The sequence below is a fragment of the Boleophthalmus pectinirostris genome, unplaced genomic scaffold, assembly GCF_026225935.1.
Source record: "Boleophthalmus pectinirostris isolate CB_2022bp ecotype Guang Dong unplaced genomic scaffold, ASM2622593v1 HiC_scaffold_12, whole genome shotgun sequence".
NCBI classification, from domain to species: Eukaryota; Metazoa; Chordata; class Actinopteri; order Gobiiformes; family Gobiidae; genus Boleophthalmus; species Boleophthalmus pectinirostris.
Window position 1 is genome coordinate 28,655,326 of NW_026571018.1, and position 288,358 is coordinate 28,943,683.

General features: G+C 37.8%; 11 protein-coding genes, 1 long non-coding RNA gene, 1 other non-coding gene and 2 pseudogenes across 20 annotated transcripts in view; 13 read left to right on the forward strand and 2 right to left on the reverse strand.

The window, feature by feature from the left end:
- The first annotated feature begins 8,502 nt into the window (after positions 1 to 8,502).
- Positions 8,503 to 73,497, forward strand: LOC110155906 (actin-binding LIM protein 3-like). Its single transcript, XM_055148596.1, has 24 exons — positions 8,503 to 8,838; positions 15,116 to 15,283; positions 34,284 to 34,467; positions 36,691 to 36,803; positions 39,461 to 39,587; positions 41,357 to 41,450; positions 41,781 to 41,868; positions 51,670 to 51,728; positions 51,911 to 51,991; positions 52,905 to 53,045; positions 53,614 to 53,643; positions 54,244 to 54,355; positions 57,084 to 57,188; positions 59,860 to 59,907; positions 63,909 to 64,040; positions 65,073 to 65,137; positions 65,593 to 65,601; positions 65,869 to 66,007; positions 70,596 to 70,631; positions 71,300 to 71,349; positions 71,551 to 71,617; positions 71,729 to 71,736; positions 72,610 to 72,690; positions 73,112 to 73,497. Exons 1-24 carry the CDS (start codon positions 8,820 to 8,822, stop codon positions 73,223 to 73,225), a joined length of 2,070 nt encoding a protein of 689 aa, XP_055004571.1. The 5' UTR covers positions 8,503 to 8,819; the 3' UTR covers positions 73,226 to 73,497.
- A 1,462-nt stretch (positions 73,498 to 74,959) lies between these two features.
- On the forward strand, positions 74,960 to 78,238 carry sycp3 (synaptonemal complex protein 3). The gene is made up of 8 exons (XM_020920112.2): positions 74,960 to 75,136; positions 75,217 to 75,298; positions 75,769 to 75,803; positions 75,961 to 76,078; positions 76,566 to 76,665; positions 76,908 to 77,006; positions 77,268 to 77,372; positions 78,024 to 78,238. The coding sequence occupies exons 1-8, from the start codon at positions 75,004 to 75,006 to the stop codon at positions 78,075 to 78,077; spliced, it is 726 nt and encodes a 241-aa protein (XP_020775771.1). The 5' UTR covers positions 74,960 to 75,003; the 3' UTR covers positions 78,078 to 78,238.
- A 534-nt stretch (positions 78,239 to 78,772) lies between these two features.
- On the forward strand, positions 78,773 to 109,615 carry afap1l1b (actin filament associated protein 1-like 1b). Its single transcript, XM_020920054.2, has 19 exons — positions 78,773 to 78,915; positions 91,128 to 91,256; positions 94,602 to 94,682; positions 96,001 to 96,074; positions 96,155 to 96,272; positions 97,232 to 97,321; positions 97,880 to 98,091; positions 98,640 to 98,819; positions 98,911 to 99,003; positions 100,289 to 100,388; positions 102,873 to 103,028; positions 103,492 to 103,706; positions 104,327 to 104,472; positions 105,336 to 105,417; positions 105,846 to 105,945; positions 106,581 to 106,748; positions 107,696 to 107,862; positions 108,670 to 108,795; positions 109,081 to 109,615. Exons 1-19 carry the CDS (start codon positions 78,894 to 78,896, stop codon positions 109,105 to 109,107), a joined length of 2,286 nt encoding a protein of 761 aa, XP_020775713.2. The 5' UTR covers positions 78,773 to 78,893; the 3' UTR covers positions 109,108 to 109,615.
- A 3,257-nt stretch (positions 109,616 to 112,872) lies between these two features.
- Positions 112,873 to 147,042, reverse strand: fgf13b (fibroblast growth factor 13b). The gene is made up of 5 exons (XM_020920093.2): positions 146,841 to 147,042; positions 146,320 to 146,430; positions 127,570 to 127,673; positions 119,505 to 119,703; positions 112,873 to 113,899 (listed from the first exon to the last, which is right to left on the reverse strand). The coding sequence occupies exons 1-5, from the start codon at positions 147,040 to 147,042 to the stop codon at positions 113,760 to 113,762; spliced, it is 756 nt and encodes a 251-aa protein (XP_020775752.1). The 3' UTR covers positions 112,873 to 113,759.
- Positions 147,043 to 149,575: 2,533 nt separating this feature from the next.
- Positions 149,576 to 174,327, forward strand: LOC129407513 (uncharacterized). The gene is made up of 3 exons (XR_008631585.1): positions 149,576 to 149,798; positions 170,902 to 171,141; positions 173,975 to 174,327. It is a non-coding gene; the product is annotated as an uncharacterized LOC129407513 (long non-coding RNA).
- Positions 174,328 to 181,461: 7,134 nt separating this feature from the next.
- f9b (coagulation factor IXb) lies at positions 181,462 to 188,305 on the forward strand. The gene is made up of 8 exons (XM_020920055.2): positions 181,462 to 181,659; positions 182,034 to 182,203; positions 182,776 to 182,800; positions 182,869 to 182,982; positions 183,657 to 183,788; positions 185,289 to 185,677; positions 186,987 to 187,137; positions 187,397 to 188,305. The coding sequence occupies exons 1-8, from the start codon at positions 181,566 to 181,568 to the stop codon at positions 187,972 to 187,974; spliced, it is 1,653 nt and encodes a 550-aa protein (XP_020775714.1). The 5' UTR covers positions 181,462 to 181,565; the 3' UTR covers positions 187,975 to 188,305.
- Positions 188,306 to 191,182: 2,877 nt separating this feature from the next.
- LOC110155907 (proto-oncogene DBL) lies at positions 191,183 to 208,244 on the reverse strand. Its single transcript, XM_055148819.1, has 26 exons — positions 208,197 to 208,244; positions 205,833 to 205,967; positions 205,035 to 205,151; positions 204,423 to 204,572; positions 203,857 to 203,981; positions 203,671 to 203,785; positions 203,470 to 203,589; positions 202,429 to 202,620; positions 201,656 to 201,847; positions 200,897 to 201,077; positions 200,727 to 200,815; positions 200,351 to 200,451; positions 199,843 to 199,909; positions 199,242 to 199,357; positions 198,956 to 199,025; positions 198,621 to 198,713; positions 198,435 to 198,527; positions 197,575 to 197,700; positions 195,795 to 196,010; positions 195,424 to 195,516; positions 195,268 to 195,343; positions 195,020 to 195,056; positions 193,236 to 193,405; positions 191,906 to 192,012; positions 191,407 to 191,519; positions 191,183 to 191,305 (listed from the first exon to the last, which is right to left on the reverse strand). Exons 1-26 carry the CDS (start codon positions 208,242 to 208,244, stop codon positions 191,224 to 191,226), a joined length of 3,024 nt encoding a protein of 1,007 aa, XP_055004794.1. The 3' UTR covers positions 191,183 to 191,223.
- A 3,447-nt stretch (positions 208,245 to 211,691) lies between these two features.
- Positions 211,692 to 223,541, forward strand: arr3a (arrestin 3a, retinal (X-arrestin)). Its single transcript, XM_020920085.2, has 15 exons — positions 211,692 to 211,710; positions 219,264 to 219,292; positions 219,413 to 219,473; positions 219,551 to 219,595; positions 220,541 to 220,731; positions 221,253 to 221,312; positions 221,397 to 221,473; positions 221,569 to 221,704; positions 222,112 to 222,196; positions 222,295 to 222,367; positions 222,843 to 222,980; positions 223,083 to 223,166; positions 223,270 to 223,293; positions 223,393 to 223,442; positions 223,537 to 223,541. Exons 1-15 carry the CDS (start codon positions 211,692 to 211,694, stop codon positions 223,539 to 223,541), a joined length of 1,077 nt encoding a protein of 358 aa, XP_020775744.2.
- Positions 223,542 to 224,612: 1,071 nt separating this feature from the next.
- On the forward strand, positions 224,613 to 227,635 carry znrd2 (zinc ribbon domain containing 2). Its single transcript, XM_020920097.2, has 4 exons — positions 224,613 to 224,687; positions 225,049 to 225,200; positions 226,219 to 226,303; positions 226,391 to 227,635. The coding sequence occupies exons 1-4, from the start codon at positions 224,672 to 224,674 to the stop codon at positions 226,813 to 226,815; spliced, it is 678 nt and encodes a 225-aa protein (XP_020775756.1). The 5' UTR covers positions 224,613 to 224,671; the 3' UTR covers positions 226,816 to 227,635.
- On the forward strand, positions 225,711 to 225,828 carry LOC129407555 (5S ribosomal RNA; annotated as a pseudogene).
- Positions 227,636 to 228,371: 736 nt separating the features above from the next.
- fam89b (family with sequence similarity 89 member B) lies at positions 228,372 to 230,418 on the forward strand. 2 transcript variants are annotated; one of them, XM_020920100.2, is made up of 2 exons: positions 228,372 to 228,759; positions 229,628 to 230,418. In XM_020920100.2, the coding sequence occupies exons 1-2, from the start codon at positions 228,517 to 228,519 to the stop codon at positions 229,886 to 229,888; spliced, it is 504 nt and encodes a 167-aa protein (XP_020775759.1). In that variant the 5' UTR covers positions 228,372 to 228,516; the 3' UTR covers positions 229,889 to 230,418. The 2 variants fall into 2 exon arrangements, with proteins under 2 accessions (XP_020775759.1, XP_055004570.1); XM_055148595.1 differs by having other exon boundaries at positions 229,632 to 230,418.
- A 3,028-nt stretch (positions 230,419 to 233,446) lies between these two features.
- Positions 233,447 to 266,055, forward strand: ehbp1l1b (EH domain binding protein 1-like 1b). 7 transcript variants are annotated; one of them, XM_055148811.1, is made up of 29 exons: positions 233,447 to 233,874; positions 236,879 to 236,936; positions 238,140 to 238,235; positions 238,742 to 238,795; positions 238,942 to 239,120; positions 241,699 to 241,817; positions 241,951 to 242,031; positions 242,965 to 243,537; positions 244,228 to 244,293; positions 244,389 to 244,514; positions 244,858 to 245,055; positions 245,333 to 245,468; positions 246,130 to 246,426; positions 249,207 to 252,986; positions 254,615 to 254,881; positions 255,040 to 255,432; positions 257,483 to 258,166; positions 261,024 to 261,294; positions 261,382 to 261,530; positions 261,704 to 261,752; positions 262,200 to 262,521; positions 263,389 to 263,450; positions 263,526 to 263,553; positions 263,636 to 263,688; positions 264,294 to 264,414; positions 264,552 to 264,651; positions 264,729 to 264,802; positions 264,910 to 265,024; positions 265,277 to 266,055. In XM_055148811.1, the coding sequence occupies exons 1-29, from the start codon at positions 233,771 to 233,773 to the stop codon at positions 265,362 to 265,364; spliced, it is 8,643 nt and encodes a 2,880-aa protein (XP_055004786.1). In that variant the 5' UTR covers positions 233,447 to 233,770; the 3' UTR covers positions 265,365 to 266,055. The 7 variants fall into 7 exon arrangements, with proteins under 7 accessions (XP_055004786.1, XP_055004787.1, XP_055004789.1 ...); XM_055148812.1 differs by lacking the exon at positions 244,858 to 245,055 and having other exon boundaries at positions 233,448 to 233,874; XM_055148814.1 differs by lacking the exon at positions 242,965 to 243,537 and having other exon boundaries at positions 233,450 to 233,874.
- A 537-nt stretch (positions 266,056 to 266,592) lies between these two features.
- On the forward strand, positions 266,593 to 266,664 carry trnae-cuc (transfer RNA glutamic acid (anticodon CUC)). The gene has a single exon. It is a non-coding gene; the product is annotated as a tRNA-Glu (tRNA).
- Positions 266,665 to 285,613: 18,949 nt separating this feature from the next.
- On the forward strand, positions 285,614 to 285,731 carry LOC129407550 (5S ribosomal RNA; annotated as a pseudogene).
- Positions 285,732 to 287,469: 1,738 nt separating this feature from the next.
- LOC110155909 (odorant receptor 131-2-like) overlaps positions 287,470 to 288,358 on the forward strand; it is a 921-nt gene continuing 32 nt past the window's right edge. The window contains exon 1 of the mRNA XM_020920086.1: positions 287,470 to 288,358. This exon is cut by the window's right edge and continues 32 nt beyond it. Coding sequence (XP_020775745.1) covers positions 287,470 to 288,358 — 889 coding nt within the window.

Here is a 288,358-nt window from a genome sequence, read left to right on the forward strand (position 1 = left end):
CCAGAATTACCTTACCTTAAAGGGCCTAAATTGGAATTAGGTTATTTTCTAATCTATGTTATAATGTTGTTTCCTATTGAAAGCACACTTGGAGTTTGGTTTTAATTCATTGTTTCACAAGAAGCGCTCCACTGTGTTTTTAAACTCCATACACCTTCATTAGATTCATTTGGATGACTGGAAAAGCACTACTGTATTTCTTGGACTATAAGTCTATTTTTTTTCATGGTTTGAGTGGTCCTGTGACTTATACTTTGGTGAGACTTAATATATTAAAATGTTCACACTGACAGCCATGACAGGGCGCTCTATACATGTGTGTCAGTATCTGCTGCTCATATTACTCCTGTACCACTGTCACTTGGCTACTACTGTGCATGTCTCCTGCAGAAAGAGCTGCTGTCCTGTCTGGTCAGTCGATCGCACTATTGAAAATAAAAAATTTAAACAAACTTATTAAAACAACTGAAAACAATGAACACAAATGTCCCCAAAAAGAAAATCATATTTTGCAGATTATAAACTGTAAATACTGAAATATGCAGCTGAAAAGGTAATTGAAGAGCAGAAAGAAAGTTTGGAGTGAGCGAGAAACTTTTAACACCCGGAGGGTGCACCATGCAACTTTCCTGGAAGTCACTGGATGGATGCATAAAGCCTGGACTTCAGTGACACCGAAACCATCCTGTCGGGATTCAGAAAGGCCAGAATAATTCTAATTGGAACTGATGCTGAATCTGACGACAGCTACACAGAAGAGGAAGCAGCACTCCATTTACCTTCAGAGGTCATGGAGTTGCTCAGAAGTGACACCGAGGATGAAAAATTCAATGGATTTAGTGATTTGGAGTGACATTGAGAGTTTGGTAAACTTGTTCTGTTCTGTTGTTTATGTTATAATTATCTGAAGAACTGTTCATATGTGACATTAACAGTCTGTTGTTCTCTGTTCTATTGTTATTACTAGAACTTCCCTTTCAAGATGAAATGTTGGTTCCTGGTCTCTGATTTGATCAAATAAATTTCCCCCAAAAAGTGCGACTTATAGTCCTGTGTGACTTACAGTATATATGTTTTTTCTTGTTCATCACGCATTTTTTGGATGGTGTGACTTATACTCCGGAGTGACTTATAGTCCGAAAAATACGGTACATTACATTTGTATTCATTTATCTACGCAACTGCTGCATTCTGGCAACATTTCTTTTTCCATATTTGTCAGTGAAAGTTTTATAGCTGGCAGTTTGTTTGCGATGGTTTACATATAATGATTATGAATTTTAAATCTCTTCTCCTTAAAGTTCCTAGAGTTTGGATTGTCACACACACTTTTACACAAGTTTTAAAGCAATTGAGAATTTAATGGCCTATATTACTCTATTTTATGATCTATAATGTTGTTTCCTCATCACAAACATTCTCAGAGTTGTGTTTTTTTCATTTACACATTTTTAACACACAAAACCTGCAAACCCCCAAAGTATTTCTCTCATGATGTCGTGTGATGTCATGTGGTAATACAGGAAGAGCTCCACTGTGTTTTTAAACTCTAGAATCATTTGGATGATTTCAGCTCTGGAATTGACAATCTCTAATAAACAAAAGGTAAAAGGTAGCTGTTTAACATGAACATTATAACATGGCTTAAGTTAACAAGAGTCCATCTTGTGTAACGACCTAAACCCAAACTCTTAACCTTTTTTAACCCATTTCTGAACTTTAAACCATGTTGTTGATATAATATGGAAGGGTTTACCTCAAGGAACCTTATGTATGTGCCTTCCATATGGCCGTTAAAGACATCTGAGCTTGTGGAGTTGTGGAAGTATTTTTAGTTGGTGTTTGTTTTTGATCATATCCACTTTCAAGTTCTGTAATAAGTTTTACATAATCATTTGTGTGTCATCTGATTTTTTAAGTTGTCTGCAGCTCAAGAAATGGTATATCTTTCCCAAATGTACAATGAAAATTAATTGATGTTTTATGTCAGATGCCCTACCTCCCACTTGAATCTTTATTTATCCAGGCCTGGGACTGGCAGAAAGAAGAAATATAAGATAGATAGAATAAATATAGACAGAAAATATCTAAACTTCATGACAGAAAATAACAAAATTTCATGCCAATGGGTTACAGTAGCTTAGCCTGACTCATCAGCCGGTTTCACATCGTAGAAACCGTCTGACTTCACAGTATTAGGATTCGTTCGCTTGACGGTAGGCGGGTACTTTTTTTCATTTAACCAATCGCTGCTATTTGGTCGTGACGTATTTAATGCGCCAAATCCCGTAGGAAGATAAAGAATAACATTTTTCCCCTTGATAAAATTCACCAAACATTCTCTTTGTTTCGGCTTTAAATCCTAGATCTCGGGAATCATTGCCAACACAGCATGCATGGCTTCGTCTACATCCATCCCGACCTCTTTGTTTACTGTTGTGCAAACCATCTAGAGCATTCCCGTTCCTGACTAGTCACTGGAGAGAAATTAAATTGAGTGGAGGCTCTAGGTGGCACCAGCCTGACTAACAGTAGCTCATGGCAAAGTGTTTCTCCACTGATTCAGATTTTGGTGGTTCAAACCTCACTCTCGACATAAATATCATTAGATTAGTGATCAGATCCGCTGACCCATAGGTTGGTGGTGTAATTCCAGCTCCCAAAGATGAATACTGTTGTTGTGTACTTCCTTGATGTAAAGCGCTATGAGTGCCTTGAAGGTGGGAAAATGTGATGACCATTTACCAGTTTTATATGTTGTTTGGGGTGGGGTAGTTATTTTATAAATATTTTTTATAAAAATTTTGTAATTGAACAAAGATTTATTGAACGGCACAACCCATCGGAGGAAAAACGCTCAAGGAAAAACATCGTTAACACATTTCATCACTGATATAAAAGCCATATTTGTTGGTGCCATTGTTTTAAGTGCAGAAGTGTGTCAGTCAGGCTATAAGTGTAATAAAGCCCTGGTGTCATTGTCTCTTCCTCTGAGTCTCCAGTTTCCTGTTTTCTCACATCTCCGTCAGTAAAACGCAGGTTATCCTCTTTTATGTTTTTATTGTTTGGCATGCTCTTCTGCTCTGCCCTGATTGTGTGCGTAATACCATGATATGCACTGGACGTCAGAGTTTTTATGAATTAAAAAAAGTTGATGTTAATTATGTATGTAACTTTTTACTTAAAGGTGCACTGTGTAACTTTTTGGTTGGGAGTCCATCACCTGCTTGTTTCTATGAATATGTAACTGCTCTCTTTGTAATGTTCCACAGTATGAGGTTAAACTTAAAATTTATTGAATTACAGGTGGTTTTATAGTTCAAAAATACCTAGAAAAAGAGGCATTCTGACTGAACGCTGCTGGTCTGGTTTGGCCTCCGTGAAGTTAAACAGGTTTAATGTCATACTGTGAAACATTCCAGACAAAGCAATAACTTCACCATGGAGAAAAGCGTTTGACGGCCCCACCACCAGAAAAATTACATAATGCAGCTTTAAGAAAAACAACTTAATGACTTCGAGGTGATAAATCCATTTTATTGCACTAGCTTTACGCAATGTATAGCTCACAAAGTAAAGTGAAATATGATCTGAAAACATCACTAATCATACAACTTCTGGTATGTCCGATGATTAAAGTGTCTGTGAACTTTTTTGGCCATGTGCTCAACACCATGGACCCCAAGATGCTTTAATTCTGACATGTTACACTGCAGCTGTGGTGGAACGTAACAAAGTAAAAGAACTAAAATACTGTAATTACAGGTGCATTGTGTGGCTTTTCTGGTGGAGGGTTCTTCAAATGCTTTTCTCCATGGAGATGTTATTGCTTTGTCACTTTCTATCTTCATGTAAACTAAACCAGACCAAGTTACAGTTCAGATCTGTGGAGAAGCAACCCCAACTCACAGTCAGAATGCCTGTTTTTCTAGGTATTTTTGAGCTATAAAACAACCTGTAATTTAATACAGTAAATGTAAGGCAGAGCTCTTTAATGTCATACTGTGGAACATTCCAGGCAGAGCAATGACATCCATAGAATCCAAACAAGCAGGTGACGGACCCTCCATCGCAAAAGTTACACACTGGGCCTTTAAGTATACATTTTAGGTATTTGTACTTTACTTTTTAAAGTGAACATGTTTTAAAATTGACACTTTTTATGTTTACTTCAATACATTTGAGAGAAGGTATCTGTATTTTCTACTCCACAGGACTGAAAAGTATTTTTTATTATAGTTTGAGCCTGGCAGAAAGCGCAGACGGTTTATTTTTTAACACATTCATAATTTGAGAAAACTAAATAAAAATAAACAAATAAATCAGTGATTTAGTTGTTTCTGCTGAACAAAACTGGAATTCTGCATCAAAATCAATACATTTGAAGCTTTATTAGATCTCAGAATCTGTGTAAAATATTATAACTTTTTACTCTTTAACCACATTTTTAAACAGGTACAGGTACTTTGGCAGATTTTTTTCATGTGATACTTTTACAAGTATTTCTTTCACTGGTACTTTGTAAAAAAATGTAGTACTTCTTTTACCACTGCAGCGCAGTAACGATGACAGCAAGTCCAGAGTGGAATGAAAGAATAAAGCACCGTAAATTGCTTTAGGTGTTTTGAAATTTGAAAGCATCTGAAAGCATTTTAAGATAATCTCATTATGCAAAGTGTGTGTATTTAAACATATTTTTTATTTATGTTTATATTTTTTTAACTAGAGACACTTGGAGAAGATTCAAAAGTAAAGTGTGTTAGGACTAACTATCCTTGACCTTGCTTACAAAACAACAACAACAACACTCAAAGTCACGCTGGAACTTAGAACTGGGCAAAAAGCAGGAAGTTGCCGCCGAGGGTTTTTACGTCATTTTGGTCACTGAAGAGAGCCTCTCATCTCCTCAGTGTCATCATCTGTGTGTATGATGCATCTGCACAAGTCATCAGTACCATCAGTGGGTACCAGAATACCCCAGTGTCGTGCCTCTACACAAACCTGACAATAGAGCATCCATCACAGTCACACCTCATTATCAGAGGGGGAAACGATGGCCTGACAATTACTGCTGACCTAACCCTGAGCCAATACCAAAACACAAGTACACAACAACATGCGTGTGTACGGATGCTTTAAATGCAAATTATTTAAGGGCGTTAACAAAGAGTCATCTAAGGATCTGTTCACATGGTTTTCACAAATCCACAGTGTTTTTGTCTCATTGGCTTCTTTTACACAGCAACAGCAATCTGCCCATTCACTCCGCGCTTAGGAGAGGTAATTTCTTTGAGTACAGGACCATTCTGAGCTGATAAATACTGGACTGACTGGTTCTATCACAGATGGATGACAGAGCAACTGGATCTGTGCAGTGATTCTTAGACACTTGCACATGTATGAATGTGATGTGTGAGATTATTATTATTGTTATGATGGGCAGAGGGAGCGATGGTGATTATTGGCTGTTTCACTTCTGTCTATTCCAAGGCAGCTGTGACTACTAAGTGAGTAAGGAGTAAGTAATAGGTAAGTTTTGTTTCATACTGTGAAAGAATATCAACAATATTCCCATGGAAACAACAAAACAAAAACAATGGAAACAAGCAGGAGGAGGTGCTCCTCCAGGCCAAATAAGACCCACGTTTGAGGAGATGCAACAAGTCCGATCACAGATGTTTTTCTAGGTGTGGCAATGCAGTTAAAAAAAATAAAATAAATATTTTTATTTTGGCTTAAAAGTTACATACTGTGACTTTTATGATGGTGAAGGATGAGGCTTGTTAGTGCTATTATTATTATACAGATATGATTTGTCAGGGTTTTTACTGAGTGTAGTAGTTTATTCGGTTATTTTGCAGAACTACAAAACAAAACAAAACGTAGACTACAATCCCATAGATCATAGATTTTTATTTATTTTTTTGTTATAAGAATAACAAAAATGTAGGTCACAGTCCATTCTTAGAAAACAATTTAGAACTGTATTTGCACTTTTTATATGTTACTTGGTACATGTTGCTATTAAACTGGATATTATCCAGATTATACTCTAAACATTAAACCGCTGCTTAATATTAATATTTCAAGTATTTAGTATTTAATATGAATTGGTGTCACAGGAAAAGTATCCTGTCTTGTCTCCCATATTACCAGGAGACAATCAGTGATTTTAATTCAGAGGCCATGAGCGTTCACTTTGGTGTTCCACAAGGGTGATTTCTTGGACACATCTTTTTTTTTAATATTCATATGCTAAATTTAATGTCTATTTTAAAAGACTGTAAAGTTTATATGCTGGTGATACTGTTGTTTCACCTTTAACCTTAGACCTCTGAATAACCTGAATAACCTGGATGAACCAACATTTTCTGGAACTAAATGACAAGAAGACAAAAATTTTAGTTCAAAGTCCAAAGACCATAAGACAAAATTTTAATCTTTTAAACTCTCAAAACAGAGAATCAGCAAATGTACATTTTAACTCTGATATTAATATTAAATAGTAAAACTGCTTTTACCCATCTACGTAGCATTTCCAAGACCAGGGGCCTCCTGTCTAAACCTGATGCACAAAGGCTTGTGCATACTTTTATTTTAAGTTGATGATACTGTGCTTTTGAAATGTGCTTTATGCTGGGCTAACAAAACAAGCGCCACCTGTTTCAAAATAGAATCTTAACAAAAAAGACAACCATTTGAACACATTTCACCAACTTTATTTTCACTCCACTGAGTTGATTTTAAAATAGTATATTTGTTTTTGAAATCACTACATGGCTCATAACTGCTGTAACCAAAACTTTGCTGTCTCTTTGTTTTCATTGATTTGACCTTGTGTTCTCATTAAAGACATCTCAAGCTGTTTTCTCTCTACACTAGCACATTGGCACATTGGATCTATGTTTGTCAAATAAAATTGGCTAAATAAATGATTCAGTTATTATGAATTAAAGTGACAGTGTTAGCATGTCAAAGCCTGGGCCGCTCTGCTTCTCATGCCACACTGAGGAAGTGTTTGCAGGAAACATTGCACACATTGTTAAAGGCTGTGGGCACTCGGCCAGGAACGACTGAAGTCTAATGTTCTAAACATATTTCAAATGTGAGAGCTGCTACAGGCCAGTGCTGGACTGCAGGACTCTTACACTGATAGCAGTGTGTTTGGTAAAGGGACATACAGTGAAGTGTCTGTCATGTGCTTGTATTTCATTTATAAATAAATAACTTAGCCTACAGGATAAAACACTGGGTGATGCAAGAGTCAAGTGTAAAATACTAATATTTAATATTTCTTTGCTTGAGTTTATGATGATTTTTTGTTTGTTTGTTTATTTGTTTTTTTATAACATAAAAGTGAACTGTGTAACTTTTCAGGCGGTGGGCCCATCTTCTTCTTACCACACTTGTGACACCATCAGACCAAGTTACTGGTCAGATCTGTGGAGAAACAAGTCGGCTCACAGTTAGAATACATGTAGGCTATTTCAACATATTTTCAATGTAAATAATGATAAGAACATTCAGGCAAATAACCAATAACATCAGCATGAGACACACAGGTGGCAGACCTATACTGGAAATGTCACACAAACCACTTTTAGCTCGACTATTGCTCTGACTGACTGACACTGCCCTCTTGTGGTGTCATTTTGCAGCTACATGTGTATGACTTGAACTACAGTATCTGCTCATCCTGTCAACGAGAATGCTGATTTATTTATGATTGTATTAATCTAATCATGAAACAGTGACATTTTGAATGAGTTCAATGCTATTTAATCATTTAAAACTCAGTGTAGTGGTCTTACAGCATCAGTGTGTTAATCCGAATGTGTCCTTTTTGCTATCACAAAGGCTGTCATTAAATACATTAAATAGCTTATTTTCATATATGGTTTAGATTTTGGAACATTTAGCAAAAATAAAAGAGATGCCAGTGTCATACAGCGTACTATGAAATGGCTGTATGGCACAGGCACTAATGAAGCCCAGTGCTTCACTAAGTTAACAACAAACAAAAGACTATTCTTTTTGTATCCTTCATCATTTATCCTGCATAGACTACAACCTAGCCTGGAGAATCCAGAATTAAATCTTTGTGTCTTCCTGAAGTAGGCTTTTGAAGAAGTCTGTACTGTGCTTTCCAGACAAGGTACAATCTACAACATTCAGGGAAACGTAACCTAGCGTAATAACGTCAGATTGTGGAAATAAAATAGAAATATGACCCCTGACTAATGAGGTACTAAAATAAAACGCTCATGCGACACAGGTACGCACCTTGGACACATGAGCTCTGACTAATGTAACAAGGATATTTGCATAAACTGTGTGATAGAATACCGTTTAAAGCCACCAGAGGGTGCTCTTGTTCCACTTCTTGTCCTCATGTTTCCCTCCGTGCAGCAAAGCCCTGACTCCACTCAAATCTGCCTCAAACTCAGTCCAGCCCTCACACTGAAGCGGACAGGCGTGGACGCGCTGCCGGGGCCACGGGGAGATGGGTGCATGTGTCCGGCCACAGAGAAGCGCTCAGGTCCCGAGGGAAGCTGCACAAACTGGAGCTAAAGGACCGGTGATGAGAGGAAGGAGCGGGGCATTTTAGGCTGAGTTAGGCTGGGTCTGGTTTTACGCAGAAGAGAAGCGTGGCTGGAGTAATCCTCCGCGTCACGAGAGGACCAGGGGAAAGCCCATTCAAAGCGAAGGGACTCTGGGATACTTGAGACGCCTTCTGTCACTGTTTGGATTTAGCTGATTTTTACACCGGGGCAGCCAGCACCAAAACCAACACCTCTGTCCGCTTTCTCTTGAACAAGATGAGTGGCTCCACTAATGGTAAGAGCCATGTGGTTGTGCGGTCAATAAGTCTTCAGAGAGAGTTGAGGCTCCCGTTGTGGTTATTGATTACATTGGTATCGACACTGACACTGTGTTTTATCATGCATACCTGTCTGCCAGGACAAGTACAGAAACAAAGAGGAGGAGATGTGAGGAAATCTCGTGCTTTGTCCATAAAAGTAATGCTGAGGTTAAAGTAATTTTGCTTGTGAAAAAAAAAAATGGATCAGCAGTGCATAGACACCGGTAAAAAGCATTAGTGATGGTATTAGTGATGGTATGTTCATGTTTAGAGCTTCAGACACTGCATAGTTTTGATGTAAAGTACTTGAAGCTCTCCCTTATAGAAAAGGCTGTCAAAGTATTTATTTATTTTTTTATAATTTGGGGATTTGGATGCAGTTCCTTTTGAGCATTTCCTTTTGAACAAACATGGCAAAAGGATTACCTGTAATCTTCCCTCACAAGATAAATATGGAGAGTGTCATAATGTCCTACAAGGGGCTGTCTTTGCAATTAATCAAATTGTAATCAAATCAAGATTCTGCAAACTGTCGATAATCACCTTCATCAGGTCAACAGTCAATTCAGTGACAGTAAAAATACGTGGTTTGAAGCGTACTTTACCTTTGGAGAAAGAAGTAGAAGCTGCTTGTGTTAAAGAAGTATTGTGTAACTTTTGTCAAAAGCTGTTCTCCATGCATGTTATTGCTTTGTCTGGAATGTTTCACACTATGGTATTAAACTTTTCTATCTTCATGGAGACCAAACCAGGAAATTTACAGGTCAGATCTCTGGAAAGCCAACCTCACCCACAGTCAGAATGCCTGTTTTTTTTTTGTGTTGTTTTGTTTTTTTAGGCATTTTTGAGCTATAAAACCACCTGTAATTGTTTAAATGTAAAGTAGCGCTGTTTAATGTCATACTGTGGAACATTCCAAGCAGGGCAATGATATTTCCGTAGTAACAAGCAAAAGACACAGACCCCCCACCAGAAAAATTTCACAAGGCACCTCTGAATTTCACTAAATAAGTCTAAATATACCTTTTCAAATGGGTCAATCAGACAGAAGATTTTATTTTATTTTTGCGGTATTGTCCAGCCCTACCAACAATGCATTACCTCACCTGGTTTACTGCAGCTAATAACTCAAGCTATCCCCAAAAGTCCTGCAGGGGAGGGGTCTGTATAACTGTATATATATATACCCATCATGAGCACTCAATGTTTTTATTCAGGCTGTTTATCTGGAAGGTCACAGGTCACCATAAATATTTGATAGTGTTAAATCTCCCCTCTGTCCTTGAAGCCTCAGTGGTTCTAATGTTATTGCCTGATGCACAGTGACAGTCTCCTACCTCCTGTGTTTGGTCTGTCCTCTCCCGGGACCACCTTAAAATGCCATAGGGGTCATTTTGAAAAGGCCACAACTCAACAATGTCAAGAGCAACTTTAATCAAATTTGTACTAACCCATGCCTGGCTAGCTCAGTTGGTAGAGCGTTAAAAAAAATCGAACTAACCCTGGAAATGATCTGTATGTGATGGGAGTGTTCATGTCCAGATTACGACCACACTAAAAGTAAAAGATAACACACTGTCTTTTCATCATAACTAGTTGGTGAGCTATAATATTAGGCAGTATATTTTATTCTGTCAAAGCAAAAAAAAAACAAAAAAAAAAACTACACACAACTTTAATGGGTCAATAATATGCTATTAACTGGTTTGCCTTATGACAAACATACCTGGAGTTGTGTTTTGTTTCATTCACACAGATCCTGCATATTTAGGCTGAGTTCTTGTCGCAAATAGAAACCCCCCTGTTGCACCTTGTGGTAATACTTGAAGTGCTCCATCGTGTTTCTAAACATCATTGCGAGAATCCGAAGAAGTAGATGGCAGTTAAAGTGATCGCTGTATCACCTCTGAAGTGAAATAATAATGATCAGGTGCGCTATGGAGATCCCAAGTGGGCAAATGACTTACTAGATGAAAGAAGGAGATACGAGGCACTCCACTATTAACCAGGCTGGCGCCACCTAGTGCCTCCACTCAGTTTCATTTCTGTCCCAGTGACTAGGTGAGGAATCAGAATACACTAGACAGTTCACAAAAACCTCAGAAGTGTGAGTTCAGGCACCAGCCAATCAGCAAAAAGCCAGACATTGTTTGGTGAATTTTATTAAGGGGAAAGATGTTGCTCTTCTTCCTGTGGGATTTGGGAAAAGCTTAATATACCAGTTAGCCCTGTTAGCGCTGCATTACATACATCACGACCAAATAACAGCGATTGATTAGATAAAAAAAGTGCCCACCTACCTTCGAGCAAACACATTCTAACACTGTAAGGTCGGACGGTTTCTACGAAGTGAAACCCGCTGATGAATCAGCCTACTCAGATATACTTTGCTATGATATTATTTCATATCAAACGTACAACGCGTTTCAACTTACGTCTTCATCAGGGAACGTAAAATAAGTGTTGGAGGTATATAAATATGCAAGTCACTCGATGACACCATTACATGATACAACCGTGTAAATATAAATTTTTAGACACACATATTTAAAAAGTGAACAAATGATGCATCACAATCACTGGGAGAATCATTTGAGTAATTTCAGCCCTAGAACTGACTATAGCTGTGAACTAAAGGTAAAAGGTTCACTTGAAAACTACAGCTTCCTGACATCACAGGTGGAACAGAGCATTTGGAGCATTTGGAGATGTAGACACACATATAAAGCAAGATTACACAAATGTACTTTGAATGTGTAAATGACAAAACACAACTTGTGTTTTTGATGAAGAAACAACATTATAACGTGGCTTAAAACTCAATTTTTCATAATGCAGGACCTTTAAGTTAAAGGTTAAAGTTAAAAAGTTTGATTTTCAGAATATAGATTACAGTGCTAAAGCTAAATCATCAAACCTCTTCTCTCTATTCTGTCTCTCCCTCCTTCCTCTTGATCTTCACCTCCTGTCACTCTTCTACATCTCTCTCTCTCTTGTCCCCATCTGGTCTCTCTCAATTTCTGTGTCCCCTCTCACCCTTTCTTCCTCTGTGTTCTTTTCCATCTGTCCTCTCTTCCTCCCTGTCTCTTCCACTCTCTCTCTTCCCTCTGTTTCTGTCTCTCTTTCTCTCCTTTTCTCTCTCTCTTTCTCACAGGTGGCTTTGGTCTCTCTTCTGTCTCTCACTGTCTCCTTTTTGATCTTCTCCTCCTCTCACTCCTCCCTTTCACTCCACCTTTCTCTGTCTTCTTTTCCATCCCTCTCTTTCTCTCTCTCTCTCTCTCTCTTCCCTGTGTCTCTCTCTCCCTCTCTCACTTTCTCACAGGTGGCTTCGGTCCCTGTTCCTCTGCTCGCCCATCTGCTGCTGCTGCTTTGCCAGCCTCTTCACAACCGCCTCACTGTTATTATTTAGGGATGACTATGGCCCACTTTTAGGCTCTCTTCTTTTTCTGAAAACATTTTTAGATTCACTCTTCTCTCTCTCCTCTCCTCTCTCCCGGGTTGTTGTCACTGGGTAAAGCAGCCTGCTGTGCCTGTCTGTATATATTTATGTTGGAGATTATGTAACACCGAGGATAGTGAGTGTAAACAAACTGATGAATGATCACTGTACTGACTCAGATTGAATGGTGTGAAGGGTGGGGGGTTTGTATTTGACCATTCCACTCAATGTTTACTACCTCTCATCTTTTCTCTCTTTGTAACATTGTAATGCGTCATTTGAAAACCAGTTCTGTAGGTATAAGTGAGGGTGAAAACTGAATTGTGGTATGACTCTTGTGACATGTTGGACATGGTGAAATTGTCCTCCTGTGATTCAGTAGTTCTCTGTTTAATGACACTCCCATCCTCTCCTGTTGCTCAGCCTTTGACAGCTGGATTTGACCATTCATAGTGACGTGAACACCACCTTTTTTATTTCAACATCTCCAGGCTGCTAAAAAAACAAACAAAAAAAATGTTAGAGCTTCCTATCACCAATACTGGTTCCAGATATCAGCACCGTTGCTGAAAAAAGTGCTGGCTGGACATTTTTAAAAAAATCACGTAATAATACTATTTACTGTTCCGGTCTGCTCAGAAAGTCTCAGAATGTTAGAATTTTTATTTACACAAAATTCTCCTCTGGTCACTCAAGGGATAAATAACATCTACATAACACATTTGGAACAGGTCTGTCTTATTTTATTTTTGTTTAAAGGAAAGAAATGCTGTTATCAGGCTCCACACTGGTATCAGTCTATATCGAGTATCAACAGCGACTTCGACTCGAGTCAGACTTGAGTCACTATTTTTAGGACTTGAGATTTGACTTGATAAAATGGAAAAAGACTTGTGACTCGACTTGGACTTGAAGGTCATTGACTTGGGACTTGACTCTGACTTGAGGCCTATGACTTGAGAAAACTTGAGAAGCATTTTTAAATCTGAATTTGTCCTATTCTGACTGTAATGATTCACACTAAGATCTTGTCAAGACATTTAAAAAGGAAAAAAATGCATTTCTACAACTCTTATATACTCTATAAATACTGATATATAAATATACTATGACTTTATAAGTACAATTTATCTTAAAAGTCATGAAATTGCAGAAATCTAAGCTATATTTGGTACTTTGGTTTAAAGAATTGAAGCAGACGACTTGGACTTGACTTGGACTTATGAGCCGATGACTCAAGACTCGACTTGGACTTGCCTGTATTTGACTTGGGACTTGACTCGGACTTGAGGTAAAAGACTTGAGACTTACTTGAGACTTGCAAAACAACGACTTGGTCCCAGCTCTGCACCATTTACTTCATGCTCTATATCGGAATCGCTTTATCGGTGCATCCCTGTCAGTCATCCACTGTATCTGGTCAGTTCCATAATAATTCATCTGCCTGTAAATGTCTAATCAGCCAAATAGAAGAAGTTCTGTGAGTGAAAGGGCCTTGTTGATGGCATTGGAAGAAAATAGAGAACGACCAAAATCATCAGCTATTACAACATGTACCCAAGTGTCAGAGTAGTTGACAAATGGTCTGGAAATGTGCAGCATGCTATTTACCAAAACAAAAAGCCCAAATGTGAGATATATAATGTGTGTTTTTGTCTCAACTGACTGGAGATGTGTTCAGACGTGACCTTGGACAAACTTTTAAAACCTGATTATTTTTGTAAGTATAATCCAGATGGCAGTAGAGATGATGGAAACAAAATGGAAAAAGAAATCAATATGAATACTTTTGAAACGACAGCGAGAGAGATTTGAGAATGGCAGAATAATCCTAACCTGGCCTACTCAACTCAACCCCTTTTCTGTTTTATAATGGTGATTTTGACTGTTGTTTAATCTCATGGAGTGAAAGATTTGGAAGTCAATATCTTAGTGTTGCGCTATCCTGAATATATTGTAAAGTGTACAAGATGTTGGTGAGACTAATATTACTAAACAGATGTCGACGTTGGACGACATTAGGAATATGGTTGCCAAGGAAACCATTCATTTGAGATGTCTTGGAGATGAGGTGATATAGGGCAGATAGGGACACAGAATATATTTGTGAAACATCTTCAGTGTAGGCACCAGTCTCAAATAAAAAGCTGAAAAAATTAAAGCGCTCAAAAAGTACAAAATTATTAAAAGTATTATTACCGCATGCAAATAAGGATAAAAGACGACAATGTGTGAATTGTAGTACCCTGAGAATTGAAGTGAAGATTCATGATGTGGTCCAGTCTGGCTATGCTTTTGTTGTAGGGAGCATTATACCTCTGATACCAAGGCCAAGATGACAGTAATAAAGGCTTTTAATAAATAATTTTCTACTTGAGTGCGTCATTTTCTTCAACAATATACAGTATTTCTGTTCCTAAACCCTAAATGTGTTTTACTGGCAATTTCCCCAGTGTAATCTGTTCATCTGCTTGTAAAAAACACTCGAGATGTTCATGGATTTGATTGATCATGATATTGAATCTCATTTTGTTACCCTGGTCATGTGACTATGTAAAAGCCTTAAGTCATTAGACAAAAACATTGATATTTTCATTGATTTATGTAAAAGACACCACCGTACTTTGTCAGTGCTTGTGATCAAAGCTTGAATCCCTCCTTTCCTTTCCTTCCACATTTCAGTAGAAAAATACAAAAACGAATACACACATTTCTACCTTATGACAGTCTTTTTGCATTCGCCTCATCTTTGATCATGTTTTTCAAAGTCCCTCCACACATTTTGACGTGTTTATGCTCATTTTTGTTCACAGTTCAGTTTCAGTCTGGTCTGTACGGCGGAAACAACAACACCAATGGAACCCCAGTCTCGAGTCGAGGTGTCTCCCCGATCGTGTGTGCCCGCTGTGGGGAGGCGTGCCGTGGAGAGGTGGTCCGGGTCAAATCCTCACACTTCCATGTCCACTGCTTCACCTGCCAAGGTACAAACAACACCTGCTATACACCCACGGAACCACCAGGGGGAAAAGAAAGGCGCAGCGTATCCAGTTTTGGTACTCGCCCACGCTAGTTTGGTTCTGTTTTAACATTAGGATAATACATCAGGGCACCCACATCCCTTTGCGTGATGAAATATTAAATAATTACAGCTTTCAGAGGCACAATGGAAGTAGTGAGAGAAAAGCAGAGGGACAAAGGCTGCAGGAAATCTGTTATCTCATTGTGCCAAATACATGAAATTTCTCAGCCATTTTAGTCCTCAAAGACTACGCAGTTAGTTATGACATTGCAAATATCCTTTCCTTTAAATGCATCTGAATTTTTTGTTATTTAGTACTTACACATCAAAAGGCTGTTCAAGAAATTGTGACATATAGTCTAGTTTTTAACAATATGCTTGTAAACAATATGCTATGCCTTTTTACTTGACTTAAATTGATTCTGTCATTTATTCAGTTTCCATTTGTCTGGGCAACCAAAACAAAGGAAGTGGACAAAGCACCTTATGTGGTGTAGTTAAATGTTTCAAATACAGTTAAAAAGGGGGTATTATGTAAAATAGATTTTAGCTTTCTTGTAACATTGTCCCGTCATCAAAAACATGCTTAAAGAGGTTTTAGACATTATCCATGCATGTTTTAATAATTTAGCAATCTCTCCTGGGCCCTTTTTACTGTTAGCACACATGCTCCTACACGACAGTTCTTCATAAATATACAAAAGCATTACACTAAACTGTACACAACAATGTGGAGTAGTATTATTTGTGAAAAGCACAACGATTGTGTTGTGATAGTGCTCTGAAGAGGGAGTAACTTAACACGGGGAGCAAAAGGAGGTGTCAAAAATGTTATGTGTTTTCTGCAAATATAAAGTTTTCAGTACAATAAAAGATAACATTGTGATGATAGTTAGTTAGCCAGGCTGGCGCCACCTTGTGTCTCTGCTCAATTTCATTTCTCTCCAACAACTAGGTCAGGAATCGGAATACACTAAACGTTTTTAAGTGCAAGTCCGGGCACCAGCCAATCAGCAAAAAGAGCAATATATTCTATGTTGACAACGATTTCCCAGATCGAGGATTTAAAGCCGGAACAAAGAGAAAGTTTGGTGAATTTTATCAAGGAGAAAGACGTTATTGCCCTTCTTCCTTCGGGATTTGGGAAAAGCTTAAAATACCAGTTAGCCCCATTAGCAATGCATTATATATGTCATGACCAAATAGCAGCGATTAGTTAAATAAAAAAAGTACCCGCCTAATGCTGCGAGGTCAGACAGTTTCCACGAAGTGCAACCGGCTGATGAATCAGGCTAATAGTTAGTAGCCTATAGAAGTAAAATACCTGCTTTAATACATTTTGGAATCCTAGACACATACAATATGAATCACTCAAATCTTAATTCACTTTTCACTGTTACTTCAAATACTTCCACCACTTATGTATTTAGGGACTTATTCGATCTGTCTCCTTCTCTTATAATACATTTCCTGCTTAGATCTTTTTGCATTTGCCTCATATGTCTGAGTTGATGTGGTTGTGCTTCAGTGCAGCAGCTGAAGGCCTGGCTCAGGTCTGGAGTCAGCAGAGCCTCAGTGAAGTCAGCGTGTTTAGAGCAGTCCCAGAGCGGATCTCTCTCATCTGAAAATAACACTTTCTTAATACACAACACAAGGTTCTAATAGTAAGATAACATTAACGCATATTTTGGTATCTGCTGTTGTTGTGACACTGAAATTTCAAACTTGGTTTTGACATATATGAAAAGGCTCAGTATCGATTTCAATACCACAGTGATTTTTGAATTTTTGTCTCAAATTAAATGTAGTTTAATAGTGTTACTAGCTCTAGTACAGATCCAAATCATTCAAATTCTAGTTATTGTTCTATAGGGTTGGGTATCATTAAGAAGTTGCTGAGACGATACATACCTCGATACGTAGGCCAAGATATGATACATATCTCAATACAGTGAGCTTATGATTCGATGCGATTCAATACGATATATTTCAGTTTGATTTGATATGGTTCAATAAAAAATAAAGGCTAAAACGTGGCTGTGATACTAAAAGTCTTTGTCAAACCACTTCTTCTAAAAAGTTAGTATAAAACACAAACATTTTAATCATCAATAACAGTGACAATGTCAAATGTGTCAAATAAAAGAGTTTCCTTCCATAGAACAAGCAACAAAACTGTAGCACTGTAAATTATTTTAGTAAAATATACCAAAAAATACTCATGGAGATATATCGATACAGAAGCCCCATGTTATCGATACTGTATCATCACGGTAAACAATACGATATACCAATATTTCAGTATATTTGCACTCCCCTATTGTTCTATTTATGGAATTTTGATAGTCTAGTTTTGTTTTATTGTCTGAGTACCTTTTATTTGATGATCTTAGTTATGTACAAGATTGTAAATTACAGATCAGGAACGTAACTACGCAAGTGTCAGAGTGAAAAAAGACTACAACTGATCCAGCTTAGGACAGTACATATGTGTCATTGTGTCCTTGGGCAAGACGCTTCACTCACCTTAACTGTTATCAATGTGCTTTGGGTGTGATTGATGATGGTGGTCTCTATATAGGTCAGATCTGTGGAAAGGCAAACCCACAAGATAGTCCCAGGCAGTAACAATTAAACTATCCAACAAGCAGGTAGCAAACCCCCCACCAGAAAAATAGAGATGCCATAAATAAACTTTTGATTCATTACTTTGACTGACTCCTCTGGTGGTCAAGAAGTAGACGACACAGTCAATATTTATTGTCCTCAGAGCTCTCTCTCTCTCTCTCTGTCTGATATAAATGTGATGTTATTATTAGCTTTAATTGATCCTTCTGTAAATGACTTTGGGCTAATGGACTGAGGACAAGAGCATATGAAGTGGTCCAAAACAGTCCGCATAATCTGTTTTTCCATTCGCTCCCGTTTCCCGTAGTTACAGTATTCTTATAGCTTTCCATATAGAGATTGTTTGACAGAAAAAGTTTAACCATAAATTAAACCTTATGCAAAATGTTACCAGTTGTGGCTGTATAATTCTAAATGAAATCTCCACCGTGTGCAGTGATTTGCACTTTGATTAGTAATAGATTTTATACCAGATGCCCTTTATGACGCCAATACTTCTTGTATAACAGATAGTGCCTGACATTTAGAGGAAATGGGTGCTTCAAATATTAATAAAATAAATTTCTTTCAACCAAACTCACTAACTACAGATGCTGAGATGCAATACAATGCAAGCAACAAGTACCTATGCAATACAATATATGCAGTAGTATCATATTATGCTGCAATAAGCAAGAAACCCCCCCACAGAAATCTGAAAGGTCCTATATTATGTAAAACTGACTCTTCTGAGCTTCAAGTCCATACCTGGAGTTGTGTTTTGTTTCATTCACATAGGTTTCAGTAAGTCAGAGCTGTCTACATCTCCAAAGGTCAGAGTGCTCTGCTCCACCTTGTGATGTCATGAAGCTGTGCTTTTCACAAGTTAACAGCTACATTTAAGATTTTATTTAATAGAGATTGGAAATTCCAGGGCTGAAAGTATCCAAATGATTCTAATGAAGGAGTATGGAATTTAAAAACACAGTGGGGCGCATGACATCACAAGGTGGAACAGAGTAATATCAGTTTACAAGAGAGATCAGCTAGCCAGGCTGGCATCACCTAGTGCCTCCACTTCATTTCTCTCCAGTGAATAGGTCAGGAATCGGAATACACTAAATGGTTTGCAAGAAGCCTGGAAGTGCGAGTTCGGGCACCAGCCAATCAGCGAAGAGACATACATTCTGTGTTGGCAACGATTTCCAAAATTGAGGATTTAAAGCCGAAACAAAGAAAGTGTTTGGTGAATTTTATCAAGGGGAAAGACGTTATTGCTCTTCTTCCTATGGGATTTGGGAAAAGCTTAACCAAATAGCAGCGATTTCATGGTTAAATAAAAAAGTACCCGCTTACCATCGAGTGAACAAATTCTAATGCTGTGAGGTTTCACTCTGATGAATCAGGCTAGAGATCAGCAGGGTTTGTGTGTGAATTAAACAAAACTGAAAACAGACTGAAAACAAAAACAGACTCCTTTGTACAAAAATAAAATAAGACTAAACTAATCCAAAGCTGTTTTTTAACCACCAAGCAGATACAGAACAACTTTGCATAAATAAAAGTTCAGACATTATGAGACTTTCTGGACCAATTGCAACCAGTAAATAGTCTCATTATTTACATTTTATATTCACATACATTTCCGATGTCCAATATGGGACAATAAACAAAAATGGTAGATGGTAAACACTTGTGGGACATTTTATATAATCGTGATAATTGTCAACACCACCAAGATGTGCTGAAAAAAGCTACCGCTCCATGATGGTTTCTTCTAGATCACTGTTGTTTTCACTTATAACAAAGTGCAAGTAACAATTATTTAAATATGGAACCGATTCATGATATTTCAATTATAATTCTTAGTCATCAACTTTTATAATTATCTTAGTATAATCTTTAATTGGAATTATTTTGGCCATGATAATCTCTATACCAAATGTCAGTATCGTCCCTTTTATATCGATACTATCCGATTCCAGTGTTGGATCGGTGCATCCCTAAAAAGAATAAAGTTTTGTCGCACCCTGTAGTGGACAAAGTAACCAGTAAAAGTGAAATTGCTTTACCAAATTGTGAAACTCAATTTGCCCAATCAAAAACATAACACATCAAAATTATATCTCCTCCTCCCCCGTCCTTGTATACATGTATTCATTACTGTCTGCTCTCCCTCAGCCTACATTAGTCTGTCTATTCTTCATTCTCTCCACTCCTCCTCCTCCCCTCATCCCTCCTGCCTCCCTCTGTCTCTCTCTCTCTGTCTTTGTACTCTCGCTCCATGTAAATGCACTGAGGACATACCCGGCCAAACAGTGATGAGGGCGGAGGGGGGCTGTAAAAGGGGGAGAGAGGGGTACTTCGACTGGATGGACAGATCGATCGACTCATTGATACCTCCTCTGGGATGTCTTGTCTACTCCTCCTCCCTCACTCAGTCTGATAGCCTTAGCTTTAGCTCAAATCCCTCCCCTGACTCCCACCGCTTCCTCCTTTCAAATAAAGCTCTGATATTGCCAAGGCTTAAATACATTTCATTATGAACCGCGCTCCTGGTCATTACTGGGCTCTCTGTCCTAAATTGACTTTTTGGATTAGCTATTTGAGGGCTGTTTTTCCAGTTTCCAAATATATGTAAATTTGATGTATTGTTATCTTACAAATCCAACAATTTTCTCACCACATTTTCAGTTGTTGACTCTAACCCACTTGACTGCTGATTTGAGACTTGATTTGGTCGTGCTCTAGCCCTGGTTCAGCCATTATGTGGTTTAGGTTTTGTTCCAAGGGAGTGCCACGACTTCTTTGAGAATTACATTTTTAGAATTTAAAGGAAGAATCCAGAATCTTGGACAATAGGACCTCATTTCCTAGTTAGCCAGAGCATGGGGCCCCATCCATACTAGTACATATTCAAGTCGTTTTCGTTGCGGATGCAGTGTTCATCCACACTAATTTGATGGAAAATGGCTTCAGAGACGGAACAATCTGGTGCCACCAGCTCCCACGAATTCATCTGAGTATGGATCTGATCCGGCACTGTGTGGACACCTGAAAACGCTGATACGCTGATGTAGGTCTATGTGCCGCGAAGTAATTCACCGCCAAAACGCTAAGAGGCTAGAATATATGTCCATTCATATATACAGTCTATGTGTATGACCTGCAGATGTATAATCTCTGAAAAGTTTAACATGAACCATCTCCAACGTGATAGAAGCATTTGAAGGATTTATGTCTAATCAGCAGCAGTGAGTTGTACTTCCTCATAGAAAGCTTGGCAGTGGCGGACTGATATATGAAAAAATAGTACCTCAACGTGTGACAATTCATGCGTAATTCATGTAAGGTTAGTTTTATTTCAAACATTATTCTATCGACACAGACATTCACATCGACAGTCTGGGGTAATAATTGTTTTGCTTCGGGTGCTTTATGGAGTGGGTAAGACTGTTTTTAGTGGCAGAATAACGATGGCCATTGACATGCGCTAGCCTAGCACCAGCGACCTCTGCAAATACAAGGACTGGATGGAATATTTTAAAAAGTATCTCCCCACATCTCCAACACTCTGGCTCACAAAGAAATTAGGTCCTATGTCCAAAATTCCAGTCTGTCCCTTTAACTCTTAAATTAAATATTTTTGTGAACTAATTTTAAGATTTAGGACATTTTATAATCTTGTAACCTCATCAAAAACATACCTGGAGTTGTTTTGTGTTTCATTCTCACATGTTTGAGTAATTCTTGATTATTAGTCTGGCTACATTTCAAGCTTAGCACGCTCTGTTCCACCTTGTGATGTCATGTGGTGGTAGTGTTCAAGTTAAATACCTGCTATGTTTAATTCAGTAGAGTTTGGCAAATCCAGAGCTGAAATTATCCAAATGACTCTAATGAAGGTGTGTGGAAACAAAACACAACTACAGGTATGGTTTTGATTAGGAAATAGCATTATAACAGATCAGTAAAATAGAGCAATATGAGCCCTTAAAGCACCCCCCACTAGCTTTTAGTTTAGTTCCTGGTCTAGTCCCAGTTTTTCTGTGTGTGTGTGAGTGTGTGCAGTGTGTGTAATCTGAAAGTGCTACAGATTTATCCCAGAGCCGTGTGTAGATCCTGCCTATGCTCAGCTCTGTCACGGTTCACCTGCTCAAGCTTCAGTCTCAAGGACAAAGTGTACAACAGAGCAACATTTTCTAAGCACTCTCTCTCCTCTTTTGTCTTTTTACGTGCGGTACTTCATCTGCATTGGAATAACATTAGCAAAACCAATACAGAATACATATGAACTTAATCAAATGAAAATAAAACTAAAATGGGGACTATGTGGTCTATCTGTGCCAAGAAAGCAGAGATTGTTTTTGGCTTGGATGGTAGAATCATATTTCAAACATGGTGGGACAAAGTCAACAGAGAAGACTAAAAAGTTTTTGACATAACATTATAGATTCAGGTTATGTTTATATGATGACGGTCTGAACAGAAGACGCAAAAGTTGCGTTGCTTCTCCCCTTTTTATTCCGCATTTAGATGAGCATTTTCAGGAAGAAATCTACGTGCATATGGTGACGCAAAAGTGTGTAGAATTCGATTGGGTGTGCATGCCAGGTGGCTAGGTGGTGACGCAAGGTGGTGATGTATGTGACACAAATGCATACGCGACATGAGCAGGTCTGTCCAGAGTTTTGCATCTTGGGCAGTGTAGACAGAAACGCTACAGCGGAGCATATTCAACTTTTCCACTCTGGAGAGTAGTTTCAGATTTTTGCAATTTTAAGCACCAAAAACGCTGGCACATAAAATATTTTGTCGTTTTTACCCGCAAGTGTTCTCATGTAAATAGGCCCGCAGTGAGCATACTGTACTTATTGTGATGACTGACAAGATATGAACGATATTGAATGAAATTGTAGAAATGTGTTACTGATACAGATATTGATACTTTGGCTTCAAGTATCTGCCTTTAATCATCGCCAATTTCCCCCAAAAAACACAGTGAACATATTACAAAATGGATCCAATCATGGTATGTGATTGTTATTTATTTGTTGAACAGCTTTGTATGAATACAAGTTTAAATATTATGAGATGTCATAATCGGTCAATGAGAGTGTACTACTATATTTGTTGTAAATAGTGTATTTTAGTCCAATTAAATTAAAGATCCAACAAGGATATTGGCTGAACTGATATAATGGAACAATATCCGTTCCAAATTTCCTGGATTGGCACATCCCTAAAAATAAGCCATCTTTACAAAAACGGTATAAATTTTATTTCTAGCTTTTGCATCTTTTCTTTCAATACATCTCTTCTTCTCTTCCTTCTCCCTTGACCCTCTCCCTGTGCAGTCAGAGTGGGTGTGTTACCATTGTGTGTCCATTACCTTGGGCAGTAAACGTTAGGCCATAAATCTCAGCTACAGATGTAAATGGAAAGTGTTCAATAGTTTTGCAGTTTTAATGAACTGTGGTTGAGCTTAAACTTTGGGGTAAATACAGATTTGGCTCAAGATTGAGAAGAAAGGATTTTTAGATGTCTTTATTTTATTATATTTCTTTATTTATTTTCAAGAAATATCTGGTAATGGCAATCTGGTATACGAAATGTATGTTTGTATTTACCATAAAACTTTGAAATATGAGTTATTTTATTATGTAGTGAGGCTATCTAAAATCTAAAACTCTAGACATTTACGTATTTGTTACTATTGAGCCCATTTAAAGAAGCATTAAAGATAGTATCTAAGATAAATCTGTCCGGTATGTAAACCCAATATAAACTTGACTAAAGCAGCCACGAGGAAATCACTTAGTGTGCACTGAAGTAGAAGTGTCCTTGGATAGATTCAGGAGGATGCTCAAACAAATGATCCTTTTCCTGGAGTTAAATGGCATCCTTGAAAACAGGAGGTTTGTATCTTGACTTTAATTTAGGCTCCAGTCTCCCATAGAGCAGTGACAGTGAAGGTGTGCCCACGGCCTTGTGTTTAACCTGCTGACACGTCATCTAATGTAAACCAGCGAGGGATGTATTGATCCAGCTTCTTCAGCTCCAATACCGATACCCAAGCTGTAAGCATCTGCCTCTACTATAGAATGTCCCCCTCCCCCAGTACATATGATTATCTTATTACAAATTTGATCCAGTTGTTATATATATGTTATATATCATGTATGTAACTACTGAGTGAACAGCTTTGTAAAAGTTCAAACATTATGTGACATCCTGTGCCAAAATCAACCTATAAATTCTTATTACCGACCAGGATATCTGCTGAATCAATATCTTGGGAGCGATATCCTATCCAGCTAAATTTCCTGGATGGGCACTAATACGATACCAGGGTCGTATCGGTGCATTCTTAAAAATAACATTAATGAATAACATTAATGAATACACAGCTGTAATAAAAACAAGAACTGTGAAAAAATATATACAGTATTTTTGTTTAGTAATGAGATTGTCTTGGAGGTATAATTTTCAAGTTAAAGTTAAAGTTAAGGAGTTAAAGTGAGCAAGAGCCAATGTTATTTATTGCATTGGAATAAATGTGACTAGTCCATTATTTTAAAAAATGTAAATTGTAAATGTATTTTCATCATTGTGAATAAGTGAACCATAATGATTCTAAAACACATGCCAAAAGATATTTTGTAAAAGACAGCAGCTTTATTAAATCAAAATGTCAAAAGGAATAAACTCTTTCTGATTTTCATTTTCTATTTTATTATTTATATGAGTGTGTAAGCTCTTGATATTGCTATAATATATCAACAAGAAGACTAGATAGTTGTGATGATGACAGAAAAGACTAAAGTGTTAGCCAGGCTGGCGCCACCTAGTGCCACCGCGCAATTTCATTTCTCTTCAGCCACTAGGTCAGGAATTGGAATACACTAGATGGTTTGCATGAACTCCGGAAGTGAGTCTGGGCACCAGGCAATCAGTGAAGAGCCATACATTTTGTGTTGGCAACAGTTCTCAAGATTGAGGATTTAAAGCCGGAACAAAGAGAATGTTTGGTGAATTTTATCAAAGGGAAAGACATTATTGCCCTTCTTCCTATGGGATTTGGGAAAAGCTTAATACCAATTTGCCCCGTTAGTGGCGCATTACATACATCACAACGAAATAGCAGCGATTGGTTATTGAACAAATTCCTATGCTGCAAGGTCAGATGGTTTCTACAAAGTGAAACTAGCTGATGAATCAGGCTAGAAAAGTGTACCATTAGTCTAGGTATAGAAAAGTTTCCAAACTGTTAAAAATGAATCACACTAACTACATAAACTCACTTTGACTTTTGGCTCTTTTGGCTCATTAGTGAAGACAGAGTAGATGTGGACAGTCTGCTCCAGCAGCTGACACTCCTCTCACAGAGACAGTCTCTTTCCTTTGAGTCTCACACAGTCTCCTCTGACAGCTGCACTGCTCAGCCTTTTGTCTGCCCAATCTGCTCTCATCCAAAACCACTCTCATCACACAGAAGATGCATTCAAACTGTCAGGCCACTGAGAGAGCATTTCCTCTTTTCTTTGTCAGATCATATCTAAATACTGTAAGTAACACTCTTTACTGCAATCATGGCCCTTTGGTCTTTTCTAGAGGATATGAACAAGAAGAGGAACTGTAATTTTCACTGATGGCAAACTGTTACTTAAAAGGCGCACTGTGTAACTTATTAGTTGCGGGTCCGTCACCTGCTTGTTTCTATGGATATGTCATTGCTGTGCCTGGAATGTTCCACACTATCACTTTAAACGGCTCTACCTGACATTTATTACATTACATGTGGTTTTATAGCTCAAAAAATCTTTAAAAAATGGCATTATGACTGACAGCAGTGTTGCCTCTCCACAGATCTGACTGGTCTCCATGAAGATATAAAGATTTAATGCCACACTGTGAAACATTTTAGACAACACAATAACATCACCATGGAAGAAAGCATTTGACAGACCCTCCACCAGAAAAGTTATACAATGCACCTTTAAGTTTTGTGTAAATTTAGACTGTGAAATCCAAACGACAAGTCCAGAGAAGCTACTAAACAGGGAAGGGTGATACTCAATGTTTTTCTTCATTTTAATAGTTTTCGATTTTTGGTTCAATTTGATTTTGTCTTATTAAAAACAAATGGCTTTTGTCATTCATGTCATGAACACAAACAATTTCAGACTTTTAATTACAACGATTTAAAACAAAAATTGTCAAAATTGCACAGCCCTATTGCTAATTCAATCAGTTTTTACCAAAACTCCAACAACTACTAGAGACACTCGTATACTCATTAAGTTCTAGTAATGTTACCCTTCAACAGACATCACTCAAATTGTCTTGCTCCATATTCCAGCTCTTAAAGGTGCATTGTGTAACTTTTCAGGTCATGGGTTCGTCAAATGCCTTTCTCCATGGAGATGTTAGTGATTTGTTTGTACTGTTTCATAGTCCTGGTATTAAACCTTCTAAACGTTCTATCTCCAACCCAGACAAAGTTACAGGTCAAATCTATGGAAAGGCAACCCCGCTCACCTTCAAATTGTTTTTCTATGTGTTTTTGAGCTATAAAACTGCCTGTAATTGAATAAATGTAAAGTAGAGCTGTTTAATGTCATACTGTGTAACATTCCAGGTAGAGCTGTGGAAACTTCATAGACACAAGCAAGTGATGGACATGCAACCAAAAAGTTACATAGTGCACCTTAAAGATTCAAATAAATTGGTGTGAAATTTTTTTGCATCATGTTATGCTACAGTATATTTAAGAAAATTCCTTTCATAGTAACTTTGCTGTCAAGATCCGCTTGGTAATTAAGCAGAAGCGAGGTTTTCTCCTAAACTTTTCACATTTTTGATTTAAGTTAGCTGACCAATACCAAGAAATCTCAGTAGAAATATGTGGGAAACTGTGGAAGAAGTATTCACATTTCTGTTTAAGTAGAACACAGCACATTTCAGTTTGGTGTTGTGGGAATCAGAGAGAGGTCAGAGGTCACTGCACAGACTCCCTAAGGGTTCTCTGTTGACAAGAGTGAGAGCAGAAGACTGAAAGAGACAGAGAGAGAGAGAGTGCATGGTGAACTGAAGTGCGGACCTTGCGGACAGAAAATCTTTTGACTCTTGACTCGAAGTGAGGGGTAACTCCAGAACTATTGGATATATGTCACCAATTTTTTTAAATGCATATGAAATCAGAGCAGAAAAGGGCATCTTAGAATGTACCATGTTATATATGTACCTTATTATAACACATACTCTTGACAATATCTGTCTTACTTCCTTTTTTTTTCTTTACTAAATAATTCCCTATATCTTGATTCATACATTTTAAGTCTTCCGTATGTGCATAAATGTAGATAGTAGTAAGAAAAAAAAAAAAAAAAAAACATTGAATGAGGGAGAGTGTCCAAACCTTTGGCTGGTAGTGTATATAAATAACAATAATACTCCCAGAAAGTGACACCTTTAAAACAGTGAAGGAATCTGCTTTGTGCATGGGAAAGATCTTTTCATCAACGCATTAACGCACTAAATCCAGAAAACCTTTGAGTTCAGACCAACATGTGGGGTGGTTGGGGGTCACCCGGGGGTTAAAGGTAACAGGTTCGAAGGTTAAATGCACTCTCTCTGTCTTGTTTGAAAGTTTTGGTCGTGTAGTCTATAGGAACCCCGGGCTAAATGTCATGTGACACAGGGAAATGTATGGACTCGCATTAGGATTCAAAGCCCACACGGAGCTGACATTTCCTGCATAATTACATTGTAAATCTGTGAAATACAATCCTCCATCCCCATCGCTATAGGCTCAAAGTGTCCCCCTTCTGTTTGCGTGAGATAAGGGTTTAAGGGACTGCGGGTGTGATGAAGCGGGAGTAACAAGTTTAAATGGTGCAGCAATGGGGTTTTTCTATCAAGACCAAACACATGATTTAAAACAAGTGTCTCATTTATTGTAGGGTGTCCACAATTTGCAAGCCTAAGTGTAAAAAAAAAAGGTAATAATATAAATGTTTGTTACCAAAACGATGACCGTGACTTAACATTAAATCCAAAATAGTGTTTTAATTGCATCGTCTACTTTTCCTATCTTTTCTTGGCAACTTTAGTCCAAACTACGTACATTTGCAGCTTTCTGGTTCCTATTCTTTGTAAGATTTTGGAGAGATATAACGCAAACCATTCAATTTCCACAAGACGAGGCACAAGATTGGATCTACAAGAACCAGACAAGATGAGATTATTTATAAGAAAGCAATTGTGCAATCCAGTTCCCAATTTTGGCATCACTATTTTTGATTTACTTATTTAATGTTTCTGCAGTCATTGTAAAACTGCTTTTTGGGACTACAGCTTCTCAAAAAAAGTAACTATGTAATACTGTAACTTTTTGGTTTGGTTTGTCACCTTCTTTGGCTGGAATGTTCCATGGTATGACATTACGCAGCTCTACCTTACATTTATTCAATTACAGGTGGTTTTATAGCTCAAAAATTCTAGAAAAATAGGCATTCTGACTGTGAGCGGGGTTGGCTCTCCACAGATCTGACCTGTAACTTAGTCTGGTTTGTTCTCTATGAAGATAGAAAGGTTTAATACAATAAGGTGAGACATTCTAAACAAAGATGTATGTAGAATCCCTCATTCGTCCGGGTAGAATCCATGGCAAAGGAGAAATTCAATTTGTCAACTGGACAAATGTTTATTTGTCAAAGTTCTCATAATAATATCGTGGACGCTCACAATATATTGAATTACAAGTCTCTTTGCTTAAATTAAGAGTTATGGTGCAGCAATAGCTAAAAAAGACAGAGGGAATTACATAGACCATGATCCTTTGCTCCATTTCAGCATTTCAGAGTAGACTACATGAAGAAATAACAGTTCTAAGCACTTTTCAGTCTTAGTTCTTTGGATTAAGTCTTGTCAAGTCATTTTAAGAGTAAAAAATTGCATATTAACAGTTATGTTAGCCTCCACAAAATATCGCAATAAATATCGTACCCTGAGATATATATCGTGAAATTATCGTACAGAGAGATCTGGATATTGTTACATCCCTAATCATGAGCCTCCCCACCATATCTTGAGCTTTCCCACAATATTGCAATAAATATCGTACCATGAGGTTCATGGCGATACCGTATCGTGAGACTTGGAAAATGTTACACCCCTGATGCACAGTCTTGCTGCAATTTTGTTACGCAAGATCCTGTGACTCAAGATCTTGTACCATTCCTAGTCTATAGATAATGGTATTGAACTATAATAAGCTCACAACAATATAGATCAGGGCCAATCAATATCATAAGGTAAGCAAAGTAAAGAGACTAATAATACTTGTATCTATAACGACAATGCTGGCAATTCTGCTATTTTAGTGTGGGCAGTTTTGGACTTGCTGTTGCTTCCTCTAGAGAGCACAAGCCTCAGCATCTCCTCCTCCATTGTTTCCTGTAGTTTCCTCCACAACTTAATAGCTTCTTGTTTAGACAGTGATAAATGTGTGAACCCCATCAAGCAAAACAAGGCGACCTCTTTAACTCTATAAAGGAGTTTGTTAAAAAAAAAAAAAAAAAAAAAAAAAAAACATTGACGGAAATAATTAAAAGCTGACATGTACAAAGCATTGGACAGATAGTTATGCATGAGTTAAGCACATTGGTAAAAGGTGCACCTCATGTTGGCTACAGTTTGTGGCCAGTTGGTCAGATAAAGGTCACAGTGACATTTAAAGTTGTGGAGTCAGATAAAAAAAAAAAAAAAAATACTTAAAATGGTCAGAGTATTGTAGTTTTTATTGTGTGAGGAAAATGTTCTGAAATGTAGCTGGTAGAAAAGTATATCTTGTGTTGTGTTGCGTCTTCCTTGAGGTAGTTAATGTTTGAAGTTAATGTTTCAAGGTTAGAACTATGATTGTATGTATTCATTTCTTTAATATAGTTCAACCTCATAGCTGCCCTATCACTTTTTTTGATGCACATTCTATTTGATTTCTTGTTTCCATGGTTATAAACTAGTACAAGTTTAACGCTAATGCTATACTGTGGGATATTCAAGATAAAACATTAACACCTCCATAGTGACATGTTTTACCAAAAAGGTTACATATTGCACTTTTAAAGGGGCTATATAATGCTATTTTCTGCTCTGTTATAATGTTGTTTCCTCATCGCAAACATACCTGGAGTTGTGTTTTGTTTCATTCACACATGTTTAACTCACAAATTCTGCATATTTAAGCTGAGTTCTTTTCTCAAACGGGCAACATTTAGCTTTACCTTGTGCTGTCATGTGTGCTCCACTGTGTTTTTAAACTCCATACACCTTCACTAGAATCAATTGGATAATTTCAATCCTGGAACTTCCAATCTCCACTAAACAAAAGGTAAAAGGTAGCTGTTAACTTGAAAACTTCCACTAAATGACATCACCAGGTGGAACAGAGCATTTTGAGCTGATGTACATGAAGATGTAGACAGACTAATAATTAAGGGTTACTCAAACTTGTGTGAATGAAACAAAATACAACTCCGGGTATGTGTTTTAATGAGGTAACAACTTTATAGCATGACTTAAAGCTCAATTTTTCATAATATTTGACCTTTAACATCTTAATTCTATCACAAAATATTTGTTCTTGAATTTTCATATGTGCCTTTTTTATTTACCATGTTGCTTGGAAATGTTAATTTTTTTTGTTTGTTTGTTTGTTTTTGTAATTTTTTTTATACATTTTTTGAGATTTGGTTTTACCAGCACACAGTGGTGGGAAGAATACTTATTAAATGTATTTATTTACAGAACACTCAATACACTGCCAATACATCGGAGTTGTCCTTGATTTGCTCCATGCTTCTTTTTTGATTTCAGTTTTAAAACAAAGTCTACCACCCCACCTCTCTATATTAAAGGTGCATTGCGCAACTTTTCACCTGCTTGTCTCTATGGAGATGTTATTGCTCTGCCTGGAATACTCCATGGTATGACATTAAACACATCTATCCAGCATTTATTCATTACGGGTGTTTCTGTTGCTCAAAAATACAATAATCTCTGTGAATGGGGCGACTCTCCACAGATCTGACCTATAATGTAGCCTATGTTTGTCTCCCTTGAGATCGATAGGTTCAGTCTGTACCATGGAACATTCTAGACAAAGCAATAACATCTCCATGAAGAAAAGAAAACAGGTGACCCTCCACCAGAAAAGTTGCACAATGCACTTTTAACTAGGCCTGACACGATGTCATATTTTGAAGCACGATACATCACTACAGAGGAATATCACGATAAACAATAATATTGAAACTACTTTGTACCACTGACACAAGAATAATCCCAGTAAATCTTTTTACGGTACAGAGCTACAACAAATAAATAGCAGAATTAACCAATATTTAGTCCTGGAAATTACTTTTACATCCTGCTCAAATTTTTCCATATCAGTCTCTTGCTATTTTTGCTACTTATTTAGAATTATTATTTTTACCTCCGCCAATGAGGTTATGTTTTTGCCGGCGTTTGTTTGTTTGTTTGTTTGTTTGTTTGTCTGTTTAGCAACATAACTCAAAAAGTTATGGACCGATTTTGATGAAATTTTCAGGATTTGTTGGAAATGTGAAAAGGAAGAACTGATTTCATTTTGGGGGTGATCCGGAAGAAATCCTGGATTCTGGATCACTTTGAAATTTTAGTTAACATTGTGGTAAATGGGGCCAAAAATTCTGTTTCTCAATATCTCGGTTAATTATTGACCAAACCCCATGAAATTTGACTCAGGGATGGACAATGGGATCCTCTTTCATATTCCAAAGGCTGATCCGGATCTGATCCAGAAGACTGATTTTATCGCAGTTTATATAAAAAATGGGGGTAGTCCTTGGCGGAGGTCTGCGCTCTCTGAGTGCTTTTCTAGTTATTATTATTATTTTGTCATTACAGTATATTGTGATATGTGAGTCCAAGTAATTTTCCTTGTGCATCAATAAAGTTTGTCTAAGTCTAAGTATTACATAAAAAATAGCAGAAACCTCCCCACTGTTGCAACTAAAATATACACACGATAAATACTGAGCCTCAAAATATACTGTTTCAAGTCAATATTAATATAATTATTGTGACAGGTCTAATATTAACCTCATACTCAGATAGACAGGGATGCTGCAGTTGAAGTACCCAGACGTCTTCTTTACTGCGTGTCTACAACCCACTGTCTCTGAGCCACTTAACACTGGTCTGGATCTGCTCATTCACTTTGCAGGACTTAATACCATTAGCTTAATTAGAGACAGACGGTCAATTCACTGGGAGACACTGGGATCTGTGCACGCATACAGATTAGAACCTTTTACTTTACTGTCAGTAGTAGACAGACACACTGGCAATGGCGGTTTAAGAGAAGAAAGGGGCCATGTATTGTACTTTACAGAGAAGGTTACACACAATGTCAACACCAAACTTTACTAACCAATTTTCCAATTCTTTATATATTATCAACAAAGAACATGTGTCATCTGAAATCTGTGAGTTATCTGGGTTGTTTACTGACCCCTTGTGGCTAGAGTTGTAAACCATGACTCTATCTTGCAATGGTTCTCCTGGACCTAGAATCAGAATACAGATTTATATGTTTATGTGAATGGTAACACTTTATTTTAGGGTGCATTATTAACTTATTTACTCAGCCCTTATTAATGTTCATTTCCCCATAAGCTTATTCTGCTATTAGTTAGACATTTACAAAAGCTTTCCTATTAATACACTCCTCATTATTGCTTATTAATGTGAAACTATAGGCCATTTTTGTCCATGAATTATGATTCTAATAAACTTCTGGCGGAAATAAGTAAAAAACTAAATTTCTTGTGCTCGTCCTTAACAACACCCTTATTATCAAAAGCTTATTAGAATCATAATTCATGGACAAAAATGGCCTAGTATCATACTAATAAGCAGTAATAAGGAGTGTATTAATAGGAAAGTGTTTGTAAAGGAGGAACTGTGTGTGGAGAGGGAAGTCTGGGAGGCCCTGCTCAGACTGCTGCCCCCACGACCCGACCCCAGATAAGTGGAAGAAAATGGATGGATGGATGGTGTTTGTAAATGTCTAACTAATATCAGAATAGTCTTATGGGAAATTAGACTTTAATCAGGGTTAAATAAATACTAATGAATGACATATAAACCATTTACAACTATGTTAATTAGCAGGTAGTTGGATGTTAATAAATGTACACTAAAATAAAGTGTTACCATGTGAATAATACACTAATAGTTTGTTGACTCTCCTGTTCATATGATTTTATAACAAATATGGTTATAATTTATTACTGTTATAAAAGAATGCTTTCCAGAGAACACATTTATTCACAGTTCAACTTAAGGTTCACAAAGTTTCCCATGTGTGAACAGAGAACAGGTTAGCCCGCAGACAACCCCACCATACTTATGAATTAACAGATTACAGTAGATTGCGAGTGTGCTGTAATCCTGACACAGATTATTTGGGTTAGACGGGACACTTTGACCTTTTTAAGACCCCAGGCCCTCTCTCCTATTCACACTCTTCACCTCGGAGCAGACGGTGAAACTGGAATTTACTGGATTATGTCACACACAAGGTTTGACTGTTCTAATTATAGCAGGCACAGGGACGTCAGGACCATTGAACCTTTTAATGTGCAACACTTCATCTGCAGTCCAATTCAGTCTTTCTTTATTTGCTTACTATCCTTTTTATTCTTTGATATCAGACATATCATAGCATATATCAGACATGTCAAGGTAAAACATCATCTCTTAGCTATTTTGTCTGATTTAGGCAAATAACTAAATTATGTGACCCTTCATTCTCTTGATCTTTATACTTGTCTATAATGTTTGTTCTCCTCATGTTGATTGTGTCTGTCTACATCTACATTTCCTCTTTGGTCTTCTTCCAGCCCAGGATATTGCTTATTTAGGGCATTATTAGGGCCTTAATCAATACATTACCTAGTGTCTTGGCAACTCTAATTTGAGGACCATTAAGTTAATATATATCAATTGTCAGCTGCCAGTCCTGACCGATCATCACTGTCTAATGCAGCTCAACACCCACAGACATGACACCCACCAGTCCTTCAGCCTCATCATATTGGAGTACGATTTAACACTGCAAAAATCAAAATGGTCACCAAGCCTCCTTCTAACTGCACTTTGATGGCTATGGTAGTCAAGAGGCTCTACACATTTTTTCCATTTCTTATATTTGCTATGTTTTTGTTTTTGTTTGTTTGTTTTAATACATCAAATTTGAAGACAAAATGACCATCAAAATCATATCGTTCTGTGTGTTTTGCCTGCAGTGTGTGGCTGTGACCTGGTGCAGTCGGGCTTTTTCCATCACTCGGGGGAGTACATCTGCACAGAGGACTACCAGCGTCTGTACGGGACACAGTGTGACAGCTGTGAGCAGTACATCAGTGGAGAGGTGGTGTCTGCTCTGGGACGCACCTACCACCCACAATGCTTTGTGTGCAGCCTCTGCAGGTACAACTTAACCAGCGTTATATTACCAGTCTAATATTTATAGTCCATTGTATATGAGATATTATGCATCGTTCAGGCTTCTTACTCTTCTGGTGCTTTAGCCTTGTTTTTTCAGTTTTACTTGAAAATGTGTTGGAAATAATTTAAAATACCTGCAGAAGCTGGTTTACTTGAGTGGTTTTACATCAGGCTATAAAAAATGGGGCAATTGCAGTTTGAATACCGATGATCAGAACAGTCCTTTAAACAGGACTTAAAAAAATACACTGCAGCAAAATTACTGAAATACAACTGCAGGCATGTTCTTTAGGAAGTAACTTCATTATAACAAGGTTTAAATCTAAGTAGGTCCTTTTAATGTATTGTACACTATTGTTTACTACTCTCTGCCAAGTCTCTAGGGATCATCCCAATGTAAATGAGGTTCTTGTACACTGTAATGTGGATTAATGACTCACAAACAGTCTAATGCAGCCACAGGTGGCCTTTACAATGAACTAGAGCAGTGAAGTGAGCCATGTACTAACTAACTGTCCCCAGGAGAGTAGCACAAAATGATGGATCCTGGGTATAAACATATTAGTGGTAGTATATAATGACTACACAAAAAATGCACATTCTATCATACTAATCCCTATAGTCAATGACCCTGACTGTCAGTTTATTCTTGTTTGTTTTTTACTAATAAGATGGCAAGAGGAGAAATTTAATTTATCAACTGGGCAAAAATGTATTTGATCGAATATGTTTCATGGCTTATCCAAGTTGCTTCTTCAGTTCTGGTCAAAATGCAGATGGACACTTCCTTTTATCTGCCTGCAGGGAGGAGCAACAATGAAAATACTCATCTAACACACCTACTTGCTTACAGTTTTGGTTAGTTAGTTAGCTAGGTCTATTCAACTTGCAGTGTGGGGTCATATTAGCGTAATCATTCAGGGCCATGATGGGTGCTTTCACACCTCTGGGCCTGACCTGACTGTTCTTATTGTTCTCTTTGTTTGTTTTGATTTAGGTTTGAAGATGGAGTTGTAAATAGGAGATAGATGGTGTCTGAGTTCTCTGTTTGTGTTCAAGGATGATTGTCTTTCCTAACAAAAAGAGCCTCTTTAACTCCCCTCTCAAACCAGTTATTTTCTCTGATGAAGCTCTGTACCTCACTGTCCTCAAAGGAGTGGCCCGTGGCTTTTAGGTGAAGATGTATGGCAGGTTCGCTATTGCTCTCTTGTCTGTGTTGGTACATCCTCTTGTGAAGTGGCTGTTTTGTTTCTCCAGTGTAGCGTTCACTGCAGTCTTCACTGAATGGAGTAGACCACATTGCTTTGTTTGTGGCTCGGTGTTTTGTCCTTTGGGTGGACCAGTTTCTGTCTTAAAATGTTTGTGGGTTTGAAACAGGGATTTCACGTTGTCTGAAAAAATCCTCTGTAGTTTTTCAGAAACACCAGTCATGTAAGGAACAGTGACACCCTTTCTCCTGAGTTCTGATTCTCTGTTGTCCTGTTTTTTAGCTCTCTTTGTTTTATTGAAAGTCTACTTCGGATATCCACAAACAGAGAGGGCTTTCTACACATTCTGTGTTCTCTTTTCCCTCTGTGCTTGTGGGAACCACTTGGGCCCGTGTTGTAATGCCCGAATAACTCCAGGTTTGTGCTGCAGTGGGTGGTGTGAATCAAAAAGTAGTTAGTTTGTAGTTAGCTCCTCCCTTCATGCAGATATAAGGAAGTGTCCGCTAGCATTTTGACCAGAACTGAAGAAGCAGCTTGGATGAGCCATGAAACGTATTCCACCAAATAAACTGTTAGAATAATAAGTATATCTGAATAAGAAATAAATCTCCCTATATACGAGGATAGTAAAATGTACCACACCGTTTTCCTTGGTCTTATGCATTGCCTTCTTCAATAGTCCAAAGATTTCAGATAAACACCATTGCACTAAAGCAGTGGAGTGTAAATATAGCTGGGTAAAGCTTCACACGGACCATTACTTTTTGATGAAACAACAGCTCAAACTATTTTCCTCTCTTTTTCCTCTGAGCCCATTCACAACAAACTCCCCAAAATTGCAACTATTGGAGCTTTCTCCCAAAAAACCCAGAGTCAGCACTATGTTAAAAGTATATTGAAAATAATTGATAGCTGTAACCACTGAAGCATGGATGACTATAATGGTACTTGTTTGTGTATTTATTTATTTACATGAACTTCTGTGTGTTCCTGTCAGGAGTCCTTTTCCCATTGGAGACAGAGTGACCTTCTGTGGAAAGAAATGCATTTGTCAGCAGTGTTCACAGTCTCTGAGCGCCAACAAACCCGTCAAGGTCCACGGCCCCAGCTGTAAGAGACTAAACTACACATCAAACCAAATTAGGATGTGAAAATATTCAAATGTTAATCAAGAATGGAGTTATAGCTGCAATCCGTTATATAAAAAACAGTGTAATCAAGAAAGCAATTCATTATATTCTGTTCTGAATGATATGTGAGTTAATTCTGCTCTACAAACTCTGGTGTCTACAGTGGCTTAAAGGTGCACTATGTAACTTTTTTGATGGAGATTTGACACTAGCTCAGGTAAGTGGTGATGAACCCCCTCCTCACACATAGGAAAGTTACATGGTCCACCTTTAGAACGATGGTGCAGTGTGTAACTTTTCTGGAGAGGGTCCGCAACGTGTTTGTCTCCATGGAGACGCTGATGCTTTGGTTTAAATTGTCCACAGTATGGCTTTAGATAATGTTTACACTGAAATGAGACTGCGTATCACCGTATCACCATATCGGAAACTATCTGCGTCCAGACACGTTTCTGTGTCCGCAATCCTTCCTTATCCACACAGCTTTGAGCATATTATTTAACGAAACTTAAAACCGCATGGCTAATTTGCATAAATTAAGCGCTCAAAAAACAGCTCGTTATTGTACGCTGATGCAGTTCAGCTTCTGTCAGACTAAAGGACACGTCTCACTGGAATATGAGTGTTCTTTCTGTGACAGAGGGGTGTTCTGCTCATGGTGAGTCTGTTCTGTGCTTTTATCGCGTTGGAGATGGTTCATGTTAAACGTTTCAGAGATTATACGTCTGCAGGTCATACGCATAGACCGTATATATGAATGGACATATATTCTAGTCTCTTTGTGTTTTGTGCTGTGAATTACTTCACGACACATAGGCCTACATCAGCGTTTCAAAGTTTTCAGGCGTCCACACAGTGCTGGATCACATCCCTACTCAGATGAATTCGTGGGAGCTGCCGGCACCAGAACATTCCATCACTGGAGCCGTTTTCCATCAGATTAGTGTGGACAAACACTGCATCCAACAAAACCGACTCGAATACGTACTAGTGTGGACGGGGCCTTAAACTAATCTGTCTTACATTTTTTCAGCAACTTGTGTTATTTTTTGCTCAAAAATATTTTTAAAAACATTCATTCTTATTAGGAGTGGAGTCACCTCTTCACAAATCTGACCTGTAATTTGGCTTGCAAGTTTCCATGGAGGCCATACTGTGGAACATTCTAGGCGCATCTCCATGGAGACAAGTATTTGACAAGTTACACAGTACACCTTTAAAACAGTAGTGTTAAGTACTAAGTAATCACTAGGGATGCACAAATAAAATACTGGAATTGGATACCAGGGAAAATTTTGATGAATTGTATATCGGTTCAGTCGATATGCTATATTTTACCATACTCCATGTGTTTAAAGGAAATAAATGATAGTTTCACTTTGTTTAGTGTGTGCCCTATCTGTTCATATCAGCTGTCGACAGATACTTAAAGCACATGTATCAGCATCAGAACAGAAAAAGCTGGATTCGGTGCACCGGTGCATAATAATAACCCAACTATCATTCATTAACAGGGTATCTTTTCACAGTAAATGATTGTTTCAGTAATTGTAATTTCATTTAGAGCCCAAATAATTGTGATTATGATTAAATATTTTATAACTGATCCACTTCAATCATATATCTATGCAAGAACATGGGCATAAGTGCTCCTTTAAAAGATCTGCTTTCTCATTGAATCTAAGACTGGATTTATCAGCAGAATTTAAGGGAGGCAATTATGTACTGTTTAAAATGTCAGTGCAGTCATTATGTTATCTAAGAGGAGAGTTTGCTGCGATGGCTACAATATGCAGCGTCAGGTGTTTTGAGAAATTAAAGATTTGCATATTGTTTTGTAAACTATCTAAAACTTTTCATTCACTTTCCCATTGCTCGATTCAAACCAATATTTTGTCAAGTCACCTGGATGTCTCCTCTATTAAAGGGCCCACGTTTCCCTGTTTTCTGATCTATGTTTAGATGTTATTTCCTCATCACAAACATACTTGGAGGTGTGTTTTGTTTCATTCAAAAATGTTTAACACACAAACCCCTGCATATTTAGGATGAGTACTTCTCTCAAACAGAAAACTCTCTGAAGCTGTAGTTTTAAGGTTAACAGAGATGGGCTGAAACTATCCAAATGATTCTAGTGAAGGTGTATTGAGTTTAAAAACATACTGGAGCACTGCATGTATTACCACGTGACATTACAAGATTTTCTGCTTGGGAGAAGTCAGTCTAAATATGCAGGGTTTTAAACATGTGTGAATGAAACAAAACACAACTCTAGGTCTGTTTGTGATGAGGAAACATGATCAGATCAGAAAACGGTCAGAAGAAGTTGCTCAAATATAAAGGATTCTCTTTTGTTGACTTGACCAGCAACATAGTGCAAATATTCTGAAAAGTACACAAGAAATAATACATTAGGCCCACAGAAATACAAGTAAACAAACTCAGGATTCCCACTGATCCACTGAGGTCTACCATTTCTCAAAGCAAAGTTAAAAATCGCTTTCCCAACAGGAAAAAAGAAAAAAACATGAACTGTATCGACTCTAAGCTCTGATAAATGCTTAAACACTGTCCCTGCTGTTGCTATAGCTCACCCCATGCTGTCCTATTTTTCTTTTATTCTTTCTGTCCCCTCAGACTGCGCTGGCTGTGGGCAGGAGATCAGACAGGGCCAGTCGCTCTTGGCTCTGGAGAGACAGTGGCACGTTTCCTGTTTCAAATGCCGTTCCTGTGGCTGTGCGCTCACCGCCGAATACATCTGCAAGTATGTGAAGAGGAAGAAGAATAGACTGTTTGCTGATAGGATAGGTTAAAGTGCATGGCGTTTGATAGAATGGTCCAGCTATTGTTTTAATCATACTAAAATCTCAAACTAGACATCAGTACTAAGGAAAGAGCTTGTTACCAATTTTAACACCACAATGATGACGTGCACAGTAGGTCAAGGTTAACGCCAGTGCAGAAAGTTTTCAATAGAGACTTAAAACTTTCAATGTTTGAGCCAGATTGAATGGTCAACAGGAGACCGCAAATGCCTTGTCCCTCCCGATCTTAAGTTTGGAGCAGTTTAAAAGCAGAAGCAGTAGAATCAGATTTTTTTTTATTCAAATTTTTATTGACAGTCAAGTAGAGATGACAGTTTCAAATTACAAATGTACAACAATTTGCTTTTTTTTCCCCCCTTTGTCCTTCTTTCACTTCACATATCTCTCTACGATAGTATTGAAAATTTCTTTTTTTTCCCCCTTATTCCGAAGGATACAAAGTAATAAAATAAATTAAAATGAAAAACAACAAAAAACTAATATTTGAACACTTGAGTAGCAGTGAACAGGGATTGTCACTGATGTTTTTTTTTGTTTGTTTGTTTTTTTGTTCGGGTTTCCTCATACCTGTCGTATTCCAATCTTTGTGTGAGTGTCAGTCTTTCCATTTGTGAAATGTCTTCCACAATGTTAATCCAGTGCTCCAAATTCGATAGTTTGCCACTCATCTATTTTTTAGTTATTGCTTTCTTGCTTGCAACCAGCAGAATGTTCCACACATATTTTTTTGTTCCTTTGATATCATCTGTCCCTTTGCCCAAAAACATAGTTTCAGTATTTAAAGGGATCTTTACTCTAAATGTTTCCTCAGTGTTTTGTTTATTTTTCTCCCAATATTGATTCAGTTTGGGGCAGCTCCAAAAAACATGAAAATCCCCAGCCTTTTTATTTCCACATAATCTCCAACACGATGTATCCGCCTTCGAAACTCTTTGTGCCGGTGTTTTAAAGAAGCGTAACATGCATTTCCACAGGTATTTCGCCAGTAGGGAGAGGAAGTGGTCCTCCATATGTTTTTTAAATTTTTATTCCAATCTTCCTCTTGTATATTGAATTCACTTTCCTTTCCCCATTTTTCTTTTATATACAACGAGTTATCACCCTCTGCATTTTGTAATTCATTATATAATTTAGAAATCAATTTATTGTTTGGACCTGACTGATATGATTGCAGAAATAATTTAGTTGTGCCTGATAATGGGGTTTCTCAATGTTCTTTTTTCTTTTTATCCAAATAATGGAGAGTTTGAAGATACCTGTAGAAAGTAGAATCTGATTTTCAATTCAGAATAAGAGTAATTTGTTTTATATTTTTGTGTGTATAGTGAAAAAATGCCATCCTAAAACTATTCAGGAAGTATCACAACTTTAATTCCAGCTTGTGACTAATGATTTTTGGGGTGTAGCTGAAGTTATACAATGCTTTGAGATTAAATACACTGTGTTGCAATGGTTAGATCTCAAGTCACAGATCAAGAACATCCTGATTTTTAGTCTAAGACCTTTAAATGTGGAGGTCGCATGTTATTCCTGTGTTTGTGTGTGTAGTGTGTAGGTTTCAAGTCAGTGGCAGCACACATAGCCATAGCTGTTCAGGACTAAACCTCCACATAATCTTTGCAATTGTCTTTTCTAATTTGTACATAGTAGTAACCAATAAAGCCCTTATTTTTTTTTTGCCTTACCTTGTCTTGGTTCTTGTTTGCAGAGATGGGATCCCGTACTGTGAGGCCGATTACCACTCTCAGTTTGGCATCAGGTGTGACGGCTGCAGCAGCTTCATCAGCGGGCGAGTGCTGGAGGTCAGTTTAAGTCTTTTTCAAAAGGAATGGGCTTTAGTGCAAATTGGGACATAAGATAGGAAGTGTATCATTTATCATGTGAATTGTACAAATTGCTTGAAGCTATATAAAGATACAAGGACCACAGCTGCCCCTCTGTAATTGACTCAAGAGTGGATGTGGTCTGCCAAATCAGTGCTTTCTCTGGAGCAATGTTGAGGATTCGTAGTTTTTATTTTTGTTGTGTTATGCTTTTGATTGTTGCATTTGTGAAGTAGATGGTAGAAGACTTCACCCACTAACCAGAGGATCAGCACTTCAAATTAGTTTTTTTTTTTTCTTTCTTTTAAGGCTGGAGGGAAGCACTACCACCCAACTTGTGCTAGATGTGCCCGGTGTCAGATGATGTTTTTAGAAGGAGAGGAGATGTACATAACAGGTAAGCATTTGGTATACTAGTATATGAGGTGCGGTGTGTAACTTTTCGGGCATCGATATTTACTCGATAACAATGTAATAATGCATAATACACTGCAAATGTTAAAAATAAATGCTATATTTTTACTATGTATATACTGAGCCATTTTGGAGTCAAATTAGATTTGCCTAGACCATATAGGTTATTAATATTTGTTTATATTGGACTGTATTTGACACCCTCTTTGTACAAACGGGGCTATTTGTTTCTACTCCTACACCTCATTTATCCTTCTACATTCATGAAGAGAACATTTCTAAATGTTTTAAAGCAAATTATAGTAGCTATAATGGTATTATTATTAAAATAAAATAATCTACAGAAGGGACCTTATTGTGAAAAGGTTTTTAAATTGGCAATGAACTAACTAGCACTTAAGAAAAGCTCAAATGGAGTATCTAACCCAGAGCCAGTGGAAGTTAGTGGACTTTCAAATGAACCGATCTGGAATTGTCAAAACTGCAACATTATGCCCCATGAGGACAGTGTTCTTGGTGCAGAGACAACTTGCCCTCAAAGTCAGACCCCAAAACGCAAGAAAAATAATCGAAACAGGGCAAAGAAACAAAGTCTGCGTTTTCAAGCCCACCTGATGCAGCTCCGTGGTAACAAACTAAACTTTGACTATGATGAAGACTCAGATGATGAGATCTACATGTCCCACAAAATCATAGGCGTGCATAGGTATAGCTGGTGTTCCTGGAGATGGCCTGATAGACAGGAGATTGAGCATTTGTTGGGTCTTGATAATTTCCATGTCAAAGCTGAAGCATATTTCACTCAACATGAGATTTTGGAATTTGTAATTAGGAAAAAAAAAAAAAAAAAAGTCCATGCAGAATTCATATAAAATTCCCATTAAATTGTTTTGATTTTTTTTTATGGGTTTGAAGTACAAACTGGTCCAGATTCTTCTGAGAATGGGTGATTTCACAGATTTTTTTTTTTTCTTAAATATTGTATATTCAAATGTTTAAAAATTTGAGTTTTTTTACTACATACTACTTTACTACACAATTGCATATACCTTGCTATATTTATTTATTTTTATTTTTTATGTATGTCTTCTGTATGTACATAGAATACAAGAAAAACAAGTAGATGGACACAAACCTGTTCATGAAGTCACGGAGTTAACTAAGGCCTGGTACACAGTCAGTCCAAATAGCATTATCAAGTATTCAAAATGGCTCAGGTTTGTACTACAGACTGTCCTCCATTCATCGCTCTCACATATGCAGGCATTCCTGAGAGAACACTGTGGCACCATGAAGGAGTTCAAAAGCAGAACTAATGAGCAGAGGATATTTATTTTTGATTGTAATATTATTCAAACCTCTGTAGTCAGTGCAGGACTGGAGAGAGAAATCCCTCTGGGGACAAAATAGAAACCTGCACCCACTGGAGAAGATGATGGTGTTATGATTCCTGCAGCCAATGAATCTGCATTGTGCTTCAACTTAGCATCTCACTCCAGATGTGTTAAATTAGGTAGTAAGTCGATGGCACCCTATACCATAAAAGTTTCGTAGTGCACCTTTATGCAATAAGTTTGGAAATCTACAGCGTCTACCTACAGTTTGAACAATAAACCTTTGGTCTTCTAACCTTGACATACATTAGAGTACATTTTAGTTTATAAATACGTATTTGACTGCTGTTGGAGGTTGTGTGGACATTTTGATCTAGATTGTGTTTGTCAGTCTTGGCTTCAGTTCCCACAGAGTCATGGAGGATGGCCAAGACTGGCTCTAACGCTCTTGTCAATATCAATACATCCGTCAAGATCAGATAGTCTCCAGCACAGGTGTCTAAGAACTCTAATACTTTTGTCTAAGTTTGTCAGTTATCTCATGTTATTCCTATAAGTGTGCTCTTGTGTCTTCTATTTTTCATCTATTCATCACTCACTATGACATAGAAATAGAAATGCACAAGTACTTTCCGAAAATGTATAGTTTATTATGTGTTTAAAAAATAAATAAATAAATAAACTGAACATTTGCACTCCTCTAACTTCTGGCTGTTTCCAGTTTCCAAAAATAAATAAAATGGTGCAAAAAAAATGAATAAAATTGCATTAGAGTATTGGACCATCATCACAAAAAATTGCTCGTAGAAACATGAAATTTGACCAAGATCATGACAAGACAAGTAAAATATTATTACACTAATGCTGTCTGCTCAACCATTGTCAGCCATATTAGATTAGTTTAATGCCATGCCACTGTGTATGATTCCAGGCAAAGCAATAACGTATCCATGGAGACAAATCAACTCAACCTTGTAATATATTGGACAGTATTAATGGCACTGTTTAAATGGTGGTCTTCACGAAATTAACATTGAATGCCATATTTATTTATTTTTAATGAAAAAAAAACTGTTATATCAATAATATGAGGAAAAACAGATAATAAAATATCCGTAATATCCAGCCTAATTGAATATTAGCATAGATTACATAGGATGTCCTTTCTATTAAATTATGTGAATGCAGAGGATCCAGATGGCCTTGGTGTGCGTTTCGTGAGTAACTCTTTAGACAATGAAAAAAAGCATAGCCAGTACAAGCCTGAAACAGTAACTTGATAAATAGCTTCTTTTAACAAACTAGGGCTGTATGGTTTATTGATCTAACTCTACTACCCTTTACCTCTGTGCTGTAGGAATAAGGCTGGAGTCAATTACCATTCAACCTCTGTCTGAGCTCTGACAGTTGGACTAATCTCGCTCTCTGGGCTCTCTCTGGACTACAATCGAATAGTCCGTCTTTATAAATTAGATTGTGTGGTCCAAAGTTAATAAGCTCAATGGGAGCCTCCAACTGGCCAATATGAGGATACAGAGCAATCTCTAAGCAAATTACGCTCCACTTACCAACCAAAAGATGTGTTTAGTTAAAGATGAGTGCTGTTTGTAGTAAACCTGCTAGAGTTTTGTGTTATGAAGGTGTTCTGTGTTGTTACCAGGATTAACTGGGTTTGGACAATGATTGGACCATCTTAATGGTGCAGCACTATGTAACTATTCTGGTGGAACCTAACCTGCAACCTAACCTCCTTCTCCGTGGAGATGTTTTTGCTTTGAAAGAATGTTCCACAGTATGACATTAAACTTATCTATTCAGACAAGCAGATGATGCCACCAGGTCGAGTTTCATCTCAGTAGACTGGTGTATGAATGCATCTCTTTTGAGGACTTTGTTGTATTAGTAATAAAAGACTAATGTAATTTATAATGCCACACTGCAGAATATTCCAGTCCATGGAGACGAACATTTGTTGAATGCTTAATATATTGTACCTGTTTGGAAATCTGTCCAATCTGAAATCTGCATTTGACTCATACTGCCACGGGGGTAACCTGTCAGGAGGTGTGGGCATCTCCTGGGGACCCGTCTCCAGATGTTGAGCTACAGGTTCATGGTCCCCGTATCTAGAGATTGTTACCTATTGTGCTTCCTTCAGGGACTTCAGTACCAAACAGACAGACGCTTTATGTCAGCTCTAGTAGCTCTGGTTCTAGCACAGTAATCAAAGTGAAGACACTGATCAGATTCATGTGGAGGGACATGAACATACGTGGACCATAAAGTTGAAGGGCCATATGTAAATGAGAGCTTTTATCTGAGGAGGTGCAGTGGAATGTCAATGAGGCCGAGCAGGATGTGCTACAGTAACCTCACCTCCTTTAATCCTGGCGCAGCACAACACACTATCTGTACTGTTGTTGACACACTATGCAGCTGTGTTTATTCAAATGAAGATAAATAACAAAATGATAATAACTTGTCATTTTAAAGTTGATATGAACAAAATTGGAGCTATCAAGTTTTTAATTAGATTTGTAATTTTTGGTTATATTGACTTTAGGTTACAGTGGCTGATTCAAAATGGGGAAGCAGTTTAATAATTGTAGTATCAAATGTTATTGCTGATCACATTTATGGAACAGAAATTGTACTTTGGATATTAAGTTTCCCTATATCATATACATTTAATGAAGAGTATTATGTTTCTTTTAAGAATAGAAGGTATCAGTAGTCAGGTCAAAAAAAGGGTTTAACCAGAGGAAGCAGCTGAGTTCATACTGCCACTTTGTCCTTGAACAAATTAATGATTTGAGAGGAATATCAAATTGTGATTTTTGATTTATGTTTTTAATGTATTATAAATATTAATCTGTTCAGTGGTTGTAGAAAATTATTTTAGTATTTATAGCTGAACTGACTCTTTTTTGGGGTTTGGTTTTAGTGTGAAGGTTGGTTTAAATCCCACTCTCAATATTAAAATCATTTGTTGAGCAGTCAGATCCACTGAGCCACAGGTTGGGGATGTGATTCCAGCTCCCACAGATAAATGCTGTCATTGTGTCTTTGGACAAGACACTTCACATGCCTCGCCTCCAGTGTGTGCGTACATCGGTGTGTGAATGTGTTTGTGAATAGGTGAATAGTTCCTTGATGTGAAGTGTTTTGAGTGGGAAAGCGCTATATTAAAAATAAAACTGACCAAAAAAATGTGAAATGAACATAGCCTTCTTAGTTGCTTTACCGTCAGGACTTGCACCACAGTTTGAGAACCACTCCTTTACCCTGTATATGAACTCTCTGAATGTATCCCTTTGTGTTGAAGCACCTCAAGGTTATACCCGGAGAGGTTTTGATGACTTCAGACATGTAGAAGACCCCAGCAATCACCCACATGAGACGCACTCAATTACAACACACACACTGCATACACATAACATACACACAACATACACGCACACACAAGCCACAATCAATCCCACAAAACATGTCCAGAATACAGATGGCTGTGGAGCAGGGAGGGGCTCGGGGACCATGGGGCGTTTTATGGACTAATCATTCAGGCTGTGCACCTCCTATTGGCTTTTACTCTAATGAAAAAGGTGTGTTCATTTTTACCTTAAGCTCTTGTCACTATTCACTTTTTTAGCTGTTAATATTGTCAGTATTAGTCCCAGTGCTGCCAGTAAGGACTATGTTATGGTCAAATAATGTAAGGCTAGTAGATTTGTTGGTCCATAGTGGCAAGGTGATGAAATTTCACTCTTTACAGTTAACAAATATTGCATAATGATTGCTTTGGTCAGGTTTAGTAAATTACTACCTTTTCAATAAACAAGATAAGAGTAAATAGCAATCCAATAAACAACATCTCTATAAGGACAAATCACTATCCTTAAAGGGCCCATGCAAAATAAAGTTTTCAGAGCTTTCTATCTTCTAAGAGTGATGTGTGGGCCTTGTATATGTAGCTGAAGTGTTTTTTTAGATTGATTCGGCATTTTTTTTAACAAATTGCAGCGTATTTCTTCCACCCTCCCACGTGACAACAAACTAAAGCTGCTACAACGATGACGCGGCAGCTACACTTATGACGCGTTTGAGGTAGCAGAAGGCGCTTCGCACCCGCCCTCCACCCTGCATCGGCTGACAATTCCCACATGAACACCTAAACCAAAATGGCACAATAAGCTAATTGTTCTACACTGCAGTGTACACGATATAATACGTTTATCTACTAGTGTTTATTAATACTTTACCAATCAGTAATGTTCAGCTGATGCCGACGCGGTGCTTGTGCTTCGTGCACCTCCAAGTCCTCATCCGATTCCGGGTCCAACACATAAGACTGAAAGCTCTGTATTGCCATGATGAATAAAAGTTTATTCCTACCACTATCAGGGTGCACGTCTGTCTCCCCCTCCCTCCCTGAGATGAGCGGAGGAAGGGTGGCTCACTCAGAGCCTACATCACGTTTGGAGGGCGGAGCCTATGCTTTCTCAGGACAGGCGGGGGGATGAGCAATAGCAGGTCTTTCATAGTTCCTGGTCTGTGACTGTCTCCAAGAAATCAGTAAGATTTCATAACTATTGTCTAATGGATGTTCCCAAAACCCAAATTGTGCTTGTATATGTGCCGAAGATACAATGTGTAAAGAGTTATTTTGCATGAAATGGGCCCTTTAAAGGGCCCATGTTATGCAGTTATCTGGTCTATGTTATAATGTTGTTTCCTCATCAAAAACATTCCTGGATTATTTGGGTAACTGCAGTGCTAAAATAAAAAAGGTAGCTGTTACCTTGAAAACTACAGCTTCATCACGAGGTGGAGCAGAATGTTTTGAGCTTTGAAGAGGTAGACAGACTCATAATAAAGAGTTACTCAAACATGCGAATGAAACAAAAAACAACTCCAGGTATGTTTTTGAGTAGGTAACAACATCATAGCATGACTTAAAGTTCACATGAGTCAGTTTTGCGTAATATAGGACATTTAAATAGTCCTCAGTGTGGCATTAAACTTTTGCATGTGTTCAAGGCGTTTTTATTGCTCAAAATTTACCTTGAAAAACAAGCATTGGGTAAGCAGAGTTGCTTCTCGACAGATCCGCCATGCTATGGAACATTAAATTATTGACTTTGAAGCTTGTTTGAGCCATGTTCAGAAAACTTTGTTGGCAGTTTATTTTATGCTGTGAAATTTGTTTATACGGTTGTACATTTTCCTCAGAGCATTTTTACTCCATCCTAGTTTATGTACCATGATATGATGTTGAAAAAATGAGCACACTGTGAAAAATTGTGTATAAAAGGTATATGAAACAATCAGCATATTTCAATGTCAAAAGATGATTCAGCAAAGCCCTGAAGCCTTTTAAAAACATCTATATTACTTCCTGTTTTGCAGTGACTATCCCTTCCATCTCTCAGCCAAAGCAACAGATATTTTTGGTCCAAAAAACATCTATTTCTTAGATTCAAGCTGGGGGAGGTTTTTTAATAATGTATAGATCTAATACTGAAAATGAACACTTTATTACCAAAAGTGAAAGCAAATGCCATTTCGCATTGATGCTGCTGTTTTGATAGTAGCAGTAGTAGTAGCAGTAGTAGTAGTAGTAGCAGTAGTAGCAGTAGTAGCAGTAGTAGCAGTAGCAGTAGCAGTAGTAGTAGCAATAGTAGTAGCAGTAGTAGCAGTAGCAGTAGCAGTAGTAGTAGCAGTAGTAGTAGTAGCAGTAGTAGCAGTAGTAGTAGCAGTAGCAGGGTAGGGATGCACCAATACGATACTAGTATAGGATCTTGGCACCGATACTGAAAATTTTGATGGCTCGGATATTGGCTCAGTTAATATTGGTTCAGTCGATATCCTATTTTGGTCTATAAATCGTTGCAATAAGACAATTTACTGAACAAGATCGGCCCAAAAACCTCATAAGATTTTTCAGAGTTGTAAATAACAGTTACAAAACACATTAGATAATAATAATATAATATTTTTTTATATTTTTTTTAACCATATGCCTATTATTATATGTGTGTTTAAGGGAAATAAATTCTAGTTCTATTGGTATCAGAACTAAAAAAAAGCTGGATCAGTGCGTCCCTAAGCAGCAGTAGTAGTAGAAGTAGGAGGAGGAGGAGGAGTCAACCATGAGGCACAGCTCTTTTTGTAGTAGTTTTTTAGTAGTACTAGCAGCAGTAGAGAATATCCCACATTATGGAACTATATCTCATTAGTGTTATTTGATTAGATTTTTTTTTACTTTTCAAATATAACTTTTTCATAATTTCTCTCACTATTTTTACATTTTTGAGCTTTAATAAAAAACCTATTCAGTCTCTTTTACAGATTCAGATGGAGATGGTGCATGGTTTGTGTGTGCAACTGTGCATGTGTGTATGTGTGTGTGTGTAGGTGGGAGAGACCTGCACTGAATCACCACAGTCCACAGTATTGATTTTGAATGTGGTTTAAGCCCACTCCTCCTGCTCCTGTATCCTGGCATAACCGCATCACTCTATCCTTTCACTGTGGAGTTGGCGAGACACATCTGGTAGTAAATTAATGTAATGATAAACTGCTAAGCCTCTGTCTCCATGCCTGTAGGCCGTAACAAGGTCCAGTCAGCATCTGCTTAAATATATTACTGTCATTATCACTATCTTTATAACATCCTGACAGTAATGCTTTATGATTATGTGTTAAATCTAATACGCTTCCTCTGTCTGTCTCTGCACTTTCTCTCTCCTCCTTTATCATTGGACATTTAAATCAATTTATTATGGGGACACTTAGTTAAATAGCCTGTAGTTGTAGTAGCAGGATTACATAGTCTGCATTGAGTTCTCTTATTAGTATGCAAAGATTGTAACCCTTAAAATAACATTAATATTTAAACAATGCTCTATGCGAAATATGCAGGTGTTTTGAACGCTACATGAATACAGTCATGCCATACTGTGGAGCATACGAAGGTGAAGGAAGACTCTTCACGGAGACTAAACTCTTGAGAAAAGTGAAGGTGCAGCGATTAAATATCAATGTGAACAAATGTTAAATTATTTCTAACTGCCTGCCAGGTTGGAAGGTTCGATGCTCATTTTTATTCGTCGTAAAGTGTTGGGTAAAACATTAAAACCCTGCTGTCCAGTCTATTTACATTTACTAGTATGTTGGTTGTGATGGGGAGGGCATCTAATGTAAAAATCTGTCAAAACACCATACAACTATAAAAAGGTTCTCTAAGGTGGGTTGTAAGAGATTTATTTTTTTGGGGGGGGGGTTGCCTTATAATGATCTAGCCAGGCTGGCGCCACCTAGTGCCTTTGCTCAATTTCATTTCTCTCCAGTGACTCATCAGGAATCAAAATACACTAGACAGTTCGCAAAAACCCCGGAAGTGCGAGTTCGGGCACCAGCCAATCAGTGAAGAGCCATATATTCTGTGTTGTCAACGATTCCTGAGATCGAGGATTTAAAGCCGGAACAAAGAGAAAGTTTGTTTCATTTCATCAAGGGGAAAGACGTTATTGCCCTTCTTCCTACGGGATTTGGGAAAAGCTTAATATACCAGTTAGCCCCGTTAGATGCACATTACAAACGTCAAGACAAAATAGCAGCGATTGGTTAAATGATAAAAAGTACCTGCTTACCGTCGAGGGAACGAATTCTAACACTGCGAGGTCAGACGGTTTCTATGAAGTGAAACCAACTGATGAATCAGGCTAGTAATGATCTACATGTAGGTCTGCAATATACAGTTTTGACACATGTTGAAATGTTAAGACACCTTTTATATAATGTCTCATCTTTTTGTAATTATTTTATAGACTATTTTGTTCCAATATTGCTGGTTCATTTGAATGTTGAAAAGAAATAGAAATGAGCTACATTTAATGTCCAAATGGGCGACTTGTGGGTCCTTTTATTGCTGGTTCAGTGATTGTTTTTCATTGTTTAAAACTTGAGTTCAGAGAGACACGAACACTCAGTCAAGAATAAAATATCCTCATTAATGTTCAAATCCACCTTTATTTAGTGATTTATGAATATTGTCTATTGACTTGGGTTGCGAAGGTTTGTGACTTTTTAATATATGAATCTCCGGAAAAAAAATCTTGCTCTATAGATAAAGTAATGATGATTGCTGCTTGAAACCTCATTACCAGTGATGCCCCATATTCAGTGAACTGTTGTAGAGTATAAATTTTACTGTGAACACATTCTTAAATCAGGTTTAATTCGTAGCTTGCGGCAAAGTGTTTTTAATTTAAATTTTGGCACAAGTTCAGTGAACAGATGGTAAAATGAAAAGGTCATGTGGGTCTGTCCTCTTACTCATTTGTGATGTACTCACAGTTAAGTTTGAGTTTGTATTATCTCGTTTTCTTTCTATCTTTCTTTCTATCTTTCGTTTTCGTTTTTAAATGCGTTATTGTTTGTTTTTGTAGGTTCAGAGATTTGGCATCCCATGTGTAAAGAGTCCGTCAGACTGGAGAGGAAACTCAGGGTGAGATATTATGACATATTATGACTCAAGACTCAAAATAACATTTACTCAAATCACACTTGTCCATGTCCACTGTTGCACATTTAGGTCATAGAGAAAAATGTACAGCTGTTAAATGTGGTAGAAGTCATCTGTTGCCCTCTGGTTAAGTTTGATATTAATAATGTTGATGTTGTGTCCAGCTGAGGAGGACATCTGAGACTGCGTCCCTGTCTCCTCCGGGCTCGTCCCCTCTGACAGGATCCCCTCACCGACTCATCTGTGTGAGTACTTACAAATCCACTTGATCGGAATAGCACTTTTTATTATAAACAAACAGTTTTCAAAGGGCTGAACAGCGACAATAAAACTGTAACAATAAAAACACTAAAAGCAATATACTGTAAGTGTGCACAGTTAGTACAAGGTTTATTTAATTAGTTTACCTTTCGTGAAATAGCTTGTACTTAGCTTCACAACAACTGGTCATACAAAAATTGCATTGTGGTCTTTTTGGCCCCGCCCACTGCTGCTCCCGTCACTCAAATGGTCCTGTCTATAAATGCACTGTCAGCAGCAGCTCTTATCTCTGTGGACCGGTCAAATCTGTCACTGTCTACACACAGTGGAGTTAACATGTGTCATCAAATGCATACCTGGAATTGTGTTTTGTTTCATTCACACATGTTTGAATAACCCTTTATTATTAGCCTGTCTACATCTCGAAAGCTCTGTTTCACCTTGTGATGCCATGATCCGTCAGTTTTGAAGTTAATAGCTACTTTTTACCTTTTGTTAAACTGCCTTTTGTGTCTTTCTTGACAATTCCAGGGGCTGAAATTATCCAAATGAATTTAGTGAAGGTGTGTGGAGATTAAAAACATAGTGAAGCACTTCCTGCATTACATCACAAGGTGTTTAAAATAAGAGCACAGCCTAAATATGCAGGATTTGTGTGTTAAACATGTGGGAATGAGGAAACAACATTATAACATAGATTAGGGAATAGCTTAATATAGACTCTTGACCGTCTCTTGCCTCTCTCTTTCTTCCTCTCTCTGTCTCTATCTTTCTCCCCTCCATCTGACTTTTGCTCTTATTTCCTCTTTGTCCCTCACTCTGTCACCCCTCTCTATATCTCTTCCTATCTCTCTCTCACTCTACACCTCTCCTCTCACCCATTTTTCTCTCTCTCAGTCTAAATCCAATGGAGACGTAATAGCCACAGTGCCGCGGGTCAATGGTTTGTGTGAGATCCAGCGCCCGGACATCATTCCTTATCAGGCTGACCACACCGCTCTCTCTGAAGACGCCCTGGACAGATACAGTTGTGCACAGGTGCGCCTCAAACTCTCAATACAATATAAGGATTTAAACGGATCAGTCTTAGGTTCAATGGCCTGGAGCTCATTATTCACTTTTCATATATTATTTCAGTTTAATGTCAGAGCTGGGCAGGTCTGTAGCATAGACTTTATATAGCGACTGGACATAGTTAACCTGCTAGCTGCTATTAAATAGGAAGTGAGCATGGGGGTGCTTCCGACTCCATTGACTCTGGCTCCAATTGACTTTACATTGAAATATTGTCACCCCTCTCTCTGTAACTGCTGCAGTGAACCTCACCATTTTGGTCTTAAAATGTTCGCATTAACCCGCTCTACATGATCCTGGTAACCACAAGCCTCAGTGAGCTTCATTTGACTGGCGTCGACTGCAGTGGGTGACATCACACTGTCTTAGTCCACCACAGTCTATGGTCTGTAGGCCTAATTGTGCTTTTACTTGAGTAGATATTTTGTTTACTTTACCCACTTCAGATTATACTTGAATGAATAAATCAGTTTTAAACTACTTGAAGTTAGTCCATATCTTTAACTCTAATTTCTCTTTTTTATTTTTCTAGTCATTGGGATCCTTGTCTCCATACCCTAATGTAAGTAAAACTAATCCAGGCTGTTTTCATAATCATATCATGTCTACTATGATGAAATCAATGAAGCCTAAGTGTATACAGTAGTAAACATATCAGTCTATTGCTCTGTTACAGTCAGAATGATAGATTATATTTTTTATAGTAATTTCATTTAGCATGCCAGTTTACAAGCTTTACAGCTTGTTTTTTTAGCTTAGACCTTTTTTCTTATATCTTTAAATTTAAAAAATGATCGCTTTATTCTGTTAGTTTAGGGATCTCAGAGGCAGCGTGATACAAATGTACTGTGCATGCATGAAATACTGAGCAATATTAAAACATCTGCTGGACATTATTAAAATCTATTTTCATGGGCAGCCAGGCTCTTAAATCTCCTGCCCCATTATTATTCCCCTGACCAGTCCACCCTCCTCTCTCTCTCTCTCTCTCTCTCTCTCTCTCTCTCTCTCTCTCTCTCTCTCTCTCTCTCTCTCTCTCTCTCTCTCTCTCTCTCTCTCTCTCTCTCTCTCTCTCTCTCTCTCTCTCTCTCTCTCACTCTCTCACACCCTTTCTCTCTCACGCCCTCTCTCTCACTTTCTGCATGTTTTCATCTTTCTTAAGGATCTTTTGGATGGACTTGAGACCAGAACTAGGCGCTCTTCTGGTTCTGTTTACACTGATTCTCCTGCTCACAGCCGACATGGAGGCTCACCACTACACTGCTATCTCCCTGGTAATATTTTCACCACCGTATGAAACACTGACAATGACAAACAATCAACACTAGGGCTGAAAGATTTTTGAAAATGCTTATAGTTACTTTTTTTTTTTTTTTTTTTTGGACAAATTTGGACATGGCAGTGGTGGATGAAGTACTCAGTTTTGTTGCTTAAGTAAAAGTACAGATACAGGAACAGGAGTATAAAGTAAAAGTATTTCACATAGATTATGAGGACTGATAAAGTTTTAAATATAGTGACATTTATAAAGAGTTTCTTTCTCAACAGTAACAATTTCTTAATGGTTCTGTGGAACTGCATGTAAATATTTAGTTTGCTCAAAGCCGGGACGTGAACCTTTTTATCAGGATGTTATCATGTTACCATAATAATGCTAAAGCCAGTTAAAAATGTACTGGAATAGAACGTACACATACTTGTTTTCAAATTTAGTGAAGTAAAAGTAAAAAGTATCAACTGTAAAATTCACTTAAAGTAAAGTACAGACCAAAAAACTTTCAACCACTTTCTTACTTTCAACCACTGGGACTTGGTAATTTGCAAATTGCATCATCAAGAATCAAGATCTCAGTGCACATTTTAAACCCATCCAGGAACATTTGAGTAATTCTGAAAAATGAACTGCCAAAAACCAAAACAAAAATCACATGAATTTCAAAATGTTTGTAATGGTCTCCACGGTTACGATTAACACCATTTTGTTCTCTGTGGAGGAAAAAGCATCTCCTTAAAAATGCAGCCTTTGCTAATTGAGACCATTCAAATTGATGATGAGTTGTAATTAATCTTTCAGCCCTATAAACACACAGCGAAGGACTGGACATTTAAATGAGCAGGTTTCTATGGCGATTTACATACACAGCTTTCATTAGTGTCTGTCTCTGGTGTTTTGCTCTGTGGTTTGTGAGTCACTGTGTTGTCCTGGCACTGACAGTAAAGAGGAGGGATACTGTTGGGAGTGGGTTTTGTCAGGATTTGGAGATGGGAAAATAAGATAGAATTTGAGTACAAAATACAGACCATTTACAAGAACTATTATTATTATAGAAGTGTCCAACAAAACAACATCTATTTACACATCTTCAGTAGCCAAATAAAACAAAAATGTGTTGGCAAAAACTTTATGTACAACTACTTACATAACACAAGTACAGAGAATTGTATTTTAACACAAGTAGTACAGGAGACAAACACTATGATGTATCTAACCTGTTGTAATGTTCAGGTGCGGTCCAAAAAGTACAGCTCAGCATTTCATGAGCCACCTGTGTTCTATTTTCAAATTAAACATGTAGTCAGTATCATATTTTCTGGTAAAAGATGATGAATTAAAATCTGTATTATATCATATATAAAATATATTTAAAGGGCCTATGTTATGTTATGGTATTTTCTGATTTATGTTATAATGTTGTTTCCTCATTAAAAACATACCTGGAGTTTTGTTTTTTGGTTCATTCACACATGTTTAAAGGGACAGTTTGGAATGTTGGACATAGGGTCTCATTTCCTAGAGTGTTGGAGATGTGTGGAGACACTTTTTTAAATAGTCCATCCAGTCCTTGTATTTGCAGAGGTCGCTGGTGCTAGGTTAGTGCATGTCAATGGCCATAGTTATCCTGCCACTAAAAACAGTCTTACCCACTCCACAAAGCGCCCGAAGCAAAACAGTTATGACGCCAGACTGTCGATGTGAATGTCTTTGTTGATAGAAAAATTTTAGAAGTAAAATCAACCTTGCATTTGAAGGATTTATGTTTGAGCAGCAGCAGTGAGTTGTACTTCCTGATAGAAAGCTCGGCAGTAGCAGACTGCTACTATATAAGAAAATAGTCCCTCAATATGCGATGATTCATGCCATGCAAGGTTAGTTTTATTCTATCGACAAAGACATTTACATCGACAGTCTGGTGTAATAATAGATTTGCTTCGGGTGCTTTGTGGAGTGGGTAAGACTGTTTTTAATGACAGGATAAATATGGCCATTGACATGCACTAGCCTAGCACCAGTGACTTCTGCAAATACAAGGACTGGATGGGATTTTTTTTTTTAAATGTCTCCACACGTCACTCTGGCTAACTAGGAAATGAGGTCCTGTGTCCAAAATTCTGAACTGTCCCTTTAACACACAATCCTGCATATTTAATTCTTTTCTCAAACTGAAAACACCCTTTTCAACTAGTGATGTCATGTGGTAATATAGGAAGTGATCCACTGTGTTTTTAAACTCCACACACCTTCATTAGAGTCATTTAGATAATTTCAGCCCTGGAATTGCCAGTCTCTTCTGAGCTAAAGTTAAAAGGTAGTTGTTGACTTGAAAACTACAACTACATGAGTCAAACATTTATGAAGGAAACAATTGCTGGTATGATTTTGAGGAGGTAACAGCATTATAGCATGGTCTAAAGCTCACAAGAATCCATATTGTGTAATATGGGCCTATATAGACCTTTAAAATTATAGTTTTGAAGCAATACAAAATAGTAATATTGAGTATGTACAGTATCTATAGGTCTAAGTAAATTTGCTAGTGCATCTTACAAACAAGGATATAAGGTTGATACTTAAACTTTTACCAAGACATTTACAGTCTCAAAATATGCCAAGATTAATAAATGATAAATAAATAAATGACCGTGGTTAAAATGTCGAACCCCTCTGTTACTGTCAGTGTGCTCATGCTGTGGTTTGTCTCGCTCTGATTGGCTGCTGAGCAGGAAGTGACAGTGGCAGGAGCTCCCCCTTTTACAGTCAGCCAGAGCCCAGAGCCACCACCCCCACCACCTGCATCCACCCCGCCCCCCGGCATTTCCATGTGCCAGGTACGGAATATGACAGAATACGGTACAAATATGAAGTACTAATAATACTGATACACTACTAATACAAACTTTAAAGTTAGAATTACAGAAATTAAAAACCTGAATTAACATTAATAGTAAAAGGGGATTTGATAAAAGTATTGGTGACTTATTAAACCTGTAAAATGAAAATGATAAAAAAAAACTGATAAATAGTATATAGTTTTTAAATTGTTGCATTTGGCTATAATATGACACCCACATTTAGTTTTCATCTTAAGAGTTTTATATATAAATATATATATAAAATAAAATATAGGTGTTTATGACCATTCATCTCACCAAATTCATATCCACATCCTCTTTTACTAAATTATTTTGATCATGTTCATTGTTTTAAATTTTTAGTGAGTTTAATCCATCATAAATCGATATTGGCATAATAAAATGGCCTCATTTTGTTGACTAATCTTTGAGGGTTTCTTATTTAACACATAACTTAAAATAAAATCCCGGTAATTACTTTCATAACTTGCAATGTAGAATCCACTGATGGAATAACACAATTCACTCTTCAGATCATGCATACTTTATTCTCTGCATATTTTATTTAGTAGTTGAACTAATCTATTTTAATATTTTCACAACATTTATCAAAACTTTATTAATACACCAGTAACACATCTTACCAATGTAACCCCCTAAAGCTTTGCTTAAAATTCACATCCAGTACTGTCCTGTTTTCATTCAAACATTGCACCAACTCTCCTCTTTATCAGTTTGACGCCTTCTGCTTCCCCAAGTCACTATCTTTCCTAAGATTTAATAGTTTTAGATGAACATTTTTTACTGCTCTTGCCATGAATTTGCTTTTCTTCATCTAAAGTTTATTGCTTTGTCTGGAATGTTTCCCAATATGGTATTAAACATTTCCAACTTCATGGAGACGAAACCAGACCAAGTTACAAGTCAGATCTGTGGAGAAAGAACCCCATTGCACAGTCAGAATGTCTGTTTTTCTAGGTATTTTTGAGCAGTACTATAAAACCATCTGTAATTGAATAAATGTAAGGTAGACCTGTTTAATTTCATACTGTGGAACATTCTAGGCAGATCAATGACATATCCATAGAAACAGGTAGGTGACAGAGTGCACTTTTAAGGATTTTTTTGCAATATGTTTTTTTTTTTTTTCCCCAGTACAAGCAGATCAAATTAGGTAGAAGCTCCTTTCCTGAAAGCCGTATCCTGCCTGCGCATATATATAAGTCGCATTAATAAACCAATTAAACATTCAAGATCTGTAAATAAAGAGCTGCTAAGGTGTGTTAAAGAATTGCAAAAACAACATAGCTACTGAAAGTGTTGCGTAGGACACTTACACAGTTTTCTTCTTTTCCTTTTGGCTGTTACCTGTCTGCGTTGCCATAGTGAATCAACTCACTCAAGTATACTGGTCCCATTCATTTTAGGTTAACATCCTCGCACTGTTTTGTATTGTCAGACATAGCTAAAGCTTTCTCTTTTCTCTCAGCTTTTAATATTATGCAAATGCTGCTGTTTTGGATCATAAACAGTACAGATGCCTAGAGCCATAACATATAATTCCCTGAAAACTAAATTTGTTTATGGCACTATCTCTATACTTGCCAAATTATCCATCTTATACGATGCTTTGAATTGTCACTCTCCTGCCCAGTTTTGCGATGCCTATGTGTCTTTTGTATAATTGTCTTTGTGTATTCATTTGAGCTGCACAATATATTGTAAAATGTTTGATATTGTAAAAAATAACTCATAGACTGAGATTGCAAGAGGCACAAATGAAGAAGAAATGGGAAAAATTGACATTATTTATGCAAAAGTAGACTATTCTAGTGTCACCTAGGCTTCTGTTCCTGTTTTTATTTCCTTTTATTTATTTATTTATTTATTTTTTTTTATGTTTATAAATTGATCATATCCAATAAAAATAAAGTGACAAAAAAATTGGAAAAAAAAAAAAGTTTGATACTGTAATATTTTAAAAGCAATCTCCATACTGCAAAATAATAAATATCACAGGTATGAGATTATCCTTTTGACAGACACCTAAATGACATAAACGGTGTCATAATCACTTGCACTGACAACAGCCTCTTGAAAATGTTGTTAAAATAAATAATTCTTGAGTTTATAACTTTTCTGGCAGTGTTTGCTAATGTGTGCACTGTGTCACCATGGTTGAACATTTCACCGTAGACATACATGTGAAACCTCCCAGCGTGATGTCACTGCAAAGTATCAATTTCCAGATATTGAAAAAAATACTTAGTACTTTCAGTTTTTATTGCTCTTGATCATTATCAGATCGTATAGTAACATTAGGTAACTAAATCATATATTATTGTACATTATAGTAAACATAGTTACAGGATATTACACATTTTTCTAATATTGTGCAGCAGCCCCACTCTCCATTTTCTATTTTATTCTGTCTTCTGTCTCATGCACTTTCTTTGCATTGATGCCACTGTGCTGTATGCATATGAGCCTGCCTGTGCTTCTCTTCAGGATGCACACGCTGTCCCTCCCATACCACTTTATTACCTCTCTGTCAGCTTTATGGCAGTCATCTTTACAGCTAATTTGTGAAGAGGGAGTCATTATTCCTTCTTTTTCCTCACAATTACTTTTTCTTTTGTTTTAACAGCCTCTGAAGACAACATTTACAGAAAACCACCCATCTATAAGCGACAAGGTCAGTCAAAGTATAGTGTTGAATAGGTAGTTTTTAGATTCAAACTGAAGGAAGAAGTAGAAAAGTAGCTAGAAGAAAATTATACAACATTTGAATCTTGACCAGTATGCTTTGTATTTTAAGAAACCTGTGAATCTGGACAAACAATATATTAGAATCAGAAAAGCTTCTTCCTCATTGTCAGTGAAAAAAAACAAAAAACAAAACTTGGATTATGGCAATTTGGTGCAACATATAACATGCAGCAATAACAATGAAGAAAAGAATATAATAAAATAAGTACACCAAATAAAGGTACACCAAATAAAATACTGATTTAAATATATATGTGCAAAAATACAAAATTAATTAGCTGTATATATGTCATTAAAGAGGGGGTAAAATATTTTTTTTGTCTGCCCACAAGCCTTCGCCAGTCATGCTCCCACATAACAATTCTCCAGAAATAAACAAAAACATGATAGAAAACTGTGCGTAACAACTTAACAAACCTTATGCGGTGTGCAGTAGTTTCATTATCGTGATGCACGCTGTTTGTGTTGCGATGTTACTCTGTAGGGGGAGTGACTTATCATGAGGAGCAAAGGAAGGGGAGACTCAGTGTCAAAAGCAAAAGTGAAACCTGTTAATGTGTTGTTTTCAATGAATATGGCATTTTCAGAACAATAAAAGGTACCATAGAGATCAAAATTTGTTATGTGTTAGCAGTTAATACCCTATAAAAGTAAAATAGCACTTCCCCAATAAATATCTGATAGTTATCTATAAACTGATGTGCTGATGTCACATTGGTTGAAGAGTCTTGCATTAATGTAGAGCTGGTCTGATATATGTTTGTGTTTGCCTTGTTAATGGGCAGTTACAGAGAGTCTTAGCTCATCTCTAAACTGCACTAAAGCATCTGTCTCCTCTCTCCTTGTACTGAACTATGCAGTGCACAGTCCCAAAATGCCCCTTGCTGTTTGAACACAGTCGTACAAATGAAGTGTTGCACAGACAGCATGACGTTAAGATCTTAACTGACAATGACAAATGTGGCTACATGAAGTTTACATTTTAAAATCCTTTATTACACAAAATTGACTAGTGAGCTTTAAGCCATGCTAGAATGTTGTTACCTCCTTAAAAACATACCTTGGAGTTGTGTTTTGTTTCCTTTCACACATATTTGAGTTATGTTTTATTATTAATCTCACTACAGCTCCAAAGCTCAGAATACTTTGTTGCACCTTGTGATGTCATGTACTGGTAGTTTTCAAGTTAACACCCACCATTTACTTTTTGTTCAGTAGAGATTGGCAATTCCAAGGCTGAAATGAAATCATCTAAGTCACTCTAGTGAAGGTGTATGGACTTTAAAAACACAGCAGAGCTCTTCCTGTATTACCACAACATCACAAGGTGGAACACAGAGAGAGTTTTCAGTTAGAGAGAAGAACCCAAAACACATATGCAGGGTTTGCTTTTTAAACACGTTTGAATGAAACAAAACAAGACAACTCCAGGTATGTTTTTGATGAGAAAACATAAAAGATCAGGAAATAACAAAATGTGGGCCCATTAACTGCTTTTTCAGAGTTTTCAATGAGGTCTTTTTAAATTCTCTTATAAAATGGTTTAGACTTTTGCAGACCTTGATAACAATTATTATACATTTATATTTTATACCTCTACACGCATTAAGTTCATTTGCATCTTGGCATTAAAGAGTCTTAAATGTTCTAACACAAATCACCACACATGATTTTCAGTATCTGTAAAGGGCTCTGAGCTTGTTCTACAACAGCAGCCTGAGTAGTTACCGACCTCGTAATACAACCGATAATAGTATTGATTTTTGATAACGACACCAGCCAGTCTTAATAAATGTAAAGCTATAGTTAAACAGATGGGCTCATATATCTTTCCTGTGAGACAGATGGTGCAGAGTTACAGCCCTCACTGATTTACTTTGTACTTAAACTGCTGACTAACCTCTCCTCCCATCTCCTCAAACACTCCCAGACCCGTCCAGCTTACACTGAGTCCACTGCATAAATCACACTTAGGCCAGTTTTCATACAGAGCCAAGTCGCATAATCAGGAGGCTGTAGAGGACGTTTACACTCATAATGGGTTAAATCAGGACGCTGTCTGTGCTCGTTTGGTGTATTTACTGTAGTACTTTTTGTATGGTTTCATCGAGCTGGACGTGTGTTTGTGAAAAAGATGTGATGGTCCTACCTTGTCTGGGGCTTTTTAAAGGTGCACTGTGTAACTTGCACTGTCCAGTAACTGCTTGTCTACATGAAGATTGAATTGCTCTGCTCTTTAATATGTACTTGTACCATCCCACTCCAGCCTCCAGCAGTGAAGTGCAGCCTGACCTGGACATGCCCCCTCGTCAACGATGGCACTAGTGCTAAGATCGGGAGCAAGATAGGGCCATTTAAGTGCATCAATCAGCTCAGCTGTTGTAGTTCCAACCAAGTCAGCTTTTTCTGGTTAGATGTTGTTAAAGATCAGATTAGGTTTAACTAGAGTACCAGACTTTATAACAGAGTAGTGCTTTACACTTAACTTCACACCCCCACAGAATTTTGATGAGCTGCATCAGCTGGAAAGTATCAATAAACCTGTCCCTTGAATTTGCTTTGAATTTTGATAAAACATCTGCATTACTCTATATTTAATTCATGCTGTTCTGACATTACTTACTTTTGTATGAGTTAGAAAATCTTTACAAAAGCATTTCTCAATAATGTGGAACCAGAACTGGTCCAGTGAGGTTCATTTGGCCTTCTTATAATTTATGTTCTTGGGGTTTTTTTTCAGACCAAGAGTTTGTTTTCATATCTGACAGTTTTGACTGGTCTTCTTAGAGTGGTCACATGATGATGCTGTGACGTGTTTGATCAGCTGTTTGGTGCTGTTTTCCTACTGGTGGAGGCAGAATGACAGCACCATCTGAGACAACCACATTGTGGACTGGGATGGAGCAAACATCATTGGGACAGAGGAAAACAAACACTATCCCTGGATTACAGAGGCAATCGAAATACGGAAAGGGACTATAAATTGGGATGAGGGGGCTTTTTTACTCTCACACATCTGGGATACTGTCCTGAGGAAGTCGGACTGCAGATGGCACTGTCATCTTGCCTCCAGCAGTAGGAAGACAGCTCCAAAACATATTTCAATCAACTGACCAGACATGTCACAGCAACATCACGCAATCACTCTGAGGAAGACTGCTGGTGAGCACTCGAAACTGTCATACTCTTGGTCCTAAAAAAGAACTGAATAATCCATAGAAACTCCTTATTTTGGTGATTCACAGTCATCGTGACAATATAGATTATATTTAGCTTCCTGTTGCTGTGTTTACTCCCATAATACCCAGCCTCCTTCACAGCAGTGTCTCTTGTCTGAGTCTGAAGTCTGAGCTCCTCTTGAAGTTAAAGCTCAAAGCTGCTCACATCTCCATAAATTTGACCTGACTGTGTAACTGTTATTTTCTTGTTTTTGACATGTTTCTGCTTCTCTTTCCTTGCTCCCTTTTGCTGTGCCCTAATCATGTCTGTAAGTAACTTTAAGTCCATATTATCAGCAAAATGCATTAAAGTAAAAGTACTACAAGTCATACCACTTAGTTGATATGAAACTATTTAACAGTTTTCAGTGGTGAATGTAGTGTATGTTTAAAAAGTACACCAAGTACACCATAATGTAAAAGTTGGCGGTTCGATCCCACTTCTATTTGTGTTTACTGTTGTTGTCTCATTGGGCAAGACGCTTTACACATTTTGCCTTCAGTGTCCACAACCACTGATATTTAATCTTGTGTGTGAATGGATATCTGAATACATATGTGATTTTTTACAGAATACAATTAAGATTCTACAAAATTGTTCTATTTCATTGACATTTTTCTTTCAATTGTAATTAAAGCTTCAGAAAACATAAGATAAGAGCATTGCAGTGTTTTCCGCATCAAAAATAACCTCTTTTGTTTTCTGCAGATCCTTGTGTGTATGTGGCAGGATACCGGACGAACGAAAATCTTCTGAACTCCAGTCGCCTCTCTACTTCCAATGGCAACAACATCTATCATCCTGAGTCCAACTACTTTCCGTACACTGGCTCCCCCAAAGGTAGAGATGGTATTTTTAATAATTCACACAAAAATACAAGACAATCCAACTATTTCTCCCAGGCAACTCTGTATTTTTGGGAGTTTCATCTATTTTTTATGTCACTGTGCCAAATAGAGTACAGTCAGTTAACAATTCTTAAAGGTCCTATATTCCGCAAAATGTACTTTTGTGAGCTTTAAGGCAGGTTATAATGTTGTTACCTTATCAAAAACATACCTGGAGTTTGTGTTTTGTTTCAATTACACATGTTTGAGTAAACCTTTATTATTAACTCTCCTCTGCTACTCTTACTCGCACAAAGACTTCTAAAAAAACATTTGAAGGTGCACTGTAATTTTTCTGATGGAGGATCTGTAGGTCTGTGCAGGTGTTGAGAATAGACAATAGGATGCCGGAGCGGTCCCGTGGGAGGGGCATGTGAGCCGGGGCAAGGATCATCATTGCCATGAGCAGCTTTAATTAATGTTGATTTTACACAATATATCTCTTTTAAAATAATTGCCTTCGAAGATTTTGAAAAAGGCATTATATTGAACAGTGTAATTTGTGCAAAATTGCTGTAGCTGTAGTCAATCTGTCCCCAGGTAATGCTACAGCTGTCATGATTTTTTAATGAGTCAGTTGTGAGCAGGTTTATTTTCCCTATGTATTACCCTCAATACACTGCAGTTTTGTCATTCTTAAGTATATATTTATATTTTTGTAATTTATACTTAAAGATGCATTATGTAACTTTTTAGTTGGGCTATGTCACCTTCTTGTTTCTGTGGATATGTCATCCCTCTGCTTCAAATGTTCCACAGTATGACATTAAACAGATTTACCTTACATTTATTCAATCACAGGTGGCTTTGTTGCTAGTTTGGTCTCCATGATGATAGAAGGGTTTAAAGCCACACTATGAAACATTTTTGACTAAGCAATAACATCTCCATGGAGAAAAGCATTTGACGGACGGTCGACCATAAAAGTTACACAATGCACCTTTAAACTGCATTTATGCTGTGTTTTGCTTCTGCACTTGTTTAGTTTCCAGATTAAGAAGGTTTTCATCAGGAGGAGAAGAAGACAGCTGGAATCAAAATGTCAATAGAGTGAGAATCATTTTTATTATATATTTATACTGCAAAAGGCAATATCTAAGTAATATCTAATATAAAATAACTTAAATTAAGAACATTTTACTTTATTTGAGTAGATTAATCTTTTCAAGTAAAAATATCTGCAATAGTATAAGTTTTTCTTAATTCAAGCAACATTATATTTTCTTTCTTATTTAGACTTATTTAGACAGACTTTATTGATCCACAAGGGAAATTACTTGGACATAGTAGCTCACACATCATCATATTAAAATGGCAAAAAATACAAAAATGGTAATAAAATTTCTAAATAAGTAGCAATAAAAAATAGCAAGAGACAAATACAATAATATAAATACAGTATATCACAGTTATATACAAGAGGTCATAAGAAACAGTACAAAGATGATATGATTATTGACAGAAACACAGGTTTATCTGTTACATCAAGGAGAGTGATTGTACAGCTCTTTGGAGTATGGTATGAATATAGTCCAATTATTTTAATTCAAAGAGTTGTGTTTTTCATATCTTAAATGTAGCAAGATGTATTTTCATATTTTAAGTACAAAAAGTCTTGTTCCATTGGTAGATAATTTTACTAAGTGAAATTTACTCGAATCATAATAAAACTTTCTTAATTCAAGTGATCTTAACTTGACTTGAGCTTAATGTTTGCAGTGTGAAATATTATATCTGTTTATAATGGTTTATTTATTTTTAAACCTTGTCTTTCTGCCCAGACCATCGGACGTATGATACTGAAGGAGGAAATGAAGGCTCGCTCGGCCCATGATAACGACCAGTGGGGCAGCAGGCGCAGTTCTCGATGCAGCAGCAAGGAGGCGCTCAGCAACGTGGGCTACGCCTCCTTAAATGGATGTAAGTTTGGTTTAATCAGTTTCAAATGACTCACTGGAGAAGAATTAAATTATATTGTTCATTAGATTTATAGGACAAATGGGCACTTTTGGCTCATAGCTCTTGTTAAATGGTGTAAACACAAACAACAGTGCATTCTTTTCTTCTAATAAACCACACAAGTAATTTAGATTTCTCCTCCCTTTTTCATAAAATTGCTATTTCAAGACTGTGAAATTTCTCTAGTGGCATGTAAACATACAGTAATGCTGTTTTTATAGCTTTTCTTATTATAGCGTTTCTTCTGTTATTGGCTGTAGACCTGAGTGCACACAGACAGAGCAATTTTGTGTCATGCATTTTGTCATGCATGAAAATTGGACACAGGCCTCAGATCAGTGGGACTTTTTATTAAACTATAGAATCCATTTAAACAGATTCATAATGTTGAAGTAATACATACACATACTTTAAAATGATTTAATATTTATATGAATCCACTGAAATAATGCACTTGACAAATGCAAAAAAAAAAAAAGCTCAAATAATGATTCCAGACTGAATATATAACATAAAAAATAATAATAAAATAAGAGCACAGATTTAAAATAAGTGCTGTATTAAAGGGACAGTTCAGAATTTTGGACATAGGGCCTCATTTCCTAGTTAGCCAGAGTGTTGAAGACATGTGGAGACACTTTTTTTAAATATTCCATCCAGTCCTTGTATTTGCAGAGGTCACTGGTGCTAGGCTAGTGCATGTCAATGGCCATAGTTAGCCTGCCACTAAAAACAGTCTTACCCACTCCACAAAACACCCGAAACAAATCTGTTATTACGCCAGACAGTCATTGTAAATGTCTGTGTTGATAGAATAATGTTTGAAAAAAAAATAGACATCGCATGAATCGTTGCATGTTGAGGGACTATTTTCTCATATATCAGTCCACCACTGCCAAGCTTTCTATCAGGACGTACAATTCAGTGCTGCTGCTCAAACATAAATCCTTCAAATGCAAGGTTGGTTTTATTTCTAAAATTATTCTATCAACAAAGACATTCACATGGACAGTCTGGTGTAAAAATATATTTGCTTCGGGTGCTTTGTGGAGTGGGTAAGGCTGTTTTTAGTGGCAGGCTAACTATGGCCATTGACATGCACTAGCCTAGCATCATCGACCTCTGCAAATACAAGGACTAGATGGACTATTTAAAAAAAATGTCTCCACACATCTCCAGCACTCTGGCTAACTTGGAAATGAGGTCCTCTGTCCAAAACTGTCCCTTTAAAATGTAATCATAAGCTTGCCTTCTGTATCTTAGATAGATACTTTAAAATTTGTCACTGTTCTTTCTTCTCTTTTTATTTGTTGCCTTACATTAGCTTGCAGTGATCATTTCTTTTAACTATTTCTTTAACCTTTTTTTTTTTTTTTTTTTACATTGCCTTGTTTATCCTGTAATTCTGGGAGTCTATGGTTGCTACTACAGTTTCCAATTGGCCCTATATTAACTCTTTCATTGATCCATTTCTCATTGCATTCAGCACGGGCACCTGCAGGTCTATATGGTTTAGACACAGAGAGATACAGAAGAAAGCATTTAGTTGGAGGTCAAATGGGAACAAACGCAGTGGAAGAACTTGAAAGAAGGAATCAAGGAATCAAGGAGGAGGCAGAGGGGGAGGAGAAGGACGAGAGACTGAAGTGATTTGGGGCGGCTGAGGCAGATGCATGTGTTGTCAATCAGGAGGGTTCAGGCTAGGACTGTGCACCGAGGTCAGACAAGGGAGGGGGAGAGAGCGTTAGGGGAAGAGATAGGGTGAGAGGGAGAAAGCGAGGAAGAGGTGAGAAAGAGATAGAGTGCAGAGCGAGAGAGCGGAAAATGAGAGCGGCTGTGTAATTATGCCTGCTAGTATTGGTAATGCAATATTGCAGTTGTTTTTGCAATGGAACCAAAGCCATAAAGAAACAGACCTGAGTTTACAAGCCAAACTTATTGCACACATTAGTAACATACATTTGATAGTTGCATTTTATTGTATTTATTGTGGTAATTTATCTAAAGCACATTGGTCCTTGTAAATATGTATAGTTTGGCATTGCTTCTGATTAGATAAAAATAATGTTGTATAATTTGACTTATAGCAACACTGCGAAACTTTATGAAGGTGGCATGCAACTTTTTGTGAGTCCTTAGTCTATTTTTTTGCTAAAACAGTAAAAAGTGGTTTGAACAAATAGTAGTACACCTCCGATCTGCTCAGAAATATGGAAAACTAAAGACAGAAACGGATTTGGGTGAAGGGCCATTTAGCAATCGACCACAGCATTCAATATTTTGGTCAATATGGCCTCCTTGCATGTGTATCAAGATAGCTGAGAGCATTAAAGTTGCAGAACGCGTGGTGTCTTTGCCATTATTTTCTGCATGAGAGGCTCAGAAGAAGCCCCTGCTCCTGTATTTTTCATGGGCTGTTGGTCGGGGTGGTGATTATCAACGCTATTGTGGGTGTAATTTCTCCCTGCTGATGTTTTATAGATGTCCCTTAACATATGTTCCATTTTATTTCACTTTCACTAAAAATCTGCTTTATGCTTGAGGATATGTTACTGTATTTTTTATTTGAAGCTGCCAGGCCACATCATTAAGAAGAGACATAAACACTCAGGAGTTTTATTTGACAAAATTATGATGCAGTGTTGTCTTTAAACTGAATATTCAAGTGGACCCTTCATGCTTAAATTATTCATCTACGTACAGTGGTCATTTGTTTTGTAAGCATCACTTGACCGCAATGGTGTTTTTATCTTCAATCATTTTTAAATAGTCTAGTATGGAAGCCTAGTCATTTAATGTGATCAGCGTTCACAGCCAACTACTTTTTAAAAAGTTGAGAGACCATTATTATTTTTGGTGAAAATTAGATTTAACTATTAGAGTAAGATATGACAGTGTGAATATATCAGAACTGTTACTTACTGTTACTTGTCAATAACATCTCGGATTAACAATCTTGACTTCTCAACTCAACATGCTATTGTATACCATTATTTATTAACTTCCAATACAAGAAAACACGATGACATCATGTCCGGTGCGGCAGCCATTTTAGTAGACAGAAAGCATCTGTATCAAGAAGTCAACAGTCAACATCACATCATCATCAACAGTTTTTGGCATACATCTTCCTCAGAGTGGTCATGTGATGTTGCTGTGACGTGTCCAGTCAGCAGATTTTTACAGGTTTAGGCGCTGTTTTCCTACTGGTGGAGGCAGTATAACGGCGCCATCTGCAGTCCTACTTCCTCAGGACAGAATCCCAGGTGTGTGAGAGTAAAAAAGCCCCCCTCCACCTGTAGGAAAACCCGTATAAATCAGCTGACCAGACAAGTCACGGCAACATCACGTGAAGGAAGACTGCTAGTGAGCAGTTGAAACTGTCAGGTAGGAAAACAAACTCTTGCTCTGAAAAAGAACCTAATAACATAAATTACTGAAAGATCAAATGAATGTCATTGGACTAACATCATCAATCATCATACAACAGTACAACATCAACATTGTCAACAGTTATTGGCGAGTTTTAACTTTTCAAAGTAACGTTTTTGATCCTCAACATTCAGTGACTTAGAGTAAGATGATGAAGTCATGTCAAATCAATGAAATGCGAAACCTACCTCAAAATAAAATGAGTTATCTCATGACAGACATACACAACACAAATGTCAACACAAACGAGCGGTTTCACTGACTTTTTGCCTACCAGCAACTGCACACGTGCGGAAAAGCCAGATGTAAACAAAAACAACGTTTTCATGTATTGGTGTTAAACTAAATTTATGTAGCCACAGTAGCCCTTGGACCATAGACTGTATAAAGAAGCCAACAAAGTGAATGTGACGTCACCCATAGCATTAGGCTCCAGTCAAATGAAGCTCGTTGAGGCTTATAGTTACAGGAGTAAATTTGGATCCAGGTGCATATTAGGGATAGGAGTTAATTTACTGGGAAATTAGTGAAAAAGAAACACCAGGACCATGTAGATCGGTTTAATACAAAAACATTTTTACAACCAAAATGAGGAGCCTGACAGTATCGGTTACAGAGAGAGGGGTGACAGTTTCTCAGTAAGTGAATTGGAGATGGAGTCGATGGAGCCACAAAAGTGTGCCTATGCTCACTTCCTATTTGCTACCAGGCTAGCTATGCCCATTTATAGAAACAGTCTATGTGTTGGACAGATTGCTGAAAATGTGGCAACTGATCTGTGGCAACTATTACAACTAATCACTCACACACTGTATTGATACATTTTCTGTGAATTGTGTTGCTCAATGTTATCACAGTGACAATAGCTCTGGTTGTGACCACTGTAGTGAGAGAAAGTGTAGTATGAATGAATTTAAGAGATGTATGTTGTGAAAAACGACATTGGTTATTGGTGTGAGAAGAGGATTCAGTGTATAAAGATGGAGACAGATGATAAGCAGTAAAATCCCAACCTCTTGGCTCTGTTTTTGAGAATTACCATGGTCACATATTGTTATCTTAAATGTGTCTACCATTAAACTAATTACTTTTCTTCCTCCTTTAATCCTGTTTGCAGCTGCCCTGTCCCGTTCTGTCTCCGTCACTGATAACGGTGAGTGTTTTGGTCCAAGTGAAAAGTGGACAATGACAGATCTGGCAAGCCAAAATCCCTTTCTAGTTTGAAGCATAAAGATGCTCAGTTTTACAGAGTTTTACCAGGCTTGTTACCAGTAGCCCTTATGGTCTCTTTAGGGGTAAGATATATTTTGTATATTCATTCAAGCCCAAGCAATTTCTTGACCAATTTCTTGTAAGTCAGTCATGATGGCCCTATTACGTTTCATAATCTCATTGAGCTTGTAGCACTTCAGATCAGCTCCCTGTTTCTGCTGCATCATGACATTTTTCTGCTCTTTGACACCAGTGAAATTTAATCCCCTTCATGGTAAACAAGACCAGAGAGAAAGAGAGAGAGTGGAGGAGGAGAGGATCTAACAGAGGAGGGCTAGTGTTTGAACCTAGAGAGGAAAGAGTAGATGGACTAAGAGATAAAGAACAACACACAAAGCTGAAAAAAGACATAGTGAAAAAGGAAGAGTGGAAAAACACAACTGAGACTTTGCTTTCCTCTACTGGTCAAGCAGTGTCATTACACAAAACATTTCAGCAACACAAAACGAGATAGTAATGCTATTTTGATGGTAATATCTGTATAACTGGAAAATGTAAATATTGTATAGATTAATCATGAGTATTTGTTTTATTCCTTTGCTCTTTTAGACTACAAGTCATCTTCACTTCCAGACTACAGAAGAAATGGAGTCAAAAAGGTGAGCGCTGTAGCTGTGTGTGGGTAAATGTAGCCTATACTTCAAACCAGAATGTTTTGTCAATGCTTGGGGTTGCATAGTTTAGAGCATGTTTTCAATGTGACTATCGGAGTAATACACTTACCATATCCATTATATTCAATAACATTAGCCTAACATGAGTTTATATCCTCTGTTTAACTCATCGTCCTATTTTTTCAGCCTGTTGGTGGAGCCACAGATTATTACCAGTACGACAGCAGTAATGCAGTTAACTGGCAGATTAGAGGTAAGACTATTGTACTTTTCAAATCCATTATTTCCTATTTATCTTTCATGACTTTATGATTACTCAAAGTTTTTCTTGACATAATATATATTTTTGTGTTTTCTTTTTCAGAATATAAGGTAAGCCGTTCTGTCAACACTGATGAGCTGTTCAGGCGTCTTTGTGAATGGTCTGTGTCTGTGAGTAGAATATGAGAGTGCCAGCACAGCTTTGGTCTTGTTCAAAAATCACATTGTTTCCCATAAAGAGACTTGTCATAAGTGTGTCACTTCTGAATGATGAGAGCAAAAGTTCACAAAGCCACTGTCAAGGCGTTTGACTGCAGCAGCGCTTTGTCATGTAAAGCAGCACAGCAGTTCAATGGCGCATCTATACAAATGACAACTATATTCAAATCTAACAAGCTGTTTCAATTCAGTAGCTTTAATTCATATTAACTTCTCAAGATGAAAAACTGTTTTAGTTCTTGTTTGACTAATACATTCAAATCTACTTAAACAACAATTCATTTCTGTTATATTGTTGTTCTTCAGCTATGCGTTGCAACAATTAAATTACCACATTACGGGACAAATACAGGGTCTCTCCTCTTATGATTTATCTAGTTATCTTATGTTTTCTAATGACAACTGAGAATATTCTATCTTAGAATCATACATTTCCCCCTGATTACAACAAAAAATACTGAAATAATCTACATGTAGAATTGTTATATTGTGTAAAAAATGCTCAACTCAGTGAATAAAATGTATGCTGCAATAGTGATGTAATAACTGCATGTGGCCAGTAGAGGCTGACATACTTCTTTGATGGTCCCTGTAGTGTCTATATCTCTCCATGGTGCTGAAACAGTCTGGTTTGAGCTGACATGCGTTGGCTTCAAAGACTCTTCCTAAAAAGGCTTGCGCATGTGTGTTTTTTTTATCTTCTCTCTGTTTTCGCTCCTCTCTCTGTCTCTCTCTTTCATCCTCTCTCCTATTTCTCTGCGTCAGATTTACCCCTATGAGGCTCTGGTGGTGTCAGTCAGAGGTGAGCAGCGCCTCCCCACTGATGTGGACCGGGCCAGGCTAGAGGTAATACACCACTTTAAAGCAGGGTTTTTCCTTATGCTCTATTTTGATCTGTTTAGGTGACGACCAGAAACAAACATGTTTTTATTTATTTATTTATTTGTTTGTTTGTTTGTTTGTTTGTTTATTTCATTCATATAGTATAAAAAGACATCAACAGTGTCTCAACATCAAACATACAAGAAATGAATGAAAAGGAGCAGAAAGTAGAGTAATCTTCTAAACATGTATACATGCAGCAGCCTCTTTATGTATAATTATCAACAGGAATTTAATTCAGTCCAACAATCGCATAGCCTTTTGCACTTTATAATATTGGCTTGCAAAACATTTTAACTATTAATTTTGAAAATATAAATAAAAGTAAACTAATAACCTTCTGGTATTTTTATAATAACAAAAATAAAATGTGTTTGTGTTCCAGCGGCATCTTTCCCCAGAAGAGTTTCACAGAGTTTTTGGGATGCCAATGTCAGCCTTCGACCGCCTCGCACAGTGGAAGAAGAATGAGCTGAAAAAACAAGTCAGACTTTTCTGAACACCTCCAGTCACAACTGTCCAGTCCCATATAAATAAAGTTTACACAAAGAACTACTCACTGGTCCCTAAAGTAGCAATGGGACACACTTTTCTTTTGTTCTTTTAAAGCAATACATCAGTGGTCAAATCGAAATGTGTCAAAACTAAACGGAAAGAAGGCAAATATGAGTAAAACATGAGTCATCCTGAATCACAACTTGATTAAGGAGTTATCTGCATTTCAATGTGTGACCACAAGAGGGCAGTGACTGGACATCAATTCAAGCATAATCCCCGCCATAAAAGGCAATTGTGATTGTTTTTTATCCTTGTGAAAAAGAGAACGTTGTTGACTGTTTTCTATTATATGGATTATGGTTGGTTATTTAAATATGACTGTACAGTTAAAATTATTTATTTATTAAGATTTTATTAAGATATTACAATGACTTGCTTCACGGCAACATCAGCAATGCAAATTATGTCTTATTTTGTAATTTATTTCAGATTTATGTTATGGTAGATATGTGGTAGAAATTGTTAGAATTACAGTGACTGGTCAAATATGTAGGCTTTGACAATGCCTATCCATGAGTATAACATGTATTTAATTTATAGGTTTCATCTTCCTGTTTTAGATTTGAGGACTTTTTTCCGATTCAAATATAATTTTTGTTTTTAAACACTAATCAGTATAGCAACAATCCTAATTTTTAATGATTCTGAAACCCATGGATAGGCTAATTTTACAAATGAAGGTGAAAGGGAGATTCTACAGTCATTTCCATTTAACAACTAAACATAACATTAGTTTTTCTATATGTAACAATAGACTGCATATATTCAGTCTATGGTAACAACAAAAATATGAACTGCTTCAGACCTATTAATTGCATTTGGGGAAATATTAACCGGTGTAGGACTGATTAATGTTCTATGTTAGAGTTGGAAAAGGAAAAGCAAAGTAGGGAAAGTAAAGGATTATTTTTAGTATTGGGGTCAAGAGGGACTAAAGGGTGCATGGAGAGGGAGGACAAGAGGGCTGCAGGCACGTCACATTTGAGGGGTTTCGTGCGGAGAATAATTAGACTGTTTTTGAATGTGCACAGGCAAGGAGATGGCAAGTAGAGATGTGGGTAGTTGTTTTGGCATAAGAATAAGAAAAAGGCTAATGATGCCCAAATATGGAGTTACTGAAATCTAAACATGAAAACAGTTCTTCTTCAGGGACTACTTGTGTGAATGTGTGTGGGAGTGTTTTGAAAGGGATATTTACACCTAGCAACATCACATCTGTCCACAGTTTTTAAATAAACAAAATCAAAATAATTCCTGTCTCCTCTTCGTTTGTCTGTTTGGTTTAGCTGAGACGAAGATAATAAAAAAGAATCATATCCGGCATATAGTCTATGATGTAGGCCCACATATAGCCTAATTAAATAAATAAATAGAATTAAAATCTGAATGCTGAGAAGAGAGGAATGCTTTTCATCTGTCTGTTAAGCATTAAACTTGGACAAATATTGTATGTGGAGAACTAGGCGTTTTAGCGGTGATAAATTTGAAGTAGAAAGAAAAAGAAATGGGCCTTTAAACTTTTAGTGCAGGTTTGTGTGATCATCATCTGTTGCTATGTCATTTCCGACCAATCAGAAAAAAGAACGCGGTTTATTTTATCCAATGAAAAAATTGAACTCGCTCACAGCGGCGCGAAATTCCGACAACAGGTTTTGCTATTTCTAAACTTTATATTAATCTTTCCTCTCTTCAAAGAAACAAAAGAACGACAGACTAAATATGTCCTCAGCTTGGAAACAAATGAAGAAAAAACATGTGGACGAGAAATCTGACAAAGCAAAGCTCTTTGATTTTACAGAAGAAGATGAAGATAAGAAAGAGTTGATTGGTTCAGAGGAGGAGACCAGCGAAGGTAATGAAGCTAAAATGAGAAGCTAAATGCTAACTTTTAACCCAGTTTAATTTAGAGCTAACCTATTTTTTCTTCTTAAGATGAAACTCCAGTCATAAACAAAAAAATAGCCAAAAAACATCCTTCTCCTGATTTTGATGAAGAGGAGCCCAGTGCTGTGGGGTAGGAGTTTTACTTGATCAAATAAGATAAGACATTTTAGATTGTTACTTTTGTTTTTCGACTTAACTCCAGTTAATTTCTATAGAAATAAAAGTAAATAAAATTCTGTACAAATATATATGTTATTTAGATTAAATATTACGTTTCAAATATTTTCTTAAATTAAAGGTACATGAGGTAACTTGTTTTGTGAAGGGCCCTACCCATATCCTGTCTGAAATGTTCCGTAGTGGCATTGTCAAAGTAATAGTGTTTTATCAAAATAAATACCGAAAGATATGCATTCTTTTTGTGAGGGGCACACCTCTACACTTACCTAACATGCAATTTGGTCTGGTGGATGACTGTCTTAGATATAATGCCATACTGTGGAATGTTGCAGGCAAAGGAAGAACATCCCCATGGGGTCAAGCAGGTAGCGGACTCCCCTAGCAAAAATGACATGGTTATGCGTTTTGTTCTCCTTTCAGAAATGAAGTCATGTCCATGATCGAGAAATTTGGGGGTATGTTTCCTTTTAGTTTTTTGGTTCAAACAATATAAAGAATCAGAAATAATATAGTCAGTCAAAAGTCAATTTGCACCAGAGAAATCACTGATTTCTATGAATTTGCACCAGTAGCAGTCACCATAATGTGTATAATGTCTATCTGTGTTTGTAGCTGATATCAATAAGTCAGTGCAGGCTAAGAAGAAACGCCTGGAAGCTTTGACCAAAAAGTACATGAAGGGAAGTCAAGAGAAACTGGAGCAGCTCTGGAACAACTATCATTCTCAAAGGTATACTCTCACCATTACCATAAAAAAAAAAACTAAAAAAAAAACATGTATCTAACTGTTAAATGTCCTGTCCCGTAATAGTGTGTATCTTCATTCAATAATCTAAATATCTAGATGTTCTTAAGCAATGTCATCTGAGACATATGTAGTAAATAGTAGTAGTAGTAGTAATAGCATTTCAGGATCTAATGACTAATAAGTTTTTTTTTAATTAATTAATCAAGTAAAAAAAATGCCAATACTTCAAGTCCAAGCTATTGCTCTCTTCCTGGATAGTATATACTCTGCCCCCCTGTGACAGTTCCAGGTAGTAACAGAAGATATACTGTAGTGTTATAATGTTAGATGAGACGAAGTATTTACAGTTACTCAGAAATGCAGTTTTAACAAAAATCTTACTAAGAAGAGCAAATAGAATAGTAACACAATAAAAAAAATTAATAAAATATGATAATAATGTAAAGTATAATTCCTTTGCTGTGTTCAGACAGAAGGTGACAGCGCAGTACTCACAGCAGTTCTTGGTGGCCCTACAGCAGTGGGAGGCCGAGGCACAGATAGCCGAGGAGCAGGAGGAGAGGCTCAATGTCAGTGCCCACTATAGAGTTTACATTTTATTTAATGGGACCTAAACATGCAGCAAGTCAAGATGTGTCTGCTATTCATATACACAGTATATACAGCGCTCAATACGAAAGGGTCATCTGCACTCTTTATATAGAGTTAGTAAATAGTTTCACACTGTATCTGTGAAATTGGTTATTGAAAAGGAATTTCTACACATCTCTTTTTAAATCCACTGATCTCATCTTTGGATTTTTTTTTTCAGAATCTGTGGAGGCAGCAGCAGAAAGTCTTGCAGCAGGCCAGAGTCGTACAAAACCAGAATTTGAAGACGATCAGGGAGATATATGAGCAATTTGTGAAGGCCGGTTAACTTACATTCCATTCCACAAGTACTGTATATTCAAGTCTCCAGTCATGAAAAGCAACTACACACATTTCAGCAACAAAATTCAAACAAATATCTCAAAGTATTTTATAATATAATATCTAATGTTGATATCTTGTGTTTTTGGGTCACTGACTATTCCAGACTTGATAAATGAAAGAAATGACAAAGAATTTTGAAATTGCGACATAACGTTACTAGCGTGACAATTGCCTTTTTTTGGTATTTTTTTATTAGAGCATGGAGGAGATGGAGAACAGCCATGAGACGTTTCTGCAGGGAGCGCAACAGGAGCTGAGGAAGGAGCTGGCCTCACTGCAGAAGAAGATCCTTATGGACACAGTCAGTGGAATAACACATTATGATGTTATGACATTTGAATAACTTGTAGCACCTCCAAACCCTTAGCATTCTCACATGCTTCCCATACGCTGGAGGAGAAATGAATACATGGCACACATAGTACAGTATAGTACATACAGTATAATGAAATTTCTACATCAGACTACAGAGGGTTCAAACCTCCAACTGTCCAGCTATTAGCTGTGAAAAGTTGAATAATAACTAATAGTTAAGCTTTCATTTTTAAACTTAAACTCATGTTACATACTGAGACTCAAATAAATGCCTGATTTATTTATGGATGTTTTTATACCACTGAAAAACATCTTTTCTCTGAGCAAACTTGCATTTCCACAAACATGACTCTCTTATTTTGCCAGAAGGACCTACTCATGCTTGTTTCCATGGAAATGTTCTTTATTCTATAACCTTCAACAGTATGCCAAAAACTTGTCTATGTTTGTGGAGAATGTTCCAAAGTATGGTTTCTTTCTGTTTCCATGGAATCATACAGTTAACACTTCCGGAGAAGTTACATATACTATAATTATAATTCTATTATTATTATTATTTTTTTTTTTTTTTGCTATTTCATTTAATGTAAAGTATGTTTAAAATCTAAGACATTTTGTTTTTATCTTGTGTTCACAGCAGCAACAGGAGATGGCCACTGTTCGCAAGTCCCTTAAATCCATACTGTTTTAACGTGAATCTTCTCATTGTTTTGTTGGTTTTGTAAAAAAGACAACCAAAAGTTTTGCCTCCTTTTATGTTTATTAATTCAAATTTAATTATATGTTCTCATTGTGTGTATTATATGATGTTGAATGGAAGTTCTGTTTCACAGAAAGATGTTGTAATAAATACTATTGATTTTATAATATAATAGCTGATTTATTTACCCATGAAGTGACACATGGAGTCTCACAAAATATTCCATGGTTTTAATGTTGACTTAGTGGACTGACATGGAAATATCTACACTTACATCAGCGTGGTGCTCCACATCATTCATACACGCCACATTGTGTCTTGCCGAAGGACACAAGCAGTATGGACATTCAAATTACCAACCTTTCCTATCTATATCAGAGAACTGCTGTGTAACCTGATCCGAAGTCAGTGATAAGAAGGGGGAACAACAAAAGGGTAGGTAGGTGATGATAGACATTGCCATCAAACAAGCCTAACTATTGCACGATGTGTTATATAAACTAAATATGATCTCATCCACCTCTCCACTTGTGTTCCTAAGGTACTCCTGAGGTGTGATGTCACGCTTGTGTTTGTGTATTGCTCTGAAACACTCCGGCGCTAGGACCGCGCAGCCCCGGGTCCAGGCGGATCTGGAGTAAACCTCAGAAGCAGCTTTGGCCCAAGTGACTCACGGCCGCACAGAGGCTACAGAGCTCCTGTGTCTCAGAACACGCCCCGTATGTTAATAAAAGTCACTTTTGAATGAAACAATCCAGGAATTGTTAGAGGAAACAGCGGGGTGACGGGGCCTGGAGAGCGGCAGTCATGGAGTCAAAGCGACAAAGCGGTGAGTAAAAGTTAGCTTTGTTCAGACTTTAGTGAAACTGCGCTCCGGTCACTGTCCCGTGCCAAACGAACGCTGTGGCCGTTAGAAGAAATATGTGTGGCCCGTCTGCTTTAGGAGCTCGTCTATGTATTAGACGTTATGCATTATTAACATAGACTTGGCATGGCACATCTTTCCTTTGCATGAGGGATCGCAACTTTGAGACTAAAGGGAGACTGTTGCAATAACCAGAATAACCAGTGAGTAAGTGTGTAGCAGTTGTAAAGGCGCTTGGTCTGCATGGGCGCTATAGGTGATTCTGTGTTTCCGAAGTCCGTCCTAAACAGAGCCGTAGTACCGGGCTGAGGTCATCGTCATGCTCCCGGTTTAACGGAGTAACGGATGGCTGACGTCATGCGCGCGCGTGCATGTACGTGCTCCGGTTTGCGCGCCGTGCGTAATAGCGCACGGTGGAAGAGAGGCATCCTCAGGTAGAGCACGGCAGTGATGCAATCCGAGCCCAACTCCGGAGTGCCGCGTTGGAAGCGACACTGCTGGAGGCTGCAGCGGCTCAATGGCCGCTCTGTCCCGGGCCTGAGGCTACAGACCCAGGCAGGAAACTGCATTATGTTACTCCAGGTGATGGAGCAGAGCCTGTAGGCCAGTGAGAGGCAAAACAAAGGCTATTGTGTGAAAGATAAGGTGAAGGCTGTTGATGCAAGTGCTTATTATAGCCATACACAATAATATGACGTATTTGCACCCATGTGGCCTGTGGCCCTCAGGCAGCTTAATCTGAATATTGCTTTAATTGATCAGTTCTGTTTCCTGGCACTGGGAGCAGTTCTATGGTTTAAAACTAATATCAGATATTTATGTGGGTGTGTTCTATGAAATAATATTTGTCCACTACACAAAGAAAAAGTAACTTGATGACACAAGCTGGAGGTGTGTGCCAAAAAGTTGTGCAGCTGTGCATTTGTGCAGTGGAAAAACTCACTCATATAAGTCTTACAACTGTCACTGGTGTAGTTTAGTTTGGAGCTTAAAGTAGCAGCATATCTTTACTCTGGACAGGATGCAAAGTGACCAGCCTTGACCTACACATGAGCCATACATTTCCTCTTCCTCCCCTCCTCTTTTGTGCCCTCAGTCACAGAGTTCGTTGGTTAAACTGTAACCCATTTTTCAACAACAGGCCTTGTGCCTGTAGTTTCTATGTATGTACACACAGAGAAAGTGTTCTACTGATACCCACTGTTTAGTCACAGCTACATGTGGAGTTAGAAAAAGTTCACTTGCAGAGCTTTATTTTCCTTCAGATGGTTTATGGACAGGAGTGCCTAGCTCGAGAATTCTCCTATTGTGCATGTTATGGATTATTAACTTTACTTAAAATTCCTTGTTTTTATAGACTAAAGTCAGACTGTGCAGACTAATGTTGCTAAACATTAGCAGACTAAAGTTGCTTGTGGGTGACTAGCTTTATCTAAATGACATCAACTGACAAATTTTTGTGTTCTAGGTCATGAATTTGCTAATTGGTATAATTAGTCATTGCATTACCTGTGTCAATAAGGCAGAAACATTTCAAAGACATCTCCAGAATATATTGATAATACTATGATAATAATACAACAATATGATATGGCCCTGCCTACATCGTTACTGCACTTTGGGGTCCCTGGTACTCCTACTCATCTCCATAACATTTTCTATCTGTGGACAGTGATAAGATACAAGAGGAATGTCCAATACGTCATCTGCTTGTTTTAAAGGTCTTTGTCACTTTGATCTAAATGGGATTTTTAAATGGCCCCTCTCAGTGCTAAACCTCAGGCGTGCAATGACACCATCCATGTCTTGTCATGAAAATATGAATTACAGGATGCTGTATCTCTCAAGTAGACTTTTGTTGGAGTGAGTTGCCGGGGACTGCCAGGACTTGAACTTTGACCCCTGTTTGAAGAGGAAGGGTGTCTGGAGAAGCCAAAAAGAGTTTAGGACGAACTAGGGGAAAGATGCGGAAACTTCAGCTCTACAGAGACTTGGGCCAATGGGAAAGAAAGCGAGAGAGAGGGGAAAGAAGAGAGACAACAACAACTCCAGGCTGTACATTTTTGTGTCATAAAAAAACACTAGACAAAACTCATACTTGTTTATCAAGGAATTTGAGACATTTCCTGTAAAATTCCCTTTAGTGCTTTTGCAACGGTCACATGTGAAACTAATGCAGATAAATTGAATTACCTTCAAATACAAAATAATGATTACTATTAAGTTAGTAGTTAGTTCTATTATATGAATATTTATTTGCAAAATGATTACATCCCATTAATGGTTATAACCTTGAACCATATCCAGTCTCCACAAATCTATGAGAAAATTCATATTGCACATGATTTCTAATTACTACACCCTTGGAAGTTGCACTATTACAACAAAACACACATAACAATAGTAATTTTACATTTCTCGATCTCCATAAATATTATAGGCTTAATTAATTTAAACCAGGCATACCAAAGCAAAGCATATTCAGCCTTCAGTTAATGTCTGTTTGTCCAGTGATGTTATGGGCTCTTCCTCACTTCCTGTTTGCATTCCGTTCATTCTTTCATTGATTACCTTTCACTTATTCTGTTATGGCTCAGAGGAAGCAGAGGCCTCCCCATCTGCTTTGGGTATATACGATGGATGACACACTGGGGAGGGCATACGGGCTCCATGTACAGGGGTCAAAATCCCACAAAATAGCTGCAAAAACATTTTAAAAAGAAACGGTATAAGAAAAACAGCAATGGAATAAGAATTGTGACCAAACAACAAGAGCAACAACAAAAATATGGTTATACTTAATAAAAAGGTCAACATTCGCAACAGAACAGTGAGGCAATGATGTAAATATGTCGATACAATTTTAAAAAGTCAGAAAGACTCAACGCCCTTTGATTTATCTCACCAAAACATGCCTCAAAACACACACATTGAACAAGTGGTAAACATTAAAATACGAGATCATGTTTTGACCAGCTGCTGCTACTGCTTTTTTTTTTTTCAAGGCTATTTGGATGTGTGAGTCAAGTGTGTGTGCAGTCCGCCTGGGGAGTCTCCACAGGGCAGGTTTGGATCTGGTTTTTGGGCCTAAGATTTGGGACTGGACTGGAGTCTGAACTTTAGACTTTGGGGTTTAAGTGAGCGGACTCTGTCAGTCAAGGTCATGTGGAAATGTGGAGAAAGAATGTCTCCAGCTGCTGCCTGGAGGAACTCATGTTTATCATACAGAATAAGACTGCTTGTCCTGCTTGATAATCACATTGTTGAGCATTAGGGCTGGGTATCAATAAGAAGCTGCCGATACAATACATACCTCTATACATAGGCCACGATACGATACATATCTCAATACAGTGAGCTTACGATTCGATACGATTCAATATTTCAGTTCGATTGGATACGGTTCAGTAAAAAATAAAGGCTAAATCATGGCTGTGATACTGAAAGTCTTTGTCAAACCACTTCTTCTACAAAGTTAATATAAAAAACACAAAGATTTTAATCATCAAAAACAGTGAAAATGTCAAATGTGTCAAATAAACAAGTTTCCCTCTTCTGAACAAGCAACAAAACAGTAGCGCTATAACAAAATAATTTAGTAAAATATACAAAAAAATACTCTTGGAGATATATCGATACAGCAGCCCCACAATATCGATACTGTATCATCACATTAAACGATATATCGATATATCAATATTTTTGGACACCCCTAGTGAGTATATTGTAAAAGTAGTAGTAAACTAGAAAAGCACTCAGAGAGCGCAGACCTCCGCCAAGGACTACCCCCATTTTTTATATAAATTGCGATAAAATCAGTCTTCTGGATCAGATCCGGATCAGCCTTTGGAATATGAAAGAGGATCCCATTGTCCATCCCTGAGTCAAATTTCATGGGGTTTGGTCAATAATTAACCGAGATATTGAGAAACAAAATTTTTGGCCCAGAAGTGATCCAGAATCCAGGATTTCTTCTGGATCACCCCCAAAATGAAATCAGTTCTTCCTTTTCACATTTCCAACAAATCCTGAAAATTTCATCAAAATCAGTCCATAACTTTTTGAGTTATGTTGCTAACAGACAAACAAACAAACAAACAGACAAACACCGGCAAAAACATAACCTCCTTGGCGGAGGTAAAGATACAGAGTTGAGAGTTGATTTGCAAAAACACATATCCATACTTTTGTTACTTTCTTCTACAGATACCATCCTTGAAAGTTTTGTATAGTGGAATTTGTCAAAGAGGATCAAGTAATATTTTAATAGCAGCAAAATACATTTGCCTTTTGAAAACAATGCTATACAAAGTAAGAGTAAACTGCAAGAATTCAATTGCTTTTTTTTTTTAATTGCTTTTTTTCTCTCATTCTTCACATGTTATTAAAGTGAGCAGAGATAATTTGGTTTTAAGGGAGATGTGAAAAATGTATGTTTAAGAGCTTTCAACCATATTTAATTTTTTTTTTTACTTCTCATTTACCCACTCCAAATTGTATTTAGAGTGATTCATGCATGTAATCCTATTTTCCTGCATGTAATTACTGTACAGTGAAGTCAGTTAGGTCATTATAGTCATTAAATTGGAAGTTTTGATCATGTGACTGTTATTTTTTTTGTCGCAGCAGTTGATTTGGCTCTTTTTATATATGTATCTGATAACCTTCCATTCACTGCTCTGTCATGGGCAATGGGGGCTTGCACAGGGACACAATGATTGTACCTTGAGCGAGAATCGAACAAGCTACCCATAACGTTTGCACTGACTAATGCAATCTGGTGTGTTTACAGTATATCATATATCAAGTTTAATGCTATACTGTGGACTTTTTTTTAGACAAGCAATAAAAGCATTTGGCAGACTCCCCCATCAGAAGAATTACACTGTTAATCTTTATTTTAAGTTCATGTTAAGCAGTGTTTCATAATTCAAATCTCCATGTCTTTGCAGTCTGTTCCAGTGACGTTCTCGTGTTATCACCTGTCAACGTGATAAACTACCGAGCTGAATCTTTACATCTCTTCTCCAAGATGACGCCTTTTTATGTCGTTTTCAGTATTCAGGTCTGACTTTGATGGGGCTGTGAAGTGGCTCTAGTTAAACATGTGATGAAGAGGAGGTAGAACTGAGGTTAGAGGGATAAAAGTGTCATCTCTGTATCGGCCTGGTACATTATGTGTTCAAATAAAGTGCAGCAGCGGTGAGTTATGGCTGTTGTGTTGCGAGCTGTACAAATCAGTTCAAATGGGAGTCGCATGCTCTGGTCCCATGACTGACCTCCTTCTGAAAAAAGAGCATACTGAAAACACAGAAGAAAATCAAGAAATAGACTATTAAACATTTCAATATATTACTTGAAGTTACTGATACTTTTCCTGGGGGTGTGATGCAAACAGTAGACTCTGCTCTTTCTGTTTTCAGGAGGATGTTATTGTCATATTTGCTGTCATAATTTGGGCGGAAATGCAAAGTTAATGCAGCGGTCAGATGAACTGGCCCATAGGCTGATAGTTTGATCTCAGCTGCCGCAAAAGCATAGTGTTGTTGTGTTGTAGGGCAAGACACTTAACCCACCTCACCTTTATGCTGGTGTACACTGGTGTGTTAATGGGGCGAGTGGTTCCTTGATGTAAAGTGCTTCAAGTGTCCATTGGAGGTATAATAACACTATTACAGATTACACTTATAGTAGTTCTATACAGACCATGACATTTTAAAAGAAAACATCTGATTATGAACTTTCCTTTTTTTATTATAGTATTTATAGAGAAAAAGTGTTTGAACAGAGTGGCCTTGAGTTACATGCTGTAGATGACATAATTAATAACTTTCTAGAGTCTTGTGACTGCATTTCATCGTATATTTGAATTCCACATGAATCCTGTCAGTAGTGCTTGTGTGCTGAATATGTCCATGTTAACAGTGGGTGAGGAGGGTGGGTGTGTGTGTGTTGGGAGGGGGGGTCACAATGGCCCCTCTGTGGAGTGAGTGAGCGCAGCCTGAAGAACAGCTGATTCTCAGCCTCTGAACCCCCAGGTCTCCAGAGACAGAGCAGTATGTGAAGAGATCAGGGACAGACAGAAGAGAGAGAGGGAACGAGAGAAGCAGGAAGAGAGAGAGTGAGAGAGAGGAAAAAAAGACAGAAAAGTGGAAGTGAGTGAGTGAGAAATTTAAAACTGCACCAGGTGGTGGCAAAGATATGTTAGATAGACCGTGCAATGCTTCACATAAACTCTGTGGTTGAAATTTTTATTTATAAATGTATTTCAAGACATAAGTATACAGTTTGACTTTTTAAAGTGATAATACTTTCAGAATTTTCTCATTCTTCGCATAGCTGTAAGAATCCTGTCATGAATGGACACAAGCAAATTAATGTGTCATTGTGCCAGTGCCAAGCCTTAATAAAAAAACAACTTTGCAATAGGAAAGTGAAGGCATAAACCCTTAACAAACCCATACAAATCATTACAGAGATCATTTGGAAAGGCACCCTCAGAACGGAAGGACTGAAAGCTATGATTTTCTCAATGACTAAACTTTTGCCTCCTCAGCGCTAAGTTTGTCTGTTCTGAAATCAGGACAAAGGCTGAATGTGAATGTCCTCGGTGACTTCAGCACACTGTCACTGATCATCTCTATTTTTAGTGCTCAGTTTATTCTCAAACATAGGAGAAGAAGTGGAGAGACGCAGGTCTATAATTTGAGTTAGTCAGCTTATTATCACATCCCTCACAGCTGACTTCTCCCAAAAAACTCAGTTTGAAGCTTTAGGGGTGACAGGATGAAGGACGCAGCAGGGCGCCGGAGAACAAGAAAAGGAATATAAAATGGTGGAGCGATGAAGAAGAGGAGAGATGAAGGCAGATCTGAAATGTATAAAGTGGCAAAGCAGGAAAAGCACAGCTGCACGGGCACAACAGCTGCAGTTTAACCCAGAGCCCACCGATCCAGAGGGCAGCAGAGAGGGACCCAGCTTCAAGGGTCATAATGTGGCTTTATTGGTCACCACAGAGACAGCACTATATTACCATAAAATAACAGGTAACAGGTCTCGCTTGTGTCTTGAAAAGTTACATAGTGCACCTTAACTAATACAACTTTAGGTATGACAAAATTACAACAGAGATCAATGCATGCACACATTTTATTCTACTGACACAATAAACTACAGCAACTGTCAGTGGGGACAGCTGCCACACCCGCTCCACCTTGGGGACAGCAGCAGCAGCAGCCCTGCCGTGTGGGTGTAAGTTCCTGTGTTGTTTTTTGTTTGCACTGGTCTGACCGTAGCGCTGTGGTCCTTCTAATTTTGGCCGCTCTGAAGACAATGGAGCATTGTTGAAGGGGATGTGAGAGAGGGCCCTTTTCTGAGTCACTTTGTGCCCAAGATGAAAGAATAATGCCATTTTTGATCCTTGTCTAACCCTGGTGGTACCAAGTCTTTGATTACAACATGTTTTTACAAAAGTTTGGAGGTGGTCACAAACAATGAGGGACTTTAGTAATGGACATCGAAAAACTAAACTATAGAAAGGTAGAGTAAGGTCAACAAATCCTGGGCTGAGTTTCTGCTGTGTTGTATTCATATAGCACAAAGCAATCTCCAAAGTGATGCCAAATATATAGGGCTGGGCAATATGACAAAAAAAAAAATCATCATATTTCTTTTGGTACTTATCAATCATGGTTTTCTCATTAAAAAAATAGCTAAAATGAGTGTGTAAATTTCCTAAACATAAACCATACAAACACAATTCAAACTACATGCCTTTACGCAGAGAGGACTGGCTGGACCTCTTGATTAAAAAGAGCAGCTACGTGCCAACTTTCATCCATAATGCGACTGTTTTAAGTCCACAAAGTCCATTTAAAATGCAAGATTATGTGAAACGTTTTAATAACTTTGTGGTTTATAAAGTAAATAAAATTATAAATGAATAAAATTATAGATCTTGTGGTCATTAGTTACCATTTAGCTGATTATCCCTGAGCAAGCTTTCAAACTTTTAATATACTTTTTTATTTTTGTGAAGTCTACGAGAAAAATTAATGACAAATTTAGTTCCAGAACCATGGGGTGGGCTGTCACCGTTGAGCTCCATACATTAAAGAAAGCAATTTGTAAAAACATTTTTTTTTAAATGTGTATATATAATGGTAATAAATAGCCTACCCTTTACCCTGTTCACATTTCCAAATTTCTAATAAAGATAAAAACACGATCCCAATGCCGACAGTGTAGCAGAGGCTCATAGTTAAATACCAGCTTGATTAAGAGTTTAAATAGCACAGGGCGGGTCTCGGGCCGACAACAAATGTGTCTCCAGATTGTGTTTCTCTGGACACATTTAGCACATTGACACCTCTGTATAGACGGGCCACATCAGATCACTGTGAGAAATTAAAGAGGTCAGACCAGGGCCTATAGAGCTAATTTACTCATTAACTTAGCCAAAGTGTTTCTATTTCTTAAAGCTTGAGTTTTTTTTCACCAGTAGATGGCAGATATGACCTCTAGACCTGTAATGACCACACATTTCGAAGCACGATATATTACTAAAGAGAAATCATTTAAAGGCATGAGCTGCAACAAATAAATCGCAGAATGAAGCCATAAAAGTTACTTATCGTATTACAACAAAAATAACAAAAAATTGACCATTATTGCAAAGAGAATGTATGCGAAAGTAATTATTATGACAGGCCTCTTCTTGTCTTCTCCTGTCTGGCTAAACTATCAAACAGCAGTAACGTAGATAGCCTCTAGTGGTGTTATGGGAGAATTACAACAGGACCAGGTCTGCCAATCTCATTACAGAAGCTTTAAGTATCATTTTGTTTTTGTCTGTTTACAAACTTTTTTATTATTGTCAGTGAGATAGCTACACAATATTGTTTCGTGTAAGTAATTTACAAGCCTGGGAGTCCATCCAGGTTTTAGCAGGACTTTGGCTGGAAAGGAGTTTTGTTTTATTTTATATTCTCATTGAAATAGAACTGCAAGATTAGATGCAATCAAACTGAAAATGTGCTGTTAGAGAATTGCAAAAACTACAATTATAAAGCTTGTATTTTGACTTTAGAGAACAAAATCTTTCTGTCTTTATGGTGTCTTACCATAAAACTTGTATTCTGTAGTTTAGATTTCCGCAAACGTGTTCTGAAATGTGGGATTCAGTTTCGAAGTTCATTTTTCATCGGCCTTCCCTCTAACTCTGAGATGAATTACAAGTCATATTTCACAGTTTAATTTTGAAGAACATTTTTCAGCTCTATACGATAACAAATAAGCATTCCATTTTGATTTGATGTGGCTTCGAGGTACGCAGAAATCACTGGCAATGACGTAGCATAAGTTTATGCAGAGCAACCAAAACGAACTTTACAAAGTATATTTTACAAAGTGTTGCGGTGCAAGTAATAAACATCCCAAATCTAATCTAAATTAATCTAAGTGGAAGTAATTAGCTGCAAACACGCTTCAAAAAGAGGCTTAGGTCTCCAGTGATTTACACAAAGTGGAAGTAAATAGTTTCTCGCTGTAGTCCACAGTGGTTCAAATAAACAGTTTACGGTCTCTGAGCTCAGACCTCGAGTGTGTCTTTGAACTTGAACTCTGTGTGTCGACAAATACATCACAGCATTTTCTCAAGCCAAAAACAATAAAGAATTCATGTTTCCTGAAAATGTGGTTCCTAGTATTGGGGATATGTAGGTCGTTTGGGGACAATAAAATCTACATTTGACTTTTATGAGTTTTGAAGTTTTAGGATGAGTTTGGAAGACTAATATGCTAACAATATTAAAACTACAGACAGTTCAAGGTAATAACAAATGATCTTTCCATCGAAGAAGATTTTAGCTGGTTTGATAACTGAAATATGGAATTATAATATATAGTTGAAGTTGCAAACAGGAAAAATGTACAAGCGTTAAGGATTTCATTGCTGCTTTCTATTGGTTGAATTAAATCAACAATTTTGTTAAGTGAATACGTGTATCATTCGTTCATTAGTTTTTCAAAATAAAACCAAAAATAACAAAAACGAAAAAGCAACTATTTTCTTCATTATTTGTCTCCAAAACCAAAATGAAAAAACTGGTAACAGCTGTTTGCAGTTTTCGTCACTTAAACTGCGATGCCGGACTTTTGCGTCGCATATGGAATGAACCAGGACTAAACCAGTACTGAACCAGGACTAAAACAGGACAGGCTTGGAGGTGCGCCCACGTAGACTGTCCAGTGATCAAGACTAAGATCAGGACCAAACCAGGACCAGACCAGGACTGAGACCAGGACTAAACCAGGTCTCAGTCTCAGTCCCGGTCAGGTCCCAGTCTGGTCCCGACCTCAGTCCCAGTCTCATTCCCGGTCTCAGTCCCAGTCTGGTTCTGATCTGGTCCCAGTCTCAGTCCCGGCCTCAGTCCCGGTCTCAGTCCTGGTTCAGTCCGTATGCGGAGCAAAAGTCTGGCATCGCAGTTTAAATCACGGAAACACATCATTTAAACACAAAATCAAAAACTGAAAAAACGAATCGCTATCCTTTTTTTCATTTCATTTTCTTTTTCATTTTCTTATTTTTGGTTTTATTTTGAAAAATGAATGAACGAATGATACAGGGATTGAAGTTCTGTGAGGCAAATGGTATTTTGATTTTGGGCTACACAAAAATACCTGAATGAAATTGAGATGTAAAAGGTGTCACCTGCTTGTCTCCGTGGAGATGTTATCGCTTTTCCTGGATTGTTCCATGGTATGACATTAAACACATCTATCTAGCATTGATTCATTATGCGTGTTTCTATTGCTCAAAAATACAGTAATTCCGTCTGTGAATAGGGTTGCCTCTCCACAGATCTGACCTGTAATATAGCTAGTAGTTGCCTCCCTTACGGTCAATGGATTTAATCTCTACCGTGAAACATTCTAGTCAAAGCAATAACATCTCAATGAGGACAAATAGGTGGCAGACCCTCCACCAGAAAAGTTACTCAATGCACCTTTAAGTTTATATATTGCCGTATAAAAACATTCTTGAAAAGGTCAAAGCAGGGCAGATCTTTCTTATCTCTTTACATTCCCAGACTACAGCTATGAATGAGTGCGTCCATTTTCTAACACTATTTCAAGTGAATCTACAGACACTTTTCTTTGGCATTAGTTACAATTGTGGAAGGAAGCAGCCCCACCCCCTATCTCCCCCTCGTGCTCGGATCTCAGCCAGGACACAGGCAGGATGTGTCCCAGATCCTGGACTATTGTCAAAGTCAACAACTCTTACTCACAAACGTGCAGACAGCATGTAGCATCGGAGAAATGAAGTTAGTAGCCAGCTGCTGTTGAAGCCTTGTACTGAATTGAATGAAACAATAAATAAAATGGTGGGCAAATAAATAGAACGTTATGGGATGGTAAGAATTTGCTTCCTGTCAGCTGTTGCAACAGGCGCGGCACTGAGATACACACATGCTTTAACTTAGAGCTATTAAGGAACATTATCCAAATGACTCGCCTAATTTGTAATGCATTCTCAATTCTTAAAGATGCCCTATGTAACGTTTCTGCTTGTCTCCGTGGAGATGTTATTGACTTGCGTGGAATGTTTATCAGTATGACATTAAAAGTGCACTGTGTAACTGTTTGTTTGGATGTCCATCACCTGCTTGTTTCTATGGATATGTCATTGCTCTGCCTGGAATGTTCCACAGTATGACATTAAACAGCTCTACTTTACATGTATTCAATTACAGATGGTTTTATGACTCACAAATACCTAGAAAAACTGGCAATGTGACTGTGAGCAGTCTTGCCTCTCCATAGATCTGACCTGTAACTTGATTTGATTTGGTCGCCATGAGCACAGAAAGGTTTAATGCCATACTGTGAAACACTCAACAGACAAAGCAATAACATCTCAATGGAGAAAAGTTACACAATGCACCTTTAAACTTATCTATGTCCATCGAGTCAAACAGATGACGCCAACAGGCCACGTCATAGGTCAGATCTGTGGAGGGACAACCACACCAGAAGGGCAAAATAAATGAGTGTAATGCCATACTGTGAAACATTACAACAATATCATCACCATGGAGGCAAGCAGGTGGCAGACCAGAAAATTTGAGATTTTTGCGTCGTATTTTATTGCCTTTCATTTTGTGTGTTTTCAGTTCTGATGGAGCGCCTGGTGAATGAACTGAGTGTTTTGTTGAAAATGTTGGACCAGGAAGCAGTGAGTCCAGCCACAGCAGACAAGATGAACTCTGTACGAAACCTCCTGGAGTCGGTGCAGCTGTCCGGTATGTGTCCATGAAACGGATCTTACACTGTCAGCTACTCTATTAGATTGGAATGACATGTTCAGAATATGTGACGGTTCTGAAGATAAATATACTTTTCTATGAGCATTTTGAATAGGCTGGTATTATCAGTATGTGTTATTTATAGGGATGTAACAATAACCGAAATATTGTGATATTGTATCATCAAAGTTCTCAGAATAATACCGTGGACCATCACAATATATCGAATTACAAGTCTCTTTGCTTAAATTAACAGTTATGGTGCAGCAGAGCGAAGACAGAGGGAACTACATTAACCATGATCCTTTGCTCCATTTTAGTGCAGACTACAAGAAGAAACTAGAAAAGCACTCAGAGAGCGCAGACCTCCGCCAAGGACTACCCCCATTTTTTATATAAATTGCGATAAAATCAGTCTTCTGGATCAGATCCGGATCAGCCTTTGGAATATGAAAGAGGATCCCATTGTCCATCCCTGAGTCAAATTTCATGGGGTTTGGTCAATAATTAACCGAGATATTGAGAAACAAAATTTTTGGCCCCATTTACCACAATGTTAACTAAAATTTCAAAGTGATCCAGAATCCAGGATTTCTTCCGGATCACCCCCAAAATGAAATCAGTTCTTCCTTTTCACATTTCCAACAAATGCTGAAAATTTCATCAGAATCGGTCCATAACTTTTTGAGTTATGTTGCTAACAGGCAAACAAACAAACAAACAAACAAACAGACAGACAAATGCAGGCAAAAACATAACCTCCTTGGCGGAGGTAATAACAGTTCTAAGTCTTTTAAATCTTAGTTCTTTAGAATAAGTCTTGTCAAAGCATTTTAAGAGGAAAAAGTAGCATATTGACAATTTTGTTAGCCTCCACAAAATATTGTAATAAATATCATACCGTTACAATACAGTATTGTGAGACTTGGATATCGTTACACCCCTGATTATTTGTATTAAAGGTGAATTGTGTAAATTTTGTGATGGACGTCCGTGGAGATGGAGATGTTATTGCTTTGCCTTGAATGTCCCATAGTATAACAGTATTAAACTTAAATCTTACATTTAATACAATAATAATAATAGGTGTTTTGTATTGTATTGTTCATAAGTTCAATGAAAAGCATGCATCATACTGTAAGCGGTGTAACATGTCCACAGATCTGACTTGTAACTTGGCGTCCCTTGTCTGTTATCATGGAAATAGATATGCTTTATTTCATACTATGGAACATACCCTTCAAAGCACTAACATCTCTGTGGAGACAAGCTGGTGGTGGACCCTCCCTCACCAAAGTTACACAGTGCACCTAAATAAATAAAAATAATAAATAATATAATAATTATAAACCTCTCAAACCTGGTAGTTATTTATTATTAAGAAATATTGTGCCAAGAAACCACTTTTGCACTTTCCGCACACCAGAAACACCAGAAATTTTTGAGTTTGAAACAGAACTGAGCTGTCTCTAAAGTAAATGTCAGAAGGATTAGTCAAGGTTTGAGGAAATATGTCAAATGGCCAATATTTTCTTTTCTTATATTACTACAATATCGAGACTTCTCTTTTGTTTTTGTATCATCTGACCTTTTCCAAATATACTACTACTGGTACTTACAAATATATAATTTAAATAGATCATATTTGCCTAATTGAAAGTGACAAGATGACGAGAAAGAAGGGAGAGTATCTGCCTCCTATCTGAGGTAAAGGCTTACTCTATAATTAGATCATTTAATTGCCGCGTATTCAGTTTCAATTTGTATTAAACACCCAGTAGTTGAAAATCCCTCCAAAGTGTCATTGCTAATCACGTAATTGGCTATATTATCTCCACCAGCGAATTAACAAAAATCACACTCATATGCCAGGTTAATATTCTTGTGAGATGTGTGTAGGGTCTGTGTTGTTTATTTATCAGTGGATTCTGGTATGTCGACGGGATAAAGGGATTTCTGTAAGAGGATAATGAATTGTAAACTTTAAATCGGATCAGAGAAGGAGGTCAAAGTAAAGGAGAGACACAACTCATCTCCTCTTCTCATGACTGTTTGTCAATGAGACCACTGCTCACTCAGGCGTCAGACACTGGCTTAGTATAATCCACTGCACTTTTTATACCTGTAATAATCTCAAATCAGACTCAGAGAAAACATTGTAATTGGGTTGTTTTTATTACCTTGTAGACAATATGACATGTTATCAGATGTACATCTATGGTCTGTAATGAGAAAAGTGCTCAAGATAAGAAATAATAATAACTCTAGGGCGGTTTGGGAAAATTCAGAACTTAAGTAATTATGGGAGAAGCAGTTAATGTCGGGTTATATTTTCAGACTGGTAGAAAGTGTAAACATAAATATTATACTGATCTTACTATAAATATAAGTTCTAGCCTACTGACCGCAATCCTCGTCAATACGATCTGGACATGGGTCTCTGGAGCTACTTTATATAGCTTCACCAAGGAACTAAGATTATCAAAAAATCTGACTGATTGAATAATTTAAACTAGGATCAAAACTTGATACTCATTTGAAAAAGTATTAATACTGAGAATATTGCATAAATAAGATCAACTTGTTTTAAATGGTCTTTGATCTTTGATGAAAATTGTGTTTTAATTTTTAGTGTGGTATTGAAATCAGTTTTCTATATCAAGCCTTTTTTGAAATTTGAAATAGAATTTTTTTGTAATGTGACAAAATTGTTAGTGACACTGAAAGATCAATGAATGAAATGTAGAGACCAAACTTACCTGCAATGGCAATAAAAATTTTAGTAGTTTTAGAGTCAGTAGTAATTACTTCTTGTAGCAGCAGCCACTGTAGCAGTTAATTAAACAGAAATAAGGTGTAGTAACAGCAATGGTAATTTTTGCTTGGTAATGCTTAGATTTTTCCCCACAAAGGAAATTATTTGGACAGAGAAGCTCAAACATCAGAATATATTATAATAACAAAGAGCAAAAATATGAACAGTAATAATAAATTCAAAATAAGAAGTAAAAATAGCAAGGAAACAGCAACAGCACTACCTGCAGATGTAGTTGTATTTGTCCCAGTTTTCACAATTCCAAGTTAACGCTGTGTCATGCAAAGAAGAATCCATATTAGACAGGCCATAAATCAGTGTTGTTTTCCATTACCTCGCAGACACTTTTAATGTTATCTGATGTAATTAAAATGTCTGAAATGAGAAATGTGCTCGGTCGGTGCGCTGTTTGATTAAGGCATCATCACTGTTGTATTTTCTGCAGCTCCGTTCACTGACAACGGTGATCCTGATATTAACCCTTCGGCCTCCATCCTATTTTTAACCCTCATTTATCCTGTCCACAGTCAATGGCTCAGACGTCTACATGAACAGCTGTCTCTATGGAAACGGCACAAGCTTCGTGGAGTCGCTCTTCGAGGATTTCGGTGAGTCCAGAGATCATCAGAGTGAGATTAGGTCTGTGATTGAAGAGAGCAATAATGTGTGCACTATATTTGGCAAAGTGAAGGAGATTGGTAAGAAGACTCAAATATATTTTAACAACATTTGTCTGGTAGAGCCATTTTGGATTGTTCACCCACTAATAGGAAATGTGAGCTGGGGTTAGACCGTCGTGAGACAGGTTAGTTTTACCCTACTGATGAAATCAAAACTTAAATCAAACTTTATTTATACAGCACAGTATGTTACAACAGCCGATGTGAAACCAAATGGTGCAAGTCAGTTTTCACTCTCAATGGTGCCTCTATGACTGACCACCACTAATTAATAATGCACACACAGTCACACAGGACCAGTGCCATGGCAATTAACAATTCAAAACAAAATATTCTATCTTTTGAGTGGTCCTCAAAATGGCACCTATAAATAGGCAACTCAAAACTCCAAATAGACTGCTAGAAATCTATTCTACATCAACTCTTCTATTTCTAAGTTAAATCAGTTATATCATCTTTCCATTATAGTTTGGTCAAAAATTATAATTAAAAGCTTTTATTATGGGCGACAATAGCTCAGTTGGTACAGTGTTTGTTCACTGATCTGTAGGTTGGCAGTTCAAATCCTGCTCTTGACCTGGACATCGGTAGCCAGGCTGGCGCCACCTAGTGCCTCCGCTCAATTTCATTTCTCTCCAGCAACTATGGAATCAGAATACATTAGAAAGTTTGCAAGAACCGCAGAAGTGCAAGTCTGGGCACCAGCCAATCAGCGAAGAGCCATGCATTCTGTGTTGGCAGCGATTCCCGAAATCAAGGATTCAAAGCCAGAACAAAGAGAATGTTTGGTGAATTTTATCAAGGGGAAAGACATTATTGCCCTTCTTCCTACAGGATTTGGGAAAAGCTTAATATACCTGTTTGCCCTGTTAGCCTGTTAGATACGTCACGACCAAATAGTAGGGATTGGTTAAATTTTAAAAAGTACCCACCAACTGTAGAGCGAACGAATCCTAATGCTGCGAGGTCAGACGGTTTCTATTAAGTGAAACAAATGATGAATCAGGCTAAGACATCGGTGGTAGAGCAGTGAGATTCACAGATGAATGCTCTTGTTGTCTTCTGGGGCAAGACACTTAACCCACCTCGCCCCAGTGTTTGCGTACTCTGCTGTGTGTGTGTGTGAATGGGTGAGTGGTTCCTTAATATAAAGCGTTTGACTGCCTTGAAGGTGGAAAAGCCCTATATAAAAAAAATGTGACCATTGACAACTATTTAATGAACATTCTTCTGACATATTTCTCAGACTGTGACTTGCTCACTCCCTCCCCCATCGACCTTTTAAAAGAGGAAGAGGAGAAGACTCATCCAAATAAATCCGTAAGTTGCCGAACTCTTCCATTTGTGGTCTGCCATGTTCATGTTACTGTCACTTTGAAACTCTTTTGGGATTTTTTCAGACTCCCACCGATACCCCCCCTCCTCTACCCACCACTCCTGTTCCCGATGACTACTACGAAGAGGCCGTCCCCCTTGAGCCCGGCTCCAACCCACAGTACTTCACCACCAACATGCTCAGTCAGTTTACATCTGAAAATACAAACTCTGACTATTAGCCTCACTTGGGAAAGGAGGGTGAAAGTCATCTCAGATCAGCTAACTCATAACAGCACAGGGACACTTTCCATTTAAAAGTTTTTATGCATTGAGATGAGTGGAAAAGGTCGGGTAAGATGCTGTTAGTAAGCATTTTTAGTTTGCATTGTTTAGCATCGTGATCGCATCTTATTGTTGTTGGCAGTTATGACTTGCCACCTTTTCTAGCTGTATATAATATTCATCAGTATCTGTCAAAATTGGTCAAATTTCATTATTAATTTGGACTAATTTGAAACATTTTAAATCAGAAATATCATGATTTGATGTTAAAGCACTTACTTAATAGAACCATTCTACTGGTCTTAAAAGTGAATAGTGTAACTTTTCTGATGGAGCGTCCGTCAAACACTTTTCTCCATGGAGTTGTTATTACTTTGTCTGAAATGTTTTACAGTGGATGGTGTTAAACCTTTCTACCTTCATGGAGACTAAACTAGACGAAGTTACAGGTCATACCTGTGGAGAGGCAAGTCCGCTCACAGTCAGAATGCCTGCTTTTCTATTTTAATTAATTAATTAATTTTTGAGCTATAGAAATGCCTGTAATTGAATAAATTCAAGGTGGAGCTGTTCCAATGACATATACATAGAAATAAGAAGGTGACGGACCTCAACCAAAAAGTTACACAGTGCACCTTTAAGTAATATCTAGTATAATAGATATACAGTATATATTTTGTACGTTTATTGTATTGTTTACCTTACTTAATACTATGTCTATGATGTTATAACTTTAATATTAAAACATTTCTATCAGTTTCCTTTACCCAGAAACACAGTATCATCTTCATTCAGCAGTGTTTTGCCAATTCAACGGTTAAATTATTCAGAGTTTCTTTCCTTTTTTTTGTTCTTATCAATCTTTCATTTCATTGTAGCTTCGAGGAACTCTGAGGAGGATGCTTACTATGAGGACGCAGACAACAACTACCCCACCACCAGGATGAACGGGCCCCCAAAAAACTCATGTAAAAACTACATTTAGTCATCAATTATACATCTTCAAACTGGTGCAAACTGTGGTAGAAGTAGAAGCAGAAGAAGAAGGGAATGGAGCTGTACTTGAGTCCTGGTTTACGCTGGAATACTCATCTCCACATGTGTTCTGCCCTAGATTTTAGTCCTGGTTCTAGATTCATTTTAGTTTAACACAAATTTTGTTCTTTTTGGTGATGGCTTAAAACCAAATTAGTTTTACTGGAGTTTCTATCTAAAATTTTTATTTACTCATATCTTATTCCTGATTTAGTCCCTAGATCAATCCAATGCTGCAATCTACATCTACAGTGTTTATTACTCTAGACCTTAGCTTTATCAAATCTGAAAAGTTCCACTAAACTCCTTAACTGTTTTGTCCTTATTAAGTACTGTTGATTTGAGTTTCCTTCACATCGCACTTGTAGCCAACTCTCTTACAAGTTCTTAGTGTGAAAAATGTAATCCCAGTCACCAAAGTAGTGACTAAAAGGTATCAGGAACTGTGTATAAACGCCTTGTTAATTACTCATCATTATTTGTGCTGTTAGATAATGACTCAGACGCACTCAGCAGTTCCTATGAGTCGTACGAGGAGGAAGAAGAGGAGGCCAAAGGGCGAGAAAGACCCCAAACATGGACGGCGGAGGAGAGTCCAGAGGAGCCGGTGAGAGACTGCAGGATCTGTGCCTTCCTCATGAGAAAGAAGCGCTTCGGACAGTGGACCAAACAGCTGGTGGTGGTCCGGGATAATAAGCTACAGGTAAAAAGAACCAGAGGCTGTACAAAAACATGTGCATGAACAGAATATTTAATAGTGTGACATTAAACTCTATCTATTGATTTGTATTATCGTTTTTACTAAAAAAAAAAAAAAACATGCATTCTTGCTGTATGTGGACTTGGACTCTGAAATGTAACTTGGCTTAGACAGAAGAAAGTGGTGGACTCTTCATCAGAAAATGTACATAGTGTACTCCCCTAATTTGATAATGTAAAAAATATGTTTTGGAATGGTGCCCTCCTTCTCAGTTTAATGTATTATTAGAGCCAGACCATTACTAGCCCTGTTGTGATCATTTAAGATCAAATCATCTTCCAGAACAAACCCGCCTCTTTAATTTCTTGACTTTTTGACATAATGATAATAAAGTAATCGGACAACTGTTAGGCTTTTTAGTTGAACATGTAGATTTTATATATAGATTTTATTACGATGCGCAAATAGTCAAATCATTTGAATAACATTGTCAATGCCAATCCCACTACTACATCCTTCTCTAACATACAATGATCTTTATTTTTTTATAGTGTTTTAAAAGTATCAAAGAGAGCACACCGAACACAGAGCTCCCATTGAGCCTATGCAACGTCATCTACGTCCCGAAGGAGGGACGCAAAAAGAGGCATGAACTTCGCTTCTCTCTGCCCGGGGGGGAGGCTTTGGTGCTGGCTGTGCAGAGCAAAGAGCAGGCCCAGCGCTGGCTCAAGGTCTGTTTGTTCACCCAATCAAAGCCTGGAGCATCAGACGAAACAGTGCACCATCAAAGGCCCTTAATGTGACTCTTACTCGTGTGTCCAGGTGGTGAAGGACGTCGGCAGCCAGTGTAGCAACACAGACAACCTGGATGGCTCCACATCGCCGATTATACAGAGGAAACTGGAGATAGACAAGGTTTGATTCAAGTTTTAGTGGAACATCTATTATAGGCAAAGATAGACAGATAATCGTGACAAAATCTCTGACCACAAACTTGGAGTCAATGAGATCAGTGCCACAAAAACTGACCCTATTATGAAACCTCAAATATCTTGAATTAAGGGGTTACTATGACAAAACACGTTATTTGTAACTGACATGCAAAGATATTACACAGAAGATTTTACTGATATAATTTTACATTACATTTTCTACATATTTTACTCTCAGTTGTATCGAATATTTCAACATTTTGGGGATTACTATGAGAGGTTCAGTTTCTGGCACAAAAAAACTCGAACACATTGCAAAATCAAAACTATTGTTGTGAATGTTTGCTTCAGGCACACAACAGAACAGGTTACAGCAAGACAGGTTATGACTAGTGCTAAACGGGGAGTGAAACTGGGGACACTGTGTGGTAATACAGTATTTTGCCATTTCAATTGCTCAATAAGCACATTTCAATTTTGTTTTGTGCTTGCAGTTTTAGGGAAAATGGTAGTTGAAAAAAAGTGTAAATGCACAAAACAGCACAAGTCATTTTGAATCTTTCTCTCAATCAGTATTATTTTTCTATGCTTGACAAAAACTATTAAAATGTTCCGTGTACCCTCGCATATAATTTCCTGTTGGGGATGAGAAAAGAAATTCTGATTCAGACAACTACTCAGCATGCTGCTAATAGCCCATGTTCATGATGGCATGCATACTCACTATTCAAAACCTCACAAATGTGCGTGTGGTTGGCAGACATAGTAGGGACATTCATGGGAGAAATTCCTAGAAAAACTCAGAAACTGACCTAATAAGTCTTTAATACTACTCATTCGTGACTCTCTCCAAAACCTGTTTAATAACTTGATTTTTATATCTTTCTTCCTTGTCCTGACGTGTTAAACTAGCCTGACTTCATCTCTTAAAGTCACACATGACACAATTGTTCCTGTAGCTCCTGGTTTACAAGCCCCATGAGCTGGAGCCAGTTGCTGAGTTGGTGCTTTTTTCCTTTTTTCCTAAACGCTCTGCACTCAAAGCATACCCATACAGCTAAATGCACTGTGACTCGGTGACACTTATGCAATATTTAACACCTCACCGAGAATAGTTTTCAACACACTACCTGCTTTTCCTTCAAGTAACTAGAAGTGTTAGTCTGACAACATAGTGCTGTCTAAGGCTGGTACAGTCAGTCTGCTGCTCTGTGTAAAAATATCTGTTCTTTTCCTTCTCTTCTTCTTCTTTTTTCCTTCTCGTTCAGGTGATGCTTTCAGACAAACAGGCCTCCGACTCAGACAGCGGCCCCACGGGAGACAGTCAAACCCTGGGACCGGGCCGGGACAACAGCACAGACTCACTAAGTATGTGGGATTTTAAATGTCATTTTATAGTTTAAGGGATGGCGACAGATGTTTAATGATGGAAATTTTGCACTGTTGGCTTAGTAATTAACAATTCAAATTACAATATTCAATCTTTTTAATGGTCAAAGTAGGTAAACAGGAAGCAACTGGGAGACAACTGGAGAAGGTTTGTCTTTATACTAAATTACAAACTGATTTTTGGATAAGGCTTGATACTGATTTTCATACCACATCGATCATTAAAAACATTTATTTAGATACATCAAATATCAGTAGATTATTACATTTTAATACATGCTTTTACACTAGAGCTGATATAGGACCCATCTAAAACCATCATACAATATATATTTTCTGTCATGTTTATATATGTTTAATACCCATGTTAAATTAATGTCTAGTTTTAAGTTTTTGATTAGTATTTGGTTTTTTGACAACCCTAAACTGGAATCTGTCAGTTGACCTCTAGATAATGTTGGATGGAGCAATATAGTGTTTTTTGTGTTGGGCAGAATTTGTCATGCCTAGACAAGTCTGCATAATGATTCAATCCACAATCTGATAGTGAACATTCCTGGTGTGAAGCGAGCAAAAATAATAGTTTAACAGGCTAGAAACATGACCAAAATTCAACGTAAAAGTATTATTGATTTAAGTATCGGATACACTTTTTACACAATACTTATACAGTTAAAATAAAAGTTTATTTAAAGATGCACAACAGGGGCTCTGCCAACTTCTTGTCTCCATGGAGTTTTTATTGCTTGTAATCTCATATATCTTGTATTTATTCTTTTACTCAGTGTGAGCTTGATCACTTCTGTATACTGTAGATCATATCTATTGCTTGTACCCGTAGAGATGAGGTGAATTTATTGTCATACTGTGGAATTTTCCAGGCAAAGCAATGATATCTCCATGCACAAGCAAGTGGCAGACCCTCCGGAAAAGTGACACTGTGCACCTTTAAGTTATTTTTGTTCATCCCAGTCCCTATATGCTTTGTGTCTTTGGTCCTCATTTGGTCCTTGGCATCTTGGGACAATACACAAAACATTTTTCAGTAGTTCTGTCTCCATGCCAAACACTATATTGGGCATTGTGTGGTTACATTGTGCGTGTCCTAGTTTGCATAGTTTTTCCATCTCTTATTTACACAACTACAGTATACTGTAAATAGGCCAGCAGCTCCCATTATTCACCATGTTCATCTCAGGAAGTATTGTGACTTCTACAAACAACTTTTACAATTAAATACAATAAGCAGCGCTGTCTGAAACAGGCCTCAAATGTGCATGTAAACAAAATGCAGTGCCATGTGATTGTAGTTCAGAATCTATACATGGACATTTACAAAAATATGATTAAGGTCATATTTTTTTTGCATATCCACAAAATCAGGAAGGATAAATGTTTAGCTTGAGCGTATAACTGTTGTTTTAGAGCAGTTGCAGCCTGTTTACTGTCACATGAGTGGAGAGAGACAGGAAGTGAGCCACACGCAGATATGACATCCTTCCTGTCCACTTCCTGGCTTTGTGTCCCTGTGACATCACAGGAAGTTGCTCAGGACCGTATCCGACACATGTGTAAGCTCAAATACTGTAGGAGCAATCATAAAATGGGCCCAAAACTGTGTTTAAAGACATCATATGTATCTATAAATAATAATATAGTTAGTAATTATATCAATACATCTTGAACTCTTACCATGGTAACTTTTGCTTGCACTTCCAGTTTTTGTAATTGCTTCTTTAGCCAGCTTTTACATCAAATAAATCAAATAAAACCTTAAATATGATAAATTGCAAATGAAGTCATGAAAGAATAATCCATTCATCTGATCTATTTAATTCAGTTGTACAATTTGTATGTTTATTGACAAAGAAATAACTTAATGAACAAGGTTTAGATGTATTTTGAGATTTAGTTTTTAACAAATCTTGAAAGATGATGACAAATAATGACAGATTTTTTTAATTTTTGAAATTGGTTTGATGAAATTTGGACCAAATCAATTTCCTGTTTGATTGAAATTTAATTTAATTAAGGAAAACTATCATTTTTTACTTATAATAATAACTATAACTATCAACTTTCAATAATAATAATAATAATAATAATAATAATAATAATACAAAGATACAATAACATACAATACATACATAATGCATGGATGAATAAATAAATACATACAAAAGAAGAGGCATAAAAATCATTAGGAGAACTACGAGTGAATACTGAATGTATTGGGACAGTTCTTATATGAATGATGTCTTCACACTATTTATGTTATCTCTATGTCTTGGTCTTTCCACTCTCCCTATAGTTATTTTTCATTCTATGTCCTACTATAAAAGAATAACTGGACAAATAGATTCTCCCACACTTGATAAGCTACTAGTACATCTCCAGCTCCCTCCACAGTAGCTCATGTGTGTCTTCTTTGTGTTGATCTAATTGTGTGCGTTTGTGCCACAGACAGGGGGAAGAGAGGAGCCTTCTCTGAGCTCACTGGGTCCATGAGTCGAGCAGCGGGGAGGAAAATTAATCGGATTATCACCTTCTCCAAACGCCGACCGCCCCCCGGAGACCCCCCCTCCTCTGCCACGGGTCACCATGACAACCCCCGCTGTGGTGAGAGCCAATCAGCGCGCTCTGTTAGCACCCACAGTTAGCACCTTTGGGAGCTGCTATACGTGTAACTAAAGTGACAGTTATAGAGGTTTGAGTCATTAGAGGAGAGGTGGGTCTGCTTTTAAATGTTATGGGGAAATATTGAGATAAGATAAAGTCGAGACAGTCATCTTAATCTTTTGTTTATCCTGTAGAAAGAATTAGTCTGGATTCTGATGTTAGATTCATGAAAACAGGATTGATAAAAGCTTATTTGACATAATATATCGCCTTTAAACTTTGGAGTCATCAATTTAAGCTTCACTGTGCACACCATTTCATCTGTCGTTTTTACCTTAAGGAGAGTGTTGATGCTAATTCAAAATGCATATGTTTAAAACCGTAGAAAAGCAGCTCAATTACCATAAAGAATTGATGTGTTGCTGTCTTATTAAGTCCAGTCTCCCCTGTTTCCTCCTGATAGGTTATCTGAGTACATGTGTGAACTGCGTGTGGAGGGAGCGCTGGTGTATACTGCGTGGAGGTAAACTGTACTTCTACAGAGATCCGGGGGACAGGGCAGCCCCGGTGCAAGTGGTTCCTCTGAAGGGGGCAGAGGTGGTGCCTGGAGGCCTCGGGCCCAAACACCCCTTCTCCTTCCGCATCCTGCAGTCAGGCAGCGAGCTGGCTTCACTCGAGGTACCAGAAATGTGAAACTAATATATATCGATATATAATGTTTCAAAGGCCATATTTCAGTATTCTTTAATTTAAGCCAACATATTTATTCATACATAAAGTGTATTGTTTAACTTTTGTGGCGGAGGATACGTTACTTGCTTGTCTCCATAGAGATGTTATTGCTTTGCCTAGAATATTCCACACTATGACATTAAAATACTTTATCTCGGGTGATGCCATCAGGAGAAAGTTCAGGTGAGATCTATAAGATATGTTAGCTTAATGCCATACTGTGTACTATTCCAGGAAAAACATTAACCCTCTACTGCAAAAGTTACATAGTGCACCTATAACCCTTTTTTCCACCAATTATTTCTTTGATCAATAATGAAATTAAACAAACATAGATGCCAATAATTAATACAACAATTATATTCAAAATCGGCCAATACAACTACTACTCCAATTACTACTTCTATACTACTAACTCCATTACTTCCACTACTGCTTCTTCCATGTAATTCTGACATATTTATCTTTACCATTTCTTACATTAGTATATCACAGAGTATTACCTCATTCTCAGCAGACATGGCCTCACCCCCCTCACCCTCTCCTCTCTCTGTGTCCCCCCTCAGGCCAGCTGCTCTGAGGACCTGGGGCGTTGGCTGGGCGTGTTATTTGCAGAGACAGGGAGGTCCACTCTGCCAGAGGAGCTGCACTATGACTACATCGACGTGGACACGTTAACAGACATACGGCACGCAGCCCGCCACTCCTTCCTGTGAGTCTGCTCCTCTGTCTCAGCCAACTACATTCAGTTTTACTATCAGGACTTCAATTTTCAGTATTTGACTCATATTTTACTAATTTTTCTCATAAAACAATAATTTACCTTTATATTTTCTTCAATACTTTTTAAGCTGCTACATCTTTGAAAAGTAAGTTTTTATGTGCACCAATGTTTTTATTTTATTTTATTTTATTTTATTTTAGTTGTTCGTACTCTTATATTAACATGTGTTGTATGACCTTCTTAGTTGTAATAGAAATTTCATTGCAATCTCAAATGCAGTAGTTTTGGTTCTCAAAATTGGCTTATGTGAAAAAGTAGTTGTGGTATTTTTGTAATTGTATTTGTTGAATACCTTTTTTCACAATGTAGACATTTAAATATTGTGTACCACAAAGGATGTGTAACCATGTAATTAATTAAACATTACTAAAATTAAAGGCACAGCATACAGAATGAGCACCTATGGGTTTAAATATGGTATTATGACCTCTGTTTCTTTCTGGATAATTGGCTATGTATTTAAGTACTCTATATATGTATGTATGTTTGAGAAGCAAAACAAAAAAATGTGAAATGAAAATGTGAAATTACTTGATTACTTCACATTTGGTTTTCTGAGATATGAGACACATCTGTATTCAGTACCTTTAATTCAGTACAATTGCTGATATAGTATAGAAGGGATGTTATGATCATCTGACAGGCCCACTTGAATATTTCGCACTGGAAAACAAGTGCATACTGAATCTGTGTAATCTGCGTTATCTTGTGGAGAGGCTGTCTAAAGCTCTCTTAACAGACAGCAGCTTGTACAACAGCTCATATGGATGTTTTGTCTGATTGGGTCTCAGGTGGGCGACCAACGCTGCAGCTTCATCCAGCAGCGCTTCCACAGACTCGCGCACGTATGACGAGGTCTACGAGAGCATCGAGGTACACAACGCTTACATTATGTTAATACCTTATCCGCAAAGGGGCTGGTGTTGCTAACAGGTTCATTTTAGAATTAGCCATTGGAAAGATATTGGTTTTGTTCAGGGGCAATGTAAATAAACATTAACCTAATAAAAATAAAAATGTGTGCCAGATTGTAGCAATATTCCTACAAAAATCTGTATTTTATCATGTTTTACTTCAACTGGCACATGGCTGTATTACTTAGTATTGGTCTTTAGAATGTTGTGATGTGATTTGAAAATCAGCAATAATGAGAATGAAATATTCCCTCCTCCCTGAGCGTGGCACTTGTGTTGAAAAGTAGCCAGAGTGAAGTTGACAGTGTGATTAGGGAATGCTCTGTGGGGCTGTTCTGACAGTAGTTAATTGTTATGTAAAGTGTTTTTGTGTTGTTTTTCCCTCAGGACGCAGACAGAGGTGCTCAGGTGAGACGCACTGCCTCTTTTTCCTCCAGAGGCTCCGAGAAGACCGAGCAGCAGGCGACCATCAAGAGACACGCCTCCAGTAAGACACTATAGCAACAATCTAACCTATCAAGGGACTGTCAGAACCTAGTTAAGCCTGGGCAATATGCCAAGGATTAACGCCACAATTTTCTTGGTGCCAGATCACTATTTTGATTTGATCACAATTAAACTTAGGATCTTTATATTGCTTAGAAGAGAGAACTAAAGTCATCTGCTTCTTTTGAGTTCACACTTCATTCCATTTGGTTAAATCCACCTGTTGCATTGCTTAGTTATTCTAGTATTAGAATATAAGAATAGAATACTATATGTATTATAAATTAAGGGTAAGGGTAAACAAAAATATCACTTTATTGGAGATTATCACATGATATGCCTCTAAATTTTGTCACACAAAAAGTGAATGAACTGTAAAACTATAAAAACAAGAGCACAGAAATACTTTTAATCTTTTTTTCTTTTTCTTATTTTATTCTTGCCTTGATCAGCAGCTCTTTATTTATTCATATTTTTCATATTGCACTCATCCTTTTCATCATCATATTAACCAGTTTGCTTGTTTGTTGACTACTAGTAACAGGAAAGACTTTTAACACATTTCTACTACTACTGCCTATGCTACTGCTTTTATTACTGTAATTACTAGCTAAGGTTGTACTCCTCTTTGCGTAGATGTGAACCAGTACGGCCGCTACGGTAAAATGCGTGCGGAGGAGGACGCGCGGCGCTTCCTCCTTCAGAAAGAGGAGCTGGAGAAGCAGAAAGAGGTTCTGAAACAAGCCCTGGCCGTTCTGCGCCGAGACAAGAGAGAGGTCAAAGAGGAGCTGAAGGCCGGCCCTGGTCAGACAACTCACCTCCTACACGCACAATACGCACTGATGATGTCACTCGTCACTATAGAAACCACACTTGTGATCGCACTTACACACAACAAAACCGGGACTTGAGTGGGACTAGATCATGACTAATTTAGGACTAGAGTCGGATCAAACCAAGACTATACCAGGACTAAACCAGGATCAAACCAGGACCAAGTGTGAACGCAACTATAGAGAAAAACGTAGGCTTCTATATCAATGTTCAATATGTCAATGTTTTATCACGTTTACTTTCCATAGGAGAGTTGTAGCAGTATTTTTTTTTATACTCTATACTGTTATAATGTCTGTTACTTCCCATCTGAGATTACTATGTCCCTGTAAAACCCGATTATTTAAAGCTGAAGTTATTCCTTTGGGGCTGCTGTAGTTGTTTAACTTTGCAATACACTGTAGAAAAGTTATAAAACAGTAATGAGGAAAATGCTGACAACCGTAGACATGTTTTTGTAAATAATTGGGGACCATACTTTTAATAACTTTGCAGTTTTTTGGAAATAATAAGATTTTGCAAACAGAATTTTTGAGTAAGTAGTTTTTTTTGTCAAAATGGTATGGTGTTGTAATTGTTAAAACATTGAAGATGTTATAGCATTAAAATAAAAAGTCTGAAGAGGCCAATTTGTGAAAAAGAAAATTCACCAACCTAATTTGAATTTTTTCCACCAGACCTGAACACAGCACAGATTCCTAATATATTCCCAATATATAAGTCATTAATACATAGATTTTATCCTTACAAAACCTAAAATATAAATGTGTTTTTTGGTTTAGACTCTTAATTTATGATAATATAGTTTACAGTTTATATAGACATATAAAGACAATTGTTCATTTCGACATTGTTTTTCCTTTATAATTCCATGCTCATTAACCCTATGATTTAATAACATAATATATCGTTGACAGTGCCCACGTTGGAGCAGCGTTTGTCCGATCTGGAGACTCAGCTGAAGCAGAAGGAGGAGGAGCGAGTGGAGTTGGAGCTGAAACTCACCGAAGTGAAAGAGAATCTCAAGAAATCATTGGCTCGTGTATCTTCAGCCCCGCCCCCTGACAACAAGACCGCTGCCAAGGTACTGCTAAGACATACAGTATTTCTATAGATGTATATATAGTATACAGGTGTGAATACAGTCTGTACCGTGTGTATGTGGCATGTGGGCTTGTATAATACTGTCACTGCAGAAGAATTCCCTGTTGAAACCCAGTATACATTAGATGAAATATTAGTATACTGATCTGAAAGGAAATTAACAGGGGTCTTAAAAGTCTTAATAAGCTTTTAAATTTCATCTTCCTAAATTAAGGCCTTAAAAAGTCTTAAATTATGTTGTCCAAGTCTTATTTTTTTCACAAAGGTCTTAAATTTCATTCGCCTATTTTTTTGTAAACTCAACCGGGCTGCAGTGCAATGTTAAAGGAGGAAGGAAAAAAACAACATGAAATATCAACGTGAATGAACGTCTAATTTGGAGTATGCGCAAACAATACTTTTGGTTTCTTCAGTACAGTAGAGGAAGACGTTAGATGGATCATGGAGAAGTGTAGGTTTAATCCACAGTGGATTTTAGATTTTAAATATAGTAGTTGGTTGGTCATTATTAGAATTGTATCTGGTGTTTTTCACCTGCATAATGGGTACGATGTTGGTCTTAATTTTCAATTAAGTGGTCTTAAAAAATCTTAAATTTGGGGTAGTCAAACTTGGGGATACCCTGCTTAAAGTTTCAGCTTCATGTTATTGGTGACATATTTAGGATTTTTACCATTAAAAAAATATAATAAATAATAAACGCCCTGCCTCTCTTATCTCTAAACAGACTTTCCCAGGTGAATGCACAACTTCGTCATATTAAAAGTCTTTACATTTTTATTTGCAGGCACAAAGCAGTAAACCTGAGAGGATCTATAATGAATCACTACCGGTGAATTCAGCCTCTGAGCTCCGCAAACGTCCTCCATCCATGTACGCCTCATCCAAGGGCAACGTCATGCAGAAAGCCAAGGTACAGAAAAACATGTACTTTATATTACAATTCCACCTTATGTCCCCTATAGGTAGATTAGGGCTTAGAGTACATGTAATTTAATGCACAAAAAAAATGCCAAATCACATCAATTCAGATTTAAAAGGTCCTATATTTCCCAAAACTGACTCTTGAGAGCTGGTTAATGGTTAATCCCATTGTTTATACATGTCCGTTTTTATTAGCCTAGTCATTTTTTGCATGAGGTTAACACTTTTGTTGAAAAAAATGTGGAACTTAGTGCTATCTTTTTTTTTATTTTAGGAATGGGAATCAAAGAAGACCACCTGATGACAAAACAATTGGATGCATTGGTTGAAAGCAAAACTGGACTCAAATATGGCAAAATATTAAGTTGGCTCAAAGTGAAAGAGAAGATGGCAAAGAAAAGATTGATTACCAAAAAAGTGTAAAGGTGGATTCTGGTGCTGGTGTGGTCCACAGTAAAATTACCAAATCAGTGTTTTTGAATTTGTGTTTACATTGAAGGCTGTTGAATGTCTGTAATAATTTTAAGCCAAAGGGAGAGAAGACTTTAAAAATGAATTATTTGATGGACAATGTAAAGATTATATTATGTGATTTTTATATTCAGTATTGAGTGAAATATCCCATTTTGTGAACCACTGAAAGCACATAAAGTTTGACACTGAATATGAAATTATAAATGTTTATTATTGTTACAATGTGAAGCTGAACATGTCAGGAGTCCACAGTTACTACGATGTGTGTGTTTCATAGTTGACTTTTGCACTTTATCATTTTGTAAATTACATAAATTAAAAAGTTTATGTCCACTCTGGCAATGTGAGTCTTTTTGTGTCTTATAACAGAAGATGAAAGCGCACATGAGACCAGACTACACATTTCACTATAATTTTAACATGATTTAGGATTTTACTTACCTAGTTAGCTAGTTTAACCATTTTGGTGAAATTTATCATTTTACCTCCTGGTTTGACATAAACATAAACACATTGGACGTAAAAGAAATTTGTAAACTGTTACCTGGCAACCACACTAAACAAGGGCTAAAGTGTGTCTAATTTATAAAACAACAGAAATTATTTGACAAGTAAAAATCCTGCTCCTTTATTTTCTCTGATGAATGTTAACTGTGACAAAATCCTGTTTCTAGCGCATAAAGTGTCCCTGAGTTTTGTGTACTGATGACATTGGATATATTCCTTTTTAGAACTTGGTGCTTCTTTATGAATGTATTTATGCTGAATTTGTAGTCTACTCAGTACTCACTATTTCATAATTTTCCAAATTTGAGAATCACGTTTAGTTGCCCATGTGTCCATTATCTCCATCTAGTGGTTGGGTTCCACAAACAGCGAAAAATGAAAGGTTTTTAATGCAAGACTTTTGAGTAATTAATCATATAATGTCATGGGTCCTTTGAATTTGTAGTGATCAGGAGAGATTACATTAACTTTTGTTTGGCCCACTGTGAACTTGACTAATTAGCCGCCAGAGAAGAAAAGTGATTTAGTCCATGCTGAATATATTTTGTCCCACAGTCTGTGGGAGTGATTTAATGAGGCTGGAGAGATAACAGTCGCTGTCCGCTCCAAGTTTAAATTACATAATATTTAAAACTCAAACTTGTTCCTTTTTTGGAGGAAGTCCTACATTTCACTATCAGCCTACAAACCTGATTCATATGTGCAGACAAAAGTGCTTTGAAAAACCATAACGAACATTATTTAAGTTTTTCAACAAGAATGAACAAATTACTTTTTCTTCTATCATCAATGTTTTTTGTTTCATTGTTTTTATCTGTGGTGATACTGAGCAACACATCAATCAACTGAATCAAAATGGGGGAAAAAAACAAAACCTTGTTTAGCTGTTGATTGTATTGCATTTTTATAAAACTATTTTAAATTTCTAGTGTAGTTTTTTGTAATGTCCATTGCCATTTGGTCTTATTGTAAAGTGGTACACATTTTGGCCAAAACAGGGTTAAAAAAGGCTATTATTCAGGAGTTATGAACATATAGATTGGCTTAAAATTAAATCAATAACTACATCATAAAGTGGCAGTAAGGTATTTTCTAATGTATTTGTTCTCCAAACAACCAATATACAAATTTGACCAGTGATAGAAATGCATTTGTTCAAACTGCTCCTCTGTTTTGCTCTATTTCTGCTCCATTAAAGGTCATTAACAGTCATTTCATGACTACAAGGTCTGTATTGACTTATACTTCAAAGAACCAACTCATTAGAACATTAAGATCATTGTACACACAGAAGATTGTTTTCTATAGTTGTTTGAAATGGCTACTTATTTTGTCATTATGTCATAGTATTATTGCAGGTGGACTACTGCAGATTGTTCCATAACAAAGCTTTTGGATTGTGTAAACTGTGTTACATAGGGTCCCTTTGGATGGTATGGCCTACTTTAAGTTTAAGTGCTTTTCTTAGAGTTTCTTTCCTTAAAATATGCTGAAGTAGTATTTTTGTGAAAGTGAACGATAGTTACAGCAATTCAACCTATGACTCAGAGGGCAAATATTTAAAATTGACTGATTGAGTTTAAATAAATTATTGATTTATTTTATTTTATTTTATTTATTGTACATCATCAATTATTTTGTATTTAATTAACAGTAAGTATTACATGTACAAGCTAAAATAAATTTTTGGGACTAGGCAGGGCATCTGACTTTAAGAATACGCAGGCATACTGAATGTTTAATACAAAATTATGTAAATTTTAAAGAACCAAATAGTTTCTAAGACATATTGTATAAATTAACCACCAACTAAATTATAATCCTACCTTCTACCATTAAAGGCTGACAGTATATGTTTTTCCAATCTACGTTATAATCTTGTTTCCTCATCAAAATCACACCTGGAGCTGTGTTTTGTTTCAAGCACACATGTTTAACACACAAACCCTGCATAAGATGAGTTCCTCTCTCAAACAGAAACACTCTGTTCCACCCTGTGATGTCATGCGGTAATACAAGAAGTGCTCCACCGTATTTTTAAATGCCATACACCTTCACTAGAATGATTGGGATCATTTCAGCCCTGGAATTTCATATTTCTGCTGAACTAAAGGTAAAACGCAGCTGTTAACTTGAGACCTATTACTACATTTGAGCATTTTGAGCTTTAGAGATGTAAACAGACTAATAATAAAAGCTTACTCAACATGCTTGAATGAAACAGAATTACAACTCTGGGTCTGTTTTTTGAGGAGGTAACAACATTCCAACATGACTCAAAGCACACAGTAGTCAGTTTTGTGTAATACAGAGCCTTTAAAGTGACAGTTTGGAATTTTGGACATAAGACCTCATTTCCTAGTATAGTGAGCCAGAGTGCTGGAAACGTGTGGAGACATTTTTTAAAATATTCCATCCAGTCCTTGTATTTGCAGAAGTCACTGGTGCTAGGGTAGTGCATGTCAATGGTCATATTTAGCCTGCCACTCCACAAAGCACCAGAAGTGTGTGATAGAATAATGTTTGAAATAAAACTAACCTTACATCGCATGAATTGTCGCATGTTGAGGGACTATTTTCTCATATATCAGTCCACCACTGCCAAGCTTTCTATCAAGAAGTACAACTCACTGCTTCTGCTCAGACATAAATCCTTCAAATGCAAGGTTGGTTTTACTTCTAAAATTATGCTATCAACACACATTTACATCAACAGTGTGGCGTAACAGATTACAGTAACAGATTTGCTTCGGGTGTTTTGTGGAGTGGGTAAGACTGTTTTTAGTGGCAAAATAATTATGGCCATTGACATGCACTAGCCTAGCACCAGTGACCTCTGCAAATACAAGGACTGGATGGAATATTTTAAAAAAGTGTCCCCACACATCTCCAACACTCTGGCTCACTAGGAAATGAGGTCCTGTGTCAAAAATTCCAAACTGTCCCTTTAAGCACAAACTATAACGCAATAACGAAACCCACGCTTTCTCATTTCTTTACAAACAATTTATTTAGTGCATTTCTAGTTGTCCACAGCATGAACCGAAAATGTTTAACTGTTGTAAGTAACTGTGCTCCTAAGTTTTTAACCACCAAAGCGGTTCCTGGTCCTATAGCATTGGTCCACACTAAATCATTATGGTGCATTTTACTATGGGCCTCCAGTGCTATTACAACCATTAACCCTTTCACTACTGTCTTGATCGGCCACTCGTCAAGACCTTTTTCGGCAAAGTCTGACCCTCTGGCATGCTGCTACTGAGGTCCATGCAACAACATACGAACAGACATACATCAAAAGTGACACAACAGTAATTTAAACATTGTAAGAAGAAGTAACACGGAAGCATATACAATTGAACTAGCGAAAGCCCTCAGTAATCTGATATACAACTTAATTTGTTAAAAAGTGAAAACGCACCCCCAGGACCCCCTTGCACGCGCTCACTCTCTCAATCTCCAAACAGGTTTCATTCACGCCAGCATGCAGACTCCCTATAAGTTTACAAGGAATACTTTTTAAAAATAATACCCCAATAGCTCTGTGTAAACATCGCAGTAACGGTAGTAGTAGTAGTAGTAGTTTCGATCCCGATGTCCTTTAACTTTTCGGCGCAACCCTTTCTGAAATCTAGTTTTATAATACTGAGCTCTTTGGTTCTCGGTAACAGTCTTTTGTGGATCAATATCTGTGTGACTGACTATTTAGCTTCGTCCTTGCGTTATCATACAAGTTACGATCCCGGGCGCTCGAAGCCCAGGAGACGAGAGAAAGTTTGATTGTCCATAGAGTAGTTTATATTTACATCAAAGTCAGTCACAGTGGTTCTCCGTTAAGTGGAAGATCGCTCTCTGTCATTGTCGTCCCATTTCTCCGAATAATTTTTCCTCTCCTGAGATCGATGTGCAGCTCGCGAACATGTGGAAGTTGTGTGTCTGGGTGTGTTGATGTAAATGGACGGAGGGTTGAGGCTAGGATAAGTCATTGTTGCTGGGGGACTTCCCTCCTCCGTTCAGAAGAGCAGAGGCGCTGCGGCTTTTCGTGGGTGTCCCCGATCCAGAGCGAGACAGCTCCGTGAGGTCGTGGAGGGATGGCTCTCTGTACATGGCAACTGCAAAACACAACAAACATGAACATGAAGATCTGGGATTGGCTGATACAAGAGAAAGGCTTGATACTGTTTTTGATGCCGTAATGATCATTTAAAAATATAATCTTCATCATATGCCTTCACTATGACTTTTTTCCCCAGCATTACTATATGTAATTTCAGTTTTTTAAAAGTAAGGTCGTGCACATTGGTTAAGTTAGTATATATATAATATCTCTGATCCAAAAGGTTTGCAGTTTGAATCCCGCTTTGGACATGAACATCATTGGTTGAACGTTCAGATCAGTAAACTAACAGGTTGGCAGTGTGATCACAGCTCCCACAGATGAATGCTGTTATTGTGTCCTTGTGACACATAACCCATATCGCCCCCAGTGTCTTTGTACACTGCTGTATGAATGTGTGTGAATGGGTGAGTGGTTCCTTGATGTAAAGCTCTTTGATGCCTTGAAGGTGAAAAAGCATATAAAAATGTGACAGTTTACCATTTACTTACCATTTATTTGGTAAATCAATTATCTATTGTCAAGCAAGTAAATTTACTCCAATGTTTATTTTTGTACATGAAAACAAACTGCTTAATAGGATCATTTGAAATATCATGGCTGAACTGTACCTTCCTGCTTCTGGTCATGTGATTAATAAACCCAACTATAACAGCACACAGCATATCATTCTAAGTAAGTCTACCACAGGTGTACTTGTCCCCTTGGACATGTTATTGTTTTGTCTGGAATGTTCCAGCGCATGGCATTACACATCAGAGGTGGGGACTTTGAAGTTGTGACTTGGACTCTAGTCAGACTTGAGTCACTATAGTCACTTTAGGACTTGAGACTTGATAAAATGAACAAAGACTTGGGACTCAACTTGGACTTGAGGCCTGTGACTTGAGAAGCACTTTTAAATCTGAATTTGTTCTATTCTGACCATAATGATTCACTCTAAGATCTTGTCAAGACATTTAAAAAGGAAAAAATTGCATTTCTACAACTTGTGTATACTCTATAAATACACATGTATAAACATACTATGACTTTATAAGTACATTTTATCTTAAAAGTCATATAAATTGCAAAAATCTAAGCTATATTAGGTACTTTGGTTTAAAGACGTGAAATGACTTGAAGCTCAAAGGACTTGACTTGGACTTATAAGCCACTGACTCGAGACTCGACTTGGACTTGCCTGTATTTGACTTGGGACTTGACTTGGACTTGAGGTCAAAGACTTGAGACTTACTTGAGACTTGTAAAACGATGACTTGGTCCCACCTCTGCTACACATATCTATTTACTTTTAATTAGTTACGAATGTTTCTATTGCTCAAAATACATTGAAAAACATGCATAGTTCATGTGTACTGGCTTGCCTCTCCACATATTTGAGCTGTTACTTTACTTGATAGAGTGCTTGCTTTTTACATTATTACATGCACATTAAAGAATCAAATAATGTTACTATCCAGTTCTAAAAGTTTCATTCAGAAAGACAAATGAAATCCGCTCTTTCATTTTATGCTTAGATATTTACTACTACTATAAATGTGTTTCTGTGACTCCCTGCCACACTGTACTGTAGGGGCGTCGCCTCCTTTGTCTCTTTGCAGTATCTTGGACGTTTGGAGGCGTGTAACCGTGGAAACTGGACGACCTCACCTCCTTCAGCATCAGCAACACCTGACATCACCGCGGCAACCAAAACTTATCCAGCGCTTTGTCCCTGCATCTACAGAAATGTACGTTCCCTGATCTATTTTTATTATTTAGTCACATCCTCGTGTTAGAAAAGGTCATGAGACCAGTGGAGGAGCAAAGACATGCTCCAACTGAACACACAAAATGCTCATTAACCTTTAGCTAAAAATGTATTCTATTCTCAAACTTCCCAAACTGGCAATAACTTAAAATAATGATGTTTGTGCTAAGAAGTGACATTTGCTTCACCATTGTAGGTTACTAATAACAATCATGTTTATGTATGTAGGCCTATAATATAAACTGTAGCCTTTATTACACTCTTTTTCACCAATAGAAAACACTATTGGCTGATTAATACGTATGATGACATTTTATTTGTGGTATATGAAAGTATTAGAATGTTTACTAGAACAAAAGTAACACATTCTCTGACTAGATAGTGGTAATAATATTGCTTTTAACTACTGTGATTGTGTGTTTAATCATAAATATAAACTTCAAATGCTTTTATATTGTCAACAATTTAATACATCCTTTCAAAATTATGCAAATTGGCATTAGGTTTTGAAAAAGATTATAAAGAAAGTGTAAAAACAACAACAATAACTATACTTAATTAACATTTAGATAGATTGGAAAAGGTGTGAAATTGATTAATTCATAAATAAATAAATATGTTGTTGCTGTAGTTAACATGTAAGGCAGAGCATTAAGAACCACAAATAAAACGTATATTATACATATCATAATTCATCCATAATGCCATACTGTGGAGTGTTTGTAGGCTAATAGTAAAATTTCCATGGAGACAAGTAAGGGAATCCAGGAAAATGTTACGTAGTTCATCGCCGTAGTATTGTTAACTTGCAAGATGAAAATGTATTGAGGCTTACTGTAGAGACACACTGCTCTTGTATCTCACACAGCGGTGACTATAACAGGTTGGAAATTGCAGTTTTTGTTTAAAGTGGGAAGTGTCTCTGTAGGGAAGGTGATGTAACACGTTTCAGTGCAGCTCAAAGTAACAGCGTGTTCAGATCTGGAGACTGGAGCCAGTGTTTATGTTCTAATGGAGTCAGTGTAAGTGTGATAGAAACTGCTTATATACACAGTTTAAGCATTCACTATAGAGAATATTTGATTTGATTCTGGTATTTTAGTTGAGTTTAAAATGTGCAGTAAACCCATATCAAAGTTTAGGAAACAAAACGTCTACTTTTCACTAGCACCACAGCTACTACACTGGGGCAGCTGTGGCTCAGTACTAGAGAACGGTACGAAGGTTAGCTGACTTGTCTAGATGCTGCTTTACAATAAATACACCTTGGTTAACCTTACCAAAACTAAGCACGCACAAAGAACCAATTCTTTATTGAGAATAATTTCAGGCTTAGTAACTATTTTATGAACAGAATGTAACACTAAACCTTAACCACTTAAGTTAGTTAAAAAGCCTGAATCATTCTTAAAAAGACCTGTTGTGCTTGTGTCTGCTATAATCTATGACAGCCATGAATCATTTTGCTATAATTCTGATATTTTAAATCACAATTCTCATCTAAAATTACTTAATAAAAGAAAGAAGTCCACTAACTTCCGTACTAGAAAACTGTGGTTCCCAATGAGAGAAGACAAGGGATGTAACAATAACTGGAATATTGTGATATTGTATCATCAGACTTCTCACAGTGATACCGTGGACCATCACATTATATCGAATTACAAGTATCTTTGCTTAAATTAAGAGTTATGGTGCAGCAATAGCTAAAAAAAAGACGAAGGGAACTACATAGACCATGATCCTTTGCTCTGTTTCTAAGCACTTTTAAGTCTTAGTTCTTTGGATTAAGTCTTGTCATGGCATTTTAAGAGGAAAAAGTAACATATTAACAGTTTGTTAGCCTCTACAAAATATCACAATAAATATCGTACCGTGAGATGTTTATCATGAAAATATTGTACCGAGAGATTTGGATATTGTTACATACCGTAAAGGTTTTACCATGACGATATCGTATCATGAGACTTGGATATCGTTACACCCCTACAGAAGACCATTGAAGTATAATAAAATGTTATTATAAGAGTTTTGATGATAAGAGAATAGTAAAATTTCACTTTATAAATCCATGAAGGTGACATTCCAGTTAATCACGATAAAGAGCTGTTGCACTATCGGCCACTCCTATGGATAACTGCAGATCACGCAAGAGAACAGCAGATTTTTTTCTTTTGTACCAAAATAACTACGTGACACTGCCAAATCCTACACATATCACAGATTAAAAAAAACTGATATTGGAGAACAAAGTAAAAACAAACATGCATGAATCACTCCAAATACAACTTTAGGTGAGGACATGGTGAGGGGAAACAACTCTCACAAGATTAAAAATGCTTTAATAAACTATTTGTTCATTAAGAATTATGTTTTTCTTTACAGTTTCACCAAGTGTAATTAAGGTGTCGTTATTACACAGAGAAGATAAGACTATGAATACAACTGCTACTACTTTCCTTACTTTTACTGTTACTATGTTTACTCATATGAACCTACAACAAGGAGCACTTAAAGAGAAGTCAATTCAACATCTGCATAATTGATATGAAACGGCGTATTGAGCAAACCCACTAAAAGTAAACAGTAATTAATGAATGCATTGATTTGTGCTGTTTATGAAGGACGCTGTGATTTCCCCAAATAATTAGATCCAGTAGAGAACATCGATATACACTGACTCAGAGAAATGGTGCACTGGGTAAATTTCTTGTATGTTTACATGTTTGTCCATTTCTAAAGATTACAACTTATATATGTGATTAAAAAAGACGGTCTCCATAAAGCTAATTTAAAGTTGTGCATTGTTCTGGTTAATTCTTGCAGAAATGTATGATATTGTGTACCAGTGTAAACTTCTAATGAGTGGGTAAATAATAAATATATATATAGGAAATCAATATGTGAATACTGCACCATAGGGAGAAGAGGATTTGCCGTGCCCCCAGAAGAGAAAAGACCATGGTAAGACCAGAGCCCACTAAAATATTTAAGACTCCCTCCTCCAGAATGACAAGAGGGCCTAAGATAATACTGTAGAGATGTGTTTTTGAAATGGGATATCCTTGTATAACCTTTGATAGTGTCCTGAAGTTACCTTTGAGAAATGTTCACTTTAAGACAGTTCAAAACCTCATTAAAGTGGACTTGGTCACACGGCGTCAACCACACTACTTAAACTACAACCACATTTTATACATAGTTTATTATTCTATAGTATCATGAACTCTAATTGCTTTGATTGTCTTGAAGTGTTTTAAGATGCTCTAGGGAACTTTTTGTCTGCCTCGGTAAACCATAACATCTACATGGAGACAAGCCCCAGAATTTTCTTTTTTCTTTTCTTTTTTTAGTACTTCTTACTTCACTCTAAAATACCTTTTCACAAAAATTCTTATGATGATACACAAATTGGAATCTCCTCGTGATTAAACAACTCAAAATCACAAAAATAAAACTTAAGATCTCATGTCGTATGTAATTGTTCTATAGATGTTAAAGGACCCATATTACGCTATTTTCTGATGTATTTTTGGTTATATTGTTGTATCCTTATCACAAACATATAAACATATCAGGAGTTGTGGTTTGTTTCATTCACACACATCTTCACTTGAATCATCTGGATGATTTCAGCCCTAGCATTGTCAATCTCTACTGAACTGAAGGTAAAAGTATTGTAGATGTAGACAGACTGATAATAAATTGTTACTCAAATATATGTGTATGAAACAAAACACAACTCCAGGTATAATTTTGATTTACTTCGATCTAAAAATATGACAATTCTAATCCCATTATCACTGATCTTTGACCATATTGATGTGCAGTGTATTTGTGGTGTTACCTTTGAGTGGTTTGGGGATGAAGTGTGCTGCAGCCTTGTTCTTCTTCACATGGTTCCCCTTCATGATCTGTCCCTCTTTGTTGAGCCCCAGGTACCAGGCCCGCCCCGAGGCCTGCTGCCGGTAGATCATCGAAGAATAGGTGACGTAGTAGTTCTCAAATACAGACTCCTTAAACTTACACTCGGTCGTGAAATGCTCCTAAAGGGGGAGAGGAGAGATGGATTAGACATATAAGAAGCTGGGGCTGCTATAAATGGGGTTATGAATAGACTGGAGTCGGCTGCAGATGTGAGAGAGGGTGTTGAAGTTAGATTAGTCTAAAGCTGCACATCCCATTGGAAATATGACATTGACTTGTCCTGGTTTAGCTCGGATGTAGACCTGGTTTGGCACTAGCTCTAGGCACCTATCCATTGGCTGTAAAGTGATGAAAATCCAAGCACTCGTCATTGTTGTTGCGATTAACAATTCAAAACAAATCTCATCAGGATATCACCTATAAACAAAGCTGATTTTGTCCTGTATTGGCCTGTTACTGTATACCAATGCCTAGTATAAGGTAAAGTCCTGATTAGGCCTGTAACGATAAGCAATAAATCAATTAATTGTAAGATAACTTTTAACAAATTCGATAACTTTTGGCTGCGATAAATTCTTGCAAACGACGAGAAGATAAGGCTCAAACCCCAGCAGCCGACATACACCCAAACCCGAGTGACAGAACTAGCCTAGCCCCCGGGAGAGCCCTAAATCCCGAAATCTCACGAGAAACTGGCATGATACCGGACAGGACAGAGGCTCCCTCCGAGCGAAACAGGATCCTCTGTCACGGGTTAATACAAACACTTCAAGACCAAAATGATGAGTCTCACACAGAAAGAGGGGCCACAATATTCCAATGTAAATTAATAACTAAAATAACTTTTAAGGGCAATAAGTCTGTTTTATTTAGGCCTATTGTTTTTGGTTGTTTTGCAGTTCCTGTGTTAAATGTTCTTTAGAAAGTAAAGATCTTTGAAAGGGTGTATTTACATTTTTATTCCATGGTCATATATTAGTTGAAATTGGTCTCAAAATGTAAATATTATTGTTATCGCAATAAATTCTTGGTCAATTAATCGTTCAGCAGAATCTGTTATTGTTACAGGCCAAGTCCTGGCTCACTCCAAGTCTTGGTCTTGTCTTGTCAAAATAATGTTAAATTCGGTGAAATAGACAATGTTTTTTTTTTAGAGTGAATACATTTTTCCACTCCAAGTAGTCATTTCCAGTCATAAGAGCTACGTCAGAACAGAAGAAGCTACTTAGATTAGAGGCAAAATTCACTTATTTCATCTAAAACCTTTGACTGGTTGACAGAATTCATCCTTCTCTTGCTATCAAGCTGCCTGAACGACAAAGTAATTTTTTTGTAGCCCAGTTGGCTCCAGTTAAGTCCTTGTTTAGTGCCCATATTTGTTTGGTTTGACTCCAGTTAGTCTAGCGAGGTAAGATCTTATTAAATTATCATCTGAAGTGACGCAAATCCCAGGCTACGTAATAAAAAAAAAAATTAAATGCATCAAATTATATAGGCTACAGTATAAGGCATATGTTACTGTGCAAGTGTTTGTTCCCATCTTAACCACCCATCCACATCTGAATTCCCATAGTTTGTAAACCCATGATAGAGTAATACTATCCTCTTCTCTCTCTACATTTGAACCCTGCAGGCCTGTTAGAAACTTGTGAAACCACGTTGTTTTGACTCTGTATCATGCTGTCTCCTCTTCTTCTGTGGCGTTGGTTGGTATTCAGGGGAGTAGCCAGTTGCTATGGAGACGCAGGAATAAGGAAATGCAAATGTCAGCGGTCCTGAGTGCTGCAGTTTGTTCTGAGAGACTCCGAGGCTTTCGTCCAGATTAAGATTCAAACCAAATTTACTACTGGAGATTTGAGATATGAAATCATGGGCTGGGTAGGATTAAAATCATTGTGTGCCGTAACAAAAACGATCAAGCAATATGGGAGCAGTCTGATAGAAAGCCACAGAAACCAGCTTTACAATAAGACTAGATGAGAACATTATTACGAAAATTAATGATTGTCAACATGCTATTTAAAAAAAAAAGATTATAGTAAAAATATACACAAAAACATAGGTCCGACACAGTCTATGGTCTACTGTACATCACCTGTCGCTCAGTTTCCTCTTTGAATGCAAATTATAGAGCAGCCAGCCATGTTCTGACACAGCTGGCAACCCATCACAATCCAGTAAAGAACCTCAAATTCTTCCACTATGTAACATTTCTAGTGGAGGGTCTGCCACCTGCTTGTCTCCATGGAAATATTATTGCTTTGTCTAGAATGTTCTACAGCATAGATTAAAATGTGGCCTGGTTAATACTTAGATGGGAGCCCACTAGGAAAATCAGGCAAAACAGTGGGGCATCAGTGACAAAAACTGCCATTGTGCCCTTAGGCAAGACACTTCACCCACATTGTCTAGTATGAAAGTGGTGTGTACGTGAGAGATGGTGGTGGTTGGAGAGATTCGCAGTCACACTTTAGTCTGTCTGCCCCAGGGCAGCTGTGGCTACAATAGTAGCTTACCACGACTGGGTGTGGAGTGAATGAATAATGCTCTGTAAAGCATCTTTGTGGCATATATCTGTGAAAAGTGCTATATAAATAAAAACTTACTAACTTACTTAAAACTATTTATTACGAGGGAGACAAGCAGGTTACAGCACTACGCTACATTACGATTCAGATCTGTGGAGAGTTGTCATTATTCACAGAAGGAGTTAATGTATTTTTGAGCAATAGAAACACCAGTAATGAATGAATGAATGGATATGTTATAAGTATCCAAAACTTAAAAAGTGGTGGCTTCAAGATCTAATTTACCCCAGGTGAAATAAGTGGTTAGTGCAAAACAATGGCAGCAAGTCAGTGACAAGCAGTATGCTGTGGAACATTACAAAGCCAGTTAAGCCTCTGCTAACTGCACCCATTTGAATAATTAAAAGCATTGAAAATAGACAGACAAATTTGACTTTGTGTAGTTGTCCACTTCCCCTCTTAACAACTGGGTAGACCAACCACGGTCACAATTACATTTATGCTTTTATTTCAACAATGTTTTTTTTTTCACAGTGTTGAAATAATAACTCTTTGTGTTCTCACTGAATAAATGTTAAACAATTTAGGAGAAAGAATATATTGCAGTTTAACTTTAAAGGTGCATTGTGTAACTTTTCTGGTGGAGGGTTCGTCAAATGCTTTTCTCCCTGATATTAAATCTTTCTACATTCAAGGAGACCAAACCAGACCAAGTTACAGGCCAGATCTGTGGAGAGGGGACCCCATTCATAGTCAGAATGCCTGTTTTTCAAGGTATTTTTGAGCAGTAAATCCAACTGTAATTGAATAAATGTAAGGTTAATGTCATATTGTGGAAAGCAGAGCAATGACATGTCCATTAGAAACAAGCAGGAGTAACTGTTAACACAATGCAATGGACAGTTAGCCTTTTTCATTTAGCTTTTCTAATTGACAATTAGCCAGAAGAACAACAGTGGTGAGTGTGTGGCCTGTTTTGATTGCAAACTGTACACATTATCGGTTTATATAAGCACTATCTATTATTTACCCAAAGTAATGTGAATGTAAATACCAAACAGGAAAACAATAAGATGTGTTTGTCTGTTGTGGGAGGAGGAGATATGAACAGATCAGCTGATATGAGTTTATGACCAGAGCAAAAAAAAAACAACTGGTGATGTAACAGAGGTGTGTGTGTATGTGTGTGAGCGAGAAAGAGCAAGAGAGAGAGTTGCCGTGCCACTATGTGTAATATTATACTCAGAGATTGTAGGATGTGTTGTACCAGTAAAAAAGTTACACAACAATAAACATTTTTTTCCACCTGTGTACTATGTGGTTGACTGGAGCAACACATAATACATGAAAATATGTTCAAATAATAATATTGTAACATAATAGTTTAAATCTTTTACTATAGGGCTGGGGCTCAGATTTGAATCATATTGCAGTCTTCAGTCAGACAAACTGCAACTAGACTGTTGTTTTATCGTTTTTATTAGATTCTGTTTTTTGTCATATGTTGTTTTATTGTTTTATTCTTTTTATTTAATCATGTTCTGTAGCACTTTGTTCAACCTGTGTTCTTTTTCATGTGCGTTATAAATAAAAGTGCAGTTGCAGTAGATATTTTACCAATTTACCTATTCATTATTCATATGTTTTTGAATGGATGGACCCACTGGAACACAAGGAGCCATGTATGGTTATTTAATATATTCTTATTAATAATTAAGTATTACACTTCTTTGGGGCAAATACGTTTCAGTTTTATTGTTGTAAAGCGTCTAAAAAGTGCTATATAAGTCCACAGTATCATTATCATCTATTATTATTATCACTATTATTATTAACTACTGCACGTTGCGTCAGATTTGTGAAGTTGTAATGTATTGTTTTAATATCATTGTTTTGTATATTTATGGAAAAATCTGGTTTGTGTAAGCATGGGTTACGTAGGCTTTTGAGCTTAGTCTTGTGAAGGCTCAAACAGCTAACCATGAAGGGGGTTTGAATAGCGCCTGGCAGAGATTGTAAGATTACGCAAACATGCATGGATGAAATATAAATCCACTTCAGCCAAGTTTTTGATAAGGGAATAATGTTATAACATGGAAGAAAGCACAAAAAGTCGACTTTAAGTTTACCTTACATTCACTGATGCAAACTTAGCTCTTGTGCACCAAGTTAATGTGGCATAAATCGCCAGGCATAAATCGTGCATATTTGGTTACATCTACCACAAAAATTACCTGCTCAATACAAAACATAATAAATCTACAAGTGGCCACACATTTCGAAATAACTGTGAGAAACATTTTGGCAAACCCTGGTTTACACTGTGACAAGTGCGTTTTGTTTTTGTTTGTTTTTGTCTCCATTTCACTTTCACCGCCCACCTCCTCCGCTCCTCTAAAGTGAGCTAGTTAATGCTGTCGCCGACTCTGCTTCTCCGACCCGCCTGAGCTAATTTATGCACAGGCTCGGGTCTGTAATGCATGCGTACATCTGATTGAGAAAGGCAAGGAAACAAATTTGAGTGAGAGCCAGCTAAACGGACACAGAGTAATCTCTCCATCACAGTCGCGGGTGAAATCGATGCGGAGAAAAGCAAAATATGAGAGCTCAGATAAGCAGACGGCACAGGCTCCGGCGCAGGGCTTCGGCACAGGGCAGCGTTGTAGTTTGGTATTGACGTGTTGATGGTCTGATAATGTGCGTCTGGACAGAGCAGAGATGTGTCTTTAATGACAATGGACCAAGAGCTCAATGCATCGAATATAGCAGATTAAAACTCAGACCAAACAATATGAAATGATGATCCAATGGGGATTTGGGACTAAAGATACTAGCCGATTGCACAGTACACTCAAATGTGTACTGTGCAATCATTTGGTAAAATAGTAACAAAATAATTGATTAATTCTATGCAAGTTTAATAAAATACAGGACTTTTTTTTTTTTTTAAAGACCAATTATAAACACTGTTGAGCTGCACTGAGACCTTTGTTTGAGCCATTTATTATTATTGTACATAACTACTTAGTATATTAAGCATAATATATTAAAGGTGCACAATGTAACTTTTCTGGGAGGGTGCCAGCCATCTGCTTGTTTCCATGCTGATGTTATTGCTTTTCCTAGCATGTTCCATAGTATGGCATTGGACTTATGTATGTTGTATTTATACAGTTACGTGTACTCAAAAATACATTGAAAAACATGTATTCTTACTGTGAGCAGGGCCCCCTCTTCACAGATCTAACATGTAACATTGCTTGGTAGCGTCAACTGCATGTCTCCATAAATATAGACAATTTTAATGCCATACTGAGGAACTTTCAAAGCAAAGCAATCAGACAGTGCAAACTCTGCTGTTACATAGTGCAACTTTAAATAAATAGTACAAAAATATAGTCATGTTGAATTAAATTATATATTTACAATATCTTAATTTCAGTTTAGTTAGCACCCCCATTACTGAATCTTAACAAATTTGACAATATAATATTGATGCCAAACAAGGCTTTATCTTAAAGAAATATAAAGCTTCTGAGTGGATAGTGTCATGTGAAATCTAAATAATAGTTAGTTTTGGCATTTCACTGGCTCCAATCAATAAGGGTCATAACCTTTAAGTCCCGAACAGTGAATAGTAAAAGGAGAGTAACATCGCAACATAAATCTACAAGAGGAATGGGCAATTGTCAAGCAGACCTGGCTGTAGATCTCTGAACTAAACAGATCCAAGGTGATCACTGACCATTTCAAATGACAAGATCTTGATTTAAATGTGATTAACTCCACAGTGCTATGGTGAGATGATTTCCGTGTAGGGCTGTGTGCCATAAAGTGTTTTAATAGGGAACATTTGTACAAATTTATGAAGAGAATTGGACCTAATTACTGTATTAACTTTGGCTTAAGGCTACTGTGGTGTTTTGGCATCATGATACAAGTTGGATTCATAAATGAGTTTAAAGGTTACTGGAATAAGTGAATACTATATTTCTGTAATCTCCTCTGCCAGTAGAAGGAGCACAAGGAAAGGCTATGCTCATCTTAGTGTTTTCTCTTGGGCATAAACCTCCAACATCAATAAAACTGAAAAAAGATCTCTTAAATCTGGACCTTAAGCAATAACTTGAACTCGCAACAGCCTCCTCCAGCAGATTCACGAGACAAACTGAAACTAAAGACACTCATAGCAGGACTGCTGCATATTGTTTAATGGATTTAGTGTCATAAATATAATGGAGAGAAAAGGTATTACTAACTACATATACAGTATAACATGAAAATTATCTGTCTCCATTGAGACATGCATTTGAGTTGATACTACCAGGCCAATTTACAGGTCAGCTCTGTGTAGAGGTGAGCCTGCTCTGTAAAAGCCAATTTCTAGTCCAGTGTCAAATCTTCTGTGTCAACTTGAACCCCCTATGCAGAGCGTCTGCATCGACCAATGTGCATCTCTGAAATTTTCCAACTACATGTCGAAACAATGCAGACAGCAGGGAGAAGCAATGCAGACAACAAGGGCCATGATTGGTCCGCTCTACATCTGCTCTACATACATTTCTGGTACTCCTCTGTGCTTGACTCACTCAAAGGGCATATAGCCCAACTTCTTTGTCTTCTCTTTCATTTCTTTGGCAACATTTGTGTCAGAAGCATTTGTTCCTCAATATCTATCAGCTCCAACTCCATGAGTGTCCTCTCCCGCTCAGTCACCATTGTTCAGTGACTGGTGACAGGCAGGAAAACGCTCCACCAATGAGTTAAAGTGATTTCGCAACTCACTGCCCCCTAGTGTTGTGGTGGTAAATTACTTTGCGGTGCAGATATCTCGACACAGATCCATAAATCAAAACCAACAGCGACAAGGCAAAGGTGACAGTGTGAGTTGAGTAGATGCAGAACTATACTTTGCCCTTAAGAATGCATGTAAGGTACTTTTAGATACTAAACACACCTCACTGAATGAATGCAACGCCATACAGTAGAAAATTTTACGCAAAGCAGTAACATTTCCATGGAGACAAGCAGGTGGCAGGCCCCTCTTTCAGAAAAATTACATAGTGCCCCTTTAATCAAACCTGCCAGTATATTGTAGCTACCATAAAAGACATATATAGAAATGCATTATATGTGTACTTCTGAACCAATTGTTATTCACAAGCAGGGGCAGTGTTCCCTGAGCTACAATGAGTTTTCTAAGTGTCCGGCTCTTCACAGCAGCATGTGTAGGAGAATCGTGCCTCTGAATGGCCCATAGGGACTGGCTGCTTGTACGTAAATGCCTGTGCCTGTGTCTGCGCGTGTCAGCCCTTGATTAAACGCCAATTGTCCAGGTCCCCACCGCATCACTTCACCAAGACAACCTCCCTCCCTCCCGTCTCCCTCCCCTCTCCCTGTATGTGCTGTCTGCGGAAATAGGCTTTGAAGATAGCGTGAATAAAAGGTGGAACTTACGGAGGTGTAGAGGAAGCCTTCATTGTTCATAGCCAGGTAGAGCTTGGTTTGGACGCCTTGGATGGCTACCACTCGAAGGCCTACGGGGATGAGGTTGAAGACAGCTGCAAGACACAAGGACGGAGAGCTTAGAAAAATAGAGCCACAAATAAATGATGGTGGTACTACATAAATCATGATCCTTTGCTTATTTTCAAGATTTTAATGTCATAGTCATAGAAAAACAACAAAATTAGGCTTAGAGCATCAAACAAACCATAATAATGACATTCAGTACAGCGCATGTGTAATAAACAGTAATAGTCATAGCAGCATAAAGGGCATCAGCATTAAAGTCCTCACAGGAACATACAGTCAGATATGTGGAGTTTTTGACATTATGCAACAATGCGAATTCCAGTGCACTGTTATTGTATTGCTGAGTGTGTCTGTTGAGTGTGGTTATTGTCCATGGGAGGGGGCAGAGTTTTGTGATAGAGCCCGACCGATATGGATTTTGTTGTGGCCGATATGATACAGATATAATGGGAGTTGGAGCTGCCGATAGCCGATATAATCGGCGATATATTTAGTAATGTAAAAATTCACTGTAAATCTTGAATTATTTAAAAAAAACTTAGGTTTGGCTCTGGTGGATTTTAAACTGGGTTTATTTAGGCAACATTTATTGTTTTTCTGCCTCTTTACATGATATGTCATAGGACTAAAGCAGGTCTAAGGCAGATCTAAACCATGTGTAAAACAGGACTAAACCAGAATTTAACCAGGACTGAGTGTCAGGACTCGGTCTCTATCCCTCTCTCTGTCGAGCCCAAGATTAGTCCTGGTTTATTTATTTTATGCTGAATATACATATGCATGTTTTTTTACTCTATGCACACACATATTTTTGAAAGTTTCGTTTTCAGCCGCTGCCGCTGTCAAACTACCAAGAGTCTGCACGCCGTGTGAAGAGAAAAAAAGTGAGAGAAAGAGAAAACATGACTCAGGATCAGGCTCCCGTCGTTCGCTTCAAAGAGCCGGCTCTAAGAGCGCTTCGTTCGCGACCGACCCGTCACTACTAGCGAGTAAATAAACAATTGCTATTAGCCGCGGTAATTAATTATATGCCCAAATTTCATATTTCACACGTCTATTCACAGCTCATTTACATATCAATGCAGGTCCTGTAACGAATATACGGCCAATATAGTCACTTTACAATAGACCAACAGAAAACAGTCTGTTTATGTGTGAGAGCTACAGCAGCTAATGCTAACCTATCAGAACGAACCAAAACTATCTTCAAAGTCGAAATATTATCAACACTCACCGCTCACACAGGCTCCTCCTCACATCACAAGTCTGCACTAATAAAGGTCCTTTTAATCCAGACTCAAACTGATTGTCCGTAAAAAGAAGATAATCTCATTGTTGCACATGGATCTATGTCTGCGGGTGTAAACAAACGCACGTGACTCTGGGGGTGTGTTCAGGGACAGTATGGACGCACACACTGACAAATGACTCCGCAGATAAATACTGACGCAGAGTAACATATCTGGACATTTATCTGTCTGTAAATTGGATTAAATTAACATAATGTAGAGAGTCTAAGCTTTATAACGAGGTATAACATGTCCACGTGAAATATCGGCCTATCGTCAGCAAGCATATCGGCCAGTCGATATATCGGTCGGGCTCTATTTTGTGATGAAAAAAATCAATTTCTGCAATACAGCCTTGCAATATTTTGAGTGAAGTAATTTAAATACTGTGTTTTTTTTAATGTGTGTGTGTGTGTGTGTGAGATCAACTTTTTTTTAATTGAACTGCCGCTTAATCACATTAACTGTACATTCATGAGTTCTGAAAATCTCGCAATAATCACGAGTACAGTTTGCATACATACATAGTCATAATTATTGCTATCCAAGAAGAACAAGAACAAACTCCCACCCCTGTCCAAAGCCTCACCCAAGCAGAGGTCTGCTACAAAGTTGTTGGAGACGCTTAATGAAAACATGCCATAGGGTAACTGTGTCACTCTTGGCCCTATGCACCCTGGCTATAGAGAGTTCTAGCTGGGCTATATCCGGAAACATTAATGATCAAGCATCAATAGTTAAACAATGTGGTGGGAAGCTGGGAATCCGTCACCTTCTTGTTTCAATGGAGATGTAATTATTACTCTTCTTCGAATGTTCCACAATATGACAATAAACACATCTACCTTACATTACAGATGGTTTTATTGCTTAAAAATACTTAGAAAAACAGGCATTCTGACTGTGAGCGGGATTCCCTCTCCACTGATCTGACCAATAACATGGCCTGGTTTGGTTCCCATAATGATAGAATTTCATGTTGTACTGTGAAATATTTCAGACAAAGCAATACCATCTCTGTGATAATTTAAACAATGCACCTTTTAAGACTCATTGCTCATATTTTATTTTATGGAAGATTTATTTTTATTATGGATAGAAAGTCAGTAGTTTTACCCAAACAGGCCAATGTATACGCCAAAGTGCAATAAATGTGTTCTTAAAATGCAGCTTTATTGGGGAGATACTTTGCACTGGTGGGTATAACACTAAATCTGATAAAATAAAAGAATGGCTTTAGTTTGCAAAGGCGCTTGCACAGCCCCTCTCACTTCCTCACTTGTGTGCTGGGGTTTGAACAACTGCTGCTATTATGACAACCTCCATCTGAAGCAACAAAAGCCACTTTACAAGGTCGTCATGGCGCTGAGGCTATCAAGCTCCGTTAGTGACTTAGTGCGCAGTGAGGAGTGTGGAACGAAGATTGTGTGATATCAAAAACACTATAAACTGATTCTAGTAAATATATGTAGGTTTTAGAGAAGACAAAATCTGTGACACTTTTCCAAAACTGTACAAAGATGTGTTGTCTGGGGTCTGGTTTGAGCTCTTGAAGTTTGGACATGATTGACAGGTGGATTAGCCATATAATATAACTGGGGAAAAAGGATTGTGGGATGAGTAGTAATGACCAGACTAAGAAATATTCTGTATTAGAATCAGAGTGAATCAAATATAATCGTTTATAGCCTACAAAAATTTGTAGTAAAGATCCTATACTACAAAAAAATATACTCTTGGGAGCTGTAAGCCATGTTATCATGCTGGTATCTAGTCAAAAACATACCTTGAGTTGTGTTTTGTTTCATTCACACATGTCTGAGTAACCTTGGATTATTAGTCTGGCTAGATCATTGTTGTCTGCAATATACATATGCATACATCTCCGTGCACTCCTCACTTTTTCTCCATGTACAGACTCTCCGCGCATCCCCGCTCCTCACTTCTTCTCCGTGCAAGGAATCTCCGAGCACCCTTCCCCCGCTCCTCCTCACTTTTTCAGAAGGACTGCCTTGCCTAACCAATTTTCTGAGTAATACTAATTGTTCAGAGAGACACAATCACTCAGTCAACAATAAAATATCCTCATTAATGTTCAATAATAGTCACAAATTTATTTTGTGATTTATGAATAATGTCTATTGATTTGAGTCGCAAAGATTTGTGACTTTTAAAATATGGGTTTCCAGAAAAAAGTTTGGAAAACACTAGTTTAGATCTCCAAAGCTCTAAATGCTCTGTTCCACCTTCTGATGTCATGAAGCAGTAGTTTTCTAGTTAACAGCTGCATTTTTTCAGTAGAGTTTGGCAATTCCAGGGATGAAATCATCCATGATTCTAGTGAAAGTGTATGGAGTTTAAAAACACAGTGGAGCCTGAACCTTCCTCTATTACTGCATGATATCAGAGGGTGGTGCTGAGTGTTTTCAGTTTAACAGAAGAACTCCTAAATATGCAGTATTTGTAAAACGCAACTCCAGGTATGTTTGATATTAATAATAAAATTACGTAATAATATGGGCCCTTTGAATTATTCCTGACAAAAATAGCAAATGTATAGAGTTACGATAAGCATAGAGATATTTTGCTTTTAACTGTGTTCATAATTTTTTAATATACTCAAATGGCTTAGTCTGCACTTGTAGTAGTAGTTACTCCAATGTTAGGTAATGCTTGGTAAATTTTAATGTGGTTTTTATGCTGTAACAGAGAAAAAAGGCACTCGGGAGCTCCTATAAACATATGAATTGAATATTAATGGTAGATTTAAACCCATAAAATCAAATCTGGTGCATCATTGTCTGTCCATGCATAGCTGATAGTACAACCATCCATTCAAAGCATACAGTGGATCATGGTGAGGATATAGAGTGTGCAATGAACGCTGAAATAAAGAAGAGAAAGATGATAAGTTATATACAAAGGGAAAATTAGGGCGCTTTAAATATATATGTAATTGTTTATATTCTGGATGCATACTTGGTTTTGAAGTTGCTAAATTATGTAACTACTTTGGAACAAACTGTTTAACATACACAAATCTTGAGTCATTATTCCCTGTTTGTGAATGTACAATTGTGGAGAAAATTTGCATTGCTTAGGGAGAGGCACATAGTTTAAAATGATTTGACAAACAATGAAGCATGAATACCTTGATAAAAAGCCATACACAGAAAATGAAATTGCTAACTTGAACAAATTAATTTTATGTGACATTGCTTTACAGAAAATTTGAAATTCCAGTGTTACTAATTGCATTGCTTGAATAAAAGGCCCAGTGCTGATCAGTAGCAGCTCTCTGTCTCACTGCAAGGAGGTTGTGGGCATAGGCGGAGTTTGACTTTTGCGCTGGGGGGGGGCAAACACTTTAACGTACGCACTAAATTCAAGATTTAAAGTGTGCACAATAAGGAAACGTCTTACCCTGTACAATGAAATTATTGCTTTCCTGTCCACACCGCCGTGCATTAGAACTATTCAGTGACATTACACAGAATAAAGCTATTACACATACTGTTCATAAGCCTCCCATAAAGCCAAACTACACAGCGCATCACAAGTGATCAGGGGTGTAGTGGGAGTGGTACGCTACCAGGACTGAACCAGTCCTGGTTTAGGCCTTGTTTAGTCCTGGTTTAGTCCTGGTTTAGACCTGGTTCAGTCCTGGTTCACTCCTGGTTTAGTCCTGGTTCAGTCCTGGTTCAGTCCTGGTTTAGCCCTGGTTTAGTTCTGGTTCAGTCCTGGTTTAGTCCTGGTTTAGTCCTGGTTTAGTTCTGGTTCAGACTAAAATTCATATTTATTTCACATAATCCTTTTGTTGTATTGACATATTTAAAATACATTCATATAATACTGTAAATATGTTTATTGGCCATATTATAGACTCAATGTTGTGACATATTTCAACCTATGGTTGTGGGTTTGATTCCTGGGTCTTTCTGTGTGGAGTTGGCATGTTTCTCCCTATATGTGGGTCTCTGGGCATGGCACTGCTCCTCACAGATTGAAGGACCTAGTATTAATTTGCACTGGTAATGTTCAATTTATTTATGAAATGGGAAAGGGACAGTGCACAATGTACATTAACCTTAAAGATGCAGTATGTAACCTTCTGGTTTTTGTTCCATCACCAGCTTGTTTCTATGGATATGTCATTGCTCTTTCTGGAATGTTCCACAGTATGACATTAAACAGCTCTACCTTATATTTACTCAATTACAGGTGGTTTAACAGCTCAAAAATACCTAAATACCTGAGAAAAATAGGCATTCTGACTGTGAGCAGGGTCGCCTCTCTGCAGATCTAACCTGTTACTTGGTCTGGTTTGGTCTCCATGAAGATAAAAAGGTCAGTTGTTTGGAAGGTTTCACACTATGGTATTAATACCATAGTATGAAACCTTCCAAACAAAGTCCTCCACCAGAAAAGTTACACAATGTACAATGCAACAGAAGAGATGCTTTGTACCAGGTTCTAACACCAGTCTTCATTTCTACCTGTAGTCCCTGGGCAGGTTCATGTCATTGTTCATAAAATCACGCATACAAAGAAAAAAAGTCTTTACAATGAACAGACCATCATCAAAGTTCTGTATCATCATCATTCACACCCAGTTTTCTCAACAGCTCAAAAACATCATCCATCAATTTAATCACTCCTGAACATCACACCCTCTCCAGACACACATCAAATATAATCACATAGCATTTATGTGAGTAGTGATGATTAAAAGTAATTGCATCTTAATATAGCATCTATATCCTCAAACGTATCTTAAAATTACAAAAAAAAAAAAGTATAAATCACTAAGGATCTTTCTACACAATTGAGTAACCTGGTCAGTCTCAAACAAATAGCCTCTTCACTAATAAAACCATAGGTGAATAAGACTCAAAAATATAATTCAAAAACTATGCAGCTTCTTCCTCTGTGCTAATTGGTGGTCACGGGTAACCTAACAGTCTCCTTGGCAACAGGTTACATCCAACATATGTGACGTCAGTCTTTTCTACCTATAAGGAAAAGCATTTTAAAACATCTCAGGCAGATTTTATTCTGGGTTATTCCACTTCTAATGGTACCCTTATCTCAAAATTGCACAATACTTACATTTCAGTTTTATCTCAATAGCAGCTTAATATTTAGAAGAAACTAACGCTCAAACCTCCATACAAAAGAGATTTACATGGGTTATTTCTAATAGCACTTTAAATGTGTAAATACTTTTAGGAATTACAATTTTGCCCATGATCTCATTAACTTGATCAGAGCTTACCATAGTGTTGGTTCTAGTTAGGTCTTTGTTGCTCTTATAATGATTACTGGTTAGTACACAGTGCAGTATTTTCTCTATACAGTGCAGTAATAGCATGCTGATAGAATGGAAAGAGCATAACTGCGATCAATGCTTTTATGATCCTCATGTAGAGTGACAGATGTGCCCTGTTTCCATGAGTAATATTTACCATTACTAGACTTTTAGTTGATGTTTATTGTGGATCCCCCTTAGCGCACTCAAGCTGTCGCTCTTCCTCCTCTGGGTTCATTAAACAGTTCCATCCTGTTACTGCTGTTGTGATACTTAAAATTTAAACTCATTTTTAGATACATCTTAATATCTGATACCAATTTCAATACCAAAGTAGAAAAAATACACAATTTTCTATAAACAAGCTCCTGTGGAGTCCTTTACTCTTCGTTTATCATATCAGTATTTTAATAGTGATCTTTCAGGGAAGACTTCAAACTAAAAAGAGCACCATTATACCTTAATTAGGCTTAAAGGGCTATTTTCTGGTCTGTTATAATGTTGTTTCTTCATCACAAACATACCTGGAGCTGTGTTTTGTTTTGTTTCATTCACACATGTTTAACACACAAATCCTGCATATTTAGGCCAAGTTCTTCTCTCAAACAGAAAAAACACCTTGTGATGTCATGCTATGATACAAAAAGTGCTCCAGTATGTTTTTAAACTCCATACACCTTCATTATAATTATTTGGATAATTTCAGCCATGGAATCTCCAATCTCTACAGAACTAAACGTAAAAGGTAGCTATTAACTTCAATACTATTACTATTACTATGCTGTTAATTATAGCACTGCCACTGAAGTAATGCAGTACATTTTTCTAATGAACACAATTATCAAAGCTTCTGTGTTTTCTCATATAGTTACTGGTATAGTCCCTCTTTGGCTCGTTAACCTCTTTTGACATCAGACTGTCTCTAACGACACTCTTCAACAATGAGTCATCCTCAGCGCCTGACCCTGCCCTCGCCATGGAGCCGCTATCACATCACCACGGCAACGGAGGGGGGCTGCCCAGGGGGATGGAGCGGGTACAGATGAGGAGATAATGCCATAACCTGTCACCTGTCTCAGCTCAGAAGGAGATTTCCTTTGGACAAATCCTTCTGTGTCTAGGCGAAGGTTTGGACTCTTACGCTTTGTGACTTCTGCAAAAACAGTTTCCAGTGTTGATACGCAGATACTAAGGTATACTAAACCTACCACTGGCAATAGATACTCAACTGAACAAGCATCAATATTATTTTTTTTTTTTTTTTTTTTTTTTTTTTTTTTTATTTATTTCATTCATAAAGCATAAAAAGACATCTACAGTGTCACAACATCAACACACAAGAAATGAATGAAAAGGAGCAGAAAGAAGAAAAAATCTTAACTGCCCCCCTTTCCTTTTTCAAGACAAAACATCAACACTGATCGTCACTAAACATTCCTTATCAGTTCAGGCACAATTACTGATCAATTGCAAACAGTAAATCTTCATTATTATACACCACTTAGTTTTCTTTTTCATACAGACACAGTGCATTCGATTTTATATGTTTTTTAAATGTCATCATTGTACTTGATTCTTTTATTTCTTTGTCAAGACTATTCCATAAGTTCACTCCTTTCACAGCGACACTTCGCTCCATAACCTTGGTTCTGAATCTGGGTTTTTTAAACATGTAGGTTCCTTTTAAATTGTAGTGGCTTGTTCTCATCTCAAACAGTTTTTGAATATTTACAGGTAATAAATTACACTTTGCTTTATACATGACTTTGAATACTTAAGTCAACAATAGACTGCATTTTCAACACTTTAAGTTGAACAAATATTGATGGCTCTCTACAATGACTGCTGGTGATAATTCTCAAGGCCCTTTTTTGTAAAATAAATAAAGGTTGTAGGTAAGTTTTACATGTTGAACCCCAAATTTCCACACAGTACATCAGATATGGTACAATTATAGAGTTATACAAAGTTACTAATGCTGTACTATTTAGTGAGAACTTTATTTTATGCAGAACAGCAATGGCTTTGGAAATGTTGCCTTTTGTGTAATTTATATGAGATCTCCAGTTTAGACCTTCATCAATCATAACTCCTAAAAATTTAGTTTCATTTACTCTTTGAATTTGTATCCCATCTATTTCTAAAGTTATGTTGTCTTTTTTCTTTTTATCATTAAATAAAATGAAATTTGTTTTTTTAACATTCATAATCAATCCATTTAAATCAAACCAATATTTAACTTTTCTTAGCTCTTTGTTAACTTTACTTGTGACTCTTTTATGTCTTTCCAGAGTAAAATAATGTTGTGTCATCAGCAAATAGAATTTCCCAAGCTCGGACACTTTAACAAAATCATTCATATACAATATAAATAATTTGGGCCCAAGAATCGAGCCTTGGGGCACACCCCATTTAATATCATACCTTTCTGATTCGGTGTTGTTGAGTTGCACATATTGTTTCCTGTTTCCTAAATAGCTTGCTATCCACTGATGAGCCACCCTCGAATGCCATCTTGTTAATTTTCATAAGTAATCTTGAATGGTTTATTACATCAAAAGCTTTTTGTAAGTCAATGAATATACTTAAAAAATAATTACCATTGTCAATTTCAGTAGCTATTTTTTCAGTTAGTTCCATTATTGCCATTGCTGTTGAATGCTCTGCCCTAAATCATACTGATTATCATTCAGTATGTCTGTTTTTGCAAAAACTATCAAGTCTTATTGAAAACACCTTTTCCAATATTTTTGTCAATGAAACTGGCCTATAGTTTGAGAAGTTATGTTTATCACCATTTTTATAAAGAGGAACTATTTTTGCTAATTTCATTTTATCTGTCCCGTTGTAATGATAGATTGCATATGTATGTGAAAGGCTCAATACACCATCAATTATATTTTTCACAATCATCATGTCCAAACCCTCACAGTCAGTTGATCTTTTGTTTCCACAGTTTTTAAAATTTTTATTCATCTTTTCCCACTTGCCAGAACAATCTGCAGTTAAATTATCTTCTAACTTTTTAAAAGTTTCTGCAAGGCTCCCAACATTAGCAAAATATTCACAAAACTCATCTGATCATCGTATATGTCAATATTTTTCCAAAGTAGTGTGGATAAAGATCGAATGTCATAACAGAAAAAAATGACTAATGTTTTGTGTCGAAAATTACATTCTATATTAATTCTCATCATCATCATCATCATGATAATTCATCATGAAATTGGTATCAAGTATCAAGACTATTGCTAAGAATCAAAACTGAGTTTGAAATTTTAGTATAGAGGTTGCCTGGGATCCAGAATAAACTCTTTTGTTCAATACTTTATGAAGATGTGAGTCTGGTCACTGGGGAACAGAGATGGGACCATGTCGTTGTTTTGTAAGTCCCAAGTAAGTCTCAAGTCTTTGACCTCAAGTCCGACTGAAGTCCCAATCAAATACAGGTAAGTCCAAGTCGAGTCTCGAGTCACTGGTTTATAAGTCCAAGTCAAGTCCAAGACATCTGCTCTGAGCTTCAAGTCATTTCAAGTCGGTAAACCAAAGTGCCAAATATAGCTTAGATTTTGCAATTTATATGACTAGTAAGACAAATTATACTTATTAAGTCATAGTATATTTCTATATGAGTATCTATAGAGTATATAAGAGTTGTAGAAATGCAATTTTTCCTTTTTAAATTTCTTGACAAGATCTTAGATTGAATCATTACAGTCAGAATAGAACAAATTCAGATTTAAAAGTGCTTCTCAAGTCCCAAATCACTGACCTTCAAGTCCAAGTTGAGTCCCAATTCTTAGTCCATTTTATCAAGTCTCAAGTCCTAAAAATAGTGACTCAAGTCTGACTGGAGTCCAAATCACGACTTGCAAGTCCCAAACTTTGCTGGCAAATCTCCCAGTTTTCAGATGGCCCTGATTAACAGATGGATTAGCCAATCAGGGACATGCATGATCTGTTTGTATCAGAAAAAATAAAGGAAAAAATATCACAGAGGACTAAAAAAAAAAGAGGATTTCTGCAGAATCAATGAGTGCAGCACTAAACTTGCAAATGAGGGTGTGGGGACCAGACTGATATCTACTATGTGTAAGCAATTTTATCAACACAATATAGGGACAGTCAGTAACTAAATGATCTTCAATAGAAAATGAAATATGCAAAATGGAGTTGTGTTCAATTTCAATCCAAATTAAGACTTGTAGTAAGTATTTGCTGAGCTCTGTATGGCTATCTTTGTTACTTTCATATTTCAAAGTTGTATTATATCATGTTATGTATGAACTGGCTCCCTTATTTTGTTGTGTAATAGTTTGTTTATTTGATGTAACTCCAATTAATTGCTCCTAGAGGGATAATTAAAGCCATCTGAAATCTAAATTGATGTTTTAAATGTAAGGACATATTTTTTCAGTGGTAAATGCCACTTTCATTAAGCAATAAAAACAGTATAAGCTTATTTTGGCACTTTAATTACCCTTCCTGAGCCTTTTAAACATATTCATATTTTAGATTTTTAGAGCTGAGAACATGGCAAAAATCTGGGCAGCCTACAAACCTCTTCATAAAATCGTCTTTATAAAATATACCATGTTGTTTCCAGACATTCTAAATTATTTGTGCAATAATGTAAGCTTCATACAGTGACACAAACACAACAATAATACACTGAACAATATTAAAACGCTGGCGCTGAATTGTTCCTTACACTGAATGCCTTCCAAAGCATCTCCATAAAAATGGTTATCACATTCCCGAAACACAGTGTGACCCATTTGCACATGTTTTATTGCTCTAACCTTGTTATAAGACATAGTAGTTGGTGGTAAACTAATTTGTCTGACCTGCTGACTACAACCTGCTGACCTGTTACATAAAGGCTCTTTAGTGTGGTCCATGTACTGAACAGGACATTGCTTACCACACTGACCTTCATCTAACTTTGTTTTGAGAGAAGGTGAATACATGTGTCTCTGCTTACAATGTGTGTGTGTGTGTTTTTCCTTTTTGGTTTGCTCAAGTCCATATTATTTTATAACTAAATGAGTATGGTTTAATAAGTTGTTGTGCTAATTCAGTATCACCATACATGTAACTCACAGTAATCTTAAAGGTGCACTGCGTAACTTTTCCGGAGAGGGTCCCCAACCCGTTTGTCTTCATGGAGATGTTAATGCTTTGGTGTAAATATCCATGATATTAAAACTAATCTGTCTTACATTTATTCATAAGTTTAGGTGTTATTTATTGCTTATACTGTGAGTGGAGTCGCCTCTCCATAAATCTAACCTGTAAGATTCATATGTTTTGGCCATACTGTGGAACATTCTATGAACAATTACGTAGTGCATCTTTAAAGTTGCATTGTGTTACTTTTCTAGTGGACGGTCCTTCAAATGCTTTTCTCCGTGGAGAACAGCATAGACTATAGAGACTTTATTTATTTAAAATGTTATTATTTTATATTTAGCTTGTTCTGCATTCAATGTTTAAGCAAAACTATTATTAAACATTTATTTTAATAAGAAAAGGTTTAACATTACATATCTTGAAAGAAGAGTAAACATGCAGATGGTGTTGACATTATTTAATAAATATTTAGTTTGGCCCAAGACTTAGTCCCAGTTTTTAATTTTGGCCCCGAATTAGAGTTTGACACCCCTGGTCTAGACGTTTCACAGTATGATATTAAAACTTTCTATCTTCATGGAGACCAATCAAACTAAGTTACAGGTGAGATCTGTGGAGAGGCAACCTCGCTCGCAGTCAGAATGCCTGATTTTCTAGTTATTTTTGAGCTACAAAATCACCTGCAATTGAATAAATGTAAGGTAGAACTGTTTAATGTCATACTGTGGAACATTCCAGGGAAAGCAACGACACAACGATAGAAACAAACATGTAACGAACCCCCAAACAAAAAGTTACATAGTATTTCTTTAACTCACAGTTAACAGTGAACATTTTGACTTTTTGACTTCTTGACTTGGGGGCTTTTGGATTTTCGAATTAAACCCCACCAGGCCACAGCTCATTTATTCATCACCAGCATCATTATTTTGCTTGGATGGAAAACCCAATCTTCATATGCAACCAAGTACATAGTCTAATAATATCTTCATCTAAAAATGGCTGTGAGTCACTTGATGCGGCTGAAAAAGTTAAGACCTTATTTGTCCTTATATAGGTTTAGGCCATTGCGTATACAGTAGGTCTGCGTGGCATCGAGCTTGGCCCCATTAGCAAAGCAGCAGATACTTTGTCGACTATTTTGATTTATGACAAAGCTGTTTTAACTACAGCAACACAACATTTTCTGAACTCGCGAGATGAAGCTACACTCAGGACTGTCAGGACGTCCTTAGCCGGAGTAGTGGCCTGTGTAGTGTAAAAGTTTTATTAGGTTTAGGGGGAAAACTGAAGTATACAGAGGACAGGACTGTTATACATTCATACCATACTCCATACAGCTGTACAACAACTACAACACTGCAACAACTACAACACTGTTTTCTCTTTACAACACCTTGTATATATATATATTATTTTTATTTTTTCTTATACATATACATTTAAATGGTTATGCCTTATTTTGACAACAGTCTCTTGCTATTTTTGCAACTACCATTTATATTTTTGCTTTGTTATTATAATATATTGTGATGTGTGAGCTACTGTGTCCAAATTATTTCTCTTGTGGATCAATAAAGTTTGTCTAAGCCTAAGAAACCCATCCAGACAAAGCAGATCTTTTTATAATTGCCACAGAAATCTGCCACACGATTCAGGACACATAGAACATATTGTGCCCCTATTTTTAGTTAAATTCTATTAAATGTTGCCCTTTGATTTCTCAGGGAGTAAAGTTAAATCGTTTTGGGCTTATCTTGTCATGCTTGTCAGTTTCTGGTCGGACAAAATGTCTGTGGTCAGTGTAGCAATCACTTCAATCAAAGCAGACCAGATTTTAGTGAGGACTCAAATGGTGGGATTCACTGAAGCTTGAAAAACACCAAGTTTGAGATTTCCAAAAAAGTCTCAAATATCAAAAGACGTTCAGGGTGCTACATTAAGTAACTCCATGTCATCTCCTTCAACCCTCTTCTCTCTAAATGATCAACCGTAATGTATGTAAATGTCAAATTAAAGCTGAATATTGTCTTCAGAAACGTCCAAAACTTCACCTTTTTAATGAGGCAGCTACTGTATGCTGTTTCTGTCTAGCATCTGTGATTGGTATGTCAGAATGAACTGTAATAAAGATCTACTGGGCACGATTTTAATTGGATCAAACACCACTGAAAAGTCTTGGTCCTTCAACTTTGTTTCACTGCATTGAATCTGTGGCCTCAACAGACTGTATAAAATTGCAATAAAATAAATCACAATCAAAACAATGACCAATGAAATGCACATTAACAATAGATTATGTGCCTATCTATTGTGTGCTTAAATATTTTTACACTAAAGGTCAAAAAGGAGCATTGAGAATCAGTACTGTTTCATTTTCAAGCGCCCAACTATTAACATTCACATCACATTGTTCGGCTAATCCAGTAAAATATGACAATAAGGATAGTTCATTGTGCCTCCGTTTTGGCTAAATGGAAGGTGTAATGACAGTTAAATTAAAACTGCAATTTGAATGGATACTAAAATGGATATTAAAATTGAAAACATTTTAAATAGCATTTTGATTTAAAACAACATAATAAAAGATTAGTCCACTGGGTTAAGGTTGAAAACTGTGATGCTGATTTCAATTTTAAGGTAAATCACCAAATATGTCATCATGCCATGCAACTGGACCAGCCCCACCTACAGCTGCAGCTATAGGCTTTGAGTAGTGGATATGTTTTATTTTGTGCCAAAATGGATGTACAGCACTGCTGACTCTTACATGTATTCCCATTTAGTCAGTACAGACCTGAGGGCGTGCATGAGGGGTGAGGGAAAACAGGAATTACTGGAGCAATGGAGTCTTGAATGCAGGAGAATAAAGTCACTCAAACATACATGAATCACTCTAAATAAAACTGAGTGAGTAAATAGAAGCTTTGAAATGGTTTATTGTTTAACTTAGCTTGAAGAGGGATTCCAACATGAAAGAGCCAAGAGGAAAAAAAATCATGTTAATTTTTTTGGACAATGCCTTTTTTCTGTTGTCATGTTTAGGGCAGAAGCTGAGCAGAATTTACATTTGTGTGTGACACAAACATAATTACTGAGGCCGTTTGACAGGTGGACTCTTATTGCTCTGATTCCGGTGTGTTCTCTGTAATGATTGTGAGCCAGTGAATAGATTACATGGATCAGTCCAATCACACCGGAGTCACGGCTCGGCGCTTGTACATGTGGAGGCGTTTCATGATATAGGTACAAATCCATAGAATCGTCTAATTCTGTCAGGAACTCTTAAATTGTTCACAGCTCTAAAAAGAAGATTAAAAGGTCATCTTTAAAAAGTGCAATACGTCTTCTTGATGGGATTGTTGTCGGTCCCAACTATGGAGAAGGTTCACCACATTCTAGAATATAATGGCATCATTACAGATGGAGGGTGAGGGTCTACACAGCTCTAAGGCAAATTCCCTACTCCTAATCAAATAGATACACAGTTTAGAACTCTGCAACATAACATGAACCCAACCTAATAAAGAGGTGAACACAAACAACAACAACAACAACATAACAAATTGTAAAACTAATAATTGTCCAAAAAAAAGTTTTATTGTAATTTTAATAGTAGTTGTATTAGTATAGCAGTAGTATTAGTATTAGAAGTAGTAGTAGTAGTAGTAGTAGTAGTAGTAGTAATTATTTAGTCATTTTGCAGCACTACAAAAAAGCACTACAACTCCATGGATCATTGAGAGGGTTTAGGCTGAAGTAAAAAGTACTTCAAACTCTAACTGGAGAATAATTAAGAACCCAGGTTTAAACCAGTCACTAAACCAGGATTTAAGAGCTAATCAGGCTGAAATAGTAAAATAATAATAAATATATACATAAATGAATAAATAAAGAAATAAAATGTGTAGTGCCAAAGACTAGACTAAACCAATCCATCTTAAAAACAAATGCATAATATAAAATCTGAATCTAAACCAGGACTAAACGAGACAAATAAAATTTTAAACTACACCACTTCTGTACAACTTGAAGAAATCCACCATTCACAAGGATTACTGTTTATAAGCTACCGTTTGGGAACCTTTGCTCTATTTAAAAGCACCTCCTCACCCTCTCTTGTTTGAGTGCTAGTATTTTGTTTTTTGCTTGCCTTTGTGCACAACAGTTGGTGGCCTGGGAAGTAGCAGAGATTAATGTGTAATGCTGGCAACACCAACTGTGCTCCGAGCTCACAGTGATGGAGTCAGAGACACAACAACGTAATAGAATTAGCTGTATCAATCACATGTTGTGGAGTGTGAACGCGTGGGGATGATAGCGCTAAATTGATTATATGTAAGTTGTACTAGCGTCTTCAATCATTCAGGGGGGATCCGATGTTGTACTGAGAAGATTGCCATTAACAGCCAGTCTCTCCGGTATTCTCACAACAACACGCAGCTGTTTGCAAATGAAATGACTCAAATAACATTCACCAAATGAAATGTCGAACTGGATATCGTGGAAAATTACAGGACCTGTTACACTACCGAGGAAATAATGCTGAGAATTTTGATCCATGCATGCACTGATTATGTAGATTCATTCACCAACAATAAATATTAGAGGTGTTTAGTCACAGAATAATCAGACAGTACTGAAATATAAAGAATTGAAGCAAGACACAAAGAGACCTGTCACAATAATTACTAGAATATCGAACAATAATTTTTGGGGATCAATATTAATCATGGTTACTTTTTCTTTGTAATAGTGCACATTTGGAATATTAGTTTTTTTTTTTACTTCGATCAGATTTGAACTATAGAAGGTAGAATTATGAACTTCTATGACTCATTGTTGCTACAACCTAACTACATAAGTGTTGATTTGTGTTACTTACTCATATTTTCAAATAATATTGTACATTTAGATCATTTTTAGGGGATAGGTCTGCTTTATGGTTTGGTTTCAGTAATGTCTGTCATTTAGATTTACTTCAGCAATGTACTGTATCATACATCAAAATGTGTTATCTGCCTGCACACAAATATGCTCGACAATAATTTCGCCTTGATGGGGGACTCTCGCCAGTCAGGCTGGAGCCACCTAGTGCCTCCGCTCAATTTCATTTCTCTCCAGCAACTACGTCAGGAATTGGAATACACTAGATGGTTCGCAAAAACCCCAGAAGTGCGACTTCGGGCACCAGCCATTCAGCGAAGAGCCTTACATTGTGTGTTGGCAACGATTCAACGATCCAGATCAAGGGTTTAAAGGTGAAACAAAGAGAATGTTTGGTGAATTTTATCAAGGGGAAAGACATTATTGCCCTTCTTCCTATGGGATTTGGGAAAAGTTTAATATACCAGTTAGCCCCGTTAACGGCGCATTACGTATATCACGACCAAATAGCAGCAATTGGTTAAATAAAAAAAGTACCCACCTACCGTCGAGTGAATGAATTCTGATGCTGCGAGGTCAAACAGTTTCCCCGAAGTGAAACTAGCTGATGAATCAGGCTAGACTCTCGCTAGTTCAGGGATAAATTCTATATCCCACCCACAAAAGAGAATAAATTAAATCTCCTTAGTGAGTAATACTCCCTGAAATAAATATGATCTGCATTATCTATGTTCAAATGATTAATTGCTCCATTAATTGTACTAACTGAACCCTCTCAAACTTGTAATTATTGAAGCTCATGGATGTTCAAAGAAGATGTACGACGCTTATTGTTGGGTATTTTAAGACATAACTTGCATTAATCATTGTTTTATATTACATTATTATTATAGCCTCATCTGTTACAATGCCTTGATAATAACTACACAGGAAATGCAGTCCGCTAGATCTCCACAAAGCTAAATGGAAAAGAAAATGAATTTGTCTACTCCTTATAGCTAACCCTATCTCTAGGCTGAGCCTGCTAGCACAAAATATTTGCTTCTGTACTGGAGAGCCTTGGGTTTCCTTGTCAGATTTCCCCTCAAACGAAAAACCAGTCTTGAAATTAGATTCAGGATTACAATCAAATCAACCAAGACTTGCTTTTCAGCGTTGGACACATTGCACCGTTCATCGGATCTGAAAGCAACATGCTCCAAGGGCCACGTAATTCAGACCAAATATAATTATCTCCAAAAACAAAACCGCTCTTTTATTCTGTGCTCTGTGTGAATGATGTTTTCACTGTGATTTACAAGCACTAAAGGTTTTCGGCTTCGAGATTAAATGGCACATGGGCCAATCTCCTGAAACGCTGCTTGGCGTCGCTTTGAAGGGAAACTTTAATGGAAATTTATGCCGTCTGTTTGCGCGAGATTGTTTGAATGCCAGAACACAGACGCTTGCATTTAGGAAAGCTGTGGAGGAGGAGAGCGGAGGTCTTACTGCACTTGTGTTGAACATGTGATCTTTTAATTAGCTTTTTTACACACATCTGTTTCCATTTGTTGTTATTTGTTGTATGAGTGCAACTTTTGCTGAACTGAACAAACTGAAATGAGTATCTGAGATGTTATGCTGCTGCTTGTCATTGTAAAATCTACATAACTACATAATTTACATATGTATGCATCTACATAATACATCACTGAAACACATGGACTGAATCATTGCTTCATGAATGTCATAGGTTTTAAATATTTTACTTCAATTAATGCCAACTTTTGTTAACAACAGCAAAAATAGGCTAATGCACAATGCCACATTATTGATCAGTGCAGTACCACATTAAATAATCAAATATCAATCAATAATGTTACAAATTTTAACCAGAAAATAGAGAAAACTACAAAGATCGTACTTTAATTTTAGGAGAAAATATTTTTGTAAATTTTTGTGTTAAAACATAAAATTCACAATGTAAAAACACTGCTCTCTGCACTGTCACGTTTCATAAACAGGCAAAGATGAACAGCTGTTTACTGTTTTTTGGATCCATGCAGACAAGCTTACCGTAGGTGCTGTCCTCATCCTTGGTGCCGTCGATGGTGCCGTCCGGTTGCATCTGCAGCTGGAAGCCCTGTCGACTGGAGAGCCTGGTCACTATCCCCTTCAGCTGGGGCTCTGGGGGGGAACAGGAGAGCAGTGAGACACATACACAAACACAGAGCCCCTGTTACACAAGAACAAGCTGCTGTTCTAAGTGGGTCTCCAGCACCGAGCCTAAACATGTTGGATGTGCTTCAAAAACAAACTGTGAAACCTTAACTTCAGCTGCTCTGCTGCTCAGCCCAAGCTCATGGGACAGAGTCGTGCAGCTGGATGTGCCAGGGTGACATGGAGAGATGGAGGTGATGGAGAGAGGAGACACACAAGGACCTGATGGACACAATGGACACAGATGGAGACATTGTGGAAATAAGACAGTGGACACTCATGGACAGTGCAGTGATGGAGATGTGAAGCAGCCTGTGGCCTGAGGAGATGGATGAGCAGTGGAGATGTTGTGATGCTGACACGGTCCTGACCCGAACCTGGAGGTCGCTTCCTCTTCCGTTTCTTCCTCGAGCCGAATAGTTTGACCCGTGAGAACACATTGAGTTTGCTGGGCTTATCGTTGGCGCCTTTGCTGTTGCTGGGGCTGCCGCTGCCGCGGCACTGGTTCTGCTTCTCGCGCTCCCGCGCCTGCCGCTTCTGACGGATGAGCGAGCTGGCGATGGCCGCTGCCCGGGACATGTTGCCGCTGGAGCGTGCAGGCTACGGCGGGAACAGAGGGGTGCAGGGCGGGGGTCTACGCCGCCCACGGCTCAGTTCGCATCAGACACGCAGCCGCTGCAGTCTCGGTCTCCTCCATCGGTGCGTCCGGTTCATGGAAGTCCTTCACCAAATCCACTAGGTCCCCCACAGGGGTCCGGGAGCTTCCCCCCACTCTCGTGCCTGTCCCGGGAGAGCGCGTGAGGGAGACACGCTGATCCAGTCCGGGTTCAAGGCGCGAATCAACAGCTTACAGCGCGCTCTACACCGTGCTCCCGCTGTCTCCTTTCACTGCAGCGGTCTCTGCTTCCTCTGTCAGTGCCCCTATGATCCTCTTCGTTGTCCGTGACACCAATGCAGCAGTGAAGACAGCACAGTGCGGGGCGTTTGTCAATGAAACGGCGCGGAGCTGCCAGTGCGAGCGGCGGAGCATGGTGCATCCGTGCCGTTCATAAAACTGCTGCAGCGCTGCTGCCCGCCCCAGAAATGAGGAGGAGGGGGTGTACGTGGAGAAGAGGCGAGAGGGAGGGGGCACCTGTAGCCCGAAGCCCACGTGGCATGATATTTACATGTTGAGGCTGATGGGAGATACGGGGGCGGGTAGCTGGGACAGGTGAATGAATGAAAGTCTTTTGAGTGTGTGCGCACGTGTGCGTGTACATGAGCGTGCCAACATGTGTGTGCACGTGCGTGCGTGTGGTGGGGCTCTAATGGAAAGGGGTGGCGGGAGAAAATGAGATATTGAGTGTTTGTGCGCGGGACTTGGTCACGTTATGGGGACATAAATCTAAGACGTGTCACACGGAGCAGCCCTCGGTCCCAAGAGATAAATCACCGAGGGTGAAGAGGTTAGACGTCTGCTGCGCGAGGAGCCGTATACGTCAAATAAAGCCCGGACAGGCCGCAGTGATGGGCCCTATATAATGCACACGAACATCACTATTGACCGATAATAGTCCTTTGATTGCAACTGGCCCACTGGCATATTTCACTGCAGGTTCGTGCGCTGTTCCCATCAGAAAAATAATAATGAAAAACTCTACTTCAGTCAGAATAAACCTCCAGTCTGAGCATAAATACATGGCCTTTTCAGCTCACAAGCGCAGCTGAAACTACAAAGAAGGAGCCAGGCCAGCTGAAACATTGAGAGCATGTGTGTGTAACATGTTTCTTCTCAACGGGCCAAAAAGACGTTTACAGCCTCTCGAGTTAACGCGGTTTGTTTTTGCCGGGGGCTTTTCATTGTATAAACCAAGATAAAAGTCACATCTCTTCGGTTTAGTCGCTGTGAGTGCTTTGATCGACCCGAAGGCGATGTGGGTATAAGAGTACATCGAATTACACCTGAAAACAACAACTTTTATTAGATCCACAAAAGAGCAGCTTTCAACCGAAAAGTCGCAGAAGCCATCTTTAATTGTTGACTGGGTTCAGAAGTTTAGACAATTTAACCGTGGGCTATTTCATAATGAGATTTGTCAAGGGTGTTAACCATTCTGGTGTCAGTATAGAAACCGTGCATTCTTTCTTTTTCTATTTTGCAAGGCTCTAGTGCCAGACCTGAATCTAAACAAAGAATTTTGTAATTATGGGGTAAATTCTATGGCCATTGAAACATTTGCTTTACTGACCTCTTGTGGCTGTAGGTAGGATCATTGCATTTTTGAGGCTTATATATAGATTAAATCGATCATTTATTTGTAGCCCATAATTGACCTTAACAAAAAAGTGTGTTCATAAGCACTATGTGAACTGCATACAAATGAGTCTAAACCAGTTACTGTACTTCATGCTTTACAGTCATTTAAATATCAACAAGCCCAAAATAATGTGTTTAATTTGCAGCTCTGAACATTTAAATCCAACTGTACTTTATGTCCTGCACACAGCTCGGAGAAAAGCAGCCAGGAGAGCAGAGCCTATTTCAAAATCAGTGCATGTCTTTTTTGATATCTCCTCTCTGAATCTTTAATGCCTCCAATGCCATACATGGGAACAAGTTGTGCTGCTGTTTTCAGATCAAGGAAGCTTCTGGTGCATGCTCAGCCCCTGCAAACACAAAGGAGCAGCCGAGAGCCCAATACGAAATGAACGCACTGGGAGAGAGTGAAGATGCATGAAGTATATAATGAAAGGTATATTTAGGTCAGAGCAGATGGGAACTTTTCAGAGTAAGAGCACTGTGACAGGAGGGGGTTTTATTTTGGTGCGAACTGCTGCCGCTGGTGCTTTCAAACCCGCATTGGACAAGCTGTGAGTTCTTCTTTCGTGAGACCTTTGTACTATAACAGCAAGAGGCAAACGGGTAAAAGACAGGATGGAGGAGAGGGCGAGATAGGATTTTCACGCGTGTCTTTTGACCACAGGCTTCCCCCGGAGGAGAGAAGCCGCACAGCTGTGAAAAGAAGATAGACGGCCATGCGCTGAGTTACATGGTAATCTTCAGTTGTTGTGTTTTGTTTTTTTGTCTTTTTCGTTTTTTCTTTCGCTGTTCGAAAAGGAAGCTAGACAACAGAGCAATGGGCTGTCTGACTTCACATGGCGCCGCGTGGAGGAGAAAAAAATGGAAGGTAAAATCGATGGAGAGCAGGAGGATGCAGTAAATTACACAAGTGAAAGAAGAGGGAGTGAGAGAGGGAGAGTGATGGACAGAGGAGAGGAAGATGTGGGCAGCCAAGTGGCACCTTTGACCTTTGGTTGACTGGACGAGCCAGAGTTACCACAAGAGCCCTGATGAGGTAAGACATGAGCTGTGTGGGGCTGTGAAAGGGGAGTGTGTAAGCTGGGGATGTACAAGCTGTTTAAATTGATTTTTTTGGCTTTAACTGTTTAACATTCAAGAAAAAAAAATAAAATAAATCAAATAAAAATACATAGATGAGAAAAAGAGACAAAAGGGGAGAACATCAAGCCCTGAATAGTTCCCAGTTTTATACAAGAAATGTCCAGAATGTCCACATTTTGCTTAATTTGATTTAAACCAGGTTTGAATAAGAAATAAAGTAGGTCTAAACCAGGACTAAACCACGACTAAACCGGACTAAACCTGTGTCCCTGTTTTTGACTAATTTAATCTAAGCCAGTTTTAAATCAAGTCTAAACCAGGACGAAACTAGGTCTAAATCAGGACAAGACTAGATCTAAACTAGGACTAAACCTAGTGTCCTTATTTTTGACTAATTTGATCTAAGCCAGGTCTAAACCAGGACAAAACTAGATCTAAACCAGGACTAAACTAGGACTAAACCAGGACTATATCAGGTCTAAACCAGGACTAAGCCAAGACTAAACCGGACTAAACAGGGACTAAACCAGGACTAAATAGGACTAAATAGGACTAAACCATGTGTCCCTATTATTGACTAATTTTTATCTAAGACAGGTTTAAACTACATCTAAACCAGGACTAAACTAAGTCTAAATCAGGACAAGACTAGACATGTTTTAAACCAAGTCTAAACCAGGTCTAAACCAAGTCTAAACCAAGTCTAAACCAGGTCTAAACCAGGTTTAAACCAAGTCTAAACCAGGTCTAAACCAGTACTACTTAAGATTGCTTGAAAATGACCATAAGACAAAAAAGTCTTTCAGGTATATACTGACCCACACATGAATGGAGAAGTAACATTGTCTAATGTTACTCGCTTTTTTCACAGTTTTATTTATACCAACCATCCCAACCCACCCTAAGTTATATTTATTATTCGAGTGACCAGATTATTTTTATTCTTAGTATGAGGTGGCGGTGGTTCAAGTGGTAGAACAGTAGCCCTCTAAACAGAAGGTTGGGAGTTTGAATGCAGTTAGTTTTGTTACATTACAGAAATACTAAGGTTATAGGTTATACTTTATTGTCCCTGTAGGGAAATCTGCTCTCTGCATTTGACCCATCCTTCAATACCATTACAACTACTACTAGCAGAAATTACTGTATTCTGTATCACTTACACCTTAACACCTTAAATAGTCTGAATAAAGTCTGAACAAAGATTTAATTTGTAATGAAGAAATGGCTTATTAAAAATGCCAGTTAGGGCATTACATTAGGTTAGGTATTATTTACCTATTATTATTATATTACTATTATTTACCTATTACCTGAATCATTCTTAATGTAACTATGTGTAACTTTTCACACAGTAGAGATGTGTTCAGAGTCGATATTCCTGCATGCATACTATACTTCACTTATCGTTTCTGTCCAATGCATGCGCAATGTGATCTGCCATCTGCCTCAGCGAGTATATGAATAGGCCTAATAATGCAATGTAAAGTGCTTAGAGTGTCTATAAAGGTGCTATATAAATACATTATTATTCATTCTATTTCAATAAGAAACCTCTCTTATTTACATAATAATAAATAGACTTGCAAATGTCAGATTTACATGTAAACTACAGAACAGGTTTGATTCAGACCTGGTCAAATTGTGATGGACGCCAACCAAAGCAAGGATTATGTCGCAAAAGTAAAATTTTACAGATAACAGAATGTTCTGACCTCTTGTGGTTGGAGTTACAATATTAAAGTTGTCAGAAAAAATTACATTCAAAGTAAGTTATAGAATGGGCTTGATCAGAAATAGTATAAAAGTATAAAAAAAAATTATCAACTATCATTGCACCATCTTGGATATTTCACAAAACATATTCTTTACTCCTACAAACCTTTAAAAAGCAATAAATAGAGACCAAACATACACCACAATTTTTCAACTCAATAATTCATGTGTTCACTTATAAACCAAGACCACATTTCAAAGTTATAGATGGCTTTTCCTTTAAAACAACACAAGCCCTGTAGATATTGTTCAATCTAACCTGTGCTTTAAATCTGAGGTGCAAACGCTGTAACCTCACACACACTCGTATTTTGTCCCAAGGTTATCCTCCTTCCTGTGTGCTCTTAAAATCACTGGAGCAAAAATGGCTGACACATCAATACTGAAGTGTACAGAGCCCTTTCACCACACACTGCACACAGCTACATACACCTTACTATACACGACGATTTCAGCACAGTATGAAGCAAGTTGTAACGTTTTTGCTTGTTTGTATTTACAAATTATTTCAGTTCATTCGGCACAATACACAAATAGGATTTTAGTCTATAGAAGGACAAAACTGGGGTTACATTGGTATTAAATACTACTGCCTTGGTATTAAATCTACTTTTCAGATTAACAGAGCCACATTTCATCAGCCGGTTTCACTTTGTGGAAACCGTCAGATCAGGCAGCATTAGAATTCGTTTGCACAACGGTAGGCAGGTACTTTTTTTTACTTCAACCAATCGCTGCAATTTGTTTGTGACGTATGTAATGCTCTGCTAATGCGGCTAACTGGTATATTAAGCTTTTCCCAAATCCTGTATGAAGAAGGGCAATAATGTCTTTCCCCTTGATAAAATTCACCAAACATTCTCTTTGTTTCGGCTTTAAATCCTCAATCTCAGGAATTGTTACCAACAAAGAATGTACAGCTCTTCACTGATTGGCTGGTGCCTAAACTCGCACTTCCAGGGTTTTTGCAAACTGTCTAGTGCAGGGGTGTCAAACTCATTTTGGTCCGGGGGCCGTATCCAACCTACTTTTATCCTAAAGGGGCCGGATCAGAAAACTCATGGCATATAAACCCCAAAAACAGCAATAAGTTCAAATATTTGTGCAGAGAAACGCAAATCTATTACAGAAATCTTTTTTAATTGATGAACTCTTTCTTTTACAAAATATTATAATATTATGAGAAAAAATGCTATTTCAACACAATGTTTTAACATGAACTTGTTTGCAAATAGGAATAAGTCAGTTTTTCTTGGAAAATCCTGCACTTGGCGTCCACTTTTCTATTTTTGACATTTTGTTGATGAGGGTGTCACGGTCAACAGTCAAAACGATCGTCCTTTAAGAGCGTTTGGAAAGAGACAAGTCTTCATTTGTGCTGCTCTGGTGGGAGGGGCCACGCACAGAGGCTCTGGAGACGCTGCTGTGATAAACACCACAGACAATGACCAATATTTTAAAAGAAAATATGATTAAAATATTTTAGTAGAAAATCAGCCAAGGGCCAGATTAAAGGTCTTGGAGGGCCGGATCTGGCCCCTGGGCCTTATGTTTGACACCTGTGGTCTAGTGTATTCCGACTCCTGACCTAGTCACTAGAGAAAAATGAAATTGAGCGGAGGCACTAGGTGGCGCCATCCTTTCTAACATTTCATTGTACTATTCATGTAATAATAAGTAGAATATCTATGTAAATCTGTTAGGCATGATTCAATGTCTAAGCAGTAGTCATAGCAGCAGTAAAAAAAAAAAAATACTATAATTAAAGGCAATTTTCAAATTTGCAAACACAAGGGCCTGTATTACTCAATTTTCTGGTCTCTGTTATAAAGTTTCCTCATCACAAACATGCCTGGAGTTGTGATTTGTTTCATTCACACATGTTTAACACACAAACCCTGCATATTTTGGCTCTTCTCTCAAACAGGAAAAAAAAGTGTTCTACCTTGTGAAGAAATGCTCCATACAGCTTTACTAGAATTATCTGGCTAATTTCAGCCCTGGAAATGCCAATTTCTACTAAACAAAGGGTAGTACTTAGATGTTAACATGAAAACTACCACTACATGACATCACAAGGTGGAACAGAGCATTTTGGTCCATTTGGAGATGAAGACAGACTAAAACTAAAGTGTTACTCAAACATACGTGAATGAAAGGAGGTAACAACATTTTAACGTGATTTACAGTTCACAAGAGTCAATTTTGTGTAATATAGGACCTTTCAAATATCCTGTGTGTAAACTGTTCACAAAATGCCACTTATCAACCATAATTTTAGGGTATGTTTTGTGGAAAAAACTCAAACAACAAAACAAACAAAAAAACTGTTCAACCTCTAATTTGGTCTGGTTTTGGTCTCCATAAAGATAATATGGTTTAATACCATACTGTGAAACATTCCAGACAAAGCAATAACATCTCCATGGAGAAAAGCATTTGACGGACCCTCCACCAGAAAAGTTACACAATGCACCTTTAACTTCTATCAGCTGCACCATGTCCTTGTTAATATTCCTCACTTCCTCCTTGTGTCTGGAAGCCGCACATCAATACAACATTGATCGGACCGGCCCCATTGAGTTGGACATAAAACCAGGCAGAGTCAATGGTCAAATTAATTTCTAAATAGTCTTGTTCTCTGTTGGCAAGTCTCAACTCAAATGCCATTGACATTTTGATCAGATATTGGAGATGTGTCATGAAGGACACAAGTATCGACCAAACATCAACATTTTAAATCCAGCTACTTATAACCGTCTGAATGACAGCTTCAGTTGCCTTGTACTAAAATAACAGGTACGATATTTAATACATGATTTGCAGCAGATGGGAGTCACTGCCTATTTTCAGAGTCAAAAATTTGTAGTCACTTCTTGTAGGTTTATTTTTTATAATATTGAGATTTTCAAAAGCGTGCATAGGATTTGACACAAGTTATTGGTATAAGTTGAGAAGTCTAGCATTTTCTTGTCAACTACTCCTGCATTTACCAAAAATACTCTTTAAATATTTCTTTTAATTTATATTTCAATATTTATTCTTACTTACACAACATGATTCACTAACGTTTCTGCTTGAGACTACACCACCTACTCAACCTACTCATTTTCTCCTTGGTATTATTTTTACTTTTCCACAGGATATGGCATTAAACTCAGCTATTTACTTTTATTAAATTACAGCTGTTATTTTAAGTAAAAAAAAAAAAAAAAAACCTGAAAAACATGCATTTTTACTGTGAGCAGGGTTGCCTCTCCATAGATCTGCCCTGCAATTGGCCTTATGACATCACCTGCTTGTCTCCATCAAAGTTTAATGTCGTACTGCAAAACATTCTAGGCAACGCAATAACATCTCCATGGAAAAAAGACAACAAGACAGCAAATTATAGTGTAACTTTAACATATTTTCAAACCCTTCATTAGGTCAGTCACAGTCACAAAGTGTGAAACACAGTATAACACTACAGAGAGATACTGCGATAAATTATAATACTGAAACTACTTTATGTCACTGACACAGTAACAATAATACAGGGGTCACCAAACTTTTCACTCCTGACAGTGATGGGGGCCGAGGTCAGGTAGGCCGTATAACAGAATTGTATGACCCTGACGACACAGATTATATTCTTTGAAATCCGCTACACTTTCTTTACATATCAGACAAACTGCACGGTCCTTACACTGATCAAAGAAAATGATCGGTCATCCACTGTTCTTTGAAAACTCGGCACTCTCTGTCAACTTTTCGTACTTTAACTCTAGCCATTTTTCTGTCCTTAACTGCACCACAGTTCTCTGTGCGTGCATTGACTGCTGATCTTGAGATTGTCAGGTGAGGAAAATTCAGCAACAAATTTGAAGGCAAATGTAAATAAGTTATATGATTATTTAAATATAAATACTTCACTTAAATATAATTTTTAATTGACAAAATCAACAAAATACAAGATGCCATCGTGTTATTATTTGCCAAAAAGTTATTTTAAAAAATAGGCCATGACAACTTTTGAGGATTGCCTCACAGGGCCAGTTCAAGTGGTGGCGGGTAGAGAAGCTGGGGGGCCGGTCAAAGGGGCGTGGAAGGCCGGAATTGGCCACGGGCCTTAGTTTGATGACCTCTGCAATAATGCAAGGTAATCCTAGTAAGCAATTTTTCAATAGACACTATCATTAAAAATCCCCCATCCCAACTTGAGACAATCCAACTACAGCTGCTAATTTGAAGCACCTGTCTCTCAAATGCGGAAAATTCTCATATAATTCAGAATAAAATATATAACTTCTTTTATCTCAGATAAGTTTATGCTTCGATTGTTGATTCTGTGAAAAATCGGTGTTATTTCTTGAGCCTTTTTTTTTTACATGTAAGCAACCATGTTTGTTTTTGATTTGAACCCATCAGAGATACAAGGTACAGCTCCAGATCCACTCATCTTTGTAAAGTTTTGTTAAAGAATGTGGTTCTGGTTGGCCAGGTAACAACATATAAATAACATATTGAATTAGTAATTAGCCATAGCCAAGTCACTTATTAATATATGTAATGTATGAATAGTGAGTGTGCTTCACTTCGTAGAGACCGTCTGACCTTGCAGCATTAGGATTTGTTTGCACGACTGTAGGCAGGTACTATTTTTTATTTAACCAATCACTGCTATTTGGTCATGACGTATGTAATGCATCGCTAAAGGGGCAAACTGGTATATTAAGCTTTTCACAAATCCTATAGGAAAAAGGTCAATAGCGTCTTTCCCCTTGATAAAATTCGCCAAACATTCTCTTTATTTTGGCTTTAAATCACTGATCTCGGGAATCGTAGCCAACACAGAATGTATGGCTCTTCGCTGATTGGCTGGTGCCCGAACTCACACTTCCGGGGGTTTGTGAACCGTCTAATGTATTCCAATTGCTGTCCGAGTCACTGGAGAGAAATTAAATTGAGCGTAGGCACTAGGTGGCGCCAGCCTGGCTATATTAATATGCTGTCCATTTACAAATAAGTAAAATAAGAAAAAAAAAAAAAACTTTTACAGCTCAAATCTTATCGTATTAAAATAAAAATATCCCAAATCTCTCCGCTTTTAGAAAGCAATTGTACACACGAAAAACACTGAGCTAAAATATATATTGTCCCAGCTTTCATAGGTTGAACTATATACACCCTTATATGGTCAGCAGTTCATTTTGGCTCCAATATGTTTTTTTTTTTTTTTAGTTTTTTTTATGTAATGTTGCTATTCTCTGCATCCGTTTTTCTGGCAGTCACAACCTGTAACTTACATAAGACCCACCAGTAATATGTTGTTATTCTTGCCCTTTTTTAAACTCTCTGTGTCACCTACCCAAGGTTAAAAAAGACTAATGTGATCTAGACGCATAAAAATTTGAAAGCATCCGACCAGGCAAATGCAAAGACTGAGAAGTAGGTCTTCATCTTTCATTCATGATTTCTGCAGGGCTTGAAAGCAATGACCACAGCGTGATGTTAATATATAGGACGCCTGACAAACAAATCAAATGCTGTAACTACAAGGAGCACCAAGTCGAAGAAAGCAGGACCATCGCACCCTAAATCACAGCTGGAACAAATTTAGATGTTACAGAAAATGGTTCAGTCAATACAAAAATCAATACAAGGTCAAACCACAAAACAACAAAATGGGAATGCCGTATTTAGCAGTGTTTCCTTTATAAAGCATCGAATCTTCTGCTCTCGGAAAGATACATTTAAGTCTTTATTTATAACAAACAGACTGGCAATAGATAGTATCACTAGATATATTGGAAAGGTGATGTGAGGTAAAGGAGGACACCAGGTTTTGAAGTGCCCCCTGCTGATACTGTAAAGCATTGCATTCAAGGAAAGATAGAATCCACACTTTTTGTTATAGTTGAATGGCTGCCCAGATCAACACTGACTAATTATTTAGAGCTAGTTAAGGTTAATTGAGTAGAGTAAAGTATATATTTATATTATTTCCACTCTAAAATCAATAAGAGCAAACAAGTGAGTAGGTGATGGAGCATTCAGTACCAAGGACAGCGCCAAGTGTTAAAATAGGGTTAACTATATTGTATTTTGGTCACCTCGGCAACTCAAACACATAAAATTATTCAAAAAATATGTATTTTTTTTTTTTAATTTGTGTCACAAAGGGGGTCACTTGAACTAATAATAATAATGCCTCAGTTTTATATAGCGCTTTTTTGGAGCGCTTTACAGAGCATTATTCATTCACTCCATAACTATGAATTAAGTTTCCTCTTAGACTAACTGTTGTTCCTCAAACATATTTTGTTAAAGTTGTCATTTTCTTATTTTTAGACACATCAAAAGCCTTTACGATTTTAATGCTGACTTATTGGACTTGTTGTTTATGTTATAATCTTAACGGTGTCAATGCTAATGCAATTGGTTTAAACTGAATCATCACTTCCTAAACCCAAGCACCTCCACCCAGTCATGAATCAGTGCTAGTGTAGTATCTGTATGGCCTGTCCATGTACTGAGAGTGAGAAACACCTGTATGTGTCCTCTATATGTAGGTTCAAGCACTTACAACACAGTTTCAGTGGTGCCATATATTTTTCAAAACAGTAACAGGGCAAGCTACATACAACATCTTTAAATCTGAAGTTTAGTTGTTGTTTTTTTTACTTAAATTCTTTACACTGTCCTTTACTACTCCCTTTACTTTCCGTCCCTATTTCAGATGAAGAGTATGAATCACAGTTTGAACTACTGATGGGCCACAGTGAAAATGATATAGTCAGAGTATAATAGGAGGACACTAATCTCACGCTTGAATGGACGGTGGGTCATTTAAGGTGGAATTAAACTGGCCTCTAATAGGACTATACGGGTGTTAGATGTTGTGAGGCAGCGCCCTGCAGTCCGACATGGATTTAGACCTTAACAGGATTAGAGAAGGTCCCAGAGGAGGAGGACGCTCAGTCATGTTCAGCCAACACAACCATTTATTCATCTGCGGCCAGTCGCATATGTACTTTTAATTATAATTTGGCAGTAAACGGTTCCAGGAAGTGCATTGAATTATATAAACCATTAGAGTCTGGCAAAAGGTTATTCAAAACTTTAAAAAAAACTCCATGAAAAGAAAGTGCATATTGCCACTAAAGGAGCGCACATTCAGCAGCAGGGACAGCTTCCAGGGGTAAAAATAATGAACAGCAGTTACATGGCCTAATTAGCGGCATATGGCTTAGGAATTCCAACATAAGAAGCCAAAAAACACACAAAAGGGAAAAAGAACCAAAGCTAAATAATCTCTACAAAAGACGGTATGACTTCAATGCGTTTAGCACCAAGGACAGCTCCCAGGACTCAAATAGACAAAAGCCATTAGCAGCAGTTACTGCATATGGTCCATTTGGTAATACACTGTACAGTATATTTTAAACATACTGATAACAGAAGTAGCTCCATGCCTCTGTTACTTATTAGGCAAAGTTAAAACATTCAGCACCACGGAGAGCTCCTAATTAAGGAATTGGAACTTTTACATCAGATACATTCTGTGTGTAAATGTACTGGCACATAATTGTATAATGCAAAATGTATTCTGTCATATTGGACATAACATTTTTTATGTAAAACTACATGGCTATTACGAGCTAAAACAATAAGCAGAAGTAAAAGACAGATGCATGTGCACTATTTAACCTATAAACTATTTTACAAACAGAAGACAACCTGCCACAGTACATACAAAATACAAATTGTATAAATGAATATAATTGTATAAATAAGTGTTCGGTCAACCTGAATAAAGTAATCAAAAAGTATAATTTGCTAAACCCAGTACCCACATGCAGCACATAAACTAATGTATTAGCGTTAAGAAAATAACAATAATGGGATAGTTCAGCGCCAAAGAACCAACATTTTAACACAGCAGAGTTGCAGTCAACTCAGGACTCAGCCCGACACTTTTTGGACACATTTAGACAACACTAACAAGTTTGCAAGTAAGACACATTTAACAAAACACTAGACCACTTCTGTAGGGAGGGGCAAACACCACAAGCATTAATTGCTACTAATCCTCAGTTTGGTCACTTTGCTAACTTCTGTTTGAAGATGTTGCCAACATTCTTGTAGTTTAAATAATTTAACTAACTCTTTATAATCTACTACAACTACTTTATCATCAATTAACACTACTACTAACTCTTGACAAAAGTCCAAATCATAATATTTAGTCCACGATTTTGCTCCTACCTGAGGTGGATCTACGCAGAGGGAAAGTCATGGTGCGTTGAAGGCACGCCGGAGCTGTTTGCTATGGGACCTGCTATTTCCTGCCCAGCGTATGCAGGTTTTAAAAAAAACAGTAGGAATTACCGAAGTTCCGAGTATTCTCCACGGCATAGATGCATTAGGGGCGTGAGATCATTACAGAACATTAGGGGCCATTACGCTGTTGGAAGCCATCATTAATGATTCATGTTGAGGCCCCGCTGATCTGGCAACAATGAAAGGCAGAGGCAGAGGCAGTGGGACGTCCCAAATCAGAACCAGAGAAACAAGGTGTGGATGAGTGTAAATCTGTCCAATAGTTATTAGTGGTATTTAAGGTAACACAGCAGCAAAGATAATGCAAATAGAAAGAATTACAGAGCACTTACTCACTATGAAGAGGCGGCTTAGGCTAATGTACATTCCATAGACACAAACACATTAATGTAATGCCTGATGTCTGAAAATAGACATAGCACCGAGGTGTAATGTGAGCCATGGAGTACAAGGAAGTTGGGTGAAGTTAAGATCCAGTTGTAAATATGTTAAAAATGTATATATTATTGAAGAGCTGTATCTGCAATGATATGTTTAGCTGGTCCTAGTTAAAAGTCCTGTTCCTAGCCTCTACTTCCTCTAGTTTTGGTAGATGCTGTTTACACCATGCACTGTAATGTAAATAAACAAAGTGAGAAAGAATAGGTATAAACTATGCATTAAAGAAAACATTTGTTGGATGACAATCATATACAAGCAGATGTCACCAACACAATTTTTTTGTCTAATCAGGTATGTTAGTGAATGAGGACCATGTGGATACAACTGTCAGTCACTGTAAAATACTTGATTTATGCGACACTTCTAGATGTAAATGTTACGCAGGTTTTAAAGGGGCCAAATTACACTTTTCTGGTCAGTGTTGTTCCATCATCACAAACATACCTTGAGTTGTATTTTGTTTAATTCACACATGTTTAACACACAAACCCTGCATACTGTACATAGGCTGAGTTCTTCTCTCAAACAGAAAACCTTGTGATGTCATGTGGTAATACAGGAAGTGCTCCACTGTGTTTTTAAACTCCATACACCTTCACTTGACTCATTTGGATAATATTAGCACTAGAATTACCAAACTCTACTGAACTACTTCATTTACAGCTTCATGACATCACAAGGTGGAACCGAGCATTTTGAGCTTTGGAGATGTAGACATACTAATAATAAAGGATTACTCAAACGTGTGAATAAAACAAAATACAACTCTGAGTATGTTTTTGAGGAAGCCATAACATTACAACATGATTTAAAGCTCACAAGAATCCATTTTGTGCAATACAGGATTGTTAAATATGCTCACTTTTAATAGATTTATTTCATAGACTCTCTTGAGCTTATATTAGCAGTAGGTCATACACGTAAAAGCATGTGTAGTTAAATTGCAATTTGAAAGCTCAACTAGCTAAGCACAATGGCTGCAATCATGTAATAAAATGTCCCACTAACCATTTATCGTAGATTTACACATCTGTTCTGATATGTTTTGCCATTAATAATCTGTTTACAAAGTTTCATACTCATGGAAATTATGAAAATAAGCGTAACAAACAAATTAATAATATTCACAAGCTTCCAAAAAGTACTTCAGCTCTAGCAGTTAAGTCAGGTTCTTCTCAGTCTGAACATTACGTCGTGCACTAAGCATTGCATTGTGGTTCTAAAGAGTCCAACTTCAGAAAGCAAAACACAGAGAAACATGAGCTTTATGGCAATAATTGAATACAATAGAATTCAACAAAGAGCCCTTGTGGTCACATTACAAAGCATTATAGCAGCAGCAGGAAGCTCCACACCACTGTGTATTCAGACTCCAGCCACAAGTCCTGGCCACATTAGATTCTTCCCTATCATGGGTTACCAGAGCCGCTGTGACAGGCTGTTTCCTGTAGGGGGCACCATAGAGACGCAGCAGTCGCCAGATTAACATGTCACACAGATGGGCACAACCTGGCAGAGGCCACAGAGAGGGGCAAAGAACTGTGACAGAGGCATCAAGGGAAATTAGAACATTAAGCATCAAGAAAAAGCTGCAGGGACATCCAAAAGCCGAAGGTAATTTAAATATAAAATGGTGAAAATGGCATCTCAGCTAGAGGTAGGCAATGGATATTATCAGAGTTGTTTTGAAAATGTGCAATTGTTACCTACAAAATAGATAAGATAAATAACGATGCAAAGATGCACTGTCACTTCTTTAGTGGAAAGACAGTCACGTCACCTGCTTTTCTCAGATTTTATAGCTTTTTTATTATCTATGTCTATATTGACAAGCAGAGGCAGCCCTGCACACAGTAAGAATGTGTGTTTTAAAGTACTTTTGAGAGCATAAAACACCAATAATTGAGCAGGAAAAGCAATAAAAGCACTTGAAATTCAAACTCAACATTTACAAACACGTTTTCTCAATTCCTTCCCAGAACTGTGATGTCTTTACTACTGTGAGCCCAAAACATCAGTGGAGAAGAATCAACAAATATATGGCCTTACTGACCCCTAGTGGTTAAATATGGTATGTTCAGGATTGTCCTTGATCAATTTGAGTTTATACATCTCTAATACCTGACTGCAGATTTTGTATCAAAGGTACAACTTTAATTCATAACACAACAATAAACTGAATAGCACGTATTAGAGCACCAGTTTAAACATCATAAAGTAAGTAAGTAAGTAAGTAAGTCCCCATTTATATAGCGCTTTTCACAGACATTTTTGTCACAAAGACGCTTTACAGAGCATTACATTGAGCATATATTATTCATTCACTCTATACCTGGTGATGGTAAGATACTGTGTAAAGCATCAATTAGTGCTGTTACATTCTTAATTGGTTGACATTTCTTAATCCTGGATATGATTCTGGATATGATTCCTAATTATTTCTTTATAGTCCAATATTGCATTCAATATCTATGTTTCAAATTTTCAGTAAAAATACAGTATGTGTATGTCAAACTGACTTTTCATGTATTTTAAGACACTGTTTACTGATAATAACATTCAGTGGTGTTTATAATGAAGCAATACCACTGTGGCTTTGTGTGATAACAAAAGAATGGTCTCGCTGTGCTTGAACGCTTATTAGTTTCCCACCTATGGTTCAATACTCCTGAATGGCACTTCATTAATCACAATGTAATCAGCCTTAGCAGAGCCCAATACATAATCTCCACTGTAACCACTCTGATTCTAATGTTCTTACATCGTAATCTTGGCTACTTTAAATAATTCAGCCAATATGTAAAAAAGGAATTATGTGCAAATTGCTGTCATTATTCTTCCATTTAGTATATATTAATACATACTCATTACCAAGAACATCAATACCTATTGAAATATAAGTACAATAAAAACAATAAAACGAAATGTAAACGTGCATTATATATATTTCTAGTGGAGGATTCACCACCTGTGTTTTTGTATTGCCTGGAATGTTCCGCAATAGGGGAAAAATATATCTGTCTTGCATGCATTCAATTACATTTACAGTGGATTTACCACAGTTTGGTGGTGCCACCAAATTATGCAGATAAGTTTAATGATATACCATGGAACATTCTAGGAAAAGCAACATCTCCATATAGACAGGCAGGTGATGGACCTTGTGCTACTTTAAGTAAGAGAATAAAATTGGTTCTAAGAAAAGAATAAACACTCAATATCACAAGGTAAATATATATAGAAAATATAGATAAATATTGATTCCCCCTCAGAAGATCTTTTTTAAATGTAGTTTTATGTTTAAATGATGAATAAAAGCAGTGCTTTTCATGGCTGTGCTGTATATCAGGGCCTCTCCTGCTCTCACACTCTCACATCACACGCCTCAGTAGCTGTGGGACTCTTTGGCTCAGACACAACGAGACTGAGGCCAACTCCGTTTTGGCTGACATGGGGAGGCCCACACCTTTGGCCCAGAGCCACTCTAATAATCAGTGGAGTAAAACTACAACTCTGTATGATTATACATATACACCACTAGAGGGCGATGTCCTATAAGTAAAGGTCTGAGTAAACGCCACACTGGTATGCAATCTGTGAAACAAGTGGATCAGATTCTAACACCAAAATCCATGTGATTAATGGAGGTTTTTAATAGTTTTGTTATTAAAAATATAAATACAAATCTACCAAACTATTTCAGTATAGTCCTGTACAGCAGACACTATTACACTCCTCTTCTAATACTTTAAGTCTCAGCATGACAAGCACATTTTTAATAATAAAAACACTTCAAACAGCCACAAACAGGATGACACTTTCCAAATAAGCAACATATTTTTATGACAACAAAAAAACATAATTATAAATACTAGCACAGATCACTTTGTTCAGACAGGCAACAAGATGACCTGCACCACATTTAAATCAATCTCAATTAAAACAGTAATTGTCAAATGAATCCTCAGACAGGCCCTTCCCCATGACCTCCCCCCACTCATACCCACACACTCACACACTCACTGAAGAGCCAAATAACCCTCACGCTAGAGACCGGACTTAAACGGATCAAGATGTTAACGAGTTTTCTCAAAAGTTGTAATCTGTCTCATTATGATAAAACCACTTTAATTTCAGTTCAGGAAAAGAGATTAGAGAGATTAATCTCTGTTTGAGCAGAGCCAGTTTGTGCAGTTATGATGTCATTCAATTATGATGTTTATGTTGAAAGATTTATTGACCTGATCTTAGTAGCAGCAGCTCAATATGATTTAACTGGAGCATGCTCTTATAGATTAATGAGGGAAAATAGAAGACGAATTTGATGTTGTGGGCCATCCATTTTAAAGGAGGGTAAAGGAGACACTAATATCGATTGCTTCAGACTAATCATTCATAAGGGCTTATAATCAATTGAAGTAAATGTTTTGATATGTGTGAAGTATGAAGAAAGACTACAATTCTCCAAGACTGTACATTGGAGGACTGCCAGATATGAGAAAAAGTTCTGGTATTTTACAACTATCGTCTTGTATTGCGATAACAATATTACTGTGTTATTTTTGACACAATAAGTTCAGTTAATTTTAAAGTAGAATGCACATAACTTTATTTACAAGTCAAACTGGGTCAAAAAAAAAAAAAAAAACTAAGACCAGCCCAAGTCTAATGTAAGAGTTAATAATTTATGAATACCTTTTTGCCCCGTTTACTCTCAAAAAAACTGTACTTCTGTAAAATGGAAAACGTTTTGTTGTTGACATGTCGATTATTGGGTCAGCTGATATTGTGATACAGATATTTTCACAATTTTGTGCAGCCTTAGTGCATTGAAGTTTAATAAGGACTATTAAAGGAGAATATTTTTTCCATTGGATGATCTGTAACCTGCTTGTCTCCATGAAGATACTGCTTTGTCTGGAAAGTTCCATAGTTTGGTATTAAAATTATCTAAATTCACGGAGACAAGCAGATGGCATCATAAAGCTATAGCTCTGATGTGTTAAGAAGAGACTCTCACAGTAAGAATGCATGGTTTTAGAGGTAGTTCTGCGCATCTAATGTAATGTATAAACAAAACAAACAAAAAACAATAACAATAATTTAAATCTGCTGAATAATAGTGGCACTTGTTTTGTCTCTATAAACCTGGTCTAATTTCCACGAATCACAAAATATTGCTAATCTTTATAACTTAATAACTTGAAATGAAGGATCCATACAATATTCATAACATCAGGCAGTTGCTGTATGTGTTCTGTTTTATGAGAGCTACAAGTGGGCTGTTATTAAAATCCCGATGACACACTTGAAGCCTATAAATGTGATCATTCTGTTGTATTAGGAGTGGGTCAAAAACAACAGTGACTAAGTTCTTATGTAATTTGTTTGGAGGGATACAGCATACTTGATAACCAGTCCAGAATTCAACTCATGAGGCTAAAACTGCCATTATATCACAGTACTAACATTTCAAACATGATCTCAATACTAAGGAATAAGCTTGATTATTTGTTTAACACTGTTCACTAGTGACATGTGGTTCACAATACTCACTATCTACACTACCAGGCAAAAGTCTGTGCACACTTCATTTATTTTTCGTCTTTATTTCCATGATTATTTGCATTGTAGATTCTCACTGAAGGTATCAAAACTCATTCATAGTTTTGATGCCTTCAGTGAGTTACATATGAAATATAAACTAAAACAAACTCACAACTTGTTTTAGATTTTGTAAAATATCCTTTTCTTTTTGCTTTGATCACTGCTTTGCACTTTTGGTATTTCTTGACCCTGACTAGGCCAAGGGTTTGCACTGCACTGTCAACAAAGCAAAGGGTGGCTACTTTGAGAATTTGAATAGAAAATGAATAGAATGTAAAGTATTTAATTGACTTTTTAAACTTTTTTCTTTGCTACATAACTCCATATATCTTGCATTATATATTTGATGTATTCCCTTTTAATATATGATGTACAAAGTAAACATAAAGAAAAAAATACACTGAATGAGGGTGTGTGACCAAACTTTTGTTTGTAAAGAGTTTTGATACAAGTTTTAGTATTGACTATTATCTGAACATTAATTTGTGGATAACCCCTGGTAGTACTACAGTATCAAACCCCCAGAGAAAAACAAAATGATATGAATTCTGAATCCTAGTATAGATAGTATCTTGGTTCAAAGGTTCCATATATGATACAAAGAACTATAGTTTTTCATACTCAATATTAGTTTTTGTCTTTTTTTGTATTAAACCTGTGTAATAACATTTAGGTTGTAGTTGGCTGAATAATAAACACAATAGATACTCAAACTGACTAAAGTGTTTTGACACTTTCAAAACAGTTTACTGGGATTATCCTGAGTTTGGGTCAGTGGTCCAAAGTTTTTTCAACATTATCATTTATCAAGACTTTTTTTTCTGTAGAAATATTGTATATATACAGTATATATTGTTCTTCAAAATATATTATTGTATCTTAGATTTTACTTAAAAATTCCCTTAGTAACATCTAACCTATACCTATATACAATACACTGCACTGTGTAAGTTTTCTGCCATCTGCTTGTCTTCATCATGATGTTTCACAGTGTGGCATTAAACTTATGCATCGCCATAAAGACCAATACAGTATGCGACACCACCAGGCCAAGCTACAGGTCAGGTCTGTGAAGAGGGAGCCCATGCCAAATACAGATGCGTGCTTTTCAAAGTATTTCTGAGCAATAAAAACATCTGTAATTAAATCAATGCAAGAGATAGTTGACTTTATTCCCATACTCTAGAACATTCTGGGCAAAGCTATATCTTCTCACGAGACAATCAATTGACTAGCCCTCCACCAGAAAAGTTACATAATGTACCTTTAACTGTATTGTTTCAAAGCACTACAAGATTCAGCTTTAACACTGCACAAAAAAGATGCAATTGTCAAACTCAGCAAATATTTAAACAATAGAAACCACTGCGCTTCTCCAATACTTCAACTTTCCACTTTGCCTGCGTACTTTTCAAACTCAGCTTTTATTTTTGCTTACTACTTTCATCTCATGAGCCTGTAAAAGCAGCTACGCACTACCTGAAGCACTCTACATGATAACTATATTTCTCTTCATTTTCCTACACGCCTTATTTTGAGCATCTGTTTGTCTTACCCACTAACGCTGCGCAGCCTTGTCAGCAACCACCTCATCGAAATAAGAAAACTAGTCTCGCGAGGGTCATAAAACAATGCACTCTGCTCAATAAAACCCGCCCCGAAATCCCCAGATGTAGAAACAATGGCCCCAGCGGCTCCTGTGCGTAATATTGATTGATGAAATTGTTCAGTGGTTGTACTTATTCACACTGTGGCCCCTAATACCGCTAGAGTAATCACATCTCGCCTTGTGCATGTTGTGGCCCTAAATGTAGCTGACTCTGCAACTGTGCCAGTGTGACAAATCAGGGCAAGCACAACACATGGCTAATATGGCGGTACTGCAGCTGGATTGGATTCTGGGCGGGTTGTTTTTGTTGTTTTGCAGTGAGTAAAGCACTAGTCTAGTCTAGTACAGTGGTTTTCAGGTCTTCTTCTGCAATTTTAAAGGTGCATTGTGTAACTTTTCTGGTGAAGATGTTATTGCTTTGTCTGGAATGTTTCACAGTATGGAATTAGGAGACAAAGCCAGACCAAGTTACAGGTCAGATCTGTGGAGAGGCGACCCCGCTCACAGTCGGAATACAGGTATTTTTTTACATTTTTTACATTTCTAGGTATTTTTGAGCTATAAAACTATTAAATTTTAGAGCTCTTGAATATCATACTGTGGAAAATTCCAGACAGAGCAATGACATATGCATAGAAACAAGCAGGTGACGGACCCTCCACCAGAAAAGTTACATGATGCACCTTTAATGCATTTTAAAGGTCCTATATTATGCAAAATTGATTCTTGTGAGCTTTAAGCCATGTTGTTGTTACCTTGTTAAAAACATACCCATTGTGTTTTGTTTCATTCACACATGTTTGAGTAATCCTTTTTTATTCCTTTGTCTGTACCTTCATGGCTCAGAATGCTGTGTTCCACCTAATGATGTCATGAAAAGTTACTTAACAGCTAACAGCTACATTTTACCCTTTTGTTCAATAGAGACTGGCAACTCCAGAGCCAAAATTATCCAAATGATTCTAGTGAAGGTGTATGGAGTTAAAACACAGTGGAGCTCTTCCTGTATTACCACATGACATCACAAAGTGGAACAGAGTGTTTTCTGCTTGAGAAAAGAACTCTAAATATGCAGGATTTGTGCACTAAATGTGTGAATGAAACAGTACACAACTCCAAGTATGTTTGGATGAGGAAACTACATTAAAACATATAATAATATGGGCCCTTTAAATATGTAGTCTATTTGGATAAAGCTTTAACATATTTTTGGGATAGAAACTTGAGTAGGGAGCATGATTTAATTTGAACTGTTAGCCCCGCCCACTCTTGGGGAGAGTCATGCATGAGACGCCACATTAGTCAAAAGACAAATGCAGCCTACTTTTTATTTTTCTTTTATTTATTCAGCTCCTACAGGATCAAATATTCAGTATACATTGCAGTCAGTGCAATAATAGGTTGCAAGAGTGCTTATTGCACTCTTCAGCTGTCTAATGTATCCTAAGTAACATGTATTTTTTGTAGAACATGATCACCATCGCACGCCTGTCTGTGCCCAGCTGGGATATTTTGTGTAGTTTAGAGGGCAGTCAGCAGAATCAGGAGCAGTACAAATCCAGGCAGTGGACTAATTGTATCTTAAAGACTTGGCAGAAGCCCTCCTCCCACTGATGGGTTCAGTCATCAGGGCTAAATTACAATATGGATTTACTGTTGCCCAAGTTGTTATCTAAATCATTCACAAATAAATTAAGATTAATACTTGCACAAGTAACACATGCATGTTTTTACAGGACTGCCATGCTGACACAGAGACAACTCTCTCTATTGATTTGTATTCAACAAGAGGTGGGTGACATGACCTCAGATCAATAACACAATAATTGAACAATTTACCTGGATTTAGATAGAAAAGCTTCTGTGTAGAAGTCTACATAAAACTGAGTTCCACACTTTACTATTCTGTTTACTTTATCAAATAAATGTTTTACAAATCTAAAAACTTACTTCACACTATGTGTGAAAGATAGAACATGTATATACAATTACAACACCATGCAATTCTAGTGGGTGGTCCACCAGCTGCTTGTTTCCATAGACATGGTATCACTTTCCCTTAAATTTTCCACAGTATGGCATTTAAATTCAATCTTGCATTTATCATATTACAAGTTTGTTGTTGTTTTTTTTAATCAAATGGAAGCACATTCATTCTTTCCACAGATCTGACCTTTAACTTGGGACAGTGATAGTAGCTGCCTATCTTCATGGACATGCAGGCCTAAACCAAAGTTCAATGCTTTACTGCCAAACATTCCGGGGAAAGCAACGATAAAGTGGAAAGAAGCAGGTGATGGACCTGCAAGTTACGTACTGCACCTTTAGATCAGATCTAGGTTTTATGCTTTCCCTTCCTATATCCACAGAAGGCTATTAACATGAGAGAGAGAGAGAGAGAGAGAGAGAGAGAGAGAGAGAGAGAGAGAGAGAGAGAGAGAGAGAGATTTAGGGTTAGGTTTTTTCTTCAATCTAAGCTAAGAAATATGTAATAAAAAAATAACAGTCTAACTAAAAAATATGAAAAAAGTGTCTTTTCATTCATGATTTGATACAGTCACATCTTTGTTGTGCGTCCTACAGCTTTTATGATTATGCTTCATGCTGATCTCGCGGGCACCACCCTGGCCGTCTCCATGGTGATGTAGTTTCCCAGGTTGCTTTGCGGCTCATCGCGCGTCGATTTATTGCCGTCCGGACCCTCCGGAGGGAGAAAAAATGAATTTGTGCGGTGTTTATGTGGAGTGTCGGCGGGTTAAACGGCACGAAATGTGCACGAAAGCTCCAGGAGAAGTGACTGTTAATGGTTTTTCGCTTAAAAAAATAAACGAGGCTGATACTGCACCGCTTAAAACAAGATGGTGCGCTCGTTTACTTAGTCAACATTCATTTTAATGAGAAAAGTGCGCTCACATGCTAAATTTTGGTCAATAAACCTCACGTAAAGTCTTTAATACCTCTCAAGTAATGGAAATTGATTCCATTTAGTTTAACTTTATGATCTGCTATCCAACCCTCCTCTTCCCTGAGCTGCAGGTGCAGGTACAGTGGAGTACGGGGGTTATTACCTCGGTTTATCTGCGTGCTCGTCTATCAGCAATAAAACCAACGCACGGTCAGACATGGAGCATCTGATTTACTAATGTTACTCACCTTTGGACGCATGGTCTTTATCCTCTTTAGATTTTATTTTCCCGCTCATGGAGCTCCTGCGCTTCCTCCAGCTGCTCAGATCAAAACTTCAGGTGAGAAATGCGGGCTTCACTTTCTCATCCTCCTCTTGTGTCTCTCTGCCCAGCGCTGGGAGCTCTGTGGCAGCAGTCCAACTCTCCGTGCGTCCCTGGGTCTGTGGCGCGCCTCCTCCTCCTCTACTCTATTGAACAACCCCGCTTCGAGCGACTGGGATCCGACCGGTGCGTTAAGGTTGTCACCGATACTGTAGCTCCTATAGGAAGGATGGGACCACGTGCACCCGCCACGGGCACGCGCACACAGACAAAGAGAGGTGGCACATGTGCACAGACGTGGACCAACACAAGTAAGAAACAAAGCAGTGTTATATTTATACAGTCATGGTCTGTTGAACGGTTATAGGTCAATTTAATGAGAAACAAAACATCAGATAGAATTAAAAGATTGCTGAATAAGCACATACCCTCTTTGTGGATCAGAACAAGGAAAATTTATTCAGTCTTGAATGAGAAATGAGAGAAAATTGGAACACAGTCTCAAGGAATAACAATAAAATGCTTTAATGTAAACATTCTGGAAATGTGTTTTGATAGAACTGTTTTCATTTTAAATAAGATATCTTTGCCACTAAAAACAACTTATTTTGTCTTTTGTCCGGTCTTTAAAAGTTACCATAAACAGAGGAAAGAATAATATTTAAGTGTTTCCAAACTTGTGATGTTGTTGGAGCATATTGCCTTGTGTCAGTCATCATCTCTTCTATGGTAATACATTGGTGTCCCGAGAGGTACTGCAGAAACTTACACTGCAGTAAATAAAACCTGAGAGAGGGTCATATATATACAGTATATATATAAGTCCAAGAAGAATAGATACCGCTTATTCTGCAGTTTTGCCCCAGTATTTACTGAACAAAACATTAAAAGAATGTGACCAAACTTAGTCTCTCCTGTTCCAATCATAAAATTTATTTTGGTGCAGTGAACAAATAAAGAAACACCTTCTAAGGTCCAACTTTATTTGAACTCCAGTAGTGTCCGATCAAAATATTAGTTTATCTCCTACACAAGTTTTAATACAGCATTGGAATCGATAGGGCTCAGACAATTTTACATCAAATCACTCAATTAAAATAGTAGTTGGCCAGTGCTAAACCCATGTTAAAATATAAGTTGACATGCAGGCAGACAGCACAAAAACTTGAAATTTAAGGAGACATAGTATGCAGAATCATTACTGTTAAAAGTTATAATTGTTCTCCTTTCTCATTTACCCCCTCAATGTTGTATTTAGAGTGATTCATGCATTTTTGAGTAATATTTATTGTTTTGTAATCAAGGCGTCATCACTCTGAAAAGTCCCAGTTTCCCCTGCCACTTTTTTCCCTAATCTGTAGTACATGCTATATGATGATATTATTTTGCCTTCATCAATCTTTTGGACACTCATCTTTTATACTGTTCCTCACTGACTTAACAAAGGTCAACATATTCACAAGGTTGTCCACAGCACATACGTGTAGATGCAAAGTCAGCGATCTCAAGCTATGCAAATGAACTTGTATTGATCAATTAGTCAATCCAAGCTGAAAAACGCCTTTTTATTCCGCTGGAGGGGACATCCTTATTTCATGATCAAAATGTGTAGTGGCAAGATCTTGGTTTTAAATGGATTTTGAATCGTGTGAGTAGCTTTGCCATTTCAAATCATAATTTTCTAATTTCCAGCTCCATTACGTATGATTTGATTTCACAAACGGGAAGTTAGCTCATCACAGATACATTTTGTATTTGCCTCTGACATGCATTAAGGCGTACGATTTATTGTCCTCATAGGGAAATTAGTTCTTTGTGTTTGACCCATCCTTTTCCACCACTATCAACAACAACAGAAAAGTTACGTAGTGAACCTTTACAAAAGAGAAGACAAACCAAATAAATTGTATACTTTCAGTAAAAAAAAATAAAGAAAACACTGTGATATTTGTTACAGTAGATTTAAACAATGGTTCTTTATGCAAAACTAGCCCTGCTGACACAAACAGTGAGGCGGGCGTGACCTGAACCTCCACGTACTTATTCTCTCTGTAAGCAAATCTGAGTCCAGACTCTTTTACATAGACTCACGTTCCAGCACACACTGACTCTTGTCTAACAGCTGTGACTTAAGCACAGGTGAAAAGAGTACTGTGAATTTGTACTTAACAAAAGTACAGTTCAATGGCTAAAAAATATACTCAGTTACAAGTGTAAGTACTGCTGTGAGTATTACTATTGCACGTTTTTATCCAGTTTAAGTTGCATCAGTTTTTTTTCTATAATACTTGATTAATTAAACAGTTCAAAGTTGAATTAAATAGTTTTAACCTGCAATCTTTATGTCTGCTGAGCTCTGGCCAATCAGAGCAGGCGTTGCTGTGTGGTGCTAGTAGAGAGAGAGGAGCAGAGACATGTGTGAGAGAGCCGTGGATAGGGTTTAGTAATACATGTTTAAAAAGTACAATTATCACAAAAATCTACTCTAAAATCAAATCTGTTACCCCTGGACATACGGATTTTAGCAGAAAAACACCTTAAAAAGCACACATTTTTACTATTATTGACTTTACATTAAAAACATCATAACAGATTATTATTTTAAATCATCCCCTGCATATATAACTCTTACACAATATTCATTCATCCATGAATTACTGCTTTTACTTCAACAAAACAAGGAGCTTGCATTTGTCTTTTGTCAAAGGTCAGTTCTCATTTTGTCACTCGAATACTGTGATAATTGTACTTTTATGTGATTATAGTGATTATAATGTATTCAGGTGTTCCAAAAGAGAAAAACCCTTATTGCCTTGGCTGATCTGTCCTAAAATACATGTCGTAAACCTACTCAAATTCAAACTGAAGCTGTTTTTGACTGCTTTAGAGTGTAAATAAGATACTTGCTTCTTTGTGAAACTGACACAGATTAAGTGAATGTAACTGGGAGGAGGAACACACAAAAACATCAATCAATTGTCAAGCTGGTGAACGATTTATATATATTTTTTTTTAATCAGTGCAAATTGATCAAAACACCCCAGTAGTTATTAGGATCATGATATTGTTAGTCATGTATTATGTATTGATCATGAGACTCCATAATGGTCTTAACAGTTCCCCTGCTCTGTTCCCTGTGTCTAGATAATATTGGACCAGAGCCTCTTCTGTGCTGCAGCAGACTGGACCACAGATGACCCTCCTCTGTTGCCGTATATTGTTGGATTACTGTTTTGGGACCAGCTGCTCTGCTCCAAACCAGCCTCAATCGACCCTCTTGTCTGCATCAGCACAAAGTAAGTCCACAGACCCAGAGGTGGGAAGACAAACACTATACTCACTAATACCTTTCGGCAGAAGAAAAATATAGCTCAGCTAATTAGAAAGTAAACACTTCTGATGTACTGACGAACTATTTGGACATCTGTGTGACGTTCAAATCCCAAAGAATAGCCCATACATTTTGAAAAATAATTTGTTTCTCAGTGTAAGCTCCAAGAAACAAGTATCAGTATCAGCTAAAGTTTCTTTTGGAGCTCACAATGGGAGGAAAAATAGAGCTAAGCAAGCATACATACAATATTATAATACTCAAGGAAGTACAGTTACTACCCTAAAATATCAATGTAAAGGACGGTGTGATACGATAATTAGCCCTACAGCGTCAGTCAAGGGATTTCTTTTCTTTTAAACATGGTAAAATTCTATAAAGCAAAAAACAAGACTATAAAATGCAGAAATAGGTCTAGCTTACTTAAAACCCTAGCTCATATTTGCAGTCAGATATAAGATAGGTAAGATATTACCATAAAAGTAAGTGCAAATGTAAATTTTTGTTACACAATACTGCTTCCCCAACCTTTTCAGTCTTAGTAACTACAATAGGGGTCTTGGCTGAAGAATGGAGATAACCTTTTGGAAAAACAGAGTTGCACATGTAGCTTTCTCTATGATTTATGGTGGTGCACAATCAGAGGAATAGTTTGCTCATAAATTAACTTCAAACATCTTGCCTGGATCAGCACTTGTGTTGGTAAGGCTGTGGTCCCTTAGCCCACTTTTGTTTGTACTGCCATGTTTTCATTTTACAGTGACATGATGCACACTTAACCCAGAAACACAACACAACTGAAATAGTCGACGTTGCACATCTATGTTACCATGGGAGCGGCAGGTTCATAGTGTTTTTCCTCTTGTTGTTGTTTTAAGGTTCACACAGCTCTCTTGGTTTGGTTCCTGTTTTGAGCCCAGTTTAGACTTAAATTAGACTTCAAAATTGGTCCTGTTTTACTTCTGGTTTAGTCCCAATTTTCATTTGATGTGAGAATGTGTGAAACCTTCTTTTTCTTATACTTGCCAGATTTTGCTTCTTGTGTGTATTAAAAACTAAATAGTGCGTCAGCATGGGCCACTGCTCTGTGTAGGATCAGCTGTCCTTGTCAACAAAAACAATATTTACAGAAAACTGCAGCTGAAGCCTATGTCACACATTCTGGTTATAGACACTGGATGCGTCATTTTCAACGATGGTATGATAAACTAAGATAAGATAAATCGAGAAAGAATTGTGTTAAATGGCATTTAAATTGTTAAAATTATCTTAGTTTCTTAATTTTTTTTTGTAATTATAGAAAGTTGGAGATTGGTGGATACAGGCTCATTTTCTGATATATGTTATAACATTAATCCAGAACTTACCTGACTTTATGTTTTGTTTCATTTAAACACGTTCTTCTCTCAAACTGAAAATGCCCTGTTCCACTTTGTGATGTCATATGGTAATACAGGAAGTGGTCCACTGTGTGTTTAAACTCCATACAACGTCACTAGAATTATTTGGATAATTTCCCTGGAATTTCCAATCTCTACTAAACATTATATAAACAGGCATTTGTTAGCTTGAAAACTACTGCTTAATGACATCACAAGGAGCATTTTGGACTTTGGAGATGTAGACAGACAAAAACATAAGACAAAACATAAGTCCAGGTATGTTTTTGATGAGGTAACAACAGTCTAACGTGGCTTAACCTTTAATAATTTGGGCTTTAATAATTAAAAAGACCTAGTTCGGCATTACTTCATTTATCCAAACTTCCAAAGATTGCAAGAAAAGCAAAAAATGTATGATCGCAATGAAGTAGAAATAGACCTCTGAGGCCCTGAAGAGGCAATGTAGAGCTATACCTGAACAAGCAGAAGTGATTTAATGATGATGGCATAAACATCATGTCAAAGGACCATGAGGGAAGTCTGCTCCCTCCATCCACCCTTCATTCAGCAGAGTGTGCTCCCCAAGAACGCCAACAAAGAGCCAAAAACTGCAGGTCCAGCACTCTCGAACAACACAGATGTTCAGGATACAGGGGGTAAAGTGGAGGGGAAGAAGATTGAAAAGCTGAAAGAGCAGCTTGAGAAGGAGCAGAAAGAGAAAACCTGCACCAGGATGAGGTTCAAGAGGGTAGAGCTCTCAATCATGATGTGGAACAAGAGGAGGCAGAAGAAAAGGAGTGCCTCAAAACTGTCCACCAAAACAATAAACAAGTCATGGTTAAATTTACCATTAAAATCAAATGCTACATAATGTTCAGAAGCCTTAATAAACTTAATAACTGTAACTTTTCAGGTGGGTCTCCTTTGAATTTTCTTGAATTGTAGCAGTATATGATTATGTTTTCCATTTTGCATTTTTAACAGTTATTTAACAGTATTTTAACAGCTTATAAACAAGAAACGTGCATCCTTATAGAGCTCAACAGTGACCACCCAAACCTCAGTTCTGGAGCTAAATTATTCATGTTTGCAAGCTTGCATTTTGCCAGATCTTGTGTTTTAGAAGTGCTTTTTGGGCTTAAAACAACCACGTTATGGATATTAGTTAGCACGTAGCTGGTTAGCCAATGTTTTTGAACTCTTAATATTAGAGTTTTTCAAATAGTCTTTGGGAAAAATGAATGGAAAATGTACTTCTGGAACTAGAGCAGGCTGTCACTGTTGAGCCCCATTGTCAGCAGACTTGTCTCTGTGTGGCCTGGCTTGGTGTCATTACCAGCTTGTTTAATGCCATACTGTGGAACATTATTGATTAAGCAATAACATTTCCATAGACACTTAGACTTAGACAAGCAGATGGCTGACCCTCCACCAGAAAGGTTATGTAGTTCATTCACATTTAAAAGTAAGTTTATTAACAGTAGTTTGCTCCTGCACACTGTATTGTTTGTATACCTCAGTACCACAGGTGTCTTAGTTTTTCATTGTCCATAGTTCATCATAACATTTGCAGCACCATGGGAGGTGCTCTGGGGTCGCGGGCGCTAATGGAGCTGTGACATTTAGCTGTGAGCCACGCGGAGAGGCTAAACATCTGTATGATAATTCTGACCAGCGACGCCCGTCCTTATTGACTGATGAGAAGGTGACATGAGAAAGAGCTATTGACCCAATCCCCAGCCTCTCGTCTTCATCTCCACTCTGCTTGCTGTATTTATGCCCCGAGCTGGAAAGATGGATGAGTATGACTGAGGGAGTCCTGCAGCCAGCCCAGATTAAAATCCAGTCAATAAAGCAACACGCAGGCTTCATAACATTGCACAATCAAGTAGCAAAAACAACAAATAAATATTTAGATATATGTAGTTTAAATAAAAGAGGAATCAGGTCTGAACATGTTTGTTCATAACTGTTTTTGAAAGAGAAGAAATCAGTTGTTGTTACGGTTGGATATTTTTCATCTATTGGTTTTTAATTGCTGACACATAACATGCTTAGATCACCATGTTAACTTTTATTGTTTTGAAAAACGCTATATTCACCAAAAACAATGCATTAGTATGTTTTATAAGTTTCATGTTTGTTTTTGATCCTCTGAGTCTTACCTCCCTTTGCTCCCTGCGTTAAATCACTCCTCCTTCAGAGCACTATCACAATAATCAGCATGCACACAGCAACTATCCAGTTGCTGTGCACAGTTCATGGTTTTGTATAGTTCTGGAGAATTGTCGTGTGGGAGCAGGAATGATGTAGGCTTGTGGGCTGAGCATTAGACAGAATTTTACAGATAACTGTAAGGACAGTTTGAATTGGACCTAAGAGATTGCTAGAATATTCAGACACACATGGATGACACCTAAGACCTCTTCAAGCATGTTTTTGATAAAGAAACAACATCATAACATGGTAAAAAGCAAAAAAAAAAAAAAAAAAGTATATGTATATATATATATATATATATATATATATATATATATATATATATATTTTTTTTTCTTTTTTTATAATGTTGTTCTTTTATCAAAAATATATATATATATATATATATATGGGAACAGCGCAATATCTTTGCTATTGCGATGTCCACCACCACGGCTCTGCACTGTTTCTTATCCACCACCACTATGTCTGGTTGGTTCGCCATCACCATTCTGTCAGTCTGTATCTGGAAGTCCCACAGGATCTTGGCTCGGTCGTTCTCCACAACCTTTGGAGGTGTTTCCCACCTTGATCCTGGGGTCTCCAGCCCGTACTCTGCACAGATGTTTCTGTACACTATGCCCGCCACTTGGTTATGTCGCTCCATGTATGCTTTCCCTGCCAGCATCTTACACCCCTGCAGTTATGTGCTGGACTGTCTCAGGAGCCTCTGTTGCACAGTCTACACCGTGGGTCTTGTCTGGTGTGGTAGATCTGGGTCTCTATTGCTCGAGTGCCCAGGGCCTGCTCCTGAGCAGCCAGGATCAGTGCCTCTGTGTGTCCTTCAGACCAGCCCTCTCAAGCCATTGGTAGGATTTCTTGATATCAGCCACTTCAGTTATGTTCCGGTGGTACGCCCCATGTAGGGGTTTGTCCTGCCATGATGGTCCCTCCAGCACCTCTTCCTCTGGACCCCACTGTCTGAGACATTCTCTGAGCACCTCATCTGTCGGGGCCTTGTCCTTGATGTACTCAAGGAGCTTGGATGTTTCATCCTGGACAGTGGTTCCCACACTCACTAGTCCTCGGCCCCCTTCCTTCCGGCCTGCGTACAGTCTCAGGGTGCTGGATTTGGGATGGAACCCTCCATGCATGGTCAGGAGCTTTCGTGTCTTAACATCTGTGGTCTGTATCTCCTCCTTTGGCCAGCTATATATATATATATATATATATATATTAGTATATATATATACTAATAATTTGCACGATACTCCCTCTAACAACAAACTAACAAAACTAATCAAACATTTTTTTATGTAAATTTATGTAACGGACCTTAAGCTTAAAGAAGGACTAAACACTAGGTCATTGTTTTAGACCACAAAGCTGCAAATTATCCTACCATAAAAACAATGAGTGTGCTTTGCCTTTGATTGAACTTTGATTGAACTCTTCTCTGATTTGAGACTCAATCAGAAACACACCTTAAAGGGTGGAGTTTGAAGTTCATCAAGTTGAGCATCAAACAGAACCTATCCTATCCTGTCCTCACCTAGTCTCCCCTTTAGTCCTTGTTTAGGACATGTTTAGTTCTTCTTTAATAAATTATACACAAAAATGGGGACCATATTTGTGACCCTTAAGTTCAAAATCAGAGCTGTACTATGTGTGTGTGTGTGTGTGTATTTTGCCTTGTCCTACACTCAGCCACTGTCCTAGGACACTTGTGAACCCGCAGTAAGTTTTTCATAATTGTTTCCGAAGGGATGGAGGTCATGCTAATTGCGTGGTGTAAAATCTATACTTCACAAGTGGACTTACATAACTCGCACTTAACCAGAGCCGTGTTTCCTCCTCCCGCACCCCTCCCTGACCCTGGGACGTCTAAATCATTCTCGTCCAATAAGAGAGCACAAGGCCACTGTTGCCGGGCGCCTTTTGGCTCAAGGCCTGCTGACCTGGCTGTCGGTCAGGGTGATTTGTCCTCAGCTACAGAGCAAGTAAATCTTTGTCTCATCCTTTAACCTTCAGTTTAGGATACACTTTAGTGTCTGGGGCCTCCACAGTTTAACGGACTGGACTCAGAAGATTTATGCATGTTAGTTAGAGAGGTTATCATGCAGTTGATCAAGATATCTGGACCAGTCACTGGTGGATTTGGACCGTATCTGTGGAATCATAACACCTGCCACTTTAATAACTCATTTTAACTACTCCTGGGTTTCACACTAAAGAAAAAAGACATAGCGATTATCAATTTAAATTAAAATATCAAAATTTTGCAGCTACAAGAAGTTGAAATGCTATAGAGATGCTATTTGGTTTCTTAGAATGTTCCACAGTATAACTTTAAATTAATCTAAATCAGTGTTGTGCATATTGTACATTCCAGGCAAAACAAAAACATCTCCCCGAAGACAGTCACACTGTATGTCTTTAAACTGGCCGGTTTCTTGCAATATACAGGATTTGTGTGTTAAACATGTGTGAATGTAACAAAACACAACTTCAGGTATGTTTGTGATGAGGAAACAACATCATAACATAGAACAGAAAATAATGTAGTATGGGTCCTTTAAGTCATGCATATGTAGATTAAAAGTATGTGAATCGCCCATACGCAGATTGTAAATGGCCTCACTTGATTGTATACTAAATGTCATGGGGCTATTTTTAACACAACAATCAATCAAAATGTGTTCAAAGAAATCTCAGTACAAAACTGTGCACACTATGTACAAGTTAGGGAATTAGATTACCTTGTATTAAAAGTGATGTAAGATTGTTTTCAGAGCTTCTAGACTAGGGCTTAGTTGTCATGCATGAATAATCCTGAAGGTTGAGCTGCCTGCCATTAGGTAAATCCTCCCAAATGTTAGAAATGTGCATGTTTCTTTCCATAAGCTGCTTATCAGATAAAGCCATGATGACAAACAACAACATGATAAACAGCTGGTAACACCAATGTAAAACACACACTCTCACACACCGGGCACTTTTACTATATCTGTGAGGACAAGATACTCACAATTAGCAATACATAAAGACTCTGATTATATATTGGTTACATAATATTGCAGTCAACACAACATTTCACAGGCAAAAGTCAGGATCTCTCCAAAAGTCAGGATCTCTCATATGCTTGTCATGTTTAATCCTACAGATCATGACCATACTCCTGATTGTATTATACTTTATATCATGCTCCACACCATAAGATGAACAGATGCTGAGTAGCTGCTAGAGTAAAAACAACCAAGTTGTCTGCATACATTAAATGATTCACAACAAGATCTCCAGCCACACTGGCGCACTGTGTAACCTTTCTGGTGAAAGGTTCATTTCCATGGAGATGATATTGCTTTGTCTGAAATGTTCCAGTGTGGCATTAAACATACATCTTGCATTTACACAATAACATGGGTTTTTATTTACCTAAAAACTTGCATTCTTACTTGTGCTTGGGCTCACCTCTCCACATATCTGACATCTAACTAGGCCCTGTGGTGTCACTTGGTGGCTTCATAGTGATAAATAAGTGTAAAGCTACAGTATGGAACATTCCAGGCAGCATCTCCCTAGATTTTTTGTACTTGACACTTCAGTTTATCATTTTTGTGCGTCAGGAACATAAACAGTGACAGCATATTGATTCTAATTTGACAACCACGTAATTCTTTCTTTGACTAAAGCCTGTGCTGACTTTTCCTCACGTCTGAGGACAAACTCTGTTGTGCCTCTGCGGAGGGTAAACAAAGCTGGACTTTGGAGCTCTGAGTTGCTCTGCTTCAGAACATTTGAGTTTGAAACAAAGCTGGCCGTAATGGAAATGTCTGCCGCTTATTTAAAGCTCTTTGCTGCTGTTATGCTGCTGGATTTATGTGCTATGGAAGCAGAAGTCACACCAACAAACCCAGGTAGTGAACATCAATAATGTCTAGATAAAGGATTATTTTAAAATACATTCAAAACACCTATACTAATTTGTGGTCAGTTGATTCATTTTGAAATTTTTATTGTGGTTTTACTTACTACACAATAAATATTTACAAATTTTCAAAATTTAATAAATTTTCAAAATTTATTTCTAGTCTATTTTGCTCTGTTGTGTGCACTAAGATTGTTTGAGAGTCCCTGAGAGAGAAATGTCACCCATCTTGTCAATAAAGGCAGCTTGTGTGTCTAAAATAGTGCTATATTAAAAGCTTCTATTTTACAGTTTTTTTTAATAACATGGTTTTACTGATACAGAATGTTCTGTTGATTAACCCATAGCCTTTGCGTTTCGCAGAGTCTGTCTTTGTGTCTCAACAGTCAGCCAGTGCAGTCCTCTCCCGACCTCGCAGATACAACAGTGGCCATTTTGAAGAGCTTTTGCAGGCCAACCTAGAGCGGGAGTGCAGAGAGGAGACGTGTACAATGGAGGAGGCCAGAGAGTACTTTGAAAATGATGAGAAAACTGTGAGTTGTTCAAGATGCTATGCTATGACAAAGCTCAGTGCTGGTTAGTGTTGTCACAGCACTGATTACACTATATTGATGCAGAGAAAAAGACCATTATAAGACTATTCATATTTTTTTAAGTATTGATTGGTGTTGTCACGATACTAAAATTTCAAACTCGACTTTGATACTAGTTTTGATACACAAATGATCATTTTAAAAGCTCTTTTTTTTTAGACCACATTGTTTTGTAATTTTCAACACAAAATAATAGTATTTGTTTATTATACCATATGATCTTACACTAATTCTGATAGAATTCAATTTGAAGCTTTTCGGGAATGATAAAATTTTATCTTGTTATGGAATTTTATTTTCTGTATCAGTACTTGCTTAAATATCTAGTATATAGTTTTGTTACTGGTTTTAGTATTGATGTATATCTGATTTTCAATAGCAATCTTGACAACTCTAGTACTGATACAAATGAGTATCTTGTTTTGATAGTATCTGGGCATCAAATTGACAACACCAATACTGGTTAATGGCTTTACTGCTAATCATTTTTTGGATGTGTTGTTGTTTTTCAGTTGGAGTTCTGGGCTGGTTACCTTGGTGAGACATCACATTATTTGAATGTATAATCCGCCTACAGTCTTTCATGTGTGCTGTGTTTGGGGCAGATGGGAACCAGTGCGACCCTGCTCCCTGCCAAAATGGAGGAGTTTGTGAGGATGGAGTCAGCTCCTACATCTGCTGGTGCAAACCGTCCTTCAGCGGAAAAAACTGTGAGATTGGTAAGAACAAAAGATTGACTGCTTTTGTGTTTTGGTGCATGGTTGATGCACCAAATGATGATTAAAGTAATTAGGTATGGGCCGATTCCGACATTCGATATTTGACCTGCTGTTGTGGCCTATAGAGCCATATAATTCTCTTCTGTTTCCATTGTTACTTATTAGTCTGTTTAAAAAGAAAAATCGTATGGACTGAGGACAATTTGGGAATAACACCTGGACGCACAGAGAATGGGATAGGACAAAAAATATCATAATTGAATATTGGTATTGAGTATCGTTATCAGCCAACACAATATCAACAAAAATAATCGTTATCATCTGATATTGACACTGGAACTGATGTTTCTCCCATCAATAAAAGTTAATGTAAATTATGGATGAGTTTGTTTTGTGTCTTTGGAAGCCTGTGACAAAGAGTGGTTGCTGTAGCACTATTAGAAGATTGTCAGAGCTTGTAAAGCACAATATAGATCTAAGCTATTGATATTAATATTTCAGTATTGTAGTCCGATGTTCAGCCACAAATATGAGTTTCTGTGGGGTGTTCTGACTACACTGGTTAGTATCAAAACAGTGTTGCCGCCTTTGCTCTATTTAATCGGTGCACAGATGATGTAACTGGTGCTAATAGAGACTTGGGCTGATTGATAATATACAGTACATGTTTCCAGTGGTGGCTCGGCAGTGTTCGATGGACAATGGCGGATGCTCTCATTTCTGTGAGATGAAGGATCAGCAGGTGGCGTGTTTGTGTGCGCCGGGATATGAGCTGGGTCCAGACCACTCGAGCTGTATATCCACAGGTAAAACAGGAAACCAAATCAAGAAGGATGCTTTTTGTAAATATGCCAGTATGTATGTACCTCCAGCGGTACACAAGCTTCTTCAGGTGGTATGCATATACTGTAGTTAGATAATAATACAATAATCCTGTATTAGACCTGGTTTAGCTCTGGTAGTAAATATTTTAAAAGATATAATCATCTTGTCAATTTATAAAGCAAAAAAGTATTGGATTCCTGACTGGGTTATTAGTATTAGTAGGTGTAGTAATAGATATGATTGAATTTTGCATAACTATCTAAATGATAAAATAAAATTAAAATGTCTAAATCGTGTTAAAAATACAGTTGCCTAGTGCTGAAAAGGCCATAGTGAATCCTCATAATAACATAAGAACACCATAGAAAGCAATTCATTCCAGCTTAGTTACAACAGCCTAAGTTTAATATTATACTGCCACTGAAATATAAGTTACATACATTTCTCAAAATTACACAAAATTATATTTTGAGAAGTTACATCAGCTTACATCAACAACTAAATTACCAATAAAAGCAATGGCAAAAAGGTGTGTGTTTTACAGTGCTCAAGTAATGGCGGTTTCAGGGGCCTTGTCTTACTCCTCTTGTGCTCAGTCTATATATTGAGTGAAATTACTACTACTACAACACAGGCCTCATCCATCCTCTGAATCCACATACTTCAGCAACATTTGACACATTGAAGTTCCCACTTGCAGCTTTGGGCCTGACATAAATATTTAATCCTACTTCATTGAGTATTCATGGGGGCACTCTGACTGTGATTGTATTTGATTGGTTCCTAAATCTTTAAAGAAGACATATTATGCTTTTTGCTTAGTTTTTTCCCCCATTATTTTACATTTTGTTCATTGTAAACCAGAATATTGATCTAAAATGCCTTGATATTAGAAACTGAAACTTGTGCTACAACTTTTTCAAAATGTGAACATGCAAGATAACTCAAACATGCATGAATCAGCTGAAATACAACTTTGATTAGGGAATGCTTTTATAACATATAATGTTTAAAGGTCTTATATTTTGCTAAATTTTTAAGCCATGTTAGAACTTTGCCTCATCAAAAACATACCTGGAGTTATGTTTTGTTTCATTCACACGTTTGAGTAATCTTTTATTATTAGTTTGCTTAGTTAACGTGGTAGTTTGCAAGTTAACAGCTACCTTTACCAGTTCAGTAGAGAGGGCTGAAATCCCCTACATGGTTCTAGTGAAGGTGTATTGAGTTTAAAAACACAGTGGAGCACTTCCTGTCTTACCACATGACATCACAAAGTGGAGCAAGGTGTTTTCTGTTTGAGATAAGAACTCAGCCTAAATATACAGGGTTTGTGTGTAAAACATGAATGGAACAAAACACAACTCGAGGTATGTTTTTGGTATGATAACATAGACTGTGTAATATAGCACCTTTAAAAATGTATTTTATGTGCTCTTTAACATATATATTTTAATGAATTTTTTTTTTTATTCCAACAGACCCGTTCAGCTGTGGTCAGGTGACCACCAACAGTGACACCAAGACCAAATCGAACTTAACCCCACGGACATCAAACTCAACCCAGAGAAATAGCTCTTTGCATTATGAAGGATTTGACTTCAACCTTACTATGTTTTACGAGTACTATGATGACACAGGTTTAAGTGATTCAGAGCCCTCTCATGTCATTGAGGGGTCGACTATAGACATCCCATCAGATTACCAGGGGGATCAGGAGATCATTTTCAATGAGGTGGAGGAGGGGAACACAACAGATAATGGTACGCTGCTCTGGTATGGCCCAGCGCAGTACAATGAGAGCAGAAAGAACGAAGACCACAGGATTGTAGGAGGAGACGAAGCCACGCCTGGTCAGATACCATGGCAGGTAATGGCACACTAATGACTCATGTGATATTTGTGTTTTATATTTGTTAGACAGTACAGTATACAGCATGAACTGGGCTGGAGAGTGGGCATAGACATTTTGATTGCATGCTTGTTTATTTTTCAAGCTATTTGAAGTTCAGTGTTAGGTAACATCAAGGGCAATAGTGTCTCATTGGTTTGAGTGCTCATCCACCAACCCAGAGTTTGGTGGTTCAAATAGAATCCCACACAAAGCAGTTCTCAGTGTTTTTGTGTCCTCAGGCAAGACACTTCACCCACCTTGTCTAGTGTGAATGTGGTGCATGAGTAAGTGATTGGTAGTGGTCGAAGGGGCCGTTGCTACAGATTGGCCAGCTCACTTCTGTCTCTCTAACCCAGGGCATCTGTGACTACAGAAGTAGTCTACCACAGAGTGTGGAGTGATTGGATAATGATCTCTTTAATAGGCCAAGACAGAGACATTTATAATTATAACATTTGAGGCCAATCTTTGATGATGTAAAACTGAACATATAGTGAACTATCTCACATAGATTCCATTTGTTCTTGATTGCATTAACTGGACTTATAGCTGTCAATTTCAATTTCACAGTGGCAGGAGACAGAGTCCAGGCCTCTCTGCGCCTTCACTGACCTCAATCCATTTAGACCACAGATAAGAGCATATTAGTGGGTATGTTATTACTATTATGGGCAAAAAACAGGTCAGATACTAGTTAGATAATTATTTTAGGACTGTTGTTTACCAAACAAAAGACAGGATAGTTTAACTAAAGTATACCTGTGAGTAGCTGTCGTATTACTTTAGACATGCATATGAGTGAATTGGTGAAGGAGAACTACCTGCACGGTGAGAGGGCGAATGCAATTACCTGGCTATTGTATTGAGGGTACTATACCTCATGCACAATACAACTGAGAAAGGCTGCAGTCCCCTATGGCTCTAAACAATAAGGTCTACTTCAAGGGTACTTTATTTGTAAATTGTTCAGTGGATTAGTTCACAACAGCCTATACCATTTGTTTATTGCAAACCGAATCAGTTATGAATATAGTTACAGCAGTATAAACACAAAAAATGTGAATAAAATCCAAAAGTATTCACAACACATGCAAATATTATCAGCTAAAAATGTATGTACCAGAAACTTTGAAAAAGCAGTTAAATATTTCTTATGTCATTTTGGAATCAATAGATCAAATTCCTATTCAGTCAAAAGACTAGAGTAAATATATATTTATGTATGACCAAATGTAACACAATTATGCGTTGTCGCGTTGTATTGAACTTTTTGTGTTTGGCTCAGGTTGCTCTTATGGAACGTAGAAAGGCGGGGCAGAGAGCACTCCCATTTTGTGGAGCATCTCTCATTAGTGACATCTGGGTCCTCACTGCTGCTCACTGCCTCATACAAAGAGACGGAATAAGCATAAGAGATGACTTCTTTATTCGAGTCGGTAAGGAAGAACTACTGAACCACAAGTCACTGGTTAATGTGAGAAAAAAATAATATTCAAAATACACATGTAACAAAGACACAGGCCAAAAAAAGGGCTTCATTAGAACAAAGGAATGTTAAGTAAAGTAAAAAAAAAAGACAGTAAAAAGTGACAGTGTGTTAAGTGACTGTGATAACTGATAAAATCATGGAGATAGGTGCTATATCTTCTATGGGCCTTAGGGAAAGCTTATCCACTGTGTGATTTGTGAATTCAGGTGAGCATGATGTACTCAGAGACGAGGGCCAAGAGCGGGACCACAATATATCCGAGAAGCTCATCTTTCCAAACTACAACTACAAAACATCCCCTTATGACCATGACATTGCCCTTCTGAGACTGGGAGAGCCAGTGCAGCTGTCTGACCGTAGGCGCCCCATTTGCCTTGGACCCAAACACTTTTCAGAGAATGTCCTCCGGGACGCCACCTCCTCTCTTGTCTCTGGCTGGGGCAGACTGAGGTTCCAAGGTCCTGAATCCACCAAACTCCAAAAGCTACAGGTGCCTTATGTAGACCGGACTGTGTGTAAACAGAGTAGCAGGGACAGAATCACCCGTCACATGTTCTGTGCCGGATACGCCAATGAGCAGAAGGATTCATGTCAGGGGGACAGCGGAGGACCTCATGCCACCAACTATAAAGGCACGTGGTTTTTGACTGGGATTGTGAGCTGGGGAGAGGAGTGCGCCAGAGACGGGAAATATGGGGTGTACACTCGAGTTTCCCAGTACTACAAATGGATCGCCTTCACAACTGGGATAAACTTACAGAGGACTGACAAGGAAAAACTATAATACAAATGCACTGATCAATCTACATTGCACCATTCCAGTTTAGAATTATTGTCCACAGCAACAAGAGCATTAAATAAACCAGTGTTTCTCAATGTTTCTGTAGTGTGCTGCACAGGGTTTAATATTATTATTTAGTTTTATTATAAAATGAATTTTATGTGAATCTTTGTCATCCTTTGGGTCCAATTTCATTTAGTTCTGGTTAAGCCCCAGTTACTGATATCTGATATAGTTCTGTAATAGTCCTGATTTTTATCTGGTGGCACTAAGAAAACCAAATATACTAGTATCAGCTTTGTGCATATTTAGAAAATACACTGGAGCACTATGCTTGAATGTATAATGTCCAATAAATTTTATTTGTCTTAAATCAAACATTTGTTTTTATTGGAGAAAATTATAAAAGTTGTGGCACCTTTTATGTATATGTATACTTAATTGTACTTAGAGTAAAATTTGTCCTCTACATGTGACTTCAACAACTGGTGAGTGACTTCCAAAGAGCTGTGAGCAACCAAAGTGCAGCGCCCGGGATCCAGCTCTATTACCCTGCTTGTCTTCATAGAGATGCCAAGAAAGTTCCACAGTATGGCATAAAACTTGTATTACAGAAAATATCCTAATGTCAGCCAAGAAGTGTCAAACCTACCACCAGACAAGTTACATAGTGCCACTTAAATTTCAGAGGGTTATACAAAGACACATTAGTAGAAAAGAGCTTCAGCTTTGTTTATATGTTAATTACACAACCTCTGAATCAGGCTACTATGTTTGTCAATTGATACTTCAAGGATGGAAGCTGTCTTGTTTGTATCTGACTTTATCTAAATACATGGGCTAAAGAAGTTGAAGAAACACGACCAGTCAAAGTATTTCAAACTATCTCTGTGCTTATATTTGGAAAATAATCATATACATTGCCTTATATTTTACAGCCTCGACAATGGTTCAAAATATCAAAAAGTGCAAAATGAGCAAAAGCAGCAAACACCATTGGGTTTAGTGGACATCACATTAAGTAGCCTGACACAGCACACTTACAGTAAAGCCAGCATGATGTAATTCATATTTTGTGGTATTTGTGACCTAATATTAATAGTTGGAAACACTACAAAACTAGAACTATTCACAATTGAGCTATTTATTTAAAAAGTACATATATATGGCTCTGAAGACTTTCATGTTTTGTCAAGATGGTTAGGTGTGAGAAGAGTCCAATATTGTCAGGTGATTTAAGTACTTTCATTCTACATATTCACAGTTGTATAATGTTTTTCCTAAGCAAACAGTGGCAGTGTTATTTGACCACTTTTTACACATTAATACAGTATAACAGTATTTTAACAGACTCTGGGCAGTTTGAGATATCCAGGCAGTTTTTTAAATCTTTTTTTGTAAATTGCCATTTTGCTCTTAAATTTGCAGTATGCACAATGGAGTAGTATTGTTATGATCTCGATCTTATTGAATGGATGGCTTTTGTTTACTGATAATTCACAGCTACTTTGAGATGTGCCCCTTTAATGCAAAATAACAGAGCAGCAAAAATAAGGCATTCCCAGAATCATGCAACAGCAACAAAATGCAATATGCAATATGTGTGGCTCATTTGCATTTCAACTAAAGATAAAAAATATAAGAGATTAGCTGGTGGCATAACAAGTCAATATGCTGAATATAAATAAGACTTTCGGTTGACATATCAAAACTCTACCCTGACATGCGAACAGCTGGTTTTGAGACAAAGGAAGACTTAGGTCCAAAACATGATCCTTTGGCACAGAAACAATCAATAATAAATTTAAACTGTGGTATTTACAAAGTTATATGACATACAGTACTTAAAGAATGCCCATGGTTAATGTGTAAAATATGTCCTGCTCTGTATATATGTCAGAAGGCTTAAGCTCACACATGTGCCTTAAACAAGATAAAATATAAATCTATGAGATGTATCCAGAAATTTGCATTCGCAGAACTTTAACATTTCAGGGAGAAATTGCAATAGAAAAATTCTAACTGAACATAAATGTAAACATTTTCATGAACTCTGAAGGATCTATGAATGTAAAAAACAACCCTATATAAGTTATTAGCTGAATGAACACATTTCTATTGGTTGTTGTTATTAGTTGTTATGTTATCTAAACTATATGTAGGTTTCAAGTGATGAAAAATGGGACTTTTGTCATGACAGTCAACATTTTCAACATACCACTAAAAAGGACGCTCATGAAAGGAAAAAGAGGGTGACTGAAACCCATGAATATGCAAAATAAATACTGTAAATGTAATATAGAAACATTCTTCTGAGGCTCAAGTCTTTCAGAAGATCATAAAACAGATCTTGTGCTTCAGTCCATTACATTCTACTGTGACTCTATGTAGGACGTGATTGATGCACTGCAAAAAGTCAGCATGAGTTCAAATGAATTGAAATCTAAATCAGGTTCTTGATTTTTTTAAATGGTTAATATACATGTATTTGTTTAGTAAGTCTAAGTCTCTTTTTCTAACTAGTTTCATGTTTTTCTTGTTTCAAGCTAAATTATGTGTTTGTCAAGTATGTTTTTTGTTAAGTGCAATTTGTTTCTCAAATTTAGAAACAGTTATCAAAACCAATCAGAAACCTGAAACTTTTAACCAATGAATTAAAGAGAGAATATATACAACTTATATTTCAAATTTCATGAACATGACCCAATTCTGTTCCCAGATACTAGGGCAACATGTTTTTCTTAATTCCCAGAACACTGAACATGTGGGCCAAGTTGTTGATGTTTTCATTAGGTTTGTGAAATCCAGAATGAGTCCCTTTCTGGCTGTCAGATTCTACAACCAAAACCAGTTCAGAACAAACCTAAAAGAACTCTCTTTAATCTGAATGGTCACTAAACCCCAGCTCCTGCAGCTAATAATGAATCAGTGTTAGTGCAGCCTCTGCAGCTCAGTGAGTGAATTCTGGAGGTTCTGAGCTTTACGTGAGACATGGCCTGTCCTTTTGCTGATGATGATAAAAACGTGTGTATGTCCTCTATATACATTTTAAGGCACTGGCAACCCAGGTTCAGTTGTGATTGTAGTAGGTTTATGAATCGGCAAGGGTGCAGGCTACATACCCTTTCTTTAAGTAAATCTAAACTACTCAAAACATTATGAATATCCTGAATTCAAGTCATTTTAACTCATGCAGATACATGTTTGCAGTGTGGCTCTAAATAAATGCAGGTGCCATAGTGTTGTTTTAGATCAGCAGCTCTCCCCCAGGATCCTGTGCAAATCTTCAGGTAAAACCCGTCCTTCTTCTCCTCGGCTTATGTTCTTCACCATCCTTCAAAACAAGACAAATAAGGCTGAACTGTACCAAGTGTCCAAAAACAGTTATGTTGTAATTAAACAATAACTATGTGTGAAACAGTAAACCATTTTTACCACATCCCAGACACCTCCTCGTGCAACAGCTCAATGACATCACCACAGTTAAATATGATGTCATCAGTGCTCGCCATGCTGCTCTCCACCATTACCCTGTACCGGCCCGCCACCTGAACAAAAGCAAGAGAAATGTAACATAAATATGCTGCTGAAAGAGATTTCGATGAATCACCCCTCAAGTCATTCATACCGTATAAATATGCACTCTCTTCCATCTTTCATCCTGCCTGTTTAGCCCTCCTCCTTCCATTTCAATCACAGCAGCAGAGCCATCAGCCACCCCAGAATCTCCATTTTCATCCTCTTTACGATCAGCAGTCTGAGACCCAGGATATTTTCCCATACTAATCTAACATACTCTTCATCACATTTCTAAGGTCTAAGCACCACTTAGTCACTTACAGTCAAATAACTATTCACTAAATTGCCTGTTAAAGTCTATGTAGGACTCTTCTGGTTGAATTGACAAAATCTTGGCTTAATCTCAAAATCTTACGAGAGGTGCAGGTTCGTCCTCATCAGAGTCAGATATGGCAGAGAGGTCTGTAGCTCCCCAGTCTTCCAGGCCTTCACAAATTGCCACAGAATGGGGAATGGGCCAACCTGTAACATAGAGACAGCTGCTCAGTTTTGACTGTTACATGAGGAGCAGTCATCTGGGAGAAATTCAGACTAGAGCCTCTGCTCCTCCACACTGAGGGGTGGCACCTTTTATGGCTTGGGCCTCTGTTCGAATGCCTCCTGAAGAACTCCCTAGTGAAATGTTCCTACATGCAAGCCGTTGTAGTTTTTCTCTTTGTAATGTAATCTCGCAATTCATGTATTAGCTCAATGTTCACCCACAAACCTGAAGGTACTCTAATTCCTGCTACTAGCACTGCATATCACCATTGTGTCTTTTACCAAAACACTCCCCCCACTTTTTCTCCAGTGTCTGCCCTGGTGTATGAATGAGTGTGAATATAAACATTTTTGAATAGTGGTAATGCACAATAAAACATTACCTGGGCTTTATGATTAAGGTATGAAGGCAGTGCCATTTTCAGACACTATAGAGAGACATACTGCTCACAGGTTTTACTATTATCAAAGGCAGTCCATAAGACAAATGCAACACTCTCTTAGCTGCTTGTTAGAGGAAGTACTATTAAATCAGCCAGTTAATTTTGTAGCTGAAAATGTTACTGCACTGGACTGTTGGATGGTAATAGAGTTTCTCCCAAAGGCTTCTCAAAGAGCTGAGTACAAACCTCTATATAGCCATTATGTGAATTGCAGCTCCTTCATTGAAGTACTGTAATAATAAACGACTGTAACAGCACTTATTCGTTTTTGTTGCACAAGATAAATAACACGATTTTTACACAGCCTTAACTGGACATAAAGCATTAAAGAAATCTACATAAAATAATAGTAAAACAGAGCAGATACTTATACTTGCGTATACTAAAATAGTGTATACTTTCAATCTTGGAATTATACTTACAAAATTAAATGTTGTCAATGCTTTCTAGAATTGTAATGGTACAAAATCCATATATAATTCACTGGTAAATGTATTGCAAATATAGGTAACAGTGGGGTTATTTTACTGCCTATTATTTGGTATAGATGTTTGAACATAATATTTTGACCAAAATTAAACAAGACTCATTACACAAGCTCATAACTTATGACTAAAACTACATTTGTGAATAGTTCTGTCAACCAAAACAGAAAAAACAAAACAGAAGAGATGAGTGGAGACACAAACTGTAATCCAGTAACCCTGCTGTCACCTATATTTACAAATGTTTGTGGTATTTCATTAAAATGCATATACTCACTGCGTCTGGGCGATTGCACCACAGGGTCGGTGAGGGCGGGGCTTGTGTGCTGTGACTCCTCCCCCCTGAGCAGGTGGGTGTGGCCTGCGGTGGAGCTGTGAGGGACATGGAGACACGCTGAGCAGCCTCCTCCCGACGGTCCAACCCACGACACACAAAAATCTGACGCACTTCACCCAAAACAAAACATCACCCAACAAACCAACAAAACAAAACACAAAAAAAAAAGGCCCACCAAGTCACAAAACAAGAAAGCATTCAGTAAATCAAGATTCACATATATTTCAGCTGCTGATTCAGAAGAAGGGATCAGAGAAGCTGTAATATATGGCACAATTGTAGAAGTAAGGGTCTGTCTTAAAGGTGCAGTGTGTAGGATTTGCATTACCTTTAGATTTGCAATTTCTGTTTTAACAATAGAATTCTGCTCAACTAATATATATGTTGATACTAATAGTTAGTGTTGACAAAAGAGAAAACTGGCATATTAAGTGTTAAACTGTTAGGGGGAAAAACATATGAAAAACATAAGAATATGGTTGTGCTAATATGTTATTTTGTTATTTTCAAAAGTAATTCCAGTCTTTGATATTTGCTAATTGTAACTAGCCTTTTATTAGATTGCAAAAAAAATCTCAGTGAAAAGGATTTTCAGTTTCAAGATGGCCTTCACCAGTGTGCAACATAGGCTTGGAAATATTGAATAAACTCAAATAAACAGTTTTGAGACACTGCACCTTTAATATACAGTTACTTTGCATGCCTTAAGGAGTACACAAATTTGGGGACTTGCATTTTAATGTCCCTGTTTTAGGTGAAGAAAAATTCTTATACATATTAAGAAGTGCCCCAACAAATGTCTATGAGACTATGGTAGCACATTTGTTTTTAATAATTGTATTGAATTCAGTGTTTGAAAAACATATAATTTAAATATAAATTAATCTTTTAATTATTTTTTGTTGACATAATTACAGTCAGTTCTGGTTCTATGGAGATGTAATTTTTGTGTCTATGTACCCCTTTGAAACCTGCATGCACCCTCTGTCAGATCTGGTCTGGTGTATAAGTATATATAAGTGTATAAGTATAAGCATAAGTGAGCATAGAATTACAAATTTGTTGTGAATCTTGTTTTTAGTCTATGGGGAGAAAATAGGACTGATATTTTTGTAACATTCATGTATTTATAGTAATGCCGTTTTTATTTAGTGTCTGTCTGCAAAAAAAAACAAGAGGGCATCGTCAGTGGATTCCTGTTGTACTGTAATGTCATTTGTACAATATTGTAGATAAGTGTGCAGCAGTGGCCTTTGATTTCCATGAGCACAAAAAGACCAGGATGAAAGAAAAATGCCACAAACTCAGATACAGTCATGTTCTATTAAAAGGCAAAAACATTGAATCAAATGGACTTCATACAGAGAGCAAATAGGTCTGTAACGTGTTTAGTGAATGACTCACTGGATACACTAATGCTATTTGTGAAGGTCTGACTAGTTTCAGCTTCATTTGAGTTGCAGGCTTGATTTAAGAATTAAATTATACATGTGTATGTAATTAACTTTGTTATTTATTATTTTTAATTTAGATTTAATTTAGATTTTTACCCCTGGAAATGAGTTTAAAACTTTCTAACCCTTTGTGTTTTAAATAGTTTCTTTTTACTTTTGCCATTTTTCTAAAATGACATGAGTTCACCCAGGTTTATTATTTAATTCACCCATTCACACAAGACATCAGGCACAAACAGGGTCAAACAGAGGCCATGCAGAACCACTTACCTTTCTGAATGAGGAGCATCTGAGAGAGAGGACTCATCTGAAAGCAATTACAATGTTATCTAAATTGAATTATGTATAATCAAAGTATTTCATGTACTGCACTGTTTTCAATTATTATTGAAGACTACAGCAGTCCCACACTGTTCAATTTCTCCACCATAGTCAAAAATAATGTGAGGAGAAAAGCTGCAATAGATAAACCAGTTAAGCTACAACCAAACCAATTATATATGAGCTGTAAAACTGACCTTGGAGTCGTTTCTGGTTTGTAAGGATTTTGCGGATCTCTCTGAGCCAGGCAATTTTCACCTCCACCGTGGGGGCCTACAACACAAGGGTAGATCAGTTTGGACACAAATGAAGAGAAGAAAAACAGGAAATGGTCATAGAGGTGCATCTCTCACCTGGACAATGTAAACCACTTCTCGACCGCTGTACCAGATTTCAAACTTCTTCACATCTCCTTTGACATTTTCTGTGATGCCGACTGCAGTCATCTGAAAAAATGTATTAATTAAAGGGAAGGTTTACTTAAGTAGTTCCCAACAACAAGCATAGACTATGACAAATGTTACTCAAACACCCTAAACCAAAATACCATAAAAAGAGAAAACATTATACACGAAACTACTGTCTTAAATAGGGCTGACAAGGTACACTTAATTTGTCTCCCTGACCAAGACAAAAACTAAATTTCAAATGATCTAATTACATTTACATCATTTTAAGCTTTACATTGCCAACAGAATACAAAATAGTTATCTGAAATATGTACTCTGAGGCAGGACTTGAAGCTGTAGAAAGGTGCCCGCTCGTGTGTGTCTTCATCTCGGCGTTTACAGAAGAGCAGGGCATGGTCGTACAGAAACAGGTGGCGCTGCATGGGCTTAAAGCGGGCCATCTCCTTCATCCTGACCGCAGCGCGTTTGTGACTGATCCAGACGCTGAAGCCCCCCTGCATCACCACACGGCCCAGCTGGGACAGGTCGCCCTGGAAACACACAACCAGGAAGTGAGGATCATGGTTAATTATTCTGTGAAGACTAAATCCGATTAAAGTAGTTTTGACCACATTTCACTTTGGTTCAGATTCACTCAACTTGCCTCTGCTGAGCACATTAGCATTTATATGGCTAGCTGTCATAGTTTTGAACTTGGAGCAACCTACTTCCTTCTTCACAGTGTCAGCAAATGCAGGTCTAAAGCGGTCGGTTGGTGCTGGTATCATTGTAGAATAATTCTACAATGAGGCAAATACACAGGAAATATCTGGGATTAATAAGGAATAATACTTGAAATTATAAATGTATATAAATTAAAACAACCACATACACTCGACTATACCAATTTATGTTATTAGTTTCTTTTTTCAGACCAAGGGTTTGTTTTCATACATGTCAGTTTTGATTGCTCACTAACACTCTTCCTCAGAGTGGTCATGTGATGTTGTTGAGATGTGCCCGATCATCTGATTTATACAGGTTTTGGTGTCTTCCTACTGGTGGAGGCAGGCTAGTGAGCAGTCAAAACTGTCAGGTATGAAAACAAACCCTTAATCTGAAAAAAGAACCTAATAACATAAATTATTGGAAGACCAAACAAACCTCATTGGACAACTATACCGATTAGCAAACAATCACAAATCATAGGAGAGGCAGCACTAAGCTTGTAAAATGTATATATCATTATCAATGTGATTAAATACAGTTAAATTATACATATGTCAGAAGTAGAGTGGGCCATGAAGCTCTTCATGTTCAGAATAATTAAAATTAGAATACCACATGGCACACAGGCATAGATTTACCGTGGTGATGAATGGGCTACTGATACGTCAAACTGCTGAACTGTCCTTGAGAAATACATTAGCTGACATTCTCTTAAATGGCCTCCTCCAGCTATAGGCATAACTCTGCATATTGTATGTGACATATGGAGATGTTACTGACACTTGGCATGGTTTGTCTTCATGTGCTCCTGTGCACGGCTCCAATACAGCAGCTAAATGAGTGGGCTTATGTTTGTATGAGGGTACTGGGGGTGTATGGAAACCACATAGAGCCTCAAGTATTTGTACCACATTGATCACAACTCATTTTTTGACAATCCAGTGGCAAATAAGGCAACTTTTTGAAGAACTGTCTCAACATTTAAGCATTATAAAGAGAAAGATGCTGTTCAAAATGGGTCTGAATCACTCCCTAACAAAGTACATTGGTTTCACTAGAAAGGGTATTACAATTTATAATGTACAGTTCAAGGTTCCAGTTCCACAATGCAAAATATATTCACTTGTCCAATTACAAACTTAATTGGTGTTACAGTAAACCTATTCACCAGTTCACCAGTAGGTTGGGTTATACTTTGATGCCATATTTTCAGAGTGGGGGTGAACATTGAACGTTTTACAGATTTTTGTTACATGAGAATAGGCCATAGGTACAGAAATTACAGAGGGATTAAGCGAACACCAAGTCAAACCATAGACCCGCCCTCCTCCTCAGTTCAAAACTACAGACTCCTTAGAATGCTGTGATATCATGTGAACACAGTACCTGGTATCCAGTGATGGCGATCTGATGCATGGAGTCATTGACAGACTTGAGCAGCTCCAACATTGAGTCTAGTGCCTCCTGCAGTTCACAGCGGTACTGCTCCTCTGTGCAGTGCTTCAACAGCTCCTGGACAACATCACAAACACACAGTGACAGGCCACTTCACATAATACAGTTTAACTTTGTGTATAAATGCACTGAGACATAAATCAAGGCCTGGAATAAGCTTAAGGATGTCTGCAGGTTGAAATTATTGAATTTGTTGAAAAGTAATTGTCATTGCCAGATAGGGCCAATATAAGAAACAAAATAATAAACAAGTGTGCATCTGGATGACTCTATATTCAGGAATAAATATAGGTACATTTGGTAAGCTTCTAAAATATCAAAACAAACTAGTAGTGACACTGTAAAATGCTAACTCAATGCAAAAGGACAACCACCTACACCCAGTTATACGGCGATACATCTCTGTCAGAAGCTTCCTCTGAACAACATCATATTGCTGGCGTCATGTTTTTAAGCGCTGCATATATATGAGCTGGTGGAACAATAGCCACTTTTAGAGTAGAACATGTCTTACTTGGCGCATCTTTTATTTTGATTTTAAACTATAAACTATAAAAACTGCTGATTTATGTACTGCAGTTTCTTAGCTTTAACTATTATTACTATAATCATGAAATACAATAGACTCATACATATCTTTACTTTAACTATTACTTATTTTAATTCAGGTATTTTGAAATATTTATCATTCGTTGCTGGTTAAACAGTATCTATGCTTATGTAAAAAAAAAGAATAGATAATAAATGTTTTTCTGCTGCATTAAGTTAACTAAAGGCATTTGAATGAGGACCTTGAGCAGTAGTTGGTATTTGGTGAGTCGTTGGATTGGTTTCAGAAGATAAGAGTCCAGGCCCAGTTTGTGATCCAGTTTCTTCTGGCACTCCTGAGAAAACAACAGATATTCAATATTTAAAATATTTCTCATACACTCATGAACATCATGTGTTATGAAGTGTGTGAATGAGTTTGTGGATACCTGGAAAAACGGCAGATCGGCATACTGTCTCCATAGTAACTCAGAGCAGGGTTTGTTTTGGCAGTAACGCTCGTATACTTGAAACTTCTCCTTCTGCTCAAACATATACAGGCTCATTTAGAGGGATGTAAAGTATAGCAATACATAAAGTAAAAATATACTTTACAGAAAGGACACAGATTTATACTGTCTTTCACAGAAGACTAGACTACTTTTTACAATAATGCTTATAGATGCAAATAGATAGATTTTTAATCTATGTCATAATTTCAACAGACATTTCAAATTACATGTACATCTTAAATGTTTACTTCAAAAATCCTGTTGGCTCTCACCCTCTGAAGAAAGCAGCCCCCGACTCGCTCTGGTGTCTCCAGGCAATCCTGTAAATCCTGCAGGAACATCCTACAGAAGGATAAGAGATTATAACCTTTGATGTAATTTTTCTTTCAGAATCAAGATTAAGGTGAGGGTTAAGATCAGTCTTCAGGAAATTAGTGTCAGTTAATGTAATGTCCTCACAAAGCAAGGAAACATGAGTGCTTGTTGAGTGTGTTTGCATGTGCATGTGTGTATGCATGTGTGTATGCATGTGTGTATGCGTGTGTGCGTGCGTCGTGCCTGCTGTGGAACTGGTAAATCTCTGGCATGTTCCCAAACAGGACGTCCTTCTGGCTGCGCAGGTCTGAGGGGAGCAAATTACACACAGATGGGTCCTCCATCTCTGCCCTGTAGCCCTGATCATAACACACACATTACATATGAGATGCACAGGGTCTGAATTAATTGTATCAAGTGTTACATTTCAATACATAAGAGACATAGAGAAATTCTTCCAATCCCTTTTGTTTTTCTGTCCTTATATCACTGGGAATTTATCACAGTTTAAACATTACATATTACTGAGTATGTTTTACACCTTTCACTTTCACAGAGGAAACATGGATTGTGTGTCTGTCAGTTGCTCTCTGCTGGGAGTCAGCAGATTTTTTTCATACTGACTTTTAGAACCATGCACACTTTGGAGGATGTGAATGTATTATGCTTTTTTATCTGTGTTTTCTGAAGGACAAAATGAGGTGAATTATGAATATAAAATAAACTGTATTTATCAGCAGTATCAATTAATTATGTTCATGAGGAAACAGATGCTCCCACCCTGAACAAGAGGCTATTAATCACACCCAAGAAAAGTTCTAAATCACCTTTTTTTTTAACTCACCAGAAGGACAGAAAGCAGCTCGTCCACATAGATCCTCTCTGTGGCTATCAGCTCTTTCATGATGTGACTGAAAAATAAAAGAAAATCGAAATAATTGTTGGGTTTCAGATGACATTCTCTGGTCCGGTGGTGTTTGAGATCAGGCCAGCCAACATGACTATTGTTCATAAATCAATTACAATAGTATCACATCTTTAGTTTCTCTATTATTGAGACTACAAACAATATTTTAAGCTTGTCCAAATAATGTCATTAACCAATTAAAAAATGTGTAAGTGTTTGCCAATATAGCATTTGTTTGTTTGTTTTTTTCATTGGGTTACTTGTTATTAAATACCTAATGATCAACACTGGCACCTGCGGCTGTCTAAGATTGATATATCATTCTGTAACACAAACAACCAATATTTCATTTTCAAACATTTTGCAGTGAGTAATGTTTTGTTTCAGCATGACATGGATAGAGCATAAGAGTCAAAGGTCAAAGGTTGATGAAAGGGCAAAGTACCGTGTGACCTGCTCAGGGTTGTCCTCAGCCTCAGAGTCTGTTTCTGACATCGGTCCATACAAACAACTGCGGTTTCCCTGGTAATCGTGCATCACCTCAATCTATAAAACAAGGAAGAAGCACTATCTTAGCATCTCTTATGGTCTACTGTTATGAAGATAAAATCTATATTTAAAATGATAAAACCTATAGGATGTGTTAAAAGTTATCAAGTATCTAATATTGATGAATTATGCTAGAATTTAATAATTTAAAAAATTTAAGCTTTGTTGCACGTTGATAAAACTTTCATCAAACTTTCATACGTACAGTTTTACCATATTGGCGAAATGAATAAAAGTAAAAAAGACCCTGTGTTTTTATCATTTGAACACACTTTTGGCTGGCTGTTGTTCTTCTTTAAGGCTCTCTTTCCTGGAAGTAGGTCAAAGGAAAATTTGGAATTGAGGACATTGAAGTCTACACCTGCAAAAACAGAAACACAGGTGTACTCAAAACACAAAGTACCAGAAGATTTGAAAGCTCTGTTTAAAGTCTGGATTGTACCATGTTTTGGAGAGAAGAGGGGAGACTTGCCGCGCTGGGACATTTGGTCTGGTTCAGGACGGGGGGCCACTAACTGAATGGGTCGAACCTGGATGTCAGCCAGTTTTCTCAGACACTGCTCCCTGTTTCTGATCATAGACCTCATTGTATTCAGTTTATCTGTCACCATGGTAATCTGGGACTGAAACGACAATACACAATTAAAAACAATAATGTCAACAATGTGACTTTAACAAAATATTGAATGGTAGACTTCTGTATGTAAAATGCAGTTGTGGTGATAGAGATAACTCATAATATTTGTATTACTATTTTATTTGTATTACTATATTTCTAAATTTTATTTTTTCTTGTACATAAACATTTATATAATTATGCAATTATGCATTCACACTAGTCTCTTGCTATTTTTTATTATATTTTCTTCATTATTACTACCATTTATATTTTTGCAATAAACTTGGTCTAAGTCTAACGAATAATTATTTTCTCCATTTGTCACATCCATAACCTGAATTATTTCATGTGACAACAATGACTGCAAAAAGGCTTGTCAGGGAATTTTTAGGAAAATCTAAATATTATAAAATATATATATTTCAATGCACCCATTTTGTTTACTTTACTTTGTGTATGGCTTGTTCTCAATAATAAACTTGCCTTGCCTAAACCCTAAAAATACAATAGCTTGGGATTTCATATCATAACAATTATGGCAAAAAAGAACAGTAAGCAAAGTGTGTCACTCCTACTCTTCACCTCCAGCTGTGGAGTAAGAATGGCTTCAAACTCTAGGCTCAGTGTGGTGTGGCTGTTTTTGATAGCAGATGGCGCCCTCTCCTGGTGACAGCTGAGACTGTGCAATGCCTCTTGAGCTCCTTCTCGCGTTTGAAACTTGTCGACCATCTGACTGGCCAAAAGATAGGCTCCTTCATCACACCATCTCAGAGCCTGCAAGCACAAAAACACTTATACCACATTTAAATTCAAAAGTGATTTTTTAATAGAGCAATTTTTTTGCAATTACTCTCAACATAGTTCAGTTTGACTAATTCACATTATTGAAGTCATTTTTAAAACAATTATGCCAATTATAAATAAAAGTTTAAGTGTAAATAAGAATATCAGATGGATAATATTGTTCTTTAATATCTAGCCCCAAGAGCGGGCACATTATTTTTGTCTTTGCCACATTAGCTTGCTATTTTTCCACAGTTTTCCTTGGCAACACAACACAACATAAAGAAATCAGATTACTCACTCATTTTTCAGATGTAAGTATTTACATGAGATTTCAATAATTAAATTATGATGGATCATCATACAGCACTTTTCTACCTTCAAGGCACTCAAAACAAGGAACATTTCACCCATTCACCCACATACTCATATACATACACGCAAACACTGGAGGCCGGGTTGATTACGTGTCTTGCCCAAGGACACAACAGCAGCATTCATCTGTGGGAGCTGAAATTGCACTGCCAACCTGTAGGTCAGGAAGTGGACAAAAGCTATATAAACTGAGCTACCTCCTCAAGTCTGAAGAGCAGGTCACGAGCGCGGGTCAGAGAGGCTTGTTTGGAGCGGAGCGCGGTGGACAGGACGTCACAGTGGTGCCGCAGTTCGTTACAGCGCTGGATGATCAGAGCCAGGGCATAGTGATGGTTCGCTGCCAACTGGTGCCCATGAAGAATCAGCACCTGCGCTCGCGACATTTCCTCCTGATGAATACAAATGCACACATCCATGCACACAATCAATATCATAGACACAATACAAAGTAAAATATTTGAATTTAAAGGTATACAGTGTAACTTTTCAACTCGCGGACTGGTACCGGGCCGTGAGTTGTTTGGTACAGGGTCGCAAACAGTCGTCAAGTTTCCAGAATGCATAGTTTTAAAGGTATTTATGAGCAATAACATGCCTTAATTGAATAAATCCATCTTATACTGTATAAGTTTAATACAATTATTGTGGAACATTACAGACCCCCAACCTGAAAAGATTCAAAGTGCACCTTTAAAGTGTACTGAACTGAACTAAGTAAACATAAGCAAAATATATATATATATAGGACAATAGCCAATGATAAAATAATTTTTGAGCAGAATTATTCCTGACTCCTACTTACAAGGTGTGAAAAGTTTGAGAACCACTGCCCTACAACTATAGGTATAATGCAATATTAAAGGGCCAATATTACGCTATTTTCTGATCTATGTTCTAATCAAAAAGATAACTGGAGTTGTGTTTTATTTCATTCACACATGTTTAACACACAAACCCTGCATATTTAGGCTGCATTCTTCTGTCAGACACAAAACACTCTTTCCACCTTGTGATGTCATGTGGTAATACAGGAAGCGCTGTGTTTTTAAAATCCATAACACTTTAACTAGAACCATTTAGATCATTTCAGCTCTGAAATTGCCAATCTTTACTGAACTAAAGGTAAAAGGAGATGTTAACTTGAAAACTACCGCCTCATGATCACAAGGTGGAACAGAGCATTTTGAGCATTGGAGAGCTAGACAGACTGAGAATACATTGTAAGTTTGATACCAGACCTCAGCTTGTGTGTTGAGTATATCCAGGTCTTTCAGAAGTTGCTCTGTTTGAATGACAGTTGTCCCAATACAGTCTATGGCTTTTTCCTGAGCAGAGAGTCTCTCCAACGTCTCTTCCATCTATGCACATGAACAGATGATCATAATAATATAATAAAAGTAATGAGGTAAATGGCAGTCTTTGTTTATAGTAGATCTTACCTGTTGAAAGTTGGTCTCGTAGTGCAGAAGCTGAAGATACTGTTGAAGTTTTAAGTGGTGCTTTTCAAAGAAACCATCAAATGCCTCCTCCATGTCTCTAAGCTGAGCCAGCAGCCTGAAAGACAGATTTATAAAGAAATTATATTAATTTTTTTATTAATAAAAACTAAAACAATTTAAAAGCACCTTTGTACAGTCTCCATGTCTGACTGCATTTCACTTTGGTTTTCTGAACTTTTCTTTGAGGCTTTCACAGTTTCCAGATTTGAAAACAGCAGACGGCCCTCTTTCAGTACGCCTCTTATGTCATCCTGTCGCACACACACAACACACAAAAAAGTAGTGTTATTATATTTTATGACCGCTAAGCTTTATTTGACATACCTTTAACTAGCATGAAATGGGGTAAATACTGAGGAGAGACATTAATTTTGTTGAAGCTCGGTATTAATCTCACCCTGATGATGGCAGTCTAGGAACAAAATGTGCTTGGGTTGCAAAATTCATGACACACTCAAAAATAGGACCACTGTTCTACTGTCCTATCAATTTTTTAATACTATTTCAAAACATTAAACATATTCTTCTCCCTTTTCCAAATAGCTCCATCAGCTGCACACAAGTCATTCAATTAATTAGGACAGAAGTATTTAAACAAATGAACAAGTTTAAGAGGCAAACATAATGAAAATCAAGCATTAACAGGAGTAGACAGCATATAGTAACTTGTTAGTAAGTAGAAGGTGTTGTACCTTCAGCTGCCTGTACCGGTGTGTGTGAGAGTGCAGCAGGAAGTCGATGGCTCCAGGTTCATCAGGGAGCTCCGTCTCTGAGATCTCCGCCCCAAAGCGCTGCAGAAGCTGAGCAATCTCCTTTACCGTCACAGCAAATGTCTCTATCGCCTGACGACAAAATACACACATGACACACAGAACTCAGAGAAACACTGCAAATGTATAATACTGCAATACTTAACAGCTGACAGGCGTCTTCAAGAGATATGTGGGCAACAAAATGTCTTACATTATTATGTATAAAACCTGCTAACTCGCATCCATTTTAGAACAAACATGTTCTAAAATAAAACTACTATTTCTAATCACATTGGCAATTAGATATTTTTCATAAGTTGTACAGCCCAAATGTAATATTAAAGTATCCTTATGTAACTTGGTCATTCTATGGAAAATCACAGTCATTGCAATAACATCTCCATGGAGATAAGCATGTAGTGGACACACTACCAGAACTTACATAACACACTTTCAAAATGTGTGCTTACTTTGATTCAATCAGTGATTTTGAAGCCTACTAACCAGGCCAATCACCAGTAATGCATTATTAACCAATCTGAGAGCACTCACAGATCTGAGGACGATCCAGTCGCTCTGACAGTACTGCACTTTCCCTGTGAACTCTGATGTCAGGTGGTTTTCATCGATGTAGCGCAACAAATCTCCCACTGAACGCAACATCACCACCTGTAAGAGAGGAGACCAAGAAAGTAGCACATTATACATCATTGATTAAACTTTAGTCAAATACATTTTTATCACAAAATCCTTTCAAGTAAAGCTCAGACAGCAATTCTTCAGAAGTGTGAAGACTAAGTGGCCTCTCTTATTTAGTAGACCTTGAATTACTCAAAAAAAAAGGGAATCAAAGGGAAGGCAATCAAATTTTGTCAGACAAGAAGTCTCAATTGTATGACCTACTAATGAGCTGTTACATAGGATTTATACAGTAAATCCTTGCACAGATGCTATAAAACATTTCCATGACTCTGACTTCTGGTGAACACAATAAAAAATAATGATATTGCTTTGGATTAATATAGCAGCTTTCAATAAATTACAGAATGCTTTTTGGTGATGGTACGCTTCTACTGTAGACACGGTCGCCTTAGGGTAGACTGACGGAAGTGAGGGTGCCAATCTGCCCATTGGCCCGTTAAACTGCCAGGAGCACTCATGCACAGATCACATTCAAACTAAGCAATGCAGGTGAAGTTTCTTGCTTAAGGACACAGTGACAGAACTTGGTCCAAGCATGAATTGATCCTCTGACCTTTGGGTAGGTGGATGAATGCTCTAACTAGTGAGTCACTTTACTATATTGAATTACACCTCTGAGTTACATGAAGTGTTATTGTAGTTTCATACCGGCATCTTAAGGAGGAAGTCATCCTGGCTGAAGCGAAAGCCGAGGTCGGTGCTGGAGGATGGACTCGGGGCAGAGCCGAACAGAGTCGTGGGACGCAGCACCAAAACCAAGTGAAGGTTCCCCGGAAAAGATGTCTATAAAAGGGAAACATATATAAGTATATTCTTAACATGCTGTTACTGAGGAGTTTAAACCTGGAACAATTCAACACATCCTAACTTTATGACCTCTAGCATATTAAGTGAAACACATTTCCTTAAAGTAGATGGGTCCTAAGTAGAAAGCTATTGTAAGTATTTGAATACATTAAATAAGGACAAAAATGATGTCCCTTCAGATCTACCATAACTGGTCACTGCAATTAGGAAATGAGTGAGGAAGGGCCAGGAACATGTCATTACCAATATCAAAAGTCTTGACAAAAGTTAGAAGGTTGTTAGTTAGATATGACAAAACTAACCAAATATTATATTGAACATATTATTATTGTGCTATTCTAATTAAGAAGACTAAAGACTAAAAAATATGTATTAAACTTATTGTCCACAAAGAAAACTCAATCTGCTCAATCTGTATGCGTCAGATAAGCGTTTTAACATAACTGTTAAAAGCTTAGTTGCACTTATAATACATTTAATTTCTTGCAATATTTTGAGCTGTCTGATATTTTGCAATATATTAAGCAGACTTACCCTGTAACAAGGATAATTAGGAATCTTAAGGAGTCAGACAAACAGTGATTCAACATCATTCACTCAGACAGTGTGATGTGTCCAGTTTGTGCAGAGATCCCCCAGCCTCAGCATCACTCACTGTCTCTTGGCAGCATCTTTAGTGTCTTTAGCATCTTTAGTGTCTCCAACACCTCGGTAAATCCCACAGACTTGAGCTGACTCTGCTCTTCTGAACTGTTCATCATTGACTGTGCACTTTACATCCACCCACAAACACCAGATCCACTCGAAATGGTCAAACTAAAGCTGGCGCTGGAACTTTAATGAGCCCAAGATCAATATTCAAAACATAAGGTTAACAAAACATCGGGGAAATGGAAATTTTGCTGTCCATGGGATTTAGCAAGATCTGGCAAGTCTGAACTCCAAACAGCATCCTTTATGCGTTCATTAAAAACACACATCGCCACTGCCAGTTATTATGATCTGCCAAAAATGTTATTTTGATTTTATTTAAATTGCCCTACCCTTTTGATAACATTAATCATAATTGTCTGCGTGAAGTGAATGTGTTTCTAATATGTTAAGAATCACCACTGGTGCACAGCGATAAAGCTCAATGACAAATCTGATGTTCCTTCTTATTATAGCACTACAAAAATGTCCCCCACAAGCACTTTCTTTGGAGAGAGGACTGATAACAGATCAAACTCTGCAACAGTAGTCAATGTCAAATCTGCATTCCTTTTAGTCTGTGTTTCATATTGGTATAAAAGAAAGTTCACTATATAACTTTTTTGTCCACTTTCATTTATATGTTATTGCTTATACTTATGTGCATGAGCAGAAGCCACAACCAGGTCAGATTTAAGTCCTCTGTTAGCAATAAAATCACTTGTAATTGAATAAATACAAGATAGATAGGCAGACTCCCACCTGAAAAGTTACATAGTGCATCCAAAATATAGTAAAACTTTTAAGATGGTTGAAGTTTTTTTTTGTTTTTTTGTTGTTTTTTTTTCACGGAGGTATGATGTCAGCATGGAGCAGCTTTTGGACACCGTTGCTATGGCTTATGTTGTGATTGGATGAGATGGGTATCTTCTGACAAATATGCCTCCCATCACCCTTTGGCACACTAACTTACAGCCAAACAAGGTCAGAGCCAGTCTAGGACACAGACATGACACACTTATATGCATCCAAAAATGCTCTCATGCCAAAACTGTAACTTAAACTGTTTTGGTGCCCCTGAAGAATTAAGGTCTTCCATTTTAACCTTGACTTCCCTCTTCGTTACACATTTTATATTAGGTGACAAAACTTGAATATGGATTAACAGCTCCAATATCATTAAAGCCACAAGAAACTTAAAAGCCATGTGTTATATGAAACATCTTCTAAATACTTATATAAAACTGCATCACTTTTTACTCATTGCAGCACAGTGGACCGCAGTGCTGAGCAGATGCACCTGCAGTTTGTTCAACGCAAACACATGGAAACACGTTTGTCATTGGCCTGTCCTGGTCCAATACTCACTCTCTCTCCTATCTCTAATGTAACATGCTCTCAGCACTATCACACCCATGCCCTCTGTCGCAGCACTCAGTAGTTTAGAAAAGCATCTCCTCTTTCTGCTGCAGCCTCCCCGCCTGCATCCTCGCCTTGTCCCGAAGAGGAGCTTACCGCGGCCCGGCGAAGGCGTGGGAAGCCCCATGGGTTAGACTCGGCCATGGCTCCACCGGGCAGATGGAGACGAATGTGTCCTGTGTCCTCTGGAACAGTCGTCAGAAAGTCCGCAGCGGGACGTGCTATTGTCGGTAACACACGGAGCTCCAGCAGAGACGGCGAAGGGTGCACGCTGTACCCTCCGTCACTGCAGTGTCCGGGCGGGCCGAGAGGGGAGCCGTGCCGCTCTCCGCTCCTCTCGGTGCAGTGTGCAGTGGAGCAGGACGCGCATGGTCCACCTGACGTCAAACACCGCGGAATGAGCAGACACACTAAAGTTAGTTCATCGATTGGCCATTTGTAGAAAAGCGTAATGTTTCACATATCACATGTTTTAAAATTTTTAAATTAGAATTGAATCAATTTGAATTGATTAATGACACCTGAAACATTATGGCAGAAAGGGATGATAGAAAAGCACAACCGCGTTTCCTCGCTTTTAAATGTTCTGCACAGAAGATGGCGCCAGAAGCTCAGGTTGAACGTGGGCAGAACGGGGAAAATATACACTGTACATCATATCACATAAACCACTACCCAAGTCCATCAATCATGTTATCATCGGGCAAGTAAATTACATCAGAAATAAATATGACATTACAAGTGCTTAATTTTATATTCTTGATTCAGGCCACTAGGGGACAGCGTTTTAAAGGAATAAATATAAAAACTTTCTCTTTGTAGGAGCAGTCCGTTAATATCCCCTCCTCTTCTTGGGAGCTCGGTCCCAGTGTATGTGAAGGAGGAGATGGATCTGCGCTTCTCCATTTCTAAGATTGCTCCTATGTTCGGATATCAGAGTCTTTAGTGCTCTAGATGTTTTTCCCACATAACCAAGTCCACAGCGGCAGTTTAAAAGGTAAATGACTTTTTTGGTGGAGCATGTAATTGTCCCTTTGATTTTCATAATCACATCTTCGCTGTGTTTGGGTGTATAGAAGTTTTACATTTATAAGTCAAATTCAGTATCGTGCATAGACGTTTTGGGGGACAGGTGCTCAGTGAAAAATAAGGGCGCTTTGTGTGCATATGGAACTACCGGCTGCCTTATTATAGATTAAGGTAATACAAGATTACTGCAAGTCTTGTAACATAGAAATAACTTATGATTGGTACAAAATAAAAGCTATTATAGCTTAATGCCTGATTTAGTACCAAAAGTATGAATAAGGCTGCTGGTGACATTACAAGGCAGAGGGGTATTTCTACTCTGGCAAATGGGAGCTGCCTGTTTGTTATTTAGGAAATAAATTAGTTAATTATGTAGCCTAATGCAAACCTGCAAAATAATAAATATTCAGCTTAAGTTTACTGATAGATTCACAAACATTATGGGACATTAGTTGTGTGGTGGTCATCATGTCATCTGTTATTGATCTGGGAGAGCGTTGCACAAGTCACTGAGCAGGTGAGCAGTCAACTGATTTCTGCTCAGCTGTTTGGTGCTGTATGAGACAGGCTACTTCACAACAGAGACAAGCAGATCTCTCCACTGCAAATCGCAGAAGAGAATACAATAGTAAATAGCCTACGTTGATTTTTTTTTTTTTTTCACAGCACATTTTATACTCTGAATTTAGACTGAGGTCTTGAAAATAAGTGATTAATAGGTTTTTATTTTGAATTTTTAAGCACATTGAAAATGTTAACTGCAAAATTCAGCAACTTCAGAATAAAAATAATTCATGTGTTTTCAAGGTTAAAACAAGTGAAAAATTCACCAGCATTTAAAATTCTAAATCTGATGAAACAAATCTATCTTTCATGGTTTTCTTCCCCTTCCCTCTTCTCTTCTGTCTCTTCTTTCTTGTTCGGCATTATGGATGTTTTACTCTTAATGGCCAACATGGAGAACCTTCTTTTCCAAATCCATGTTTTCTCTGTTTTCTTTTGACATTGACTTCTTCACTTTGAGATGACTCCCATTTCTGTCACAAACACAAATGTATCACAAATGGTCACTCTGAAATTATCAGTGCTGAATCGCATACAAGACGGATGCACCGATAAAGCATGAATATCACTGACACGTTTGGCAGTGGTTAAGGCCACCAGCAAAACAGCCTTCCATTTCTGTTCCTGGATATAAGATTCCTCCTCCACTCCTCCTCTCCACAGTCTGGTCTAATTGGAAGAAAAACAGACAAATAAATGTCAGTAGTATAAATATTAAAATCTTACCTGTTGTAAGATGGCCACACGACGACCTCAGCCTCCCTCCTGACCCAGCCTGGACCGCTTGGCAGACTCTGGAACACAGGGCCTTCTGCATACCTCGAGTTCCCCCAAATATCCAAAACAGCCACACATACTGTAAGGCTCCTGTTTTCTTTTGACATTGACTACTTTTTGACATGTCTCCCATTTACTTCTGGCCTTTTCTGTGTTGGAAGCTCAAAAGAAAAGGGACAAGAGACATCAGAAGCATTGGTACAGGTTGGTGGACAGCACACAGGTTGTCATGGAGAAACATGGAGCACATGGGCCATGGTGCTTTGTCTTTTGAACTGGACACACAACAGTCCCACTTCAGGACCTCAGCAGCCCTATTTTGTATGACAACGTAGCTATAAGCTTCCTCCGCCACTCCTCTCACTCCGCTCGTTTTCTGCAGATTGGTGAACAGCACACAGGTCATCATGGAGAACGATGAAGAGAACACAGGCCATGGTGCTTTGTCTCTTGAGCTGGACACATGACAGTCCCACTTCAGGACCTTAGCAGCCCTCCTGACCCAGCCTGGACCTCGGGGTGAACTCTGGAAACACAAAGTCCTGTGCGTACATTGATTTCCCTCTGAATCCCCAAATGTCCAAAAGAACCGCACATACTGTAAGGATCATGTTTTCTTTTCACATTGGCTTCTTTGCTTTGACATGTCTTGCATTTCTGTGCCTATGAAAAAAGGCAATACAATACAATATACTTGGAGGAGGGACAAATACAATTCATAGTTGTGTCCAGTGTACCTGTACTTTGTATGACAATGTGGATATAAGCCTCCTCCTCCACTTCTTTTCTCCACAGTCTACACTCTAAAGTTCCATCTGACTGGAAGAAAAACAGACAAATAAATGTACTGTGCTTCAATAATTTAATACTATCAATATAAAAACTTACCTGTACTGTATATTTTTGTCGCTGACATTTTTCCCTTCCTCCTCTCTTTCTGCAGGATCACATCTCCCTGGTCTTGGACGCTCAAAACAAAAGAGAAAAATATTACATTTATCTATAAAGAAATGTGTTAATAATGAATCAACACTCACCATTTGGTCCAGTATATTTCTCATGTATTCCTTTGTTTAGATCCTAAACAGCAGTCATTCAAAGCTATAGGACTAAGCTCCGTAATTTTAATGTATTATTTTGTCCACACTTTTGGCCATGTGTATTCCATGCTTCTCCATGACAACATGTCTGCTGTCCACCAACCTGCAGGAAACGACTCTGATGTCTCCTGTATCCCTGAGTAACAGTCCCCGGAGCAACACTGAGCCAAAACAACACGTGAGGTAACTGATTTTCTAATGCTGGACACATGACAGTTCCACCTCAGGACCTCAGCAGCCCTTCTGACCCAGCCTGGACCTCGAGGTGGACTATGGGAACACAAGGTCCTGTGCGTACATTGATTTCCCTCTGAATCCCAAAATGTCCAAAAGAGCCACACATGCTGTAAAGATCTTGTTTTCTTTACACATTGGCTTCTTTGATTTGACATGTCCCCCATTTCTGTCCCTATGAAAAACAAACACAAATGTACAATGTCGTTGGAGGAGGGACAAATACAATTCATAGTTGTCTCCAGTGTACCTGTATTTTGTATGACAATATGGATATAAGCCTAGTCGTTCACTCCGCACAACCTGGACTCTATGCATCATGGGTCACTGAGGGTTATCATCAATGACAAGTCTCTCACTCATTACTGCCCTCTTTATGGTTTAGCTGGCTGGACATGACTGACAATGTACAGAAAACAGCATTAGTTAATATTTTTTTACAAAGCCATACGGGGAAACTTCCCTAGTAACGTTCTTAATATCAGGTGAGATAGTTATGGGCTCTGCTTTTCCCCAAGGTTACTTTTCACAGTGCCTCAGTGCACCCAAAGATTATTTCATATTTAATTCAATCAATTATTCAGTATTGAAATACAGATCAAATACTGAAAAATTTACTGGATCAGATATTGGTTTCATGATATTGGTCAAGTCGATATGCTGCTTGACCTTCCAGCTGATTTATTTAGACCATTTACAGGCACATTTTGGCATAGAATTTATCAGAATATTTTGATTTTTTATTCAAATGGAGTTGTTCAATCGTAATTTGAAGGATGGTGTTACAATGCACAGTTGTCTTTCTTGTGTAATAAATTAAATGTTTTAAAGAAATAAGTGCCATTTTCCTTGTGCACACTGATGTAAGCATGCGCATGTCTTCGTGTGTTCTATACGTCCATAAGCATACACGCACACAGTGTATAGATCTAACATACACAGGTTCAGTCCTGGTTCAGTCCTGGGGTCAGTCCTAGTTCAGTCCTGGTTTAGTCCTCCTGGTTCAGTCCTGGTTTAGTCCTCCTGGTTCAGTCCTGGTTCAGTCCTGGTTTAGTCCTGGTTCAGTCCTGGTTCAGTCCTGGGATTAGGGCTGTCGCGGTTAGGGAATTTCTCCTGCGGTGCGGTATAGCAGCTAAACAGTGAGATATGCGATGATATCGCACCCCCTCCCCCACCCCACATCCCCTGGAGTTACAATATTTCCAGCGGCTCTGAAAACTCTCTCTCCGATGATGCGCTTGTTGTGCAGATGCACATGTACCTTGGTTGTCGCGCAGATATAGCGTGTGTAGCGTGGGACATTTGGCTTTAGAACAAATGCCGCTGCATCTCTTCAGCTCTCACTGTGGCAGCTCTGGTCAGAGTCCTGCACCAGGTCAAGTACCGACTTAAGAGAGAGGGCCCCTAGCACGAGCACGCAGAGGAGGTGTCCGCAAAGCGTGATCGGCGACGGCCACACTTAACTCCGCGCAGTGCTGAGTTCTGCGCCGGTCCATTCACCTGCGGTCAACAGACGGTCTACGCAGGCGCACCTTAGTCCTGGTTTAGTCCTGGGTCATCACGGGCACGGACAAATGGAATAAATGGAATGTTAATGGGTCCAGGCGGGTGTGTGTCTCTAAAAATGGGCCCGTGCAGGACTCTGGGTCACGTTGGTCAAGTGCGGTGATTGCAGTGGCCCAACATCCACCGTGGTGGGCCTCCGTGTACCGCGGTGATTCATTTTTGTGGTTATTGCGGCAGCCTTACCTGGCATCAGTCCTGTTTAGTCCTAGTTCAGTCGTGGTTCTGTCCGTATGTGGTGCAAAAGTCCAGCAACTCAATCAATGTTTCTGCTGCTCAGTAAATGATGCCTGTGAAGTGATGCTGTATTTTTGACAGTCAAGTTGCGTCTGTGAATTCGTATTCGTACTGAAGAAATCATAATAAATTTTAATTTCGTGATTGTAATTCTTGATGTCAATTCGTTTTCTGATGGATAAAATACACACAATACATTTTATGTACAATTGGACTCATTCAAGAGTTTACGAATATTTTATGTTCAACTACAGCCAAATATGTGCGGATTTCCCAAATATTCATGGATTTCTATCCTATGCACACAAATATTTCTGAAGTTTCTTACTCCATACATAGAATAATTTGTGACGTGCTACCTCCTTGCTGTCAGCCTATTGTGACTTTTTTATTTTACCATTACAAAAAACAAAAGCTACCCTCAATAACGAGTTTATTTTACTTGTTTGTTTACTAGCATATTTCATTTGCATAACGGATTTGAAGAAGATGCCTGCCAGGATAGTTCTTCTCATGTGTGTGCATGCTCTTTACAGTGAAGGGTGTTGAGCGTCATGGTCAGAACTCCAGTGCCCAGTAAACAACAATAAGTACAAACCATCCATTATGCACCACTAACATCTTCATCTGTATCTAAAGTCTGTTTCTCTTCTGATTAAAACTGTTTTAATGCAAACTGAAATCTTGTGCAACATTTCCTGTTTATCAGGGACATGTTTGTCTTGAAGGTTTCATTTGAGTCTTTAAATGATTAAAGGTGATAATGCTTTGGTATAGCCTTTAACCTGGTCTTAAGCAGTGTTGCCTTGGTTCACTTTACTATGATTAACTCAAACCTTTGGCTAGTAGGGCATCCAGCTGGTCAATAGGTCAGGCTAGTCGGACACAATAAATATTTCTTATCTAATATGATTGTTTACAACAAAATAAGCCATAAAATAATTGAACTTAAAGGTAATATTTCAGTGTACTTTTGGACACTTTAGTTTTCTTTTGTCAAAAACAACAATAAACAAACTGTTTTGCCCTATATCCATTCTACACCATAGGTGTACTATGTAACTTTTCTGAAGAAAAGTATATGCCACCTGCTTCTTTCTGTGGTAATGATATTATTTGCCTGAAATGTTCCACAGCATAACATTAAAATAATCATCATTGCAAAGCAGTAATATCTGCATGATGCAAACAGGGGGCCAACCATTAGAAAAATGACACAGTGCACCTTTATGCTCCTGCAGTGAAAAATGTGCAACCCTGTTTAAATGTCATCATCAGAGTTGGATGATGCTCAGTGACTGGAAGATTTCCAAGGGTCAGAGGGCAAACACAGAGGGAACCCTTTTAAAGTTGGCTCATGTTTCGGGTTTAATAAGTTCACTGTGAGGATGACACTGCTGTTGTCCTCGACAATGCGGACTCGACCAGCACTTAATCTACAGGGATCAGACGGACTCCTGATTCTAAGAAGTAGCTCCACTAAAAATAAATCAGAGCTGCCAAATAAAGCATGGACTTAAATAATGTTGTTACACTGTGACACTACTTTACTAAATATAAACAAATGAGATGTCTGTGCCCATAATTTTGAACTGAATGTGGAACAGCTAAATTGAATCATAGTAAAATGTCCTCATCCATAGTCTGCACTTGAATGCCTCAAAATGCACCTAAGTGCCCAATTTTGATCTTGTTCCTTTTATGTATTTATTTTTTTCCTTTTTATCAGCCCATGACAGGAGGAGAAAGGGGGTCAAATGTTGTTTGATTCTATGTGGCCAGAGGAGACAAAAATGGCAGCTTCAGCTCATATTTCCTCTGCAGGTATTCTGATGGTGACTACTTGAAAGTGCAGTGTTTGGATTGAGGGCTATGGTACAACTCCCATTTGAGTTATGAATGGACCCTTGTCCAATTATCATTATCCAATTATTATGTGTCCTCAGAAGTTCAGTACCACTTTATAATAAGTGCACCTTAATAAAGCATAAACACAGAATTCATTCATAATGAAGGGTATTAATTAAGTAGGATTAGTAACAACTTAATTAAGGGGTTAGAGTATTAATTAAGTAGATACTAAGCCTAAATCATTCTTGATAAACTATTCATTATCAGTTGAGTCTTTGTACATGCTGTAGTGTATAAAGTGTGGCTATTATAAAATGTTACCATTAATTCTGACATAATTACAACTAAACACATGTTATTTATCAGTATACGAGGATTACGTGACTGTTACTATCAGTGTGCTACTATGTCCTGATTTAGGAGCAGGTATTTTTAAATCCTTTTTGGTTTGTGAAAGGCGGAGCTCTGATTGTTTAATGGGATTATTAAAGAGAACGTCAGTCTGCAGGGGGCACTGTGTATAAAAGAGAACTTCCACAGATACAGTCTACACACTCCTACCAAGCTGCTACACTATCACACAGGTAAGCATAACTATACTGTATGCCATGTATGTGAATGGGTAATATAACAATAGCAATATTTATTGTATGTATTTTATATTCAGTTTAGCAAGCTGCTTTTGATGTTTGTTTTGTTTCTTACAAACTACAACCTACTGTACAAAACAACTGTACAAAATTTGTGCATGTATGTTTGTAGAATGTATAAGACACTCAATAATATACTATACAACATATTCATGTTTGTATCTAATACCTAGTCACAGTGTTACTCCCAAGTATGGATAAATGCAGAAGATAGTGCTAGGAAGGGCATCTGATGTAAAGTACAGAGCAAGATAGGGAAGATCATTGGCTGTGGTGAACCCAGACAGGATATGCAAAAAGAAGAACAAAATACCTCTCAAAATGCCTTCAGGTTTAATTGTTTTTGTATAGTGAAATGTACACTGTCCCTCCTGAGTGTAAGCAGTAGTACTGGCTCTAATCCCATTACTCTGTTTCTCATTCACATAAAGCAGGGGTGGGCAATTATTTTTTTCCATGGGGCCACATGAAAAACTATTATATTATATAATAGAAAATATTATAATATAATATACATGGAGAGCCAGGTCAAAATGTTTAACTCAATTCTGCATAATATTAATTGTATTTCTTTATAAAAAGCAGTAAATAGCATTGTTTTGGCAAACTGATAAGACTGGTAAGGGTTTATGTTATGATTAAGCAATGAAAAAGTGAGGTTGCCTTCCAAAAAATGTCATTTAAAGAAACGCCTCTAAAATAAAAGCAATGCAGCTTTGATGCATGAGGTATAATTATAAAATGTTTATTTTGTAATTCCAAATTATCTTAAATGGGCCGGTCTGAGTCAACCAAATGTGTGTGGCCAGGGAGCTGTACAATGGCCGCGTCTGATGTAAAGTTTAAACCATTAGGGTCTTAAGAGATGTTCTCTGATTCTACAATAGATGAACAGACGCAAAAACAGCCCAGACCAGATCAAAACACGTTTAATCTGCACTGTTTTAGTCAAGAAGACATGCATGGCAGTAGCACTACAGCAATCCATGCTTCTATAATATTACCAGGACTCTGTATGCCCATTTGATACACAACGTATATGTGGTAGTTATTTGTGTAAAGTTAGCACAATTAGCTGTACACCTAATTAAAGTTAATGGATTGACCCCAGCTGGATCTGTGGTGCTGAATAGCTGAGTTAGCTTTAATTAGCTGCTTCCACTGTGAGTATAGTAACTCTGGTTAGTCTGGTTCTTAAGGCAACAATAAGTGTAACAATAAGAGACAACAATCAGTGTTTTACCACTACTGCCCCCATGCACTGACAATGAGACATTTGTTTTCTTCATAATTGAAGAAGTGATTATTACTGACTTAAACTGGACTTTACTTGCATGTGAATGACTCAGTGAATGTTTATAATTACTTTATCACTTCTGTCTACTACTGTCCTTTCAAATAAACTAAAAAGATTAGATTTGTCTTAGAATTTTTGTATTTTCTGTTCTGTTTTTCTTCAAATCAAATGTCTAATTACAATGGGAATTAAATTAATTAAAAAATACTTTCCTCAGCTGTAATTTTCACAGCAGCCTGTTGATCCGCATTAAAGAGCTATAGAGGGCTGCAGTGTGGACTTAAGAAGAATCTATTTAAACTCACTTTGGTCTGTGATCCTTTTAGCTGTCCTCACATAGTCCCCTCCCATACTGTCCTGACATATGAGGGGACTCATTTCTTAAAATTAAACAGTAAAAGGAAAAAAAACGGTAATTCACACTGTTTGACTTACTTGTGATTATTTGAATTGTTTTAGATAATTTCTGACCAATTTTAACTCAGACTGTAAATTATACTGTATATCAAAATGATCTGCCAGTGGTCAATCATTATTCAGCTCATAAATATTATTTAAACGTTTTCATCCACTTCCAAGTGCTGTGATGAGCAAAAGACACAGCTTTACTTAATGTATGAAAACGGTAAATACTCAAGACTAAAACAGCGTATGTGTGAGTTCCAATGTGTGCTAACTAATCTCCTCCAAAGTGCCTCACCTGCCATACCCTGAAAACAAAGACTTACCACAGTCTTTGAAATGCCAATGGTCTCTTAAGAGGATTGACTCTGAATGACTTTTTAATCACATCGTCTAACCTTTTGATAACCTTTGTTTTTATTTTTCTCCAACAGAAAAGTGCAACTCCTAATTCAGACATGTCCAAGTAAGTCTGTTTCCACAGTATACAGAGCTTTTTATTCATACTGATGAGGGAGGCCTGTGTTATGGACTGGTACTAAACCACTATATATATATATATGTCTGAAATAAAGGACAGGATATGTTGCATTAGAAGCAAATAACATTAGAAATCAATGTATTAATTTGTGATTGGTGCATAAATGGTGTCAAATACCTGGTACACTTTACAGCCAATGCAACAATTTTACAGTCAGTATAATACAAAATACACACAGTTTTCTTTCTCTTTTTTTTCTTTTAAAAAAAATTTAATGTACAGTATGTTTTCTGCTGGCGTATTGTATACTTTCATTTGTTTTGTTTTTTTTTTTTTTTTTTCAAGCTATTCCATTATAACTTTTGAATCATATTAGTAACATTATGCCATGAAGTTAGTCAACATACTAGCTAGGTAGGTAAGGTATTTAAAAGTATTATAAAGTACTGCCATTTCTGGTATTTGTATTCAATATGCCTTCTAAAAGATCTCAGGTTATCTAAGAGTTTCTCCACTCAGCACTGATTTTACTCAGAACTTAGATCGTATTTGCCTGTGTGTGCCCTTTTAAAACCTCACGTGGATTTACATAATTTATTTAGAGTTTGTTAATGTGTAATCGCTCAAGGCGTTGGTTCAAATGAATGTCTCAGAGGCTATTTAGGAGTTTTCGTTCACACACCACCTGGATGGGCCTTTGAATCCGGGTGAGATCAGAATAAGCTGCTCCTCTCTTAGCTCCTACTAAAAGGATCAAGTCAGATGAGGTATTAGTGATTAGCCTTCTGCTGCCCAGACACACTACTACAACTACTTTGCATCAAATTAATTTAAGTTTCTCTCTAGCAAAGGATTAGACATATTCACAGCCAATAAATGAATGTGTACATAATTAGTTTGAATCTGGGCAAAATTGTAATGTTTTACCTTTTATGTGAAATAACACATTTGATCATATAAAATTATGTGTTTCCAGAGTTTTCAAGAAGACCAGCAAGAATGGAGGGGTAAGTCTAGTCATTGTACATGCTTTTCTTTATGAATAACAAACCTATGTATTGAGTAAATAATGTAATCCATTGGCTGTAGTTAGTTGGTTTTAATAGAATTTTGCTCTTAACCTACAGCTCACCCTCTACCTGGGAAAGCGTGACTACGTGGACCACACAACATCTGTGGACAAAGTTGGTAAGTGGAGTTAATTCAGTCACAAATTCAAGTGCTGTATGTTTCTTATAAAATGTATTAACACTAATGTTTTACAGATGGTGTGGTTAAGATAGACCCTGCAGAGCTTGGAGACAGAAAAGGTAACAGTGACCCTTAAAAGTGGTATCCAGATCTATTCAGTTTTGAGCAAATTGCTTGACTATTGCTTAAAGTATTTGTAATAACAGATTTTCTTTTGGTTTTGGTTTTTCTTTTGGTTTGATATCCAAAACACAACAAATAAAAACTATGTTTCTTTATACACTATTTAAATAAATATTTCAGGATGAGGAACCTTGTCACTTAAAGGTCTTATATTATGCCAAATTGTCTCTTGTGAGGTTAAGGTATGTTATAATGCTGTAACCTCTTCAAAAATACACCCAGAGTTGTGTTTTGTTTCATTCACACATGACCTGTTACCCATGATTATTAGTGTGTCTACATATCTAAAGCTCAAAATGTGTTTTACATTCTGTTCAAGATAAAAGAATGAGAACTTTGCACATCAATTGCTTGAGAAGGGGGCGTTGAGGAGAGGGAGCAGCCCCGGAACATAGAGAAAAATCCCACACACCATCTTACTTGCAAATTGTGAGATTTATTAGGACAAACCAACCATTGCAACAACCCTGTTTGTCTGACGAAGGCCTAGTTGCACGGTTTGTCCTAATAATTCTCACAATTTGCAAGTAAGACCATATGCAGGACTTTTCTGTACCTTCTGTTCAAGAGAAATTTGCAATTCCTTGGCTGAAATCATCCAACTGATTCTAGTGAAGGTGTATGGAGTTTAAAAACATGTGGAGCACTTCCTGTATTTGAGTGTTTTCAGTTTAAGAAAAGAACTCAGCCTAAATATGCAGGGTTTGTGTGTTAAACATGTGTGAATGAAAGAGAGCACAAGTCTGGGTATATTTTTGATGAGGAAACAACATTATAAAGACCCTTTAATTGGGTCAGGATCTAATAACTTGATCATGTAAACATTATAGGGCTACTGATTGCTGTCATTTCATCTGACTATATGTTTCTTGTGTGCGTAGTCTTCTGCCAGCTGGCGTGTGCCTTTCGTTATGGCAGTGACGACCTGGATGTGATGGGCCTGTGCTTCAGGAAGGACATCTGGATCGAACACGTCCAGATCTACCCCCAGACATCCAAACCGGCTCAGACCCCCATGCACGACACCCTGTTGGCCAAGGCTGGGGACAACGCCTACGCCTTCACTTTTGAGGTATGTCAAATACTGTATGTATTAGAGATAGGCAACCACTGATGGTAACCAGTTTAAGTATTGTCAGTGTATGTACTATTAGGTGGATATTGACTTTTTCTTGTTTTCATTGGGTTAATTTTGTACGATAAAACTACTGCAACCAACAAATTTCTAGGCCTAATAAGGTTTGTTGTGAAGGGCCGTAACAATTAATCAAATTAAGTGTGACTAGTAACAATTTTAAAAGCATAATCATATATATCTGGACCATATAGACTCTCAAACATTTGGTTATAATTGTATTTTGCATCTCAAAGTATACGAGAAGTAATAATTTAACTAGCCATTTAAACAAAGAAATAATTACTGACAGGTCGACTACTAAAATCATTGTAAGTCGCAGCCCTGCAGTAGTCTAAATATGAAAGTGATCATTTTACAAGCAATTATTACCTTCTGTCTTTTTGTCACAGAATAATACAAACCCAAAAAATTGTTTATTTTGACAAAATTATTATTTTTTAAATGTCTGTTTCCAGATTCCCAACAACCTGCCGTGCTCAGTGTCCCTGCAGCCAGGACCTGATGACAATGGAAAGGTCTGAATTGTCTGAATTGCTAAAGTGAAATATGAGTTGTACAGTCTCAGCCCTGTTGCATTGCTCAGCTTTTGTTATTTGTAGGCCTGTGGTGTTGACTTTGAGGTCAAAGCCTACCTTGCCAAGGAAAAGGACAACCCTGATGAGAAAGTTGAGAAGAAGTAAATGATATTATATTTTGCACATATAACATATACATCATGTTTTCTACATCCAGCCATGAATTATGTTTGTTTTTTATTAATTATTCTACCAGAGACACAGCTCGCCTCATTATTCGTAAAATCCAGTATGCCCCCTCTCAGGTTGGCGCTGGGCCAAAATCTGAAATCTGCAAGAGCTTTATGATGTCCGACAAGCCTGTCCATCTAGAGGCCTCCCTACAGAAAGATGTAAGGATCTCATTCAACTATGAATCATAATCATAATAATGAATACAAAAAGCTACAGTTACTTTGGACACATAGTGCTCTGTATTGTATATTTACTCTTATTAATATATTATATTATATTATTTTTGTTAGCCCTACAGTTTAAACCTTCACAAACATTTTCTAACTTGTTTATGTTTAGTGAATGTTCATTTAAATATAACAAAACATATTTCATATTTCTTATAGCTCATTGCATATTCATAGTTTCAGAGTGATGAAAAGAGACCATAATAAATAATTAAAAGGAAAATGTTCAAACTTTTGAATGGTTGAAAGTCCTCAACATGCTAAAATCCTTGACGAAGAACATCTGTATCTGTGGTACAACTGTCTGGTAACTCACTGGATTTTGTGCTTGAACACAGCTCTACTTCCACGGTGAGAGCATCCCAATCAAAATCAAAATCAACAACGAGAGCAACAAAACTGTGAAGAAGTTCAAAATCACTGGTCAGTGTTCTGCATGGTACATTCATGAGGCCCATATATTTACAGGCTTATTTTACATTACAGTGATTCTAACTCAAACCCTCCTCTCTCTCCTACAGTGGAACAGTGCACAGACATCGTGCTGTACTGTGCCGACAAATACACCAAGACTGTTTACTGCCAAGAGTTTGCGTAAGTATCCAATTACACTACACGCAGGCACAGGTTAGTTTGTTAGCTGATGATTAGCATTTTAGAACATTTGTAAAATTAATATAGCCAGTTTATCCCTCAAGCTTCTGTTTGTATCACAATAGCACTTGTTTGGAGTAAATTTAAATATTTTTAGCAAAGTAAACATATCTCTTTCTCCCTTTTAAATCAGTTAACGGGACAATAGTGGACCTATGTATTCTGTTTGGGAAAATACTAATAATTATTCTAAGTAAGTTTCTAATACAGCAGTCAGCAACTCATCAACACAAAACTGCACAACAGGTAGTTCATAGTTCATACGAAGCCTAGCTCATCTGGAGATGGGTCCTGGCGCTGCACTGATCAAATGTAGAGAACAGTTTTCTCTACAGACACAATAAAACAGTTAGTGTACCTTATGTGTTTTTATGTACTGTATGGATAGAGCTGTTAATTTTATTTTATTTTTCAGTGAGACTGTGGACCCTACTGCCACCTACGACAACACTCTGTCCATTACACCTTTGCTCAGTGAAAACAAAGAGAAGAGAGGCCTGGCACTGGACGGTCGGCTTAAAGATGAAGATACCAACCTCGCCTCCACCACAATGTAAGAAAGATTCACTGATTGACAGGGGAATTTCTAATGTCAATGTTAATATAGTTGAAAACAAACCAAGATCTGATTTGTAACTTTTTATCTGTTCCACAGCCTGAAGACAAACATTGAGAAGGAAGTGCTGGGAATCCTGGTCTCCTACAAGATCAAGATCAACCTGATGGTGGCTGGAGGAGGGTAAATACTACGAAATAGTTGAATTAACAAGAAAAATAAAATAAAAATAATACATTTTAATAAAAATAATACATTCTTTCCCTCTTCTTATGAACTTGTCTAGCCTGCTGGGAGGCCTTACTGCCAGGTGAGTTAAATATTAAGTTAACTTAAAGCCAGTATAACATATTTACTTTCCATTATTTGAATAATTCTTTTTCTAATATATTTTTGTGTCTTTATTTAGTGATGTCACAGTTGAGCTGCCGTTGATGCTTATGCACCCCAAGCCTGAGGGTAAACATAAATACATATGCTAAAAACAGAATCATTATTATACTATATTTTTTATGTGCCATAAATTTATATTTTATCTTTTGTACCTCAACAGAGTAAACACCTCAATATTGTAAGTATAATTTGACTGACTAAAATACACAATAAAAAATGAATAAAATATGATAACAATGTTTATTCTCTTTTTGTTACAGTGACAAAGACAACCAGTCCTTTAGTCCAGGTGTGTTTGAATTAAAAATAAATAAATAAATATGTTTTTATTTATTTTTATTTATTTCCATTTTGTTTGACAAAGAGTGAGTTGCAGGTGGAGAGTGGAGAGAAAAGAACAAGAAGAGACAAGACTGAGCCATGAAATGCACAGATGCACCTAAACATTCCCCATCATCCCCATGTTGTAACATCACTTCTCTGGACACATTGTTACGTTTTCTGTATTGTTGAATATAGCTGTCAGATCAGTGTAGACACAGGCCTGTCATAAACACACCACTGTGTTATTAGTGTAAGAGAGCATTCTCAGAACTGTTCACTTTTCCTTCTCCTAGTGTTGTGAAAATGATTTTGATTCCCACTGTGAAAAACACAATAAATTAAGAAAAATAAAAACAATGATTGTGACTTTTTATCCCATTATTTAATATTCCTTAGCGATTTCATCCATAAGGTTAAGGGCTGTGTACCAAAGAGAATGAAAACCATCCCATAATCTTTACAGGAGAGGCAAGACTCTATGTACAAAATAAGAAAATGTATACCCACTTTATCCATAGGTTTCAGAATGGTGAGAAATTAGGATTAGAATTAAATATATCGTTTGATATAAAAAAAAGTCTGATCGGTAATATGCTTGTAATATTATTGACAACCCAGACCCAGCCAAAAATCTTCAAAATGCTGCATATAACATGAAGCTGAAACCCGTGAATATTCTTTTTTTGAAAAGATGCAACATCAGTTTTAATTGTTTTGTTTGTATAAAATGTGATAAAAGAAAGAGATAAAATTTACCAAATGCTTAAAGAAACTCTTATTCCTTTATGTATGATATGCCATTTTGCAATTAAATTACCCTTTTGGAGGATAATAAGTAAAACACATACACAGTAATAGTATTAGTTTGGAACAGCAGAGGGCAGCACTGACTGAAAGCTGTTTTCTGTCAAAACGAAGAAGGCTTTTGCTCTGACGTCATCGCGCAAAACGTGCCTCACAGCAGCAGCAACATGGCTCTGAATGGAGGTTTGTAAACTTTTATTGCAATTAAACCATTTTCCTAAACCTCTTCTTTCATATTTATGTTATTTCTACCACCCCACGTATGTTTATTAAAATGGTACGTAAGGTAAAATGGGTCTGAACAGCAGTATGTTTGTGAAATTATTGACAGCGTGAGCAGAGCGTTAGCATTATTAGCATGCTCACAGTATCACCGATAAAAAGCTGTATAACTGTATTTTATCATTATAAGTAAAATACGAAGTGAGCGCAGTAATGCACAGTGTGTCGTTATATTCGACATACTCAGTGTAGCAACTTAACTGTTTTACGCTGTGCATGCATGTCTGGTAATAATATGGACTGTGTTTGAATAATTGTGCAGATGATGAGGACTTTGAGTGGGAACCTCCGTCTGAAGCCGACATGAAGGTGATCCAGGCGCGCAGAGAGAGACAGGACAAAATAAGTAAACTGATGGGAGACTACCTGCTCAAAGGATACAAGATGCTGGGGGAATGCTGCGACACTTGTGGGGTGAGAGACAGACTGGGGCTTTTGGGTAGTAGTGCGGGTTAATTTAGTCTTCAAATAAATGTTTGCTAAAATCATTATGCCACCAAGGAGTAGGTTGAGTAGTTAGGTTGTATAGAAGAATTCCCTTGATAAACAACAAAACTTCAATATAAACTGCTAACCTTGTTGTATAAATCTATACAGATGCACAAATGCATGGATTTGTTCTTATGCCGCTTTCTATTGAATGTCCATAGACAATATATCCGAGTCAGTTCTCTCAACATCCATTGTAAATGTATTCCATTGCTACTGTTTAATGCCCAACCGACTCAGTCTGCACCAAATAGGCCGAGTTTGTGTTTCAGAACCCCAATTTGATTGGCCATTCCGTTGCACTTTCTTGAGGTGGAGGTCAGTTTTCCCTGAGTCCTGAGCACAACAGAATGCGCCAATAGTTCGGTCTTCTTCCATATGTATGCAAAACTAATTCAAATAACAATATTTACCAGATATTTGCAACTGTTGCTCTTTTGTAGCCATACCAGCTTGTCAAAGCCTGATCCCGTCAGATCTCAGAAGCTAAGCAAGGCCTGGCCTGGTTAGTACTTGGATGGAAGACCACTGGGAATTCCATGTGCCACAAGGGGGCACCAGTAGCAAAAACTGTCATTGTGTCCTTAGGCAAGACACTTTGCCTAGTATGAAAGTGCTGTGTGCATGAGTGATGGTGGTGGTTGGAGGGGCCAAAGATGCAGATTGGCAGCCTCACTTCCATCAGTCTGCCTCAGGGCAGCTGTGACTACAATACTAGCATGCCACCTCCAGGTATGGAGTGAATGAATAATGAGCTGTAAAGCGTCTGAGTGTCCAGAAAAGCGCTATATAAAACTGGTGCATTATTATTATTATTATTTTGTCTTGTATACAGATTTTTCAAAAAGGATGGATTGAACTGTCGTCATTCCATCATTTTCACAAATGAAAAAAAATCACAGATTCACATCTTAAAAATGAACATGCATCTGCTCTATTTCAGACTATACTTCTGCAGGACAGGCAACAGAAGAACTACTGTGTTTCTTGTCAAGAGCTGGACTCTGATATTGACAAGGATAATCCTGGTGAGAATACACTCCCTTATAACATATTAATGACTAAGCAGTACAACTCATGTATTACTCAGGTCTCCTCCCTTTCTTTGTTTTCAGCTCTTAATGCCCAGGCAGCACTGTCCCAGGTGAGAGAAAGGCAGTTAGCATCCCAATCCCCGGCGCCGCCCCAGACACCTGAGGCCAACAGCACCTCGTCAATCCCTCAGCCACGTCCCGAGCACTGTGAGGGGGCCGCTGCTGGAGGGAGAGCTGCCTTACCTCCTGCTCCTGTCCCGCCCGTGCCCACTCTCTCCACCCCTCCTTCAGCTCCTGTCCTGGCTCCCACTCGCCCAGCAGTCATCCCACAGAACACAGCCCTGCGACCCGTGGTGCAGGACGCAGAGGAAGCTGTTCTCACTAAACTGCGCTGGGCCACCAACCAGCTCCAGACTTCAGCATCACTCGAGACCAGTATCCAGCTTTGCAGCCTCATCTCTAGCTGTGCAAACTCACTGCGCACGCTTCGAGAGCTCAGCCAGTGACCACTATGGACTGAAAGAAAAATGCTCTTTCTATTTGTCACTGTCATTCAAATAGTGACTGCTTTGTGGACTGATTTAGATGCATAGGGAATGGCTGAATATGAAAATTAGTATGTATGCCTGAAGTGCAGTTTGCTTGGCATTTACCATGAATCCACTGCACTATGACTACCCCAAATTGTACTCATTGAATTACAATTATTACATCAGCTTAATTCAACTGCCCCACCACCCCTGCAGAAGTTTAGAGTTAATTTGATCTTGAATCTTGTTTGATACTTCCATTCTGCAGTTGTTGGTAAAGCCTTATCCTAATTAACAGCTCATACAGAATGTAATATACAACCTTGATTCATTTGCCCATGTAATTATAAAGCAAGTATCAAAATGTGTCAAAATATGATTTAATATTGACAAGTCAGGAAGATTGAATATTAAGGGATTCAAGCTTCCTAAAGTAGAATTGCACTTCTGAACAGCTGATATTTGTAATGATATCTTCATTTTGTTCTTTCCACCACAACCCTATCATTTCGCAACTTGAAAAACATGTTACAACAACTGATACAGTACGACATAATGGACCTATACATTGTGCATTGTTATTACATAGTACTCAATAAAACTGACGTAAGGATATTGCCTTGATCAAGCAAACAGAAATTAATAAATTAATATTAAATGTTATGTTATGTTTTATTGACCTAGCATAACCTATTCAATGTTATTCCTGAAGTTCATCCTGTTTACTTATGACTCAATTTTGATTTGTATTGTAAATAAACTGCATACATTTCCTTTGCATAAGGATATTGCTGAATGATGTGGGTAAGACCATTATTTCTCTTCACCTTTATAAACGTTAGAGCACATGTTCTCACAATTTGTTACCTTCGCCAAGGAGGTTATGTTTTTGCCGGCGTTTGTCTGTTTGTTTGTCTGTTAGCAACATAACTCAAAAAGTTATGGACCGATTTTGATGAAATTTTCAGGATTTGTTGGAAATGTGAAAAGGAAGGACTGATTTCATTTTGGGGGTGATCCGGATGAAATCCTGGATTCTGGATCACTTTGAAATTTTAGTTAACATTGTGGTAAATGGGGCCAAAAATTATGTTTCTCAATATCTCTTTTAATTATTGACCAAACCCCATGAAATTTGACTCAGGGATGGACAATCAGATCCTCTTTCATATTCCAAATTGAAAGATACAAGACAAATATTTATGGAAAACACAATTAATATGAGGGGGACTGTAGTCCTTGGTGGAGGTCTGCACTCTCAGTGCTTTTCTAGTTCTTAATAGGTTGATGAGGTTTGCAAAAAATTCAGGAGGCTATTGTAAATGATTGATGTGATAATGTGATTGTAATTAATTAGAAAAGAATTGCAATGTATTATATTGAGATCGTGCAATACTTTTAAGGTGGGACAGAAACGTCTAAAAAGTAACTACAGTCAAAAGACACATCTCCTTGACGTTTTCCATATGGTCCCCAGTCTACTGTACAGGGGCGTGGTGCGTTCAGTGTTGGGCGGAGCTAAGAAAGTCAGACACAAAGGAAGGCAAAGGAAGCAAAACAAAGCCAGGAAGACTCATATAAACAAAACATGTTATACATTCACTGACTAAACTACAGAAATATTCGCCTGTATGCGGTAAACGCGTTAAATCAGCTTACAGCAGTCAGCTCCTCGGGATGAACGGGAACTGTCCAGCGGCGGGCGGTGTGTTGTCGCTGGAGGGGCTACCGCCGCTGCCCAAAGGCCTCAGCGGGATCCTGAACTCCAGCGGCGGCTCGTGGAGGGACATGGAGCGGGTACACGCCAAGAGGGCCCGTATCCAAGCTGACATGTCCCGGAGCGGCACCGAGGCAGCACGACAACCACCGGGGAAGCGAGGAGGGCTGGACGCAGCGCTGGCTCTGCTTCGGAAAGAAATGGTAAACTGCACAGCATGAATACAAGTGTGTTCATAGTACAGTAGGTCTATGACTCCAAAGCTCTTTTGAAATCTGATTGGACTTAAGTTTGGCAATGTTCTATCTATGTAAGCGTGTTTTCTATTGTCTTTTGTCTACAGCTACAACTTTTGTTCACAACTATTTGTTATGAATGACACTGCGCCAAAATACTTGCAGTTTTAAAGTAGGTCACCCCTGGATTATTTAGGTCACTGATATCATTGATAGTCTCTCTCACTTGATCAGTTATGATGTTATAACTTATTTGCATTCTACTTGGCTAATGTTTTATTTCAAATGTTACTTTAATTTATTTATTCAGAGTTACCAAACAGGAAAAAAAAAAGAATGATGGACAATGGACGTTCCTACGACTTGTAAGTGACAGGTGGATTTAACCAGTAACAAAGAGGTTCAAACTCCCAATACAAGAAGATGGATACAATTAATCCTTAGATTGTAGCAATACCAGCTTGTCAAAGCCTGATCCTGTCAGATCTCAGAAGCTAAGCAAGGCCAAGTCTGGGTAGTATTTGGATGGGAGACTGCTGGGAAAATAAGTCGTTGTGTCCTTAGGCACCTCACCAACATTGCCTAGTATAAAAGTGGAGAGTGTGTGAGTGTTGTGATGGTGATTGTTGGAGGGGCAAATGGTGCAGATTGGCAGCCTCGCTTCCAACAGTCTGTAGTTACAATAGTAGTGGAGAGAATGAATAATCCTCTGTAAAGCGTGTTAATTAGTATTATTATTTAAACAATGTGAAGCTAATAAGTAATGCTAATCTTTAAATTGACCATAAAATTGTGACTTTATTTGATGATTTTTCTCTCTCTCTCTTGTCCTCAGGTAGGTCTGCGTCAGTTGGACATGTCTCTCCTTTGTCAACTCTGGTCCCTTCACGAGTCCATCCAGGAGTACAAGGGCTCCTCTCTGCTTCACGAGGGCTCGTTTAGCACCGAAAACGTATACTCAGATGACGAGGAAGAGGAGGGAGGAGAGGAGGAAGAAGAGCTGACCCAACCTACCCCCACCACACCTCTGTCTCTACCCCCTCTCAGCCATAACTCTCGGGACCAGTGGATAAAAGACTCCTTCAAAATACCATGAAGTTTAAACTCAAATATGCTCAAGAAATATGCTCCATACAATCAACACCATTTATTTTTTTATATCTAAATGTAAAGCTTTAATGAGTATTTTATGTCTCATTTATCAAACTCCATATTCTGAGCATGTGCCTTCACCTTTTTAGACAACTGAATGTAGGCAGTTATACAGTATTTTGTTTTCAGGGACCAACATGTCAAATTGATGGTTTATGTTACTTTGATTAACTTAATTCATTCACATGTTTTAGGTGGGTTGGACAAAACTTTTAGATAATAACATGTGCACTTCAACATTTAAAAGTTCACTACAATGTTGTGCCATCATGAGCTGTTTTTACAAAATATTTTAATTTCACATTCTTTAAACACATTTTCTTTATTTTATTAAAAACAATGTTGCGAAGTCCCATTTGTGGATCACAGTTTTAAGAAAAGACAACACTAGACCTCATGTTTTTTATTAACTATTTTTTAACTCAACTTTTGGCAATCACAAATAAAATATACATTGACTAAATATGGAAACTTGTTCAGACATTTTGCTGTTGATTAATCTTGCATAAGTAGAGGTAATGTCAGTTACATACATTTAAACTCGGGCTAGGACAAGTCTAACCAGATTTGACAATCGTTTTTATTTAATTTGCATTGTAAACTTGCAGGCACTTGCTGACTTGGTTTGGATCCTAAATTAATTTTGACTTGCAACATCTTGCAACAAAGCTTGTTTTTTCCACTTTCAATTAATATATTTTCTTTTCCAAACCAATATTCAAACATGTCTTCTTTTTTATTTGATAGAAGTATTTATCTAGTCTTATTTAACTTAGGGGAGTAGCCAATGCATTTTATGTTTTCTTTCTATTATCTCTTGGGAGCTAAAAGTAGGTCACTGAAAAGGTTAACCACCAGACAGTTGTACTTTTTTCTTTACTTAAACCTGTTTTTATTTTTTTTTACTTAGAATTATGTGTTGTACAAATCTGCACAACTACAGAAAAACAACAAATCCCTCATTATCATCAAAATAACATTTATTAACCAAATCAAAAGCTGATGTTCCCCATTCTGACCAATAGAGGGACACGCTGCCTATACTCTTGTACAGTCTTGCCCCTCTCTCATGCCTCTCTCATTCACTACTGCCTTTTATTTTACCCGTCTGTTAGTAGGCGTCTGGGTAAAACCATTTGTCCCAGAGGGGAGCAGGCGCCCAGGACAGTGACGTGTGCAAAGAAAGTCCCATGTCCTATATTTAACCCTTAGATGTTGTGGATATAGTTAGTGTCTCAGCATTGGAGTGAGGTCTAGCGAACATTTGGACTCCTCATCATAACATAGGCCTCAGGCTCAGGTTATAAAGTAAACAAATCCTTCAAACACTCTTTATGTCAATACACACATCTATCCAGGTCTGTGGGCGTTAAATGAGCTTGTCTCTACCTGCTTGTCTCTCTGGAGATATTATTACTTTCTGTGATGTTCCGACATTTACCATTTCTATCTGGCATCAATTACAGAGCTTTTACTTTCTACAATAACATGTAAGCTTGAGCGGAATCGCCTCTCATCTGTTCTGTACTGTAACTAGATAAGTCTAATGCTATATTGTGGAACATTACAGGCAAAATAATACCTCCATGGAGACTCTTCACCAGAAAACCTTTAGTGTAAGACATTCAAGTAGTAGTCAGTAAATCAGTAGTTGTTAAGCTTAAATCTATATCATAACGTATAATTTTGCAATTTTAGTTATGTGCATTTTTGATTTGAAACAAAAAAGTATCTTGCAGTCTTATCAGTTGTATGCTCACTTTGGAACCGACAATCTTTATTTCAGTGTTACCCATTCTTTTAATTGCAGCAAACATAATGAAGCAGCATCTCAATATTATGAGCTTGTTATAGGAGGAAGTGTGAGTAGCCTAGATCTTCTCGTGGAGGTTGAAACTAGACTACCTCTGAGTCATGACTACGACCTCCAGCTGCTCCCGTCCGTCCATCGCTCCAAGACTAAAAATACTCTCTCCTCTCAACCAGGAAAATCCCTCAGCCTCTGCCCCACACAGGGGTAATAACAATCACAATGTACACTGCTAATCTACCTTGAAGTCAGTGAACTTTACATTACCTCAAATGTGTTCTACTACCAATAAATACCACCAAGGACAGAATCAAGATAAAACTACATTAAAACTGGAATTAAACAGCCCAATACCAAACCAGGACTAAGCAAATGTAATCCTGTTTTGATTGAATCTGTATTTGAAATGGCTGAAACCATGACTAAAGCAGGACTGAGCCAAGTCTAAACTAGGACCAAAGCAAACACATAAACACAACCAAACCCAGGACTAAATAAGGTCTACAAAGAAGGACTTAACCCATAACTCAGCATTTAAATCTGTAACTGGGAAAATCCTGCTGGACACGTACCACAGTTTAGGAAGATTTAATTCTTTTATTTCTTTGCATCACTTTCCGAATCATGATGTGGCTCTGATTCAGAAAATGACTAAGAAATTCTTTTGGGAAACCACCAAGAGAGAGTGGCGTGTTTGGGCCTTAACTTGGCACTCCTTAGACCAATTTGTAATGACTACCACTTTTAAAACAGTAACGACTCTGAACGTTGCCTGGTTGGTCCTGGAAAAGTCATTTATTCCATGCTCCGTTCCTTCCTGGTTTTGTTCACTTGTTTTTCCATCCTTCGTACCTGCCACAGTCTGCCAAATATGAAGCAAAACTAGTGAAGCCAATTTTATGAATAATGCTCAGAATGACATTTGCACTAATAAACAAGGAAGCATTCAAGTTAAAAATGGTATAATATCTCAGTTGTACAATGCATGTAAACCTTATGACTGACTATAAAATAAAAGACAGTTAGTCAAATGTTCAAAAGCAATCAAATGTTAAGAAGCTTCCTAAATTTATAATAAAAATGCAGACAACTTTTGAATAGATTTAGGTGATCATCTTAACCTTGTAAAACATATTCTCTTTTGCCACATATAGCTTTTATAACACCAACAGGAGTATAGCCTAAATGTTACAAGATGATAAAACGTATAGAATACAGTTTATTTCTCAATACAGTTCAATAAACTCAGATTTAACAATTATATGCTTATAAGACAGTTGTTAAAAGATTTCCACAGCGTTGCAATGACACAAGAGGTCAATAAATCGTCTTATAATTCCTGTTTTATTCAAGACCCCCATAATTATAATGCTGTCACTATCCTAGTTTCCACCTTCCTTATCCTGTATTAGCCTACATTAGATTAGAAAGCTTTTATTATTCAGGCAACTTATAAGATACCCCTCTGCCCCCCTGGCCAATCGATAGCGGTCTACTGTAACGGATGAAGTCAATGTTGAGATAAGTTACTTTGCAGTAACACAGACAGGAGCAAAGTCTAATGTGCTGTAATAACTAGAGTCTGTGGAGTCCAGAGCCCGATAAACCTTTGCATATGAACTACGGACATCACTTCTCTTTGCATATGCACAGTCTCTCTCTTTCTCTCTCTCTCTCGCTCTCTTGCCTGCAGCTGTTGTACCCCCTGTGAGCACGAGGGAGGGGGCATTATAGATCTTGCCTTTTATTACAACGATCCCTCACTCCTTCACAGGGCCGCTCATGACCACGAGTTTTTTTTTTTGATGCACCCTATGACAACACGAAATTCAGTTCCTCATTGCGCGCCGATTCTTTTCTCGTGCGTAATTCAACTTTAATCACTAAATGAAGCGCAAGTCGGAGCTTGTGTGAAGCGAAGCGGCAGCAGTAGCACTCGGAGAGGACCATTTAAGGAATATATTTGGATTATAGTCGCTGAACGGACTCGTGGAGAGCGGATAACTTTCTGGAGTTATGACGTCTGTATGGAAGCGACTACAGCGCGTCGGTAAAAAGGCATCAAAATTTCAGTTCGTGGCGTCTTACCAGGAACTTGTCTTGGAGTGTACGAAAAAATGGTAATTATTTCACATTTGGGCTTGTTTGTGATCCTTTTGTAGATACTGGTGTCATCTTATCATCTTTTTGAGTTTCCGCTATACGCATAACCTGTATTTAGTGGTTACACATCAAATTGACTTTTACACCAGGGAAGCCATTTATAATTAACACATGACGCCGGGTCTAGCTAGTTTGTTCACACTTGCACTTGCGTTATGGATAAAATAAGAAATTGCTTCACTTTACTTGCACTTATTTGCATTTTGGAACAGCTTTACCCATGGATAAAATGTAAAAAGTTGAATAAACTACTGGCTGCAATAAAAATATACCATTATAAATTAAGATAGAGCTTACACACACACACACACACTATAACCGTAACTTATTTAGTTTTGTTCACACTAGAAACTTTCGATTCCTCAACCTTTTCGGGTTGACACTTAAAACCTGATGGATGCTTTACCAACTCAGTGACATTTCCGGTCATGCAAAACAGCTGAGAGCCGCTGGTGACGCAGCATTTGCCCGTGATTGATGTTTGGCATGCGCTCGGCTGACCACACTATTCTTTGTTTTAGAATTATAGGCTATGGATGAGGTAAATGTAATGACTTCTGAGTTAGTTTATGGTGTGAATGGACAAATTTATTCTATATGCTTTATTTGGTGAAATTTCATAATTCTTCCACTTTTTAAGTCATTTTATTGTTGTTTCTAGGCACATGTATGGACAAAGACAGTCTCATTCAATCTCACACTCATTCACTAAATTACATTGATTTTAATTGACAGAAGATAATTGTTTTCTATTGATTCATTGATTACAGTTTTTGAAGATAGATAAGATAGAAGATAAGATAAACCTTTATTTGTCCAACAATGGTGAAACATAAGGTGATCCATGCTGTTTAATTGCTGTCCATACATATATTCATTGTGACACTACTTCAGACAATTAATCATTAGCCAAACCAGCAAGTGTCATCTATAATAAATAATAGCCTTAATGACACTGCATAACATGTCCATGAGTGTAATTACATAATTAATCAACAAGTGACAACAACATAATCTACGTCTGAGTCTATCTGTCACTATCTGGTACTTTTCAATTATCAAGAGCATGTTAAAAGATCTTTAGACTTTTGCCCACCTACATACCAGCATAGGACACACTGCACCTTGTTATCAGTCAAGGGTGGTATAATTACTACATGTGTGTATGAAAACTTATGGTCCTAAAGCATTATGTGTATGTGTTGACTCAGCTCTGGGTAACAGTTGTCCGAGAGTAATATTGGAAGGCAAAGACTGATTGGGAAATGAGTACCACTCCCTGTCATGGGGAAATCAACATATAGCGTGTTAGAAGTTAAAACAAGAAGTGTTTAGAGACTTTATTGTAGGTTCTTTTTGAAACCCACAATTTGCAGAGACACAAGGTTTGTTATCCCTAAACACAGCTTGTAATTACTTTGTATTTTTATGTTATTATGTGGGATTAGTGGGATGAGCAAATCAAAAGATTTAGAATGAAGACAAACACAACTAAAATGATTAAATCCCACTGTATATTAGTAAACCGATTTCTTAAAACAGTTAACAAGAATTCTTAAAAAGCTTTCTTTTCAGGTCTGATGTTAGGCATTATGCAATATTATCATAATAATTCTGACTCAGCTGGGAAAACCACAGCTAAACCATGACTAAACCATGACTACACCAGGTCTAGAACAGAATTAAGCCTATATCAGGACTAAACTAGGACTAAACCAGGACTTGAACAGAATCAAACCAAGTCTACACCAGGACTATACAAGGCACAGATCGAGACCTGGACCAGGAAGTATTTGGACGCACCCATAATGGCCCAGAGAGAGATGTGGTCTCACGACTCAATGAACAGAGCCTGAATATATCTTTATATCTTCTGTTGGACCTCATTATTGTCTGTGCAGTGACAAAACATTGACCACACCATAGAATATAAGCACATGTTACTGCAGGGCATTACACTGCTGTATTGACCAAGCTAGTTCAATCATGTATTTTTGTGCTGTCTTTTGTGTTGTTCTGTCAGATGCTCGTAAACCAGGCTTTGATCGTAACTTATTTTGATTGTCTTAAATCCTGGCTTTCATTGGTTCTGGGCTATGTACGAAAACATGTTACAATCAACCCCAGTCATTTTGGATAAAAGCTCATAAAACATTTTAATTTCTGTCTTGTTAATACATTTTTTCATTTATGAATGGATTTTATTACCTGGGGCTACCGTTTCCTGTGAAAAGTCACGCCTCACATTTAAAAGCAGGTCACATGACGTTAAACTTCCTGTTTCACTTCCTGTTTAGAAGCCATGTGAAAATACAAAAGGAATGCATTCGCTGGTGCCACTCACAATGTACAATTCCTCACATATCATCTATAATAGGGCCATGTTTTAGTTATTCACTTGTCAAGAGGAACATTGACTATTTACCTATTGTTTTGACTCCAAGGGGCAATAACAGAGCAATGGCAGTCACAAGACCTAATGCTTGCCCCCGTACTTGGGTCGACTAGATAATATGAGCTTTATAAGGCATGATTAAATTATACTAGTACAAGTCCATCATTGTATCACGTTTAACATACTTTCAACTCTGGAGTTTGGGTCTCAGTAATGTTTTTTGTATTGTGGAGTAAATTTGGTGATGCTGTGTTATTATTTTATTATTTGGTTTATTATAGGCTCATCAGAATAATTGTCTTAATTTATTAGTATGGTTTAAGTAAGGGGATCTGCAATAGTGGCTTGCATGTTAGACTCAAGAATTACTGGTACAGATTTGGCTGTTATTGAGTTTTGGGAATATCAATATTTCATAATTCTAACCTAGTATCACATTTGAGTTTGAAATTTTGGTATCACGACTATATCAGCTCAACTTTCCCTTAGAAACAGCATATAATCAGCAGGTGTATAAAGTAAGGAGTCCGGTGTCTCTGTTTTGACCTGCGTTGTGTGTTTCTCAGGCAGCCGGACAAACTGAGGGTGGTGTGGACCAGGAGGAACAGACGCATGTGCTCCAAGGTAAAAAAACACACTCTTTCCATTACACAGTCTGTGCTGGAGAGGTAAACTGGACAGATTATTCTAAAAGTAATATGTACAATTTTGAATGTGGGCTTTTATGCTCATAAGGCCATATATTAGGCAAGGCAAGGCAAGTTTATTTGTATAGCACAATTCGTACACAAAGTAATTCAAAGTGCTTTTAAAGGTCATATATTAAGTAAAATCGACTCTTGTGAGCTTTAAGCCATGTTATAATGTTGTTACCGCCTCAAAAACGTAACTGGAGTTGTGTTTTGTTCATTCACACATGTTTGAGTAACCTTTTATTATTTGTCTGTCTCAGTTTCTAAAGCTCAGAGTGCTCCACCTTGTGATGTCATGAAGTGGTAGTTTTTCAAGTTAACAGCTACCTTTATTTCAGTATAGATTGGCATTTCAGGGTTGAAATTGTCCAAATGATTCTAGTGAAGGTGTATGGAGTTTAAAAAGACACTGGAGCACTTCCTTTATTACCACATGATATCACATTGTAGAGCAGAGTGTTTCCTGTTTAAGGAAACTGATGAGAAAACATTATAACATAGATCAGAAAATAGCATAATATGGGCCCTCTAAGTGTAAAACCATAGTAAATTTGATTCTCGTGTTAATTTTAAAATTAGTTTATTTAATGGCTGCAAAAAGTTATCACCGTTGTATTACTGTTTTTTTTTTTCTTTTTTACTCATAAGACACCATGTTTGTTTTGACACAAACAGACCATGTGTTTCTCTGAATGATTCATTTCCCAGAATATGGTTCCAGACCTACACGTAAACTATTGTCAAAGTGTGTTGTATTGGCTGACCAGAATTTGAATTGCAAAAACAGTATCTAGTGATTAAAGTATGACTCCACAAAATTCTCTCTTGTCACATGATTGGTTGTTTTTTTCTAAATTAAACAAAATTACACCATAATCACTCAGAACATTACTCTGCAATTTCATCTGTTCAAATCAGTTGTAACAGATTGAAAAAGTACAGTCATGTGATCGTTTGATTGGTAGGATTTTATGTAATAATAATATTCAGTATTTTTTCCATTTCTTCAAATGGTATATTCTGCAGTGTATTCATCAGGAAGATTGTAATTGTAGGGTATTGTTTTTGTTATTGGTATTTTCTCCATGCATAGATGATATGCCAAGTGTAAGCTGATGTCTTGTTTGTGTGTTAGCTCCACAGTTGGCAGCCGGGCATCAAGAACCCGTACAGAGGGATGGTGGTGTGGCCCGTCCCCGAAAACATCGACATCTCTGTTACTCTGTTCAAGGTACCAGCAGTAACAGGACCTCCTATTTACACTGTACACAGCAGCTAGGGGACAGGGAAGAGTGAATAGAGTGAAGAGAGTTGATAAAACAATACATAGACATTTACTATAGCTATATTTATTTATAAATATAGCACATTGATATAGCACGTATATTTATAGCACATTTATATAGCATAAGACTTATAACTTCTGATGTTGCACAGTTTAATAAGATGAAGGTCTTCTTGAATGAAAGAGTTTTGTGAATTCCCCTTTAATGGTCGATGGAAGTGTGTAATAGCCTTTCTTTTTTCACACTCAAGTTAGAAGTAAACTTGTTGTTGTAGACATGTTGTATTTTTGTATATCTTACCAGGCACAACGTTAAGAACAATGTCTAGTTTAATTTTGACAACGGGTCGTATGCCAATAAAAAGCACTACAATCAGTTTAATTTAATTACAGGAAGATTCAAGGTTTGTTATCATTAATTGAAGTTCATTGTGACTGTTTACTGTTTGCAGGATCCTAATGCAGAAGAATTTGAGGACAAAGAGTGGACCTTTGTCCTTGAGGGGGTAGGAATCATTTGATTATGTCTCAATCAATCAGTCAATTGTGAATAAACTTGACACCAAAATTCGACTTAAAAACTGGTGGTTAAACTGGTGATTTGCAGACTATCCTTTCTAGATGCACACATTATGTTTTTCTTCTTCTGCAGGAGAACAAGGGCCATCGTAAAGTGCTGGCGTCCGCAGACATCAACATGAAGCGTTTTGCGAGCCCCACTCCAACACAGACTGACCTGACACTGAAGCTCAAGCCTCTGTCGGTGAAAGTGGTGGAGGCCACGCTCAAACTGTCCCTGTCCTGTGTCTTCATCAGAGAAGGAAAAGCCACGTGAGTTAAAACACATGTTACTGCTCACACATGTTAAAGGGATAGTTCAGGATTTTTGACATGAATCTGTATGGCATCCCCGTCATCAGTGTTGTGCATCCACACCGACTTACCCCCGAAAGCGTCCGGTGAGCCGAGATACTGGCCCGTTTTGGTGCTGAGGAAAGTAGTTCGGCAAGTTGTGTGGGGACTGTATACTAAAGCGTTTTTCTTCTCAAAGCAATATTTGTTCAAAAGAGTGATACATTTGCATCACAAAACCATCGTCGCCAAAAAAGTCAGATCTCATAATCGCTTGGCGCTATTTTCTCTCCGTACGTACCACTGCGCGCGGCCGCCAGGTGACAGCCGCGCACCGATCCATCACTTTCTTCAGTTGTTCGGCAGTGTTTACATGCGCAGACCGCCGCCACGCGAGAGAGCTAACGAGAGAGCTAGAGCCATAAGTATATGAGCCTGGTTCACTTTGTTTACTGCTCGGAATGTTAGCGACAACATGTCTGATTATGACACCGACAATAAAGACTTTGCCTTTACCACAAACCCAAGGGGAGATCTTTGTGAACGAATATACTGATGCCGAATTTCACCAGATGGAGTTAGAACGAGCAGAGAGAGAGAGAGAAAAGACAGAGAAGTGGTACAAGTTGAAGCTGGAGCCGTGAGAGACCGAGTGAACCACAATCACCATCACGTCATTTATAAACTCATATACAGCGAACATAGAGCCTACACTGTGACTGAAGCATGGACTACTAATAGAAACATAGAATCATTCACACGTCCACGTAGCTGCTGCCAATAGTGTACGCGACATTTACAATAGTAATAACAGTCGACTTATAAAGTTACGTTTTGTAGAAGCTTCACTGGTGATATGACACTGAGTGATTTACTGCACACAGAGTTACAGCTGATTCTTGAGCCTGTTCTCTTGTAAACGTAGCGGCACTTCTTCGTTCTTACCTGGTTTAGTTTCCACATTGAAGCCAAAGGCAAGAAGCCAAAGTTTCCTCAGCGCAAAGTCCGTGACAGGAAAACAGTGAAATGTGCGTGGAGATTCAGCCAGATTTTTGTTACAGCCTGGATAATCAAGAGTTCGCACCATTTTTTAGATATATTCATATGTATCTTATACAAGCTTGTATACTTATGGCTCTAGCTCTCTCGTTAGCTCTCTCGCGTGGCGGCGGTCTGCGCATGTAAACACTGCCGAACAACTGAAGAAAGTGATGGATCGGTGCGCGGCTGTCACCTGGCGGCCGCGCGCAGTGGTACGTACGGAGAGAAAATAGCGCCAAGCGATTATGAGATCTGACTTTTTTGGCGACGATGGTTTTGTGATGCAAATGTATCACTCTTTTGAACACATATTGCTTTGAGAAGAAAAACGCTTTAGTATACAGTCCCCACACAACTTGCCGAACTACTTTCCTCAGCACCAAAACCGGTCACGATCTCGGCTCACCGGGCGCTTTCGGGGGGTAAGTCGGTGTGGATGCACAACACTGATGACGGGGATGCCATACAGATTCATGTCAAAAATCCTGAACTATCCCTTTAAGTTTATCCTTCCATGCGTAAAGATATCTATCCAAAAAAGCTACCATATTTCGTGATCGATGTTCTTATTGCCAGCCTTGCCAGATCATATTTAGTTGTGTTACAGGACACACATTTCATTATTATTTCTGCTTTATATTGTTTTTGAGCTACTATGTATTGTTGTTATTGTGACATTTATATTTATATTGTTTTGATTTTACTTGTCAAGGATGTAGTTGAAGAAGTCTGTGCACCTGTAAAGAGATATTTTAGAGCTGACATACGTTAAATAAATAAAGGTTTATTGACCATTGACCATTGTAACCTGTCAAATGTAATACCAAGATTTTAAGATTAAGTTTAGTCATCATTTTTAGGCACACGTAAAATTAATTTTATATATGGTATGCTTAACGAGAGGGTATTATGCAAAGTATACATTGTTTGAGCTTTCTAAGATTGCTCCCTCATCATAAAAACATGCTTGAAGAGGTTTTAGATGTCATCCATGCATGTTTGAGTATTTTAAAGTTCTCCTCCAGGCCTTATTTCAATGTTCCTACGGTTAGCTGTATGATTCTATGCAATGCTCAGCCTCTACATCACCCATGCTCCCACACCACAATTCTCCATAAATATGTAAAAGCATGACGCAAAACCGTACACAGCATCTTGGCAAACCAGATGCAATGTGCAGTAGTTTCATTAGTGGGATGCATGCTCTTTGTATTGTGATAGCGCACTGAGGGGGGAGTGACTTAACGTGGAGGGCAAAGAGAGGGGAAACATGTATAAAATATGTTAATGCGTTGTTTCAGCCAATATAGCATTTTCAAAACAATAGAAGGTAACATGGCAATCTAAATGTGTTAGCAGTTTACACCCCATAGAAGTAAAACACCTCTTCTTTAAGACAAACATTGGTGTATCAGTGCTTCTTTGCTACACAAAATAATCTTTATCTACAGTCACATCATAATGGTTATACGTTAAATATACATTTGTGGTGGTTATATTTGTTAACTTCTTTCAGTGATGAAGACATGCAGAGTCTGGCCAGTCTAATGAGTGTCAAACCCACTGACATCGGGAACCTGGACGACTTCAATGAGAGCGACGAAGACGAGGACAGGAAGTCTCTCAACGCAACAGGTTTGGCTCAATATACAGACACGTTTTATTTTTCTAAATCACTTTGAATTCGCCTTTTATTCTAAACATTTCCATCTTTAATCCTTCGTTTCATCTTGACTGTCTTTCTTTTGGTTTTCCTGTTCTTCCATAGCTGTTTCACACACTCTCATTCGCCCAAACCGCCCAGCTCCTCCTCCTCCGTCAGATCAGAAGCCATTTGGCCCATCTTCAGGTACTTCCCTCCATCTCCCCAAATCGCACCCCTGTTGTGTCCTTTTAGATTCACCCTTCTGTAGGCAAGGGGGTAAACAACTATAGTCTATCTGTCTGGGACCCTCTCTAGATCAGACCATTTCACACATTAATGCCATTTTCTCAGCTTTTCCAACTCCATGGTTCAAACTGCATTCCTCTTCATTCACACCTATGTTCTAAATCATATGGAATCATGTGGACATCTGTAGGATAACTAATCACATGTAATAACATTAGCTGGGGCACTTTAACGCTGGAGACTAGAGTGAATTGGTTACTTTGAAATAGACAGGCAGAACATAGCTGGGATTCGTTCAGGTCGTATTTATAGATGTATTCTTTATTTTTTAGATAAACATGACCAACTTTAGGTCCAGATATCACTAGTGTCTTACAGAATGTGTAAAAACATATTGTTTACCCAGTTTAGTACATATGAATTAAATAATACAATATAATCTAATATATTTTGTAATACATTATAGCTAAAAAAAGAACAGTATAATGATAGACTTGCACTAATTGCACTTTACCCATTACCATCATCAAATTAACAGTGTGTACGCCAGTGTACAATGACTGAATCTTCCATTAAATCTGGGTAATTTGATGCCTTCCATAAAAAACACAATTTTATAATGAATAAATGCATTCTAGAAAGAGACTGTTTTTCCTCGAAACAGGACGAAAGATATTAGTACACAGGAACATATTAGCCTAATTCCTCTCTTCATTCATTCTTGTGTTATTTCTCACATTACATTTGATAAATTACAACAATCCCTTTCATACTAAGATTAAAACCATCCCATTTCCATTTATTACTCATATTATTCTGTATTTTCTCTTTGCTGTTTTTCTCTGTTCTCATCCTCTCATCACCTCATTCTCCACTCATCTATCCATCCAGCCTCATCCCGCCCACCTCTGCCCACCGCCCCTCGCCCTTCTCCACGCCACACCAGGCACTCCTTCTCCTCCGCTCCCGTCCAATCAGATCCTCAGCCCTCCCCTGGCCCCTCCCCTCAACCCTCCCCCCGATCCAAGCATAAAAAGTCAACCATTCAAACCTCCGATGGTAAACCTCAAGATGTGCCTACCGCATCTGTAACACTTCCCGACTCACTTCCTGTTGATGCCGGTAACGTGGCAACCCTGTATTCTAACAACACTCCCACAGATTCAACTTCATCTCCCATTCCTTTACAAATGACTAAAACAGATTCGAAAGAGGTTGCTATTTCGACTTCTAAACTGGCTCCAAAACAAGAACCAAGAACTGCCCCTTTGCCGTTAGTCTCATCTGTAGATATTATTATAAATTCCACATCCGCACCCGCCCCTACACAACCTGCTGCCAAACCAAACCTGGATATGAAGACCTCTCTCATCAAGCCCTCAGCACCCCAGTCCGACCCCGTCCCGCAATCTCTCTCTCATCCCCCTTCTCTCCCCAAAATCTTCCAGTCAGGGCCAACAAAAGGTATCGACTGACAGGATATTATTACTTATTTTATGCATGTTTTAAAGTTTGCATTGTGTTGCGTGGTGTTCAAATTATTTCCAAACAGCCTTTCTATATGTATGTTATATAAGAGGGTCAAGTCCTATCCATCTGTGGCTGCTTTATGTCTTCATTTCTAAAATACTTATTCTATGAAGCACAATTAGATTTTACGATTTGGACACTCTTATATCAGGGAATGCTTACTTCTCAAAGCAGCTGTTATTAAGAAGCAAGCAACATTTTGACTGTTCTTGTTTCAAAAGCAATGGAAAATTTTGTTGCAACCTCCCTCATGTTATGTGTGACCCACCCTTATGTCAAATGTACTGTTTGGGAAACACTTGCTGTGGGTTAGTTAATGCATGTGGTCATAGATTGTCAGTGACTTGCAACAAAGGCATTCCATAGTATTAAAAAAGAAAAAAAATTATGTATTGTTTGTTTTTGCTATACAATTATACTGTGACTGTCAGCCTTTAGTGTCTAATATAGTGCTAGTTTGTTTTTCAAGTTGTTCTTTTAAGGACAAGCAAAAATATGATGTACTCCTGCAGTGCACGCATCCTCTTATATTAACACTGTTCCTCTTTTTGACACCTGATAATTCTGCTGTTTCCCGCTGATAATTTCTGTCATTTCCATATTCCTCTCCTCTTCACTGTTCAGTTCCTGTTTCTACTCAACACCGCCCCCCAGAGGCTGAATCTGAACATGATGTGACTTCAGCTACTGGTCTGTGCCCTTCTAACACTTTAAATTCATTTCTGGTTTAATTCACTCATTACTTTAATTTGTCACATGCAAATACTGTTTACTGCCCCCTTCAGGCCGCTCACACATTTTCAAGCCTCACATCGTCACCCCTGTCGCTCGCCCTTCCTCTCCCTCACCCTTTTCTCCTGATGCTCCTGCTTCAACTCAAGTTCCTCCTTCTAAATCTGCTTCAGAGACAGGTATTCATTCATATCTTTTGATTATTTTGTATTCTTTTTTACTTTTTTATTTCTTTTTGGGTTTCAGAGTGATGAAAACTGATCACTGTTTCCATAGCAATTAACAACAAACAAAACAGCCTATTCTTTGAATGATGATGTAGTACTCAAAATGCAGCCTATAAACCAGAAGCTGTAAACTATTTGTAGCTTTATTATTACATCATGTACCTGAAACAATCCTTGCACGTACACAATTTTTCTTTGTAGTACTTAAATCAAAAGTCGAGTTGTTTTCTGCCAGTGCCTTTAAACTATCCTCTCTCACCTCTTTTCTCCTTCACCCCTCTATGCTGACCTCCAGGGGGCGCAGTAGGTGCTCCAGACCCCGCTCCTGTCCCTCTGCTGACCAGTCCAGATCTGGATGCCCTGTGTGACCCCCTGACTCCTGCACCTCTCTCCACCCTTCCTCTGTCTTTACCCCAACGTGCACCCGCCCCACAAATGTCATCCACCCCTTCTCAAAATAGTGTTTCTGCAAAGATACATAAACGCCACTCAGGTACATTAGGGTGGTGTATTTCCCTGTTTAATCATTCAATTTGTTGATAGTATTTTTTTTTTACTAATAATCTTGATGATGTGCACATGTTTGACAGCCCCTAGCTATTTGCTAATCTACAATCAAGTGATTCATAAGACCTTGCACGATCCTTGCCTCAATCTGCTGGAGATCTCTGAATTTGCATTATTGGCTTATAGCTAGAAAAAGCTCTGACCACTGCCAGACAATGTATTTTTGACTCTGTAATTGATCATTTTGTGCCTTTATTTTTCAGGACCATCTCTGAGCATTGTTGAAGAGGAAACTGTTACAGAGGAAACAAATAACCATGTGACTCCAAACATAAGTAGACCCCAAGAACCAGTGAAAACAACAACTCGACCTGGCACAGCACAAACTGAGAAACAAAGGTGAGCTTATCTGACACAAGTCTGGAGTTTGGCATGAAGTATTAGTCCTAAATACTGTCCTGAAAGAAACACTTGCATGCAGGACAAGTTCGTAATGCATGTTTTTGAAGTTGGGTGTTTTTGGAAGCAGTCCTTGCAGGGGCTATGCTATTGAAGGTGTAATTATATCAACATACAGTTAAACCCAAATAACATGAAATTAGTTTGTTTTTGCTGCAAGTGAAGCAAAAGAGCAACTGTAAAAAAAAAAAAAAACAAAAAAAAAACTGTCCCATGCCATGCTATGCTATGCAGAGAGGCAAAAAGGTTAGCAATGCAATGAGACAAGAGTATGATTATGCAAGACACTGTATGTGCTTCACACACGGGTTAATAGAAGTCTGAGGTGGTTGATGGTTCTGCTGCTGCAGTGTAGTGTAGTTTCATAGCTTCATGGCACAAGGAACTGAAGTGCAGAAATGTTTCCTGTGCATTAATTATGTGTATGCTCCCTGACCACACTGAGTGCACAACAGTTGATTTGACTTGCTCCTCTCCGAGCTAACACAACAGCTGTGACCCCTGCCCTTTGTCCTTTTCCTGCACGGCATTACTCTAATAAATTCCCCTTAATAAAATATCCCAAATAAGCACAACTTGACCCCATCATTTGTGTCTCCAGCTCGGGCCAGTCCCACACAGAGCTGATTGTAGCCCCACCCCCTCCCTGGCCCTTCTCCATGAGCGACAGCAGTGCTCCTCAGCAGCCCTCCACCAGCGTTGTAGCAGCTTTTATCACTCCCAAAAGAGAGTTAGACACAAAGCTGGAGCATACTGCCAGTAAAGTTAACGATGACACGCCCCCATTAGCTGAGCTGGAGGATATTTTTGAATCACCCGACCAATCACAAGACTCCGCTGGTCTGTTTTTGGAGGACGATGACTCTAAAAGCGACACAATCAAAAGATGTCCTCCTGGGTGAGTATCGGTGTTTACAAAAAAGACACACACATTATCAAAGAGGAGAGAATTTCTAAATGAACCAGTGAAAATTAAAGTACTCCGGCAAATGGGAAAATCTGTGAATGTGTCATGAGTAATTTGGTGCCTGTGATGAAGGGAGAGGACATAGGCTCAGTGAAGAGGAGGGGACAGAGAGACTGAGGGGGTTGATTGTTCTGCTGCTGTTGTGAAGATGAAACAGAGACACATGGCTCTTACTATAGGATGGTAGAGAGAGTGTATTATGTCAACTTTTCTGGTGGACGGTCTGCATGACTACTTGGAAATGTTATTGCTTTACCTGAAATTATCCACAATTTAAATTATGTATCTAAAATTAGTTACATAGTTCACCTTTAAATGAATGTCTAGACAGATGATTGGTTGAGAAAGATGATGGCAACTAATTTATAAACAGAAATAGGTGTTGTGACAGTTGACAAAAATGCTAAATGTTCATAAATTATCAACGTGGATGGAACTATAAATTGAAACACATACAGTAGAAGATAGTTATATGAACAATTTCAACATAGTGGCACACAATGAAAACAAGTTGGTGGTTTTCAGATGTCATACTCTCAGATGAGGGCAAGAGCCAATTTTCCCTATTTATATTTTGCAGTGAGATTACGCTGGGGGTGTTCTACATGTACATTTAATGGTGGAACGTTTAGGAGTTACCATGATGACACAATGCACACACTTGTAAACAGTGTCAAAAAGTTGTAAGGTTTCCCCTAATCTGAAAATGGATTTAAGCAACACAACATTTTCAGGAGCCTGTGATCAATACAAGCGTTCATGGTCCAGTTTAGGAGTTTGAGTTTCAATAAAAAGGGTGTGTGCTAGTTAGGTTGTGACAGTAATGAGATGGACTGGTTTAACAACACAAGTCAGCTCCAGCTACAATTCTTTATGGTCACATTTTGTTCAAATAAAACTCAGATGAAAGTCTAATTTAGTAACAGAGCTTCAGACAGAGCAATGACTTCAGTTAGCTTCACACCTCCAGGGAATGTTGATGACATCAGATTAGGGTGAACAGATTTTCAAAATAATAAACTGGGACATTCCTGGGTTGGACTGGTAATGATGAAATTGTGAAATGAGTGTGTAATTAAGGAAAATTGTTCTGCGCTCGGCCCATTTGTGACTAACATGAGTCAATATAGTCGCTTTGTGTTTGTGTTTTGGTGATTTTTAAGCAGCTTTTCTGTATTTTACCTAAACAAATGACAATTTATGCCTCTCTTTACTGGTGGTAGGGATCAGATGGGCCAAAAATAGGGACACAATATGACATTTCTTGAATAAAACTGGGACAAATCTCTGGTTTTGGATAAATTTGCAGGGACAGGGGACACAGGACTCAAAATTGTGACTGTCCCGCGTAAATAGGGACGTCTGGTCACTCTACATCACATGAAAAATATCAACACATGGTCACATTGTATTCAAATAAAGATCAGATTAGTAACAGACAGACAGACAGAGCAGTGACTTCAGTTAGCTTCACACCCCCAGGGATTGTTGATGACATGAAATTAGGGTGACCAGATTTTCAAAATGAAAAACTGGGACATTTCCTGTTTGGGTTGGTAATGATGAAATTGTGAAACAAGTGCGTAATTAAAGGGACAGTTCAGAATTTTGGACATAGAGCCTCATTTTCTAGTTAGCCAGAGTGTTGGAGACGTGTGGAGACCCTTTTTTAAATATTCCATCCAGTCCTTGTATTTGCAGAGGTCGCTGGTGCTAGACTAGTGCATGTCAATGGCCATAGTTATCCTACCACTAAAAACAGTCTTACCCACTCCACAAAACACCCGAAGCAAATCTTTTATTACACAAGACTGTCGATGTGAATGTCTCTATTGATAGAATAATGTTTGAAATAAGACTAACCTTGCAACGCATGAATCGTCGCATGTTGAGGGACTATTTTCTCATATATCAGTCCGCCTGCTGAGCTTTGTATTAGGAAGTACACCTCACTGCTGCTCAGACATAAATCCTTCAAATGCAAGGTTGGTTTTACTTCAAAATTTATTCTATCGACACAGACATTCACATTGACAGTATGGCTTATAATTGTTTTGGTTTGAGTGTTTTGTGGAGTGGGTAAGACTGTTTTTAGTGGCAGGCTAACTATGGCCATTGACATGCACTAGCCTAGTACCAGCGACCTCTGCAAATACAAGGACTGGATGGACTATTTTAAAAAGTGTCTCCACACATCTCCAACACTCTGGCTCACTAGGAAATGAGGCCCTATGTCCAAAATCTCGAACTGTCTCTTTAAGGAAAATTGTCCTGCACTCAGCCCGTTTAGGACTAATATGTGAGTGAGTATAGTCACTTTTTCTTTGTGTTTTGGTCATTTTTAAGCAGCTTTTCTGTATTTGGCATCAGATTGGTCAGAAATAAGGACATCTGGGACATTGCTTGTATAAAACTGGGGCAAATCACTGTTTTTTTGATAAATCTGCAGGGACAGGGACACAGGGCTCAAAACTGGGGCTGTCCCGGGTAAATAGAGACGTCTGGTCACCCTACATTAGATGCAAAATATCAACTAATTGCATTGTACTTTGCCATGAAAGATCCAAAAGGTAAATTCATACAGTAAATATTGAATCTGATCATTTCTAGACCCAAGAACTCACTGTATTACAACAAAAATCTGCATTTGAACAATATTCATTTTTATTGGCGTTGTTCTGTAGTTAAGTAGTATTATATTTGTTGTACAGTTCTGAACAGAAAACGACGGCAGTACAGTCACAAGAAGCACCAAAAGAGAAAGAGATCAAAAAGAAAGAAGAAGATCGTAAAAGAGAGGAAGAGAAACGAAAACATGAGGAGGAGAAGAAAAAACTTTTGGAGCAGGAAAAGAAACGGCTTTTGGAGGAGGAGAAGAGGAGGGTTATAGAGGAAGGACGAGAGGTTGAGAAGGAAAAGGAGAGACGGAGGCAAGAGGAGGAGAGATTGCTGAAACAGAAGAAGGAGAGACGTGAGGAAGACGAGAGGAGGAAACAGGAAGAAGGAAAGCGGAGGAAGGAGGAGGAGAGGAAACAAGGGGAGAAGTTAAGGAAAGAGGAGGAGGAGAGGAGGCAAGAGAAGGAAAGGATTTTAAAGGAAGAAAAGGAGAGGAAGAGAGAGGCGGAGGAACGAATTAAGCGAGAGGAAGAGAATAGAAGGAAGATGGAGGAAAAAAGATTAAAAGAGGAAAAGGAGAGAAAAGAAATTGAGGAAAGGAAGAAGAGAGAGGAAGAGGAAAGGAAACGACTTGAGGAGGAAAAGAGGAGGCAGGAAGAAGAAAGAAAACGGGTAGAGGAGGAGAAAAGGAGAAAGATGGAGGAGATGAGATTAAAAGAAGAAAAAGAAAGAAAGGAAATGGAGGAAAAGAGGAAGCGAGAGGAAGAGGAGAGGAAACGAAAAGAAGCTGAAGAGAAGAAAAGGAGAGAGGAGGAGGAGAGGAGACGAATTGAGGAAGAAAAACTTAGAAAAGAGCAAGAACTGAGAGAAAAACAGGAGAGAGAAAGAAAACAAAAGGAGGAAGAGGAGAAAAAACTGATGGAGGAAAAAAGGAAGAGAGAGGAAGAAGAAAGGAAAATAAAAGAAGCTGAGGAGAAGAAAAGGAGAGAGGAGGAGGACAGGAGGAAAACTGAGGAAGAAAGACTTAGAAAAGAACAAGAACTGAGAGAGAAACAAGAGAGAGAACGAAAACAAAAAGAGATGGAGGAAAAGAGGAAGAGAGAGGAAGAAGAGAGGAAGCAAAAAGAAGCAGAGGAAAGAAAGAGGAGAGAGGAGGAGGAGAGGAAACGAATTGAGGAAGAAAAACTTAGAAAAGAGCAAGAGCTGAGAGAAAAACAAGACAGAGAAAGAAAACAAAAAGAAATGGAGGAAAAGAAGAAGAGAGAGGAAGAAGAAAGGAAACGAAAAGAAGCCGAGGAAAGAAAGAGGAGAGAGGAGGAGGAGAGGAGACGAATTGAAGAAGAAAAACTTAAAAAAGAGCAAGAAATGAGAGATAAACAAGAGAGAGAAAGAAAACAAAAAGAGATGGAAAAGAAGAAGAGAGAGGAAGAAGAGAGAAAGCAAAAAGAAGCTGAGGAGAAGAAAAGGAAAGAGGAGGAGGAGAGGAAACGAATTGAGGAAGAAAAGCTAAAGAAAGAGATAGAATTGAAAAAGCAGCAAGAGGAGATGAGACGAAAGCTAGAAGAGAAAAGATTAAAAGACGAAAAAGAGAGAAAGGAAATGGAGGAAAAGAGGAGGAGAGAGGAAGAAGAGAGGAAACAAAAAGCTGAGGAGGAAAAGAAAAGGAGAGAGGAGGAGAGGAGACGAATCGAGGAAGAAAAGCTTAGAAGAGAGCAAGAGCTGAGAGAAAAACAAGAGAGAGAAAGAAAACAAAAAGAGGAAGAGGAGAAAAAACTGATGGAGGAAAAAAGGAAGAGAGAGGAAGAAGAAAGGAAACGAAAAGAAGCTGAGGAGAAGAAAAGGAGAGAGGAGGAGGAGAGGAAACAAATTGAGGAAGAAAAACTTAGAAAAGAGCAAGAGCTGAGAGAAAAACAAGAGAGAGAAAGAAAACAAAAAGAGGAAGAGGAGAAAAAAATGATGGAGGAAAAAAGGAAGAGAGAGGAAGAAGAAAGGAAACGAAAAGCTGAAGAGGAAAAGAAAAGGAGAGAGGAGGAGAGGAGACGAATCGAGGAAGAAAAGCTTAGAAAAGAGCAAGAACTAAGAGAAAAACAAGAGCGAGAAAGAAAACAAAAAGAGATGGAGGAAAAGAGTAAGAGAGAGGAAGAAGAGAGGAAACGAAAAGAAGCTGAGGAGAAGAAAAGGAGAGAGGAGGAGAGGAAACGACTTGAAGAAGAAAAACGTAGAAAAGAGCAAGAGTTAAGAGAAAAACAAGAAAGAGAAAGAAAACAAAAAGAGGAGGAGGAGAGGAGACGTCAAGATGAACTGAGGAGAGAACAAGAGAGGAAGAAAAAACAAGAAGAAGAAATGAAAAAGAAAATGGAGGAAGAAAGGAGAGCGGAGGAGAAAAGACATCTTGAACGAGAAGAAAAACTTAAAAAAGAAAACGAACAAAGAGAGAAGGAAAGAATTCGACAAGAGGAGGAGAGAAAGCGAGCGATGGAGGAGAAAAGACTGAAGGAAGAAAAGGAGAGAAAAGAAATGGAGGAAAAGAGGAAGAGAGAGGAAGAGGAAAGGAAACGAAAAGAAGCTGAGGAGAAGAAAAGGAGAGAGGAGGAGGAGAGGAGACGACTCGAGGAAGAAGAAAAACTTAGAAAAGAGCAAGAGCTGAGAGAAAAACAAGAGCGAGAAAGAAAACAAAAAGAAGAAGAGGAGAAAAAACTGATGGAGGAAAAGAGGAAGAAAGAGGAAGAAGAAAGGAAACGAAAAGAAGCTGAGGAGAAGAAAAGGAGAGAGGAGGAGGAGAGGAGACGACTGGCGGAAGAAAAACAAGAGAGAGAAAGAAAACAAAAGGAGGAGGAAGAAAGGAGACTTCAGGAAAAACTGAGGAAAGAGGAAGAGGAGAGGAAAAAACAAGAAGAGGAAATTAAAAGGAAAATGGAGGAGGAGAGGAGACGACTTGAGGAAGAAAAACTTAAGAGAGAAATAGAAATGAAGAGACAACAAGAGGAGAAAATACGCCAAGAAGAACTGAGACGTGTAGAGGAAGAAAAACTTAAAAAAGAGAAAGAGCTCAGAGAAAAACAAGAAAGAGAAAGGAAACAAAAAGAGGAGGAAGAGAGGAGACGACTTGAGGAAGAAAGACTTAAAAAAGAGAAAGAGCTTAGAGAAAAACAGGAAAGAGAAAGAAAACATAAAGAGGAGGAAGAAAGGAGACGTCAAGAAGAACTGAGGAGAGAACAAGAGAAGAAAAGACAGGAAGAGGAAATGAAAAAGAAAATGGAAGAAGAGAAAAAACGTTTGGAGAAAGAAAAAGAAGAAAGAAAAAGAAAGGAGGAAGAGGAGAGAGTGAGGAGGGAAGAGGAGAAAAGACAGAAAGAACAAGAGAGGAAGAAACACGAGGAGGAAGTGAAAAGACGGCTGGAGGAGGAAATAAAGAAGGAGAGACGACGGCAACAGGAAGAGGAACTGAAGAAGAAAAAGGAGGAAGAGATGAGACAAATTGAGGAAGAAAGAAAAAGAAAAGAAAAGCAGGAGAGGAAACGTCGGGAAGAAGAGGAGAGAAAAGCAAAAGAACTACAAATGGAAAGAGAGAAAGACGAAGCGAGGAAAAGGACGGAAGAGCTAAACAGGAAACAGGAAGCTGAGAGGATGAGTAGAAAAATGGCCGCGGTTTTGAATGAGGAAGATCTCAACAAATCGGACGAAGATAAACAGAAGATGAGAGGTTTACCTTTTAGTTTGATCGACACTACGTCCAAAGTCACGCATAAACCTCCTCTCGCCGTAAAAGCCCCTCCAAGTGCCCTCTCAGCTTCACGCCTCCCTCCTCTGGACAAACCCAGCATTACGTCTGAGCCTCCCAAAAGCTTCAGCCAATCACAGGACTCCAAAGAGCGGTGAGTCACAATAATCAAAACTAATCGGGTGATTGATTGAGGCCTGATTCCTTTCTGTGTTCGCTTTGGTGATGTGCTGCCAGCAGTGTCTCGATCATTAAATCAATTAACCAATCAAGAATCCAATCAAAAATTAATAATTGTAGTAGCTCTTACTGAAGTGATGATTGCATGTTAAAGTGTGTATGACAGGTTTTGATGACGTAACCTTTACTTCATTTGGTAAGATAATTCCTGTTCTAAATAATAGTAATAGTTTTATACCAATCAAGAAGCAATTTTGGGAGGAAAAGTTGAAAATTACAGGAGAGTACTGTTTTAGAGAATTCAATACTGACGACATCACACTAGGGAGAATACTATCCACAAGGTCCACAGTATTTAAACTTAAGTATAAAATTAAATGTATATTAACTTTCAACATTATTTCAACAAAATAAAGGTGTTTTCTTATCATTTTATTTGTCAGATAATAATTTATGTGTACATTAGAAGATGTGTGTAAAATCCCTCAGTCATCCAGGTAGAATCGATGCCAAAAGGAAAAATTCAATTTGTCAGCTAGACAAAAGTTTACTCTACTTGTTTACAGTACTGTAAACAAGTAGATGTGTTAGTTTCGGAGTAGTTTCATTGTAATTAGCTCCTCCCTTCAGGCAGATATAAGGCAGTGTCCACCAGCAATCCAGCCAGAACTGAAGAAGCAGCTTGGATGAGTGGTGAAACTTATTCAACCAAATTAACTTTTGTCCAGTTCGCAAATTGAATTTCTCCTTTTCCCATACATTAGAAAAGTTTTGACTTACTATACAGCATGGCTGTTGGTAACAGTTGGAATTCCCTAGTGCAATATCATAATTTCCAACCAGGCAGTCAAATTTGAAACCTGAAAAATTTAACTGTAAATGTAATTTTTAGTAAAATATCTTAACTGTATTTTACTTTAACCTGTCATAAGCACTTTAATTGTTTCCCTATATTATCTGGTTTGGTGGTGGTTATGCAGCGATTAAAGCTGAGGTAGATTCAGTTGAACTTAATTTTGTTGAACAATAGCTGGCCTATTGTTTGCACAAAAACTAGACAGAAGAAGTTGATCGTGAAGGCCAAAAATTATTTCATCTTGAGATCTGCAGTAGATTACTGTTTCTTTAGACATGTATATGTGTAACGAGTGGTGCATAAGACAGTTGTGAGACCAGTGGTGTGCAATTGTGAGCCAGTGGTACTGAGCAAAAGTTATTGAGGGTCTCTTTGTTTTATGACAAGAATGGGCAGAATTAGGACAGTGGTACATGAGAGGGACAGCTCAGACTGAGACTGGAGTTCAGATTGAAATGGACACATTCACACAAGGGACAGTGACTGCAAGGGTAGATGGAGGCTGACTTAAAGAAAGACCAACAATAATATATAAGTTGATAGGAGTTAGATACCAAAATATGAAGGCCAGAATTTGACCAATATTTAAAATTTGTGGAACAAGTAAGGATACAAAGTCCTTTACCTACCCCAGCTTTAATTACAAATTGCTCTATATTTTGTTTTTTGTTTATACTTTAAGCTTTCTATCTTTCCTGCTTCTGATTTCTGATACCATCTTTTTTTCCCCTTCTTCTCTCCCCCAGTCTTGAACATCCCTCTTCCACAAAGTCATCCTCAATCTCAAACAAAATTCCAACTTCCAAAACCCCTCCAAGTACAACAAAGCAAATTGTTCAAGTTCAAGAGAAATCATTGCCTGCAGATGCCATGGCTACAGTACCAGCTCCACAAAAGCTAGCAGTGGCTGAAATCCCTTTGTGGAAAAAACTGGAAGAAAAAACAGAGGCAGAAACTGAAAAAGAAACCACCATGGAAGTTATTGCACCAGATCTAAAAGATTTGAGAAGAGGGTAAGGTTGTCTGAGGGGCTATTTATCTTGCTTTTGCCCTTTCAAGTACTCCTTTGTTTGTGGTGTGCCGTGCTGGGGCTTTGCATTTGTGGTGGTGGGTACTAAAATTAAAGTCACACTGGAAATTAATGTTGTTGTTTTTCTCTTTATGTTCACAGAATGAACGATTTGAAGACAGAATCTGAAATAAAACCAGCTGTACAGGCTAAAATACCAGAAAGCATTTTGCCTATTCAACCAACTGCCCCATTGGTTAAAGAGGAACCAAAGAGACCTAGCGTTGAACCAGCAACCCAGCCGGAACCCTGCCCCAAACCAAGTACAGAACACATTGCTCTAGACCTGGCGCCACTTCTTCCTTCAAAATTACAAACAGACCAAGTCCCACAGGCGAGCTCACAACAGGATACAACCAATGTAGAAGTGAAGGACAATGAGAAGCCTGTTTTGGAGGCAGAGAAACAGCTTTGGGGCAGAGTGGAGGAAAGCACTGCAGAGACAGAGAGAGACAGAGAGAGGAGCTGTACCGAAAAGAAGGGTGTGACTGCAGGGTGAGTGACAGACGCTACTACAGGAGTTTAAATCTGCATGTTGGAATTCATTTGCTTCATAATCATGACATGCAAAGTTCTACTGGTGTCTGCATGATCCTGGCTAACTTCACTGACCTTTACATAGCCCTGTGTGTAGTATTATTTGCAACTATGGCCATATATGAGAACAGGGAGACAGTGCCCTCTCCTGGCTGCTCCTGTGGTTGAAATGCCTCAGATAGAATTGCTGTTCTCTCAACTGTACCTGACATGTGTCAATAGAAATACCGTGTTTTTCGGACTATAAATCGCTCCGCACAAGCAAAAAAATGCGCAATGAAGAAGAAAGAAAAACATAAGTCGCACCAGACTATAAATTGCATTTTTTGGGGGGAAATTTATTTTATAAAATCAGAGACCAGGAACCGACATTTCTTGAAAGGCAAGTCAAAAAACAGAATAGAGCACAGACTGAATAGGTGTCTGGTATCTTAACGTAACATATGAAGAGTTATTCAGATAACTAGAACATAAACAACATAACATAACAAGTTTACCAAACTCTCAATCTCACTCCAAATCACTAAATTCATCACTTCTGAGCAACTCCGCAACCTCCGGAGGTAAACGGACTGCCGCTTCCTCTTCAGACTCAGCATCAGTTCCAGTTAGACATCTTCCGGTCTTTCTGAATCCCGACAGGATGGTTTCTTGTCACTGAAGTCCAGGCTTTGTCCATCCATTCAACAAGTTTCTCACTCACTCCAAACTGCTTGATTACCCCTTTCAGCTGCATATTTCTCTACTTGCAGCTTGTAATCTGCAACATATGATTTTCTTTTTGGGGGCATTTTTGTTCAGTCTTCTCAGTTATCTTATTAAGTTTGTTTAAAGTTAAAATTTTTAGTGGTACAGAAGTAATGGTGCAATCAACTGACATGATACCAGACAGGACAGAGGCTCTTTCTGCAGAAGACATGCGCAATAGAGCCAAGTAACAGTGGTACAGGAGTAATAGTAGCAGATACTGACACACAAGCTGTCAGTGTGAACATTTTAATATGTAAGTCGCACCGGAGTATAAGTCACAGGACCACCCAAACCATGAAAAAAGTGCGACTTATAGTCCGAAAAATACGGTAACTAAATATTTAAATGGATCTAATCTTAGCTGTCCAATTCGAAGTATGTGTATCACAGGTTACAATGTGTTGATGTTGTATAATACATAAGATAAGATAGATACTCCCTTATTGTCTCTTTTAGGAGAGGTTCCATATACCAGTATACCGAAAATAGAGCATAGCGTAAGAGACCACAGTAATCATGATTATTGAAACTTCCTGGAGGCCTGTTTATCTCAACAGATATAGCACGATTCTTGCATTTGTGCGGTTTTAAAAGCACATTCCCAGACATACACCATTTATATATTGAATTACCATATGTGCACATTACATATGCACTGGATATCTTCTTTGTTGTTGAGAAGCTTGTGTTAGAGTGTGCCTGCATCTTCCCTGGCAGAAAATATGAAGGCAGCCATCTGTATTTTTACTATCTATAGTTTGAATAGTTATTTTAATGTTATGCAATACTTGTGTAGTTTGTTTTTGTCTCTAAGCAACCATGTGCAGGCCTGTTTGCTCTGTTCATTTTTTACTATTTTGGACTATGCACATACAGTAGATCAGACATGTTATCTGCTTTGAAAGGTCACATCTTAGACTATAACACAACTAGTGAACTTTTTACTTTCGGTTAAACGGTAAAAAAAAAAAATAATGAAGTTCCCTTTAATAAATTAAAACATAATCCAGTGATGCTATCCTTTTTGTAAGTCATTATGTTTGTTCAGTGGCACGACTTCCTCAGTGTCCTCAAATAGCATTAATGATAAAAGCATATTTTCTCAAGTTGCTTTCTTGCTATTGTTTGGACAAGTCAAACAAAGTCTAAAATACACTCAATCACGCGTGCTGTCTTCTGCGTTATATCACAGTGAGGGTTGCTTGAGGATTAGTGCTATCTCAAATTTTGCTTGTGTTCATTTGTGTGTGTCCCATAGAGTTACTCAAGCAACTTCTGTCCAGCCAAAAATGGGAATCAATGAAAAACCACCCCATAAAGCAACTTCAAACTCCACTATCCCTGATGAGGATGCCTTTGCTGTTGCGATTTCACCTCCCAAAGACTTCTGTGACACCGTAGAGGGTCAAGCTTCAACCAAAAAACAAGATCCTTCCAAAGAGACACTTAGTTTTGTTGCAAGTCTTCGCCTAGCTGCAAGTGAGAAAGAAAAAGAACAACTTGAGCAGGAGAAACTGAAAAAAGAGGAAGACATTTTAACAATACAGGAACAAAACAAAACAAAAGAGAAACATGCCAAAGATGGAGTTAAAGAAAATACAAAGAAAACTGAACCAGTGCAAAAGAAATTAAACAACTTCCCCCCTTTGAGAGAGGCTGAACTGCATGATATAACTGTTGAAAAGCAACCATGTAAAGACCAAACAGCAACGAGATCTGATGTTAACCTGCCAAATCAGACTGTTTCCAAAACTGACAATGCCCCTTCAACAAAGCCAATGACCAAAGCAGGAAATTCTGTGACAAAACCCAAAAATGTCCCATCTGGTGCTATTCCAGTGTGGATGAAGCAAGAGGAAGATGAGGGGGTAGAGTATGAGACAGGGCATGAAGATTTGGGGTCCGTTTGGCTGGCAGAGCTGTACATGGACAGGACTGCAGGGTGAGTATACAGAGTAGATAGAATAATGTAAAATATTGATGAAAATGTAATTGCTAGATGATTATTTAAAGGTGAACTGTGTAACTTTTCTGGTGGAGGTTACACAACTTGCTTGTCTCCATAGTAATTATATTGTTTTTCCTGGATTGTTCAGCATGGCATTGATTGAACCTTTCTCTCTTGCATTTATTATTGTTAATTACAGGCATTATATTGGACTTCACTTGAAAAACATGTATTCATATTATGAGCTGGGTTATTTCTCCACAGCTCTAGCCTCTATCTGTCGGCTTAGTGCAGAGGTCTTCAGCAGGGGGGCCGTGGAGGTACTGCAGAAGCATCACAAAAACTTTGCTTGATTAAACATTTTTATATATATGTATTCATTTTTGAAGGATGAGGATGAACTGGTTTTCAGTGGATTCTGACTGTTCGCTCTTTCATCACGTCTGTCTCTCTCTCTCTTTCTCTCTTCATTCCCTTGTCTCCCGCTCCCTGCCAAATTGCAAACACCTTGGCATGGATTTTATAATTTTTTTTCTAGGCTACATATGAAGAGCTCCTTTATAGCTTCACTTTTACGCATGGCGGAAATTAACGCATCACTGAAGTGAGGCAACTTCATTCCCCGGCCTGCATTAACCAGGCTCTGCACAGCCATTCTCCTCTCTGTCTGTGGAGCAACGAGGTGAGGAGGGGAAGCAAACAGGAGAGGAGAGAGAGTCATGTCTTTCCTTTTGCTCCTCAGATCAGAATGACTGGAAAAGTTCTGTGGCACATATCAAACTCTTGTCCATGCAGTGTGGCTCCTCTTGCGTTTAGTCAGATAATTTTAAAAGTCACTCACATTTTCCGTGATGTCATAGTTTCATTGCTCTGGCCTTCTCAGAGTCACCACGAGCACAAAGCGCAGCTTAAACTTAGACCAAAGCTAAATTGAGTTTAGCTTTGGTCAGACTCAGGCTTATTTCTGTCATGGAGCGAGTTGAAGGTTAAACTGGAGATGGACCTAGTTTCAGCACTGGATTTCAGGATAAGCCTGGACTTGTTAAGCGACTTTGATGAAATACCTCTCTAGTACTGAATGTACAATAAGAGTAGCTATGTTTATATATGACATTATTTAATATAAAACACAATTGTATGCCATATATATAGTAGGGGGCCCCTGCTCCAGCTCTCCATCAGTTTGGGAGTCCCTGGCCTGAAAAACATTGAAAACCCCTGACTTAGTGGATCATATGTTGATCTCCATGGAGATTTCCGGTTTAATGCCATAATGTGGAACATTTCAGGTAAAAACAAAAATATGTTATTGTCTATGGAGACAAGCAGACCCTTCACATAGTGCACCCTTTTTATTGTGGTATCCCAAAACATGTATTTGTTGATGAAAAATGTGTATTTTTTCATATACAAGTTAGGGTTACATACATACAGTATTTTACTACACAACATTATCTAAATTGGTCTTTTTTCTCTTCAGCCCAAACCAGCAGACATTACCACCACCTGCTAGTACTGGGAAACCATCTCAAGATCCAAAAAGTTTAAATACTCTTCAAAATAGGACAGAGTTTTTCCTAACCATCAACTCAAGTTCTTCTGAAGAAAATTCTCCAAAAGAGCTACCACTATCTCAGCAACCTAGGCAGGAAGTAAACATAATTTCATCCAAACAAGCCTCAAAGGAACCAACCATTCAGAATCAAGACGTTCAGACTTCTTCACTGCCTTGTCACTCTTCTGAAAATGCTACCAAGTCAACAATCGGTACTGAGGAATCCAAAACACAAACAGAAGAAAATAAAATGAATGAACAGCAAGAAAAACAAGATTCAACCATAAAAGAGCAACCTACTAAAACACTTGAACACAGCCAAGTTACTAAAGACATTCAGCTACAAGAAGAAGAAAAACTCCTATTGGCTAAAATTCGCAAAATGTCAGGTGACCAGTCCCCCATCACTGGTCCTAAGACAATGAAACGACTTATTCCAGATCCTGATGATATTAATGTAGAAGGTCACCGAGCAAGAAAAGGACATCCCTGAAAAAGATGTAATAACTACTGAATTAGATGCTGTGCAGGAAATCTCCTTATCGGAAAAACAAGAGGAGGAAAGAGGAGGTAGAAGACATGTAAGTCGGTATGGGAGATGGACTTGCTGCTTGGCACATCGGGCAGTTTGAAAGCAAGAGATTGCCTGTTAGCTTTGCATTTGCTTATAAGGCACAGGGATTTATAAATTGCATTGCTTATAATTATGTAATGTAATGTGTATTTATATGTTAATTGGTACTTATGTTAAATCAACTTTAATCATGACAATTCACTTCTGCACTAGATACAGACTTAAGGGTGAGAATACATTTTACAAATTAAATATTTAGTTTTTTAAATGGTCAATAGTCCTTGAAATTTTGCCTTTATACAGGAAACTAAATTCATACATATAATTCTTTGGCATCAAGACAATAGGCTTATGCAGTACACCAAGTAACAACAAGTCTTTTTGTAATGTGAAGTCTGATGAAATTTGACTTTGCATTGTTTTGAGAAGGTATATGAAGCAAGCTTGTTTGTGCTATTGAATTCGATCATCCAAATACTGAAGTGGCAGACTGAGCATTAAGGCCTTTTATTGCATGTTATCCTAATGTTATCTTTGCTTTGCTATTGCTCCATCTGAATATGCTTTGCTTTTAACATTCAGTCAACCCTGCAACTAATGATGTTCAGTAATTTGGCCGTTAAGCTCATTGACAATCACTGGCTAATGTTGTTTACTATTACCTATAGTTTTTTTCATTTCAACTACCTTTATAATAATATAAATAATAATTCCTTTTTTAGGCCCAAAGTCAAACTATCAGAAAACACTGATGGATTACAGAAGACATCGCTCCCAGAGAAGACACTTAATTGTCCATCTCAAAATGGCAACCACATTTCCAAAACAAAAACGGTTGTAGACAGCAGTCCCTCTCCCTCACATACATATGAAATATCAACATCCAGACTTCCAACGTTAATAGAAGAGGAGACCCCAGAAGTGAAAACTAAGTCCACAAGTGCAGGGACAGTGGTTAAAAAAGAAGCAGATGGAAAGGAGCACCCAAAAGAGGTACTGAGACTGACACAGTGATATTGTTCTCATCTCTTTGCCTTAATCATTAAGTTGACAAACACTGTTTTCATGAATGGTTCCCAGGACCTGGTGAACTCGAGTCAGTCTCTGCTGCAGTGGTGTCAGGACATCACCCAAAACTACAGAGGGGTCAAAATCACCAACTTCAGCACGTCCTGGAGGAACGGACTCGCCTTCTGTGCCATTTTGCACCACTTCCACCCAGAGAAAATGTAAGTGACTTTTCACAATAAAGTAAAATACTGGGTAAAACCTCTTGTCCATTATGTATATTTTAATTAAAGGAATACTTTTTTATCACTTACTTTAAACGATGTATGCCTAGTTGTTGTACTATTTATTATTCTATTCTATGATTGTGTTTGTATTTATGTTTCTTGTGTAGTGAGTTTGATAAATTGGATCCTCATGATATCAAGATCAACAATAAGAAGGTAAGCTTACAACCTGCTCTACCATGATTTAGCATATACTGCTAACAGTATAACAGTTGTAGCTCAATTACTTAAGTTATACTCCTGCTAATCAGAAAATGATAAAAATATCGAGGTAGAAGGATAACGTCTTCTGTCATTGTTTTGAGCGGGTATTATGGTAAATAATTTTTTAAACTGTTCCCCTCATCAAAAACATGCCTGAAGAGGTCTTAGGTATCATTCATGCATGCTTGAGTAATTTAGTGATCTTCCTGACCCTATTCAAAATAGCTATAATATTCTGTGTAATGTGCATTCCACAAGTCTCCTCCTCCAGTCATATTCCTAAAGGAAAACACTCCATAAATACACAAAAACATGATACAAAACTATACACTGCAACTTGACAAACTTAATAATCCACAAGTAAAATACCCTCTTTTAAAGCTTTTCTTTCTGTTTCAGGCATTTGATGGTTTTGAGTCCGTGGGTATCTCTCGTCTCCTGGAACCGCTGGACATGGTGCTGCTGTCTGTCCCGGACCGGCTCATCGTCATGACGTACCTGAGTCAGATCCGCTCCCACTTCACCCACCAGGAGCTAAGCGTGCTGCAGATCGAACACAACAGCAGCCAATCCAGCTACGGGCTGCCCCTCTCTGGCCCTGCCCCTTCCCAAACAGACGCTGAGGCCTTCTGCATGGCCCGGCTCAACGAGGGGGGCAGTCTGGAGGAGGGAGGGGGAGCACTGGTCGTCCCACCACCCAGAGCCAAGAAAGTGGGCAAAGGTATGAAGAATCAACATGTGCTAGGGGCTGTTTTGTTTGAACTGTATTTTCACACATTGCTTAAACACAGTAAAATGACCAAATATTTGCACACATTAGCAAACACTGTCAAAAAGTGTACATTTTAAAGATTGTCTAATAGCTTCTGACAGAGTAGTGCATTACACCTGCATAGTATTAATTGTTATGACATAAAAACAGGGAGCATTTTTAGAACTGAATATTTAGAAACATTACCTCTTTATTGTGCAGCGTGAGTTATTAGACTAAGGCCAGATTCTAGTCACAAAGTATACAGTCTTGATTGGCCCAAAATTATCTTATGTTACACTTACTTTGATTGAATTACACTACTTTAAATATTTCCAGTCACTTGCAACACCGTACACACTGTAATTTCCAAATCAAAAGCACCTGAAAGCCTGGAAGAAAGAAATAACAGACTTTGCGAGAAACACCTGAATGCAGCAGGAGATGGTTCAGTGGGTTTAATGGTGAATAATACCGGAGTTAGTGTCGAGTTGGTAGAGCCCAGATGAAGAGCGTCCAAATCCAATGGAAAACTGAGGGAGGCTAGTTGGTTTAACAGCTGGAAAGACTTATTAAAATACTGGAGACATGTGGAAAGTCATGATTACAAAATGGACACCACATGGCTCAGGGTGGAGAGCTGCAGGTGCATGAAGAGGAGATGAGTGGTTAAATTCTTACAAGAAACAAAGAAATTAGGTGAAGACAGACAGAAAATGCAGGAGGATTGGATTAGATTAGAGGTGAAGGAAAAAAATCAAGGAAATGGGTTGTGAGTTTTAACTTTATAATCATGTACTGTTGTATTTTAATTTATACAATGTTGATCTTTTATAGGGGAAGATTCAAAAACCCCAGTTGCACCTCCCAGGGCCACTAACAAAACAGTCAAATCTCAGGTGAGTTAAACAAATAGTTAAGACTATATTGTTGTTGTTGTTGATTTACATGATTGTCTTCCTTATTTTTTCCAGCAGGATGAAGATACAAGCAAGAGTATAGGTTGGTCTTACCTTCGAAATCAGTTCATTTAATCTTTTCTATTGTCAAACTAAAGTCTGTCATGTCCTGTTTTTGTCCACAGAGCAGCAAAGTAAAACTGAGATAGAGGCTCCTAAACCAGCAGAGGAGACTATGGTCAGTTTGGTCTTTCCGTGTATCGTTGGGATATCCGTTATATGTGTATTTTCATTTTCTTCAGCTTAATATTTGTCAATCAAACTATCAAATCAAAGTTGTTTCAAATCTTCACCTGTGTCTACATGCACTGCTGTTAAAGTTTTAAGTATAAACATTCATTCACATAATCTAAACCATTCTTCCATTTTTGTAGTTCTTACATTTATATTATGATCTGAATAATCATAAATATTGATTCACCAAATAACCTTGACATCCCAGACAACACTAACATTGTCTTGATAACCATTCCTAGTGACTTTATTTTTGTGAATAATTAAGTAATTTAACATAAACAGTCAGCTAAAATTGAGGGTTTTTTTGGAGTACAGATTGAACTCAAATACATTTTTAACCTTGACATCCCCAGACAACAGTGCATCTGGCTCTGTTTGTGATTTCAAAGTTGATTCAAGTCCTATCATCATCTCTCTAATCTTTTGACCCCTCTCTCCTCTCTTTTCTCTGGCTTCCTGTTCGTCTGGTCTCCTGTGCTGTGGTTGTTGGGGACTGTCCCGGCTGGTTGTTTCACGTGTGTCTGGTTTTGTGTGGTTTGGGGTCAGCGACTTCAGGACACCAGTCAATACGTCCTGAGTGAACTGTCCGCTCTGGAGACGGAGCAGAAACACATTGACAGCAGAGCGGCCGTGGTGGAGAGGAGACTGAGGAGCCTCATGGAAACTGGTGAGGACTGAATAATGGATATGTCTGTAGCTATTTCTAGTGTATTTTGCATCATATCTATAATAAAACTATACAAGCTAGTATAACTATCTACTAGACAGCAAAAAGACAAATCATATGGGCTTTTTTATATGCAGGAAGCGATCGGGATGAAGAAGAGCGTCTGATCCAGGAGTGGTTTACTTTAGTGAACAAGAAAAATGCACTTATACGAAGACAAGATCACCTTGAACTCCTGTAAGAATTCAAACTTTTGCTGGTTTGAACATTATAAAAATGAATATGTTTTTATTTTTTTTCTCTTGACTGTGCAGACAAGAGGAGCAGGACTTGGAGAGGCGGTTTGAACTACTCACCAGAGAACTACGGGTCATGATGGCCATTGAAGGTGAAGATAACTTTGTACATTTAACAGAATCTTAGTTAAGTTATCTAGTTTTAGTACCTGCATATTAGTAGTGAAATATACAAGTGCAATGTGGTCTTGTTTTTCAGACTGGCAGAAATCCTCAGCTCAGCAGCAGAGGGAACAGCTGCTTCTTCAGGAGCTGGTGTCTTTGGTGAATCAGCGAGATGAGATTATCAGGGATATAGATGCCAAAGAGAGAGTGTAAGTACAAAACATGATTATGAGACAACACATTTATTACAGTAAATGTACATGAATTGTGACAGAGGTCTGCAGCCACATAACTCTCACTTTACCTGCCCCTAGCTGCATTAATGGGCACATGGAATACTAAATGATGTCATCTGAGAGAACCTTTTTTCTTCTCTGTTTGTGTCCAGCAGCAGCAGTCTTTTTTTTTTTTTTCAAATACAATGAATAAAAAATAAATAAATATGTTTTTCCATTACACAGGGCTCTGGAGGAGGACGAGCGACTGGAGCGCGGTCTGGAGATGAGGAGGAGAAAATACAGCAACAAAGACAAATGTGTTCTTCAGTGAAATCTGTGCTTGTTTGCCATGGAGACTGTTCTGACAATTCAATTCCATTCTGTCTTAAATTAATAGTATTATTTTAATTTGTATATTATTTATTTCAAAATAATGCTGTGTTTCTTTTGCACATAGATTTAAGTGTGTCTTATTGTTCAGTATTTAAAATGGTTTTGTATTGAAAATATGGGATTTAGAATTTTGTTTTAAGATTTTTTTTTTCAGTGTTTAACTAGTGCACTCCAAGAGAGAAGAGAAAATGCCATAAGAAACTGTTGAGGCTGTTTGTACATTCTGCACACTCACTTATATATGGCCTACATTTTGAAAGTGGTCTTACAAAGGTGATGAACAGAAAAAAATAAATAAATACAACTCTTTAAATAAATATTGAGCTGGACTCAAAATTTTAATTTGTTATAGGCCTAATAATTGTGGTGGGGAATGTAATTGTCAATAAAGTATCTCTATGAGTGGCTCAATTTCTAGTTCTTTTGCACAAATTACCACACGTGCCTTCTAAAATAGTATGCAGTTTTGATGTGAAAAAGATGTATAGAGGTTTTGTGTGCTGAGTGTTTTAGAAGATGGTACACTGGTTTTCAGACGCCAGTCATGTTTAATATATTTATATCTGTGCAGTGAGAGGAATGTGGATGGTAAAAAAAAAAATTAAAAATAAAAAAGTTTCATTGCTAAATGTGTGTTTTGTATCTGTTACACATAAGGGTTTAGAGTTTACAGGCAGAATAGAAAAAAATAATGCTGAGAAAAGGAGAAATTTAATTGTGGCAGATGACGTAAATGATTGCGTGTTGAAAGTGTTGAAAGCGTTTGAAAAGCTGAAAAACTTTCGACCTGGCAACTCTTGAACACCCTTCAGCTGCACGTGGCGTGGATCTGACGTCTAATCTGATCAAATATGAATCTTTTGCGTGGATCTGTCATACAATTATGATACAATTATTGCTAGCTGAACAGAGGTCAAGCATCTTGTAGTAGGATATTTTAGCATTAAAGTTATGAGTTATTTTAGTGGTGTCCTGAGATAAATAAAAAGACGAAAAGCGCTACAGCAAGAATCAAATGCTAGGCTAACAACGTTGATCGCCTTTGTGACAGGTAAACAATAAGGGAAAATGACAGTGCATTTTATTACTTTTCAATTCTCTAAAACTGTTCGTAGATCCGGGCAGATAGTTGTAAATTTTAATTTTGCCATTCCTGCAGCATCGGCTCCCTGGTGGTCTAGTGGTTAGGATTCGGCGCTCTCACCGCCGCGGCCCGGGTTCGATTCCCGGTCAGGGAACTTACCTTTTTGTCAACTTTGAAATTCATTACAACTGTATTTAAAATAATAGACGGAAAAAAAACGAGATGAGTACTATACTCTGAAATGTAGGAGCATTTTACCATCTGTAAAGCATTAAAGGCAATCGCTTGTCTGCAGGGCTGGAAAGAGCGTGCCTTTGTTTTGACTAATGTGAAGTGACACAAAATCATGATGAAACTCTGTAGTCTTCACCTGTGCACATCCAGCTCTAATGTGCTCCAGCCTTTTTTTTTTTACCCCCGCCTCTGCCTTTTGCAGACAGATAACCACGCATATTATGTGAATGTGTTTACCAGATGTCTGTTGTTGTGATCTCTCAGTTTAGTTTAAACCGGACTCACAGCAAACAACATGTCCGTCACCATCTTGTATATACAACAACTGGTGAAAGAGTCAAATAAGGACCACTTTACCTAAAGGGACCTCTGAAAGTGAGCAGTAATTCACTAATAATCAATTTTAATCTTTCACCCCAATATCATACTGAGAAGATGGATTTATATGGTAAATTGTCAGCATCACAGCAGTGGTATAATCTATGTCAATAATGTGCTCATTCTACCGAACAGAACCTTTAAGATTTACTGCGTATTATTATAAATGGACATGAAATCAAGAGCTTTTCGGAGCTACTGACAGTTTTATTTTCAACTTTATTTTTCTTACACCCAAGCTATTTTGGTATAACTAACTTTAATTCCCTCCATTCAAATGTCTTTAACAGCAGCTTCCTATGGTTGTAACTGTTGAATCCTGACTGTTTTACTGTAAACATGCACATTTTATTGTCTTTAACGGCCAAGGATTGCCCTAAAATATTCAATGGGGAGTTGGATATCATTTACCTAAAAATATTTAAATGTTATGTTGATCCTATTGAGCTGAACATATGTGTTTTTATGTACTTCTCATCATAAAGTCTCGGCATTATTTTGCAGATGTTGCTGTTGTGGAGATTGTGTGGAGGCTGCAGTGTGGCTCAGGAACCAGGGGGTGGCACTACTGACAGAAGAGCAAAGATTCTTGGGACCTGGGCCTGTAATATGGATCTCTCTTTGGTACTGGTGAGAGATTTTTGTACATCAAGTGGAGATTGTTGTGGGGCTAACTACAATGTAGATTATGCAGAAACTGATCTGTAGAACTTTTTAAATAAATACCCATATATATAATCAAAAGCAATTGAGACTTTAAGCCTTTTGGAGCACAGCACTAAACTTTGGTCACACTGGTTAGCCATAGACACCAAAATTGTAGCCTAGTGATGTCTCTGTACTCTGTTTTGTGGTGTCTCATTGTGACTGGAGCCTCTGATGTTTTATTGTAATGTGTTGATTCCTTCCAGTACATTGCAGTAAATGGTATTTAAATTAAATCTAACATTAAAGTCCAAGATAGTAGAACAGAATCCAGTGAATGTCACAACAGTGACTTTATGCATGTGTTTTTGTGCAGCATCAACAGCAAACTCAGTCATCAAAGTATCGCACATGTTGGCTTTCGTAATGGGAAATAAATAATATTAGTGTGAGTGCATCATACTTTGATTCTTTGCCGTTCACACGAAATGTCACGAAATCTAGATTTTACCAGCGCCAGTGTCTGGAAATACAGTGTTAGATGTACTATAGTTGGAGAATAAATACTTGCATCACATTTATTTTGATCTAAATATAAAGATGTCATTGCTGGGACTCACTTTTTAAGTAGTAGCCAAGTTTAAGCAGTAAATTCAGTGTTTTGAATTCAACTCAGACTACCAAACTCTGACCTAAATCAAGAACAGATGTTGCTAATAGCTGGCCTGATTTTCAAACAGTTTTTCATCTATTTGAAAATGTGTCTTCTTATTTTGGTGAAGACTGTCTAATCACATCAGTCACGAGTCTTGTTTAAAAGGAGTAATACGTTTAAAGCATATTATTGGAGGAGAATGGAGCAGTGGTTCTCCTCCAAGCTCTTGGTGCACTGCCACTGAGTAGTGAAAATTACAGTTAGTAGCGTTAAAAGTGTGCTGTAATGACACAATGACAAAAGTACAATACCATCCCTCTGGAAATATTCCTCATTCTTACCAATTATAATATAATACCAGAATGACGTCAACTCTGATCTACATGACATCAGCACAAAAATACTCTCATCCACTATAATTTATAAAACATGTGATTGTTTTTTTTTTTAGTTTCTGTTGAACTGTACCTATAGACTGTCACTGTATCCAATGGCGGTCTACCACCAGGTTTCACCTCTAGTCTCCGTATGTTAATCCCAGACATCCTGGTCTTGTGAAACTTGTCATTTTCTTACGAAACAAAAGCATTTTATTAAGACTTTGGGCCTTTATATGTGTGTGGGAGTCACAAGAAGAGAAACGATCCTAGCAGCAGCACAGACATTTCCTGCATGGCTGAAAATATTTCCTACTGTATTGAAATTGAACACGGGTACAACTTTGTCTGGCTGTAAAGAGAGAGAGAAGACAGAGCTAGACCTGAGAAAAACAGACGAACTGTGAAAGTCAGCGACGGAAAGCAAGCATTAGTGGCACACATTGGCAGATAGAATTGAAAGTTTTCTGCTCATTAAAGTTATTTTATTTGACAATGAATTGGTTAGCCTTTCCACAAACTATTTTTGAGTCATTCATATCTTTTGCAGTGTTTTTCTGAGCAGCCAAGTTAAGACCTTTCCCATCAGACCTTAGGTAAACTAAGTTCATTTTTTACCCCTTGTGATATTTTGTGTGCAGTGTTTTACTGACTTGTATGGTTATAGTTTTGAAGCTTTGTATCTTGATTTTTTAAAAGTTACATTGTGTCAGTCAAAAGCTTTTCTCCATAGAGATGTTATTTCTTTGTCTGGAATCTTGTATTAAAACTTTGTCTCTTCATGGAGACCAAACCAGATCAAGTTACAGGTCAGATCTATGGAGAGGCAACCCCGCTCACAGTCAGAATGCCTGTTTTTCTACATATTTTTTTAATTAAAAAAACACCTTTAATTTAATAACTGTAAGGTAGAGCTGTTTAATGTCACAGTGTGAAACATTTCAGGCACAGCAATGACATCTCCTCTGAGTAAATCCTAACTGTCTGTCGATATCATTTGTGAAGTCAATGCTAAAACGACATGAGAAATCGATAAACAGCAGCAAGCTTAGTGTAGTCATTACAATTAAATGGAGTTTGAATACTGCACTTTTACAGAAGGAGCCGATGCACATGGCCTCATTAGCCACTTGGGAGGCCTAAATGAAATATTAATGTGCCTTTATTACTTAAACACTTGGCCTCTCTATTTGCTTTTGAAAGAGATATGTGCATGATATAAGAATTAGGGCTTAGAACTGCAATTTTGGCAAAGTAAAAGCTCTCAAGACAATCCTATAGGCCTCCATAATGCTACAAATTACTCTGTCGAGCAGTGTGAGTAACTTAAAACCATTTTAGGTGTGAAGTTCTATAAATGGATTTACACTTACTACGCCAGTCAAGAACGCCATCTTTTTAGCACTGCATTTTAAAGAGCCCATATTACGCTATTTTATGATGTATGCTATAATGTTTTTCACATCACATACCTGGAGTTGTTTTTTGTTTCATTCACACATGTTTAACACACAAATCCTTCTAATTTAAACTACCACTTCATGACATCACCAGGTAGTAGAAGAGACCATTTTCAGCTTTGGAGATGTAGACAGACTAAACACCAGGATCATTCAAACGTGTGAGTGAAACAAAACACACCTTTAGGTATGTTTTTGATGTGGAAACAACATAACATGGTTTAAAGCTCACCAGTTTTGTGTAATGTAGGACCTTTAAAACTTTGCCCTCCTTTTATGATCTTGTGTGCTACCACCATCCTGCACAATTATTTCAGTGTTGTTTTTTATAAATGTCAAAAGTTGAGTTAATACTTCTAAATTAGAATAGAAAGCCTGGTTTATGTAAGATCTAAGGATTGAGTCACGCTCTGAATAGTTTCCGAAGAAGAGGACAAATGAGGTTAGAAACGCTGACAGCAGACAGAAGCAATTCCAGTTACAGAGAGAGCATTGAAAAGTTTAGGAAGTGCAGAATAAAGGGGGCTTTAGGGGGGTCCTGGGGTGGCCCTGGGGGATAGGGGAATGTGAAGGAGGAAACCAGTAAGGACTGAGGAGACTAAGGGGACAACCCACGAACAGAGGGTCAGGAGGGATCAGAGCAAAAGCTGTAGGTGTAATTTGGGGTCAAAAGTTACGTCAGAGGCCAAAGATTTATGATACTCGGTAATGAGTTTTTATAACATAATAAGCTACTTTAAATTGCTTTCTTATGAGTTACCTCAATAGGCTTGGACACACACAAAGGAAGCTGTGTTTTCTTGGTGTATTTTGGCAAAATAACTCAAGAGAAAAGTTGTACATTTTCTAGGAAGAAATTTATAGTTTTTGGTGTGGATTGGATTGTTATTTCGGTATGGATTTTGACAAACTATAACAAATATACATCGTATCCAGATTAAAGAGGAACAAAACAATTTTAGGTTTGAAATATTTACCCCCAACTTGAAATCTGACTTGTAGTTTGTGTCCAAATCTTGGCACTGCATCTTTACTATTTTACTCCCTTATGTAACCCACCCCCTTCAAGCACAGAGCAAGGCCAATCCATCCCTAAGATCTGGTGGCTGTCCACAAACATCAGTGGGACCTGCTTGAAGCTGGGATAATGAGGGAGTCTGAGTCGCCATTTTCCTCCCCAATCCTGGTGGTCAGGATACGGAGCGGTGAAGTAAAGCTGTCTGTTGATTACAGAAAACTAAATCTTCAGACTATAAATGATGCATACGCCTCCCTGAACCTTCTTGGCACTGACGGGATCAAAATGGACCTCAAATCTGGATACTACCAGATTGAGATGGCTGGAGAGGACAAAGCCTAAACCGCCTTTGTCATGCCTCCAGGTTTCTAGGAGTGGAACGGGGTGCTGCAGGGAGTCACAAATGCTCCAAGTACATTCCAGCAGTTGATGGAGCGAGGCATGGCGGACTTGCATCTCAAACATGTACTTGTCTTCTTGGATAATAGCGTGTTTTTTGATACACTGGGAGAGCATGAAGACCGCCTTCTGTGTGTGCTATCCCGATTGAAGGACTTTGGACTAAAATTATCACCTGATAAATTCGTGTTCTTCCAGTCTTTTGTATGCTATGTGGGACACATGCTGTCTGAAGAAGGAGTCCAGAAGAACCAGAAGACTGAGTCCCTCAAATCCTGGCCAGTTCGCCTCAGGCTGAAGGAGCTGTGCTCTTTTCTGGGCTTTGCCGGATACTACAGATGATTTATTGAAGACTATATTGTGGTCTGTCGCTCTGCCAAGGTGAAGAACTCTGGAGGGTGCTTTGGAGAAAAGTGGTCCAGTGACCAGCAGACCTCCTTTGAAACTGTCATCTCCAAGTTAACCTCTGCTCCAATGCTTGGATTTGCTCATCCAAAGCCTCCATATATTTTACTCTCAGATGCAAGCACAACCGGGTTGGACACGGTGCTCTACCTGGAGCAAGATGGCAAGCTTCGTGTCATTGTTTATGTCAGTTGAGGACTTTCACTTCAGTGAGATGATGTACCTGCCCCATGAACTGGAATTCTTGGCCCTGATGTGGAGCATTGTGGAGACGTTCCACTCATCTATGTTCTCACCTCAGCCAATCTGGATGCCATGAACCACCGGTGGTTGGCAGCACTATCAGCATGTTCCTTCAGATTGCAATGTCAAGATGGTTGACAAAATCAAGATGCTGATGATGCTAATTTATTCATCATTCTATAATTTATTTTTTATTATTATGGCATACCAAAGCACATCTGCTTTGACCAGGAACCCGATATTTTGTCCAAGCTTATCAAGGAGCTTTACAAGGTCGCTGGTATAAGGAAGAGCAGAAATTCAGTCAAACAATTCAACCGAACCTTGTTTGGGATGCTCAGGAATCTGGAGAATAAGCAGAAGTCATGCATAAACTAAAGCGAGGAGGGTGTAACCCAGGTGATTTTTAGAGCTATACACACCTATCTGCCTGTTTTATTATAGTCTTGCCATTCAAAATATTGTGATACTTTGTAGTGTTCTCGTGCACATTTCTTCCATTTTAATATGGTGTGTGTGTGTGTGTGGTGACACCTGACAGAACCTGCTACTCAAGCACCTCTGCCATTTGTGTGACACTTCTTTGTCAACGTATATGTGTGAGAAACAAAGAGGAATTGGCCAGGTTCCTTCCATCCTTCCATTCGATCCATTCATTCATCATCTGTCTATCAATCACCCCATCTACCAGTCCATCCACTCTGTGGTCCTGTAAATCTAATGGCGAGCTGCCCAAGACCTGAGCGTAAGGAACCATCACAACCACAGGCAACAGTGCCATAGGAAAGGCAGTTGCCTACTTTCCACACAACATCCTATGCCATAGCCATAAAAGACTGGATCAAAAATACTCACTACTCGGACAATATAAACTCTCCTACTCTCCAACTACTAACAGTTGAACTGAACTTTTGAAATACTTTTGCAACAAGCCAAAGTATTTCAAAAGAAACAATTATTCTTGTTTTCATTTCTGTACATATTGTAAATATTGTATATACTGTAGATATCCCCTGTTTGTCAATTCCATCAAAACAACTCACATCCTGTACCATATTACAGTCTCTTGGTTTTGTGTTTTACTTCACGTTTCACTTCCCTCCTTGAGCCGAACTATTTGGTCTTCTGACACTATCCTGTTCCCCTATTTTTTATCTTGTAGTGTACTCGCAATGATGTATGCTACACTTAGTTTTCTAGTGGGGAGAAAAATGTGAATTAAACTTTGGCTATACAATTGTTGGGATAGACTCCAATATAAATCTCTTCATGACAACTCTTTAGAAATAGATCTTCATGAAATTCAGTTTATAAAATCATTACTTACTTTTGTATTCTGCCTAGAGTTTTTACCAATAGGGATTTAATGCTTTACTTGATTACAGAGATAAACAGATTGACAGCATTAAGGTATGCCTTCTACATTTGACCCATCCTTCAATGCCATGAGGCCACCTGTCAGGAGTGCCACAAGCTTGGTTACTACCATAACTGGAGGATTTAGGATTTCACCTATTGTGCCTATAACTATCAAGTAAAAAATCTAGAATTACTAGTCTCATTCAAATCTCCTCACTGCAGCCTTTACCTTAAAAACTTTGCGTGTGGTCCTGTACTTTTTTTGGGCTATGTACCATTAACCAACTTGTGGTCACAAACTATGAAGAATCTTCCGATCAGTGTTGCTAAGTGTCGGAGTGCAGAGTGTCCAGTGAATGATGGGGGCTCCTTTTCCCCTTAAAACTATTGACTTTAGCTGAAAAAGTGCTGATTTATCACATTTCCCTCCACTCCCCCTTCACAAGTTCTACATTCATTGGGACATTTCCAAAAGAACAAAGTTTGTAGCCGCTGGCCCCTGGCTGAGCGTTTGGGGATTTGAGAGAATTGGCTGCCTTGGATCAAACTTGACAGGGGACGTTTTTTTTCCACATAGAAGTTACAATATTACCTATTCATCACCGTGGTCCCCGGGTGCACTTTTGTTTAAAAGTGCTCCCAGTTTTGGCAGTAAGACCCAAGGGACAATGTATGCTTTGGAAGATATAAAATAGTTTGAACAAGACAGCAGGAAAATTAATAAAACACAACTGACTGTAGCTTTAAATCTCAAAACATACCATAACTTCACAATTGTAAACTTACAAGTGAGCAGTGTAATTTATTTCTTCTCTTATTTATTCTTGTAAAAGGTGGATAAAAAATATTAGGTAGTTATAAAATTGCCAGATCAAGGCTGCATGAAAATTATTTAATACAGCTTGCCTTTACATCGCAAACATAACTTGATTTTAAACTTTTATTTGAGGAACAGTGTAATTGACTGTCCAATCTATTCTTGTACAAGTTGGCTAGAGTTGTAAAAAAATCTATGTAATATACAAACTAGTATTGAAACTAGATGCACATTTTGAATGATTAATACTGGATCTTTAGTATAATCAGATCAGAACTAGTATTAGATCACAAGGAATTACATGCATCAAATAAACTAATACTAATATTGTGTGCTTGAAATTACATGTCAATGAAAAGATGTTTTTATAATCATTGTGATATTGCAGTTAATATAAAGTAGCGAGCCTTATTTTTAATATCAAATTAGAATTAGAATTTTTATGTATTGCAATAAGCATATCAACTTAGTGATTGAAAAAAGGACATAAAATACATAAAGTCTGATTAGGACAGCAAGAAACTTAATACTACATGCAGTTCTTCAAAACCGAAAACATAACAACTTGGACAGCGGGAACATTTGTGGTTGCTACTTGATTTACCATCTTTTGCTGAATCAAGAAGTTTTGCAGCAGGAAAAAAACATCCTAGATTGATGTAATGAAGACAGGGGATATGGTATGTTTTGAAATCATGTTTAAAATGTTAAAACAGTGGAGTGGAGAGAATGGGTTGAAATGGTGCATGGGGTTGTAGTAGTTGTGTTATCTCAAAGGTAAAAGGCCTGAGACGCCCGTCAGTCTGAGCTTTTGTCCAGCCGTGTGTTAATGCGTTTACCATCTCAGAAACAGAGACCACAGCTGAAAGACAAAGATGTGTAGAAATGAGGGAGAAGACAGAGAAGGAAACAATCTGTAAGCTTTATATTCAGAGGTGGATAGTACTCAGTTCTCACTTCATTTGAGTAGTTTTCAAACACCACACTTTCACTACTTGAGGAGACCAGTGATGGAAGAAGTACTCAGTGTTGTTATTTAAGTAAAAGTAGAGATACCAGAGGAAAGAAATACTCAAGTAAAAGTAAAAGTATTACATGGAAAAATCTACTAAAGGTATTAAAGTATTTGTTTCAAAATGTGCTTAAAGAGTAAAAGTATTTCATGCAGGTTTTGAGATCTAAGAAAGCTTCATATGTAGTGATTTTGATATAGATTTGTGCTGAATTTTGTTCAGTTGAAACAATTAATTCTGTGTTTTTATTTTTTGCATTTGCTTGTTTGCTTAAATTATGAACATGTCAAAAAATAAACCTGCCAGGCTTCAGTTCAAACAGTTATTAAAAAAAATACTTTTCAGTCCTGTTATGAAATGTAGTGGAGTAGAAAGTACACATACCTGCTCTCAAATGTAGTAAAGTAAAAGTAAAAAGTTTCCAGTTTAAAATGTACTTAAGTAAAGTACTGATACCTAAAATGTATACTTAAGTACAGTACTTAACAGCTTTTACTTTTTGTTACTTTCCACCCATGGAGGAGAGAAAATATACATCAGTGTTATGTCCACTTACTAATTACAAGAGACATGCTAATATTAACTATAATTACTAATATGAAATGAGCATATGAAGTATAAGAAATATAAGGTTGAAAGTAGGCAAAGGTACAGTATATTAAAGGTATGTTGACTTGACATTGTAGGTCTGTATTTGCCCCATCTTTCAATGCCTTTGGCTCAACTAGTCAGGAGTAGTAATGGTCACAAATGGGAAAGGCTGTAATTATTTAGTTGATGTAATGTCATCTGCTAACAAATGGCTGTTTAGACCTCGAAAAACCTTCAGAAATGCATTATTGCATTGGTTAAACCTCAGTGTTTTCAGAAATGTAAACAGTTCCTAATGTGGACCAGGGACTGAATCTTGATTTTACAAAAGTAAAAGAGCTTGCAATACAATATTTGTCAGAAAAATCACATTCAGATATTTTTCCAAACCCGTTAAGCCCCAGTAAGCGTATCTGGTTTCCTCTATGGTGTGAGATGGCTTGCCTGTAGATGTGGTAAGTTGTGTCAATGGAAAAGTTGAGCTGTTGGTCTGTTTAAAGCATAACCATCATGAGCTGCACTGATCTTTTTCTATTTCACTTCTGCGCTGTTCTTCTTTTGCATTTCATCTTTGTCGTAGTTTATTTATATGAAGCATGTGTCATTTGTTAAGTGCAAGAACTCCCACCGTCCACCAGCTGACCATACATTCAGCTTGGACTTAATCTGAAATTTTTCCAATTGCTAAATTATGTTTGGACACTTTTAGCCGACGCTGATCTCTCTGTCCAGCTGTGGGCTTGTTTCAAATCTTTCCGTTCAAAGATTCATAGCTGTTTATGTTGGATAACTATTTTGTACATGTTCTTTACACCTTAGTAGTCATAATTTAAGACATAATTTGGCTAATTTGTCTCGACTCCCCCTGTTGGAATAGACATTGTGAATATATATGATGCGATAACTTTTCTGGTAGAGGGATCCACCACCTGCTTGCCGGTATGGAGATGTTATTGCTTTCTTTGCCTGGAATGTTCAACAACAGAATAAGCATATTTATGTCAAGCTGACAACTACATAATGGTACCAAGCCAAGATATAGACTAGATATGTGGAGGGGAGACTCCGCTCACAATAAATTTCAAGTTTTTTGTGCAATAAATGATAAGATTGATAAGTTTAATGTCTCATTGTGGAATATTCCAGCTGTAACCCCTTGAGACCCTGGCTGCACAGACAAGACCACTCTTGAGGATTTTATAGGTTTTATATAAAGATCTGGAGCAACCACAAAAATAGCACAGGTGGTTAGAAGAAGAGAAGGGGCATTCATCGTATAAAGGTTTATAATTAATCAAAAAGTACAATAAAATGAACTGCAGTATATTATAGTACAGTATTATATGGCAGTATCAGCAGATTGAGTTTAACAATTCACAAAACAACATACAGCAACTTAGCCCAAAAGTACAAATTACAGGCCTACTTGGAACAACCACAGAAATAGCACAGTTGGTTACAATGTTGGACTGACATCAGCTTCTGCACTTACAGTGGCACCATATATACAGTACATTTAAGGACAACAGTACAGTGTAACACAATGCCGTTATAGCTAGCTGATGCTTAGAGCTTGATAAAATAACACAATTAATTCCAATAGGATTATAACAAACTGTGAAAATGTATGTTAGACGTTGTTATATTGCATAAGAAATAAGTTCTATTAATTAATGTGAATATACCAAGGTAACCACATCGCCAACAGAAGATTCCAAATACAGTGGGGACCTTAACAGATATTAATTACACAAACTAGATTATATTTTGACAGCATTCAGTACAAACAACAAAACAACCTTGTCACATCGGCAAAGTAATAACTGTCTCCCAGCAGACAAGAAAAGTCGCATAGTGTAGGCCTACCTTTAATATAGTTTGACTTACAACACAATTAGAGACGGCGCTTCATGACCTGAGTATATGTCATTTGAAGTGTGCATTTACTGTTGATGGTTGCCTTAACATAAATGTTTAGACTGCAGTCTGTCTACTCTTCAAGTGCTGCAGAGGTGTTTTGATGAATGCACAGCTTTATTGTATGTTGCTGACAACCTTAGCTAAACAATCACGAGACAAGTACACGTTCCTTCAATTTCACTTGACCTTTGACATAAAAAATGATTTCTCTCAGTTGCCTGTTTCATAAGATAAACCAGATTTAAAGGTGTTGATAGTTAATTTTCCCAAGTAAGGCCATATACTGCTACAATTGTTGGCTGTATTTATATGAGCTTAAGAATTGTAACTTGCCTTGTATAGATGGGTCATAGATTATTTCAGATTGTCTTTCTTGACAGGGGTGGTGTTGGATTGATGGTCAGGCCTTTCAGGGGTCAAAGGTAGAAGTCTATCGCATGCATCTATGGGCCTCAAGTGGACTGACACAGGCAAAGAAACATTTACTCTCATTCACTAGAGACCAATTCACCTAAAACACTCACATATTTTTGAATGAGGAATGCCACCAAGATGTGAAATCGGAGTTTTAAAAAAATGGTACTGTTCACACCTGTATGAGAAATCCTAGCCTGAGATCAAGAATATACAGTTTTCATTACGAAGATATGAGTCTGGTCACCAGCAAATCTACACGTTTTCAGATGGGCATGATTGACAGGTGTATTAGTCCCAAAACATGCTACATAGGTCTCCATAAACAGTTGATAGTCATGGTCAGTTAAATACAATCAATTCAATCATTGTGTCCTTAGGCAAGACACTTCACCCACATTGCCTAGTATGAAAGTGGTGTGTGTGTGAGTGATGGTGGTGGTCGGAGGGACTGATGGCACTGAGTGGCATGGCAGCCGTGCCTCTGTCAGTGTGCCCCAGGGCAGCTGTGGCTACAATAGTAGCTTACCATCCCCAGGGTATAGAGTGAATGAATAATGCTGTATGAATGAATGCTGAATGAATAATGCTGAAAAATGCTGTGTAAAGCACTATATAAAATAAAGACTTACTTACTTAGTCAATCAGGAATAGAATAGAAAGCCTTTATTGTCATTGTGCACAGTATAATGAGCTGTAGAGGTGCTCCTTCAAAGTGCAAAAAAACCCTCCAAAAAACGAACAAATTAACAGTTCCCAGTGCAAAGTTGAGTTCAGTATGTTGACAAGTTTGAGAAAGAAGCTGTCTGTGAGTCCCTGAATTTGTTCTGGCTGGTATGGATCTGAAGCGCCTGCCAGAAGGCAGCAGATTGAAGATGTGGAAGCCGGGGTGTGTATTGTCCTTTATGATGTTCTTAGCCCTGCTGAGACAGCGGGAGTTATAGATGGTAGATATGGAAGGCAGACTCAGAGGGCAGCCAATAATTTCCTGTGCAGTGTTGGTCACCCTCTGCAGATGCTTCCTGTCAGCCTCTGTGCAGCTAGAGTGCCACACTGACACAGCATAGGTCAGCAGGCTCTCAATGGTGGCACGATAGAAGGTCACCAGCAGGATTGTGTTTTGTTGTGTTAGTTAGTTTAGGAACATGAATGGTCCATTTGTATTAAAAAAAAAATTAACAAAAAATATCACAGGGACTGAAAATTTATTTCTACCATATCAATGAGGACTAGAAAATTAACATTTTGGAATTAAACTTTAATTAATAATCGAGTGCAGATTAAATTTAAGTAACCCTTTTATTGTAAATTAACATATCTCTTGATTAATCTAAAAATACATTCCTAGTTTGAAAAGGATGAATTACTTTTCATCCCTGTGCAGTCAAAAATGCTTATCTAAATGCAAAAATCTTGAAATCTAAAGCCATAGTTTGGCACAGTGATAGAAAATGGAAATGTCAACACATGAGCTTGATTTACAGAAGTATATTACTCAGAAGATCTAACTTGTTCCATTGGTGCTTTTGGATGAGTTTCTGTATTTTTTTTTACCAGTTGTTACCCATCTGTGAACACATGTGAAACTGAGCATAGAGGCAGGAGAGATCAGATGAAGTACTTACTTTTGACTCATTCTCTCGTTAAATGAAGGTCAAATGAGGTCAACTGCACACTGCCACTAAGACACAGGAGCTGTCTCAAGAAACTGCTGACAATTTCATAAAGTTAAGGTTTACAGTATTGGCATTTTAGATATTTCATGACACCTTTGGTGATGTGTTGTGAGCTTCTTCTTCTTCTTTTTTTTTTTTTTTTTTAAGAAGCTGTTTATTGGTAGTTTTCAGAGTCTAGAATGTGATGATGTAATACTCTCAGATGGGGGGAGAATTTCTCTGTTGATTTCATTGTTTTTTGCCATGAAATATCCAAAAGGCAAATTCACAAATGTTGAATCTGATCATTTCCATTTTGTGACTAGAGCCAGGAACTCACTATAACTATTTTTACTATATTACAACAGAAATCAGCATTTTAACTTTATTTATTTTAGTTGCCCCTATCTCTCTTAAATAATACTGGCCTATAGAATGTCGTGATGTCATGTGACACCCATTAATGGCTTATATGGAGAATGTGGCAAAAATTATGATCATGACTTTCTGTTCAAATTAGTGCCTAGTTTTAACACTTCAAGGATTTGGCTATAGATACTTTTGACCAACCGAAGTCATATCTTATCAAATCAAGTCCAAGTCCCACGTCCAAATGAGCCTTCTTACATTTTTAACTACAGGCCCTGCATTTAATTCCCATATAACCTATTTCATATAACTGAACTTTAAAGGGACAGTTCAGAAATTTGGACATAGGGCCTCATTTCCTAGTGAGCCAGAGTGTTGAAGATGTGTGGAGACACTTTAAAAAAAATTCCATCCAGTATTTGCAGAGGTCGCTGGTGCTAGGCTAGTGCATGTCAATGGCCATATTTAGCCTGCCACTAAAAACAGTCTTACCCACTCCACAAAACACCCGAAGCAAATCTATTATTATGCCAGACTATTGATGTAAATGTCCATGTTGATAGCATATTTGAAATAAAACTAACCTTGCATCGCATGAATTGTTGTGCCGCTGCCAAGCTTTCTCTCAGAATGTACAACTCGCTGCTTGCTTTTACTTCTAAAATTATTCTATTGACACAGGCATTCACATCGACAGTCTGGTGTTATAATTGTTTTGCCTTGGGTGTTTTTAGTGGCAGGCTAACTATGGCCATTGACATGCACTAGTCTAGCACCAACGACCTCTGCAAATACAAGAACTGGATGGAATATTTTAAAAAAGTGTCTCCACACATTTCCTAGTGAGCCAACACTCTGGCTCACTAGGAAATGAGGCCCCGTGTCCAAAATCCCAAACTGTCCCTTTAAACCATAACTGAAATATGTTAAAAACATATTTATGTATTTATGTATTAAGCTGTACAAGGTTAAAGGTGCATTGTGTAACTTTTCTGGAAGAGGGTCTGTCAAATGCTTCTGGAATGTGTCGCAATACGGTATTAAACCTTTCTATCTCCATGGAGACCAAACCAGACCAAGTTACAGGTCAGATCTGTGGATAGGCAACTTCACTCACAGTCACAGTGGTTGTTTTTTTCCATGTATTTTTGAGCTAAATACCTGTAATTGAATAAATGTAAGGTAGATCTGTTTAATGACACACTGTGGAACATTCCAGGAAGATTGACGTATCCACAGAAACAAGTAGGTGACAGACCCGTAACCAAAAAGTTACATAGTTCACCTTTAAAAAGCATTTAAACAACACAAACTTTTTGTGTTAAATGTTTTAAATAAGATAAAATAATACCAAAATTAAAACTGTGATCAATGAATATGTGGAAAAAAAGTATTAATTCCCGCAGCCCCACTTAGCTCTAAGGCTAAGTATAATCCTTTAGCCCCTCACCTGAGTCACTGCTCCCAGAAATTCATGACTTCTAATAACACAACCCAAAATATGAGTGCCTACCGTTCAGATTTTTGTGGTGAGTTTTCAATTGAGTTTGGGTGTGGAAGGAGCAGAATTCATGTCTAGCGCAAAGCCGAAACACATGGAGGGTCTGGAGAAGTGGATCGCAGTATCGTCTTTTGCCCCAAATCACCAGAAATGCCTACACTCTATTATTTGACCACAAGGCCAGGGCTAATTGCTTCAGTGTGTGCGCTCCGCGAGACGGCAGCGGTCGGGAAAACTGAGCAGCTGACGTGTCCTGTTGTATTTGATATGGCAGCGAGTTCTCCAGCGCTGCACTTTTAGCTAGGCCCGTGACCCCAGACGCAAAGAAAATAACAATGAATTTTCCTTGACTTCGGGAGTTCAAGGTTTGGAGAGAAGCAGAGAAAGTGGTAGCTCTGAATTTGAGCTGGAATCAGTGTGAAAATGTAGGTTTTATTTCAGCGGTGAAAGTGGGGGGGGCTTGTAAAAGAATTGAATGTTGGGACCAATGTTTTTGAATGAGTTTACCACAAGAAGAGGGTGTTTAGATCTTTAGGTTTTTAAAGTTCTTTCACAAAATTGACTCCTGTGAGCTTTAAGACATGTTATAATGTGGTTACCTCCTCAAAAACATACCTGGAGTTTTGTTTTTTGATTCATTCACACATTCCTGATTAATGAATCCTTTATTATTGGTCTGTCTACATCTTTCAAGTTATCAGCTACCTTTTACCTTTTGTTCAGGAGCAATGCCAGGGCTGAGATTATCTAAATTACTTTAGTGAAGGTGTATGAAGTTTAAAAACACAGTAGAGCACTTCCTGGATTACTGCAACATGTTTTTTTTTTTTATTTGAGAGAAGAATTCAGACTAAATATGCAGTATTTGTGTACTATACATGTGTGAATGAAGCAAAACACAATTCCAGGTATGTTTTTGAAAAAGAAGAGAGAGAAAATATAAGAGAAAAGAGAAAACATAGATCAGAAAATAGCGTAATAAGGGCCCCTTAAGGTGCAACAGTGATTTACAGATTCTTTATTGTGTCACATGTGGGTTCCGGTGTATTAAATAATCTTTGTAGTACATTTTACATTGACTGTAATGTTTCTGTAGGATAATGCTGGTTTCAGTATATAACAAAAACAAAAAATATAAGTTATAATAGGCGATATACCAGTAAATGGATGTTTAATGGCTAAAGAAAGATGAGTACAAAAAGGGTTGGGTTTCAGGAACCGCTAATTTAGATGGCCTTCATCGTAAAAAGTGAGCAAATGCATTTACACTTTGTGAGTTATTTGTGGTAAGTCTAACCACTAACCAGCCTTTTAATGTTACCACTTATACCATATAAATAAATGCAAATAACAGTTCTGGGTTATGTACTCTGTTTTGGAGTAGCAGCAGTTTAGATGGTAGAGATGTATGTTTGCGCACTAACCAGAAAGTTGATGGTTCAACCTCTGGAAATGGTATCACTCACTGCGGTTGTGCCTTGTATAAATGTATGTGATTAGTGGTCAGAGGGGTTAGTACGGGCTGCTTGGTGGCACACTTTTACCAGTATGACGCAGAGTAAATAAATCTCCCAAAAGCGCAATATAAGGTGTCACAATCACAAATTTTGAAGTGCAATATATTTGCAAAAGTAAATACAGACGATAAACTACAATATTGGAACTCATTTATGCCACTGACACAATAACCTAAGAACTTAACTATTATGAAACTATTCCAAGATACAATAAATAAATAAATAGCAGAATAAAACATAACGAGTCATAGAAATTATTTTAGATCTTATCATATAACCAAAAAATAACAAAAAATTTCCCAGTAGTGCAAAGAAAATGTACGCACGATAAATACTGACCCCCCCCGAAATACAAGTCAATATAGTAATTATAGTAACAGGCCTACATTCTTATTATGCCTCATGCCTTACCACTGTTATGTCTGAGTACATAGAAAGGACTGTCATTAGAAACCTGAGACATGATGACCAGACCCCCAAAATAACCTGTAGCTTCATGTACAACTGCAACACTGGAAAAACCCCTTTAAATGTTATGTTGTCTGAAACATGCTCCACCACCACAGCTCCCCGTGCAGCCCACTCTAAAAGACATAATAGACTCTTTATATTCCAGCACCACATTAAAGAGCTCTATAATGAGCCTTATGCAATGTACTGTCATGTTCAATCACGATGGGGAACCAGCAAAAACCTTGGAAAATTTAAACACTACTCAGGAAGCTTTTAGAACTTCATCTATTGGCACATACAATTATTCCCTCCAGCTAAACATATGTAAAACAGACAAGTCCAAAGAGACAATAAATATATACTTTTACTTCCTTTATTATGTTCTTCAGTAATATTAGCACCCTTGGCAATGAAGAACAAAGAACACAGTAAAAATACACTTCACATCATCGCATGTATATTTAAAGATAAAGTTCTGCACATGTCTGTCAGTTGTACATTTTAATTGGTTACAGGTTGCCTCAAATGTACCATTTTTGTGTCCTTGAGCAAGACACTTCCTCTAATTCCAGTTACAGTTTGTGCCTCTTTGCTGCAGGAAAAACATTCAATGTAAAAGTATGATCTTTCTTTTTGAGAGTGTTTCTTTTTGAGAGTGTTTACTCCGCAGTGTTCTGTTTATCTTTGTTGTTTCAGTATCTGAAGACTCATTAAGCCTTATCTAAAATGCAACTAAGAATTACAACATCAAATATCATCAAATATTAATGACACAGTAAACAGGAAAACAAGCCCATCTCCAGAGCCCAAATCCACAAAGACCAAAGTTTGTTTTCACAGTGTTGTTTGTGACTAGGAAAGGAGGTCTCTGGATAACTCATTCATAATGTCAAACTTCAGAGTAGACTTACCCCCAGTAAGGTTGCCTGGCAAATCTAGAATTATATATGTATTTTATTATTTAATTATTTTATACAGAGGGTATCAGTTATGTCACCATTCTTTCAGTGCCACAAACTCAAACACAGCTGAATTTAAAGCAATTTATTTATTTCTGTGGTATATGTGGGACCAAGGAGCTCATTGGTCACCTGCCATCATTCAGAACAAAATCAAATTTCTCTCACCATTGATTAACAGTGTTTAGTGCTTCACTTACTTTGTAAACAGCCATATTTGTTTTAATATGGAGACCCATGTGTGCCTCTGATTGGTTAATCCACCTGTCAGTCACTCCCATCTGAACTCAGGGAGATTAACTGCTTACCATACTTACATCTTCATAAAGTATTGGAGAAATGTGTATTCTATATTGCAGGCCAACCAACAAGGTACACCTGACCATTATCATGGTTTGGGATTTGAAGGGTTTGTCAAATACAGGGACTTAAAATCTCAGTGCAGGTGATCTCTTTGATGATCAAATAAGACACACAAAGATTCGGCCATAACACCTTAAGAAAGCCCAATACCATCTGATCTCTGAAGGTTTAGCTTCCAGGTCAGGTCTGGTACTGGGATGGGAGACTAGAAATAGAAATATATACTAGAAATATCTTTGGTTTGGTCCCTGTTTAGTGTTGGTGAGGGTGAATGTGGGACAAAGGAAGAGAAAGCAAAAAAAAGCAAAGGTAAAAGTAAATGTAAAGCCCAATGTTATTAGTTATTGAATTCAATATTCAATTTGGCCATACCAGCTTGTCAAAGCCTGATCCCATCAGATCTCAGAAGCTAAGCAATGTTGGGCCTGGTTGGTACTTGGATGGGAGACTGCTGGGAAAATCAGGTGCCACAGTGGGGCACCGGTTGTAATAACTGTTGTTGTGTCCTTAGGCAAGGCACTTCACCCACATTCCCTAGTATGAAAGTTGTGTGTGCTGCAGCTTTGCTTCCGTCAGTCTGCCCCAGGGCAGGTGTAGCTACAGTAGTAGTTTACCACCACCGGGTGTGGAGTGAATGAATAATGCAAACTTCTTTGAGTGTCCAAAAAAGCACTATATAAAACTGATGCATTATTAGTTAGTAGTAGTAATAAAGTTATGACTTGATAAGGTATTTCTATTGATATTTGACCAACTTAATAAAAAAAGATAATTGTGATTTGTCTTTTCTGAATTCCAAAGTTGTTAAAAAGTAAACTCCAGAGTTGTTAAAAAAAAACTTTGTCAAACGTTTGACAAAGTTGTCTGCCAGTTTTAAAAATCCTCAAAGTATTTTATTTTCTATTAATGTTCTCTAAAATCCTGTCTTTTAGTATTTTCAATTTTGGGGGCAACATTTAATATGCAATATATTTTGTCTTGTATCAGTTAAAAGTGGAACACATTTTGTGAGAGGTGGAGTCTGAGGAGATTGAGGAGATGATTTGAGGAGCACTGTGTTCCTCTGGGAGTCCTCTTCTCAGATATCAGCTCAAAGAGAGAGGGGTTTCAGAAGAGCAAACAGGCGCAGATAAGAGCAGGAGCACCACACACATTTAAAATACAAGGTTGTGGCAGGTTTTTGTTCCCAAACACAATCTTCCTATTTTTGGAACAATCATTTTTGGATATCCCAAGATTTATGCTGAAATATTATTAATTGTTTATATTATTATAGGACTTGGATTTTTAGTTGCCCTCTTTATGGGTTTGTTTTGGGATTCATTTTTGTTCTTTGTGCATACATTATTTTGTCAAATTTTGGTAGTTTGGTACTTGCTAACGATTATGATTTTGATACAATCTGATATGATTGTGTTTATGAGGGTGCGTTCATAATGGTTTGGCCCTGGTTTGATCCTGTTTTTGTTGTAAAAAAAAACAAACATACATTATTTTATTATATTTGCTTGTCTCTCATTGATGTCTGACCCTGTGTTTGAAAAACAGAGATTTTTTCCTTGGACCCAGCTCTAGTCTATTTTGCAGTATCACTTGTTGAGGTTAGGCTAGTCTTTTTGTTTGATGATAGGGAGTCAGTATTTTGTATTATTTGGTGTTTTCATGAGAAATAACCCCAAGTAAAATCCACATAATGTCTCTCCCAGTCACAATGAACAAGTCCAGTCAAAGGTAATGTTTTAGAATGTGCTTATGTCAAAAATCATTTAAAGGATACTATTTTGAAAGTTATACCAGAACATAAAATCCACTGTTGAACATGATCCTTATTTGATACTGACTTCAAAAACTGACTTTTAATCTTGTAGTTGTGGTTTAATGTTGTCTACAGTGCACAGTCAAGTATGTGTGAATGACGTGCATTACCACTTATTGAGTGGCAAAATCACTTTATTCTGCACAGAAGGTGTTGAAATTTTCTATTTCATATAGATAGCAGCATTATAGCTGTAAGTTGAAATAGAGTGAACATCTACATTTGCATGGTCTATGTTAAGAGTCTTTCTGAAAATATAAAATGCCATTGTTACAGCGAACTGCATGTCCATTAATAGCCTAATTATGGTGTGCTTGTTATTTTAATTGTGTATTTATTTACTTTGTGCCCTTTTTGGAACCAGTTTGAAGCCTGTTTTACGGGGTTTGAGCATAAGCATGAGTAACAGTTCTGGGCTGGACCTGGGGCTGTACATGTCAAAGGTGGAGCGCAGGATCTTTGCCTTCATCACCACGTTTCCATGTGTGCTGTGTTTGCTGGTGAATGGTCTGTTGTTGTGTGTACTGCGCTCTAAGGCGGCCTTCAAGGAGACCCCTCGATACTGTCTCCTGTTTAACCTGCTGCTGGCAGACACTTTCCACATGTTCTTCAGTCAGGTGCTTTTCCTGATCGCTAACAATCGCACCACTGTGTACTTCCCCGTGTGCGCCCTCATCACACTCTTCATCGATGTGTCCAATGAAGTGTCCCCGCTGACTGTGATGCTCATGTCTCTGGAGCTATACATAGCGGTGTGCTTTCCGCTTCGCCATGCCACTCTGCTTACACTGCGCAGGAGCACAGTGGCTGTGCTGCTGCTGTGGGCCTTGTGTCTCCTTAACTTAGTGGTGCGAGTGGGGCTCCTGATGCAGTTCCCCTTCCACACTCTAGACACTCTGATGATGAACGACTACTGCAGCAGTCTGGTCATCAGGATTGCGCCTATGTCCGCGGAATATGACCAAGGCTTCATCTCCTTCCTTTTTGTTTTTTCTGCAGTGGTCATCTTGTGGTCTTATGTGATGGTGATGAGGGTGGCACACAAATGTGCCTCTGAGAAGAGTGTAAAAGCTCGAAACACGCTGCTCCTGCACCTGTTCCAGCTGGTGCTCAGCCTGTCGGCCACCATCTACATGCCTTTGCTCATGGGCCTGGCAAAGGTCATGGTCCTGACCCGGCTCACATACGTGCGGATCCAGACTGTTCTCTATGTGCTTATCATGATACTGCCCCGTGGTCTCAGTGTGCTCATCTACGGCATCAGAGACCAGACCATCAGGTCCACAC

Coding starts and splice junctions, on each gene's coding strand:
- LOC110155906 (XM_055148596.1), top strand. Junction 71,350..71,550: donor GAAGAAATGGAGTCAAAAAG/GTGAGCGCTGTA, acceptor CTATTTTTTCAG/CCTGTTGGTGGAGCCACAGA. Junction 72,691..73,111: donor TGGACCGGGCCAGGCTAGAG/GTAATACACCAC, acceptor TTTGTGTTCCAG/CGGCATCTTTCCCCAGAAGA.
- sycp3 (XM_020920112.2), top strand. CDS start 75,004: ATGTCCTCAGCTTGGAAACAAATGAAGAAAAAACATGTGGACGAGAAA. Junction 75,299..75,768: donor GAGGAGCCCAGTGCTGTGGG/GTAGGAGTTTTA, acceptor TTCTCCTTTCAG/AAATGAAGTCATGTCCATGA. Junction 77,373..78,023: donor AGAAGATCCTTATGGACACA/GTCAGTGGAATA, acceptor TTGTGTTCACAG/CAGCAACAGGAGATGGCCAC.
- afap1l1b (XM_020920054.2), top strand. CDS start 78,894: ATGGAGTCAAAGCGACAAAGCG. Junction 96,075..96,154: donor AGACTCATCCAAATAAATCC/GTAAGTTGCCGA, acceptor GGATTTTTTCAG/ACTCCCACCGATACCCCCCC. Junction 103,029..103,491: donor CCATGACAACCCCCGCTGTG/GTGAGAGCCAAT, acceptor TCCTCCTGATAG/GTTATCTGAGTACATGTGTG.
- fgf13b (XM_020920093.2), bottom strand. CDS start 147,042: ATGTCCCGGGCAGCGGCCATCGCCAGCTCGCTCATCCGTCAGAAGCGG. Junction 127,674..146,319: donor GGATGAGGACAGCACCTACG/GTAAGCTTGTCT, acceptor TGTGTCTTGCAG/CTGTCTTCAACCTCATCCCC. Junction 113,900..119,504: donor CATCCCCAAACCACTCAAAG/GTAACACCACAA, acceptor TGTGTTTTGCAG/TTGCCATGTACAGAGAGCCA.
- f9b (XM_020920055.2), top strand. CDS start 181,566: ATGGAAATGTCTGCCGCTTATTTAAAGCTCTTTGCTGCTGTTATGCTG. Junction 182,801..182,868: donor GTTCTGGGCTGGTTACCTTG/GTGAGACATCAC, acceptor TGTTTGGGGCAG/ATGGGAACCAGTGCGACCCT. Junction 187,138..187,396: donor TGACTTCTTTATTCGAGTCG/GTAAGGAAGAAC, acceptor TTGTGAATTCAG/GTGAGCATGATGTACTCAGA.
- LOC110155907 (XM_055148819.1), bottom strand. CDS start 208,244: ATGGCCGAGTCTAACCCATGGGGCTTCCCACGCCTTCGCCGGGCCGCG. Junction 205,152..205,832: donor ACTTCCTCCTTAAGATGCCG/GTATGAAACTAC, acceptor CCTCTCTTACAG/GTGGTGATGTTGCGTTCAGT. Junction 200,452..200,726: donor AGAACAACAGCCAGCCAAAA/GTGTGTTCAAAT, acceptor CTTGTTTTATAG/ATTGAGGTGATGCACGATTA.
- arr3a (XM_020920085.2), top strand. Junction 219,596..220,540: donor AGAGCTTGGAGACAGAAAAG/GTAACAGTGACC, acceptor TTGTGTGCGTAG/TCTTCTGCCAGCTGGCGTGT. Junction 222,197..222,294: donor GAAGAAGTTCAAAATCACTG/GTCAGTGTTCTG, acceptor TCTCTCCTACAG/TGGAACAGTGCACAGACATC.
- znrd2 (XM_020920097.2), top strand. Junction 225,201..226,218: donor AATGCTGCGACACTTGTGGG/GTGAGAGACAGA, acceptor GCTCTATTTCAG/ACTATACTTCTGCAGGACAG. Junction 226,304..226,390: donor TATTGACAAGGATAATCCTG/GTGAGAATACAC, acceptor CTTTGTTTTCAG/CTCTTAATGCCCAGGCAGCA.
- fam89b (XM_020920100.2), top strand. CDS start 228,517: ATGAACGGGAACTGTCCAGCGGCGGGCGGTGTGTTGTCGCTGGAGGGG. Junction 228,760..229,627: donor CTCTGCTTCGGAAAGAAATG/GTAAACTGCACA, acceptor TCTTGTCCTCAG/GTAGGTCTGCGTCAGTTGGA.
- ehbp1l1b (XM_055148811.1), top strand. CDS start 233,771: ATGACGTCTGTATGGAAGCGACTACAGCGCGTCGGTAAAAAGGCATCA. Junction 239,121..241,698: donor ATCAGAGAAGGAAAAGCCAC/GTGAGTTAAAAC, acceptor AACTTCTTTCAG/TGATGAAGACATGCAGAGTC. Junction 243,538..244,227: donor CCAGTCAGGGCCAACAAAAG/GTATCGACTGAC, acceptor TTCACTGTTCAG/TTCCTGTTTCTACTCAACAC.